Source organism: Crassostrea angulata, chromosome 6 (assembly GCF_025612915.1).
Source record: "Crassostrea angulata isolate pt1a10 chromosome 6, ASM2561291v2, whole genome shotgun sequence".
In the NCBI taxonomy this organism is placed as follows: Eukaryota; Metazoa; Mollusca; class Bivalvia; order Ostreida; family Ostreidae; genus Magallana; species Magallana angulata.
The window spans coordinates 12,447,905-12,679,266 of record NC_069116.1 but is presented as its reverse complement, the minus strand read 5'-3'; the positions used below and the strand labels follow the sequence as shown (position 1 = coordinate 12,679,266).

Genomic DNA, 231,362 nt, shown 5'->3' with positions numbered 1-231,362 from the left:
CATATTTCTTAATTTGCTCAGACAGAGCAGCCGAATACCTGAACCCAGAAACCTTATCTTTTAGCAACATTTTTGGCCAGTTTCGGACAGAAACAAGCTAGTTCAAGAAATATTTACATTCTTATCCCCAAATGTACAAGATGGCCGCACATCTCCCATAAATATAAGAATGCGATACTAGTATTCAAGACTTCACCAACATCTCTGAACATTGATGAACTTTGTTGACAATGCATCAAGATTTTTTTTCCTTTGAGAAATGTTCCACACGGCTGTAAACATTAACGATTTGGGAAGTTCTTTTGCAACACTGTAAAACACAACAGTTCTGTCTGTCTCTAAAGAGGTCACAAAACAAGATTGGGTTAGACAGCGATTGTATGAATGTTTAACGCCTTTCTTTAATTTTTTAACCCTTTGCTTTGCTATCAGTAAGGATAGCTGTTGGTACCATCGTGTACCACGTTGTACAGGCCATCTCTGTCAGAAAATCTGCTGAGCAGCAAAATAATAATATTTTATAGCTTCCAATAGCTAGTATTCCATTCGGACCAAGTATGTTAACAAAACGTACGGGGGGGGGGGTGTTGAAGGCGATATCTAGCTACATTACACTTCAAAAGACAATTTATTGAAAATTATACTTACATTTATATTAGGGTATAGTCTGTCCCAAGATATTTATGCAGCACATTTGGACGATTTTTAATAAAATACACATACTTGTGAAAGAAGCGCAATTGAAATAGTTGAAAGGGATCATTTCCAAGACAATTTCTTTGACACATTATCATCTTTCACTCGGAAAAATTCACAGGAACAAACACAGATTCCTTTGGGAGATTTATAATGCGGAATGTTTACATCTTTTCTCCATTCGGAATACATAGTGCAATTTTTCATCGTTATCATCCGGGCCTGCTGCAATACAAAATCCCCGAAGACATTACATTTTGTAGCATTGTACTAAAACCTAATTAGTTGTAACAGGGGCGTTTCGACTGAGAAATCTTGGAAATTTTTCATACTTCTGCTGAACATTGTTTGAACCCTGAGGTATTTATAAATATTAAGCAATTAAGCAAAATCTGAATTCAGGATAGCTTGGGACAGACAATAGCTACAGAATCCTTCATCGGACGAAGTATAAAAAGGGGCGCAGATCAGAAGAAACACCTATGATATAGAGTAAGTAGGACTTCGAATCCCCAGATGTGATGGATAGAAGTTGGAACATACTCAACTTTCAGACTTGGAAGTCATAACGTTACAGGAGGCGTGCATCAACTGCCTTAAAACTACATGCATACATACATTTTGACTATATCATTATCTGAAAGGAAGAATACTTCCACGGACCGTTGATCCACATAGACAATAGTGATGTAACATACCGAATTTTCAGGTTTGCAAGTCATCAATTTACAGATGGCATGCATCAACTACCATAAAACTTTACCTTCAAAATATATCAGGAAAAAATCAACTTCCACGGAACGTTGATCTGCACAGACAGTGGCCGGTGTATAGGCCACCTGTGACGAATGTTACTTGTCACCCTTACCTGTGTTCCAATTCCAATTATACAACAAAACCAGTTACTCGTAGGAAAATCTAAATTTTTAATTTGTAATATATAGAGTACTTTTTAACGAGTGTATCTTCAGATAACAGACGAGGGGGCTTGTCCCCCGAGTCTGATATCTGAAGATGCACAAGTTAAAAAGTTACTCTATATGTTTTGTATCGTTGTTTTCAATGCACTGAGTTGCCCATGATCTATCAAAATTTTGTTATGTTCCATTTTATGACCAATGAAAAAAGAGCACGTGATTCTAGAAGTTAAGCGTAATACATTTTATGAAAGTTCCATCTACCTCGCCCTTTTAAGCAAAAATGCCGTGGATGACGGTTGTGATTTTATGCTCTCGCAATTCTTAGGATATAGTTGAAACTGAATTCCTTAAATAAATTAAGAAACCTGATCATTCACAATTTGTTGATAGCCATCTCGGATTCTCCGGGATGAAGATCCTAAACAGAATCACTGGTTACGGCGCTTTGTGTTAAGAAGTACATATAAACAGAATGGTAGTGATAACCCCCGCGTCCTCTATTCGTTGTGTGCGGATTACTGCGTCATTTGCGAGAGGAAAACATTCAATTTGAATTTTCTTGATGAACATGACGACCTTATTGCCGTTTTCCGCAAAGTTTTAGATGTTTGCATGAAGGAATTATCAAAGGGTTCAGGTACCAAAGTGCGACAAGTTGATTCGATAATGCCGGAAGATGAGGAAAAAATCTGGACTCGTGGAGTACACCGGATTTAGATAATTGTGTATTTCATTTCTAGCCATAATTAACTGGCTGTTTAAGCAGTAAAAAATGATAAGTTTTCTTGTAATAATTTTTATACCTGCTTAAAACATTTCACAGAAACTGGTATGTTCTTTGAATTTCATGAAGCACATGAATTTGTAAATGATAAATACAATTTTCTTATTTTTTGCTACTCTTTTTTTTTAAAAGTGTGATCTATCAGGGAAAAAAAGTGTGATCTATCACAGATACATCACATAAAACTGTTGTGTATCAAGAAAAAATGAATTGCTGACATCAAAGGAAAAGCTCACAAACAATGATACAATAACTACTTTGGGAATACTTTAGGAACATTTTCTACCCGTCGGTAAGTCGGAAGGTCTCCCGTATACCGGGTACAAAGCAACAACGTGATAATGTACCGTATAATATACTTAGTATCTGAATTTCAGATAATGACTTTTCGCTAGATACAATTCAAATTGCAAGAGTTTTGACCATTTAATGAATAGTGAATAAATACACACAGAGAAGCGGTAAAAACAGAAGACATTTTCACATATTACACACACGTCTAAGCATCCATCAAACTAACAAATTAAAGCATATCACAGATATCACTTTATATTTGATAATGATTGACCACGAAATTGAATTTCATGTAGAATAGTAAAAAACGAGCCAATTTATCATCCACTGAACGACTCGATTCGTTTATTTAAAAAAAAACCACAACAACATTATATAAGGAATTGTTTCATACAAACTACGCAAACACGATTCATGCAACCGGAGGAAGGTGGGGGGGGGGGGAGGGTCTGCCCACCACAGCTATGTCCTGTCACGTATACTAAGAATTGCACAAACAGATATCATAAAGACAGGAGTTTGTCTATTCCATTAAAGTTTGTTTTTTAACAAAACCCCGTTATTCTTGAGTATAATTAATGATCAAAGGGACAGTGTAATTCTTGTAAAAGCACGTAAAATGTACACTTAATTTTCAGTTTAGGCACAAACAAAAACATATCTACAATATATATGTATCCGTGAGTTAATACAATACGTATGGTACACTATATGGTATATATCAGTTGTGACAAATCAAAAATCAAGTGAAGAAAAATTTTAGTATTAAAATACTAACATACATTTTATTTATCTTAAACTGCAGCAAAATGTAAAGCTTACGTTGTAGTAACAAAATGTAGCCCCGCCTACATCTACAAACACATGGCATCTTTTCTTTAAAGGGAGGGGGACAGACTTATCCAAAATATTAACAAGCCAAAAAAGGGGAAAAAGGGGGAGGGGGGGGACTTCAAAATCCTAATCCGTGGGGTTAGGGTGTTACGACATCTATTTTAAGGTAAATTTGCTTATTTATCCTATTTTCTTAAAGTTTTCAATGTTAAGATACCAGATTATAATCATAGCGCATGAAGTATTTAATTGCACTGAATACATATATATTTAGTATATATGTGATTGATATATTCAATATTTAAATATAATGCATGAATGTGTACATAAACATTTTACGCCCTAGAAAAGTTACAATGTAATTGAAACAAGTGGTGGTATATAATATATGTACAAAACAGAAATTAGAGACATGGACATTAAGGAAGGAACACATATGATGATAAACGTGCCAAAATATATAACTTTCCAATTATATATCATATTTACAATTTTTTAGATGCAAATTTTAAAAAAAAAAACACTTTTCTGGTTATAGATTTCTTAATTTAGCTTTGATATTTTCCTTTACTTTGCAGAATTTGTGAAGGGGATGATTAAATTTTCCAGCTAAACAAGAGGCCCATGGGGCCACATCGCTCACCTGAGCAACAATGACTTTATATGGACGTTCAAAAGATATTGTGCCATATCGCCCCTCGGTAAAATAACAGAAAATAAATAATGTAAAGCATTCGAATTTTACACTTTTTTGCATACACGTAATCTTTGACATTGTACCTTTATGGAATATTATTCTTTTTTTACCGAGAATAAGAAAATCCTACGCAAGAAATAAAAATAAACATTTGGTAGGGGTACACTGATAACTTAAATTCAATTCCCTATATTTTCGTTCAGAGCCCTCCCCCCTCCCCCTCTTTATAAAGCGATCAAAATATATATGAGAGCATATAGGTACATTTTCTTCCTCAACTACTTACTAGTTATTGTATTTTTTAAAATAATATCATAATAGTTATTGTATTTTATTTTAAAAATTCCTATAGGCCTTGATGTGAAGAAGAAAATGGTACCTCAATGCGCTCAATTCCTCAAATTAAAAACATACAAATATCTTATTCGCTTCCCCATTATAATTAAGTGACTGTTGTTTACCTGGCGTAAACTCGTGTGACTTTTATAACCTTATTCACACTTGATTGATGAATACACTTGAATGAAAAATGTTGTTACATAACATGTTAAAAGCTTTGAAAATCAATGTATTCACAGGCATATCACTCAATTTTACTAGGGCTCACCCATTATTTTCATTTTATTCAAAAATAACAAATGGCTACAAACCAGGATAATTTTCCGCTGTAATATTTTCTTAAGAATAGCAATAATGCCTTTATCCCCGTAACAGAAATGTGTTAGAACTATGGAAACTGTTTTAACGGTGTCGTTTTTATTTACTCGTGTCTGAAAAACTATCAAAATTGATGTATATTTCATATTATTGATTGTATTAAGAGGTGCCCACAGAGAGTAGTTACAGCATGTCATCATTTAATTTTTTTGTACAAGAATCTAACGTTTAGCGAGACATTTCTAATGATCGACCAAAATTTCATCGTCAATCGTAGAATCAGAAGCAAGATACAGAGCTCACAATTCTGCTAGGTTTGAGTCATATTTTGTTCACATGAGTTTATTATATTCAGCTTAAGATTTTTAACTTGATATTTCCTATTCAGCATTTAAAATGGAAACAAAAAAATGGCCTAAGATATCTGTACAAACATAGAATATTGAGCAGAGCTCGATCTGTATCGTGCTTATAATTCGAAGCTTAACATTCAAATATGGTAAGTAAATAGAAATTAAGGTACCTCACTACACCTTGAAATATTTTCTCAAATCAGCAAAATATTACTTGAATATGATAGAAAGCTTGATGGATAAGAGGTATATATGTCAAATAGGCGAAAAAATGTGCAGTTTTAAATAATAAATGATAGTTTCAAAAATTTCATTCAGAAAACATAAAAAAGCCCAGGCAGATTCGAACTTCACAAGCCTGATACTTCAACCACTGAGCTATGACGATATACATCTGAATCGATTGATACAAACAGTTTAACAAAACATTTATATCGCCATATTGTGACGTAGTGTCTTAAAAAGTATAAGTCTCGGTGTAGTGAAGTACATTGTACCTTAAATATAAGAAACATGCACTATAACAAAAAAAGAGCATAATTTATTTTTCAAAATGAATCATATATATAAATATATATATCTACATATTTCCGTCAGCGATATCAATCTCTATTAAAACATTAGAAAATGCTGAGCATCTCAACAAAACACATTGCATTAGTCAAACATTATGCAAAAGATCAAACCGAATTACCGATAGAATGAATTGTATTTTAGTACTTTTTCAATACATTAGATTAATTCAATTTGCGCAGATAATAAGTTTACTGTCTGATTTACCAAAGTCTCTGTTTGATTTCATACGTAAAAATTACAAAATTACGGAAATTTGTTGATCTATATGAATTAAGAGCCCAATTCCGTACAGTAATAAAAAAAAATCCTATTGCTGAGAGAATTTGATTTCAACGAATTCCCTTTTCTAAAGCAAATTTTTCTAAAACAAGTCATGGAATCAACTGTAATTACTCCTAGTACAACACACTATTCACGCCGATGTTTAGGGTTCATCTTAGCTGTCGCCCTACTTGGACTTCCCTATAATCTTTAAATCACTTCGATATCGACTGCAATTGTTTAAAGAAAAGTTCATAATTTGAGGTCAAAACTCAAACTTGAGGCTGAGTATTGACTTGAGGAAAGTCGGTGACGGTGAGTCAGAATTTGTTCTTCGTATTGAAAAAAATCTCCGTTTTAGATCATACAATGATGTTAACATTCATGGTTGTGGTCGACATGCTTTTGATGACTTTTTGGTGTAAACCGAAAAAGTTGTACATCTCTTATATTAAAAGAATCATGCCACATTCAATGTAAGTTTGATTAATATTCTATGAAATAAATATAAATGACATAAACTTCCTGGTGGGAAAAAACCCCCACCGAGGAGATTGATCTGTTATGTTGTTTCCTTTTGGGCGTCGCCATTTGGTATGCTCTGAAGCCTACAAAAGCAGATTCAAATAATAAATAATGGAATACTAGCAGTGTTATAAGACTCTTCCAAATCAATTGTAATATTAGCTGTAGGTCTGTAGCTCCCGGTCTGAGAAAATTCTGATGGACGACCTGGGATCTACAGTGCCTTCGAAAGTAAATCTAAGTATTTGATTTCATAAATTATATTCATTTTAAAACCAACAATTTTGCATGGCAAGTAGTTTCTTAGGTGTATTTGAATAAATGCGCACATTTTTAAAATATGAATTATCGGGCTTTTCCGACAAAAATTCCGAGATACGGACGGATACACCATTTAAATTATGTTGTGTAATACCGTAATTTAAAATAGAATTAACGCTATCAAACTTCACAATGTATTAGGTATCAGTAATTGAAATTATTCGAAAAAATTATATCCAAGCAATATTGAACTCTGGCGTCGAAAAACATACGACTACAGAAAATATCTAAATTTAAAATCCAACTATTTTCAAGGTATTTATAGATAAGTTCCCTTGAAAACAATGCTTCTGAACACATTACATCGAATTAATGGATTTTTTTGTCACCAGTGATGATTTGTGCTGAGGTCCAAACAGTGTTTCACTTCCGGTTTGCCAAAGTAACTGCATGGGAGAGTTGATTAAAATCAACCAAAAACTGCAATTTACGGTGCACAAAAAATTTCGCTAGTTTTGGGCTGATTAACATTATTTACACACAAAATATGTTGAAAACAATAGTACCATTATATTCTTCCTGCAATATACTACTAAATGCCTGACATCATAACGTCAGGCATATCTTAAGTTTGAAAGTTGCCTTCTCCAAAACAGTGCAGGCAATGGGAGAAAGCAAAACACTATTTTTCATTATAAAGATAAACCGATGCATGTTTAGTGTGCAACATTAATTTAACTTTCACAATTGATGAAAATGTTAGATGGGATGTACATGTACATGTAATAAGCAACAGTGAGCAAGAATGTTCAAGTAAAAGGGCTGTTCAACATATGCACATGTGTAATCCTGATCTTAAAATAGGATAGCCATATTTGAACGGTGAAAAAGGGGGGTCATCGCAATAAGTTGTAACATATTTTCTATTAAGGTACAATGTACGTAATAATTGGTGTTGGATTATCATCATTAATGAAGAATCATCATTTTGGATTAAAACAAATATATATTCATTTTTAGCTTGAATATTAGTGAATGAAGTAAATCGCTGAAGCGGGGTGTCCGGATTTTCGATCTATCTGGCAATTTCATTTATCTTGAAAATGGTCAATAACACGTGGGTCTCACTAAATGTACATTGAACAATTACTAATCAAGTATGTATATTAATGTATATTAATAAATTCGACAGATTTCTTTCAAAACATTCGATTCAAAGTATACTCCATGACTGTATAGATAAAAGTTATTACGGAGCAAATGTCAAAAAATTGATCTGACTCCCTCCTCATGGATCATTCAAACCATTACAGCGTTGCGTGAATAGTAAAGCAGGGCTTCGCGCCATAATGTCTTATTCACAGTTTTTGCGCGCAGATTAGTCATGTTGTGAATTTTCAGAGCAAACCGTGTGTACACATCACGGACATGTGCATGTAGTATCGGGGGAGACACTTTTTTTACCCTTACATATCAAAATGGAAATGACATGACCTGCCCCCTCCAGTTTGGTCGAAGCATTCTAATTAAATTGAATTGCAGTTGCAATGAAAAAAAAATCCCCCTCCCCCCCCCCCCCTCACGGATAAGGATTTTCTTGCATGATTTTGAAAATTCCCCGGTTTTTTTAATTGCTTGTCAAGATGTTTTGGATGAGGCTTTCCCTGTCCCCTCCCACACTTTCAAAATCTACTTTTAAAAATGCCTTTGGTTTTTTCCGAAACACGCTTTCTGAATTCCAGTTACGTATCATCGTTTCTTTCTAAAAGTGAAGGGGGGGGGGAGAGACTAAAAAGTTCTTGACAAGCAAAAAAAACAACAAAAAAACGCCATCTTCACGAGCCGTGAAAATCTTAATCCATGCCGATAGAGGGGGACGGTTATTCCCTCTAGCTATCACTGCGATTTTACAGTCAATTTTCTGAATTTTACTTCAATTTTTTCACATGCACACAAAGAAGTAGGGTGGGGGCCGACTCCATGATAATTCATTTTTTTCTGCGTGCCTGACCTCGGAAAATGATTTATGTTAAATTCACGCCGAAATCGAGAGTCTCCATTTTACATTTACATACACTGCACCACTTTAATTTACTGGGCTTGTGATGGTGTTCAAAAGAAAATAGAACGGTATGCAAATTAAAATGGTTGGATGGTCGTGACCATTATATGCTATATTTTATACCTATATAAGACAAAGAGCTCTGTATAAAGATATATGGAAATATTTGGAAATTTCTACAGTTTATAGATAACTATAGTTAATGGCCAAAAATATCATATTTAAAAGTAGGCAGATCTGATGGTTTTAAGATTTTTGTTGACCACACAGCTTCCATAATGCTGATTTGACATTTAGTGATAAAAGAGAGAGGGGTACCTATGCAGTATCTTCTCCACTTGCATGGCCACATTCTTGGCTATCCTCTTCTCCGTTAGGGTTGAGTTGGCGGGATCCTCATTATGCTTCTTCATGTACAGATGAGCCATGTCTCTCTCGAAGCTATTCATCATATCGCTGATTTTTAAGGATACCAGTACTGTGTGATAAAATAAACAAAAATTAAGTTTACTTATACATGTATCAATTTTATAAGCATGTATGGTAATAAAATATGCATTTTAACCAATGTTCAATGTATATTGCTTCTTGTTCACGTAGCTTAAACATATATATATATATATATATATATATATATATATATATATATATATATATATATATATAAAAAACAAAATCATTCTTACATTTTTTATCATTTTCTATTTTGTTACGTTTTTGAATCCTCTTGCACATCCATCTCGCAAAATAGATAAAACGCTCAAATATTCCAAGAGGCATCGGAAAAATCGGAACCCTCTTGAACTCCCGCACCAGTGCGTATCTCTCATAGTTCCATTTGTAATTCCTTTTGTCCTGTATATTTCGATAGGTGTCACTATGTGAAAAAAAATAGCGACTAATTTTCCAAATATATCAAAAGAAAATGATAACGGCTACTTACACATCTGAGGGAATCATTAACTAAAAAAAGTTACTTAACAAAGGTCATATTAGATAATCAAAGTGAAAATAATCCAAACATCGCCATATTCTAACTTATTTCTATGAGTTTCAATTAAATTATAAACCCTCTAGAGTAACAAGTTATTTGGTATTTGAAAAAAATAACTGATCATTTTTATCAATCAACCAAAATGTTTTTAAAGAATTGCATACTGTTCTGAAAATAAGTCAGAATTCCACATCCGCACCCCAATCAGTTCAAGCTAAAAAAAAAGACTTTTGACACCTAATCGTTCGAGGTCACAATAGAGTCGAACTTACCTAAACATAGCTATAAGGATATTTAGGAGCATGACGTTGGCAAATATCAGGTAGATACCCATCAAGACAAGTCCAATGACCTGCCGGTGCTTCTCAGCGCACCTTGGGAGGGTTCCGTTGTTATACATTGCCGCATCGAACGTACAGTCCGGTTCTTCCGCTGTCAACGTTATAAATATTAGACATTAACAGAACACTAAATCTGGATAACACACACACACACACACACACACACACACACACACACACACACACACACACACACACACTCTCTCTCTCTCTCTCTCTCTCTCCTTCTCTCTCTCTCTCTCTCTCTCTCCGATTATCATTCAGATTACTCTAATGTATTCTGAAATTGTCATAACATCAAACTCAAATGAAACTGTCGTACCTTCAATGTCGTCCAGAAGTAACTCTCCGTAGAGATTCCAGTATCCAAGGCGCAAGACGTTAAAAAATAGATTGACACCTTTTTCAGATTGAGGATACATTATTGCGTGAGCAGCAACAGCATAAGATACCACAAATAGCATCAAAATCACAACAAAATAAAGGAGATCCTTCGCCTGAAATCAAATCAAACGTTTTCAAAAATAGCATTTAAAAAGTTGGGACAAATTAAGAAACCAATGTGGCACGGTGAACCATAAGAAATTAAAAGTAATGTAAATGGAACTAAGTCAAGTGTAAAATACAATCAAAATAAAATTTTAAAATTTAACATTTAAACCTGGCAATAAATTTCATCCTAAGAATGATTAGTTAAAAAGGTTAAAATGTAAAAGCCCCTCTGTGGGTCTCATAAATGACCTGCAAATGACACTGACGCTTCACCAAACTGCACTTCACTCTCTTATTTCAAACAAGAGGCACATGGGCTACATCGCTCGCCTGAATAACATTTCTTGTATCTCTCTCGAAATTTTTTAATATAATCCTCTTTAAATCACAAAAACACAAACAAATCTTATATATTAACAGATTTAACAATACAAAAACAGTCCAATCTTATTATTCTAGACCTCAACGTATCAAAGATAAAAAAAATTACAATTGACTACAAATAATTATAACATAAGGCCCACTGGCCACATCACTCACCTGAGCAACAATAGCCAACAAAAACGTTAGACCATCTTTAGAGTATCAAATACAAAATATCTAAACAAATTGAAAGAGTATATCTTGATTTCAAAATAAATTTTTTTTTAAATTTTCTCAACATGCTCTGAAGTTAAACATTGAAGTCATTTTGTTTTTTCAGGTTTTTTTTTTAGAAAAGAAGATTTTTATAAGCTTTTTCCTATCTACTCTAAGGTAAAACTTTAACCTCCTCCCATTGAGACCCAACCCTACCCCCAAGGGATCATGATTTGGACAAACTTAAATCTTCACTACAGTACAGCTCACTAGTATCCCGAAGAAAACACCGACCACCGTGTTTGAAAGTCCACGCTGACGGTGGAAGTGTCGGTACCTTTATCTATTGTTCTCTGTTACGGCCACAGAACGAGAAAAAACACGGAGCGACACGGTGCAACGCGATGCAACACGGACAGTTACACGGTGTAACACGAGGTATTTACCTGTGAAAAAAGGAGGATTTAGGAATAAAACTTATAAAGAATAAAATATTTATTGATGTACGTAAGAGAATCAAAGAAAAAGACAAAGAAATAGAAATAAATAAAATTTTTATGCACGCAATTTTCTGACGTATGCGATTGACACGGTTGATTTTTGTTATCAAAAATCGATATCGCCCACATAAAGGTTTGATCAATTAAAACACTAACACTTTCTTTTCCTTTTTAAAATTCAAATAAACGGTTCTATAAGTTTTTGTTTCAGTCCTTTTTTAAACGGAGTAGTAATCGTAGTTACTGTAGTTTGGCAGTTTCAATAGTGCATAGAACCATAACTGTGATCTTCTCTCACTTATACTCTATTCAACGATAACAAATCTAACTGGTTGTTGAAAACAAATGCACTTTCTCAAAATAATATAATTATACTGCTTTATATCTAATATATTTTCAAATTTTCTTTCTTTTATACATATGCGTGATGTACATGTACTTGTCCGTGTAGTACCGCACGGTACATATTCATTGCGCTACGAATCCGTGGATCGGTTCTTGAAAAAAATTTTATTTTATCTTTATAGCAACTTGAGTTTAGAAATTATTTGTGCTCCAAGAAACTACTCTCAGTATTGCAATAATTACTGTTTGATTGTTTAATGATCGTCATATAAGAGAGAGAAATAGAGAGAAAGAGAGAGAGAGAGAGAGAGAGAGAGAGAATACCAGTATGAGTTTAATTTAAGTACATTTTACTTGTAATTCAGTGTAATAAGTTAGATTTATAGTTTCCATTGTATTGAACCCTTTTCCCTAAAATTGCGATAGAATATAATTATGCAGTCAGGGTCCACGTGCTATCCCTGTCAATCAAATCAGTCCGCGAGATAGACCACGTGCTCCTTCCATGATATGGAAAAAATGTCGTTCTATTGTTTTTTAAAGTCCACAAAATAGAAAAATGTTTAACAATGACGTATTCAGTGTTTGAAATGTTTATTTTCTTCATTCTTATACTGCATGCATGAGGGGTGGAATATTACGTTGTAAAATCTCTCTCTCTCTCTCTCTCTCTCTCTCTCTCTCTCTCTCTCTCTCTCTCTCTCTCTCTGTCTCTCTCTCTGTACTTTTGTGCAACTTTTTTTGAATTATAAGAGGTCTATTTGTATGAATTTAATTCATTTATTTTAGATCCATGGCTTTAATAACGATTTCAACACAGTGACTAAAAGTTTGTAAAGTTCACGATGTAATAAGATTTTTCGTTAAAATTTCGACGCTATTTCACATCAATAAAGTTGTGTTTATTATAAATGCTTGCAAAAAGTTATCGGTATTATCTCATTCATCTTTTTAATCAATCAGGTTTTTTTGTACATACATGTATGTGTACCCGGTAAATAATTTCTTATCGCAAGTTAATACTTTGTGAAATTCCCGCATTTATAGAGTTGCTGATTTGTTCCCCGGATCCACGCGCCGATAGTCTTACGTGTAGTTGTTTGTGTACATATCTACAGACAATTTTTTTTTTGTTAGAGATTAGGAAAAATCATTGAACTAACAAAGTAGAAGTAAGATATATTCAGACCATACACACGACGGGTTGTGATGAGTTACCAAACAGGTGTTCGCGGAAAGGTGTGAATAACGGCATCTCGAGTACACCTGTTCAGACGTCCAAATAGTTGTAAATTCCAATGACACCTAACAAGACAGACAATAACACCTGTTGTGTATAGAACCCAAGATGAAAGACAATGCTGTGTATCTGATCATCTTCCGTACATCGCACGAGTGATTTTTTCATGTGAAATCACGAGGCCATTACGAGCTATACGGAAATAAAGTTGAAAATTATTTTATGAAATGCGGGTATATTTTTAATACATGTACAATGCTTGAATATAATTTAAAAAGGGTTTGTACATGTATTTATTTATAATATAAAAGTGATTTTTTGTTTATTTATTGCTACATTAATAGCTGAAGTCCAAATTATTTTAGTCACCGGTAATTTGGGGTTGTTATTTACTACAGCACATCAACAGCACATGTTTTTAGAAAAACATGATCTGAAATGTTTTCATTTCTCATTTTTAATTGGTTAAAATTAAGGCTGTAAATTAATTTATAAATCAGAAAGTGTTTACAGATAACAGAAATAGGACGTTTAAGCTCACGACATTTTAATAGGATCGTCAGTTACAACATCACGTGTGTTTAGAAAAAAAACACAAGATGAATTAAATTGATTTGAATTTTGATTATATTAATTGATTATTAAATATTTTTGGTGAATTTATTTCAATTTATTTAAGAACAAATGAATTAAAAGGTATCCATTTACGTCGAGTTTTCAGATCACAAAAAATTAACTTCACGTTGACAGCCTCGACAACTTTCTGGTTCCGTGCAACTTAAGTCGACATTCTTTTTTTTTTAATATGAAAAGGATATATATGTTTCAACCCTTGTTTAGTCATAATTTCTTTATTTCTAAACATACGCTATTTCTATCAACGTCTCAGGTAACGATATCAACGGAGTAACACAGTGGCCACGGAGTTACACAGGCGGCCACGGTGCGACACGGTGCTTTTTCTTGAATTTTTCAATACACATACACGGTGTCACACCGTGTGCACGGTGCGACACAGACCGTTTTCCACCGTGTTATTTACACGGTGGGTGTCGGGATACTCGTGAGCTGTACTGTACCTTAGGATGACTCCACACTACATGTACTTTCAATCTTTCTGACCAAAAAGCTTTTGAGAAGATTTTTTAAAGATATTGCTCCATTCATTCCTATAAAAAACTAAACCCATTGTGGCTCCACCTTACCCAAAGAGATAATGAATGTATATCACAAACTGGAATCCACACTACCTGATGATATTTTTACCCAAGTTACAGCTTTATTTGCCAAACGGTTTTCTTAGAATAAGATTTTCACAGATTTTTCTTTCTAAATGCCTTTGTAAAAATTTGACACCCCCCCCCCCCTCATCATGGTCTCTCCTACGAAAGCTTCAACACAAGTTTCATCTTTACTGGCCAAAAAACTATAAGACGATTTTTGAAAAAAAATTCATGGCATGCAATTAAACTTATCCCCTTTTAAAGAAGGCATGACCCTACATTGGAACAAACCCATATCCCCTTCACCCAATAAAGCTTTGTGCTCAGTTTGATTGAAATTGGCCCGATGGTTTTGGAGAAGAAGATGAAAAGGTGAAAAGTTCACTTTAAACTTAAACAATTTAGAATCTGTAGTATCTGGAAATGCTCACAAATCGTAGCGTTGTAGTTCCTGAGGAAAAGCTTTTAAAACATTTTCCATAGAAAATTGATATGTTAAACTTTGAACCACCCTTGGGACTTCAGTATTGATCAGGGGGTCATGGCTTAAACAATTTACAGTCTAGACTATTTGAGGTTGCTGGCATTGTAGTTTAGTAAGAAATTTTCTAAACATTTCTAAATATTTAATACTTTGAATCGCTTTAGGGGGCCCAGGAGTCATGGATATAACAGTAATGGTTTTAAGAATTTAAAACCTACACTATCTAAGAATGCCTGCATGGTAATATCACAAATTATAGCATTGTTGTTCTTGGGGAGAAGATTTTTAAACATATTCCCCATAAATCACTATGTTGAATTTGAACACGAGATCTATTGGGGTCTCAGTATTGGTCCAGGATCACAAAATTTTACATTTTACAGTCTACACTATCTGAAGATGCGTGCATGGTGATATCACATTGTAGTTCTTGAGGAGATGATTTTACAACATTTGCCTTTACATTTCTCTGTAAAAACGTTAAACCCCCTCTTGGGGCCTCAGTGTTACACTAGGAGTCATAAATTCTAAAATTAAGAATCATCACTATGTATAAAAGTTTTCTTGTAAATATTGGCATACAGTATTGGTGCAGTGGTTTTTTATTTGATGATCTTTATAGACACACCCTATTTTTACCGTTTTGATTATTTCCCTTTGAAAAGGGTTTAGACCCCTTTCTAACAATTCAGAATCTCCTAGTCATAATGATGCTTTGTACCAAGTTTGTTTTTGGCCCGAGATCTACAAGAAATGTCTAAAATTTAAAAAAAAAATGAAAAACGAACGGGCGGACGGACACCCAGACAGACAGATGATCGACAACAGGTGATCAGAAAAGCTCACTTGAACCTTCGGTTCAGGTAAACTAAACAATAAAAGAAAAAAGTATTCAGTTTATAAAGTAACAGTATTTCTAAAGACAGTATGTCACTATATGGAGGTTGGTAAGTCCTTCTAAATTTTCATCGTAGTCCCTCAAAACCATTATTTTTTTTAACAAAGTAGTTGTGTATTTACCATAGCAGCAATCATCCAAATTTTGGGTCCTAACTCTTTAAGAGCTAAGAAGGCTTTCATGGTACGCATAAAGAAGGCTATTAGACTTATAGCAAGTAAGACGCGTCCGGCTTCCACGAACCCAGATAGGTTTAAACTCATGCCGATTGGAAAGAAAATAATAACAATGAAGTCAAAATAATTCCACTTGTCTGTGAAATACCCTTCCAACCTTTTCGACCACGATAACTCCTGCGGGAAATTTGGACCTAGCCGTTTCTTTAAATCTGCATTTACACAATAAAGCTGCAAAAGAAACAACACAGGATTATAAAAATTATCACCGAATTAATATACTCTGTAGAATTTGGTCAAAAGCGTATCGGATTTAACCCACCTCTCGAAATTCATCCATAATCAAGCACAATACCCAAAAACACATCTGGTATTCGATATAGGTCAATTTATCTCCAAAGCCGGTCAGAAGTGCGTAGCTAAAGAACCCCAAGAAAACTATGTAGGAAGCCTGTCAAACGAAATTAAGAAAATCCGTGCGATGTATTGAGTGAAAGACAACAATCAATATTTAGCATAATCCAAACGAACCTATTTACTTTAACGTGTCAGAACACCATTCAAAACAGAAAAAATAACCTGGTAGAAAAAAATATACCATTGTATGTGAGAAGCGCATGATCGGAGCAGTGTAGAAATTGGTGATGCGATTCCTAATTTTTTTCATACATGTATTTTCTTTCTGTGGGATGAAACAAACCATAATAATTCAGTAAACATGTTTATTAGTGTACTAAAAGGAGATTCACGTCATGAAATAAAACATCTGACGTAGCAAGCGTACTACTTTCTCTTCATCGGATTCTTCAAATCGAAGCACAAAAGGAAGGAGTCCCAATACAAATACTGATGACACCATCTGCAAATAAAACCATAAAGCATTCAACAACGAAAATGTTAAATGCAACAGTATTCAAACACAGGACAATCCACATCCTGCAAAAACAAACAGAAAGTTGCTAAACGCAGCCCCAATGCTTAATAATGCTTAATACCTCACTCACCCATGTCTTCCGGGGGGGGGGGGGGGGGATTCCAAAACTTAAAGGATGTATTTAAATTTACTATTAATTAATTGTTAACATTAGCAAAACATATTTTAATTGGTCACCTGTATTGAATTATTTTTGGCTGAAATTTTCCCAAACCATCCCCGGTTGATAGAGATTTTGCAGGCATCATGCGTCATAAAGGAATATATTTTCATTTGGTACGCTATTTCTAGGCACGTAAGATTGCGCCACCGCGGGCGTTTTCTTGTCAGTATACGATCAGTTTCATCCGGACGATCTGTGTAGCATTGATTCAAGACGCCACATGCCAAATCTAGAAAATCTCTGAAATGTAAATTTTATTTAGACGAATTAAACAACAAATACTTTTACGATATGTACATGTAGCCGATACTACAAATTTCAATCAGGGATGGGGTAATCATAATCAGTAATCGTAATCAGCTGTAATCGATTACAGGTTGCTGAGTAATCATGAGTAATCAGTAATCATCCATTTTTCTGATTACAAGTAATCTTAATTTAATCGATTACTCTGTGAATAAGTCCTGTAATCATGATTAATTTTTGATTACTTCTATGATTACAATGGCAAAATTCAATAGGTTGAAATCATTATTCATTGGATCTTATATTTAGTGAATAAGGTTCAGTCTTAAAGTTGGCCAGTATTCCTTTATTGCCCTTGGGCATGTTTAAATGCATGTCCACTCACAATACAATGAGTTTGCTATTCAACAGTCCTTGCTTTTAGGCGCATTAAAAAACAGTTCACATACTGTGCTTATTTAATTGGGAAAATTATTTAAAGGGTCACTTTTAGTTGGACTTTGTTTAGAGAAAGATGTCTGCTATACAACATTTTGAGTTTTCTGATGATCAACCATCATCAGGTATTGTGAAAGCCAAATGTTGATACTGTTCTGCATACATATCGGGGCATGCAAAAACTACTTCAAATTTTGTCACACATATGACAGACCAGATAGATGCAGGCTAAATGACTCTACATTTCAAATGTTAATGATGATAAAATGCAGTAAAAAGGCTTGTAAATAATGCAACAAATTACACTAATACCAGAATAAGGAGTCCTGTCAAAAAATGCACTGGTTTTTTTTTTAAAACATTTAAACTATGAAAAACTGAAAAACAAATAATGTAATATAAAGTAATCACAAGTAATTAATCATTACTACAATGAGGAAAAGTAAAAAAGTAAAAGTTACTTTTAAAAATGGATGTAATTAGCCTCTAATCGATAACTTTTAAAACCCAAATTAATTGTAATTTAATCTATTACTTTTGAAAGTAATCGACTCCATCCCTGATTTCAATGCAAACATTAGTGAATTAGATTTGAAACACTTACTTTTCCGCCTTGGATAATTGGTCTGCTAGTAGCTTGTTTGCTGGTTGGCAGTTCTTTCTCAGTACTCGGTAAATTCCGGAGGCTATTATGGCTGATGGAATCGGTTCCTGTTGATTTAATTAAATAATATAAATTATCTTTACGGATTAAAATGGAAGGTGTCTTTTCTAAACTTTTAGTTTTATAAAATGAAATATCAATAAGAAATGTCTGTTTAAACTATATGCAGGTACGTGTACGTTATACGCATATTAAATCATTGTACATAAAGGAAACACAATATACAATATAGATAAACTGTACTATATATGAGTGTACCTTGCAATGTTGCCAGAAGAATTTTGCAATGTCTTGTAGATTCATCATGAGTATTGCCCAAATCATGAGATAAAAGTAAGGGTCGGACTGATTTTCTGCGCTCTCAAACGATGCAAGATTTTTGAGCTTCTTCACTATATCTTCGTTGGACATCGATAGTTCCTGATCTGGAATTACACCATCACATATTTATATAAAGTAAGGTGCATTTATTGACTGGGTTAAACAAGTGCTTAAAAAATAAAACAATACATGTTATTCTCATTAAAAAAACTGTACATTTAAAGGAAAGATGCAATGTACTTGATATTGTTGTCAACCATTTAAGCATTCAATGCTCACACACACACACACACACACACACACACACACACACACACACACACACACACACACACACACATATATATATATATATATATATATATATATATATATATATATATATATATATATATATATATATATAAATATTTATTTATTTATTTACTAGTATATATATTTTCATACTGATGTCTATTTGGATGATCGTTTTTGTATTGCCGCTATTAAAGCCATTATTTCATTATTTGCGCTTTTCGTCAGGAATCAGGATATGAAACATTCATAGAACAGCCATATTAACATGTTATCTAGTTAGCTTCCGCCACAAAATAAAATATAGTGCCAGAAACTTTTTGGAGAAAAATATTTTTATCAAGGAGTAGATATACAACTATTAACCACATAAATCGAAATTGGAGGTGTGACATGTATTGCTTACACCCAGAATGCTTGTTCTAATAAAAGAAAAAAACCTCACTGTTTTGTTATAAAAATAAATGTTTAAGACTACTGTTTAAAATTATATTGAAAGCTAATATCATAATTAAAAGCCGATTTTAAGTTTTGATAGTACTGTTTGTAACCACAATGGTATAGTTTAAGAAGAGAAAAGTAAACATGTTCGTAAGTCAGATTAAAACACATCGTTAGAATGTATTATGAACAAGCACTAAGAAAATATGATGGAAAACCAAGGATATGGGTAAGTGAATTAATATAGGTAGGAAAGATCTTTATCAAACTAATATAGTCAAGATATAGATTTAAGCTAAGTGAATCACACACCGCTCTTTTCGTTCAATCCGTAGCCGACAAACACGTCCATTTGTAGCGACCTGACAACAAAGCGCATGATGTTGTCTACAGTTGGATCCACATCCCATTTCAACTACAAAACACAGCTCTGTCAAAGACTGAATTCAGTCTACCTATTATTATCGTATTACTAACAGCGTGCCAGTTTGCTTGTCGGGCCATGCTCAAATTTTGTATGCTGATTATGATACTTCTCATCGATTAGTTGTTCGATTTCATTGATGTTAATACTAATTTGCATATCAAACACAGAACCCGCACTGACCAATGACATAACATGATTTTTGGTAGTGAATATCAACACGTGGACAGTCCAAAGCCTGTTGTTTGTTAAATTTATTTCTTTACGTTTTTAACGTTTATTTTAGATAATTTTCGTAATATTTGGTTTACTTCAAAACATGTTATTTTCCATTCCCTGTATAAATATATTTACCGGGGAATATTTGATTAATGCGATGTTCGTTACAAAGCATTACAAGTTGTTCTTTGGTTTTCCCTACCCGCCCTGACCCAAACATGTTTTTTTGGATTAACTACTAGTAATATTGAACTGTTGTTAAATTGTTCTTTATGTGCTGTCGTTTATTTGTATGTTGAATAAATATTAAATGCGATTTGAAACAAACGCACCACTCCAAAAAATCTTTTATTTTTTATTTTTCGATAAATTAGTCAAGAAAATATCCACCATAAGTATACACAGTTCGGTATCACAAAATCGGCCATTCATCTAACGCTGAATTTTAAAAAGAAGAATTATAAATAAGTAGACATCGGACGAACAAACAAAAACATTTTTTTCTATCATGAAATGGTTGCATATTTTGCTCTGCAACGTAAAAGGAAACAAGTAAAAACGGTGGGGGACGTTTATTTCATTTGAATACATTGTCCATATTCCCCTTTCTAGCGTTTTGTTACCGATATGAAAATGGATCGAACGGTATGTAACTGTTGGTATCATATGCAGAAGACCCCGTCGAGGAGGTCCAAGTAAAATTGTGTATCACTTATTTCTAGGCATATATATTTAATACATTTAACAAACAACAGGCTTTGGACTATCGTCGATTTGATATTCACAACCAAAAATCATGTAATGTCATTGGTCCGAGCGTTTCTTGGTTCTGTGTGTAACGTTTCTGAGTTCGATATTGGATTCGGCTGCTCTGCCTGAGCAAATCAAAGAGTGAATTAAATAATCTATTTCCTCAATCACAGTTTTTAATTTGAAATATGTACAAGTTCTATCCCCAGGTTCTCTGATCTGTGGCGCACGCATTATAAATGACGATTGCGTATCGGCTGCTCGGAGACAGGAGCACACGCGCCGTTCCGGGACTGAAGCGTACTAACCACAGCAAACAAGCCAATTTGTATATTTATAAACAGGTTAATCTTACCAACCTTTGTTTCTATTCTGGCTTCAACGTGTTGCTGCTTCGGCCGTCAAACACAGACTCTCTGATCCTACCGATTTTCTCAGCTTACATAACCTTCGGGTATCACGTGATCAGCTGAGGATGGAACGGGATACGTACATGAAACCGGAAGTTAGTCAGCACAATTCTACCATAGGGAACCGAACAGATATTTTCTACTTCGCATCATGTGCTTGATATGCAAATATGCAAATCGAACAACCAATTGATAAGTAGTATGATAATCAATCAAAATTTGAATCAAAACTTTAGAACGGTCCGACAAGCAAACTGGTACGCTGTTAGTAAAAAGATAATATATTATTCCTTAACCTTATACCAGAAAACAACAGGTAGCTGAGAGAGAGAGAGAGAGAGAGAGAGAGAGAGAGAGAGAGAGAGAGAGAGAGAGAGAGAGAGAGAGAGAGAGAAGAGAGAGAGAGAGAGAGAAATGAGAGAGAGAGAGAAAAAATTAATTGGTTTCCTGAAAAGAAATTTATTTAAAAAGGCATTTATTCATAGTTTGATTTTATAAAATGTAAGAAAGGCATTTTGGGAAAATATTTATTGCAATGGCAATCTAAACCATATATGTTTGCTCCGAAAACCAATTTGAAAGCAGTGTACAAATTACAGCTGATGGTTCCGCTTTTCCCGATCCATTGGGAACGTGGTACAAGTACTTGGTCAAGACCTAAAAACTTTGTTTTATTTATCTACATTCATTACAGGACAGGTGAATTTAAAGAAGAGAAAAATCAGACTGATAATGTGTACACACGTATACTTTACCTGTCTTCTCAGTTCATCTGGAATCTAAAAATAAAATTATTGAATTTGCATGCATTTTACAGATTTTTGATCCCAAAAAATTATTGATTTTATCTAATATTACATAAAGGTTTATAAAATATATGTTCGTTATCATATTTTTGAAAACTGCACTAAAATTCACATGTATCAATATGATATATTTATATACTAATCAAGGACCATTGGGGCCATATACATTAAAAACAAAAATATAATCATGCCAGCAACTTCTTCATGTTCTCTAATGTACAAATCAACATATTGCATGCTGTTTCGACTAAAAATACATGATACAAGTTTGATTGCATTGTTCTTACTCGATCCGCCTGGAAGAGCTGCTGGTAATTGCTCCTCTGAAATCTATGAATGTCCACATACTCCTTGATTAGAAGCCTCACAAACTCGCGCTTGCCGTCTCGCATTGCACGTATCAACAGATTGTTCTTGAAAGTATCCTAAATTTTTCGAATAAAAATATATCACTCTTTTGAAGATAATATACAAAGCAATATCATCAAAATAAATTCGCTCAAACTAGATCGTTACACAAATGAGCCATCTAGATTGACCGGATTAATGTTTCTGTTGGCTTCATCTTTTTGCAATCATCTGCCATATTATAAATGTTGGATTAACTGGTGGCTGTAAATGAAAATTTTTCAAAGCTTTACATTACGTACATTTTGCATTTACACCCATCAGTAAAATCTACATCATGGCTCATCATCACAAGATAAAAGTGTTTTTTGCACGCCTTCAGCCATATTGCATTGCAATAATCCAATTATTCATATATAATTACTATAAAACATATATAATAACATCATTTAACGGCATTAACATTCTTTGTTAAATGTACATGAAAGAATGCTTTAACCATACTGGTTATATTTATTCTGAGCATTGTCGGAAACACCTTAAATACATTAATGGGAAATATAAGAGAAAAATAAATGTCATAGTCAAAAAATTGAGTTTAGTTGAATAAGATTTTTATTTCGTTTGGCTAAATCAGACTTACCGTAAAATCTGGTCTGTGCGAGGCGAATACATGTTGCATTGCTTTCTCACTGTTGTTAAATGCCAAGGCGAGAAAAAGTTTGTTCTCGAGCTCATTAGAATCTGAAACGATCCATGATTACGATTTGCATTTATCTAATCATGAAGTAGTTTTAAACAACTAGATAACATGAATTATGTTCTTTTTTGTCATTTTCCCCCCGAAAATAACTTCTTATTTTGTTTTTTGGTAACCAGAGCTCTTATAAACTCTTAACTCTTTAAAAAACAGATATTACATTCATTCATCAGATTATCAACTAATTAGAATACTAAATATTCTCTTACCGGAGATGTCTCTCAGTAAATCTTTTATTAGAATGCTCTTTAGTTGACGTGTTTTATCGTTTATGTCGACAAATCTGAGAAACATCTTGCTGTTCTCGTGGTTTACAATTTCCTTAATCTTACCGTCAGGTGACCTGGATAAAATTGTAAACGCATCTTTTTTTTCATCATTTTTAAGTCAAGATCTAGTAAATGATTCCAGAGTATCTTTTTGGTGCTAGTACCACTATGACATCATAATTGAATTGATGAAAATAATTTAATTCTGGTTGTAACGCGCCTTCTGATTGGCTAACAAATTATTCTATCGTATAAAGAATGTTGCCTACGTCATAGTAAAACTAACGTAAAAAACGTATCAAAGCCTGACGTTACGTTTTAATTTTGTATTAGTTTACGTCATTTTTAAAAAGGTCAAATGACAAATTTTATCTACAATAAAGAGTAAAAAAATATAAATTATAAGCAATGGATTAATGTTTGTTAGTTTTATAGGATATAAAATGGTTTGAAACAGTTTACGCTTTTTTATAAACCGTGGATTATAAAAAAGCGTAAACTGTTTCAAACCATTTTATATCCTATAAAACTAATAAACATGGTTTGAAAAAGTTTACGCTTTTTTTTATAAACTGCGAAGCAGTTTATAAAAAAGCGTAAACTGTTTCAAACCATTCTATATGGTATAAAACTAATAATCGTTGAATTTATTCTTTAAATAAATGATTCCAGAGTGTCATTTTGGTGCTAGTACCACTATGACGTCATACTTGATTTAATTAATGAAAGTTGTTCCAGTACGGCTATAAAGGTAATAATATATATATAGAAATGAAACAATTACTTTACATTCTATCTTAATTCATGGAAAAAGTAGCTCCAATACCTGTATTCAATTTGACATCATTTTAAAGAGGAAGTCAAGAGCTTGTTTAATGTCGTTTTTAGAGAGACTGTAGGCATTCTAGATATATTTCAATAGTAATAAATCGACAAAACTGCGAAATCTTTTGCTTATTTTCTTCTTATTTTATTGAACATGGCACTTAAAAACATGATTTGTCATTGTATTTACTAGAAATTTAAGCCCCGATATACCCTATCAAACAAAGCTATTGAAATGAAGCATCGTATAAAGAATTTATACGTTGAATTTCATACACCTGTAGGCACCGTTCATTTACTAGATCTTGACCTTAAGCACCCCTGCGAATATGTTCGGAATGTTTTCTTTATCGTTGCTAAGTATGTAATAAATCCAGAGATGCTCGAATGAATGTTCACGAGAATTCACCGAAATTTGTTCAGTTCCTGTACAATATCGAGCGGAAGTATAAGTGTTCGGATAATATTCTCAAAATGCGAAAGTACTGGTCGTTTTTCATATCATATCCTACTTCGATTTATGTTAAAACATGACAATCCTTTAAGATGTATGTCTTATTTCACCATCTAGTGGTTATTTATATTTAATGATAAAATTCAAAACAGAGTTATCGTTCGTGTTCAACCATGTGTAGAGTGGTTGAAAATATAAACATTAGGTTACAGTACTTAATAAAATCATAGCCATGTTTGATGCTTGTGGCGTGCAATATCATGTTTAAAACAAGAGGACCATGGGGCCACATCGCTCACCTGAGGAACAGTGGGCGTTCAAAAGATATTGTGCCATATGGTCCCTCGGTAGAATAACAAAAAATAAATATTGTAAAGTATTCGAATTTTACACTTATTTTTGCATACACGCAATCTTTGACATTATACCTTCATGAAATACTATTATATACCAGAATAAGAAAATCCTACGCAAGATATGATTTGGTAGGGGTACACTGTTTAGTCGTTAACTTCCAATTCCCTATATTTTCCTTCTGCCCCCCCCCCCCCCTCCCACTTTGTAAAGCGATCAAAATATATGAGAGCACATAGGTTCATTTTTTTCATCAACTACTTACTAGTTATCGTATTTTAAAAAAAAATATATAATAATTATTGTTTTTTATTTAAAAAATCCTACATATATAGATGTGAAGAAGAAAATTGTACCCCAATGTGCTCAATTCCTCAAATTAAAAACATTCAAAAACTTTATTTGTCTTCTCCATTATAATTAAATGACTGTTATTTACCTCGCGTACAAACCAGGATAATTTTCCGCTGTAATATTTTCTTAGGAATAGCGATAATTACTTTATCCCCGCAACAGAAATGTGTCAGAACTATGGAAACTGTTTTAAAGATGTCGTTTTTATTTACTCATGTCTGAAAAACTATCAAAATTGATGTAGATTTCACATTATTTATTGTATAAAGAGGGGGCCCCAGAGAGTAGGTATATATATACAGAATATCATTCATTTATATTGTTTGTACAAGTATTTAACATAATCTTATTCATATAGAATTTCTAATGTTCAACCAAAATTTCAGCGTCAATCGTAGAATTATAAGCAAGATACAGAGCTCACAGTTCGCCTAGGTTTGAGTCATATTTTGTTCACATGAGTTTATTACATTCAGCTTAAGATTTTTAACTTGGTATTTCCTTTTCAGCATTTAAAATGGAAAAAAAGAATGGCCTAAGATTTTCAATTCTTTTATTCACTCAAGACCAGTTCACTGGTATTTGAGGTTCAAAATCAGTTTATACAAATGTACACAAACATAGTCAATGATCACCAGTACAGTAGGAGTAATAATGACGAAAAAAGGTTAAGTTTACAATACAATTTGTTGTGAAAGTTGTTTTCTGGAAGAACAGACTTTGAAAATGTTCTTAATAAATATTGACAAATTTTTTACTTTTTTAATCTTTAGTTTTTAAGATCTGTGTACAAACATAGAATTGTGAGCAAATCTCTGTATCTTGCTTATACTTAGAAGCTTAACACTCAAATATGGTTATAAATAGAAATTGTAAACAATTAAACACAAGAAACATGCACTATAACAAATAAAGAACACAATTTATTTTTTTGAAATGAATCATATATACACATGTATATACCTACATATTTCGGTCAGCGATATCAAACTCTATTTAAACTGAATAAACTCGAGAAAATGCCGAGCATTTCAACACAACCTTTTGCATTAATCTACCATTACGCAAAAGATAATGCCGAATTACCGATAGAATGAATTGTATTTCAGTACTTTTTCGATACATCAGATTTTGCTTAATTTGCGCAGGTAAACAGGTAACTGTTTGATTTACCGAAGTCTCTGTTTGATTTGATACCTAAAAATCGCGAAATACAGACGATAGTTCCCAGGTTACAAAGCATAAATAATGAAAACGAAACGAAAATCAGAACAAGCTAACACCAACGTCATGTGTGAAAACTGTCAACGCATTGAAATATTTAGCCTCAATTTACTTCACAAAATTGGCACCAATATATTTTGCATGTTTCAAAAATTTCCCTTCATAGGCGAACTGCTGCATAGCAAGCAAATTCATCATAGTCAGATCGACCCTTTTTCGTATAATGTCATGTCTGCTTTAAACAAAGAACCTCGTTTTAGAAGTATGGAATACGAGTCTTGGTAAAATGGTTATGCAAACCCGGGCCGTGGCAAAATAAAAGCCGGGGCAGATCGGCAATCGTCAATTCCAAATATGCATTATTTTGCAGCGATATTTACAGCTAATACAAATATACTGGTCCATCAAATATCCTGAAATTTTAATGAGATTGGCAGATTAATACCTGCCAATCTTTTGTTTTGCTCAGGCCAAGTCTTGCCTACCCATTTTACCGTATGCCGAACCCGAAGCTATTAAACTGATTGAAACACGCCTTTCCTTTATTATTATTTTCGTAATAACTCAGATTTGAAATAGAATTGGCACTTATTTTTGGAATTTATATTTTCCTTCCCATAAGGATAATTTATGCTAAACTACGTTGAATTGGACTCGGTAGTTCTTGAGAAGAAGATTTTTAAAAATGCACCCCCCTTTTTCTACAGTTTCAAGGTTTTCTCCGCTTTGAATACAGATCGGACTTTTATTTCTGCAATTTATATTTGCCCTCCCATAAGGATGCTTTGTGCCAAATTTGGTTGAAATTGGATAAGCGGTTTTAGAGAAGAAGTTCAAAATGTAAAAAGTTTACAGACGGACGGACGGACAGACGGACGGACAGACGGACGACGGACAAAATGTGATCAGAATAGCTCACTTGAGCTTTCAGCTCAGGTGAGCTAAAAAGTAGTGGATGTCTGTTTTGCATTAAAACTTAGTATATCGAGCCATTTTCACGGAATATAAAATAGTAAAGTCTGTTTCACTATTGATACTATTACTAGGTCAGGTGCAGATCAAAAATTAATCCTCAGGGGGAATCTTTACTAAGCATGTTTATTGTTGCAACAGCAGACAAAAACTATTATTTGTATTGTCACATTTATTTCTAGAACACATTTTATCCACTAATTAATAAAGTTGCAATTTAAAATCAATAAACTCCTAGATTTTATATTTGATTACAAGTACCTAAATTCTATAAAATAGACTATAAAACTGAAAGGGTCAAATAAAACCACGTGGTCTAAAATTTAAATGACAATAACAATCGCAGGGGTGTTAAAGAAGAAATCAGAGGGTTTTTTTAAAAACATTTTCTTAGTTTATCTGAAGTTTTCCTCACCTGGGTGTATTTTGATGAACACCGGCTAAAGTGTCAGCTAATCCACCTGTCCCCTGAAGGAATAAGCTCAGAATAAAACAAATGAGGATACTTATATAAAATTAAAAGTATGAAATAAGGATTAACGAATGAAGTTAATTGCCATGATTTATCGGGAAATTTTGTTATTGTCAGACGGTCAATATAGATATATCATTCGGGGTCCAATCGTAGCTCAAAGAGGGATCACTTTTTATCACGGCCGGGAACGGAATCGTCACCATTATAATGATCTACAGTATATGGCCATAAGTGAGTCTTCAAAATGGCCGCCGTTATAAATCATCGGTGCACTCTTACCTGACTTCTAAATAAAATAATTCTAAATGTAAGAAAGTAACTTATCTCAAATTTAATATTCAGTCGCATGACCTGTCGTACACGCTTAAGAATGGATGCATTTAATCCTTGAATGTAATCACCCCTGCAAATGTGTTCGGAATGTTTTCTTTATCGTTGCTAAGTGTGTAATAAATCCAGAGGTGCTCGAATGAAAGTTCACGAGAATTCACCGCGATTTGTTCAGTTCCTGTGAAATTTTTAGCGGAAGTATAAGTGTTCGGATAATACTCTCAAAATACGTAAGTACTGGTCAATTTTCATATCAAATTCTACTTTGATTTATGTTAAAACATCAACATCTTTTAAGATGTATGTCTTATTTCACCATCTAGCGGTTTTTTAAATTAAACGATGATATTCAGAACCGAGTTATCGTTCGTGTTCAACCACGTGTTGAATGGTTGATAATATAAACATTGGGTTGCTTAATAAAATCATAGCCATGTTTAATGCTTGTGGTGTGCAATTGTGCAATACCATGTGTTTAAAAACATAATAGGTGAATGTTTTGCATAAAAACTTAGTGTATCGAGCCAATTTCAAGGAACATTCTGCATAAAATAGTACAGTCTGTTTCACTATTGATGTTATTACTAAGTCAAGCGCGGATCAAAAATTAATTCTTAGGGGGGATCTCTACTACGCATGTTAATTGTCGCAACAGCAGAAAAAAAACTATTTTTTGTATTGTCACATTTATTTCTAGAACACATTTCATCCACCAATTAATGAAGATAAAGTTTAAAATCAATAAACCTCTAGAATTTATATTTGACTACAAGTACCTAGATTCTCTAAAATAGACTTTAAACACGAGGCACGATTTTTACTGCGAAACTGAAAGGGTCAAATAAAACCACGTGGTCTAGAATTCAAATGACAATAACATTCGTAGGGGTGGAAATGCTCTGGATGTAAACTCCAATTTCCCTTCACTTTTTCAATCAGATTCTCTCTGTTTTTGATGTTGTTTACTTCTCTTTACAAACAAATTTTAATTGTAAGTCATACGTTTCCTATAATATTAGGGTCCAGTTATTTGGATAGCCAATTTAAAAATGTGATATTGTTTCGTTCTTTCCATCATTTTGTTTCGTTTGAAGTGTCTTCTTAGAATGATTTATCGTTGTTAGAGAAACACCAAGATAAAACCGGTCGCAAATTTTCATCTAAAGTGTCGATATATTTTCGGGAATTTATTTTTTCCTCAACTCTTTTAAATGTTCCGATCCCATTATGGGAAATACAAACCCAAAACATGGCAGAAAACTAACGGTTGCCTCGTAGCCCCAGACACTCCGATCGCCTGACTTCGTCAGCTCTCCTCCAAACATAAATTCGTTTATTTTGGCAACCACAACTTTTGTTTCATCAATAAAAATTACTTTTTTCCAGTGTCTATCCAAAGTCCATCCTAGTTTTGATCTATACCAAGTTTTTCGGCGACTTCATTCTTTTTCCGAATTGTTAAAATTTTGCGATCTTTCCTTCTTGCAAAGCGAGAAAAACCTAATTCTCTTCTAACAGTTCTGCTACAAACAAAAGGTAATAGATATATTGCTTCATTCTTTGTTTTTGCTAAAGTCTACACAGGATGAACCTCTGCCATTCAGTAAACTGAATGGTCTGGAAATGTGACTGAATGAACTTGTTATGCCATTCAGTCACATTTGAGTTACCTTTCCGTCATATTTCAGTTGACAGAATGTCAGAGATTCATCATGTGGCTGTCGTCTGTCCGTTTTAACATAGCATAAAATTTTCCTATCTCCCCTTTCATATGTTTTTCGAGGCCTCCCGCTTCGAGGTAAAATCTCAATGTTTTCCCTTCGAAGAAACTTACTACTATACTTTAATATTGCTTCAATATTGACTGAATCCATCTTGTCGTAAAGATATAACCAACTGCTTCTGTGGTGATGGCATTTCCTTTCGTTTTTCCGCCATGTTTTAGCAGACGATGTTTACAATTTAGAAAGGTCAGGGTTATCATTAAATTAAATATAGATTAGCCGCTATTAAAAAGCCATGATTTAATTTTTTTTTCTCTAGCGCCATCTTAAAGAGCAAAACTTAAAAAACAACTCAGACATGGTAAAAAAAAACGGCGTACATTTGGATGACTCACTTTTGGCCATATACTGTATCGCAACAAAGCATATCGGTTCGCGATGAAAGTATCATAAAGTTTACAGGCGTATCTGTGCATGCACACGCGTCTGTATGGCACGCCAAATTTACAAAATTGGGCTAAACATAGTTCACATTTGAAAAATAAGGTTATTTAACTATAGTTTACAAACCGCAAACTATAGTTAACGATTTGTTAACCATAGTTTTCATATGTACAACTATATTTAACTGTTGTAAACTATAGTTAATGAATGATTTATAAATATATCTATTCGTTTTATGAGAAATTGGCGCTTCTGATGTATAGAGCGGAAATTTTCAAAATAAACACTGTCAACAATGTGTAACTGTGTCTGTTTAATGGTCAGTAAACAAAATACAACTTTATAAACATAGAAAATTAAAAGTTAAGCCTTCAAAAATAAACAAAACACATAATTTACATATGTGATTCACGAAATAGAAAATGTAGCGATTTCACGATTTCGTCTGGGGATCAACATTTTCGGCGAGGCTGGATTTTCCAATATTTCAGGAATAATTATAATAATTATAAACTTTCAGGGTTTCACACTAACTTTTTTACATTGGTTGACCGCAGGTCCACTGGTCAAGAATATTTGGTGGACCTTCACAAATTCTCGTGGACCTTCATAAATGTTAAAATTTTTGAATTAATTACTCCATGTTATTCATTCTTGTTAAATGCATTTAATTTGAACACAAACACGTGTAATCTATTTTACTGAATTTATTTCATTTTCTACATCATCATCATTTTCACTATCAAAACATATCATATTTAAAATATTTTTTACTGGGTCACAATTTTTTGTAGAAAGATTTCACTTTTCCCTAACACTTTTCCGTAACAGAAAAATATGTAGAAATAAGTTTAAGAATTAAATCAGGGAGTCTTCATTTAATTTATTAAGTTTAACAATAATATTCACAAATTCAAAACTTAAATTTAAAATATTGCTAAATATCCTTGGGACAAACTATATATAAAATACAATGTACATGTAATTGGATTAGAAGCATGTCCACAACAGCTACTAAAAAAATCAAACTTTTTTTGAAAAAAAATATTTCTCTTCACTTCAGTGTATTTTGGGGTATTAGTCCAACCCATTGACCCACTTACCACTGTTACGTAGAAGATAGCCAACTGGTTAAATTATAATTGTTTTAGCTTTTATTTTGCATTAAAAATGTCTTTCTATTTATCAGCTATCATTTTATTGCCAATGAAGTTAATTTGCACAATCATTTTCAATGAAAGAATTTGCATTAATAATATGATTTTCATAATAAAAGTTTAAAATCTTAGTGGATTTTAGTGGACCGACGGTCCACCAGGTCAGGAACTGTTGGTGGACCTTCCAAATTTTTGGTGGACTCGGGCCGCCGGTCTACCGTTAATGTCGAACCCTGACTTTCACGGTAACACTGCTATTAAAATTTGTTGAGTTTTAAATTAACACACGTACATGATCAGTCATCAGAATAAGCATCGTAAAGCAAAGCTCTGAAAAATGCATCAACTCTTTCGGCGTATCATTTATGTACCTCACTGGTTATATATATTTACCACAACGTTTACAAAAGTCACACATACATACTATTATTTGTCGACATATCGACTATTTTCGTCCACGATCACGTCTTCTTGCACGGTTATGCCCAGTTGCATATTCCAGCGATCTAACTCACACTAAAGTCATTTTAAACGAATCCTGCTGCACAGTGAATAATATCACAAGCCATTGCATGTATTTCCCTTTCGTTTTCAATTCAGTCGGTTCAGATTTCAACTCTCTGTTCGTGTTTAATCCATTAAATTCAGCTCAATAGCTTTGCATCGACTGAAGGCCCGTCCATTTTGAATATTTTTGCTGTTGTTTGTATTCATACGCGCGGCTTCATTTACATTATTTATTTTTTATCAATGCCACTTTACATTTTATGATTTAAAAATGTTCTATTATATGATAAGAAATAAATTTAATAATTTTTCTATTGATCGATGTATCAAAGGAAAAAGTGACCGGAAAACTTTTTCTAGATTTTGCTGATAAATACATTCGTTAACTATAGTTAAGAGTTATTAATCAAAGTTTCACAATCATGAAACTATATTTATCAGATAAGCTGTGTTTTGCAATCGCAAATGGTTGTTTTTAGTGTTAATTATAGTTTTACACTTCTGAAACATAGATGATCTCGTTTACTAAGGTTTACAAATGTGACCTATACATTAACGATATTAGTGATAAACTAGGTTTATCGACTGTTAACTAAATTTTACGAAAGCTAAACTATAGTTAACAATATTTTATGGTTAATATAGTTTACGACCGTAAACTATAGTTAACAATTTGTTAACTATACTACACAATCCGTTTACTGTAGTTTACATCAAACAGTTGTAAATTATAGTTTACGAATGATAATCTAAGATTATCTGTCTGCAAATAACGTAAACAATAGTTTTTGCTGATGAATATACCGTCTCATCTGTTCACAACAATTTGCATACGTGAACTATGGGTAAGAGCTGTGAATCAGTCTCACACTCGTAAAACTATATTTATCAGATAAATAATGTTTTGCAATTGCAAATGGTTGTTTTCAGTGTTAATTATAGTTTTACACTTCTAAAACATAGATGATCGCGTTAACTATGGCTTACAGATGTAAACTATAGATTATCGTCGTTAACTATATTTCTCTGTCCGTAAACTATAGTATACAACCGTTAAACTTAGTTTATCGACTGTGACACTATGATAAGCTAATTTTTGTGAGTTTGGCGTCCCATACAAAACGTGGACTTGTTTCGCGATGTTGTTTCTATCATATCGAGATTTATCTTGAAATCTTATCTGGACAATCTTATCAGAATATCGGTTATCGTTTATAAACAGGCGTCATAGATCGTGTAACCTGAAATATGTCTATCGTGACCTTACCGTTTAAAAGTTCAACAAATCGCAAAAAACGTTTAGACTCGCATCACATAAAGCCTTAAATTTTGGAGAAGATCCACAACGAGTTATGATTTGTTAATTGTGGTGCTCGTATAATAGATCGCACGACAGTGTGAAGCCAGCATAAGAGACATACCTGCCATACAAATACGTATCAGCACTGCAAGATTTCTATCAGCCAGCGAGCTGATACAGGGAACATTATTTTTAAGCTGAATTTTATAAGCAAACTCCTATCCATATACTGCAAATTCCTTATTTTACGCGAGTAATTAATTGTGCAATTCCGCTTTCTTGCATCAAAATACGACAAATTAAAATCGAAAACATCATCTTTTTTGTTATGATTTCATATAGCGCAAAACTGTCTAAAAAATAAGAGCAAGCTTTTGTAATCCGCGAGGACTGCATCTAGCGATTTAACGCGGGAATTAATTCCTCACGTTTAAAAAGGAATTTACAGTATGTGTAAGTAATTCATAAATAATTTAGTAATATCTAACTAACCTTAAAGACAATGACGTAACGTTTGGCGTCTAGTGATCGCTGGATCATACTGACGGACTGGTATTGATCGCCCCCTACCACCAGAAGTACTGAGGGGACAGTCACAGACATGTCGTCTTCTAGAAATGTTTAAACAAGTTGAGATAAAAATCACAAATAGTAGCATAAGCTAACAGGCTATAAAAGAACCCTTCCTTCAAAGCAAATTTGATAGCATACGAAACTAGAACAGCACCATATTTTCTATTTCTTTTTATTTCAGACAAAAAGGGAAAAAAAAGCACCTAGTTTGTTATTTCTGAATCTTCCACGACGAATGTATTCCTCCAAGTTGGCCCTGAAATTGGCAGTAGCGTCTTTTTTTCTTTTTTCTTTTTTTCTTTCAATGGGTCTCACAGGCAACAAAAAGTGCGTGCAAATAGGGTTGAGGCAGTAGTCTCCTGAGGCAGCAGCTGCCTTCCGTGGATTATATTGGGTCGGCCATCGCCCAAACCCCTGACAATTAAGAAAAACCTTCAAACTTCATGCATTAAAAAGGATGGCTAACCCCAATTTCTGATTCAATCTTTTTATTTTAATTGCGCAAGACTTTTTCTCAATGATCATACTAATAAAACTTTGGGCTTAAAAGGTTGTTCCAATATTGAAATGCGATTGTTAGTACTATGTTAAAGCTGCTTGGTCCGATTTTTTTGTTATTACAGTATCAAATTTTTTTCCATACAAACCATTTATCTTAGAAAGTTATGGACTTTCTCCTATTTACACGAGCAGATTCAGTCTCCTTTCAAAGTTAGAAATATTCAAAGTAAATAAAAATAATCTCTTTTTGGGCAAAAGAAAAAACAAACCAAAGTGCCTCACGGGAATTCTTAGGAAAGGAAACCGTTTGGTTTCGTCCTCCCAATTATTATTTTGTTGGGGTTATTCAACCCACATGCTATAAATCGATTGTAAAGAAAGCTAACTTCAGAAATATTAGCGAACAAAACGTACACATGTTTATTTGTAATTTGTCTGATTATTTCGACCTTTATTTAATGCGATGTAAAGGTCGTAATACAATCATACCCTTCTCGTCGTCAGGGGTGAAATTAAACATGAGGCGAAATAACGCGGTACCCTTTTATGTCGTTTGTGTACATATATTTCTTCATTGAAATTTGGATTAATTGACTAGAAAAAAAACTACTACAATGTCTATTATTATACATATACTAAGCAAAACAATCGTTTAAAAGCGTGCATAAAATTTGATATAAAATCGGACCAAGCAGCTTTAAGTTTTTATCATTTCTTTTTTAGTTCAGGTGAGCTATAAACAGCAACTCTTTGTCTATATATGCAATGCAGTTAAAGAAATTTAAAAATCTAGCATACGTTTTTGAGTTCTAAAGCGTGATTCATTTTTAGATCTTCCCATGATGCAATTCCTATCACCGTCGGTCGTTTATTTAAATCTTCTTTTTCTACAACTTGACCAATGACCTTGGAGATTTCTGAAGTAGCGCCATTTGTCGTGATCCACACCCCTGCAGAACTTTCCAAATAATATATTCTGTACACATACTTACTGATGGTTGAAACAACACTTTTTTTTTTGCTTGTGATTTGTATAACAATCTGAAGGTTTATTTAAAGGACGAATGAAAATAGAATCATATTATATTGATTATTTATTCGTATGATATAGTATAAAACCATGCAATCAATATGAATTAACACAAACACAATACCACTTTCTTTCACGATGTTTTCAAACGCTAAGGTGAAAAATCTGGCTTTCACTGGGTCATTCAGGATTCGTGACCCCTCCCCCGTGATTGAAATCAGGAGCTGGGGTCGCTTTAGTCCCCAGTGTCTCATCAGGAGGGACGAAACAATATTCAAAGGAGTTGTGGTACTGAGTCGAACGTACTTAAAGGAAAGTCAGAGTAAAAAATGTTAATATCTAATCAATAAACTAATATTGTCTCGGACTGTCAAAACAACGTTTCTATCGGCGTTATTTCGTTAATGTGTATTATTCGAATAATCTGTTATCTATAAAGTAAATTTACATTTGTTGATGAGCAAATTCTACGGCATGAAATTCACACAAATGCATGAATATTGATATACTAGTACACAGAATATAATGTTACTTTCCAATAAAATTACACAGTATGACTTACATGGGCAATACTATTCTCAAGTCCACCTTCTGCAAAAACTTCTACTTTTCCATAGGCATCTGTCATAGTCATAGCGATAGCCTGGTTATTTGGAGGTACGGAAGTTCCAGTGCTGTAAATTGAAACACACAGTCATCAAAATGTAATACTATTTGATCATGATTGATATGAACAACCAAACCTAAGAAAAATTCCAAAAAAGCATCTGATACAGCATGCCCGCTGTTAATGTTACATAATATATCCGATTTCCTTCCATTTTTTTCACAGATGTTTAGTTATCATGGCTGTTACTGGCTGTTTACAGAAATGCATCGGGTTGTTAACGTCCTCAGAAGTCGAGATGAAGCTGAACCTTCTATTGACGTCAAGAACCCGATAAATTTTCGTAGATAGTCAGTTAAAAACTTAACAATTGTTCTGTTTGGCCGGGGATTAACATTGTCTGTAGAGACATTGCATCCACTACGTTGCTGTTTAAAAATTTTCAGTCGATGGTAATATAATATATCTAATATCTTTACGGCAATCAAGTGACGCGTTTTATTCAATGACAGTGTGTCATTTTATTCCGAGGCAAAACATATTATTATCATGTACAATATATTACAAGAATTCTAATAAAAGTAATATAATAATACGGTATTAAACGATTACCTTGGTTGACAAGGAACTTGAATACTTTTTCGAATCCATTCTTCTTCGTTCTAACAATTTAAATATAGTTTCCTTTAGAAAAGAAACTTTAAAAAGACAGTCTGAGGTTCATTAATGAAATTCAGTGATAGGAAAATAGAACATAATTTTAGAATGAAAAATAGAGCCTAACTCTATCGATAACTTGTGCAGCAAGAAGTTCGTTGAAATAGTCTTGTAGATCGCTTGGGTAGCAATGGCTACCAACAATTTTTATAAGCCATTCGGGTCGCCTATGGGGACGTCCCTCCTTAATATCCAGAGGAAGGATTCTTTTCCATAAAGCGTTTGCAAATTCAATATCTTGGAAAATCATAATTAAGATGGAAATACAATTGCATAAATCGAGGCTGAATTTTTTTTTTAAGTTAGAAATCGTAATTTACTGACATTTAAAATTGCAAACTGTTTCTTAATCCTTTGTGTTGTCAAACTTTATCATAACTACTTTATGATTTAGTTTTTATGTTTCTTTATAACAAGCCAAACTTTATTATAGTGTATACCCTTTCTGCAAGTGTTATCCTTATAATAGATATCGGACAAACAGGCGATGAATATTTCACAATTTGCGATGAGGGCGTATTTTTTATTTTTGTCCAATCCAACTGTCGAATAGATTTGATGGTGTTTGTATATTTTTCTCAATTCATTTCGAAGTTTCTCTGCCAAATTCTTGTCTGTTGTACTTATGAGTGCTATTTTCTTCTCATCTTTTGAGATACAATAAAGAAAGTTTAAAAAACCAAGGATTAATATAATACATATACGTAATGTGCATGTAACAAAAAAAGGCTTAATAAAGAAAGTTTTGAAAACCAAGGATTAATATAATACATATACGTGATGTGCATGTAACAAAAAAATGCTTAATTCAGTTTTATTTCTATTTTACATGTAAATTTATAATATGTATAATATTTACTTGGTGTACTGCCAGGTAGTTAAGAATTTGATTTACCTTTTGAAATAAAGGTGTGTTTGAGTAAAACTTTCAGAAGTACATCGTCCTCTTCGTAAGGAACAATCCATGTGTTTAGTAAGTCTTGCGGCGACATATCTGTTTGTTTATCCAAGTAAATACAGACTTGTTTTCCCGTTTTGCGAATCAATTTTTGTTCTGAAATAAAAATTGAGGGAAAGGTTTGGTACTGTTTTATAAACGAATTGAAATCAAATTAAATTTTGGTTGTCATCAAATATTTACCAAATTGACAGAATTCATCTTGTGAATAATCACGTGATAAAAACACGAGATAATGCGTTGCACTGCTGAGATCCTCTGTAAGTCGATGAATGACGTCATTGTCTATCTTTGCGAGGGTGTGGAATTTACTGATATTTAGATCAAAGTTTTTTAAGATTGCACAGATTTTGTTAACTTCTCTGGCGTTGTTCGGATGGTTGCTAATGTATATGTACTTCTCTTTTCTCTCTGTTATGAGCCAAAAAAGAAAAGCTGAATACCTAATACATTTCCCAAAAAACAATTCAAATGATTGTTTAAATTTTTTATAATTTTTTCAGTGGCTTATAAGAGAGAGAGAGAGAGAGAGAGAGAGAGAGAGATAACCTTTTTGGGTTTTACGTAAGGAAAACACTGAAGGTCTATAAACTTTGTCAAAGACCAATAGATTGCTCTTGTAGTTTTGCCATTGGGACACCATTGGATCAAACGTTATCAAGGAGAGCTCATTTCCTCTCATAGAAGATAACATATAGTCTAAAATAAAGCATCATACTGTCATAGTAAAAAAGCATACAAATGTACCAACCAACCCTAAGAATTTTTCTTTTAATGTAACCTGACCAATCAAATTTCCCGTAAGTTGAAGTACCTTTTGTGAACGCCTGAGTGACCACGAATTCTTCAGACAGACAGACCAGGACGATTCCTTTACTAAAGTTACTGTAATCATCGTCATCATCTCTAGCCTCGCTTTCGTTTTTCACGATGACGTCAGCTTTGGTGTTTTGTAAACTCTTCAAAAACTTTTTGACATTGCCCGTATCCCGGGTGTGATAACACAATAAAATTTTTCTCTTTTCTGCTTTTCCACACACTGCAGCATGATAAGAGTCTCAAATAGCATTTTAAAATTCATTATGTTTGATACGCCAAAATCATAATCAAAGTACTGACGGGAGTTGATTTTATCGATTATCATTTATTCAAAATCAACGATATGTGACTTTGCATGGCAAGTAGTATCAGTAATCGAAATATTTCTGAGAAATTGTATGGATCCATGCAAGATTGAACTCTTGTCTTGTTCAACTAAACGCTCGGCTGTCTTCGTTTATCTCCGACAACCAAGAGAGACTCTGTTTTGTCGGATATTAACAGAGACAGCCAAGCGTCTGGTTGAACGAGACTACATTGAACTCTAACGTAGGAATACATACGACCTTTAAAATATCTAAACTGTTTGTACAATTTAAAATCTTACTATTTCCATGGTATTAATAAATAAGTTTTCTTGAAAACAATGCTTCAGAATACATTGCATCGAATTCATCGATTATTTTCAAGAACTAAGTGTTGTCGGCGGTATTGATTTGTACTAAGGTCCAAACACTGTTTCACTTTCGCTTTGCCCGAGTAAGTGCATAGGAGAGTTGATTAAAATCAACTCCCAAAAATGAGCTAAACATAGTTTTAGAGTTCATAAACTAGATTTATTGACTGTAAACTATTCGTTTACGAAGCGTAACTATATATATTTAATGATTCGTTTTCTATAGTCTTTACCTGTAAAACAGTCGTAAAGTTTTACATACTTTGTCTATAAATAAAAGTGAATAATAGATTTTGCTCTTAAATATAGATTCACATCTGCAAATTTACTTTTGATTAGTTTAAGTTTTCGCCAAGTACAATTTCTCGCCAGTGCATTGTGACGTCATTTTTCGTATATAATTTTATGTGTTGATAAAGTGACGTAACATTGCACTGGCGATAAATGGTACTCGGCGAGAACGCCAGTATAGTTAAGAATTGTAAATCCTAGTTTCACAAATCTATCAGATGAACTATATTTTGCAACTTTTTTCAGTGTTAACCTGTTAAAGAATATTGTATTACCTATGATTTACAGTTGTGAAATATAGATGAACGGCGTTAACTATAGTCTGTAAACTACGGTTTACAGCTAATAAAACTAGGTTATCGTCTTAAAAATATGTCTATAGCTCATTTGTGAATTTGGCGTGCCAAATGTATAAGCAAAAATTAACGTCTAAACTTTTTTCTTCTGCAAGGAATAAGAAGGTCTCACATAGACAACTGATCCATTTAAGTATGATGTCTTGAATCCCCTCTGAGGGTCTATTTAATTTTGTAACGTCCATTATAGCGTCTCTTTGTCATCATCTGCAAATAAAAGGAAAGGGATTCGAATTTATTCAGGAGCTACATCTATTTGTGAGACACGAAATCGATTGAATATGTTACCAAAACGTTGATGCTAAATATTTTTAAAACTGTTAAAAATAGAAATTTCATACTCAATGTCTCTGACAGTAAAATCTATATTTAGACATGACAAACGGTTGAAATCCGGGGTCTTTATATTTATATAGATCTCTTGGCTATGTATATGCAGAAATATGATTGAATCCAAATGCACATATATTACGCTCTTCCAATCTTTGATAAATAAATCAAACAAGAAGGTACAGTTTCTTTCAATATTTGCCCTAAAATTCAAAAGTTGTTTAAATCTTATAAAAATAAACATATACCGTCTTGAACATGTGTGTATATAAAGTACCAGGTTAAAAACTTTTATCTTGTTTCAAAAAATTATGACTTAGAGATTTTGGCATATTTTTAGGATTTAGTCTAAAATGATGAAAAATGGCACATTTTCTCATAGTTTTTTAAAGAGGAAAATGTGTCCGCAGCCGTCGCCTATAACGAAATTGATATATTTTATGTAATATCACATGATAAAGTTATAATATGAGTTTCATCGTGGGTGACGGCTGCTAGCATATTTTTCTATTTAAAAAAAAACACTAAGGAGCTTGTGTCTTCTGCTCAGTTGTAGGAAAATTACGAGAAAATGCACTGTTAATGACGTCACAATTAACCTTGTGAAAGTCTAATCACGTAACTATTTATAGATTCTTAATTTATGGGTATTTTTATGTAAATAAACGTTACTTTTCAATTTTTGTTAAATTTTTAAAATTCATCCTTAAGCAGGGCCAAATATGTCTGAAATTGTACCTAGTTCTTTTACGATTTTTTCATCTTGATAAATCCAACTTTTTTTAACAAGAGTTATTGTCAACTTTTAAAGGTACTGCAAAAATGCATTGAACAATTATTTAACATCAAATCTGCCAAAAGTGTAAAACTGTTATATTTACATCTACCCAGTGTTATAACCTTTATTTCTTCAGAAAACCTATTGTGATTCATAGCTTTATAAAACTAACAGGGTTAAAATCTACACAATCTGGTTCATACTAGTTTATTGATCGTTCTTAATACTTAACAACCTAATTAAACCACGGACAATTGTGCACGAAATCACGTGGAACTCAAATTACTATCCAAAGAGGAAAAAGTCATTTTCTTCTCCATCTAATGTACTGATATACCAAAAACAAAGTACTGAAGTACTGACGGGAGTTGATTTTATCGATTATTATTTATTTTAGAATCAACGAAAATGTTATTTTGCATGGCAAGTGGTTTCTTATATGTATTTGATTTACGCACATTTTTTATAATATGAATACTAGGACTTTTCCGAAAAGAATTTCGAGAAAACCCTATATATGAATCATGTCGTGTAATATAAAGATACTATTAATTCCAACAACGTACGTATCAGTGATCGAAATATTTCTTGAAAATTGTATGGATCCAAGCAATATTGAACTCTAGCTTCGTTCGACCAGACGCTCGGCTGTCTCCGTTAATCTCCGACAAGCAAGAGAAATTCTCTGCTTGTCGAAGATTTACGGAAACCACCGATCGTCTGGTTGAACGATACTATAATAAACTGTAGCGTAGGAATACATACCACTATAAAAAATGTCTAAATTGTTTCCTACCATTTAAAACCTGACGATTTTCAAGGTATCAATTAATAAGTTTCCTTGAAAACCAGTTCTTTAGAATTCATTACATCGAATTTATCGATTATTTCCGATGATGATTTGTGCTTACATGTATGTCCAAACACTGTTTCACTTTCGGTTTGCCAGAGTAACTGCATAGGAGAGTTGATTAAAATCAACCCCCCCCCCCCCAAAAAAAAAAATTAGTTATTTTTACTTACTATTTACGATTAATTCATTAACTTGTTAAACGAAATATGTAAATATAAACAATGAGATGCTTTCTTAAATGACTCACGAAGGCTTACGCTGGTTATGTTAATTCTTTTTTTTATTGCTAGGATCGTTACCTTCTTACCCGAATAAATCTCCAAAAAAGAAATCATTTAATTGTTTATGCATACAATTTTGATACAGTCATGTCCACATCCTCCTTTTTTCTTTTTTATTAAAGAACAATTTAATTTGCGTTAAGATTCTAACACATTTCTAATACTATGCTATTAACGCAAATTTGTCATTTTTTTAGGGCAGATTATTTTGTTTATACTCATAACGTACGTACCGGCAAGGGCCTGGGTTCCGGAAATATAAAATCAGTATAGAATTTGATACTTATATAGCTGTATGGTATGACAGCGTAACTATTGGTGTTACAGGGGCTCCATAGAGGTTCTGACTACATAGGGATCCATATAGAGGACTTAAATCATCGATATCTATTTTTGCATTGAATGAATATTTTTAAATGCCGTCGGCCCTATAACTTAACAAGAATGTACAGACAAATTAAATACCACGCGTTAGGGCGGTTATATAATTTGTCTGCAAAACAGATAAAGTTTTCAATGTAAAAAAGTTCAGTTTGACAATAATGTTCACACTCTATTAGTTCCATAACAAGATAGGAACAGTGAATAGATGAATTATGCCATCGATAGAGCTCAATTCGGGAGAAGAATTTACTGATATTGAATAAAATTATAAAATCAAAGGGCAAGTAAACTTTGACGATGTTCTTTTTGTTTTTTAATTAGTGAAACTTTTTTTTTACTGTTAAATCTGACGCGTATTATTTCATAGAATACAAAGTCTACTTTTACCCATATTTTAAATATACTTGCACATCTAACGATTTTAGAATTGCTATCCTAATAGATGTACATATATGACAATTTGGAAGGGGGTGGGTATCTGAGCATTTTATTACAATTAACATTTTCAAGAGATTATCGTTTATTATATAGCTAGCATGTATATGCTTGGGGGGGGGGGGGTGGTTTAAAAAAACAATTTACACCGAAATAAAGAAAATACAAAGAGGCGAGTTGTTAACTTTCTTTGAAACAAATGAAGGTTAAGACCACTACATTCTAGTCTTAGTTTGGAGTGAAGAGTTTGGCCTATTCTGGTATCTAAATAAAAATAATTTGGGATTTTAATCTTACTGGTATGTAAGTATGTGTTAAAGCAATGTGATGAAGGATTTGATTGCACATTTTGGGGTAAAGCATTCCATTGTCTTATTGTAGCTGGGAAGAATGAATTAAAATAAAGCTTAGTTCTTGTATTGACTTCTCGCAGTGGGTGCATTGTTCTTGTGTTGTAGTTCTGTCCTTGAGTTTTTTGTGATTGGATGATAGTAGATAAGTAATTAGGAGCCATATTGTGAAATATTTTGTGAAGTTGAATAAGACGATGATTTTCCCTACGTTTCGATAATGGTTCCCATCCCGTTTCTTTATATAGCAGATGTCTGGATGCCAGTCTATTCCCTCCCGTAACTATTCTGGCTGCTTCCAATTGTATACTTTCAATCTTATTGACCAAGTATTCTGGTATGTTGTCCTATATAATTGTCTGCATATTCTAAGACTGGTCTTACATAAGAAAAATACAGTTTTTGCAAAGATTTCCTATCATGAATATACTTGAGTCTTCGCATCATACCAAGGCGCGAATATGCTTTTTTAACTGTTTCATCTACATGTAAATTCCAAGACAAATTACTACTAAGAATAACTCCTAAGTGTTTATGGGTTTCTACTTCTTTCAGGTGAACATCATTAAATATTAGGGATGGATGAAAGGGTTTCTTGACTTTATTAGATATGGTTAGACATTACGTTTTGGTTGGGTTAAAATACACAAGCCACTGTTTTGACCAATTATGTATTTTTTCAAGGTCTGTATTTAATAAACATGCTGAAGTATTAGCTAAACATGCTGAAGTATTAGCATTATCAACAACAATATAAAGAGATGTATCGTCAGCAAATAATTTTAATATTGGTGACCAAGTCATGGTGTACCCCAGCCTTAATATGGCCAATGTTTGATTTGCTACCATTGATTACGACATACTGTTTTCTATCATGTAAGTACTTTCTAAACCATTCGAGTAATTCTCCTCGAACGCCAAATTTTTCAAGCTTGTACAGTAGACCAATGTGCCATACTTTGTCAAAAGCCTTGCTTATATCGAAAAATACAACCCTGATCGACTGCTTTGTACAAATCACTAGTTATACTTAATAACTGATTGACTGTAGAATCATTTGGTCTAAAGCCAGATTGGTGCGGTGTTGGAATATCGTTGGTGAGAATGGAGTTGTATAAATGTTTGAAAATACACTTTTCCATACATTTACCAAGAACACTTAATAATGTTATCGGCCTATGATTGCTAACGATATTGCTGGCGCCTTTTTTGAATACAGGGATAATGTTTGCAATTTTCCATTGGGCTGGAACTGTAGACTTACGAAGCGATAAATTGAAAAACTTGCTTAGTGGTTCGGCAATAGCTGGCGAAGCTTGTTTTAGTAATGTTTGGTTGATGCAATCAGGCTCGGTAGCCCTTGCTCGTGTCTAGTGTTTCTAAGACATCTTAAATGTCTTGTGTTGAGATCACTATGTTCGAAATGATACATGTATCACTAAAACTATCGTTGTTTGGTAACTCAGTATTTTCGTCGTTAACTACTGATTGTGAACAACTATTAAACAAATCTGCTTTAATTTTATTGTCACTTATTGGCAGGCTTTGTTCCTCGCTTTTATTTGTAGGATAAGTACTTGAGTTTTTAGAACCGATGATTTTTCTTAATATCATCCAAAATTAAGCAATAAAATGAAGACGTTTTCTAGCTCTAATAGATTTCCTATTATTATTATGCATCCATGGCGGATCATTGGGGCGTAAGGTAATAATTTTATTTGGAATTTGTAATATCCGGAAATTTATTGTCCATTTTGTAATGGTTTCATGTTTAGTGTATTGTCTTGTTTGTGACGTCAGTTCCGTAATAAATGTGTACGAGCACATGGTGTTATTCTTTCCGAGCAAATCATCAATATTACACTGGCGACGAGGATGGCAATGAATCTGCCTCAATTCCCTGAATTCGCAGTACATCGCCAGTATTTATGTTATGTTTATAAGTCGGGCTCGACATTCTATTATTCCCCTTTTGTGTATTGCTTATGTTCACCGCCATTTTCTGAATAAACGTGTTGTGCTAATACTCCGGAGTTCGGTGTGTACTGATTGGCGTGGTGGCAGCGGATTCGTCCTACGTCTCAGAGAGGAAAATAAAATCCTGCACCCGAGGAACTAAGAGGTGTTCTTATATAACTCTGTGAAGAATTCAACGCACAACGGTGAGGTAAATCATGACCACTGTTCGTGCGCCAAAACAATGGCCTCTCGGAAAAGACGAGACTATAAATACATTTCAAAATTGGAAGCAGAACATTTTATATACACTTTCCCTCGATCCAAACTTCGCCCCTTTTCTTGGTAGGCAACTTCCAATGGCAAAAGAAATCAAAGAACGCTCCGTACCGCGGTTTTACCGACGATGGAGAAGATGTGGCCGAACGAAAGCGAAAAACAAAAGAACAAAAAGCAACTTTGTTAGAACTAATGTTAGGGCAGATAGCGAATTACTGCCCATTAATCTCTAGAAATTCCATAGTGGATAAATCGACCTCAATGGAAGAAGTCTGGCAAAAAATACGATTGCATTACGGTTTTCAGTCCACCGGTGCACATTTCATTGACTTCACCAACATCAAGTTAGAACCAGGAGAGAAGCCAGAAGACTTGTACCAAAGGTTAGTGTCATTCGTGGAAGACAGTCTACTGAAGCATGGAGGTGGTATCTCCCATAACGGTGACCCTATTGATGAAGATGAAGAACTTACACCTTCACTTGAAAATTTCATCGTACTAACGTGGCTGAGGCTTCTCCACTCCGACCTGCCAAGACTCGTTAAACAACGATACGGCACGGAACTACGATCACGAACTCTCACTTCCATCAAGCCTGAAATTTCACAAGCCTTACATTCATTATTGGAAGAAATTCACACCATGAATGATGCAAAAGTGATGAGATCGCAACTCCAACCGTTCACCAATTCTCCCAGACACCGACAACCACGTCAGGTACAACTTACCTCTCGTCCTTCGCTACCTAAGAAGTGCCCTCTGTGTAAGGAAGCAGGAAGACCAGATAACCACTTCCTCAGTAAATGTAAATTCCTTCCAGAACGCGATAGAAACTACCTTGCTAAGGCCAGACAAATCATAGGCTCTGATTCAGATGATGAAGAGGACCCCTCGTATCAAGAAGATCTACAGTCGACGGTTTGCTGTTCTCAACAAAAACCGACTCAAGCCTTTCGGGTACAGATCAGACAGTCCCCCTACTTGGACACATTTCATAAACACCGCCATGTACGCCTAGCCATAGATTCAGGTGCTACGGGCAATATGATACGTTTGTCTACCGCCGTGTTACTCGATGCGAAAATCCAAAGCACATCTCAGTCAGCTCACCAGGCTGACGGTTCCTCTCCGTTGAACGTTGTTGGTGAAACTAGACTGTTCTTCACTAGAGATGATCACTCATTGTACTTTGAAGGCTTGGTTGTTGACAACCTTGACGTTGACATACTAGCTGGAATTCCATTCATTGAGTACAACGACATATCAGTACGCCCAGCCAAGCGACAACTCGTAATTGGTGGACAACATACTTACCCATATGGTTCAAACTCCGCATCAGCTTCACAACACTCGATCCGCCGTGCTATAACAGTGCGTGCTGCGTCTACCACCACCATATGGCCAGGAGAGTACATCGAAATTAACGTTCCAAGCGATTTGGCTTTGCCTGACCAATGCTACGCCATCGAACCTCATCATTCTTCGCCAAATCTTAAAACTAGTGACAGTACTAAAATGTGGCCGTGTCCTGACATACTACACAGTGTTTCAAACAAAGTGAGGATTCCCAATCTCACTCCAGAACCACTTACAGTCAAGCGCCATGAACACCTTTGTCAGATCCGACCAGCCGTGATATCAGACAACATCACATTTGAAGTTGCCGAATCGTGCATTGGCTCCAAGAATAGTGAACAACAATTGCGCCCAAAGAAAACCCTGACAGCGAAGAACAGTGTACCTTACTCTTCTACAGTACAGTTGGACCCGCATAATGTTCTTACCAAAAATGACAGAGAGGCGTTCCTTGACACTCTATCAGAATTTGACAATGTTTTTAGCCCGTCATTACCCGGTTACAACGGTAAAGCTGGACCGTTCCAAGCAACAGTTAACATGGGACCTGTATTACCTCCACAGCGCAAAGGAAGGCTTCCCCAATACTCGCGCAACCAACTCTCCGAACTCCAAGAACAATTCAATCTACTAGAGGAACAGGGCGTCTTTATACGTCCAGAGGAGATTGGAGTAACTGTAGAATATCTGAACCCATCATTCCTAGTCAAGAAACCAAATGGTGGATTTCGCTTGGTAACGGCCTTCGCAGATGTGGGTAGATACACAAAGCCACAACCATCCTTGATGCCCAATGTAGACGGTATTTTGCGACACATAGCCCAGTGGAAATACATTGCGGTATCAGATCTAACAAAATCCTTCTACCAAATCCCATTGTCCAAATCATCTATGAAGTACTGTGGTGTTGTGACACCGTTTTGAGGAGTGCGCGTGTATACCAGATCGGCCATGGGCATGCCTGGATCAGAGACCGCGCTCGAAGAAGTAATGTGCCGCGTACTCGGAGACTTACTAGAGGAAGGCGTTGTTGTGAAACTAGCTGACGACTTGTACTGCGGCGGCAACTCACCTGAGGACCTCCTAAATAATTGGACAAGAGTCCTTGCCGCCCTTCAAAAATGCAATCTGAAACTGTCACCAACCAAAACCATCATAGCTCCAAAAACAACCAACATTCTCGGATGGGTATGGGAAATGGGCAAACTCAAAGCAAGCCCTCACAGGATAGCAACATTATCTAGTTGCTGCCCTCCTGAGAAAGTCTCTGGACTGAAGTCATTCATAGGTGCTGTGAAGGTTCTTAGTCGAGTCGTCCCTGGCTGTGCTTCTCTCATTGCCCCATTAGATGATGCGATCGCTGGACAGGATTCAACAAATAATGTCAGATGGACCGACGAATTACTAGCAAACTTCAAAACCGTACAAGACGCTGTTTCCTCCCATGAAACAATTCACCTACCACGCCCAAACGACATACTGTGGATTGTTACTGATGGTGCAGTTAAAAACCATGGAGTAGGTGCTACATTATATGCTACTAGAGATAACAAGCTACTTCTCTGTGGATTCTTCAGTGCGAAGCTCAGAGGAAGACAAGCCTCGTGGATCCCCTGTGAAATAGAGGCACTTTCCATAGCCATTGCCGTAAAACACTTCAGTCCTTACATCATACAGTCCAGCAACAGAGTGTGCATTCTAACAGACAGCAAACCATGTGTCATGGCATTTGAAAAACTGTGTCGAGGTGAATTCTCTGTCAGTCCTCGAGTTTCCACATTTCTCTCCGTGATCAGTCGGTATCAACTATCTATACGCCACGTGAAAGGTGCCGCAATCTTACCATCTGATTTTGCAAGTCGTAATGCTCCGGACTGTGTCGAAGCAAACTGCCAACTATGCGCATTCATTCGGGAATCCGAAGATAGTGTGGTGCGCCAAACTTCCATCGATGAAGTCCTTAATGGTACCTCCAAGCTCCCTTTTACTGGACGATCCACTTGGCTAGCTATTCAAACTGAATGCCCAGACTTGCGTCGTGTTTGTGCTCACTTAAAGCAGGGTACCAGACCATCGAAGAAATTAAACAACATTCGCGACGTCAAACGATACCTACAAGTAGCCACTATTGAACATGATGGCCTCCTTGTTGTAAAAAGAGACTCGCCATTTTCTCCTACACGTGACTGTATTATTGTCCCAAGAAACGTCCTACATGGCATACTAACTTCATTACACGTTCAGCTGAACCACCCATCGTGTCACCAGCTCCGCACAGTGGTAAACAGATATTTCTTTGCCTTAGACATGGATAAAGCTGTTGAAATAGTCTCCGAAAACTGCTTCCATTGTGCTGCTTTACGTAAAGCGACACACACAGCAACAGAACAGACAACATCAGAGCCCCAAGTCGCCATAGGCGTCTCATTTGCTGCAGATGTAATGCGACGAGAAAGGCAATTCATCTTAGTCCTGCGTGAATGCGTTACTTCATATACATCTGCCATCATTATCGACAACGAAAGAAAAGATTCTCTCCGAGATGGCCTCCTTCGTCTGTGCATTGAACTCCGCCCCCTAGATGGCCCAAATGCTGTCGTTCGTACAGACCCCGCACCAGGATTCCAGTCTCTTGTTGATGACCCTCTGCTCAGGAAGCATCGCATAATGATTGAAATTGGTCGCATCAAAAATAAAAACAAGAATCCTGTCGCAGAAAGAGCCATCCAAGAACTACAAGAAGAAATCCTTCGCCAGGATCCTATGCCAGGCTTCATAACGCCATTGCTATTGACTCTTTCCGTTGCCACGCTCAACTCTCGCATACGAAACCGTGGTCTCTCTGCACGAGAAATGTTGACCCAGAGGGATCAGTTCAGCAATATGCAGCTACCAATAAAGGACAGACAACTCATCGAACAACAGCATTCAAACGGCATTGAAAACCATGCACACAGTGAAGCCAGTAAAGCTCCTTTATCTGGGTTCAGACCAGAACCAGAAATCCATGTCGGGGATCTGGTGTACTTATACAGTGATCGCAACAAAACACAAGGACGCGATAGATACCTCGTGGTTTCTTGTGACCAATCATGGTGTAACGTGCGCAAGTTTAAGGGTAATCAGCTGAGAAAAGCATCTTATCGTGTAAGAAAGAATGAATGTTACAAGGTTCCTTGTGCCATCTCTTCAAGCCTCTATTTCGAACATCTTGCTAACATTGCGTCATACTCCTCAGAGGAAGAGGATGAAAATCTTCCACGGACTCCTGAAGAGCCCCAACCTCCCAGCCTTCCAGATATACCTGATGAGATACGCTTACCCCCAGAGGAGGATATCTACCCAGAAGTAAGGGACGACGGAGTCACTCCTGATCTTCATTCTGACAACCACACTCCTGCTGTACTTGATCAGCACACTCTCTCACAAACTCTCCCACATGTCGCTACCAAAGCAGTACCATCTCGTCCAGTCAGACAGAAAACCTTACCCTCATATTTACAGGACTATGAACTTTACTAGTTTTTTTGTATCAGTTTTTTTTGTAAGGGGCAGAATAATCCCCTATGGTTTGAAGGTAGTCTACCTTATGATAACCATTTATCTTTATGTCAAAAAAAAAAAAAAAAAAAAAAAAGAGATCACGCCAGTATTTATGTTATGTTTATAAGTCGGGCTCGACATTCTATTATTCCCCTTTTGTGTATTGCTTATGTTCACCGCCATTTTCTGAATAAACGTGTTGTGCTAATACTCCGGAGTTCGGTGTGTACTGATTGGCGCATGCAGAAGGAAGTACTGCAACAAGATGGAAGAAATGGAAGGATCGACTCGAGAATCTGTTGATTGCAGTGAATATCAGCGACAAAAATCGCAGAAAGGCAATTCTTCTACACTACGCAGGTGAGAAGGAACAAATATTTACCACATTAACTCTAGCGCAAGACGAAGAAGACCCTTACAAACAAGCGTTAGATGCTCTCGATGCATACTTTGTCCCCAAGCGGAATAAGGAGTATGACATTTACAAATTCAGGCAGTCGAAACTGGAGACAGGAGAAACTATAGACACTTTCCACACACGTTTGAGGAAGCTTGCTGAGACATGTGAGTTTGAGAAAACAGACAACGAAATTAAGTCACAAATTATTCGTGCAGCTCTACAAGATTGCGGAGAAGAGCTCTTCGTGAAAGTGAAATTGACTTGAAACAGCTACTTCTATGGGCACGTTCATTTGAAATAAGTGATAACAGGCCACTGGTATTGAAAACGACGCTGCGCATGTCAACGCCATGGAAAAAACTACTGCACGAAAACAAAACTACAAACCACAGCAACCTAACAGAGGAAGAGGCAATTATCACAGAGGAGGATACAGAGGCAACTATCATAGAGGGGGACACAGAGCAAACTTGGGAAGAGCAAACTCGGGAAGAGACAAAGAAGAAATAGTGTCGCAATTGTGGAGGATCATACCCTCACAGGCACGTAGCATCAGGGGGGGCCAGGGGGGGCCTGGCCCCCCCACTTTTTCTCGCAGCAACAAATTTTTTAAAATTTACATATAAAAAAATGAAATATAATGGAGTTGGCCCCCCCACTTTTTTGGAAGTTAGTAAAAAATTGATATGAAAATTAGGAAATGAGTAGTCAAATTGAAGATACCCCCTCTCCCCCCCCCCCCCCCACCACGGATTAGGAATTTCATGATTTGGAGGGAAAAATTTTTTGGTAGGGGAGAATTTTTTTTTTTGGAAGTATAGTATAGTTGAGTCTACCCCCCCCCCCCTCCCACGGATTAGGATTTTGAAAATTTTTGGAAACTTTAAATTTTTCCTTTTTTTTTTTTTTTTGCTTGTCAAGATTTTTTGGATGGGTCTGGCCCCCCACTTTCAAAAACGATGCTACGTGCCTGCCTCATCAAGGAAAGTGTCCAGCGAAAGGGAAGCGATGCAATTCCTGTGGAAAGGACGATCATTTTAGTCGCGTGTGTAGATCAAAATCAGTGAAACAAATCCAGATGCGGGAGCCTGCTAACATTGAATCTTCGAGTTCAGAAGACGAATACACCTTTCATATCAAGAGACCCAAAGTAAGCAACATTAAGCAACCGAAAACAAAGGTCAAAATATGTGGCACAGAAATCGAAATGCTGGTAGACACAGGTACAACCATAAACATTCTTGATGAATCAAGCTACAGTAAACTAAGAAATTGCCCAGCCGTTAACCCTACTATTACAAAGGTCTTTGCTTATGGAGCAAAATAACCAGTTAACTTAGTCGGCAGCATTTATACAAACATTTCATCACTCAGTGGACAGACGTCCGTGATGACAGAAGTTTACATTGTGAGAGGCAATTGTGGATCCTTGCTCAGTTACCAAACAGCGGTGGACCTAGATATCATTCCAGTCATTAAGTCGATTACATCAGACCATATTCTTGATGAATACTCAGACCGATTTGAAGGTATTGGGAAGATAAAAGACCTCCAGTTACATATTCATGCAGATGAAAGCAAAGCACCTGTTGCACAGCCACACCGACGCATACCATTTCATATGAGAAAAAAAGTCGAGGCTGAATTGGAAAGACTAGAACAACTTGATATCATAAAGAAAATTGATGGGCCCACACCCTGGGTATCTCCCATAGTAGTCGCCCCTAAACCAAAGAAGCCAGAAGAGATAAGGATCTGCGTAGATATGAGAAGAGTCAATACTGCTATCAAGAGAGAACGACACATCACCCCCACCATAGACGATGTAATACTGGACCTAAACGGTTTACGTGTCTTCTCGAAATTGGACCTAAACTCTGGATATCACCAAGTTGAACTTGCACCTGAATCACGAAACTTTACAACATTTACTACACATGTGGGACTCAGGAGGTACAAGCGATTGATATTTGGAATCAGTTGTGCTGCAGAAAAATTTCAGGCCATCATTAGAGACTGTCTAGAAAACCTAGAAGGTACAAGTAACATTAGCGATGATATCATTGTGTTTGCTAAGACCCAAGAAGGACATGACCGCAGACTCAAGAATGTGCTTCAAAGATTGCGTGAGAAAAACATAACTTTGAACAAGTCAAAATGTGAATTTAACAAAAACTCTGTTGAGTTCTTTGGATACTGCTTCAGTGCAGAAGGTGTGTCAGCTGACCCGAAAAAGATTGATGCCATAAAATCAGCCACAGCTCCACAGAACGCTGGTGAACTCCGTAGTCTTCTCGGATTGGCCAATTACGTATCTCGTTTCATACCGCACTTCGCAACCATTGTGGCTCCATTACGTACTCTTACCCACCAAAACACAACATGGCAGTGGGGCAAGAAGGAACAATCTGCATTAAAAGAACTCAAGGAGAAACTCAGCACTGAAGTAATGGCATACTTCAACCCAGCAAAGAGTACCAAGCTACTCGTTGTAGCAAGCCCAGTGGGACTAGGCGCCGTTCTGACTCAGGACGGAAAAATCATATCATATGCAAGCAAGGGGCTATCAGATGTGGAAAAGAGGTATTCACAGACAGAAAAGGAAGCGTTGGCCATAGTATGGGGAATTGAACACTTTCATCTGTACTTATTTGGGTCAGAGTTCATAATGACCACTAACCACAAACCATTAGAGATAATATTCAACAACCCTCGCAGTAAGCCTCCGGCGAGGATCGAGAGGTGGCGTTTACGGCTACAACCCTATGATTTTAAAGTGGAATATTGACCGGGCAAAGGAAATCCGGCGGACTATCTCTCCAGACACCCTGGACAGGAGGTGAAGACATTCAGACACTCAAAGATTGCAGAAGAATACTTGAACTTTATTGTTTCCTCATCCAAGCCAAAAGCACTTACTATCAAACAGATAACAGATGCATCAAACAAGGACCCTGTCATTCAAGAAGTCATTACAAGAATGCTCAAAGCAGAATGGGAATCATCTCCAAATGATCCCTGCATTCGATCATACTTCGTCAACCGCGACAAACTTACCATCGCTCCTACTGAAAACGGAAGCAATCTACTCTTCGAAAACCGTCTCGTCATACCAGAACACCTACAGAAGACAGTTGTAGAACTTGCGCACGAGGGTCACCAAGGAATAGTGAAGACAAATCAACTTCTACGAGACAAAGTATGGTTTCCTGGAATCAACCAGCTAGTCGAAGAGATCTGTAAGAAATGCATACCCTGTGCTGCTAGTACTCCAACAAAACATCACAAACCACTACAGATGACAGAAATACCTGATGAACCCTGGTCTCGTGTTTCCGCTGATTTTTGTGGTCCGTTTCCAACAGGAGAGTACCTATTGGTTGTGATAGATGACCATTCAAGATACCCTGTGGTAGAAGTACTGCGATCTACATCTGCCAGATCTGTAATTCCTCTATTTGACAAAATTTTCTCATTGTTTGGAATACCAGAAGAACTGAAAACGGATAATGGCCCACCATTCCAAAGTTTTGAATTCAGACAGTTTGCAGAACAACTAGGATTCAAACACCATAGAATCACACCATTATGGCCGAAGGCCAATGGAGAGGCTGAAAGATTTATGAGAACCCTAGGCAAAGCCATCAGAACAGCCCACATAGAATCCAAGAATTGGAAACAGGAAATGTTTACATTTCTGAGGAACTACAGGGCAACATCCGATAGTACCACCAACCTATCTCCGGCAGAAAGTCTCTTAAACAGAAAAATGAGGACCAAACTACCACAGATGAAGGAAAAGAAGAAGAAACTGATTGATATCTTCAGCAAGGACAGACAGGCAAAAGAAAAAATGAAAGTGTATGCTGACACGAGGAACAATGCGAAGGAATCTTACATCAAGGAAGGCGATACAGTGCTTGTGAAGACTCCAAAAGAAAACAAGCTATCAACACCGTTCAGTTCCAAACCGTACATAGTGAAGGAAAGAAACGGAAGTCAGATAACCGCAGAACGGGGAGGAAAAACCATAGTTCGAAATTCATCTCATTATAAGAAAATCAAAGTTGATCCTGACACACTGAAGGACCAAGAAGAAGGCAAAGATGAGCTGGAAGAAATCCAAATACCGAATACTCCGACTATCATTGAGCCCGACAAAGATCCTCTCCCATATGTTCGCAACAGACCAACACGCGCAGCCAAACAACCGAAGTACCTGAAAGACTACGTTCTCACTTGAGTGTTCTTAAAACTGTTCGTGTGACTTGTAAATGTGTTTATTTGTTGCAATTAGACTCAAGATTCTATTCATGCAAATGTGTGTTATCTAGTCATGTTTTTGTGTATCTTCTCTTACAGCAGTGAATTTCTTTTGGATTTTATTCGAACATTCAAATAATGTGATTGTCATTTATTCAACAATAAAAAAAAGAAAAGTGATGTAATATCCGGAAATTTATTGTCCATTTTGTAATGGTTTCATGTTTAGTGTATTGTCTTGTTTGTGACGTCAGTTCCGTAATAAATGTGTACGAGCACATGGTGTTATTCTTTCTGAGCAAATCATCAATATTACAGAATTGTTTTTGTGGCTGAGTTCACAATGCAGTTTGTAATACTGTCACAAGTTTGGTCAAGATCATTACTGTGCAGACTATCCCAGTCTTGATTCTTTATAAGGATTTGATAATCTTGGAAATCGGTATTTGAAAAGGACAAAAATTTTCTCTTATATGTTCTTGTATGAGATTTCGGTAGTTTTAGTACACAAAAGATTGGACAATGGTATCTTATATTGCTCGGAAGAATATTATCTCCAACACCTGAGAATTCAATGACGTCTTTATTATTAACAACTAATAGGTCCAGTAGGTTTGCGGAATTTTCAGTGACATGCGTGCATTCAGATATAAGTTGAGACATACCCTGATCCCATATGATATCAACTAATTTTCAATCGCGTGTATTGTTTAAATTGCAGTTAAAGTCCCCAGTGATGAATATATTATTGATATTCGTGTCTTTGGCTTTTTCCATCGAGTAAGCTATAGCTATATACTCCCATTCACTAGACTCTGTGTTGGGTGGTCGGTAAAAAGTTCCCATAAGAAATTTCATTTTGTATATAAAACACTCTAGCCAAATGCATTCTATTTGTTGAACTTCTAAATCTTGTCTGCGTTTGCATGAAATTTGATTTTTTGCTTAGATAATAACGCTACCGAATCTATTTTCCTCCCTGTCACGCCTGAATGGTTCTTGGAAGCCTTGAAGTAGTATGTCTTGGGATTAAGTGTTTTTATCTAACCAGGTTTCGTTGAAAGTTATCATATCGAATCCGCCAAGTTCGGCTAATCGAGCTTATTGTTTATGCTTTGGACATTAAGGTGAGCAATTGATATTGAGTTTTCTAATATTAAGTAAAGTGAATTAGGAATGCTATCTACCGAATCATCTGAAGTTATAGTGTGCTCGTATGGGCCAGGATTTACCTCGATATCCCCACATAGCAATAGCATAAATAAAATCCATAGCAAATACAAAGAAGTTAATGTACATATAAATACAGTGGGATGCGTAGTTATTGAATTTTTGAGATACTTAATATCTTTCCTATGTTGGGTAAAATTTGTACAGTTTATCTTATTTACAGCACTTCTACTGAGCTTAGTCAAAAAGTTATTAAAAATGATTAATACAATAATGGTTAAGGCATTTGTTCAATATGGTACAGGTAAATTTACCATCAATATTGTCAATAGATCCAGAGAACAATGTTTTATGGTTTGTGACATGTCGTAGTATAGACCTGTCCTGATTCTGTGTAGGGTGTTACTTACAGGCATTATGTAATTGGTCTATGAAAACAAATATACGATCTGGCAAATACAACAAGGATCAGGTACAGAGTCACACATAATAAATCAAAGTCAATAAAGTAAAACACTCCCTCTCTTAGAAGGGACTCAATTCCAGCAAGAAACCGAATACAACCAACTTTTTTTAAAAAAAAAGTAACGTATATACAATTCTAATAATCATTGAAAAACTGTTTGAAACTTTTTTGGAAAATCAGCACCTCGATAATGACCATGATACTATGAATATCTATAATAAGGGTCAACTATGTTATAAATGTCTATGATAAAAGTCCTCCATAACGATCCCTATATAGTCAAAACTTCTATGGAACCCTTGTTAAACCTCTATAAGGCCCGCAATATTTATGTTATCATTCTGATATGTAAATCTATAAAGCTTTATATGCAGCAAAAGTAACAAAGGATGCATAGAGTATTAACGTATATGCCAAATGCTTTAGGTAGATGTAAATACCTGATTCAGAATGTCATGTTTGTTTCCCCATTTGTTATTTATCTTATTAACGTTTCAATTTCAATTAGAAACCATTGAAAATGTTGTCGACACAGTTGATTGCGCCTTTGAAACGTTCAATTATCAATTTGGTCGGAACAGACTGTCAGAGGAATAATAAAATCATGGGGATTTTAAACTAACTCATAATGCACATAATATGGTTCATAAGAAATAATAACTGCTTACAAAATTTAACATTTATGTATATAGTACTAGGTACAAGACACTTTTTGTACAATTCATATAACCTTATATCTAAATGATTGAAAATTAAATTGTTCTATTCAAGACTTGGTTCCATGATTTAAAAATTTTAAAACAGAAAAGTATTAAATCAAAACGTTTAATTTTCATTGAAATCTGTAAAACAATTGAAACTTCATACTCAGTGTCTATGACAGTTAGATCTATTTTTAATGACGAACGGTTAGTATTTGAGAGAGAGAGAGAGAGAGAGAGAGAGAGAGAGAGAGAGAACAATTTTCACATCCACTTAGTTTATGCTCTTGAATTTATTACTCAGAATCTTAAAACAAATTTCAGGCAGATATTGATTTCAGTGTGTGTGTGTGTGTGTGTGTGTGTGTGTGTGTGAGAGAGAGAGAGAGAGAGAGAGAGAGAGAGAGAGAGAAATTAAAAGCTAAAAAATATATATACTTTTTTGTTTTTAGATGATTCATGTTTAATAAAATGAATTGTAAAACACGAAATCGAATCAATATGCAACCATAACGTAAATCTTTAATTTTCTTTGAAACCATCGAAAAACAAATCATACTCTATGTCTATGAAAGTAAGATCTATATTTGAACATGACGAACGGTTGGTATTTGTCATCGATTTATTTGGCTCTTTTAATTTATATAATTAACATGGATATGTATACATATGCACTCATATGATTGTAGCCAGTATGCAGAGAATGATATCTTGAAAAATTTCAATTATCCACAGCAAGGATTGTAAGTGAACTGCCATTTTTTATATAATTTTCATTTAGAAACAGCTTGAGACGCCTAAAAAGGCAATGCTACGAGAATAGAGAGAGAGAGGTGATACAGGTTAAAAAAAATTTTCACATCCACTTTGTTTAAACTCTTCTTTTTATTACACAGAAACTAAGAACAAAATATAATGCAGAAGGCTTTATGTATTCTTCATTTTTGTATGTAGATAAATCATATATGCATGCATGTGTAATACACAAAATACTTTTATTGTATTTGAGAGACATGAAATCAAATATTATTGCGAGGTTCCTAGCACTGTGGGATGTGTCCAGACTTGGCTCCTGCTGCGTTCCACCAGCGATCCCTGATCACTGTTTTTGTTCTATACCTCGATCGCACCAGGACATGGATGATGTATTTTCAGACATCTGACATTTTTGCAGGTCTTTCCTTAATGGTATCTTGTTTCTTTTATCCCTCAGTCTAATGTTGTTTGAACAGTTCTTCTTAAAATCATTGACTGGTTCCAGTGCGATTCCACTTTGTTCATTCTGTTGAGCATCCCATCCCCCTTTTAGAGGCGCAGGGGTAATGGCTATGAGGCACAAAGAGCAAAAGAGGTTACCCTTACCACTCGTCACTAGTCTGTTCCTAGCAATAAACTCTCTCACTCCAGTATAACCAGCGTTCACTTTTAGCCATCGAGTCTTTCCCGGCCGCCATTGCTAGTGTTAAAATGTTAAATTATAAAGAATACTAGACTTTGACCCGTGCGTGCACGGGTTGACATGTACATGTAACATATGATATCGGACATTTACGAAAAAGATACATCGACACGCCGTATTGTTGACATTTACATAACCAAGCTTTAAGCCTACAATAATGCTATTAATTTTACTACACTCTGCTTAGAAAAATCTATCTGAAAAACCTTGGGACGGGCCTTCACCACAGTTAAAACGCCTCCGATATGTACACCCGTATTAACGTAGCAAAAAGTTGCAGAATCGCTCCGGAACGATTTTGGAGAAAATTAACGAAGCTGCATTGTAAATAATTAACAGTCAAATTATTCACAAAAAAAAAAACCATTTCGAGGCTGGAAATATCTTTTATCAAAAAAATTAATTCATACTAAAGAATTCAACACTTTCCACCAACTTTTTTCCTCGCTTTGAATTTACACACCATGTTGACATTCGGAACTCTCGGGATTTTTCATATTAAATGCACTGAGAGTTATCTCCCGTATTTCCTTTGATGAATATATGACAAATTTTCGATTTCAATGAAAATTTACACGTATTTGTAATATCGTTTCTGAGTTTATCCATACAAATGTCATATTTTGAAAACATAAACTAAAGAACCTTCCGTGATTTAACATGAATGTAATGCGCATACGCAAAATTGTAAAATCCATAAAAATCAGATGATTTCCGGATTTTTTAAAGGAATTTTCTTTGATTACTAATTAGCGAAGCTTGATTGAGAAAAAATAAAAACAAATTGGTAATCTCCAAGTACCAATGATGTTTGAAATATATAAAACAAACGACAGTACTTATCCGATTTCTCGGTATTAAAGCTCAAATTTAAGAATCGAGTCTATTATTTTAATATAGTAGTATAGATATGCTATAAGGTTTAATTTTGCCCCCGTTTTTAATGAATTTGAAAAAATCATATTATATTATGATATTTTGATAAATATTTAACGGAATACGCTATTTACAGAAATCTTTTACAACAAACTTTACAACATCGTTCATTCCTCGTGCTTCTATGACGTCATATTTCCATTTCCGCATTCTTTCAAAAACATGGAAATTCATCTGTTTTTTTTCATATTCAAGAGTATGGGTATAGAGCACAATGTTGCCCTAAAACTATTTTAACATATATTATTGTTAATATTAATTTGCATATCTTATTAACAAATGGTGTTTGAGCAAGCATGTGCTCGATGTTTCCCCTTCAAAAACCGATAGGAAATCCCCCATTTTTTCTAGAATACATGTACGTACTTTTTGTGCAATTTTAATTATAACATTTTATATATTTATATTATGACTTCGATTAGACACATTATAAACCTGTACTAGATATATTAACTCATCTTTTAGCAAACCTTAAAGTTCCTTTTATAAATTTGAATTTTGGGGCTTAAAACACTTTATCACATAGTTTTTTCAAAGTTTATTTGATCGATTGCAGTCAACTCTTTCAGCGACAATGTTCTTTAAATATAAGAAATGAGATCTTCAAGACTTTACCAACATCTCTGTCATTGATGAACTTTGTTGACAATGCGTCAAGATTTTTTTTCTTTTGAGAACCCTTCCACACAGCTGTAAACATTTACGATTTTGAAAGTTCTTTTGCAAAACTGTAAAACACAGTAGTTCTGTTTCTAAGGATGTCACAAAACTAGATTTGTTTAGACAGCGTTTGTATGATTGATTATCGTCTTTCGTTACTTACTGATCCTTTGCTTTGCTATCAGTAAGGATATATATTGGTAGCATCACGTACCACTTAGTAAAGGCCCTCCCTATTAGTAATCATTTCGGAACAAGTATGATAACTAAACTTACTAAGGATGAGTTTAAAGACGAAATCCGGCTACTCCTATATTATCTGACAACACGGTGATGTCGTTTGTAAGACAAATTATTGGAGGTGACAATTACATTAACATTACACAAGCTGCAGAATTCTTCATTAGAGAAAGTATGAAAAAGAGCAGACCAGGAGAAACACCTATGATATGAGAGTTAGGAAGACTTCCAATTTCAAGATGTGATGAAAAGTGGAGGAACATACTCAATTTTTAGACTTAGAAATCATCGCATTACAAAAAGGCTTGCATCAACTGCTTTAAATCAATACCTTCTAAATATATCTGGAAGGAAGAAAACTTCCACACATCATTGATCCGTATACACAGCTGTCATGGAACATACCGAATTCTTAGGTTAGCAAGTCATCATTTCATCAGAAGGCAAGCATAAACTACCTTACACTTTACATGTACCTTCGAAATGTATCGGGAAGAAACCAATTTCTATAGACCATTGCTCTGCATACTCAACAACTAATGTATAGGCTACCTGTTTCGAATGTTCCTTACCGCCCTTACCCGTGCTTCAATTTCACTTAGAACAAACCAGTTACTCGAAGGGAAATTTATTTAAAAGATACTAATTTAGGAATGTATCAGTAACAGTTTTCCCCCGTCGGTCAGTCGGAAGGTCGCCCTTATACCGGTTACATAGAAACAGCATGATCGTTACTATATGTACTAAATAATAAACTTGGTATGGGAAAGTCAAGTAAAGAGCCTTTACTATACACAAGTTAAATTACGATGAATTTGATGATCTTTTTATTGAGAGTCAGAAAATATAAACATTGTTATGTATAAAATATCACAGACAACCGGTAAATACGGTAAGAAAAAGGCGTTTTATAACATACCGGGTATAACATATTTGCACATATATACACACACGTCTAAGCTTTCATTAAAATGACAAAATCAAAACACATCACAGATAATGCTTAATATGACTCAAAAGATACATGTTTTTCTCGAATTATAAATAAAATGGACGGAGTATCCCCAGTAAAAGATTTACATGTAAGTTCATAGTCTAAGTTTTTAGTTAATGCACAAACCAAATTACATGGCATCAATGCGTAGCGTTCACTGTCAGTGATATATATATATATATATATATATATATATATATATATATATATATATATATATATATATATATATAAGCACAAACATTGCAATAACTCTCAAATTAACATATACCTGCCCATCGAGAAGGATATAGATAAAAATAAAGCACAGAGGCTTGAACTCACGACCTCTGGAACCCACTCTCCTAGCAATGAGCGGCCACCGCTCTAACTACGCCGCCATCTAGGCAAGACAAAAATCTTGCTTTCGATTAGGAACGGAACCATGCAGCGCGCTGGTCGCTCACTGCACGGTCGTTTGAGATACAGGTGGAATACAGTTAAACGACAAAGTGTACCGTTCCGATCATCTCAAAGTGCAGGGCAATTCTAGTATTAAAATACCATTAAACTGCAGCAAGATTTCAATCTAAAATTATTATAAAAATTGGGCATTGGCTTGAGGAAACTTGCTGAGGTCAGAGTTAGTTCATTGTATTTAAATAAAATCTTTTTTTATCATACAATCATACAGTTATATTAACATCCATTTTTTATATTGAAAAATTCATGCCAAACTTAATGTATATTTGATAAACATTCAATGAAATGATCCTTTGTTGAAATAAAAGAACAAAACCACCGAGGAGCATGATCTCTTATGTTGTTCCCTTAAGAACGTTGTCATTTGGTATGCTCTGAAGCCTACAAAAGTAGATTTGATAGTAAACAAGAGGCTCATAGACCACATTCCTCACTTGAGAACAATAGGCATGATAAACTAGCTTAATGGAGTCATTATACAAAATATCTAGACATTGTAATACATGTAGATCCTGTATAATTAAATATCCATCTCCCTGGGTATTCTTGTGTTTATAATCACGTCCCATTTCTAACATGATGCTTTTATAGTCACATCACATGTTGAGCATTGCAGTTCTCAAAAAGATCTTAAACGATTGTTTATATATATGGGATATCAACCTACATCAAACTCTGAACCTTTTATGAAGCACAAGAGCCGTCCAGGGGCCAAAGTCTAAACAATTTTAAAGAATCAGCAATATATCAAAATGCTTGCGTGCATGTAAATCCATACATTATAACTTTTCAAGTTTTGTGAATAATTAAAATGTTTTCCTTTGTAAAATTGGATCCTCAATGTGGCCCCGCCCTTCACCCATAATTTGATATTAACGAATGTGAATAAACGTTATCTGCAGTTGCTTTCACTAAAGTTACAGCTTTATTAGGTAAATGGTTTTTTAGAAGATTTTAAAGACTTTCTCTACATATTTGTATGTAAATATTTGACCCCCCTTCCCTCTTCATTGCATGTGGCTCCACCCTACCCCCGGGAATTCATAATTTGAACAAAACTAAAATTACTCTACCTGAAGATGCTTCCACAGAGGTTTTAAATTTTCTAGCTATTTGGTTTCTAAGAAGATTTTTAAAGATTTACTCTACATATTCCTATGTAAAAATGCCCCCATTGTGGCCTCACCCTAACCCAGGGGATCATGATTTGAACAAATTTGAATCTACCCTACCTGATGATGCTTCCAAACAAGTTTTAGGTTTTCTGGCTAATTTGTTTTTGAGAAGAAGATTTTTAAAGATTTATTCTATAAATTTATATTTAATAATTCAACCGCCCATTGTGGTCTCATTCTACCCCCGGGGATCATAGTTTGAACAAACTGGAATCTACACTACCTGAGAATGCTTCCACACAAGTTTCAGCTTTCCTTCTTTCTGGTTTCTAAGAATTAATATATATATATTACTAAATAAAAATCGACCCCCCCCCCAATTGTGGCATCATCTTACCTCTGGTAGTCGTGAATTTAACAACTTTATTTACACTTCCTAGGATGCTTTCACACATTATGGCCCCACCCTACCCCTAGGAGTCATGATTTTCACTACTTTGAATGTACACTTATATAGAAAGCTTTCACACAAGTTTCAGCTTTCCTTGCTGGTTAGATTCTGAGAAGGAGCCTTTTAAATATTTACTCTTCATATTCCTATGTAACAATTCGACCTCCGTTGTGACCTTAACCTACTCCCGGGGGTCATGTTTTTCACAACTTTGAATCTACATTTTCTGAGGATGCTGCCACACAATGTTTAGCCATAGTTGCTGGCAAAATGGTTCTAGAGTAGAAGTTATTTGAAAATTTCTCAAAAATTTTCATTAATTCCTAAATATCTCCTCTTGAAAAAGGGCGGGGTCCTTAATTACAACACCATTGAATTCACTTTGCTTAAGGGTGCTTTGTGCCAAGTTTAGCCCAGTGGTTCTGGAGAAGATGTTGAAAAGGTGAACAGTTTACAGACAGACAGACGGACGGACGGCAGACAAAATGTCATCAGGAAAGCTCACTTGAGCTTTCAGCTCAAGTGCGCTAAAAAGTGTTACAAAAGTCTTCCAGATCAACAATTTTATTGATTATTAAGACAATATATTATGCCATCACCTATCAGTTTACTTCTAAACCAAACGACCAAGGTTTTGTTGTACGCGAAATGTTTTTTCATTATGCTGGATGGTCATGACCATTTTTAGCCTATATTTACCTCCTTTACAAGAGAGCTCTCTTTAAAAATACATGGATAGGAATTATTTGCAATTTTAGTTGATAACCAAAAATATGTAAGGTTTAAAAGTTGAAGGCAGATCTTAAGATTAACAACACGACCTCAATCATGATGATTTGGCATTAAGTGATGAAAGAGAAAAAGGGTACCTATGCAGTTTCTTCTCAACCTGCATGGCCACAATCTTAGCTATCCGCTCCTCGGTGAGGGCTGAGTAGGCGGTGTCCTCACTGCGCTTCTTCATGTACAGATAAACCATCTCTCTCTCCAGGCTGAACATCATGTCGTTGGATTTTAACGATACCAGTACTGTGTGATACAATAAACAAAATCAAATGAACAAATAAAATGTATTATTTTTAGTCATTCATTACGCATTCATAACCAATGTTGAATGTAGCATGCTTCTTATAAAATGCCTGAATGTAGTTCTTACTTCTTATATGTAACCTTTTTTCAAATATTACAAAGAAAAGTATTTCTTACATTCTTTGTCATAGTTCTCTACAGTGTTACATTTTCGACATGTCTTGTATATTCCTTTGACAAAATTGAAGAAAAGCAGAAGTATTCCGAGAGGCATCGGGAAAATCGGAACCCTCTTGAACTCTCGCACTAAGGCGTATCTCTCATAGTTCCATTTGTGATCCCTTTTGGTCTGTATCCTTTGATAAGTGTCACTATGTTGGGAAAATAGCAATTATGAGTTGACCAAATATCAAAAGAAAATGATAAAAAAAAATGTTTTAGACATCTAAGGGACATTGTAACTAAAATCAGTTATATAAAGGCCAAGAATTAAAGATACGTAAACTTGACATAAGCCATATTGGATAATCAAAACTGAAGATAAACCAATTAATTTTGCATATTCGAACGGATGTTTATGGGTCCATGCTTTTATTGTAAAACCTAAAGCGTAGCAAGTTGATTATCCAAAGAATGGTATTTTAAAAAATCCGATAATTTAAAAACATTCTTTCAATAATAACACGCTGTTCTGGAAGTACATGTAAGTTCGAATTCCACATCGACAAAAAGCCTCCTAATAAGTTTTTTATCTCCAAAATCATAACCTTTGGCACTTGAACTTTCGAGTGGTTTTTTTTAACATATGCCACGATAGAGTCGAACTTACGTAAACATGGCTATAAGAATATTAAGGAGCATGACGTTGGCAAATATCAGGTAGATCCCCATCAACACCAGTCCAATGACCCGCCGGTGCTTCTCAGCGCACCTTGGGAGGGCCCCGCTGTTATACACCGCTGCATCGAATGTACAGTCCGGCTCTTCCGCTGTAAACGTTATAAATCAGAGACATTAACAATTAAAAGGATGTGCGGCTGTGCGGCTATCTTGGACATTTGAAAATAATCATGTAAACATTTCCTGAATTGACTGACCAATACTGTTGTCAAAAGAAGAATCAAAGTACTGAAGTACTGTCGGGAGTTGATTTTATTGATTATTATCAATTTTAAATTTAACGATATGTTATTTTGCCTGGCAAGTAGTTTCTAATCTGTATTTGAATTTCGCACATTCTTATATCTGAATTCCCGAACTTTTCCGACAAGAATTTCGAGAAAACCCCGTAAGAATCATGTTGTGTAATATTTAAAGATAGAATTAATTACATTAAACTGTTCATCAGTAATCGAAATGTTTCTAAAAATTTTACACGTCGAAGCAATATTGAACTCTAGTCTCGTTCAACCAGACACTCGGCTGTCTCCATTAATACCCGACAACCAAGTCAGAGATTTACGGAGACAGCCGAGCGTCTGGTTGAACGAGACTATATTTAACTCTGGCGTAGGAATACACGCAACTACAAAAACAACTAAATTGTGCGTACTATATAAAATCTGACTATTTTTAAGGTATTTATAAATAAGTTTCTTTTGAAAAACAATGGTACATCATAAAGTACACCGAATCTATCTATTATTTTCAAGATCTACGTCTTGTCAGCGGTGGTGATTTGTGCTTAGGTCCAAACACTGTTTCACTTTCGGTTTGCCAGAGTAACTGCATAGGAGAGTTGATTAAAATCAACTCCCAAAAAGCAATAAATATTAGTTTCGATATTTTTTTAAAGGGACATGGTCACGATTTTGGTCAAAAATTATTTTTCCGATTTTAATATTTACAATGCTTCAGAAAGGCATTTCTAATAGGCAACCGAAATTTGAGTGTAATTTGTTGTCGAGTTGAGTTATAAGCAAGTTACAGAGCTTGAAATTCTTCGCTATGTAAACAAAGCGTTTGTTTACATTTTGAACGTTGAAGTAAAAATTTCAGTTTAAAACGAATTTGTTAAATGTTAGGAACTGTTTATCCATGCCTAAAACAATTTAAAAAATAGACGAATAAGCTGGAAAAAGATTTTTTTACTGGTAAATTGACTATGTAAATAAAAACAAGACACGAGCCTTGTTTACATGACAAAGAATTGTGAGCCCTTTATCTTGCTTATCACTTCGAATCACTCTTAACTTTTATTTGATAATTAGAAATGCCTTACTAAAGCATTGTAAACGTTAGAAATCGAAAAATAAAATTTAAACAAAAATCATGAACATGCCCCTTTAATGCAAATTACGCATATAAGAAAAAAAAAAACAATGAATTTTTAATCACTTAGAACAGCTGTAGAACTGAGAGCTGCAGATTTATTTTAAAGATTTCAGAATCTGAAGAAAAAAAGAAAGGGGTTCATTGGCGTCCTTCCTACAACCATTTGTTGAGATAAAGGTTTAATATTAAATATTATTGTAGTATTTTTGCCTCAAAAAGGGTACACTATTTCAAGATCAAGAAACTCATAAATTTTATGGCTATGACGCACATTGACGTCATATTTATATAGAAAAAATAAATGTCCATTCAAAACAATCTGTGTTGGATGTGACAGACATCTCTGTACCTTCAATGTACACCCCCATAGACACAGACAAAATTATCTCGAACGAATTGATGTTTTTTTTTTTGGACCCGTTTTAAAGGGGCATTGTCACGATTTTGGTCGAAAATTATTTTTTAGATTTTAATGTTTACAATGCTTTCATAAAGCATTTTTAATAGGGAACCAAAATTTGGGTGTCATTTGTTGAGTATAAGCGAGTTACAGAGTTTACAAGTCTTCGCAATGTAAACAAAGCTTTTGTTTATGATTTGAATGTTGAAGTGAAAATTCCAGTTGAAGATCTCAAATGAATGTGTTAATCGTTAGGAACTGTTTATTTATGCTTAGAATAATGAAGAAGATAGACAAATCAGCTTGAAAAAGATCTTTTATCGGTATATTGAACCTATGTAAACAAAAACTGGGCACGAGCCTTGTTACAATACAAATAATTGTTAGCCCTGCATCTTGCTTAAAACTCATTGACTGGCACCCAAATGTCATTTGATCATTAGAAATGTATTCCTAAAGCATTGTAAATAATAAAAACAGACAAACAAAATTTGACCAAAATCGTGACCATGCCCCTTTAAGAATAAATTTGATTAAACAATTATCCAAAAATTACTTTAAGTTAAGCGGCGAGACAATGCTACCTTTTGCAGTTCGTTACAACTTCAATAAGCAAGTTTAGACATTTTTTCTCAGAAAATGGTTGTAGGGTGGACACTAATGCCCTCCTTTCATATTTTTTTTCAGATATTTAAATATTGTATTTAGGTCTCTAGCTGCGCAGTTCTAAGTGATTAAATATGGCATTGTTCTGCTCTTGTATGTGAAGTTTGCATGCAAAACAAAATGTAAAACCTCATATTTATTGCTTTTTTTTATCTTCTGACAACAATTCTAGTCAGTTTTGGTCAGAATAAAGCTAGTTCAAGAAATGTTAAAATGTTCATCCTCAAATGTAAAAGATGCCCGTACATCCCCCGTAACAGAACAATCAATCTGGACATCTCTCTCTCTCTCTCTCTCTCTCTCTCTCTCTCTCTCTCTCTCTCTCACACACACACACACACACACACACACACACACACACACACACACACTTTATCTGTAATTGTCATACCCTCAATGTCATCCAGAAGTAACTCTCCATAAAGATTCCAGTATCCAAGGCGCAAGACGTTAAAAAATAAGTCAACACTTAATTCAGATTGAGGATACATTATTGCGTAAGCAGCAACAGCATAAGACACCACAAACAGCATCAAAATCACCACAAAATAAAGGAGATCCTTCGCCTGAAATCAAATGAAACGTTTTCAAAAATAGCACTTTATTAGTTGGTATGGGACACATTAAAAAAACCAATGTAAATTAAACTAAATCACGTTTGATAAATAAAAATAATTAAATAGAACATTAAAATTCTACAAAACTTGACCATAAATTTCACTTTAAGAATTTAAAAGGTTAAAATATTAAAGCCACAGCGGATCTCGTTAATAACTTGCAAATGTGGCTTACGATGCATCAACCGATTGTACAATGTTGATAGATATTAAAAATAGTAATAAAAAATATGTAAATATATAGTAAGTATATAAATTTAGTTATTTTCATCATTTACTTTGACAGTACGTCATAATGTCCACAGCCCACCTTTATTACCACCTTTGTAGTCTATTAAAAATGAAAAACCGTTAATTTAAAAAACAGAATAGTTTTGTATTTACCATAGAAGCAATCATCCAAACTTTTGGTCCTAACTCTTCAAGAGCTGAGAAGGCTTTCAGGATACGCATAAAGAAGGCTATTAAACTTATAGCCAGGAAGACCCGGCCGACTTCCACGGTTTCATAGTACCCAAGTAAGTCTAATATTACACCGATTGTAAAGAAGCAAAGGATGGTGATGTCAAAATAGTTCCACTTGTCTAAGAAATACACTTGCACCGCATAAGGTCGCTCCGAAAAGAAATTTGGACCTAGCCGTTTCTTTAAGTCTGCCATTGCATATATAAGCTGCAACAGAATGATAGAGAATTATAAAATTATTACCGAAGTGGTTGATTGTATAGATGTTGTCAAATAGGTTTAAACATACCTCTCGTAGTTCGTCCAGCATCAAGCAGAATACCCAAACATACATCAGGATTTCGACCCAGGTCACTTCATTTCCAAAGCCGGTCAGAAGAGCGTAGCTAAAGAAGCCCAAGAATACAATATAGGACGCCTGTCAAAGGAAATAAAACCGTGCATTGTATTGCGTGAAAGACAACAAATAATGAACATAATCTTTACAAATTTACTTTTACATTTCATAACAGCATGAAGAACAGAAAAACAACCCTAGCAACAAATATATACCATTGTATGTGAGAAGCGCATAATCGGGGCAGTGTAGAAATTGTAGATGCGATTCCCAATTTTCGTCATACATGTATTTTCTTTCTATAAAAAAACAAATAATTCGGTAAATATGTTTTGGTGTACTAAAGGGAGACAACCACAACTTAAAATACATCTGACGTAGCAAGCGTACCGCTTTTCGTTTATCGGATCTGTCAAATCGAAGCACAAAAGGAAGGAGTCCCAATATAAATACTGACATCACCATCTGCAATTGAAACAAAAGTATTCAAAAAAGAAAATGTAAATTGCAACAGTCTTGAAACACAGGACAACCCACTTCCTGCAAATACAAACAGAAAGTTGCTAGATGCAGCCCCAATGCTTGATAAATGCAGTCCCCTCACCCATTTCGTTCTAGGAAATTTCCATCTTAACGAATGTAATTAAAACCACTATTAAATTAATTGTTTACAATAGCAAAATATATTTTGCTTTGTCACCCGTATTGCACTGTTGTCGGCTGAAATTTTCCCAAACCAGACCCGGTTGATAGGGATTTTGCAAGCCTCCTGGGACATGAAGGAATAGACTTTCATTTGGTACGCTATTTCTAGGCACGTAAGATTGCGCCACCGCGGGCGTTTTCTTGTCAGTATACGATCAGTTTCATCCGGATGATCTGTGTAGCATTGATTCAAGACGCCACATGCCAAGTCCTGAAACTCTCTGAAACGTAAATTTATTTCACAAAATCAACAACAGATACATGTACATCACGATATGTAGGCGATACGGAAAATTTCAAGGCAAACACTCGTGAATTAAAGTTGAAACATTTACTTTTCTGCTTTAAATAATTTGTCTGCTAAAAGCCTGTTTGCTGGTTGGCAGTTCTTTCTGAGTACTCGGTAAATTCCGGAAGCTATTAGGGCTGACGGAATCGGTTCCTGTTAATAAACATTCTACTAACTGATATATATCATCTTTATAAATTGGTTAGGAAGGCATCTTTTTATTTTTAATTTATACTTAAAAATATAATATCAATTCGAAATCAACACGAGGATACATGTATATCTACGTTTTATGCATATGATATTAATGTTAAAAAAAAAACAATATAGATAAACTGTAAATACATGTACCTTGCAATGTTGCCAAAAGAATTTTGCAATGTCTTGTTGATTCATCATGAGTATTGCCCAAATCATGAGATAGAAGTAAGGGTCGGACTGATTTTCTGCGCGCTCAAACGATGCTAGAAACTTGAGAGTCTTGACCAGACCCTCGTTGTCAAATGTCATCAAGCGTTCCTGATCTGAAATACACCACCCATATTATACACATATATTATACACCCGTCTTTATATTAAGTATGGTAAAATTTTGACTATAGGTTAAACGAACATGTGAATAGAAGAATATTTATAATACCTCTTTGAAATTTCATTTAAAGCAAGATTCAGTGTACTTGATATTGACATCTCCCCTATTTGATCATAGATGTTATATCCAGGTATAGATCTTCCATCAAACTTACTCGAGATCTATTCGAGACCTATTTAGGGCATACATAAACATAGGAAATGTCGGTAGGGGACATGCATTGCTTATGCAACACACCCAGAATGCTTAATTCTATATAAAGAACACAGTTGTTGTGTTATAGAATAAATGTTTAATATATACTTCGTTTTTCTTTTCTTAGAACATTTAAAGATAATATTGTCTACCACATCTTTGAGAAATGTTTTTGCAGACAATTCCAAATTTTTATATTTCTTACAAAAATGAATTTCTAGCATGTGTCCGACTTCAAATTCAGAGGAATATGTACTTTTGAAATTCTCCCGCTATTCCCGCAAAAGTCTCTAGAGTATTCTACACCCATTGCGACAAAGAGATAGACACTAAATCTTGGTGTTTCATAATCGGTAAAATCGCCATTTTGTGAAGTACTATCATAAAAAATCTCAAGAAACCTTAAACCTATTATAAGTTTCATTGATAGTGTATTCAACAACAATGGTGTTTATTAGGGGGAAAAAACAGTAAAATATTATCAAAAGTCAGCTTAAAACATCTTATCATGATTTACTTATTACAAGTTCAGTAAGAAAATTTGATGGAAAACCTATGATATGTGTAAGTAAATCAGTGTAGGAAGGAGGGCTACTGTAGCTTTAGAGTTAATGTATTGAAGGGTTTGAACTTGTGCCAAGCGAATCACACACCGCTCTTTTCGTTCAATCCGTAGCTGACAAATACGTCCATCTGTAGCGACCTGACAACAAAGCGCATGATGTTGTCTACAGTTGGGTCCACTCCCCAGCCCACCTACAAAACACAGCTATGTCAGAGACCGACTCAAATCATCAGAGAGAGAGAGAGAGAGAGAGAGAGAGAGAGAGAGAGAGAGAGAGAGAGAGAGAATCTAAAAAAGACATTGTAAAAGAATGTACAAAATCTTCTTAAATTTTCTAAATCTTTTCACATATGCTTTTAATCATAGTTTAATGCCACAAACGTGCTAGGAGAAACGTTTAATTCAAAGACAGACAAAATTGAATGCAGTGTTCAAATTCAAATTTGAGATTTTTGTTATCAAATTAAAGATATCCCTTCGGGTCTCTGCAGTAGCATTCGGCTGATTTCCGGTTTCCCGTACGTCATCCCAATCGCTCTCAGCGAGTCACGTGATACCTGAAGGGTATATATAGGCTAAGACATCGGAATGCATACGGAGAGTGACTTTGCCGGCAAAATAATTAACGACACTGGAAGCAAAGGTTGGTAAAAGTTTATAGGATTAAGCTGACTAGAGGCTCACGCGCCTGAAGTAGGCTTTTGAGACTGTAGGTTTGCGTCTTTATTTTTACACTAGGCTAAATGAATTGCCATATTTAATATGCACGAATTAAACGGTTTGTTGAATGGCGAGTGTGCTTCTGGCCCTGAACAGCTCATACACTGTTGTAACGGACAGCATGTGCGCTAGAGAGTTCTGAACGATATCTATTGTACATATTTTAATCAAAATCAGTTTCTAAGAAATTGTGTATTTATTCATTTTTTGATTTGCTCAAGCAGAGTAGTGGATTGGGAATATGGCGGTTTGTTATGTTTTTAGTTTGCTTTACTCATAATCGAAAAATTATAAAGAAAAGTCAGACTGAAATATGTACACACGTATACTTTACCTGTCTTTTCAGTTCATCTGGAATCTAAAAAAATAGACGACTTGTATATGAAATTGTTTACAAAGTTGAAAAAAAATAATTTAAAAAAGCATGAAGAGATCAATAATGCACATAACACTAATACTTGTATGTGATTTATTTAATTATACAAAGCTAACAAATACAGTTTATGTACATTGTCATATTTTTAGAAACCGTACATCACCTATCAAGATTACATGTTTATTAACCAAGGGCCATCAGGGGGCCATAAAAATCGAGAATAATATAATCGTAATGACTTCTAAATGTATTAACTGTACAAATCCACACATTTCATGCTGGTTCAGTCAGCTATAAAGAAAGTAGTTTGATTGCATTGTTCTTACTCGATCCGCCTGGAAGAGCTGCTGGTAATTGCTCCTCTGAAACCTGTGAATGTCCACGCACTCCTTGATTAGAAGCCTCACAAACTCGCGCTTGCCGTCTCGCATTGCTTGTATCATCAGATCGTTCTTGAAAGTGTCCTAAATTCAATATACAGTATTTCACCTTTTTTTTTTTAAAGATACTATATATAACCTACTATCTAACAATAATTTCAATGTTTATATAATGTGTCCAGAAAATATACATGTTTTTTTCGTTGGCTTCATACAATGTATCTCTCACAATCAATTGTCATGTAAATTTTGGATTTACTTGGTGGCTGTTAGTGTGAATGCAAATTTACATATATAAAATACATGTACATACATATACAATAACACAACATTTAACAGCATAATCATTCTTTGTTTATTTAAGGTATAAGGAATATTTTTGTCATATTTCGAGATGATCAAATTTACGGTCGGTAGGGATGATTGCATCTATTTTTGATCACGCTCGACTGTATTTGATCACCTCATAACATTTAAAGAAGGATTCCTTATTACTTATATTTATCCAATCATAATTTTCTGCAACTGTGGGATTAAATATTAAAATTGATTAAATGTATTGGATTATAAATGATAAATCGATTCGCAGTGTTATCACACTGGAAAATGTAAATATAAGTACATGGAAAAAAGTGTAAAATTCATACTGGTTTAATCCATACTCAGCATTGTCGGAAACAAGATGGACACGGTGTGAAATAAAAGATGGATTGTACTCAGAAAATATATGTAGTAATCAAAGAATAAAAGCCTCAGCCTAGTTTACCGTGAATAAGGTGTCTTTTTTCGTTTGACTTTACCCGACTCGCTGTTAACTCTGTCTGTATCGGACCTACTGTTAAACCTGGTCTGTGTCAGACTTACCGTTAAGTCGGGTCTATGCGAGGCGAATACATGTTGCATTGCTTTGTCACTGTTGTTAAATGCCAGGGCGAGAAACAATTTCTTCTCATTAGAATCTGAAACGTTTTATGATTGCAATACGCATTAATATTTCTTGATTATATCTTATCTTTTAGTGTATTTTGACAACACAAGTTCTATTTTGTCTTATTTTTCTAAAATAAGTACGGAATTTGTGAACTGCATTCTCAACTCTTAAAATGGATACAATAATCAGATTACTCAATGTTCTGATCTCTTACCGACGATGTCTCTCAGTAAATCTTCTATTAGGACGCCCTCTAGTTGATGCGTTTCGTCGTTTATGTCGACAAATCTGAGAAACTCTTTGTTGTTCTCGTGGTTTATAATTTCCATAATTTTACCGTCATGTGACCTGGATAAAATTGTAGACGCATCTTTTTGTGAAACGAATTGAAAAATTGGTATGTTACATTTTCTATTGTTTATTTGGAGTCTTCCTTACCTCAGTCTATTTTCATGAACATCAGCTAATGTATCAGCTAACCCACCGGTCCCCTGAAGGAATAGGCAAACAAATGAAACGACAGAGGATACTTCAGTAATTAAAAGTATGTAAGATAATGTAGAAATGAATTTATTTATCGGAGAATTAATGCTTGGATACTTTAGTAAATAATCAGTTTAAGACACGCTGTTTCAACTCTTTTAAATAACGCAGTGCAACCGAATGAAGTTATCACAATCCTATAATGGTCACGTGAAGATCACTTAAGTTTAATGAAATATTAATCAGTATATTCTTTTAATACAGAAGTACCATTTAATGATAAACTCTTCCAGAATGAAATGTCCGAAGGTTTGCTAAATTATAAGATAAAAATACGTAAGACCTTATCGGCCAAACAAATTCGAATCCACATTGCAGGATCTGTAACAACTCGAGGGCTGATACGGGTATAATTCATGTATAATTATGTTAAACTTCGTATAGACAACCCTTTATTTATTACTAAGAAAATGCAATAAGAAGTTGGTAAAAATTAACTAACCTTAAAGACAATGACGTAACGTTGGGCGTCGAGTGACCGTCGGATCATACTGACGGACTGGTATTGGTCGCCCTCTACCACCAGAAGTACTGAGGGGACAGTCACAGACATGTCGTCCTCTAGAAACGCATCACAGGTCAAAGGTTAAACAAGTTATGACACACACATTAGCATTAGCAGCGACTATAAAAGAACCTTACTGAGAGAGAGAGAGAGAGAGAGAGAGAGAGAGAGAGAGAGAGAGAGAGAGAGAGAGCACCTGGTTTGTTGATTTTGAATCTGCCACGACGAATATATTCCTCCAAATCTGCCCTGAATTTGGCAGTAGAGACTTGATTACTTATTCCGTTTTTGACTTCTATGCTTTTTACAGGCAACAAGAAGTGTGTACAGAAGGGGTTGAGGTAGTAGTCTCCCGTGGCAGCAGCTGCCTCCCGTGTATTGTACTGGGCCGGCCAGCGCCCGAAGCCCTGGCAATTAGGAAAAACTTGATATCAGCCTTTGGTTTCATTTGCGCTCTCTCAAACATACAAGAACAAACAAATAAACACTTTTGACTTTAGAAGATGTCCCACTATGAAAGGTCAATTGTTATCACTACTTTAAGTTTTAATCATAACATAGTAGAGGACAATATTTATAATATTTTATGCAAGACATTTTTACTGACAAAGGTAAGAAATTTATTTTTTATAGTTCAGGCGAGCTATAAACAGCAACTCTTTGTAAAATAAACCCTAAAGTAAGAAAAGCTTGAAAATCTAGCATACGTTTTTTAGCATCAAAGAGTGGTTCATTTTCAAAAATTCCCATGATGCAATTCCTATCACCGTCGGTCGCTCATTCACATCCTCTTTTTCCACAACTTGACCTATGACCTTTGAGATTTCTGAGGTAGCACCATCCGTCGTAAACCACACCCCTATTTAACAGAGAAACCATACTGTGTTCTGTACATGCAGTTGCTGACAGTCGAAACAATATTTTTTGTCAACTGTATTAAAACCTAAAGGCTTATTCGAAAGAAAGAATGAAAATAGGATCTGGATTAATTTTTTGTGGAATATAGGAAAAATCGTGCATTCAATAGTATTCAATACAAATACAATACCACTTTCTTTCACGATGTTTTCAAATGCCGAGGTAAAGAATCTGGTTTTCATGGGGTCACTCAAGATCCCTGACCCCTCCCCCGTGATTGAAATCAGAAGCTGGGGTCGCTTTAGCCCCCAGTGTCTCATCAGGAGGGACGAAACAATATTCAAAGAAGTTGTGGTACTGAGTCGAACGTACTTAAAGGAAAATTAGAATTTTTTTGAAATTTGCACAAAATCCACAAATGTTGATCTACACAAAATATGTTGTTACGTTCAAATAGAATTACAGTTATAGCTTACATGGGCAATATAATGCTCAAGGCCACCTTCTGCAAAAACCTCAACATTTCCATAGGCGTCTGTCATGGTCATGGTTTCGTTTATTGAAGGTAGGGACGTGTCAATGCTGCACATTGAAAAGCACAAACGGTCACGAAACAGTATGTGAGAACAAAAGCAACGAATGAGACGTTGCGTCTATCATGTTGCTATCTAGCCACTCGCCGTTTATACAATACTTATTGTATACTGTGGAATCATGGCTTAATTTTCGTGGTTATCGTGAGTAGCCCTCTCCAACAAATTAACATCCTCAGCAAAAAAAATTAGAGACAGTTAAAATTCTTACTTGATTTTAAATCCGACGCATTCACAAAATTACATCCCTACGAATAAGCAACTCGCCTTCGCTTATACAATGTAGTATGACGGTCGCTTTATTGTAAACGTAAAACAACGCCATTAATGATTCTGAACGACTTGCCTTTCTCAAACGTAAATATAAGTAATAAATAGCAATGTTAAAAAGTTCACCAGGATATGAGCTTGGTTGGTACGTGATCAAATCTGCTAAGAAGCCCTTCGGGCTTCACAGGATTTGATCATGTGACCAACCAAGTTTATTTCCCGGTGAACTTTTTAACTTGCCGTTTATTTCTTATGAAAAAACGCTTACCTTGGTTGACAAGGTACTTGAATTCTTTTTCGAATCCACTCTTCTTCTTTCTAAAAATACATATAGTTTCCTTAAAGAAGACATTCCAACATGCATGTTTATATATGAAATAAGTTGATAAAATGTAAATAATTCTACAAGAGAAATAGAAAGTAACCCAATTGTTTGCGTGTGCTGCATGAAGTTCGTCAAAATGGTCCTGTAGATTGTGTGGGTAGCGATGGGTACCCACAATCCTAATCAGCCATTCGGGTCGCCTCCGACGACTTCCCTCATTTATATCCAGAGGAAGGATTCTTTTCCATAAAGCGTTTGCGAATTCAATGTCTGTAAAAAATCATAATTAAAATTGAAATGTGATTCCATTTATTTGGGATTTATTTTTTTTTTAATCAGAAAACGTTCACTCACATTCAAAATTGGAAACTGTTTCTTATGTCTTTGTGCTAATAAATACAATGCCAATATTTTAATGTAGTGTATATACCCTTTCTGCAAGTGACATCATCAAAGTAGATATTGGACAAACAGGCGATGAAAATTTCACAATCTGCAATGAGGGTGTATTTTCTATTTTTGTCCAAACCCAATGTCCAATAAATTTCATGGTGTTTGTATATTTTTCTCAATTCTTTCTGAAGTTCCTCTGCCAAATTTTTGTCTGTTGTGCTTATGAGTACTATTTTCTCTTCAGCTTTTAAGATAACATAAAAGAAAGAACTTACAATCGAGGATTATACACGTCAGTGAATGATGATTTTTTTTATATATATATTTCAGTTTTATTTTCATTTAACATGTAAATGCATTTTCTCGGTGCAATATCAGGTAATTAAGCGTTGAGTTTACCTCTTGAAATAAAGGTGTGTTTTAATGAAACTTCCAAAAGCAAGTCGTCGTCTTCGTATGGAACTATCCATATTTTATTTAAGTCCAACGGCAAAATATCGATCTGTTTGTCCCAGTAAATGCGGAATCGTTTTCCTATGTTGCGAATCAATCTTTGTTCTGAAATAAACTTTCAGTGAGGAAATTTGAATTTTGTATTATAAGCAAATTGAATTCAAATCAAATTTTGTTGTCTTTGGATATTTACCGAATTGGCAAAACTCATCCTGTATATAATCACGTGATAAAAACACGAGATGATGCGTTGCTATACTGAGATCTTCTGTAAGTTGATGCATGACGTCATTGTCTATTTCTGCGAGGGTGCGGTATTTACTGATAGAGCACTCAACATCATATTTTTTTAATATTGCACAAATTTTGTTAACTTCCCTGGCGTTGTTTGGGTGATTGCTTATATATATGTACTTTTTGCTTCCTACAATGATCCAACAAAAGAGAAGCTGAATACTAAAATATATTTCCCTATACTATAAAGAACAATTCAATTAATGGTTAAAATTTGCTCAATTGCTAGAGAGAGAGAGAGAGAGAGAGAGAGAGAGAGAGAGAGAGAGAGAGAGAGAGAGAGAGAGAGAGATTTAACCTTCTTGGGTTTTACGTAAGGTAAACACTGAAGGTCTATAAACTTTGTCAAAGACCAATAGATTGTTCTGGTAGTTTTGCCATTGTGACACCATTGGATCAAACGTTGTCAACGAAAGCTCATTTCCTCTCATAGATGCCAACCGAAAATCTAAATGCAAAAGAATGATCATGTCATGGTTAAAAATCACCGCCCCTCCCCCCCAAATTGTCACATGCTTTAACATACCTGAAATATACATGTAATCACTCAACAGTATGTCTTTTATTTTACGATTTTCATCGAACAACAGAAGTTCCCCGTATGTTGTACTGTACCTTTCTCAAACGCCTGACTGACCACGTATTCTTTGGACAGACAGATGAGGACGATTCCTTTACTGAAATTATTGTAGTCGTCGTCATCGTCTCTAGCCTCGCTTTCGTTTTTCCCGATGACTTCAGCTTTGATGTTATGTAAACTCTTCAAAAACTTTTTGACATTGCCCTCATCCCGGGAGTGATAGCACAACAAAATTCTCCTTTTTTCTGCTTTCCCACACACTAAAATCGTGATTAAAAAGTCTCAGAGAGCAAAAAGCCAAGAAATATATAAGCAATAATTTACATCTATATCATTACATTTTTTTTGGTTTTAAAAGAACTCACGTAGACAACTGAGCCATTTCAGAAGGATGTTTTGCATCACCATTGAGGGTCCTTTTAACTCTGGAATGTCCATTATAGAGTTTCTGTGTCATGTGATCAATATTTTTAAAGCTGTTATAAATAGAATGAATCAAATTAATGTATATGATAGTTAGCTAGATCTATATTTTACGGAACGAACGGTTGATATTTGTTATCGATTTCATGTATTGATTACTTGACAGCTATGTATAAACATAGAAATGTGCATATACTTGGCTCTTCTTCCTATCTTTGATGTATAATTCAAAATTAACGATTTTCTCATCTTTATTAATTCATCTTTTGAAAAAGTTATTGTCCACTTTTAAACCACTTATTAAAAAACGCATCAATATTTTTAAAAACGCCAAAACTTCCAAGTGTTACAAAGTTACACAGCATTTATATCATACATGATTCTTCTGTTTAAAGAACCATTTATTCATCCCGGTAAATCTATCTTTTACGTTGAGATTCTTACTTTAAACCGTGCTACATGTATAAACGTAACTGACTTAAGTAATAGCAAACATGGATGAAAAAAGCAAAATCATAACACGGGCAAGGACCCTGGTTCCAGAAACCATCATGAAATGTAAAGGATGCATAGAGTGTTTACGTATAAGACGATACTTTTGGTAAATAGAAATACCTGAATCAGAATGCCACGCGTGTTTCCGCCATTGTTGTTTACCTTGTCGACGTTTTGGGTTCAATTAGAAACCCATATTGATTTAAGAATCAATGCCGACACGGATGGCTGCGCCTTTAAAATGTTACAATGAACGATTAGGTCGGAACTGACTGTCAGGGTTGTAATGAATTCACGGAGATTTAGATTTTAATATAAACTTTGCTAAGAATTGTTAAATATATCAGTATGAGGCATATTGTTATGATTGACACTACTAGTATTTATGTCTTAAGACATGACGATTGACACCACGCTATTACCACGGGAAGTATTTTTCAATGGTCCCTAAGAAACCCAGTGTCATATTACCTTCTCCTAACGGAAATACCCCTAATTGGTTGAACAGAGAAACATAGTTTTACCCGACTAAATTTATTTATGATTTTGTTTTAGATTTTTAAAGAAACAATTCTAAAAAAGAACGATCCTAAAAATATTTTGAGTATCATTTTTTTAGAATTCTCTTCATTTTATCATAAAAAAGAAATTAATCTGTTTAAAATCAGACCCTTGATCTGCTCCTTGTTTTGTGTTTGTTTTCTTTTGTTTGGTTGTTGTTTTGGGGTTTTTTTTATTGGTTTTTTATTGGTTTTGTTTTGTTTTTGTTTGTTTGGTTTTTTTGTTTTGTTTTGTTTTGTTTTTGTTTGGTTTTTTTGTCGCTACACAAGGAGATCTTGGATTAGCGACAGTAGAAAAGAAAGGAGATCGAAGATCTGATTTTAATCACATTGTACAAGAAATAAGATGTGAACTTTGCATTTACCCTTAATAGTTTTTGTTTATTTATCAACTTTTATAAATAGATTCATGCTCTTCCAACGACAGAAAAACAGAATAGCTGCATGGTTGTTCTTACAATTACTTATATTTTAAAGATATTTTTGAAATTCTTTTCGTTGATAAAATCATTACATTTATTATGATAGCAATACTTTAGTTTTATCTATATCTTGGATTGGCTAATATAATACAAAATGATTAAAAATGATCACGTGCATTCTCAAATCTTCAAGATTTATGTTTGTTTTCAAAACCTCGTAAACAGAAAAAAATTCAGAATAAATTTGACGGAATTTTAACGACAATTGCTTCTGTTAGATTAGGAACCTGTCATTTTTCCTTTTTACTCTTTAAGCCATTGACAATGATATATTTATACATTTGAAATAAAGTACATCCGCCAGTCAGATCTGTAAGTCACTTCTGGGTAAATATTTATCACGTATCATGCAGCATGCACGGTGCGATAAATCAGTCTAGTTGCGCCGTGTATTTATTGACATATCAAAAAGAATAGCAATAATAGATTAATAAAATTATATACAGTTTGTACCTCTTTTTTTAATACTTTTTACCCATTTTTTATCAGTTATGCGCTTCTCATTCATGACACATATTTTACGGTTTCCAAAACAAATAAAGATTAAATGCGTTTGAGAAATTACAGTATCTTTTCACAGAAAAACATCGAAACCACAACCCTATTGAGAAACTATTTTGTTCTTAAAGTTTTACATATTATTCATTTTGTATCGATTTACAGCAAAGTGCGTTATCATGTGGGTCGGATTGCCAACAAATTATATACCCATTAGGTTTACTTAAAAATTGAAGATATAATATCTTTAGTCCAAATTTAAAATAAAGATTAAAATCCAAACAATGGCACATATTTTTCTAGGTCTTTAAACAGGGTTGTTTTTCTAAAGGAGGTTCAACAATTACCAAGTATCTAAAGGTAATCGAACCAGTAACTATATTTTTCGCGGAAATCCCACTGCCATTTTCTCTCTAACTTTTCACCATGCAATAAATGTATATGGCACTATAGGAAAAGCACACATCTAAAGGAAAAACAAAATCATCTCGTTATTGAGTACGGATTTGTTAATTCACAGAATTCGAGTTACAGCATGGATTCAGATACTAGTAACATATAGCATTGCCATCAAAGTATTTCCAATTTTTTTTATTCATGTGTGCCGATACATTTCGATAACACACAAGTATATTATTAGTATATTTACCTGAATATAACATGTTTGAATCCGCCATTGTTGTTCAACTGTAAGATTAGCGTTTATGGTCTGACCAATAATTGATACACCCGATTGCTGTTGAATTTTAGTCAGAACTTACTGTCTGGGAACTAATAAATCACAGAAATGTTTTCTCGTAATGCACGCAAATCAATTCAGAAAATATAATATTGTATACAGTGTAATTAAAAAATTACGAAAAAATTACGAAATCTTACAAATAAATCATAGCTATTCATTATCAATTAGAAACTAGTTTTAAAGTAGTATGGGAACAACATAAGCAAATGACAAGTAAAGGCAAGTTCCAGTCATAATTCAGGCACGTAGCATCAGGGGCCTGCCCTACACCCCCCCCCCCCCCCCACTATTTCCCGCAGCAACTAATTTTTTTTAAAATTTGCATATAAAAAATTGAATTATCATGGAGTTGCCCCCCCCCCCACTTTTTGGGGAGTATGTAAAAAATTCATATGAAAATAAGAAATTAGGAGTGAAATTGAAATTATATACTACGCCAGTCCCAAAAATCACAATTTATTTGAAAAGAATATTTGCTTTTAATAGAGTTTCAAGTTCAAATTCAACACCAATATTTTTTTAATTTACTTACAAGTATATTTCAATTCTATAATTTTGATACATATGAGAGAAGATTTAGCGAGTTATGTATTTTCCAAATTATTATCTGTCGTTTGGAACAATAAACAATTTATTGCATTCATCATGAACGTTCGGGAGTTATGTACATTTGGGGAAAAAATCACAATTTATTTGAAAAGAATATTTGCTTTTAATAGAGTTTCAAGTTCAAATTCAACACCAATATTTTTTTAATTTATTTACAAGTATATTTCAATTCTATAATTTTGATACATATGAGAGAAGATTTAGCGAGTTATTTTTTTTTTTTGCAACCATACCTGAATAAATTATCAAGGAGAGTGTTTTGATTTTCCTACTGACCCTTTCTAAAATTATTACACGACCTGAAACATTTTTTTTTCCTGTAAGAATATGCTATCGGTATTGCAATCGTCATCCATTAATATTGCTGTTCTTCGTCGATATCATGATAACGGAATCCTTATGTCCACGCAAATTATTACTAGTTTTTTGCCAAGTCATGCAACTCTCACCATCTTCACAGTTCTTCCCATTCAGATTGGACGTTGAACATTTGTTGTACCACCACCCACCCCTCATTTTCCGGGCACAGCTCCCATCATTGTACCGATCATTGTCCTTATCTACTGTTGAGAACGACATATCCTTGGCCTGAAACTGTAGTCCTGTTCCACCAAGTGCATCGCCTATATTACAAATAATGAAAAAAATGTAAATCGTCCAACAAAAATATATATAATGTCTCGATTGGGATCAACGATAAACTTTTTGACAGTAGGAATATAATGCTGGATTTAACGAGGATGTAGTGTATATCTCACTTTATTCTAAACACATATATATGAGCAAACGTCCTTATGAAAAGATCTAGAAATCATTGATTGTGATATCGGATGGGTCGAGTGGGGAAGAATTTCAATGAAGTTTACCCGCAGATCCCTTTACATATTTGCCATATGTCATTGCATAATTCGCCGACTCATCAGAGACGCTTAAATTACTGTACTCGGCCTGTACAGTCGAGCCGTTGAAGGTTGTTAGCTGGATCCGTAGGATGTTGGCGCTCTTCGTCAACGCATGCAATGCATCGTTACCTACAAAAGAACACCTAGTGTGTCATCCTTGCTAGCCAAGAATTTCTGATACTCATTGCTCCTAAAAACGAAGCAGATCAGAAACCCTTGGCTGGCAAAGATGCTAATGTGTGTGTAAATAGATAACATGTGAATTAACATCAATAAACGGATTTCATTTTTGTCACTAAATGTACATTCATAATGTACAATTATTTAGTTAAGGATGTTCGATAAAATATGTATTTTCAGTTCAGTTGTTTAAATCAATTGGAGGCAAATGTACAACAAAACGTCTTACCTATCCACTAGTCCCATGTCGCCGTCAATTCATTATAATCGTTTTCAATTTAACCGTGTTTTACTGTATATCATGTTCCTACCTATCCAGTAGTTCCCTGTCGCCTCACCAAAACCAGCTTTGTAATCTCTCCATTTTCGAGTAAAGTTGAGGCTCCCATCCTTCCGAATTCTTCTCTGTACTACCTAAAATCATTATTACATGTCATCTTTTGCATAAAAAATAATCGGACACCATCTTTGGTGCATTTTCGCAAATATATAATTTTCCTCACACACATTTAAGTTTGTAGGGTAACATAAATCTGGAACTGGAATTTGATTTGAATGTGAAAAATTCTCTCCCCCGTCAATAAAAATAGCGAAAACGAAACGAAACAATAAAAAAACCGGATATTAGCTATCAAAATCAAAGTTCAATAAAACTCATTCCTACTTTTTTAAAGAAGCAAAGAATCAATTAAAGGGAAATGTTTACCGTCCATCCTTCTTCGGTTTCCATATTACAGTAAGCACTTTTTACAACTTTGCGGTCCGGAGAGATGTTGTAATGTCCACTCTTAAGGGTCTTGTTCTCGGCAAACAGCTCTGTACAGTCTTTTAGTATAGACTCGGGTACTACAACAAAAGTATCACGGGTTACACGGTTTTCTTTTTATTACCTTGCTTCAAAAATGTACACTCATTAATTTTCTTCATTAACTTTTGAAGAAGTGTCATCGCATAATTTTGTACCTTCGTAAGATAAAAATTATTCAAATAATAAACGATAGTCGCAATTTAAAAAAAAAAGTCGCACTTAAAAAAGCACACAAGGAACAATCATAACAATAGAAACAAAGAAACGAATTAACAAAATACCAAAAAAAACCCAAAACATTGGGATCTTTATAATACAAATGAGCAAATTTTCGAAAAAGCAAAATATCACGGTTTTCTTTTTTTTCTTTTTTTTCGAAAGTTCGTTGTCTCACGTAATAAAGATTAGAAAAAAATGAGCATTTTGACAAAACCAAACTAAATATCGTAGCAAAGATTTTGAATGTTAATAGGTTATAATAATAATCCTATTAACACAAACCGACGTAATTTTTGATTATTAATCTAAACCAATCCTACCTTTGCACTGAATGTCCATTTTCCACTTCCCTTGTTCTGTACAAACAGCACACTTTGTCCCTCCAGACGATTCGATGAAGCTTTTACATTGAATTTTAGCCCGAGCCCCAACTTGGCTATCCACATAGTGCACCATTTCAGTATTGGGTGCAAATCTTGAGGGCCTTTCTGCACAATCTAATATTTAAAAAAAAAAACATCTCTCTAATATATGTCTTTTTGGATGATTACAGATTGATAATAAGAAAATAAAGTTAAAACTTAAAACTTACCTAATATTTCACAGAAGGGCTCCATGGTCGTTGTATTTAATGAACATGTTTCATTTGGGTTACATTTTGTATGGTGCTCTTCGCATATACCCTCTAATGCCTATTCAACATACATTAACCAGAAAAAAATGTAAAATCATATTTGTCATAACGTAGAGCTGGGAATTAAGTATCAGCAAAAGTTTTTAATTGACTAATATCTTACAAATCGGTGAATAAATTCCCATCTGAAAGCCTGATAACAGCCGCTGATGTCTCTCTTTGGGATTTGGTCTGTAGGGTACAGCATACAGATCAGGACTCGGCGGTCGTACCGGAGAGCCTGACAACGGGGTCTCCTTTTACACTCACGGACACAATCGACGAACGAGCGGTCAAATAACAATATGTATCCTTCAGAGGTGCCCTCGAAACACTTACCAAGATTGGTTTCAGGTGTATAGCCCACTGTGATACCAAGAAAGTATAATATTATGTTTAACAGCGACAAGGCGAATTTGCTCCCCATTTCAGATGACCGCACGGTTATGATGTGTTTGCGCGAGATCACTCGTAAAGTACGTGCTGGTGGCTATGTACACTTATAGTTGAAACTTTATAAATTTTTAATTATGTGTTTTGTTGATAATTTTTATCCTGAAGTAAGAGCGTCCCAGAATGTATAAATAGTGACTAATTATTTATAAGTTTATTTTATTATCTGCCGTCTTCGCAGCAGGTGTTATTATTTGAAAATTATTTTTTTTCCAAATGTTAATATTTGCGTTAATAAAAATTTAATAGGTTTTATCACTTTACATTACACCATGATGATGATGAATACTACAAATTGATAAGAGTTGCCAGGTAATGGAATCTTTGTGGCTCTAAACAGAATATCGATAAAAAAAAAAGATACAATGTCAAGCTGGGCATATTATAAATACACAAAACCAGTGCTGTATGCAGCAACTTCCCTTTTCTTTTGTATCTACTGCATGTTTTGTAAAAGCTTTTTGTCTGTCTAAAGAATATACAAGATGAAATGTTTTTTTTAGTGTTTTTATTTATTTTTTAACCACTTTCTGGAGAAAAAAGAAACAATTAGGACTGTAAAATGTGTAATGCGTTTTTACTTAGACATTTTTTTTTCAGGCTGCTGATAATGATAGTACGCAAATAAAAAGACATAGTTAGCTATTGTAGCGTAGTTTAATCATTTCCTTTCGTCTGTTACTGACTATGTACGGAAACGTGTCTGGTTGGAAAGTCAAGAGAAGCGAGGCGAACCAAGAAATGTTTTCTTCGGCGCCTCAATTTAAATGTTAACATAGCTAATCTCACTAGCATTAATAGATATATATTTAGAACCAATTTAACAAGACCTTGGACTTTCAGTAGGACGTAGTAATCCGATTCTTGCGTCTTAACAAGTTAAAAATGACGCAGTTTCAAGCGAAATATGCACCGATTGCATAGTCATAGCTCAAAAGCCAGACAAATCTTGTTGATTTCAGAGAGCCGTGGCCGACTGGCCAACAAAGAAATAGACAGACCTACGTCACAATGTGTTTGACACAACCACCCAAGTCCATGCTCTTGTTAAAATGGTTCTACGTCCACTAAGTATGAGCCCCTCAAATTTTTGTTTAATGAAATTGATTGTTCTTCAGATCTCTATAGAAACTGACAGGACTGAAATCTACACGATCCAGTTTTAAACAGTTTATCGATTGGTCGAAACTTTCAGAAAATTAAAAAAAAATCTATAACTGCACAAAATAAACATGATGATGTCAGATTCAAATATCTAAAGCACTGATTTACATTAACAATAATTTGGTTTTTTCACATACTCTATACAATCAATTTTTTTGTTAAAAAGAAAGTAAATACCATTGCATACAAAATTTACACAACCCGCTCACTCGGATTATGTATATTTTCCCCTGCAAAGTCGCTACCTTTATACCCCGCATGCATACCAAATAAACCATTTTATTGTTTTAACAATATAATTATTATAGTTAAATGATTATCATGGCTTTAATTTACACGAGAGCCATTGTTGAAAATTCAGTGTTAAAATTCGACGACTAAATCAATGTCAAAGCACGACATTGGATCTATTGACGAAATCTAAGGGGTAAAAAAAAAAACTACTCATGAACTACACAACTAAAATTCATAAGTTGTTCCCCATTTTGCTGACTGAAGTGAATTTAAGAGGTTGGGAAGAAATAAATCATAAAAATACATGTAGATGTATAAAGGAAACCTTTAACTAAAAATTATGTTTGTTCTGATGTCATAGGTCAGAATAGGTCATGTCCACAAAGGAAGTCAATTTTCAACATGGATGTATGCAGAAAAAGCGCAACTGTGAGCTGGGATAATAGACTAGAGAGGCAACAAAAGGGAAGAAGGGTCCAAGTGAACACAGAACTAAGAGGAAAAATTCCTTAGAGGTAAATGGAGCCTAGTTTTTGTTGAATAAATATAGTCGCAAACTAGCTTCAATTTTGTTCATTGCATACTAAGTAACCCATGTGAGGTTTTACCATTGAGAACGCCAATTTTACCCGAAAACAAGTCTCTGATGAGGTATGGGGGTATGTCTCATTTAAGTCCATATTGGTTTGTATTTGAGTACAGTCAATGATTCATAAAAAATTAATAAGAATGCAAGTTTTTATCAAACAGTTCCATGCCCCTTATCAAGCATGCAGTAAAATATTCATTTCCCGTATCAAAAACGCCTGTTGTTTGTTTCTCCGTGGACGCTGGCCTGTTGCATAATTAAGGTTTATAGGCCCTGGGGCCCTACCCTTGGTACCTGTACATCTATTAAAGTGACATCATGGTTTCGATAAAATCTCATGCATTAGATTTAATTTGACTTCAAAGTCATTTGAAAAACAATGATAATGCACCAATAGGATGTGTAAAATTAGTTATATGTTGTTAAGTTGTTTCTCGGTAGGTGTGACATAATCTGTATATCTGTTAAACTCTGCAACCTACAAAAAAAAGGAACAACGGTATTAATTTTTTGACATTAAGGGTGTTGTTTACTCAGGGTTTGAGTTCTCAAATTCGGATTGTTATAAAGTTCAATGTAATGAGTAAAATTTGTTCTAAACAAAAAAAGTATTAATAAAATGAATTATTATTGACAAAACATTTGATATTTTTACTTTATTACATAATTAGGCTCAAACAAAAATAGACTTTTAGCCAAACAGAGGAAATTCGGACTAAATTTTGTAGATTTTGTTTTCCGCTAAAACATTTTTGGCAGTACTCTAATATTGAAAGTTAAGATTTTACATTTTAGTCTATATAATTTTTCATATTTTCTGCTGGTTTTATCTCACTTATTCATTAAAATAATTGTATGGCACGAATTACGAAAATATTAAAAAATGCTTAAAAACGATAAAAGACACCACATCTCAAAATTTTGATCATTGACCTCATATAAATTTTATGCCAACAGAATAAGGTCAATATAAGAAGTTCAATGCTATAAATGTTTCTGTATTATCATCATTCAATTTTTTGTAAACTTAGATCAAAAATGGGTAGGAATTTGAAAACTGATAGAGGAAATTCGGACTGGAATATTTTTTCAAATTGTAGCTGAAATCTTAATGTTTTGTACCTATTTAGTGCCACTGCCATTCATAAAATGTATTACACTTTTTGAAGTGCTTTATTATTTGAAATATATTTACAATTAAGAAAATTTCAATTGTAGTGTAAAATTTGATGTGATTTTTCTTGATTTTTCAAAAAATATTCAATGGCCATTTACTCAGAAAGTAGGTCATTGACCTACTTTTTTGAAAGTGAAAAATAACACTACAATCAAAGGTCTATAACATGCAATAGATGGGGTTTCATTATCATCAGTGGAATTTTTTTTCATTCTGAGTAAACGTCATCCTTAAGACAATGCAAGAAATTTTAAATTAAGACTTGTAGAACGGACGTAAACTATAACAAAATAGTATCATACAACAAATAAAACATGACATTTATAGAGGTTTCTTTAAAAGATATCTTCCCTTAATCAATGCTAATATTTTTATCCAAACCTGCCAAACCGTTGGTTGAGTTGTTCATTAACAATATTAGAAACATCAAGTGACGTCATCGGTGTACTGGCGTCGTCTTCTTCCTGTTTCTTTTTCATAAACATATAAACGCATTCCCTCTCTAAGTCTGTTAGCATTTCATTTTCGATTAAGACTTTCCCTGTTAAAACTGGAGAGAAAAAATAAACGAGTTTTTGAAAGAATACAGTACTTTGACAAATGTCGTAAAATGGTACACAATCAGACAATTATAACATCCGTAGGTCACAACCCTACGCAAAAAAACAAAAACAAAAAACAAAAACAAAAATTGACAGGCTTAAAGTATTTACGGGTTCTCTGTTGTAACTACTTTAAGTTATAGCATGCCGACAGTTTCAAGGAAACGATTAGGCTTATGGCATTTTACTTTGTCAAATCATCATTCAATTCAGTTTTTACCACGTTCAATCAATTCACGTCATTCCATGTATCTATTATGAACTCTACGCATAGAAACTATACCTTTTAAATTCATGAATACAAAAAATACTGATACAGTAAAACACGGTTATAACAAAGTGCCAGGGACGGGCGATTTTGCTTCGTTATAAGCGTAATTCGTTATACATGTAGCAGTCAAATTTACAACATGTTGTATAGTCATGGGGAATGCAGATCACTTCGCTGTAAGCATCAATTCATTATAAGCGTGTTTGTTATAACCCTGTTTTACTGTACTATAGTCTGTCCCAAGATAGTTATGAAGCACATTTGGACGATTTTCAATAAAAAAAAATACACATACCTTTGAAAGAAGTGCAATTAAAATAGTTGAAAGAATATTTTTCTAAGATAATTGAAATTATCTTATTTCACTCGGAAAAATTCACATATAGTGGGGAATGTTTACATTTTTTTCCATTCGGAATACACTCGGAATACATCGCGCAATTTTTCAACGTTTTCATCCGGGCTTGCTGCAATACAAAATCTCCGTAGACATCACATTTTTTAGCATTGTATTAAAACCTGATAAGCTAACAGCGGCGTTTTGACTGAGAAATCTTGGAAATTTTTCATACTTTTGAATGAACATCGTTTGAACCCTGATGTATTTATAAATACCAAGCAATTAAGCCAAATGTGAATCCAGGATATCTTGGGACAGAGATTTAACACACACAATCATACCTGGTTTGGTATGGTCCACGGCCGTGCATTTCTTGAATTTCCGGTACATCCACCTGACCATGTAGTGTATGTAGATGATGGCCCCTAGCGGCATAGGAATTACGGGCACTCTCTGGAACTCCTTCACCAGGCCGTATCGTTCATAGTTCCACTTCTGGTTCCGTTGAGTCTGGATCCGTTGATACGTGTCACTAAAGAACATTATTTAGAAATTCGTTGGCAAAGTGTTTATGCTATTAAAGAGGCATTCATAAAAATTGTTTTTTATGAACAAACTATGGAATCAAGATTGAATTACAATTAATATGGGTTATAGCATGGGGGTCACCAATCGCTTTCCATTCAAAACATTTTATTTCCTCACTTGAAATTACACAAACAATTTTAATTTCTTCAAATGAATACAGCTTTTTTCAATAAAAAATTATCCACTATTTTTTCTCCAACAAAAAAAACTTACTGATCAATAGTTTTAATTTATATAATTCTAATTTGGAAAGCAAAAGCACAAATGCATTGTGAAAGCACCTGAACATCGCAATGAGGATATTGAGCAGCATGACGTTGGCAAACAGAAGGTAGATGCCCATCATGGCGAATCCCACCAGCCTGCGGTGTTTGACCGCACACCTGGGTAGGGTCCCCGCCTCGTACACCGCGGGGTCAAAGGAACAGGCCGGCTCCTCGGCTGTTAAGGCAATCAGAGAAGTAGTTCAACCATTGACCCGTAAAAGAAAATCAAAGGACCAAATGCCGTTGGTTCTCTCATTATTGACTCAATGAAATCAGAAATTCAAACATTCCTTAAGTTTGCTTCCCGAAGCATTTTCCCCCCATTGAATTATTATTTGAATTTTAATCTATGAATTTCAAATTATCAGGGATACTTATTTACGCATAAAGTCATCCATATTTGAAGATATAGTTGATAACAGCAGTAAGAAAATTCAACCAACATGGATAAAGACAGACAAAAAGACAATACCTTCTGCTAGGATCAACTCACCGAAAGGTTCTAGTAGCCTAGTCTGTCAATTCTAGTAGCCTAGTCTGATAATTCTAGTAGCCTTGTCTGACAATTCAACCAACTCATACAGTACCTGTGTAGAGTCAGACAAAAACAATATACCTTCCAGGTCTTCCAGGAGCAGTTCGCCATACAGGTTCCAGTAGCCCAGTCTGAGGACACTAAACACGAGGTCAAGGTCGAGTTTGGAGTCTGGGTAGATGACAGCGTAGGCGGCTATTGCATACGAGACCACGAACACCATCAGAATGATAACAAAGTACATCAGGTCCTTGGCCTGAAACAAATATCGGGTGTCATCACTGTCGTAAAGACAAACCTTTTTTTCTATAAGTAGGTGTTTAATTTTTGGCGTTGTTGGTAAAAAGCTCATTTAATAAGATTTAAATTTTCCTATATATCATTTCTGGTTACAAAAACAGTTTTCCTTCTCCTGAAATCATATTTCTTTTGCTAAAACGACTTTAACAGCAGCTGCGTAAATCTAACAATACACATTCGCATCATTTACACATTCATACAATTAATTTAAATTAAATAAAATTTATTTATTGGGGAAAATAAATAGATTTGTTGTATTATTTCGTGAATTTGAGAGACAATTTTTTATTTAAAATACCAATCACTTAGCAGGAGTTTATAACTGACAATAAAAAATGCAAGATTATATTTTAATTGCTACCATCGCAGAAATCATCCACAGCTTAGGTCCCAACTCTTCAATGGCAGAGAAAGTTTTCAATATTCTCATGAAAAACGCAACGAGACTAATTGCATGAAAAACTCTTGCAAATTCCTCCGCGGTGTAAGAAGGCACAAAACTAAGAACCACAGCAATGACGAAGAAGCAGAGGATTGTGACGTCAAAATAGTTCCACTTGTCCCGGAAGTAGACTTGTAGAACGGACGGACGCTCTCTAGCGTACTTCTGGCCAAAGTAAGTCTTGTTTTCATCAATACCATTTAGAAGCTGCAACGAAGAAATTGGTCTCCTATCAACAAGCTTGTGTATATGCATGATTGTTTAGTTCATAGCTGCAAATGTCTTGCAACGGGAAAAGTCCAGTTATAAGATTCCGGTATTATTGTTAAAAAATAAAGATAAAACAAATGGACAAATTGGTTTTGAATTTATTTATAGTCACCTCACCTCTCTAATTTGGTCCAGCATTAGAGTAAACACCCAGCATTACACTAGGAGGACTCGCCAGTCAGTGTGTTCCGAAAACCCGACCAGTAGGGTGTAGCTGAACAGACTCAAAAACAGCAGATAGGACGCCTTAGAAAACAAGACAGTCAGGAAATATAATAAAAAGTATACGCCGAGCCAATGTTATGAACTTATGAACAACTCTAACAGATCGAGAGTATTTTGCACTATATATATATATATATATATATATATATATATATATATATATATATATACACACACACACACACACACACACACACACACACACACACACACACACAGAGTGCTTTAAACAGTTATATATATTTCTGTGTACATGATTAAGTGTTAAAGTATAAGAACAAATACCATTGTATGTGAAAATCGCATGATTGGAGCTGTGTAAAATTCTTTTATACGATCCCTCATTTTCTGCCAGTTATTTCTACAGCATCCCGTCTGGTTCTAAATGGTAATTTTATTTGACTGATATAGTAACTAATTTTCTCTTATACGACGGTCATTTATAATTATTGTGAACAACACAAAGGCATATTGACATTTACAATATCTTTCTTTCTTCGTTGACATTTTTTCCTATTAATTATTATTGAGGCGGACATATCTATAAATCAAATTTAAAATTCGATTTTAAGTTCCATTGCTGTATTGACAAACCTTATCTTGATTACATGAAGTGTCACGTGGTTCCTCCATAAATTTCAGCACAAATGGGAATAAACCAAGGAAAAAAACGGAAATGGTCATCTGAAACAACGTCGTTACAATGACTTCTTCGAAACAAAAAAAAGTACGGAGAAATACATAGAATCTTATCTTAGTAGTGTTGAATGGCCTTTTGAGACTTTCTTACTTTCCTTCAGAAGAACAACTCTATATAAACATTAAGCAAAATATCATATTTCATAACTAAAGTACTTTTCATTACTAAATGATAGTTCATGGCTAAATAAATCGTATCTTATATTTTAAGATAGATCAAATTGGTAATAAGTTCACTACCCAGCCTTCTTAAAAAATTCAGCGTTCATACCCGAAACGAATTATTTTCAGGAGATATACGTCCAAACCAGATCTTATTGATAGGGATCTTGCACGCTTCGTGGGACATGAACGGTCTGTGTTTCAACCGGAAGGCGATTTCCAGACAGGAGAGGTTGCGCCAGCGGGGGCGGTTCCTGGTGAGGAGTCGCTCTGTATCCTCAGGGTTACTCTCAAAGAACTCCTGGAGCACGTCACACGATAGCTTGATGAACTCCCTGTATGTTGACAGAACATATCGATGGAGTGTTCATTTTTGTTATGACAGAGATGGATTTGGCAAGTATGAATTTGGTCTGGCTATTTCTACCAAACTCTGAATGTCAAAATTTTATTGTTTTCTAGATCATTTTTTCTGTGTTGATCTGTATTTCATGATTTTGTGATATTCTAGGGTAAAGTCTCGCGTGCTAAACATTGTATATAGCTTTTTGTAATATCGGCAAAAATACATACTACATGTACATTTACAGGAATATTTTGAGAAAAATTGTTGATTTTATGTGACAAAACACCCAGTAAGACCCAGTCATATGATATACCTTAATGACACGTGACTAAATGGTTTCTAGTATAAAATGAGACATACTTCTCCTGTTTTAGAAGTTTATCAGCCAGGATTTTGTTGGTCACCTGACAACCTTTTCTCAGCTTCCGTATTATCCCCGAGGCAATCAGCGCCGAGGGGAGGGGTTCCTAAATACAGCCAGAAATCTATAGAAAATTTCCATCAACGCGATAAAATCATAAAATTGTTTGGCAAAAAAATAATCGACTTACTTCGCAATACTGCCAAAAGAATACCGACAGCTCGTGAAGATCCATCATAAGAATGGACCACACCATCAGGTAGAAATAAGGATCGTCAGCATATTTATCTGTTGGAGAAAATCGTAAGATTAATTTTCATATCTAAAAACCAATGACTAGATTGAACAGTCTGAGAGTTTTACCTTTCATCTCCACAGGGATGTTATTTTCTGCGAAGACGTCCATTGTTATATTACGGACCACGAATCGGCGGATGTTGTCGATGCTGGGGACCACATCCCAGCCTAACTATACAAATGTGTCAGATCGTTAATTTTGCATTTGAACAAATCTTTTGAAACGAAGTCTGCAATTTTTCACACAGGGTTTTAATGTTTCTTACCTGTCTTCTAAGTTCGTCAGGTAGCTATTAAGTAAACAATGGTGAGAGATACTGAGTATACATGTAATAGTACTTCTTACTGAACAAATCACCATTTTAAAATTCTGTTACTTAATTTCAGGATTTTAAACATCTGTTATTTAAATTTTTCAAAAAGATATTAAATATTGAGTAAAATGAAATATTAAATAGACAGCTGATAAAAATCTTACATATTTTGATGCGTAAAGTTTGTCCCTATTATTCAGCTGGAACTTCTGTATATCAATGCACTCCGAAATGAGGAGTCGCACGAAGTCAATCTTCCCCTCTCTCATCGCTTTCAGCATTAGTTCCGTCATAAACGAGTCCTAAACAGCAATTAAAGCAGGCAATATAAGTTCTGAGGTCTGTCCATTCTAGGCATATCCTGGATGTGCATCAGATAAGATTGGTGATTGCGACAATTTTTGAAAAACAATCCGTCATTGCAATTTGGACCAAGAGTATGAACAGATCTTTTTTTAATTTGAAAAAAAAGTTTACTATACTTCTAAATGTTGAGTTTTTCTGTTGTCGAAGAAAACATGTTCCATGGCCTTTTCGCTGTTATTAAATCCCAAAGCAAGACTCAGTTTCTGTTCGTCATCTAGAATAAAGTCAAAGAACCACATTTAATATGAACCTCGCATAATGTTTTGAAATCAATCCGATAAACTGTGCTAAATGAAATTTTCAACCATTCTACATCTACCTGAGATGCTATTAAGGAGAACATCTAGAATGGTTTGGCCAAGTCCGCAGTGGTCATCATTAAGGTTGACAAAGCTTATAAAACGCCGCTCTGGGTGAGTGAGAATGTCGGAAATCCTCGATTCCTCGCTTCTAAAATTAGTAAGATTGTTTTTAGTCAAAGATGAGGAACAAAACAAGCTGAAAATTCAGATGAAGTTGATAATAAAAATCAAACGGTTATAGTGTCAAATAAATTTTAATATTGAAAAACAATGAATACAGTCTACCTTCCGGTCTTAAATGCGTATGCTAATGTATCGGCAAAACCTCCAGTTCCCTACAAACATGGATATCACACAATCAGAAACCAGTGTTGGCTTGAAATAATGATTGATAACAATACTTAATATCCAATTCGTGTTTTAGACTTGTTTACCCTCAGAACGACGACGGGTCTCTTGGCGTCCAGAGAACGTTTGACCATACTGAGCGATTGCAGCGGATCTCCACCCACAAGCAGCAGTAAGGAGGGTATGGGTTCAGGACAATCTTATTAACATGTATAGAAATACAAATGTCAATAGACAATGCTTTATACTTTTTTAAGTGGTAGGCATTTTATAACTGTTTGTTTTTTAAATCTTTAACGTTCTGGTATAAGAGGGGGGAAAAGATAAGATAATTTCTTTTTTTATTTTAAGAGAGAGAGAGAGAGAGAGAGAGAGAGAGAGACTTAATGACTTACATGAAGCTTGAACATTGTATTTTCCCTGCCGTATGTATTCCTCGAATTCTGATCTGAAATTTGCCGTTGAAATTACGCAGCAGTCGCCATTATCGCTTACCACTGCACATTTGTGAGGAAGAAGAAAATGAGAGCAAAAGGGGTTTAGGTGGTATTCTCCTTTCGCTTTCAGGGCCTCTCGTGTGTTGTAAGTAGCTGGCCATCTCCCAAACCCCTACAAGTGAATGGAAAAAGGAGAAAGCTAATTTCTATATTTCATTTATTAACAATACTCTTTTACAAAATTATCAACAAACAGTGAACATACGTTTTTGGTGACGAGATGTTCATTCATTCTGAGATATTCCCAAGATGCAATTCCGATCACTATTGGCCTTTCATTGACATCTTCTTTCTCAACTACTCTGCCGATAACTTCTGAGATTTCTGAAGTAGCGCCATCTGTCGTGAACCAAACCCCTGCATCAAGAAAACATCTCAATATAAATATTTTTGATAAAAATATACTTTTTGATTCAGTTCTAGTGCTTAACGACTCCATGCTTTTTACATCTTAAACCGTCTATCTGACAGCAACATTCCAACCTTTTTCTTTGACTATGTTCTGGAGAGCGTTGGTGATGGCGCGACACTTCTTGGGGTTTTTGATGATCTGAGACCCCTCGCCCGTCACGGAGATCAGCAGGCGTGGCTGTTCTAGCTTCCACTGGTCGATGATGAGGGAGGACACAGTCTTCAAGTCTGACTTGGTACTAAGGCGCACGTACTGAAAATCGAGGTCACTGTGGTTTCATCAATATTCTTTAAATTGCAATTTTCGTAGATTTCGTTGTTAATTAAGTTGATCCACGAAATTTAAATATTCATTGATTTAATAACATAGAATTTTGAACGTTTATAGCTCTTAATTGTAAAGAATGATACTTATGTACTGTCACAGGTCACTAATGCAATGACTTTTAAAAGAATATAGTTCATGTATTAAGTCATATACGGTACATTAGGTCAGACGCTTTACAACCCAGTGACCTAAGACACATTAAGTGGTGTGAAAATACTTTTCAAGGCTTTTAAATAGTGGTAAGTATTTTAGTTCTACCATTGCTGCTCGCCGTTCCAGCCCACCCTCTGCGAACACCTCGACCTTCCCGAAGGCGTCCGTTACCGTATGTTCGGGTCCCCCTCTACATCCACGACACCGTTCTCTGTCAGAAAAATCAAAATCATCAATATTGTAGAGAAGGGTGAAAAATATAGGACTCGGTATGTGTGAATGTTGAAGAAATTAGAATAGTGAAAGCATTACATCTGTGTGGAGATTTCAGAATGAAGTGGTACGGTGATATTTCGTTGGATCCAATTCTCAAGTTTCTGAAAGGAATATCGAGAATACTGTAAGACTTCATTTCCTTCATATTGCGCAAATAACGGCAACCTGAGTTTTATAACAGAATTGATCTGTGTTCAAAGCATGTTTTGTGCCTTTGTTGCATTCTGTGACAATCTGATCTTAACCTACCAGATTATCCTCATTCAGTAGAACATTTTGGTTAAGAAGGTCTTCAAGTTCCTTTTGGTCCACGAATTGACTGTGGCCAATGATTTTAATCAACCATTTAGGATGTTCCATGTCAACGGGGTCGGCATATAAATTTATTGGAATCAGTTTCTTCCACATCACATGCGCAATTTCAGCCTCTAAAATATAAAGTAGGTCTTCTTAAAAAAGTGAAGCATTATTTTAATGTCTTATTTAGATGTTGCATATAAGTATTTTTAATAAATAAATAAAAATGATAAAATGTTACCTTTGCGACATTTCTTGTCCGCCATATACGCCTTTGATACACACAAAACTACCGCTTGGCATTTCATAATTTTTTGATAAAGCTTCTTTGATTCCGGGAAATCAGTTGTGAGGCAAACCTTGCATTGCGATAAGCTGGTCCGGAAAATCTTTCGACACTCCTCGGCATTGATTGAATCGGATGGATGGAAACTGATGATGATCGAGTTGCATTCTTTAATGACAAAAGTGATGATGGTGTTACGTCATGGAACCAAAAATGGTGTACGATTATGCACTATATATCAACATTGCCTATAATAACTTCTTATATACAAATCATGTTATCCATTAGTAATACCGGTGTGTATAAAGTTAAGAGAAATAAAGTACTGATTCTTTTCATAACCTTGTTGTTCCTCCAGAATATACGACACCAAAACACTCATGACATCATCGTCATATTCGTATTTAATTTTGTGCAGGGTTTGTAGCCATGTCGGGTCTGTTTTTCTGCTGTGTGACCGTACATCTATTACGTGGATTTTCTTTCCCCTTCGTCTTATTAGTTCACATTCTATAAATTTCAGGTCATATGGAAAACTATTTTTATTTGAAATTGGAAGTTTTTTTCTATTTGGAATTGAAAGTTAAAATTCTTACTAACTACCTGGATTCTATAAGGAAAAAATCCTTCACTTTTTTCATTATTCAAAATTTACCAGCATTTTATCTAAACATTAAATCAATTTTAAATTGTTTTTTTTTCTAAACTAATGGATCATTTTTTAATCGTAGCAGCGTACTTAGTCAATGATGTCATACCAAGTAAACAAATGTCGTCATTGAAATAACCATTGGATAACAATAACAGGTACTCGTCTGATGAAGTTAGTTGATTTGAGGTAAGGTTCCAGTCCTCTTTCGTCATATTGGCAAACGATCTCCTCTTTTTAGGAACGACGTAACTTAGTGTTGTGATTGATGACATCATTGCACTTATACGTTCCATCTCTGATGATGCATCGTAACAACTGCTTACGTAAACAGTTTTCGTTTTGGAACATTCTAAATTGGTAAAAAATTTAAACTGTTGAAAAATGAATTATTTAGCAAAGAATTCCTTAGTTCTAAATGCTAAGCTTGTATGACAGTCCGGTTATCATGATGCCAACAAACCTTTCTTCTTTCTTTTGTAAATTTTGAATATAGATGGAACATCTGGTTCTTCGAAAAAGAAAACTGTTTCTTTCGTTATTCCTCTAGAATTTAGATCCTTCTTTAACTCTTTAAAGTTGTCCTCCATCATAAAATAGGTCACTTCGTTCTCTCCTTCCATTAGAGTATTCACATCTGGCAATGTGTTACAAAATACATGTTTATATCATTTAAATCAAATGAACTACCAAAATTTTGATATTGGTTGATATTTTCACTAAAGGAGTGTTTATTCAGATGAAATTGGTGAGACAACATGTATACATAAAGTAAATGTATATAGAATATGTCATTTGTAAAGAGTCGTAATAAAAAGATAAACAGACAAAACAGGTGCGCGGGTCCCTATCAGTGCGGAGCTTACCTCTGACAAACTGTTCGGAGCTCTGGACGTACTCCACGGAGAGGCAGAAGATAACCAGGTCCTCGCTGAAGCCCCCGCCCCCCTCCGCCGCTGACCCCTCATCCTTGGAGGTGACGGTCACCGGTCCGAGTTCCTGAAGGCTATGTTTGAGTTTGGTCACCTTCTGTTCATCCTTGGAGTGATGACACAGCAGTACGGAGTCAATCAACCTCCGGGAGTCGCACACTGACAGAGAAAGGTTACATATAATCCAATTCATCTCTGGCCCCAGGATAGTGAAGTATTTTAGACAAAAGTCAAAATTTAATTACTTCATTTAATACTTATTACAGCTATATTGGCACTTTAAATGCTTGGGTTGCAACAAGTTTGGGTGAGCATCCTTAATTTCATTTTATATATTATCTGCATACAATAATCAATCATATAAACTGTGTACTAATTCTGACTTAAGTCCAAGACAGCTTCGTGATCCTAGAGTCAGAAGACTCTGACATGGCATGTAATTCCCCTTCGTTGTACATGTTATGTACATGCAAAAAATTAATTCCATCATGTACAACTGATCATCCATGTACACAAATCCTTAATTACAAAATTAGCATAAAAGAATTTTTACATTGTGACAGTCGAATTCTATTTCAGTTGATTTTACCGATATCAAATTTGGATTTTATTTCCATATATAACAGTGTTTGGCATTGTCATGTTATAATTTTTTAATTTACTGGGTGGCAGTAAATACACAATTTACAACATGACGAAATTTTGTATTTACAGCCACCCGGTAAATTCAAAATTTACAACATGACAGCATGATGCAGTACTTAATAAATGGAGTGGGTAAATTTTTATTGTACTTCCGAACTATTCCCTTTTAAAAACATGTAAAAGTTGTCATCTTGATGAATATAGATTAATTTTCCAAACAATTTTATACATATGTATTTTCATATAGTTATCTAAATACTAGTATGAGCTTAATTTAAATTGACAGCGGTAGAACAAGTATAGCATAGCTGCGGATATCTTAAAGGTAGATTTAATCATACTGTACAGTAATTATAGACAATGGATATCGGCTGATGCTTACGTAAGTGAGACAACCAGGTCCGGACCAGTTCCTGTCTCTTTGTATCGCCATCACAGAAGGCAGAAAACAGGTTTTCGCACATTTTACGACATCTGATTGTCCGTGGTTTTGTTTGTGTTGACAAATTCACTGAGGTTATTTTGCCCTGATCCGCTTAGCTTGTCGCAGAGGATTAATATTTTTATCAAAAGCATATAAAGTGATTAAAGGACACGGCGGTTTAACCGTTCTATTAATTTTACTTGACAATTTCTATTGGTGCAAGGTCAAAGAAAGTTCAGTAATGCAATGCAATGAAGTCTTTTAAAAACTGCAAATGATTTTCCATTGCTTGAGAAATATTGATTCGATTTCATTTTTTTTTAACTGAGTTGATCATTATCAAGACATTTAAGTTTGTTGATACAAGAAATGTTTTGATTCAGCAGGCTAAAAATTTATTGATACACGTTTCAGTTAGGTTATTAATAGTCTTATACATATGTGAATTGCGAAGCCAACTTTTTCCATTCATATATACGAAAGACGAATAGGGCCACATAAAAAATTATCTCGTAATTACGAAAAAAGATCTTGTTATTACGAGAAAAAATCTCGTTATGACGCGTTAATTATCTTATATTAACGAGTAAATTATCTCGTTATTACGAGAAAAGATCTCGTAATTACGAGAAAAGATCTCGTTATTACGAGATAGAATCAATATAAAATGGCGCGTTTCTGGAAAGACCTTCATGTCGATGGTACGAAAAACGAATAAGGCCACATAAAAAAAATAATCTTATCTCTTAATTACGAGATATAAGGTCTTGTTATTACAAGTTAATCATATGGAAATTACGAGAAAAGATCTCGTTATTACGAGAAAAAGATCTCGTTATTGCGAGAAAAGATTTATATAAAATGGTGCGTTTCTGAAAGTCGACTGGTTCACCTTTTCAGTTTATTTTTTTCTTTCTAGAAACGTTAATTCAACTTTGATTAATTTTTAAATAACAACTGCTATTATTCATTGATTTTTACATAAAATGATCGGATTTGACATTTTATCTTATATGAATAAGTGGCAAGAACTTCATATAGTTCTTACTACCTTTCATCTTAAATATTATAATCCCACTCCGAAGTAAGTAACAGAGAGTTCTAGTCGTAAAAACACAATTTTCTTTGTTACAGATGACGTAAATGACTATATAGTTTCAATCATTGATATACCGGATTGAGTTTTATACATTCACACACAATTAACCTATATTGAAAATAATTGTTTTTGTATATTAACATTAACCAGTTATTCTTAGTAATCATAAATTGGTTATATAGCCTATTAATCAATCTGCTTTGCTCTTTTTTCTAAAATTTCTTTCACTAATGTAATGAATTTCTCTTGTACATTCATTTTACATCAAGAGGGAGTAGAAAAATAAAACGCACAGTTTATTTAGAACTTTCTCGTAAAAACAATATCCTTTCCCGTAATAACGATACATTTAATTCATAATGACGAGATATTTTCTCGTAAGAACAAAATTTTTACTCGTAATAACGAAATTTTTACTCGTAATTACGTGATATTTTCTATTAATAACAAGATAATTAACTCTTGATAACAAGATCTTTTCTCGTAATACCGAGATCTGTTCTCGGAATATTGATATGTTATTTTTTATTTATTTCATAAAAAGAAGTTTATAAAACCATTGTCACAGACATATTCCCCCAATGCTAGTCAATTTTTATTTTATTGTTGCATTCCTTGGCACAAAGGTGGGCCCTCTTATGGAACTACCTCGCACCATTTCGATTTTCCCACCATGGATAAGGAAAATTGTAAGAAAACGTGAAATTAAACTAGTCATAACTTATATATTTCGTAGTGGCATACGCGAGTTCTCGTAATTACGAGATGAAAATATTTTTTTAATCGTCTTTCATGCTAACACTAAATAGGATTTTTTTAAAAATTAGATTAACGTTTACTTAATCCAGTCAGACGATTTGTTTTCTCCATCACGCAGCGGAAGTTAATTGGGATTAAACTAAAAACAAATGCACATTGTAGGTACGATTCCAATCAATATCCTCAACCTAAAAAAAATCAAGATGTACGCTGGTCAATGCATTACATATATATATATGATTATTGTTTTTCTTTTACGCTATAGTTTTGATAATAAAAAATAACACACTGTAAATTGATAGATCTATGAAATTCCTTATATGACAGCCAAATGTCAGCTGCCAACCTTCTGACTGCTTATTGCCAAATGCCTACTCCAAGTTGCCCTGCCGAACTGCTTTCAATAGTTCATATGCCACATGCATTGCATATATTACATGTGTATGGTTATCAGCTGTCCACAAATGTCTCACACAACTGAATACATAACATTTTTAGCACATACGCAAAAGCTTTTTGTCAGTAAGCAGTTTGTAGTAAGTGGCAAACAGTTGGCAGTTATATACAGAATTCCAATAATTCGTACTCTTTTTTTTTTTTGTTAGTTTAATTACTATTTTATAATTCGAAATACCCGAAATAAGTGACCCGTCGTGGTGATATAATCCCTCTAGACTAAAAGTAGCCTATATTTTATTTTCACAGGCACCTGACGTTATAATTTTTTCTCATAATATAAAATACCCTGTACCTCATTATTAAGTGTAACGTTACTGTAGGGTATTTATTTTTATTATGAGAAAAATTTATAACGTCACACATGTATTTCTGTTGATACTAAACAACCATAAACATGTTACTTGCATATTTTGCATGCAAATTCAATGATTCAGAATACCCCAGAATACTGTATGTACCAACATATCGAATAGTCGGGAGCGTGAATGACCTATATCAATTTATTAATTTATTACAATCTTATCAATGTATACTGCAGTACACATACACAATACACAAAAAATGAAAGGGATAAAATTTTGCAACCTTAAAATACACTGTCTGCGCAGAGACATAAAGAACATAAATAAGTTTTTTATGTCTCTGGTCTGTGAAACAAGTATGAGGCATGAGTAAAATTGTTCCAAAATTACGAAAGACGAATAGGGCCACTTAAAAAAATATTTTTATCTCGTAATTACGAGAAAAGATCTCGTTATTACGAGTTAATTATCTCGTTATTACGAGAAAAGATCTCGTTATTACGAGTTAATTATCTCGTTATTACGAGTAAATACGAGTTAATTATCTCGTAATTACGAGAAAAGATCTCATAATTACGAGAAAAGATCTCGTTATTATGAGTTAATTTTCTCGTAATTATCTCGTAATTACGAGAAAAGATCTATTTTTGAAATGGCGCGTTTCATTATTCTATTCTTTTTATATAAAGTGTATGAACTACTGCAATGTCTATTAATATACACTTACTTTGCATGATCATCGTTTAAAACGCATAATTTGATATAAAATCAGACCAAGCAGTTTCAAAGAAATTTCAGAAGAATTAGCAAAGCAAATTGATTAAAAAATTCATTGAACTATATGTCAATAATTAAGAAGGATACGTGTTATTTTTTTCAGACTCCAAAATGTTTATATAAAATCAATTATTTTCAATATACATGTAGGTTGTGTATGAACATATAAAACACAAATTCGAGTAAATCCTGTGTATCCATATCCATGACTGAAACTATATAGTCATTAAACTTATCTGTAACTAATAAAACTGTGTTTTTACGACTATAAGACTACCTGGTATTTACTTCGGAGTGGGATTATAATATATATAAGTTGAATAGAAAAATGACATAAAGTTCTTTCCTTTTATTAATACCAGATAAAATGTCAAATCCAATCATTTTGATATGTAGAAATAAATGAATAATGATCGTTGTTATTTTTAAATATTGATCAAAATTGAACCAACGTTTCTGGATTGAAAAAGATATACTTAAAGTGTGATCCAGTCGAATTCTTTTTCAGAAACGCACCATTTTATATAGATCTTTTCTCGTAATAACGAGATCTTTTCTCGTAATAACGAGATCTTTTCTCGTAATAACGAGAAAATTAACTCGTAATAACGAGAAAATTATCTCGTAATAACGAGATCTTTTCTCGTAATAACGAGAAAATTATCTCGTAATAACGAGATCTTTTCTCGTAATTACGAGATCTTTTCTCGTAATAACGAGATAACTAACTCGTAATAACGAGATATTTTCTCGTAATTACGTGATAATTAACTCGTAATAACGAGATCTTTTCTCGTAATTACGAGATAAAAATATTTTTTTATGTGGCCCTATTCGGCTTTCGTACAAAATACAACTACAAGTCGTCTCCCTTTTAAATTGATCTTTTGTAATGGAGGTAAAAACTGTGTAATATCCGGTAAGGTGTCACAAACCAAAAAGTTGACAAACGATTCAACGAGTTTAGAGTCTACCTCGGAAGGGAATAACAATGTTTATGTCTTTATATAAAAATGCAGAATTATTCTGTCGCTGAAAAGCATGTAAGTTAAACAAATTAAGTACTTTGTGTGTTCTTTTACCTAATGTTTCATAAATTACTACAAATACTTTAGTAGTATGTGTGTGAATATAATTATAATACAGTCGTTATACCGGTATAAACGAATCAGTATGCGGTTGTTTCATCGTACTTGCGACTATAATTAAAGGAATTCCAAATGTTTTTATTTTTTGTTTAAATCACGTGTCTTTTTCTTCTAAACTGTAGTATCAATTTCAGAAAATATAAAGGATGAATTACGGAGAAAGTAAATTCAACACCCCATACATTTTCCTAGTTTCGAACTCGTTTTCCAGTATCAAATCAAGCGCCAACTATCACTTCTGATCGAATATTTTTGGGCGGATTAATTAATAAAATACACAAGAGGTACAGAGGAAAAAATTATTGTGGGAATATGCTATTTAAACAAATAATATGATCATTATTTTTATTGTACCGTTTTCTCGTGAAATTGAAACTGGACTTGAACAGTTTTCATTTTGCGTTACTTTATGAAATATAATATTCATGAAAACACTTTATAACAGTAATTGATGATATTGAGTAATTGCCATTTGTCTGTGTTTTGCCCTTATATCTACCAATATATCCAGTCAAAAAATACTTCTATCGCAATGAACCGAAACTAGGAAAAATATACGTGGTTCCATTTGATGTCGAGTTTCATTCAAAGCTCAATTTTTATTTGAAATGATGCATGATCTAATTAAATGGAATATGGGGGTCAATAACAAACTTATTTTCATAGTTAGGCTTAATTGTTTACCCACTTTCATTAATATTTTCTGTCTTGCTCTTCCGGCAGCTCATATCTGGGTCACCTTTTTAATTTGTAAAAAATACAGTTAATAAAGGTGCAAATGTCAAACAACTCCACACACTGAAAAAATATTTATTTCTGCATTATAATTACCAAGCAAGGATTTTGTAAAACCTTCACTTTGTTTTCCAACAATAATTTTTCTAAAAATTATTTCATACTGGCAAGTATTCGTTACAGGTAAAACGAAAAAAAAAAGGTGTATCTGAAAGCATTACCTAATTAAAACATGTACCTTTGCTCTGTCATTTAAATGGCTCCTGCCGTTCAAAGTGTGACTGGTGTAAGGGGATGTCTATGCAGGCGACTTTTGTCCTGCAAGGTGATAATTGATGGATGATTGACCATACTGTTACCTAACCTGCTGTCTTATGATAATTAACATAATTTTGAGACGTAGTGAAAATGAAAAAAAAATAATTTGGAGATAAAACGATAATTTTGAGCATTTTAGAGTAAAAACGTAAGCTTAATGAATTATAAAACTTTAGAAATTATTAATTAATGTATCCGCATCATTATCATTATAACGATTATTGCCTGGAGTCACAATTTCTTAAAGCTGGTGGTCGACGTGTACAGTGGTTGATTTTCAGTTATTTAATTTACGACAAAATGTCTCGCAGTCCAGTGCGTTATAGTACTCATGGTACTGAGGAATCTGATCATAATAATTAAGACGAATTAAATATATAAATATCATGATTTTATTTAATGTTTATTTCTATTTAGTTTTTATATACATATAAATCTGTATATTTAACAGGGAAAAAAAATAATGTTGTTAAAGCACACGCGTAAGCTTAGCACTAAAGTAAATGGCTGAATCATATCATCCGGTAAGACTAATTTTAAACCTGTCATTCAACCCGGAAAATTCCAAACTCTTGTAAACTCTAACTCTTGATCCCTCAAAGTTTTTCCTCGGTTTTCCTTGGTTGTACTCGAGTTATTGAGTCACCTGCACTTTATTTACCCAGCTGAAGTGAGGTTTATTTTGATACATTTACAACTAACGGAACATAGCTTAAAGTATTTTAGAAACTTTTTTCTACATTGAATCCTATAAAGTATTTTTGTGTTTCCTTTAGTAGGGAATATTTTCCATTTTCTCTATTAGAATGGTAAGCATGTTTTGCATGCATGCATGTAGCTTTCAAATTCATGTATGACTATTATTAAAGATATTGTGGATGAGGAAATGTGTACTCTTTGTCATTATGTTTAAACTACACTGCTTACTTACTCCTAACAATTGTTAATGGAATTTTTTAGATTAAATACTAAATATTGTAAACATCCAAGACACAAGTTCCATACCTGGGATCTTTTAAATTACTACAGGCCAAAATTTCTAGCTTACTACAGGCAGATGCTATTGTCTTCACCATTTGCTGTGTATGTTCAGTATAAATGTATAGGAATGAAAATTTGCTTATTTCTTTTAAAGAAAAAAAGAAGATAATTTGACACATGAATCAAGAAAATCAATGAATATATACTACACATGGTTGTCATGCAAGTGCATTTCATTTGCTTTGTCATACATGTTTAATAAGTGCATGTTAAAATTCACGGGTGATTTGGATGAGCACTGATCTATATCATCCCAGCAATATGCACCACTCCAAGAGTGAATTTGTTACATTTGTAGTTTTCTTTGCTAGTTATGTGTGTATGCTGCTTACTGAGCATTCTTATATGCATATGTATTGAAGAATTGACAAATGACTATAGCATAAAAGGAGCAGTTGATTTTTTGATTAAGTAAATTTGAATCAATTATCAGGTTATAAAAGGATGAAATGGTATTTTATAGATTATGTACTGCTACATGCAGGCACACATTTGAAATAGAATATTTTTTTTAAAACATAATTGTTTATTAATCAGAAAGCTCAAGAATTTTTCTGCAACCAATTTACATGTAGTACACCTTTAAAACTTGCCATACATATGTCTGCAGACTGGCCTTATAAAAGCTAGGACTGCAGGTCTGGTGGTAATGAAATGAAGAAAATTACTCAATTTTCAACCCCTGTTAGTCAATGTTCCTGGTATTGATTTTTTCATAAAGATAAAAAAAATCTGAAGTGTGTTTATACAAGAGGCTGCATTCAAGAATGCACCAATCTGAAAGGGGGGTCCTGAGGGGTAAATTTAAAGCAATGCTTTGAACAAGAACAAACGTTTTGTAACTTATAAGTCTTAGATAGATTGAAGAAATTGTTTTGTTTTAACGATTAATTGCTCCATATTTTCTGCTTGAAAACAAGCCGTTTTATGCTAAAAATGCAAAATGGCAGGAACAGAATAACTTTATGATGTCATAAATTGTGTGCACTTGAATCAAAATAAAATAATAGAAAAACTTTACAGTTGATCTGTAAAAAGAAAACAAAAAATTACATGAAAATAATGATGAGGTCATTTTAAGCTTAAATCACGTATCGTCCTTTGCTTATGAAATAACACTAAATTTGCAATCAATATATGAACTTTTGGCATCAAAAGTATTGATGAAAAAATGTTTTAGATTATTTATAATGATCTTATCTATTCCTTTTATTTGACTGTTTTCTTTCAGGCGTATGGAAATGTAAGCTCAATAATGTGTTGCAGAGAGAGGTTAAAATATTCGGATCTCTTTTATCTTTACTATGTAACCAACAACAGCATGCTGATGATGATAATTCTTCATTTTCTGATTGACAGTTGAAGCAAGTAAAGGACAATTCTGGTGACATGATGTCAGCCGTGCCGCCTGCACAAGCGGTCACGATTCCCTACACGGAGGTGGAGGCGCGACTCCGAACCAATGTTAACACAGGGCTCAGTACAACCGAGGCCAATCAGCGTCGGGCATTCTATGGGGTGAATGATTTTCACATCGACCATGACGACCCCTTGTGGAAGAAGTATATATGCCAGGTAAATACTGGTATCTTGTGAAAATCTCATCTAATCAGTTTCATAGACTCTTCTATGAGAGAAATGATTTGTCAGATTAGGCATATATACTAAAGAGAATGAGCTTATTCAAGACAAATCTAAATACAGTGCTTTATGTGTTCTCATTAATCATAGACCAAAAATGATGAGATATGTTTGATAAAACACATCTTGTGTACATGAAAGGATCATTTTTAAGGCATGAAATTCTTACTTTCTGAGGAAAATTTAAGAATTTCAAAGAATAAACAAAATAACAAAGGGTACTTGAACCAATAAGATATCCATAATTCTTACTTTTTGAGGAAAAAATATCAAAGAAATTCCAAGAGCAAACATTATAACTACCGGTAAAGGAACTTAGACCAAAAAGATTTGTTTATATATAACCATGGCAAATGAAAATGCAGTGTGTTTTTTTAGTTTAAAGATCCAATGATAATGCTGCTGTTGGCGTCGGCATTTGTCAGCATCCTAATGAAACAGTTTGATGATGCAGTCAGTATCACTGTGGTAAGGAGCCTTAAATTCAACCCAAAAAATGGCAGAATTTCATCATCCTATTACCCAACTAAAATGCCTTAATTGCAAAATCTTTTAATGTAAAAAGAAAAAAAAAAGATATTGTGAAGTGAAATACTGTATATACTAATGTTGAAAAATTTGCTAACCATCAAATGGTCTCATGATTTCACAAAATCTTCATGTATAGAATTCTTTATTGCAGGCCATCATAATTGTGGTCACAGTAGCATTTGTGCAGGTAACTCAATTGTTTGGGGAACTAAATTTATAAATTCCTCAATTTATTTGTCTTACCAGAACTTCTTGAATATATCTTTTAATTTGTTTTACCAGAACTTGGTATTTTGTGGGTTGATTAATAATGCATACTTGAGTCTAATTATTCTTGCAACTTTTCATGACCCTTGAACTGTTTGTTTAGGAATATAGATCAGAAAAATCTTTAGAAGCCTTATCCAAACTTGTTCCACCAATGTGCCATTGGTAAGTATCTGTGTATACAGATCCAATGTGAGAAATCTTTCATTTACCATTAAATAGATAAATTATATATGTAAAGGTACTTTTAAAAAGATTAAACTTTGGTATATCTAATACATGGCTTTGTTCACAGTTTAAGGGACGGGAAGTTGGAGACATTCCTTGCTCGCGACCTTGTTCCTGGAGACATAGTGTTTTTGTCCGTGGGGGACAAAGTCCCTGCAGACATCCGCCTGTTTGAGGCAAGTTTTGTCAACTTCTTGACTGATTTGTGAAAGACTTGATAGTAATAATCTAGCAAACGTTTCTGCCCATACAGGCTAAAGATTTAGCAGTGGATGAGTCCAGTTTTACCGGGGAGCCCATGCCAAAAGGTAAAAACATCAACCCTCTCCCAGAAAAGGAGCAGAGGACAGGAGTCTCGGGAATGACCTGTGTGGCCTTCATGGGGACACTGGTTAGGTGTGGGCGAGGCAAAGGCATCGTCATAGAAACCGGAACAAACTCCCAGTTCGGAGAATTATTTACAATGATGCAGGAGGAAGAGGTATAGTTGATAGCTGAATCTAAAATTAGAAAATACACTTTGTATATAGTTTATAAATAGTAAAACATGGAGTTTATATTCTGTAAAATCAGAGCTGGAAAGTAAGTTTTCTGCAAGCCCCACCCAGTTTTGTTAAATGCTATATGAATTCAAGTGTATGCGTATTTAATTTATTGACAAACAGAATAACAATAACTGTAAAGATCATGTATTTGTTTTTAAGGGAAAATTGTAAATTTTGTTGAAATCATTGAAATAAGATGTTTTTAGAGAGATTAAATACAAGCACGGTCACTTTAACCCCCAGGCCCCCAAAACTCCCCTACAAAAGAGCATGGACACCCTGGGGAAGCAACTGTCCTTCTACTCCTTCTGTATCATCGGACTCATCATGTTACTGGGCTGGCTCCAGGGCAGAGGACTCTTGGACATGTTTACTATAGGGGTCAGGTAAGGCTTAATCAATTGATCTTTATATTTATTTTTACCTTGGAATCTTTATTTCACCTGGTGTCAAAACATCTTTTCATCACCTCTCTTTGTGATCTATGTTGTGGTTTTTGTTTGAAGATTTTAAGGAGGTGTTTGGTTTTGTTTATAGTTTAATTTTAAGTCTGTGCTCTTGGTTTTAGTTTGGCTGTAGCGGCTATTCCTGAGGGGCTCCCTATAGTTGTGACAGTCACCCTGGCTCTGGGAGTGATGAGAATGGCCTCACAAAAAGCCATTGTAAAGAAGTTACCCATTGTAGAAACTCTTGGTAAAAATATATCGTGTATTCACTTTAAACTGCCTTTATTTTTGATTAACTGAAGTTCTTTACATATTCTCTAATCTAAAAGAGTTTTAATTGGGGAAATATTTGATTTAATATCTGAAATCTCACTGACTGTAAGAATGGTTTTTAATTTTGAACGTCCAGTTATTAGATAATACAATGTCATGGTCAAAGTGAAATTTATTTTGAGTGTGGAATACATAATCAGTATGAAATGGAACTATTCCCCTTTTATTTAATGTTTTAGCTACATTGATGTATTTTCCAATAATTTAATGGGGTTTAATTTTCTAGGCTGTGCCACGGTTATATGTTCTGACAAAACGGGAACATTGACAAAGAATGAGATGACAGTCACTCGAATCCACTCAGCAGATGGCCAGTACGCTGAGGTATAGAAGGACACATTTATTCAACATTTTGTTACAATAGAGCAGTGACTCAGTAAATACATATTTTAGCAATCTGTCTCTAACATTTCCACATCAGATGGTGAATGTATTGATATTTTGTGCTGCTTTATTCTATATTATTTGATTGTCTTACATTGATATACCGGTACATATGTATAAGCCTGTGCCTGTGTAAATAGTTTCATGCAACACCTGTTTCAGGTGTCAGGTGTGGGATACAACGCTAATGGATCTGTCGTGTGTCAGCACGAACAAGTGACGGAAAACTCCCACCTCTCCATAACAAAGGTGATAGAGGTCGGATGCATATGTAATGATGCTGACCTGTGTGAGGATGGATTACATGGACAGCCCACTGAGGGGGCGCTGATAGCTGTAGCACAGAAGGTCGGTCATACATGCATGTACCTAATACAATATCAGCAAATGCAAAACCATGTAAATTGAACAATCAATGTATGTGAAAATGTTCGTAATCAATCCAAAGAAATATTTACCATTTGTAGATGAATTTACATCATGTCAGAGAGCTTTATACACGGGTTGAAGAAATGCCATTCAACTCGGAAACCAAATATATGGCTGTAAGGTGTAGACCATCTTATGGAGAGGTACATGTATATTATCAGTCCTATCCATGTGCCTGGAAAAAATGCTAGTAAAACTAGTCCCTGTGTCATAATAAACTGAAAATTTATGATAGTCAATATGCCAACTATTTTGAAAGTATGTAGCAATACTGTAATGTTTGCTGGGAAAACTTAAATAAGGGTGCTTAAGCTATTTCATTCATTGAAGCAAAGGTCAAATACAAAATCCACCTGTTGTTCTCTTTTGTTTCTCATTTATTTCTTTTTTCTCCTTATAACTAGTACATGTATGTTTCTGCCTTATGTACATATTTCTTCATGATAAAACATAATAATAGCATTGTAATTGCTATCCCATACAGAGTACAGAGACCGCATTCTTTGTGAAGGGGGCCCTGGAGAAGATTCTGGCTAACTGCTCTCGCTACTACAGCCAAAGTGTAACTCTGCCATTGACAGAGAAAACCAAGCAGGGGTTTCTCCACGAAGCCTCCATGATGGGAAGTGCGGGACTACGAGGTGTATATCTACATTGACATGTGTATCTGTTGTTTCCCCAAAACAGGTCTGATGAAATGCAGAGAACTCTCCTTTCATAGATTCATGCTAGAAATAAATTCTAAAATATTTTAATTTATTTAACATGCTTGTCTTAAGAAATTAGTTTATGCAACATCTAAATAATAATAAAAGTTTATGATTTAAGGTGTAATGTCCCTCTGATAAGAGAGATAACTCCTGTAAAAAAAAATCTCACTTTGTTTCTGTTAACTCACAATTATTAAAGCATGTAGCAACAAGGGAGGCGCTGCTGGGCCCTAATATTTGTTTGAATGCGATATTTATTTAAATTCAAATAAGAAAAAGAACATTTTAACGGAACGAACTCCAACTTTTAGCAGGGGGCAAAAAAGTAAAGAAAGCATCTACACAAAATTGCAAGAAGCGAATCATATTGATCAAATTTTTATGAGGCAATATCTACATGTATATCCCTACTCCCCACAATTGATTAATTTATTTTAAAATATATCTAAATTTTCTTTAGTAGTTCAGTACATGAACAGTACATATTTGATGTTTTAGGCCAGAAAATTTTTGGATGGAAAAAAAGGTTTTATTTCTCTATTTATAGCTCGTTCACAGAGGTGAATGAATTATAATTGAGAGAAGTGTGACCAAGACAATTGCAAACTTTAGACTTAGTAACTTATCATCATTTGAAACATAACATTTCATTTGTTTAAATCTGGATATTGGAGTTTCTATTCTGAGAGAGCAGATATGGGAAATCAAAATCTAAAAACCAATGTCACATTTTATTCAAGACAATATACCACTATATGGAGATGATACCAATTACTGGAAGACCATTCATTTGATCTCCATTTGTGTTATGACAAAATGCTCTGGTTTACATTTTTAGCATTTTTAAAACATAATGATATGGATCCATTTACTATTATGTTATCCAAACTTAAAAACAGAAAATCTTTTCTGAAAAATTAGAAACTGTGGCAATTTATCATGTACTGTATGTAAAACATGTATGTAAAACCTTCAATAGTCGATGATAAAGAAAGGTAACTCTTGCTGATTGAAGCAATTTTTGTAACAAACCTATACAATAAAATGTTATTCTGATCTAAAAAGCAGCGCTTCACTATGTTTTGTAATATGAATTGGCAATGTATATAACTATATATTATTTTCATATAAATTTAATATTTTTAATTTCATGCTGCGATAGTAAAATTTTGCCTTTTTTAACCACTATGTCTAGTTTTCTTCATATCATGATTTGACATATTATCAATTTTTGAAAAATCTAGCAGCGCTTCATTGCTTCAACTTTGTTTCATCTGAATCTATTGATATTGACTTTGATGAAAATCAATATGAAATATTTTTAAAAATATATGGTGAAATTAATAGCAGAGGGATATTACACCTTAAAGTTATCATTTTATATAATAGTCTTTTACCCGGCACTTGAACTTTTTTTTGTCTACTGTGCATTTAGTGTTGATCATATTACACGTACATGTACTTGTACAACTTTCATGTCTGTGTCTGCACAGTTCTGGCCATGGCCTACGGCCCAGAGATGAACAACCTGGTATACGTTGGTATGGTGGGAATCATTGACCCCCCCAGAGAGGGGGTGAGGGAAGCCATCATGACCCTTATGGAGGGGGGAGTTTCCATCAAAATGCTGACAGGGGACTCGGAGGAAACTGCTAAAGCCATAGGTGCATTGATTTGATTTTTTTTTTTGGTGACTGTTAATGGTGATTGCTACCAGTAGAATGAGCTCTAAGACACGCTGTGTATCTAGATTTCATGTGTAAATAAGTTATATGTTAACACCAGGTGTATCAGCATTGTGCAAAATTGTGTGCTAAAATGTTTCACACTTATTTTGTTATTTTCTATTGCATGTTGTGTATTTTGAGATGAAGATTTTTTTAATGAAGTATTGTTACCGTAATTTACTTCACTTTTGTAACATGAACATTTACTTAATGAAAAAAAAATAGAGATTTTGTTTTCTTACTCTTAAATAAAACAAGAAAATTTAAATACTTTTACAGTCTATTTCGTGTTATTTGTAGGTACTAGGCTTGGGCTGTACACTCATGAAGGGAGGTCTTTATCAGGGGAGCAGATTGAACAGGCAGACATTGAGCTTCTAAGGAAGATTATCAATGATGTCACAATATTCTACAGAACAACGCCAAAAAACAAACTTAAAATTGTCAAAGTAATAACATTTAGCAAAGGACTATGTGCAGTATGGTCAAATATCTGCCCCCGATTTCAACCAATTTTTAAATAGTATCGTATAAAAATAAAATCTTCACAAATCATTGTATAGAGGATGCCTATAACTTTAATCTTGATTTTAGTCATCATTGCTCATTCACTATTTATCTATGACGTCACCAAAATGACCTATTTCCCGCAAATTTGCAAACAAATGAAAATAATCTCATTTTTGGTCTATATTTTGCATTCAGAAGTGTAGAGCGCAGGTCTGCTCAAGTGCGATTTTAACATATTTTTTTCTTCAGATAGTTATTCACATTATACTAAAAAATGGTACTTGAGCAAGCCTGCGCTCGATGTTTCCCAGTCGAAAAACCATCGGAAAACACCCATATTTTGCTACAAAACATCAATTTATCAAAATTATTCAATCTTCATGACGTCATTTCTACATTATGACGTCACTGTGGTGATAACCTTTTACACCTTCATTTCCAATATGATTTTAACTATCTTTCACCTTATTTTTAAAGCTCTTTCTAAAACTTTGATTTTGGGGGCAAAAAATCCATAAAACCGCACATAGTCCTTTACATTTATTTCAAGAATTTAACCGTTTAAAACAAAAAAAATAAGTGCAATGTAATCACAAATTAGGTTAGAAATTAAAATCACTACACTGCTTACTTTTACTTTTGGTTCACTCCCAAATGAATATGCTATAAAAATAATAAGAGAGAGAGAGAGATTTGAAGATAAACACTACTTTTTATGAATTTTTCATTTTCTAGGCTCTACAAAGTAATGGTCATGTGGTGGGTATGACAGGGGATGGAGTGAACGATGCAGTGGCACTCAAATGTTCTGACATTGGAATCTCCATGGGCATCACAGGGACTGATGTCAGCAAGGAGGCTGCAGACATGATTCTAGTGGATGACAACTTTAGTGTCACCCTGTAAGGGATAGTATTTCACCACTCATGGATTAATGGAACAATATTTACATCTCCCAAGTATTATTCCCTCTATTTCTTACGGAAACTTATAGTTAATTCATAGCTCTAGAGAAACAGCCAGACTGAAATCTACACGCCCATTTATCGATTGGTCGAATTCTACAGCGGCTGAAACTGACAAGAAAATGACAGGACGGATATCGACACGCCCTGTTTATCGATTGGTCCAAACCTATAGCAACCTAGGAAAAATCATGCACTGCATGAAATAATCATGATGATGTCAGACTCAAAGTCTCACAGGAGACGATTTGGCTGTTTCTTTTAGCTAACTTACTTACGTACATCAACAGTAATTTAGTGAATTTTACTTACTTTTCCTAATCAATTTATCGATTAGCTTAAAGAAAGATGTTAATATAAATAATAAAATGCTTTCTTTGATGATTCATTCGGGTTATGAAGGTAGTGATCATTGCAGAAAAAATTTCCATAACCCGCGTTAATGTCACTAGTACCTTCATATCCCGAATGAATCACCAAAGAAAGCATTTTATTGTTTAATTATTTGTCTCCATTCTTAACCTTTTGTACTATATTGTGTAAAAGTTGTGCTTAGATGGGTTTTTATTCTCTTTGCAGATCAGCCATAGAAGAGGGAAAAGGCATATTTTATAACATTAGAAATTTTGTCCGGTTTCAACTCAGCACGTAAGTGCATGCAAATTTTCAGAATAAAACATGTGGAAAATAGAAATTATCTTGTAGTGGTTGCAGTAGGCAATGACCAGATGATTGTCTTTTACAGGAGTATAGCTGCATTAACATTAATTACCTTATCTACTGTGATGAAATTACCAAACCCATTAAATGCCATGCAGATTTTATGGATCAACATCATTATGGATGGTCCACCTGCTCAAAGGTATAATATTAGTTAATAATCATGGAGTTTCTGCTTAAACTAATTACTCTCAGAGTTTACCTGGTTTTCATTGATGCATCAGAAAATTAGTTTTATTATTTCAAATATATTCAGTACTTGTAATTTGGATAGTTTTATCAGAGGGAAAGTTCTATGGTGGTTTATTGTAAGGTCTGATTGACTTGTTTCTTGTAGTCTGGGTGTCGAGCCAGTGGACCATGATGTCATTAAAAAACCTCCCAGGAAGGTCAAGGACCCGATCATTACCCTTGACCTCATCACAAATGTCTTAATCTCAGCCTGTATAATTGTGTCAGGAACATTGTGGGTGTTCTGGAGAGAGGTAAACATTCAGATACTGTATACAGGATTATTTTTCCCCCGTGTTATTTTCGCCTTTCTTCACTTGCAAACAGTTTTGCCCGTCTTGAATTTGCCCAGACAAAGCTGTGTTTCAAAAGTGATAATTTGAACCAATGAAATTTGCCCAGTTTTAAATTTGCCCGTAGAAAGAAGGCAGAAAGGGGCAAAAATAAGATACGGGTGAATATTTCCTTGTATACAATAGTCATCTTGGCTTCATTTAGTTTGTCTAATAAGTGAATCACTTGTATTGTAGTGATTTATTTGATGTATTTCATGGTTTCTCTCTACAGATGAGTGACAATAAAATCACACCCCGGGACACCACGATGACCTTCACCTGTTTTGTATTTTTTGACATGTTTAATGCTCTCAGCTGTCGTTCAGCAGTAAGTGACCACCATATTCTTCATTTTGTGTCCTTTTTTCCTGTTACAAGACGTACCGGTAGTTCTTTTAGGTACATGCAAGTGCTGCATTTCGTTCATGTAAACATTTTTATTTAAATTCATTCAAAAGATTTCTTTTACAAGAGTATGGTTCCTATTACAGTATTACAGGTATTGTAAGGTTTAAATGTCAAATTTACCACTGTTACACCCCTGTAAAGTTCTGTATAACCATTATATATGGGGAGGGGACCATGATACGCCAATCATCAATGTATTTAATAGGGTTGACATGTCATGATGTCAATGATATTTTAAGTAATTTTACTTTGCTGACTTATATTTATATAGTGCGGGATATATACCAAGGCAACCGCATTTAAAGTCCTAATTTAGATATTTACTTTTATTGTTTCAGGAAAAATCAATATTTCAAATCGGTTTTTTTACCAACCGGATGTTTTTACTAGCCGTCGGGGGTTCTCTGATCGGGCAGCTACTTGTGATATACTTCCCTCCATTACAAGCTGTATTCCAAACAGAATCCCTCTATTTAACAGGTGAGATAAATGCTCATTGCTCTCTAATGATTATATATCAAATACATACAGGTATGCATGCTTAAAGTTAACAAAGACATTAAAGGAAGATGGCAGGCAACTTTTATTGGTTAAAAAATTTGAAAAATCTTAGTTGTTTTCAATCATGAATTAAGACTTGATTCCATCTCTCACCCACTCCAGTCAGAATTTGAAAATACCTTTGTACTTATATATATACACATACATGTATTTGTACTAGTACCATATTAATACATTCTGGTGTTCATGTTTTCGAATTTTAGAAAGCCATTCATTTTCTGAGATTTAATGAATTAGATCATTACACAGTTAAAATTGTTTAATTAAAAAAAGAACATTTAGGTTAAGTTTGACTAAAATATGTTTACAGTACATTTGGTCTTCAAATGTACAAGATGGCTGAACATCTCCCTTAATTAATATTGTCCAAGTTAGTTTATGTATATATATTTGTGATAAAGGAAGTTGTTTTACCTTGTTGTTTGTACTAACTCATGTGATAATATATTCTTTTTTTTTCTTTTTCAGATTTGATATTTTTGATATTTTTAACCTCATCAGTTTTTATAGTAGCAGAAATTAGAAAGTTTGTGAGAAGAATGAAAGAAATGAGGAAGAAAGGACCAGAAAAACAAAATTATTTTGTATAGAAAAATGTCCCAAGGACAAAAAATAACACATATCAACATTATTATTGGATGTGTATAATGGGGAGAAACAAAATTTAGACCAGATTTATAGGCATCAGTGGTTTAAAATACCGTAGAAGCTCATAATTATATTCCTTGGCTTAAAATTTTGTTCTTTTTAAAAAAAATTTCGTTGGGATTTAATTTTCGTCATATCGTAATCCCTTTAATGTATCGTATGTATCAACTCTGTATTTATGAATACTTAGGTTAAAAATTTGTCATGAATCAGAATTTAATTTTGTTGATTAATACTTCCAACAAAATTAACAAAATTAAATCCTCAACCAATATTCTGCTTTAATACAGTATTTCTTAATTTTGATGATAAAATTAGTCCTTCTACTATAATGATGAGGATAAATATATTGATAAAAGAAAATATTTTTAACATAAGGTGCATATAACCTGATTGTATCCTTAGTCATGGACACTTGAGGAAAGGTTCAGTTTATACCTGTGGGAAGATTAAATATATTTCATCATATTTGTATTTACCGGGGTATTTACTCCTTCAATATGGGGTAGAAATTGTTTTTTTGACACTGGTTTGATAAGAGTACATATACTCTTCAATAGAAACTATTGTCTATTTGTTAAAAAATGCCTGGTAGTGTTTCTTTATATATTAATTAAGGGCCAAAAACAGGATTTTCATTTATTTACCAATATTTGTTTATTCACCATTGAAGGGTTTACTAGTGGCATGCATAATTTAAACAATATTATATTAATTTTTTTTTTAAATATTTAGAATGAGAAATGTGTATTAATTTTACAATGGTCTACAGTTGTCCCAAGGAATGAAAATGTACAAAAAACATGCAGATAGCAAAAATTTGTAGAAAAGTCAATGTACAGCGTTAGTACAAGAGAGGTGGAATGTTTATATTAATGATTAAGCTATTGACTGTGTTACTCTATATGTACAAAATGTTTATTAAAATTCTACATCAAGAACTGTTGAGTTGAAAAGAATGTGATGAGCTTTATTTTGCCTCAGTATTTCTCCAATAAACATTGTGAATACAAGGCATAAGTACCGATACTTTCTTAAATGTTGTGAAACTCAAGAAGACTGCGATAAAAGTAATGAAAGATGTGTACTTGTATGCTACAATGATGCTATACATGTTGCTTTGTGGGATTCTCTGTAAACATGGCAGTCACTAAATGTTGATACCCGTTGACTTGACTGTATTTATCTCACTTAGGTGTTTAGCTTAATGAATGAATAGTGCAATAAGTGCTAGTTTTAGGATCTACAAAATGGTGTATGTTTTGTATGTCAAATTGGTAACTACCCGTAGAAGACCTTCAGTGTTAGAAGTATTTTTACTATGGAACATGCATTAGGTGTCATTTTTTGGAAACTAAAAATTAACATACTGCTATTTTCAGAGTACATGACTTGTATTTTTATGAAATGTACATGCAAATCGGTCTTGATGCAATTTTAAAGAACTTATACCATCAAGAGTTTTCTATGCCTTTTTCCAAAATATAAAGCAGTGTTCCAAAGAGTTTTTGTGTGTTTAATAGGGTTGTGTGAGAATGACATTCCATCATAAATTCATCAGAGCAATTTATCAATTGATTGTTTTGTGAAGGAAATAAAACAAAAAATATATCAATGATGTTTTTACTATTTGTAAAGATTGGCATTAATTCTGAAAAATATTCATCAACATCATGAAAATTATCAATAATGGTAAAGAATTTTATAAGTTGCTGGTTTAAGGAAAAATTGGGTTATTGAAATGGTGAAAATGGAAAGTGGCTGCCAAAAAGATACCTGTATTGTACAGATATAACTCCTCTTACTGTTAGAGACAGGAAGGTGATGCTTTGCGGATTAATTGTTCAAATATCAGCACATTGCTAGGATTCTGGTTTTTGATAGTTTATGAAAACAAATACCAGCTGTTGAACTTGTCCTTTTTTCGCATATTTTTGCAAATAGGGTACCCTTAATCGTATGGATAACTCCTCCTACAGTTTTCAAGTGAGGAAATTGATGTTTTGTGGAACAATTGTGCAAATATCAAAGATGTGCATTTTGCATGTACTTGGATTTTGATTTTTGATAATTTATGAAAAGAAGACCACCTGTTGAGCTTATGATTTATTTATGTTTTTTGCAAAATGTTGCATGTAGAGTACCCCATTTCTCTGGATAGGTAGGGTAGTATTTATTAATTCAGGGTTGAGAATTAAATGGATTATGGATACTCTTCGCACAAAACTATAGTTTGCTGTCACAATGAGAGCTCTTTTCTCCTCCTCTTTCTTGAATGCAAGATATGTTGATCGATGCTTTAATATAATGAAATAAGAATTCATTCATTTGAATGGAATAAGATTTGCTGCAATAGCTTTGAAATGTAGGTGAAAGATAATTCATGTTTTTAGTGCAAGTTTTTAAGGGTTGTAAAGTACCACCATATATTATTATTATAGTTATAAATTCTGTTGTCACTAGACAAATTAAATCTTTGATCTTCACCTATACCCATCCTTCTGTTTTCAGTCTAACATTAACTATATGAAATAAAGAAAAAAATTCAATCACCAGACCTACTTATATTATAATGAAATGAAAAATAAAAAAAACCAAAAGAAGAACACCGCCAAAAAAGCTTATTTGTTATAAAGGATGAAAAGTACCGGGTCTGATTATTCTGGTAGGAATTAGTGTTGAAACCTACTCTCTGGTAATTGAAAACCACAAAAGTCTCTGTGTTGGCGGGGGATCAACATCGCTGGAAGAGGTCACCGTCACGATTTTCGATTTGTTGGCTAGATCCGGCATAAGGAGCAACAGAGAATAAAGATGCCCAGAATAGATAATGACGTGAAGCTGGACTTCAAAGATGTTCTCGTTCGACCAAAGAGAAGCACTCTGAAAAGCAGATCTGAGGTCAGTACTCAGCTATGTTAAGGGCGTCCATACAAAAATAGCGATATTTATCACATAAAATGTTAGCCTTTGAACAATCTTAGTATTCTACTCCAAACATTTGTTCAACAAAGTGATATTTTATCGATTATAAAAATTAAATAATTTGTTATCGGATGAGCAATTTTTTAGTCTCTTGGGAATACCCTGTCACGTGATACTGCTAAAAATAGATGAACCAGGAATAATACGAAAAAATGCAAAGTGCAAGGGCATAACATAAACAAATATAGTTATTTCTGTTTCTAATTTGTAAAATGAACCTTCAAAATTTCGAAAAGTGCTGGGAGTTTAAAATATTCAAGTAAGAACAATTATTAAATTCAATGTAAACAGTGTATGAACAGCAATTTACTGGGATTTCCCGCAATTAACGCTTATTTATATGAAATGCGTAGCGACTTCATACAGCTCCCAGCACTTTTTGATATAATAGGGATACAATGGTAAGACATGGAAATTTTCAATATATTTGATCAAGTGTATGCCCTTGCACTACTGCTTTTTATCTGACCCACTTTACTTTCAGCGTCATTTGCGTGAAATTCAAACGCAACACTGACTAAGATCATGATTTTAATTTTCATTCTTAAAATAATTAAACGCTGTGAATTTCACTAAAATAATGTTAAAATGTTGTTTCTGTTCACACCAATCATCATTATAAAATTGTTGAAATTGGAAAAAAATAACTTCATCAGTTGCCTTTATTGGGGGGGGGGTGGTGTAAGTGTTGAGTTTGTAAATATTTACACATTTATGTTTCATAATAATTTATGTTACTATGCTGGTGAATAAATTCTTTTAATGTATTATCAGGTTTACTTTTAATCATAATTGATATTTTAGTACTAATTAAAGAAAGCAAGAAGAAACAATATATCAATATTATCAAGAATTTATTTTGATAATCAACTTTACAAATACTATAGAGATTGCTTTTCTGTGACAAACTGTTCAACAAGATTAGTGTTTTCTGATTTTTAGTATTTTTCAGTCATAATGTGTAATTTATGGAAATTGACAATTCTTCTTGCACACTACATGTTCTTCTCTTCTGTCTTTTTGATATTAGGAGGCAGTCCAGTTGATAAGAAAACCAATACCTGAAATGATGAATATATATCAATTTCAAATTTCATTTCAATAGATATCAATGCAAATTATTATAATAGGATACATTAGTATCATTATCAATATGATATTAAAAAACAACAAACTAAGCATGAAGTTGAAGTTAGTGAGTAAAAGAAATATTTATATACATTTGTAGTACCTACTTTTTATCAACATCCCAAGAATTAAGTGTTTTCAGTGGACCATCTACTGCCTAAGTAACCCTGAAAATGAATAATGTGTCATAATTAGCAAGCTATTGTGTTAAAGATAACATGAAAATGAAACATTACTCTATTATTGGACATATTAATGGCGGTTTCAATTTCAGTGATATTACAACAGGCATAATCAAAAGTTTATTTTTTTAAATGTGTGGAAATTCAGTTTGAACACACTTTAATTTTGTCTTAAATAAAATAAATTAGATCTTCATAAAAGAAGGCTGAATAAAAAAATACATTTCGATTTACTTAAACAACTTTACAATCTAGTCTATAATCATTCCAGAATCTCACAGTAATCTTTGTAGTGCTAGCACATACAGTGTTTGGCCATGGCCTTTTTATTGTGTACTTTGAACATGGAGGACATGCGATCTAATATTATCGCGATATGAGACCAGTAAAAAGCTACAATGAGCCTCAACGCTCTTTATGATCAAAACTAGCGAAACGCAGAACAGTTACTTTGCCTGACTGAGTCACCAAACTGATGTTTGAACACAATATTACATGAAAAACAAATGTAAACAAGTAAACAAAATCGAAGCCGAGGAATTTCACTTCGTTTCCGTTCCATCCAACAATATTAAATAATTATAAAACAATATCTAGGGGAAGTACAGATAAATCCTACCTTGTTCAGTTGAATCCTATGCCGATTTCTGTCCACGCTGGTTGTAAACGAGTTAAATTCCGAGATATATCACTGAAGTCCACATGTTTATTCTGATCACAGCTGCAAGCGCCGATGTGACGTAGTCAGCCTCGACACGTCATCAGACGACCTAGGAATTTCAAGATTTCGCGAGATATAAAGAATAGTTTATGATTTTATTTCAGTACACCTTTCTTGAACCATTCAAACCCAATAATTAATCATATTCATTTTTGTAGATGTTTGTTAATTACCGAAATACCCATATCTCGTAAAATCTCATGAATAAGGGGCGGGGCTTATGCAAATTTTTCTAAATCACACGTGGTAGAATTCTTAGACCTTCCTTAACATAGCTGAGTAATTAGATAATATGCAGACTACATTATATTTCATCAACTTATGTTTCAAGTTTTGTCATGATATAGCTCCTTTGATTAGCCCACGAACCTAATTGTATACCATTCGGGATTTTGATAAGTTGTTATTTACCTCTTGAGTGATAGATTGTGGTTTGTTTATGCAAGTACTTGGGATTGTGCCATATCACTGTCAAAATATTTGGTATCATATTACAAAGTTACATACACATTCTAGACGGAAAGTGTGCCAGAAATACTTCCGTCATAATTAATCCCCTATAAACCAGTTCTAAATAGTTTGCTTGAATAATGTTGATATTTTTGTTGTTGATATTATAGATATTTCAAGCAAGAACAGGTATATCAAGCTTGATAGAGAATAAACTTCTTTTAAAAATATGGCATTATAAAGCTGTGAGACAGGTGTATCGGTAGTGTCTTTTGCAACATTTATAAATGCATGACATTCCCAACATCCACATGTTTTGAATGAATCAAGGATATTTGATATTTCCAGTGTAAATTTCCATATAAGGATCCATGACACCCCATGACCTGTAGTCAATTAAGAAATAAACAGCAATTTAAAGAGTTCATCAGGATATGAACTTGGTTGGTCATGTGATCAAATCCTGTGAAGCCCAAAGGGCTTCTCAGAAGATTGGATCATGTACTAACCAAGTTCATATCCCGGTGAACTTTTTAACATTGCTGTTTATTACTTATATTTACGGCAAATTGTTCAGAATTGCTAAAATCAGAGAATTTATATCTTCAATAAGACAGCGATAAGTGCATTTAATCATCATTGTCACATCATGAAAAAGTTCATACAGAATTGAACGTTTTCGCTAATCTGTAGGTTCATATATGGAATTAATATCAATTTTTTAACTTGTTGTGAAACTACTAATGTCGTCATATTTAGTTGTTTATTTTTGTATTATAGCCCAATGGGTGACCAACAGGTTCTTATTTCGAATATCATTGTGGTTTTTATGAATGGCGATGAATTATGGAAAATTGATTTTTCCCCATAATTGAAAATTTTCAAGTAGAACGCATGCTAGAAATAGAGGATATCTATATCGTGTGATTTTATATTTGCTTTATCTAACGAGTTGAAATGGTGTATATATTCGCGAGGCTTGCCGAGCGAATATAACCATTTCAACGAGTTGGATAAAGCAAATATAAAATCACACAATTATAGATGTTCTATTTATCTCATATAATTTGATTTATATTATGAAGCTTTTGAGACAGTCCCTTGTGTGACCCAAATTGTTTTTTTTTTCAAAGATTAAAAACGATGATGCAACGTTGTGTTATGCGGCTATAATTGTGACCTTGCGCAATACAATTTAGTACGTCATTCCTGAGATAAATCTAACTGTTTTAATGTAAAGTTTCACTTAAATAAACCTTAAAATAATTTTTTAGCTCTAGATAATTTTTCTTAGAGCTTATTCACTTGATTAAATGGAAATTCCGATTAGAAGAGTTTGTTGACATACACAAAGTTGCGAATGCTCGCTAGTTTGAATTGACTCGAACGAGAAACAGTTGTTGATGCATGATGTTTAATATAACACACACTAGGCTAGCCTTATGATTCAAAATTGAAAATAGTGAATAAGGATGCTTACTGGTGGTGGAATAAAAGTCTCATGAAACATTATTTCGGTAAGTTCTTGTATATAAAAACAACTAGAGCGCTCTGTTTACATCGCGTCATCAGGATGAACTCCTTGATAGTTAACGTAATTTGTAGTTTTATAAACTTCACAAAGCAAATTGAAAGTTGGAAGTGGGCTATTTTTATCAAAAATCTTGACAAACAAGAAAAAAGGGTCTTGTGGTTACGGTTATGAATAACTTTGCAAAAAAGGTGGGGGGGGGGGGGCCAAACCTCCCCCCCCCCCCCCCCCCCCCCCACTCACAATAGCCCCCCGGTTCCGACGCCTGTTCTACGCAGTTATGTGTTTTCCTTCATATTTGTAATTTAAATCTTTGACAAAATCAATTTTATATTAATTTTTGTAGTAGATATAGTTATGTTGAAAGTACTAGCAAATCTTCGAAAATAGATTACTGAAGCGTTGAAGCGAGGGGCTGTGTCAAAAGTAGTTCCGACCGGAAGTATTTGATATAGCATCACCCGTGTGATATAGCAAAGGTTTATCACACGGGTAATATACACCACACGTATGAGATAATTCCATATATCTTTTTGAGGAATATAGAAGTTTTAGCATGTTTGCTAACTTTTCCCAAAGGTTTTGAGGACCAAAAAGCAAATTGGCTTCTGTGTTTAATTTCTAATATTAAAAAGAAAAATTTGGATTTGGAAAGCTACAGTACCACCTGCTAAAAAATGGAAAATAGAATAAGTAAGAATTTATCCCCCCAAAAAGGATTGTTAAAACTGTGTAACTATGGATTGTTGTCTCACAGGCCTTTTATTAGAAAAATGGTAATAAATATAAACAATTAAGAGCTTAATTTGTGAAAGCACATTCATCCCAGGGAAACCCACTGATAAATCTGGGATTAGATAAATCTTATAGCAGGGTGTTAATAGATGCTCAGTCGGATGGAGTGCATTCTATAATTGTATTACATAATGTACATGTAATTGAATCCATTTTTCCAAGAAAACACATCTGTCTTTGTCTACCCTCTTTCCTTGCCATGTTTTATTCATATAATGAATAATTACATTTAGGCGAGAGAAATTTAATTTTTAGTTTTACGGATTTTTTTGTAAAAAATTTGGGTCGGAGGAGGGAAAATAAAAAAAATAAAAAACTGGGGGCAAACTTTTATTAATCAAAATTACATATTATTTGCTTGAACTTATAATATTAAGTTTAATTTGTCCACTATCCATTGTGTACTTTGTGTTTGTTTCAAGATCATTGGTATTAACCTTACTAAACTTGTTCAGGATGACATATTTTCTTTGCTTTTCATAAAAAATTTTAAGCCAAACCATGCATGGCTGACCTCCATCTTAAATACTCCATGTTATAGAGACGCTTACACTTGATTTTAAAAGCTCCCTTTGTCAAACGTTTTGCAGATTTCAAATAAAATAAAGTAATTTTAAAACCAAGATCGGTCAAACTTGAAAATTCCGGAAAAATTTCCGAAGATACGAATTTTTTTTCATTATTTTTTTTTTACAAAATCGGAAAAATTGGGTCGGCGGATCCGTAAAACTAAAAATTAAATTTCTCTCGCCTTACCTTGCTATTACATGTTTATGTATGTGTATGGACTATTTTGTGGGTTGAATCTCTCTTTTAGAAATTTCTCTCTGTTAATTGTATTCTTGTATGCCCTCTGGGCCTAAAATTGGAAATAAAACTATGATTATTATAATCATTATTATAATGCTGCAGATGTTCCTAACCTTTTTTTATTATCAATCTTTGCTTTGTGCTGCATATAGAATCCACACACATTAAATGTATTATCGTTTTACTAACTGCGTGCCAGCCGATTATTATTATATTACTTACCGATTGGTTGTTCGATTTCATTGATGTAAATGCTAATTTGCATATCAAATACAGAACCCAGAGACGCACTGACCAATGACATTACATGATGTTTTGGTAGTGAAAATCAACACGTGGACAGTCCAAAGCTTTTGTTTGTTAAATTTATTTCTTTACGTTTTCAACTTCGTTAATATCCGATAGTTCTGTAATATTTGGCTTACTTCAAGGCTGGTTATTTCATGCAAGAACGCTTCCGCTCCCAGTATAAATAGATTTACCGGGGAGTATTCGACTAATGCGACGTTCGTTTAACAAGTAAAAATGGTGGAGGACGTTTATTTCATTTGAATACATTGTCCCTCTTCCCCTTTCTAGCGTTTTGTTACCGATATGAAAATGAATGAAACAGTATGTAACTGTTAGTACAATATGCAGGAGATCCCGTCGAGGAGGTCCGAGTAAAATGGTGTAGGCATACTACTATAAATCACTTATCTCCAGGCATATATATTTAATACATTTAACAAACAACAAGCTCTGGACTGTCCACGTGTTGATATTCACTACCAAAAAATCATGTAATGTCATTGGTCAGTGTGTTCCTGGGTTCTGTGCTTGATATGCAAATAAGTATTAACTTCAATGAAATCAAACAGCCAATCGATGAGAAATATGATAAGCATATCATACAAAATTTTAGCATGGCCCGACAAGCAAACTGGCATGCTGTTAGTAAAACGATAATATTTGTAGTGGTTTGTTAACAAACCTGACTTACCTGAATCTATGAAACATCTGTTAGGATAGGCTTTTCTTTAGGGCATTTAGTTCTGTTTTCATAAACTGCAAATTCGAAATGCAATGTTTTATTATTTGCAATGAAAATTTAAAGGAAACTGCAAGTAGATGAAGTAATTGATACATGTACTACCATTACTATAAGGGACAGTGACCCCTGTGTTGACCTAGATTTATTGTCTGTTTGTGGTTCTCTGTAGAACCCCCGACAGAGTTTGGCTACCTATGCCACCACGCCCGGATCACAGGGGCATGTGGTAAGAGCTCAGCGGTGCTATGGATGTGCAGTTATTTGAACATTATCCCCCCACACCCCACCCTACCCCATATAGATGAGCATCTTGGCAGTGCTATAGATGTGCTGGGGTTGTCATCCCTCCTCCAACCCCCCCCCCCCCCCCCCCCCCCCCCCCCCCCATTTCCACCACCCCATACATGTATGTCGATGAACTTGTTTGCAGCCTGACACTAAAGTTTTGAATCCTTATTTCAACAGTAGTCAATACATCAAATTTGCTTTTTAAAGGGACCTTTAATATATAAGTATATAGTAGAATCCAATATTGTTAAGTAAAAAAAAAAAAGTCCCTTTGAAGTAAATGTAAGTGAACATTGAAATTCCCTGGGTCTTGATTACATTGCAAACCAAGATGATTTTCCAGATTGTTATATTACTACTTTACAAAGTATGTCCTTGAAGATTCTCATATATATCAATTAAGGAAGAAGGAAAAAATCCCTCCTCAAATTTCCTTGATTCACAGAAAATTTCATTAAATGTATTCTAATTTTGTTGCTGGTAATTTTATGGGGGAAACTGCACTAGAAATATTCTCCAACAGTTTTAAAATAACTTTCTGCATGGTGACTTACTATATACAAGGTGATTTTCACCCCATGTAATTTTTGCCCTTCAACACTTTGCAAACAGTTTCACACTGTCTTGAATTTGCTGAGACACAGTTGTTTTTAATCAAAGAGATAATTTGAGACCCAGTCTTAAATTTTCCCACTGACACCAAGGGCAAAAGGGGCAAAAAGAAAATGGCAGCAAATATTTCCTTGTATACATTAGTATAACTTGATTTATATTAAACTAGAAGTTTTGCCAAAATTTCAGTATTTCTTTAACTGTTACAGCAATTGAAAAAGGATGGCCAGTATTTTGTGGTTATAATATCTATTATATATATATACAGTAAAGCACGGTGATAGCGAACACGCTTATAATGAATTGATGCTTACAGCGAAGTGAATTTCATTCCCCAAGTCTCTATTTCATGTTGTAAACTTGACGGTTATAACGAATTATATTTATAACGAAGTTAAATTGCCCGTCCCTGGGACTTTGTTATAAGCGTGTTTTACTGTATTACATATCTGTGATCCAGGTGAATCCAGTTAGTTTGATACATGATCCGGTTTGTTTTATCACAGTCAAGGATTAAATGTATACTGAGGAATTGTTAAAAGCCAAGTACAGTAAAACACTGTTACAGTGTACATGCTTATAACGAGTTATTGCTAACAGAGCAGTCAATTTCATTCCCCTTATCTTAAAAATGTATCGTTATACAAACTGACTGGATGTATCATATTTTTATTTTATAACAATTTAACAAATCAAAATGGCTCATCCCAGCTGCTTTGCTCTAACTGTATATCTAAATTGGTATGTGACTATTACTGGCTATTTATAAACACATTAACAAGTGTGTCGTGTTTGAGATATTTTTAAAAGTTAATATTTTTACAGTCTTGATAATTTACTGTTAATTTTATGAGAACTGTACATAGGTATTTTTTTAGCTCCTGATTATCATGTATTAACACAATTACAGTAGCAACAAAGCTGATAAAGTGTTGCACTCACTTATCAGCTATATAAATACTTATAAGTCTCGTCAAGATAATGCAACGTTTCTACAGATTACATACAATGTAAGCACACTGTATAAGAAATACACTGCCACTGTAGCATAAGCTATATGAAAATTCTCCCAAATGCAAACCTACCAAAATAAAATGAATGTTTTTAGAAAATTGCAACAGATTTATTAAATTGGCTGAGGAATTTGACCACGTTGATGAACTGCTTAAGCTCAGTATAGTCTAAAGGTCAGTGCATAATGTGCATGGATTTTAGATAGCCTTAAAATATTTGTCTTCAGCTACAATAATTAGTGTATGATGACTGACCTTAACTTCAGCTACATTTCCAGCTGACCTTCACCTTAATTTATGTCCAATCTTCAGCTACATTCATGACTGACCTTCAGCTACTATTCATGACTGACCTTCAGCTACTATTCATGACTGACCTCCAGCTACTATTCATGACTGACCTTCTGCTGCTATTCATGACTGACCACCAGCTACACTCATGACTGACCTTCAGCTACATTTCCAGCTGACCTTCACCTTAATTTATGTCCAATCTTCAGCTACTCTCATGACTGACCTTCAGCTTGTTTATTTTAAGTCAGTTGTGTTTACATACCATAATCTTCCCTTTTTTGTGAAAAGCAATGCTAGCATGAAGTTCTAAACAGTGTCTACGGTTTCCCTTACCAAGAATGACAATGTTCAAGTGTATTTCCTCTATACAATTGCAGCATTATCTTGAATAGTATAGAAGATTATGTCTGCCTAGACATTTTAAGTGTTTTCTTCTGTATTTACAAATATGTAACCATTGTTAATTTGATGTTTAATGAACCAATCGGCCTTCACGATCATTTTTCCTCTCCTACAGGTTGACTTGTGTCGGTCTTTCACGTTCCGTAACTCCGGACAGACCTATGATGGAGTCCCAGTTATGGCCGCCAATATGGACACAGTGGGAACATTTGAAATGGCCAAGAGCTTTGCTAGGGTTAGTTCTCTCTTAGTGAAAAAAATTATAATGAATCAACTTCATATTACGTTTCCATTTAAAAGTTTGGGGAAGTACAGTGCCACTTATTAACTTCATAAATGTTTTCTTATTAATGTAGTTACCCTTAATTTATATTGTTTTTAAGAAGTGAATAAACCATAACTTATAGATGACATGACAAAAATCATTTCGAAATCAAAATTTTCTCAACATATATGTCCCGAGACAGTTTGAAAATTTGAAAAATCGAATATTTATAAGAACTACATACACATATTTTGTTTACAGAGTAAGTGCTTTGTCTGTATACACAAACATTATTCTGTCGATGCTTGGAAGGAGTTTGCTGCAGCAAATGAGGGAATTTTGGAGGTTAGTCTGGATTATGTTGTAAATTACATAGCCAGTATATTTATAAAATTTCAAACAACTTTTATTGAAGAAAATAAAGAATTTTAAAGTGAATCTATGGACATGATGCATTGTAAGTTTTCAGCTAACGATACTAAGATGTTTCCAGAGTTTGTCATGCTTATACAAATACTATATATTAGGGAACATAATCAGATGATTATGATCATCAAAAATTGCAGTTAGAAAATGTTGTGAAATGATTTGCATTGTTTGACAGCACGTCGCGGCCAGCACAGGGACGGGGGAGGGGGACCTGAAGAAGCTGTGTGCCATTATTGAGGCCGTCCCCAACATCAAGTACATCTGTGTGGACGTTGCCAACGGCTACTCGGAACATTTTGTACAATTTGTACGAGACGTCAGAAAGACATTTCCCAAACACACAATTATGGTAATGACTGTAGAAAAGGGAAAAAAATACTGGATAATTATTTTGTGCTCATTAATACCATGATAAATGCCAAAATTATTGGACCAAAATGTGAAGAAAACAATTATACTATATTAATCATATATTATAGCTTTGCTGTAGATTTTAAATTTTAATAACTTTTAATGAAACAAATATTGAAATACATTAATTAAAGATCTTTTAAGACCTGTATGTATATGCACATAATGTGCAGTACAACTGTACCAAAGCATAATGGCCTCAATCATTTTGTTGACAGGCTGGTAATGTTGTGACGGGAGAGATGGTAGAGGAGTTGATTCTCTCTGGGGCAGACATTATCAAGGTCGGGATTGGCCCGGGCAGTGTGTGTACCACTCGTAAGAAGACAGGGGTGGGGTACCCCCAGCTGAGCGCAGTGCTAGAGTGTGCTGACGCTGCCCATGGTCTAGGAGGTCACATTATCTCTGTACGTACAGTGCACATGTTGGGAGTGAATGTATAGGTGTAACACATGTTGGGAGTGAATGTATTATCTCTGTACGTACAGTACACATGTTGGGAGTGAATTTATTATCTCTGTACATACAGTACACATGTTGGGAGTGAATTTATTATATCTGTACGTACAGTACACATGTTGAGAGTGAATGTATGGGTGTAACACATGTTGGGAGTGAATGTATTGATGTAACACATGTTGGGAGTGAATGTCTGGGTGTCACATTGATGACACTGGAAATTGTCAATTTTGGGCAGTATAGGCAAAATAAATATTCTGTGAAATTGTCAGCAATCTTAAATGGATATTGCCAAATCAAATTGTTCATACATGTAGGTACACAATTGAGACCATATAAAATTTTGATATAAAGGGTGCCCACGGAGTTCTTAAGTTTGATCCCCCACACATCTGGTTTTCGACAGTATCTGACTTTGTATAACTGATATATCTGTGTAGGATGGAGGCTGTACCTGCCCGGGTGATGTAGCCAAGGCTTTTGGGGCTGGAGCCGACTTTGTGATGTTGGGTGGCATGTTTGCTGGACACACAGAATCAGGGGGAGAGATGATCGAGGAGAACGGCAAGAAGTTCAAGCTGTTCTACGGGATGAGCTCAGCCACAGCCATGAAGAAACATGCAGGGGGTGTAGCAGAATACAGGTACAGTCTGAGGATCATTTTGCCAACTTTGGACCATCGATCTGCATGATAATGTGATTAAACTGTGGTTGTTTTGTTGGGTCTGAGACAGCTATCTTATCAATGGATGTCTCAGCTTTATTTATTGGTCATAGTTTGTGAATTTGCATATATATGTACTTGAATTCTCAAGCAGACATCCAGCTCATGTTCAGATTGAACAAAGTCATTATGAATTTTCTGCCAGTGATTTCTGTACACAAATTTGTAAACGATGTGAATTTCAATTTACAATGTTTTTCATCTGTTAGCAATATTGAATGGAATTAGGAATAAGAATAAGATGACAGTATCTATAGTTATTTGATTATTCATTTTGATTTATTTTTAGGGCCTCTGAAGGCAAGACAGTGCAGATAGAATACAAAGGTGATGTGGACACCACTCTCCAGGACATTCTGGGAGGTCTAAGATCTACATGTACTTACGTAGGGGCCGCCAAACTGAAGGAACTCAGTCGACGGACAACATTTATACGTGTGACGCAACAACTAAATGAAGTGTTCAGCGCATTCACTAAAGAACATTAATACATGTAGTCCTTTAAATGTATTCTGAGGAAAAAATCAAGAATTACCATTCCAGTATAGAAAACAGTCAGCTATCAATAATTACATAAGAAATCTTTTTGTATGAACACTGTGTGCACCACAACCTGGTACTAAGAATACTTGTATTTGATGGAATGGGTTTTATTGGGTTATTAATCCTTCTTATTTTACATAATCTAAGAAACTGTATGGAAATGTCCATTTGTTGAACCCTTCCAACATCTAGTCACTTTTTATAAATTATGTACTACTATCAAACATTTTAACAAAACTGGTATGTTTTTTATTTTTGAATGATGACAATATGGTGTTGTGATGTTCCCTGTGATCATGTACCTTATTTCTGTTTATCTAGGTGTCAGGAATATTTGATGAAGTCTGTCTTTGTTGCTAGAGGAATTATTAATAATGTAGAAACGAAATTTCAGTGTAGAATCTGAAATACCTTCATGTAGCAATCTTTTTTTCTCTTTTAGCCAACAAAGCTAACATTTCTTTTTTGCCAAAACAACCAGATTAACGGTTTATTGAAGAAATCCATGCTGAACTGCAGATCAATTTTGATATTTAATGGTATATATATTGAAGGGAAGTTGAAATACAAGAACATAGAAAAGGCACCTTTTGATCTGTATTTTGCGAGAGTTGCGTTATACCCAACCTTTTTCCCAAAAGATAACTTACATTTAAACGTGCTCTTTTATGGAAGGCACATTTTGCTCAACTTGATACATGTAGATCCATGTTTTATTATTTATGGGAGTGTATTGCATAATAAACTGCTATCCTGTAAATTAAAGATAGTATGATTGGTTTGTATGGTGTTAATTAAATAAAGGCCTGTTTCATTTCTGTAAGAAAAAAGTTGTGAACATCTTTTGATATTGTTTTTAATGACAAGAAAGCTGTTTTACACATTACTGCTGCTATGCATCAAATACCGTGATGCACATTATGGTTATTATTTAAATAAGTGTCAGAGAGCAGAAATGATAAGATACCCTTATGGATAAACTCCAGCCTAGCTGATCAAGAATGCATACATGTATAAGGACAAGCTAACTACACTGATAATTTAATATGCCTATTGCAACTGTCCGTTCATTGTCCCTGTGTCTTAGGTGATGGCAAAGTTGGCAGGAATTCATACCAATGGTCTTAGTTATTTTGATACGCTATTCAAACTGTAAATTCCTATTTGAACAAGAGGATTAAAACTAGGAGAAACATCTCTTGCAGATTTTGATATTTATCTTTTTTTTTGACGGTTGTTAAATACAACAAAAGTTTGATACTTGCAATTTCACTTTCTCAGGATTTACTAAAAAAAAAAAATACAGAATTGCTGATTTAAGTATTCACTTAAAAGGAATCTACAGAAATAGTATTTTTAAAGTAGGCCAGGGGATCATCAATAGCTGCATGCATTCATCTTCAACCTGTATAAAACTAAAGGTACTGTAAGCAAGCTCACAAATGATACCCCACACAATTCAAGTAGCGGTATTTCACCATTTTCTTATAGTGACCTTGAGCTTGCAAAAATTTCCAAAGCTCCTGATTAGGACATATTAACAGGTCACAAGCAATCTGTGTAAAATTTTGGCTTCTAATCATTTCCCCATTACAAGATATGGCCTTGACAGGAATTATGCATTTTTTTTTTTTTTTACAACTGAACCTGGTCAAATTCATGACACACCCTCATGATCAGGTCTTTTAAAGCAACCTTTATGTGAAGTCCAATTTTTCTCCATAAGAAAGGTGTAGACCTGACATAATTATGAAAGGGTTTTTTTTTTCCAATGACCTTGTACTTGCTCAAATGAACTTGGGTCAAAATCATGACACATCGTCAGGTCATATTAAGCAGTCTTTGTGTGAAGTAAGAACTTTTAATGATTCTCAGTAAGAATCATTATAGACCAGACACAAAGTTTGCACTTTTCCCTCCATTAATCTTGAACTTGGGCCTCAATCATGACACCCCCCTAAGTCATAAGCAATCTTTTTGTAAAATGAGAACTTTCAATGGACTGAATTCAAATTTTTGCACTTTTCCTTCTGGTGACCTTGAACTTGCTCAAATGACCTTTGATCAAAATCATGACACACCCTCAGATCATAAGCAATCTTCATGTGAAGTAGGAATGTCCAACGTACGTTTCTTCATATGAAAGATATGAACTGGACTTGAATGATGATTGCTCATGGATGGACAAGGTGATTCCTACATAAATAGGGGTATAATTACCTCAATCATGAAGCCTCCATAATTAAATACCAGGTAAGCATATGTATTGTTTCAAATGTTAACACTGTTAAAATAAACAGGCATTTGGAAGTTTACAGTACAATTAATACTTTATTGCTGTTTGACAGTACAACCTCTTGTTTCCTCTTGTACATTGAGTATTGTAAAAAAGCTCCCACTCAACAACAAACAGGAGTAAACATATGCACAAAATGATATTAATGATATAGTATATATATATATGATAAAATGATATATATTGGTTCAGGTGTATAGAAATATTATGTAGAAACAAAAATTGAAGCAAGTTTGAAAGTATATAATACTATATAGTAACTCCATGAATGTAACAAAAAATGTCGATACTTTTATTCACATACATAATGCACTATCATTAATGGAAAGGACTGTGGGAACCCGTGTATATTCTGTGAAATCATTTAAATTCGTGGGGCCAATTTTCGTGGATCGTTGGTTTTTTGCTTATTCGTGGGGATGTAATTTCTTGGATGTGTTGGTTTTCAGTTTTAATAACTATTACAAAACTTGTTTTCGTGGGGGAGGACTACCCACGAAAATTGAGCCGTCACAAATTCTAATGATTCCACAGTATCACACAGGTGAAGTGTATATATCACAGGTGTATATATATCATGGGTGAACTGTATATATATCACACAAGTGTATATATATATATATCACACATGTAAAGTTCCTTTCTTTAACCTTGATTGCTATTAACTCAGAACAACTGACTTTTAACATTGCATTCCCAAGTACATATATACAATTTCTGCCTGGAAGTAGAAAAAAATACTATAATTTACCATAAATATATTAGTATATTGCAAGTATAATTCAATATATGACTTTGTAAAATATAACTTCATGTTTATATATGGGCACATTTCAAAACAATACAAATTTTGATATTATCAATAATATTTACTACCTATAAATGTACTAAGGATAGAAAAATCTCTTAGAAAACATATAAATGTTACTACATCACAGTATATTTTATCTATTTTACATCACAATATAGGCATTTTGGCACAATTTTATTTGTGGTCTAGTGTACAAGTATGAAAAAGTTTTAAGGTAAGACAGTGTGTGTAGAGTCCATCAAATTACACCTGATTTTGTTTACGTATTATTACTAATGATAAAAAAAAGTATAACTTTTCAGTGCCAAAGTAACTTCCCTTCGTTCCCTTGGAAAATTTGAAATAGTTTTTGAGTTAATTAAAACGAAAAGAATCGGAAATTTGCATCACTCACAAGATGTATACTAGTACATATCCACCTGCTGACTTAATATGACACTAAATCGCATTACCGTGGTATATTCTAGATATGGATTTCGTTATACAACAAGAAATGCATATTTTTTTAAACACCATATGTTTAGATATTAATTGTAAAAACAGAAATAAAAAAAAAATGTACAGATGAAATAGTCATGACTGATGTAATTTGTGCAATCTGTTACTGGCATTTTGATTACAATTAAAAGAATATTTATACTCATTGACTTAGAAAAACTTGGAACAGGCTCATGTCACTATATACATGTAACATTTCATCAGAGTCAAAGATTTTTTTTACAATTAACAAAATCAATATTTCAGACTCTAAATGTTGTACCTGGTACAAAATAATGATCTCTCAAAGTACATGTACCAGGTACCTAGACTATCCGTTAGGATTTCGCTGTACTGTTATATACACATGAATGTACCTGTATTTCCTGTAAAAAGCATAACTAGAAAATCCTTCATAGATTTGCAGTACATAAAACGTACTAGCTTAAAGACATTTCTAGACAAAAATACTGATGCGAATTCTCCTGATGTGTAAAGAAACACTTGTTTGCCAGTCAATAGCACTCTAACAAAATCTAGGAAGCACAAAATGCAGTAAAGAAAAGCACTTGGAAGCAATGTTTCAACTGTAAATGGACAAATTTTGATATACGGCTTGATATGAGCTTAAATATACATATCCTATATAAATGTGATAATTAGGGACATCCCTGAAATGATCAAAACTTTGCTCAATATATATTGAGTTATATCCATGTGCAGGGCAAACCCAAAAAGAAGTACATGTCAATATTCCTCATTATTCTCTCAAAACATTTTTTAACCATGATAGGTAGCCCCATCTTTGACAATCAAGATGCAAAAAGATTTTCAGATGTCAAATAACAACAAAACATATCAAAAATCTACATAGACTTATGAAATCATCTATAACATTGGCAACATAAATGACAATTACTTATCACACAGCTGGTTTATAATGATTTTTAAAAATATTTGTGGTTATCATTGAAATAACCGCACCATTAACAAAATTTGCATATGTAAAAAAAATTTTTAATTTCATATCAAAAACGTGACAAATGGGCGGAGCCTCTAACAAAGATATGACATCAGTATTCAACTGACCAATCACATCACTAGGACGACTGCCAATCAGTGAAGGAATGCCTCCCCATCCTCCATTTCCTTGCTTTTCTCTGGCTTGTCCTGTTTCTCCTTAGAACCTTTCCTCATGAAGGTCCAGGGGGCACTAAGTCGACTACGATTTGATTTATTGCTCTGTGTTGATATGCTCTCGCGAGGGCTCTGCATGCGTAATGGGGTGTTGGGGGTTCCCGGGGCTGATCGGGAGGTGTCGTGATCCTGAGAGAGGTTTGGGGTGACTAGTTTGAGCTCTAAGTGATTGCCGCACTGTCTGACAAGGGCCACAACCTCTTCATGTTTTGCCCATTTTGTGTCCTTTTCACCTACTGCTACCACTAAGTCTCCAACTTTGAGTTTTCCAATCTAAAATCAAACATAGAAAAATTTATTTATGAATTAATACTTTCAAATACAGTAAGTTGAAAAAAACAATATCTTTAAAACTTTCATGTATATAATAACTTTGATTTTGACATATTTCATTGCATGTATGAATATATATGATTTTCATGGATTTCTGTACAAATTAACGGACAGCCTATCAGAGAGTTTTGTTTTCCCTTACCTCTGCAACACTTCCTGGCTCCATCTCTGCCACCCTCACAGGGGCATCTCCACGGACGCTAAACCCGAATCCTTGGTCCGGGTTACGATCCAGAGTTACTGTTCTTGGTGCAGACCACTCATTTTTAGCATTAAATATAGTGATGGGACCCTTAAATTTAAAAATTAAATTTAACTCATACCTATACACATGAAAAAAGAACAAGATCTATGAAGGTAAATACATGAAATACAAAAGGCAATCCTTCAAAATAGTAGTTCAGAGGACATTGTTATACCAGTCGTTTGAAGATATCCACCACACTAATATTTCTGAACTCAGGGGAGATCGGAGACACATTCTGAGTAGTTTTGGGGTTTATTATAGGGAACATTAAGATCTCTGTGAAATCATCCTCCTCTTCTAAAGAGGAAAACTTTTCCAAGCACCTGTATCAAAAAATCGTTTTAGTTATTTCTATGAACAACTAGCATGCTTCAATTACAAGTAACACAGCTCTGCTTTATCATATTTGATAAACAAACAAACTTTGTCATTTCACATTTTATTTTTATTTCCTTTTTTACCTGTCATGAGCTTTTTTCAGAATTTCCTGAAATGTGTCAATTTTCCGAAGCTGTTTACACAAGTCGTGTAATCGCATTGCTTCTTCATGGCAGTTTAGGGCTCCTTTTAAATGGGCCTTTCCTACAAAACAGATGAAACATTATTATCAAGTGAAGTCCTATGGACCTTTCTCTGTACTGTAAACTGTTCTCAAGTACATTTACTTTAAACCAACTATTACCAGTACTAGTATTTGCGACAACTTTGTTTCGCAATTTACTGGAGATGGTTCGCACCAGCAAATTTTCCTGATCAAGATGTACATAATCTGGAGATTATAATACCATAGGTATTTGAGGACTAATTTGTGGTGAGAAATATTTGTGTCAGTGAGGGCAGATGCTCTTACGTACCTTGCAAAAATTTCTCCACACAAATAAAAGTTGGTTATCATATATATGAGAGCAGTACTGACCGAGCGTGATCCTGTCCTCCTGAGTTTGAGGGACGCTGAGTCTGTTGTTCTCTGTGTCCACTTCTTTGGTGTTCTGTAAAGCATCCATGAACTCAGACAAAGACTGACTGTCATTCTCATCTAGGGAATAAAATCACCATGAGGTAGAGACAAACAGATTTCAACCATAATTACATGCATCTTCCCTTCTCTGGATAGCATTGTTATGGCAGTTACAGACTATAACAGCCAACTAGAGTTTTGTAAATTTTTTGTTTTTGTAACATTTCCAGAAGTTACCCATACAAAGTAATGATTTACTGTGGAATCATTAGATTTCGTAGTGGCTCAATTTTCGTGGAATTCGTAGGTACCTCTCATCCACGAAATAACATCCTCCACAAATTGATAAATTAGGGTAATGAAGTCATAATTCCTTTTGTAGATATATGAGAATACACGAAATTACGTCCCCAAGAACCTGTAAAATTTAAGCCATCCTCGAAAATTGGTCCCCACGAAATTTAATGATTCCACAGTACTCATTATTTAAATTTTATTTTTAACCAGGCTTTGTGGATTTTAAGAATTTTGAGCTGACATGATTTAAGAGTTCCTTCCAAGGGGACTCACACTCACCTGCAAACTCTATGATAGCAGTGGCCATATGAGTGTGAGCAAGGGCCATGTAATACTGTGCTTTAACTGTTGCCATGGAAACCCATGAGTAGGGGATGTAATCCTTGACCGGCTCTGCAGTCATAAGTAACTTTGTGTCGTCATACATCTGTGAAACCTGTGCACATAAAAGAAAACCAAACATTGAATAGGACTGCATGTACACAGCAACACTTAGAAATAGAAACAAGCAAGTCTATCATTTTTTCAGACATAAAGTGAAGAAATAACAAAAGTTTACTTATGTTTATACACAATAAAATGCATGCTTATATGATCTAACCTCTTAGCTTTTTTGCTTAGTGAAAAGGAATGGGCTGCGTTTTACAAAGAACTCAATTAAGACAAAGTCATAAATATTTTCAGTCTTGTGGAATGATCTTTGGCGAACAAAATTTATATAAAACCATTAATTTACCATTATTTTGATTTCTATAATTATGTTTTACAGCATTTAAATATTGATTACTTATTGATTAGCCCTGGAACATTGGACACATTAAATGGTAATGAATGAAGATTACATTTCCATGATGCATTTGAATTCCCTCTATCAGAGCACATGCTTACCACAACTGCTTCCTGTGCTGCTCGAACATTACTCAGAAGTCCATTGTTACTGTTGCTGCCGAGGACTTTACACTCAAACACACATTCCTGAGCCTGACTCTGTTTACAATGAATGAAGAATCATTACATGTAACAGAATAATAGAAAATATATAACGGTATACATGATCTCTAAACATACTGTAATAGTGGTTATTTACGTGTGGAGGAAATTTACACTAGTTATGCGGTAATCATAAAAACTGCCTAAAATACCCCCACACGTTATGATAAAAAATCAAAACTCAACACTCATAAGCAAATTTAATACACACCCGTATTGTTTGACAATAAAAAATGCATACCTAACCACCAGTGAAATAACCACTTTTACAGCAGGTCAATATACAAGTAACTTTGTATTTAAAACAGAGAGATGAGTGGAGTTATTGGGCTGATTTTGAATGCACTGTGTGGTATGTCACGGTTCTTTGGGGGTACTGACCATCATGAGCTGGATGAGCATGGTGAGAGTGTGGGGCTGCATGTCCATGCTGGGGGCGTTAGTGAAGTGATTGTGTAGGTAACGGAACGTCCCCGCCGCTTTCTGGAAATAACTGATGGCATCCTGTATCCCAGCATGACTTGTTCTGTCCTAAAACAATAATTATAAATGATTTTCAATTAAATAATCATATAAGACAGTGTTTCCTTGAGTATTAGTTGATGTAAAAAGATCACAAATAGCAAAATAAAGATATTCACTCAATTATTTAGTTACCGGTAATTCCTTTACTGTTATAAATGATTGTGTACTATTTTGTTCTCAATAAAATTCCTATTGTTTAAAGATTCTCAGAGGTATGTGACCTTGTGCCAACTGATTACCTGTTTACACCCTATCTGTGTGTATAAAGCACCAATATTGAACAAAACACTGCCTTTCTCAAACCCCATTGTCTTCTGAGTTTTTGGTACACCAGTAAGGGAGTCATACCTAAAAAATTAACAACAGGTATATAAACTTAACAAAGAATTGATTCTGTGTCACATTAATTGCTTTACAAAAGAAATCGAACATATCTATAACAGCTGATCTCAACACAATGATAAACTGTCCCTGCTGATGGCAAGACCTTCTTTTGAAAATTTGAACCAATCCTGAAGTTTGACATAAAATCATTATCTAACATAGAGTACACCAAATTTTACTGATTGCTATTGTTTGCAATACACAATGTAGAAGCTGCTTTCTATAACACAAAAGTATCACTGTTTGGTAACTTTAGTGATATAGATTGCCTGTTAGCTAGTGGCTAGCTAGCCTGAAAACCTCATTAGCTTGATAGAGTGCTAGATGTGTAAGCCAGAGGACCTGGGTTAAACCCCGCAGCAGAGACTGTCTCTGTAACAATAGTTTTATACACGCTCAGATACCAGTACTCAACATGTTGTTTTACATACCAATGGAAGTGAGCACCAAGAACTCGGTCTGGGGGGAAGAATCGTTTTTCTATGAAGTGTAGCTGGTTAAAATATTCAATCAAAAGGTCCACACCTGACTCATTTCTCTGAGGTGTCCGCATGTCCTATAAATCAACAAACACAAAAATTATGGGTACTGCAGAGTTTTACAATGTTTCATTGCCAATGATATCTGATACTGCATAATCATCATTGTATGTGGTCACTTAATGTTTGTAGACTTGGTGTAACCATTTACATTTGAATTTACACCTCCATGAACTTGCTGCATATATTACAATTTTAAGCAAAAAAGTGATTTATTTTGCAAAAATTGTTACTCAAAACATACTGTCCCAGGGAACTAGTAATTTACAAATAGATTTCAAATACCAGTCTAGAAGAAATTATCAATACCTTATTATCAGCATCACATTTACCTGTGTACCTGTGTATTGAGTATCAAATTTACCTGTCTGAGGTCACAGAGTTCCTGGATTTCTCTCTCATACTGAGTTCCATCCTCGCTATAGTGTTCCAAAATGAAGTCCTAGAAATAAAGAAAATATAATTAAAAGTCTATCCAAGCATGGTAAATGGTGTACGGCATATTTTAGGTATGAATTGAGTAATAATTTCCTCTTTTTTTACAACTTATAGGGAAACTATCAATAAAAAGTAATCCTCATTCATTGGCAAGAAGTAAAACAACTGACCATCATTTTGTTGAAGCTTTATATATGAAATTTCTTTTTCGTTTCTCTTTTTACTTGACACGTTTATTTGTATTCAAGGATTTTCATTTTTACTATAATTCAGCCATATCCAACTGTAAGAATCATTCTAATGCAGTGTGTTTATAGCATGTTTTAAAATTTTGTACATATCAAGTATGTAGGTATAAGTATGTGCATGTACTAGCCTTGATGGGGACGGCTAAATCACACTCCGTGGTCTCCTTCAGACCCAAGGGGATCATGGGAACATTGTGAAGCCCACTGCAATTACAACAATTTGATATTTAGAAAAAACAGTGAAACATTTCTACTTTCATTACACATTTTAAACTTGTTATCAGTGAACTAATAAAATTGAAGGTACATGTAGATAATTATGATGCCTATCTATTAAGATTTATATTTAATAAACATTCATTTTGAACCCTGAAATATCTCCCTTTTTTCAAAAGGAAGTCTAGAATAATACTCATAGCAATGAATAACATGTTTCATTAATGATGAATCAAGCTATTATTACTTATTATGAAATCTTATTTGAAATGCCACAAATATTTCCTTACTAAGCTTTTGATTACAACGTAAAATAATGACACCTCCCTCATTCACACACCCTTCAGGTGAATTCACATCGAGTGTAGTGTACTAACAACCATCACGCTCCACTGACCAAATTTACACCTATTTTATGGCTAGGGCCGTTAACAGGATATAGCATAATTGTCGCTATCATTGATTCATATTATTAGGACTAGACACCCAATTCCCTGTCCGAGCACTGAGCGATTTAAAAAAAATGTCAATTTAAATATCTGAGTGAATAACCTAAGACTAGCAGAATGAAAGTCCCAAACTGAAGTATTCATTGAAAATATGAATAGATTATTCAGTATCCTGAGGTCATAGTACTTCTCTGTGAAAAGTATGCCAGGTGATTCACTTTTAAATCTTGAGGCCGCTATTTACCACAGCTGAAAAGCCTTACCAAATGTCTATTTAGTGAAACTACCTTAAAAGCTCTCAATTTCCTTTCTTGGCATAATTAATTTTCTCATTTCATCTCCATCCCTTAACCTCAAGAGATAAAAGAAAGATGAATTACGGTAAATTTCCATATTTGGAAATGGAATGCTTCGTGGTACTTTAAAGTGGTTGCAATTAAAATTCCATACAATGTTTTCTAATTTGCATGTTAACTTGGGTTTGCACACATTTTTAAAGGGAAAACAAAATTATGGCAAATATTTGAGGCTCAAAACAGTTGTTGACAATTAAATAACAGAAAAAAATCATAAATGAATACCAATCACAGAATCTTTCAAATCTAGTACAGGTATGGGAGCATTGTACATATGAGCTATAGACATCGCATTATCCAAAGTTTTCAGATCATTACTTATTGAATTCTCGTTTACATATTTAAAACATCAATTTAATAAATGGCATTGTAACTTATATTAGTATACACAAGCACTACCACGGCTAGTTATCTTGTCTTTTTAACGACTGCCATCTGAGCAGTAGTTTTGGGAATTTACTGTTTGTATTTTATATTTTCATGGCACATGTTTTGGCATGCATACATCCAGCCACTGTTTCTTTATCTCACTGAGGAGACAGACTAAATAGCTCACAGTTTTTTATTACCCCTGCATGTAAATGTACCTTCCTAGACTGATGGCAATACAATATGACAACTGTACTTATGGATGTGTACTATGTGATAATAAGCTACTAACTACTAGAATGTTCTTATTTATAGGTACATGTATTGCCTTCTACTGTATTTAAAATCTGCACAAACAATTTTATATTATATGTACCGTATTTCAAACAACAATATTCCTAAATAAGTACATATATATAAAATATGTTGTGTCTCCATGCCAGGCATTTCCAATACATCATTGTAAGAATTAAACTTGGCCTTGTTCATGGTATAATAATTTCATGGTCAAGATAAAATTATGCTACATCATACTAGGTGTCAGATTTTGAGGTTCTGTGACAACTTGACGAATGGTTGGTCTCTGTATCACGACATTGAGATCGACACCTCTATAACTGGCCCTCATTAAGAGGCTACAATAAGACACCATCATAAGTTGTTCTCATAAAGAAGCAACAATAAGACACTAACTGCATGACCCTCAAATAAACAGGCAAGATCTGCCTTAAAGGGGAACCTAACCCCCCAAACCCAGGTAGAAACACAAAACAAATCAACAAGCACCAGCCATATTACATCTCAGAACCATGATAAATCCTGCAGTTATGTAAGAGCCGGGCAGTGGTCATAAATCTGCATAAAATACCACCTGCTACGAAAAAAAATTCACAAGCTTATGTATTTGACGCCTGCTCAAAATGAATGTACATTTCATTGTTAATGTTTCAATTAACTCTAACCTAAAGCAATTTAAAAGTAATCGTTTTCTAAATATGATTAGTAAAAGTTAATTCTGATTATGTAATAGGTATTTCAAACGAAGAGTATCAACTAGACTGCGCAGTGTGTGCTATCAGTATCTACCGGTACGTGTGTACACATTAAGGTATCTACATACATCTGGTACATATATCTTCAGCAGGTGTTCCACATCTTCTATTAACCCAGATATTTGCATGTAAATCTCTGGCAAGCTCTACATGTACCTGATTATTTTGAGACGGTAATTATTCATGACCTGAAAATAATAAGTGAACCTACATTCAATTCTTCAGACCTTCATTAGAAATGTAATTACATGTATATGGGCTGGAACACTTCATTGAACTAAATATGAAAATAAAAATGATCTAAATATAATATGCTTAAATATAGGCCAAAAATAAAACCAAGAGAAATTACCCCATTTACTCAGTGCATGCGATTATGTGAAGAGAAGACCAGCTACAATGCATGCGGTAAGGAATTCTATTTGGCGACTAAGATTGTATAATAATTCGCAGGTATCGTGCAGTCAACATTTAGATTGCATAAACAGCAGAGGTCCTAGGGCCTCTGGAGAAAGATAAATCAATACAGACATACCACTTGTTGAGTCCTTGGCTATGACGGACAATGCAATGCAAGTGACAACTAAATATACCTGCATACGTTCACCGACAGAAAATATTCATCTCTTAAAAAGCTAAACAAAGATTTTATTCTTCTTGAAGTTTTAAATCTCTAGGATTTGAGTGAAGTTTATTGCATATGGCTATAAATTGTCCTAACAAATAAATGTAAAACTGTATATTGATTCCGTAAGGAAAAATTCTCTTTTTTTAAAGCTGATTTCTATGCATCAACAATGACTGAACAAAACCGCATTATGTCTGTCTACAGAGAGAAATGTCACTGAATAAAAAGGTTCAGGAATTTAAAGATTTCTTACTAACTCAGCACAAACACAAGAAAGCTACACTTAATAATCGCAAAACTAACAAAGAAAATCTACTGAAGCTTGACTCAGTGGAAACCAGTGATGGAGTTTGATCAAATGTAAGGCTGGAGTTCCCAGAGCAGTGTAAGGTTGGAGTTCCCAGAAGGAAGTGAGGTCTCTCTGCTCACTGGTCTATCAAAGACATGATGATGAATCTGTCCACAACAAATCCACCAATCTCTGTCATTTACTGTTATGAACAGGACAATTTACCTTTTGACCCTTTCTAGCTAAGGAATCTCACTCTCATTTCTAACTACATTGTACATGTAGTTGTATAGGAAGATTACGGTTAATTTCAATCTAGCAAAGCATTTCAAATTGTATCCCTTCATCTACCTAAAAGATAAGAATTATGGAGGACACTTGGCTAGCAATATAGACGATTAGCTCCTTAAAACACATATTGCACCACAAAAAGGTTTTTATCCTTTCTTTAACTTCCGTTTGATAATTTTTTACTTCTGAACTTATCTATATGTATACACAAAATTGGAAATAAACTATTATTATTATTATACATTATTTTGAAGGCACTGGATTCCATTAAATCATGCAAAGACAAAATAAGGAAGCTACCGAAATCATCATAAAGTTCATGATCCTTCCATCTTCCTTAATTACAGTAAAATGCATCCTCTGATGCATAAATGAAGAACATAAACTTAAAATGTTCATACTAAAAGCAGAATTTAACAGTTCTCTATTTAAGGTCTTTCGACTGTTGCATGACGTCATTGGGAGCATTTCGGAATATTTTACCATTATCGGTTATAATAATAGTTTTATGTGATGCATGGTTTTGCCAATTTTTCTTGATTTAACTTGTGTTTTAGACATTTTAAGCTGCGTAAAGTAAAATGACACTAATGTTGTACATAGGAAAAGTCGACAGATACTACAATTCATAATTTTTTACCCGTGAAGGTAAACATTTCTTAGCAGATTTCGACAGGAGATATAATGAGTTACAAATGTACCAATTTTCAGTGAGTTTGCACCATTATTTCAAAAGTTATAGACCTTTTTTTGCTAAACTGTACTTATTTATGGTTGAAAAATTGTATCAAAATTCACTCTAAATGTGATGGCTTTCATACTGGCAAGTTTAAATGGCCTTTAAATGTTAAAAATTACATAAAATAAAGGATTGCGATTAATTTCTTTTAAAAATTGCTTTATCACATAGAAATCAGTAAAAAAAATGTGATCTTTGATTGGAGAACAGCCGTCGCTATAATTGCCCTTAGAGTGTACCTGTGTTAGCTCCTACAGCATGAACAAAATATTTGCAACATACCAATATTTAAGTTCAGTTTGAATGTTTACATATTAATCTTCAGATTTAAACAAATATTACACAGATTTAACCATAAAAACATCAAGGGTGGAGAAGCCTTAATGGTGTTTTATCATCATGCGTAATTGCTTTTTTGTGATGCCTTAACACTATTAGTTTCATTGCAGGGTTTGTGTACAAAGAAAGGGAGAAAATATCTTGAATAAAACCAGGATTTGAACCACAGCCTTCAAGCTCCACCATCAGAACACTCTGGTAGCAAAGATGATGAATTCCTTACAACATGTGTCACAAAACAGTGTTTGTCCTTTCATTACATACATGCAAGACATATATTACTTGTCCATACTTAAACAATCTTATTGTCTACAGCCATTGTATCATGTTGATACAACTAAGTCTTTGTATAATGTAGACACATAATATTAGCTTTATAATCATGTGTATCATGCTGTTTGGTCATTTTGACACCCTGGCAGGACATATGTACCATGTAGATATAACGATGCTTACTTTTCATGCTGGTACACCAGAACATCACTGTTCAGATCGGAGAGTTCCTCCTTCAGTAGCTGAATGTTGGAGTTGAAAAAGGACAACTCGACGGCTACCAACTCCTTCAGTCGTTTGTTGCCAGTGGCTCTGAAATTAGAAGCAGAAAACTTGTATACTGGAAGCTTATGGTAATTTAGGCACCAAACTCAAAGGCATAATCTAATTAAGATTTTCGTCATAGAATTTCTGTCTCAATAAACAGGTTACTTGATAATCATACTGTTTCTATGTAGGTAAATTTTCACTTCTATACCACAAACTGTGATTCAATATGCCAGTACCCTACCAGTGTTTAAAGTCCCAAAAGTCGGACTGCTGAGCAAGCAATTTTTTTTTTGCATAATAGTACTGTAGATTTATGAACGACCTGTTGAGGCATTCATTGTATCAATTATTAATATTTAATTATGCAAACTGCTCTCACACACGAATCCCTATGTGGCAGTGTGTGCCAGTGTAGCAGAGTCACAAATGTCACTTGGAAGAAGTACCACACAGAACCGGCATACCGCTGGCCGGTAATTACAAACTACATATCTTAGACTACGAAATCTCTTGTTTCTTTATTTCACCGGCATTGACAATAAAAGCCAAAAATTCATCATAATAAAGTAAAAAAAAACTTTTTTCCAAAACAAAACAACTCTAATTTAATTATGCATAAACATTTCAAAAGTGTCTTTTAATATCACCTTTCAGGTCAAAGTCATCGAGGATTTCCTTGAATACTTTAATTGAGTCTTGCATAATAGTGTATAAGATAGCTACATCAGAGCTAGATTATATAGAAACAATTACACTCAGGTAGAGAATATACCTGTACAAATTCTCTGCTCCATTCCGCATACGAAGTTCTCGATTAATTTGATCGTTGACCTTGGATCTCCGAGACTGAAGTTTGCCTCTAGCTGTGGAAATGAGTGGATCTGAACCCTGTAAAAACATTATAGACAATGTAACTAATAATTATAGGGCGATCAACAAAAACAGGCTCTACAGCCCTTGAGTTAACCAAGCTCAGAGCCGGCTAGGTAATGGCTTGATGGTTTGTAATACCTGAATCTCTGTTTGTGCAGAGCTTACAACAAAACAAACTCTGCTCTTTTAATTGAACTTCCCAAAGATTGCAGTAATTAACATATCTTCAAACTGTCAGAAATGGGATAGTGCCAAATGCAATAAAAATTAGGAAGATGGTGCTGATGCCTTTGAAAGCTGTGCATGTAGACCTATAGGCTTTCAAAATAAAAGATGGGGAAACAATTTGTGTGTGTGTTTATGTTGCCAAAATTACAGGGCAGAAAAAATTCTAAAGTAAAATCCGGCCTCAGGAAAGTAAACAATCTTGGATGTGTATCTTGTGATAATGAAATAAATCACTGATCTTCTGGTACTGGGTGATTTTGCTGCAATAAAACCTCCCACAATGTGGTCAAATTCAAGCAGAGCTCTGGACATGGCAGATTTTATCATATGACCATTTACATATAAAGTTGTTCATCAGAAAAGCACTTTACATGGCAAACTATTTTGTGAGCATTTGATATGTTTTATACCATTGAAAATTAAAAGCAACTTTCATTTGGCTTTCAGAGTTAAAACTTTAAGCATCAAAGAGAAGTATATGCAGTATTAAACTATAATTCATCATTCAGTTTTAATGTGAATAAAACAAAGCATATGCTCCAATATTTGGTTTTCAAATATACAAGTCTCGACAAAGCACCCATTCTTCAGATTAGCAGGACAGCCATTTAAAGGTAAACGAAACCCTGACCCAACATTATTCTGTCAATAATTATCACTTGTCTAAGGAATCCCCCATGTGCACTTATATGGGTCTTTAAGCCATTGTATTGACAGTATCTAACAGTTATCTGTCTGAGATATCTGGGGCTCATTGACTTCTAAACAAACCTCTTAGCATTCAATAACATCTCTATAATCTGAAAGTTAAAATGGGGTATTCTCTTTCAAATCCATGACAAGTTGTAGGGGAAAAAAGGTTCTGTTTTTCTATGTGTTTGTATCACTTAGGCGAGACATGCATTGTTGTTGAGAGAGAGAGAGAGAGAGAGAGAGAGAGAGAGAGAGAGAGAGAGAGAGAGAGAGAGAGAGAGAGATGGTACAGTCACTCAGTCAGGTGTATTCTAATCAGATTAAGGAAGTTTTGATAAATCAGGAAGTATAAATCCAATCATCATCAGGTAAACAAGTCACCCCTTCCTTTAATTCAATTCAAGAGTTTAAAATAGCTGTAAAAGCCTTGATGCTTTGAAAGATTTTCTCATGATAAAACTGTCATCAAATTTCCTCCATCAGGAAAATACACATGTACACAAACATCAAATGTGAGTTTTTTAATTTATGGGATAAAAAGCAAGATCTTACATTACTTTTATAAAATAAGTAAGAATGCTGATTAGATTCTATTCTCAACAAGCATAAGGGAGAGGCCAAATTAAATTAGAGAACTTGTGCCCAATCCCTATTGCATATAAGGGAAATAAAAATATGTTCACATCAAAAAATATAAACTGAAGATAGAAATATACAATGGCATAGAAAACAGCTAAAACCTATTTTACTGTAAAAACGTATCTACCTTTCCGTTCATGTTGGCGGCCTACAGATCACTACCTTGACTTGAGAAATTTGTAAGATTTTCAGGTATCTAACTACGTTTTACAGAATTCCATAACACAAGCTAGTCTCCGTGTAAAACTTGGCCCCTCTAAATTCTTTATGGATTACTGGGATACAGATAAAATAACAATGGCAGCTGGGGTAGCCCATTTTACCTTTTTATCAAAACTTTTTTTTAAACCTTTTGAACCCAAAAGGTGCAAACATCATGGAAACAATGGGGTTCACACCCCTCTAATGTTACCCTGAAAGACGGAGTATATCTTGTGTTTTTCCACATTTAAATATCCAACATCAAAAAGCCATAGATCTTTCTTTGATTATGCAATGTGGTAATTGAATTTTCATTTTTTTTTTTTTACTTCAATGCATGTGTACAAATGGAACTTGGGAAAACTCTTCAGTGAAAGAGAAATAAATGAATATAAGTCTTGTAACAGCCATTTTTATATATTATTTTTTTTCGGTAGATGTAAAATACTCTAAGTTATATCTATCACACTAAGATATCTCAAACAGCTTTAAATATCAAATAAATCAAAGATAAAACAGGCATAAAAATATCTGTATAAATAAAGATAACAAGCTCCAATTAAGGTTTTCTCTTTTTTCCTTTTTTTTCTTCCTCTTTCTCTCTGTTCTTTGTATTAATTCTTTCTCTCCTTTTCATGTTTTAAATGAAAAGCTTCAATATCATAGCTGATTATTCATTACAGATACATGTAACAATATAAAGCCCTATAATTTGGGCTTGTTGTAAATCCAGTTACAAAAAAAAATTCTTCAGGATTAATTATTATACTTGGGAAAAGAACCTTTCTAATTGTATCATAATACTTATTCATGATTATCAGTTCATTTTGGGTCTTGACCCATGCTAACATTGCTTTGCCCGCATCTGTTTGGTACAGTCATAGTTTAATTGGTAAACCTTCAGGGCAACTGCAGTACTGCTCTTTTGCAGGGAAAATTGACATTATAAAGTTTTGTAAAAGTCTGAGGTAAGGTCAATTGTACTAAAACTTTACCAAACTATAATAAATTTGCCCTGCAAAAGTGCAGTACCAAAGTTGATACAAATAAAAGTAGCATTAAGTACAGTTAATGCACAGAGAGCACACTTCCATTAAAACTGTAATTTTCTATAAACTTTCAAAAGACATAAATTAATGATTAAAAGTTTATCAAAACTGGTGTACTTGTACACTTAAGACAGTACAGTAAAAAAAAATAATAGAAAAAATGTATAGTCTTTTCATGTTTATCAACTGAAGTTCAACTGGCCATTAAACAGATACTATTTCCATTTCAAATTCCACTTTTATCTCAATTGTTATGCAAATATTGTCAATTTAATAAAAATATCTATTGCAATGATAGCTAGGAGAGAGTCAGTCTATGTACAATGGAATACTTTTAGTTGTTAATTCTACTCTATAGACTCTTTCAGTGGTTTTTACTTTTACAAATTATAATGACATTTTACAAAAATATGTACAATGTATCCTTATAAACACGATATGCATACACATGTAAACACAAAATTCAAGTGCCCGGGACTGTAGGCCTGTGACTGTGGTAGTTATTTTCGATCCATGAAATTGCCATATTCTCTTCCCCCAAAACCAACATCATAGTACGTAATGTGCATAACTGAATTTACTCTATGAGGTAAACTATACCATGTTAACCGCAATGTATTACCTTTCTTCTGCCTTTGAGGGCCTCGTTGGCCGTAAATCCATTTGTATGTGTGACACTCATTCTCCAAGAGTATCATTTAGACGGTCTAAACATTCTAACAAGTTTGAAAGTTTTCACTCCATATCCTCCTCAACATTCCCATACTTTTTAGATAACCTCTGACCGCTGTGCATGACGTCACATGCCAGAGGGAGCAGTTATTATTCTAAAAATTCTTGACTCGCTTGACAAAAATTCAATATTCTGTCTTAAAACAATTTAAACTTATTTTATTAAAAATATATACCATTCAATGATAAGATTGTTCAAACATTAGATTTTAAAAATTATACTATAAAAAAGATGGAAGAGCTAGTCTATGTACAAACTGTTTATTATCACTGTGATAATTCACCTCGGAACTCCTTGGATGTTATCTTAGTTTTCATACAGGAACACCCATTTCCTTGCATCGAAAATTGAAAATGTAAATGACAAACATCAAAAGCAGGTAGATTAAATAAGCTTGTGTTTTGTTTTTCAGTGATAGTGCTAAGGAATCAGTTTCCCAAATGAATCGTTTTCTAAGATTTTGACAGAATCGCATTGTTTTCAGAGTACACATGGTGATAATTTAAGGTCAACATCATGCCAAGAGGAGGTGCTCCACTCGTTACGGGTGTGTCGCCCAAGGAGGGTCCCCCGGGGACAAGGATAACAATCAGGGGAGAGAACCTTGGAAAAGACCCGAAAGACTTGAACGGTAGATAGCATACATATTTACGTCTTTTTCATGTCTAACTTTATACAAAATTCGAAACAAGTCAGTCAGATTATGTTGCCAACGTGAACAACATTCTAACATTTTGATACAACAACGTACGGTAGTCCTTGTGTTTGAAAAAAATGTTTGTTGACTACTATCTGGTATGTCATATGCATTATATGAAATTTCTTAAACAACTAAACTAAATGCATCCAATTTATACTCTGTCCCAAGATATCCTGGATTCACATTTGGCTTAATTGCTTGATATTTATAAATACCTCAGGGTTCAAACGATGTTAATTCAAAAGTATGAAAAATTTCCAAATATAAACATTCCCCATTATAAATCTCCGTAAGAAATATGTTTTTGTTCCTGTGAATTTTTCCGAGTGAAAGATTATAATGTGTCAATGAAATTATCTTGGAAAATATCCCTTTCAACTATTTCAATTGCACTTCTTTCACAGGTATGTGTATTTTTATTAAAAATCGTCCAAATGTGATGCATAAATATCTTGGGACAGACTATAACTACCGGTAATTGATCTGATTTGTACAGAAAAAAATATTTTTTGACATTTGAGGTTGAATCAGAATCCTCCATAAATTGTCAAATATTGTAGGTTTGCTGATTTGTGGAGTGGATTGCCTGCTTACAGCGGAATGGAAGTCCTCAAGTAAAATCATCGCTCGCAGTGGTCCTGGGAAAGGGAAGGGCGATGTGACGGTTATAACAAAGTCAGGAGGCGTGGGGAGCTGTACTGTGGGGTTTAAAGGATACCATGTACAGATTGGTAAAAACTAATTTAGTATAAATGTCTTCAACTCATTCTGTGTAAATCTTAATTCTTACTCCAGAGAATGTTACAAATGATGGATAACAATGAAAATTTCAATTGGATATGATAAGCTTAAAGCTGCTTGGTCCGATTTTTTCGTTATTACAGTATCAAAATTTTGTTCATACAAATCATTTATTTTAGAAAGTTATGGACTTTCTCCTATTTACACCAGCAGAATCCATCTCCTTTCAAAGTTAGAAATATTCAAAGTAAATAAAAATAATTTCTCTTTGGGCAAACGAAAAAACAAACCAAAATGCATCACGGGAATGTTTAGAAAAGGAAACCGTATGGTTTCGTCCCCCGAATGATTGGGGTTATTCAACCAGTCCTGCATCGACTGTAAAGAAAGCAGACTTTAGATATATTGGTGAACAAAACGAACACATGTTTATTTGAATTTGTCTGATCATTTGTCTTAACCTTTCGACCTTTATTTAGAGCGAAGTCAAATTCGTAATACAACCATACCCGTCTCGTCGTCAGGGGTAAAATTTAACATGAGGCGAAATAACGCGGTACCTTTTAATGTCGTTTGTTTTGTTAGCAAATTTTGTACGTATTTTTCGTCATTGAAATTTGGCTTAATTGACTGGGAAAACTACTGCAAAGTCTATTATTATACATATACTAAGCACAGCCATCGTTTAAAAGCGTGCATAAAATTTGATATAAAATCGGACCAAGCAGCTTTAAAATGTGATTCTTTGAGAAGATGCAAAGGACTATATATGGTTTGAGCCTAAAATGGCCCCCTTAAATGAACATTGTCATTTTACTGTAATTCTTGGTTTTATTTGTACAAATATACATTTGGAGTTTTTTCATAATTTTCATTTTGATTTTAGTGCCCACAATTTAAAAATATGACATCATAAAGTTTACCTTTTCCCGCCATCTTCGAATTTTAAGCATAAAACGGCTTGTTTTGAAGCAGTTTTTTTTAAAGGAAACATTGAGCGACTGCTTGAACAAACAAAATATTTTCACCAAAGATGTATCTCTCCAGTACTTATAAGTGACAAAAAGTCCGTTCTTGTTCAAAGAGTCGCTCTATATTTCCCATTCGAAAGAAGATAAGAAAAATGTCAATTTTTGACTGATTTTGATTGAATTATGAAAATAGCGTCACTTCTGACGTCATATACTGCCACTGAGTGCATATAAATCAAATAAATAGGTGAACAACATATTTTATATCAACTCTTTTATAAAATAACACAACAAATTAATGTACCTGAATCACTTTAATAATAGCGAATTATGGGGGCCAAATTTGACTAATATCATATATAGCTCTTTGATCAGATTCTAATAAAGAATACTATTACAAGTAATTCACAATAATTCACAATAGAAGGAGAGGGTGTTAACCAAGTGTATTGATACATGTATAAGAAGGTTACAAAGATTGACTTTTTATCCTCCAGGCCCCCTTCAGGAATCAGCCATTTGGATTGATGAGTCACAGACTGTTAATGTTCGCCGCCTTCACACACAGCTTCCGATGTTTTCCAAAGACGATGATGATCCTCTGGGAATATCAGATGAAGGCATTCAGTATGTACATGTGATGTTATTATAAACTGTATCTTAGAAAATCTTAGAAAACCAATACCATTATCAAGAATGAAATTTTTTTTAAAAGAATACCAAATATGAATTGAAATAACATGGTTTGACTTGATGGTTTACTTCCAAGAATTACCATACAGGATACCGAAGCTTCCAATGAAATAAAAACTTACGAGGATAGGTAATGGCCAGCGCAGATTTCAGCCTCCAGAGTTACTTTTCTGACATTGTTGCATGATGAAGAATATAGTTTTCAGTATGCTGTTCTGTAGACAAATAATTTTTCTCCAGATCAGAAAGAATATTAAGCATGAACTGTTTCATAAGAGTGTAGTTTTGGACCATTTTTATTCAGCATGTATTGATTCTTGTGAAAATCAATAGGAATAATAACCCTCTGCCAATTAATGTGTATGGAAAAAAATATTTTTAAAATCTGAATGATATATTCTAGCATCTTTTGTTTTTCTTTTAATTTGAGTTCTCTCATTGTTTTAAAACAATGAACATGGTGAATGACCATTTATTTGTTATCTTAAGCTTAAACATAAGTTTTTGATGATTTTGAATTTTAGGGGCTGAGTTGTTTGTTGTTATTGTGTGATACAAATAGTTTGTTATTTGAATAATACATTCTTGAATGGTAATTAAGCTCCAAAAGACTATTTTAAGATGTTGGATTTCTCTTATATAAAAAAAAAAACCACAAATAGAACATACATCACTTGCAATGGTAGATATCATTTGACTCCATTTTCTATAAAAATGAATTTTCCCATCTTTTAATTCTGTATAAAAGTATATTCTTAAATTTTTAGTGCCAAATACAAAGAAGAAGAGCTGTTGGAACTCTTTCCTGAAGGTTAGAAAATCAACACATCATTATAAAATATAAACCCTGTTGGAACAGCAGCAATCAACTGTCTGTTATATACATGTAATGCATATAGCTATATAGCACTGTTTATATGTACCTTAGTACATTTACATTGTATATTGGGGTTTCTCAGGGAGTGTGATCACAATATCTTACTTTTTTGACAGGTTCTGGGAACTTGTCGCTGGAGAATTTTTCGGCGGCCTGGTATCTTCTGGAGAACCACCACAGTACAAGGTAGTCACCTCACTCTCTGGGATACACAACTCTTCTCCTCCTTACAAGTATACATTTTGATCTTAGATTTTGTAATTTACATGTACATGTGTTTATCATTGTGTGTTGTATTTAGTTTTGATGACCTGAGGGCAGGCCTGGCCTTCATGAAGCGTAGGGCTTCCCACAGATCAGAGGGACCAATCACCTTTGTCAAATCCAACCTCTCCTCCACCCTTGACTGTTTGGAAAGTTTAGATGGTATGTCAAACTAGTTTTGTCTATCCTTAAAGTTCCTTATTACATTGTTCTTGTTGAGATTTTGAAGTATACCAATAATTTTTATCAAATAATTTGACCAATACTCTTTGTTTTTGCAGCAATGTATCAACAATTTTGCATTGATGATCTGAAAGGGGATGCAGTAAATTCCTATGCTGTGTTGTTGATGCGTAAGTAGTGAATACCTGTATATACATGTATGTACCATAATCAAGGAACTAAACCATTATATGAAACTAAATGTATAATGCCTCCCAAAAGCAAAAAAAAAATCACTAATGATGATGTGTTTAATCTTCAGAGGCAAAGTCCTGTGCTGATGGACTGTTCCAGGAAGTGTTGGGAAGGAAGGACAAGGCAGACTCTACAAGGAACGCTCTAAGTGTCCTACAGAGATTCAAATTCCTCTTCTATCTCCCCCTGAATATTGACAGAAATATCAAAAGGGTAAGTTGATGATTGAACAAGCTCAGGTATAGCAGTGTGTCTCAAGGCACACAATCTGATTGGACAAGGTTCAGTCAAAACATTACCTTGAAACTTTTCTGGAGTTAATGCCTATGATAAGCTTTTATGTACCAGTATTTCACTATAAAGAAGATGGGTGGATAAGGCGTGTGAAATGCCCATACACGGTCGGACAAGCTGCTGAAAAATTAAAATATCAATAAATCTCATATATTTTTAAAAAATCATTTAAAACAATATACATTTAACATATCATTGATTTTTAACCTATAAACATGTTCAATACTTGGAATATGTTGACTCAAACAGGCGTGTACGTATCAAAACCTGCAAATACTGTCATTTTCTAGAACTTTAAGGCATTTTCTTTCATAGAGTGGGTCTGTGCTCCATATTTTTCTCATAGTCTAAATAAGGTCTATTGGAAAACAAACCGATTTCAATCAACAAAAACGTGGAGAGATGACCCACTATACATTAAAAATATTATTTTGTATCCCAACAATTGAACGTTTTGAAAAAATAATACAAGTCCGTAAACTCGTGGTCAAAGTCATACATACTATTTAAATAGCCTACTTTGTTATGACTGAAATGGCTCAGTGGTTAGAGTACCCGACATAAGCTAACCTTAAGTATCTAGGGTTTTTATGTTATGGGTTCGATACCGCAAAAATTTCTGGCAATATTTTTTTTCTTATCTTTTGTGAGATATATTAAAAACTGAATAAAGTTAGAAATTGTGCTTTTGCAAACTTGTATTATAATATATTAGAATAGATTTAATTGGGAAAAAATAAATCCAAAGTTGTATTTCACTATTAAACCGAATGGGCATATGCGCCATCTTATTCCCCCATCTTCTTTGAATGTTAGGTACAAAATATGGTACATTTTATTACAGGGAGATTACAGTTTGGTTATAAATGACTACGTCAGAGCGCGTTCATTATTTGCCAATACACAAGTTCAAGTGTTTAAAAAAGGTGAGTTGCAGTTCCTGTGTCAATTGTATTTATGAAATTAAAATTATATTATATACATAGTTTAAATATAGTAGAAATTGAGCAAGAAACATACATCTGTCATCTTCTTTCTACAGCTGAGGGCACTATGTTATTTGTAAAGAATTACCTTTATCAGAAACATTCTACAATCTTTATTTTAAAAGAATGATTTTGATAAATATTTGATAAATGTTATCTTTTCTCTACCTGCAGTGTATAATGATGTAGAGGGCAGAATTAACGCATTCCGAACCATGCTTCAGACAAAGTTACTAGAGTTACCCACCCCTTTAGAGGAACAAAAGAAGTTAATCAGGTCAGGACTATATTTAATCATTAGTCTTATGTTCTTAGCACAAACTCGGTGTCACTTTTGGAAGTCATCACAGCTACCTATTGTTCCAGTTTAGTTAGCATTAATAATACCTGGGAAGGATACCTGGGAGAATTTTGAGAGGCTATGTGTTAACTTTCAGGTACCTGATAAGTCTGGGATGTGAGGGGGACCCAGCCTGGCAGTGTCTGGTCAACCAGCAGAAATGGCTGGTGGGGCTACTGACCAAGTGTAAGGATAGCCACATACAGGAGGGTGAGTCCTGGATCTCATTCAATCTCAAGACAGCAATTTCTGTACCTCATTCATAGTCAGGATAATATCTCAATCAATTTCAGGTGCTTTCTGTTATCTCAGTCAATTGCAGGCACTTCTTTTGTATCATTCAATCTCAGTAAGTAACTTTTGAATCTCAGTCAATCTCAGGGCAATGCTGTCTGTATATCACACAATCTCTGGGCAGTTCTTCATGTATCTCATTGAATGTTAGGGCAGATTAACCTGTATCTGATTTCATCTCACGGTTGTTTCTCATTCTAAATCAAGAATTGAAATTAATTTAAATAAAAAAGAAATATATATATATGTTTTTTTGCCTACTGTTCAATAATGTTTAATTTTATATTTTCTATACATGTATTAATGTCATTAAAAGAATGTGTTTTATATTGATTAGAGATAGATGGATAATTGAGAGGTAATTTTCTAAGCTTGGTCCTCAAAGTACCAACTTGTTCTCTTTAAAATTTTATAATGCATTTTATTGATATTTTTATGTGATTAATTTTAGAAGCAAACAGCCTAGCTGAGGGAGACACTAACATTGTCAAAAGCCCAGTAGCTCTCACACAAGGTGGAGTATTCAGATGAAAATATTTTTAGCAATTGGCTACTGTATGCAGGGTTTTTTTCGCCCTTCAACACATGCAAACAATTTCGTCCTGTCTTTAATTCACACAGATATGTTAGTGATTAAGAAGAAATGATTTGAGACATTGGTATCCGCCCAGTTTTAAATTCGCCTTCCGACAACGAAGGCATAAGGGCCAAAAATAAAACTGGGTTGAATGTTTCCCTGTATACAGTACATGTATTGGAATAAGTTTGAATGTCTTTGGGTATGATTGATTGTGGTTTGTGTTGTCCAATGAAAGAGTGATCAATATTGTGAACCCTTGCTTTGTAGGAAGAGGAAGAGACACCAACGCCAGTGCTAAAACATCTTCAGAGCAAGCAGGTCTGTGCTACCGTGTTGTTTTACATGTGCCAGTAACATGTTAACAGTATAAATAGGGCCCTCTCTGGGTTTACATACCGCTGTATAAGCAAAAACTGTCTTAAGAATATCTGATCAATAACCTCAATTAACTACTGAACATCCCTCCCCAGACTCTCAGTTACCACAGTTGACTGCACACATATTTAAATATATAAACCTGTATGTACACATAGTTCACTGTAGAATTGTTTCTTAGGCTGGAAATCAGGAACTCCTCAGAAGATTGTGTTTGTGGAGGAACTGACGAACCTAATGCTGGACAATATTCCAGACTTCTGGAAGCTGGGGCAGGCTTACTTCTCCGGCTCCCTCTTCATCAACACAAAGGAGGTAAGATTTAAATGAGATGATTTCATGTTCTTTGTTACATGATGTGACTACAGCTTGTGAATGAGATTCCTATTATTTGTCTTGTAGACATCAGATAAACATTACAAAGTAGACACCAGTAAACACAGCCAGTTCAAGGTATGTGATATTTAGTAGCTACTGTTAGTGTGGAAATGTTAGTGTGAGGAAAGTTTGGCTTATGAATTTACATTCATGCTAATTCACAATTATTGACATTTTGCATTTGTTAATTCTTTATTTCTGTAAAAGCATCTCCAATGCAAATATCTTTTTATACACAATGTAGAAATTGCAAATTTGTTCCCAACAAAAACATCCAGGTTTACAGAATACATTTTGCAATTATATTTAATTACCAGTACATCTTCAAGTAAATAGATAAGTTATATTTTTTTATTTGTTAAACTTTGTTGTTTTTATTTATTCAGCAAATGGTCACAGATTTAATCAGCTTGTTTTCCAATCTGGTCAGAGCTGCCTTTCTGCCGGAGTCTCTGGAGAACATCGCTAAGGAGATGCGGGATTCCTTCGGGAAGTGGCCCTGTCCATGCAGTGATATTCCGGGAGGCTGGCTCCCCTCCAGCGTCCGATATATCAGGTCTCCCAGTACACACTATTCCAATGAATGTCCTACAACTGGGCATTAAACAATTTCATATGATATCGATGGTTAATATGCAAATTTTATGAGTAAATTCTGAAGATATGTGGTATATATTTCGTAATTTTGCGATAACTAAATTTTTTGTCATCCACTTTCATGTTGCAAAAAATACAATGAACCAAGCGCAAATATCATTTCTGGTATTGTTTTAGGTAATGTTATATTTTTTTTTAATTGTAAAAAATGGCGAAAGCAATTAAAAAAGTTTACATATATACGGTACCGCATTTATTACAATTTTGAGACGTGAAAAAATCTGAATATATGGTACATTAGAGAGGCTCCGAGAGTGGGTTTATTGACTGGCTTTACAAGACTTGTTTATATTAAACAGGTTTTGTGTGAACTCGCTGTCTTTCTTGGACCTTCCTGGGGATTCCCCTTTAATTCTCCAGGATCTGGCTCTGGACATCCGAACAAACTGCATGTTTACACTGCTCAAGCAGGCTATTGCAGGTGTGTTGGAAATTAAGTAATTTTTTTTGAGTGACTCAGGTGACCTATTGCAATTGGTTTTGGTCTGTCATTGTGCGTCATGTGTGAAAGATTGAACATTTTTAACTTCTTCTTGAAAACTACAAGGCCAATTCTTTTTAAAATTTTGGGGTAAGAGGAACATACATTTCATGACTCTTGCCGCACAGGGAAATTTGGGAAGGGCCAAAATGATCAAAATTTGACCATATTTAAAAAATCTTCCTCTTTACTTTCTGCCATTTGAAAGAAAAACTGAATTAAAGTTATGTAGACCAAGGAACTCTCCACCAAAATTATAAATTTCATATCCCACAGGGTAGGGCTTTTGATTCTATACTGAATATTAAGAAAGATGAAAAAGCCCTCTACCAAGATTAAATTTCATGTCCCGAAGGTAGAGTTTCTTACTACAGAGAATCTGCTGGATACTTGTACATAATTTGTTACAGTCACTGTCATTTGCTTATTATGTATCAATTATAGAGACAGGCATTTAACCCATTTTATTTTCTCTTTTTAAAGATGTGAAACAACTGCACCTAAAAGAAACTTGGACAGTGGATACAGATGATGAATCAGGGGGAACAACTCAACTTGTAAGAGACTTCAATCAATTTTATTGCAAAATTTTGATATTCAAAGGGACAAAACCAGTCTATGCTTATTTCTATGACCTGTTCTTTGATAGCCTGCTTTGTTTGAGAACATTGTCAATGAGGCAATACAACATCTCCATGAAGTGGTCGTTCAAAACAAAGCTGGAGAGCCAGAGGTAAGTGTTTATATTAGATTCTGATTATATTATATTAGATTATAAACATGACTTTTGTACCACTGTTCTTATACATGTACTGATTTGATATTTACATGTTATTAAGGCACACTTTAGCCAACATAATTTTTGCATGCTTAAATATTTTTGATGGATGAATTGATGATAAAAAAAAAGTGAAAAATTATTCATTACCATGGTACAAAAAATATACAGTAAATGAATACTTGAACAATTGCATCTTTTAAAAAATGCTTTATTGGTGAGACTGATTTTAAATGTTTTTCTACAATAAGGTGTTTTTCTTTTTAGATTTTTGCCCAGCGAACCATACAGAAAGACGCTACCGCCCTGTGCACCCAGCTTCTACAGGCCTTCTCCCCCTGTCTCCACAAACTCGCTTTTGATCCTCCTGAAGTCACATCCAAAAAGTAAGAACTGTTCTGTTATATCCCAGATTTTTATAAAATATGTGTGTCAACTGGGATTCTTGCTTTTGAAATTGAATTTTTGAATATAAGCATACTATTTAGCTGGACAATTTGTTTATTTCTTATACACCAACATACACAAAACAAACTAAGAGTATTTGTTTTGCAGAAATAAGGGAGGAAAGAGAGTTATTTCCCCTGAGGACTCTTCAGCACCTCCACCTGATGAAGGAGTTCCACCATTTGTAAGCCACATCCACATTACTATTACAAGAATGGAAAGAATACAAATATACAAATTCTTCTATGATCCATCCCAACAAATGAAGAAAGATTTATCCTTGTTGTGAAAACCTTTTTTGGACAATGTTTTGTTATTAAGAAATTTATCTAGTTTTAAAGAGCCATTTTTTAAGGCCATTACCAGTAACTATTTAATGTTGACCTAGAGTGAAAGCAAACCTATTGGACTGAGAAGGCAAAACTGTTGGATTACAAAACTGTTGCATTACAAAATGTTCAATTTTTGTCTACTGCAATGTAAAAACAACTTCTGTATAAATGTATGTACCTGGTCAATATTTACTCCATTTGAAAAAAAAGCTTATCTTGAATTTTGTAGAAAAGTCAGCTTTTCTAATGGAAAAGTTGTTTAATCAGAGAAAAAAAACTATAAAGTTATTATCATTATGATTTATTTGATTGCAGGACAAACGCTTAATAATCATACTGAGCAACTGTAACCACACAATGGTCCGAGTTATCCCCCGCCTTGTCGAAAACCTCAATAAACATGGCTACGTAGAAATGGAAAAAGCTCTGAGGGTACGTGATGACAACTCCTACAGTTTTCACTTTTTTGACTAAAGTAGAGGGTGGAGGTGATAAATTGTAAACAAGGTGTTAGGTCTACAATCAAATACTATTGCTATTGCTTATCATGGTGGTTAAAGAATTATTATGAATATGATACGGTATTCAGTGTACAATGATTACTTGATTTAGTTTCTCAGTGAAATGTACTAGTTACAAATATCACAAAAATACCAGGGGCAAAAAAAAATCATATAGCAGATTTTAACTGCAGTTGTTAAAATTTGAATCATTCATAGAATTAATATTACCGGTAACATTAAGAAACACAACATTGTGAGGGAACCGAATCTGATGACATTTTAGATTAAGCTTTTTGTCAGTTATAAAACTTTAAAGATTTTGACTTGAGCTAAAGCTGCTTTTTGATCCAGGGATAAGATACTATACTAAACACAGCTTATAGATACATGTATACTGGCACTCAAATACCAGTAATTAAAAGTTGAGTTTTAAACATCATGAATTCATAATTTTTGTTTACTAGAACTGATGGAAGATATTGAGCGTATACTTGCTTCCATGAAGTTTATAGCATACTAGATGAATTTCACACTCGTTATTCTGTGTTTAGACATTGCACTACATGATGAATTATTCTCTCTTTTTTGTTGTACATGCTTATTCCAACAACAAAATTCCTGACTCAGAATTTCTGTTGTGGCTTAATACCAATGAGCTTTGTTGGCTACTCTATTCAGGACTCTCGTATTTCAGAATGATAACGAAGAGAATTCAAATATTTCTCGCATCCGAAAGGCAGATCTGAAAGAAGGATATAAGGTTTCTAAATAAGTTTTCAGCATCCCTGCTTTCAATGTATAATATGTCTGTCTGTCTTTGATGTGAGTCATGTGACCAACTATTTGTCATTTCTTTACGTGATTTCCCCTCTGCCAACTTGCCTTTTTTCACCAGTTGACCCAGCTGCCACTGATTTTCAGCACTATACTTCCAGCTTTATTTTATTCATTTCATCCAACATGGTTTTGTCAATTTTTGATTTTTTAAGATAGTATTTATGTTAATGTGTTTAAATACATTTTCTGAGATTTGTTTTGCATGGATAAGTTTTGATTTCTTGTTTTTCTGTTTTCTATTTTTATGTGTATGTTTATAATGTTATTGAATATAGTGACTCCATATATACATGTATAAGTTGTGACATACAAATGTACCAGTAATACATGTAATTATGTCATATGTGTACTTTTATTGTAATCACCTGTATTTTCTTTCTCTGAATTATCCATGTATTAAATTATCCTGCATGAAGATAACACATTCCTCATTAACACAGTCATCTAAATTCAGGTTGCTAAGGATACTTATGAGGATCTAGATGATAGTTTGTTTGAGGCCTATGTGGAGGAAAAGTCCAATCCAATTGTAGGTGCCATAGAACAAAATGTCTACAAAGGAGGCTTTCAATGGAAGACCTGCAAAAAACCAACAGGTAAGCAAAAAAATTTTGAAAACAAGAATATTTGAAATATCTTGTGATATTGCTGAGAAATTAAGAATTTTTTTCATGAATGTGAGGAAAACTGCCTTTACACATCAAATTTGCAAAATTGGTTCTATTCCTAAATCAAAGATGAGACTTTTTTATTTGTTGACAGGAGTAAGAAACTACATTAAAGACATGATCATGAAGATCATCGAGGTCCATGCTGAGGTATTTGCTGTATCCCCAGTGTTCGTTACCAGGGTTACACAGAAGGTGATTGAGGCAGTATCTGAGGAGCTGACCAGGCTGATACAGTGTGTCACAGAACATGGGCCCTACAGTCCCATACAGGTAAAAATTGTAAACTCTTCTTAGCCAAAGACTCAAAGTATTAATTCTGTGGCTTTTTGTGCAGTGTGTGTATACTTTTTGGAAATATGTACCATATCTTAAGATACCCTTGGCCAAGTTTTGGCAATATTGTCAGATTTCCTTGGCCCACTACTTTTATACATTAACTAAAAGTAGAGATTTGGCCCTTAAACAAAGGGAGCCACAGTAATAAGGAAAATATAAACACGAGTACAGGTAGTGGTTGTTTAAAGAGACAGTACTGCTGAAAACATATGTGTGAATAACTTCAGATTTACCTATTGTATCGTTAGGAAATAAGAAATAACATTGATTGTAATAGTTGAAATACATAGAAATCCCCTTCACATAATTAATGTAATAATGAGCTTCTGGAAATTTAAGGGTCGTACAAACCGGAATAATCTTATATCGTTTATTTGTACCACGTGGACTTTGATTGACAGTGATTGACACATGCTGAAAACTACAAGATCTTCGTCCAATTACGGTCATATGGTTATACGAGGTTAAAGGGACTCATCCTTACTTACTCGATAATTTGTAAATAGTTTACCAATTTCGGTTCATTTTAAAATGCACAGACATAAATATGCCAAATAACACCTCAAGGGGTCTCATTTACAAAAATGAATTTAGGTTGTAGCAACTCCTATGATAAACACAAAAAATACATGCTTACAAAATGATAATTTTGATTATTCAAAAAACTTTGAACAATTATTACCTGGGAGAAGTAGAAAATAAATATTTTTATCAACAAACATGTCCAAGAGAATCTTCGCAAGCCCTGCATGTGTTTTGTTTACAGTAAATACACATGCATAATACCGTAGTATTGAAGGCTGAACCCAGTATCCCGTTGTGATGTAAATATGTGATAGCTAGGTTATATGTACCTGGTAATTATTAATTTTAATGAAATAATTAGATTTATTTCATGGAGAACTTCGTAATTTTCTGAAAGTTTATACATTCATGAGATCGGAAATTTTTTTCAGGTTTGTTTTTCATAAGATGCGCTGTACTGTCTCTTTAATTAAAACTCACAAGACTTTACATTTGTCGTAGCATAGATGGAAAATTAAAGTACCCGAGGGCAAAGGGCTTAATCTAACAGACAGTATGGAGTAAAGGCCAGCTCATACTGGTACCTGTTCTTCCCAGTTGAAAACCTGGCCTCCAAATAACACAGATTTGCTCTCTTATCCTTCATTTTTTTTCTTTATCAGGCTCGCTTGGAACTTCTGGCTCTACAAGAAACGGTCAATATGTACCTGACTCCACATGCAAGGTAATCCTGCCAAGTTTCTTTAAAGAAGTACATATGTACTAGTATTCAGATTTTGTTTACCCATTTTTCAGTCACATTCGTCCCCCTTTAGTCCATAATTTATCTCTTAAAAGTTGCTTTTTAGCTCACCGAGACGAAGTCGGGGGGAGCTTATGCTATACCCTCGGCGTCAGCGTCCGGACCTGGTTAAAGTTTTTGTTGCAGGTCCTGTATCTAAGCTATTACTTGTCCTATCTTCACCAAACTTGCATAGATGATGCATCTGGACCTACTTGTGGACTTGAGAGACTTGGATGCTGAATCTGGGTCCTAAATTTCAGATGCTGAAGGAGGTAAAGGTTTTTGGAGCAGGTTAAAGTTTTTGTTGCAGGTGCCCTTTGATAGCAATATCTAAGTTACTCCTGGTCCTAACTTCACCAAACTTGCATGGTTGGTGTGTCTTATGATACTGATCCACCAGACAGGCTTGAGTGCTGAATCTGAGCTATAGGTTTCGGATGCTGGAGAAGGTTAAGGTTTTTAGAGCAGGTTAAAGTTTTTGTTGCAGGTGCCCTTTGATAGCAATATCTAAGTTACTGCTGGTTTGTACTTCACCAAACTTGCATGGATGGTGTGTCTTATGATACTGATGCACCAGACAGGCTTGAATGCTGAATCTGAGCTACAGGTTTCGGATGCTGGAGGTGATTAAGGTTTTAAGAGCTGATTAAAGTTTTTGTTGCAGGTGCCTTCTGATGATAATATCTTATTTACTACTGGTCCTTACTTCACCAAACTTGTATGGTTGGTGCGTCTTATGATACTGATGCACCTGAAAGGCTTGAATGCTGAATCTGAGCCATAGGTTTCGGATGCTGGAGGAGGTTAAGGTTTTTGGAGCTGGTTAAAGTTTTTTGAGCAGGTGCCCTCTAATGATTACATCTTAGCTACTCCTGGTCCAAACTTCATCAAACTTGTGTGGATGGTGCGTCTTATTATACTGATGCACCTGAACGGCTTGAATGCTAGGTTTCGGATGCTGGAGGAGGTTAAGGTTTTAAGAGCTGGTTAAAGTTTTTGAAACAGGTGCCCTCTGATGATGATATCTTAGTTATTACTTGTCCTAACTTCACCAGATGGTGCGTTTTATGATATTGATGCACCTGACAGGCTTGAATGCTGAGTCTGAGCCATAGGTTTCGGATGCTGGATAAGGTTAAGATTTTTTAACAGGTCACATGTTACATAGATAATAGTACTATTTCAAACTTGCATAGTTGATTAAACTGTAATATGAATGAACAGCAGAGGAAGCTTCAGATGCAGAGCTTGATCTCCATTATCAAGGATGCAAAAAAATATAACTTATTTATTACAGCTCCTAACTTCACCAAACTTGAATGGATGGTGTGTCTTACGATACAGATGCACATGATAGGCATGGATGCTGAATCTGAGCCATAGGTTGCGGATGCTGGAGGAAGTTAAGGTTTTAATTGGTGGTGCCCTCTGATGATGATATTTTAGTTATTACTGGTCCTAACTTCACCAAACTTGCATGGGTGATACTGATGCACCTGACAGGCTTGAATGCTGAATCTGAGCCATAGGTTACGGATGCTGGATGAGGTTTAGTTTTTTGGAACAGGTCACATGTTTAATAGATGATAGCTTGCAAAGTTGATTTAACTATATTATAAATGAAACGCAGAGGTTGCTTCAGATGCAGAGCCTGATCTCCATTATCAAGGATGCTAAAGAAATCTCCTACCTCACTTAAACCTGCTTGATAGAAAGATGTGGTTGTTGTTAAATGATATAACATGATTCCTATGATAAAGTATTGTATGATATGAAACACTATTGTTTAATATGATATAATATAATATCATATGTTATATTGTAAAAAGTTACATGATACGATATGATATTGTATCAATTTTTTTGATATTTTATGATATGATATTGTATCATGATATTGCTCTGTATAGTATTGTATATAATGAAAAAATATCATATAATATTATATTGTATCTATAATATTGTATCATATGATATGATATAATATGATATTGGTTCCTGTAATATACAATTATATCACATGAAATTGTATTATATGATATTGTAATATTATATATTATCGTATCATACGATATTGTATAATATGATATTGGTTTATATTATATATTATTGTATCATATGACACAATATGTATAATATGATATTGTATTATATAATATTTTACTTTATCACATGATATTGTATCATTTGATATGATACAATGTTGTATCAAATAATATTGTATCATATGATACAATATCATATTATGTATCAAATATTATACAATATCATACAATACAATATCATACTATATTATGCAATATAATATCATATGTTTCAATGTTATGAGTATTATGTAATATGATATTGTATCATATAGTACAAAATTGTATTATATATAATGATGTTGTATTATGTGATCAAATACAATAAGGTTTAACACAATACAATGTCATTTCATATTTACATTATCATCTTTGTTTATTACATTATTTTATTGTATTATATGATATATATTGTAAGTATGATTGGATGCAATATTTAATTTTACATTATTATATTCACCAACATATGAACATATGATTATCATATAATTTTTTAACAGATGATATATGATTTTGTGTCAAAACAGAATCCATGAATATCCAAGATCATAAAGTATGATTTTTATATAATATGATAAAGGTGGTCTCATAAAGGTGATGTCTCATAAGGGTGATGCCTCGTCTCGGTGAGCTTTGTAGTCTGTGATTACCTATGTTTTCAACCTGAGCATAGCACTTTATGATTATAAAAATGTCCTACTTCTGACTGTGATCATGTGAAATCAGTTAAATCTTATAATATTTTTAATGGGAAACTGTTTTCTAAAATTAACCTATGGTCATTTTCTTTTATATCATAAATGTCTATGTAGCAGTTTTACATGATCACTGGTACAGTTGTTGTCCTAATATAGTAACAGTTTATTCTTAAGAGTGCAGATATAGTCAGTGTTTTGTGATACAGCCACTGTGACTTGTCTATTGTTGTAACAATGATCTGTGGGAGTGCTGATACAATCAGTGATTTGTTTTCTAGCTCCTGTTACAAGGATGCCCTAGATGACCTCCCAGTGCTGAAGCCGGAGCACAAAAAGTGAGTAGAACACCAGGGGTTACCTCCCTTAGTTAATGCTAGAGAGCAGATGTCTCCAATACTCTGTGCAGTTAACAGTATCAAAAAAGAAAATTGATGGGTAAATGATAATATATGCTCAGGTTGTTGAGTTTGGTACATTTTCGTCTGTCGGTCAGGAGAGGACAAAAAAGAAAAGTGGTTCTGCTGAATTTTTCCTCCTCTTCCATTTTTCTATCTATAAGTACATGTACATAACTAAAGTCAAATTAAGTTTGTTCATATGTTAATTACAAAAATTTGTACAAACGTTAATCAGAAAATGATGAAGATTGATATTATCTAAGCATATTATTATCCTTATAAAGTAATTCCACCAACAGATATTGAATGATTATGCTAAATATTGTTCAAATGTTGGGATGATAAAACATTGTCAAACTTTTAATCTATGCATATTAGTACAAATGGAACGGGCTACAGACAGAGGGTACCATAAATACAGAGTGTAAAAGCACTGTTTATACCAGGATATTTTTATCAGCCCTACACTGTCCTCTTGAATCTGCAGTCATAACATTGTCCACATTCCTCCCTTGTTTTAAAAATATTTTGAAAAATTATCAACATGTACATTTGTATTAATTTCATCTGTCAAATGTATAACCAAAAAAAAACCCAGAGTTGGAATGTTTATAATGATAACTATAATGAGAATCCCTTGGTGAATACGTATTAATATTTTGATCCGTAGAACAACATGTGGCTGCCCTGACCTTGACACCAGGAATAAAAACAACATTAATTAGGGCGCAGCAGCAAAATAATTAGAGGAAGTAAATGAATTCTGATGAGCCAGTGTCACATGATCTCTGATTAAGGCACATTCGATCTGACTGCAGCAGAAACCAGATTTAGCTCCTTCAGAGCTGTTATAAAAAACAAACCCTAGTCAGCTAGTCCATTATTCAGAGTTGTTGAAGGCCTTGTCCAGAGCTGCCGATTGATCTGTTCAGTAAAGTTATTTTGTCACCAATGTCGGTTAATTACATAAGAGGAATTTTTAGCGACATGCTGATGCAACCATTTATAGAAGACATAGACATGTTATACATACACAGGAAATTGATGCTCTGCAGCAGTCACATTGCTCTATTATTCTTCTGAGTCATCTATTGATCAAATATTAGGCTTTTCAAAATTAATTCTACTTTTAATATCACCTTCAAAATACAAACCAACCCGGGGGGGGGGGGGGGGGGGGGGGGGGGGGATGGGGGGGTGTATTGAAGTAAAATCTTGACTGATAGAAAATTCAACTTAATGATATTTATCTAATTAAGTAAATTAAGAAAAAAGTGTACCGGTATTTGTATGTGAATCAAAAAAACTAAATATCTGAGTACAGGTGGGCTGTGTTTAGTCAGTAATAAATTACCGGTAAAGAGGTATCAGAGATGTTATCTTTAAAAGCGCACCAAATGTGTTTTATGCATATTAAATGCATTTTATAGCTGCTCAAAGAAAAACAAACCAGAAAGGAAAAGTTAGGTAAAAGGGATTTTTGATTTTTAAGAGATTTTCCTTAATCTATACATGCACAATATCAAACTTAGAATTGACTTTGGATAGCCTTTTGAACAATTTGACAGATGTTACACTTTGTATATTTGATACTGGACATAAGCTCACCTGATTTAACTTTTAAATCAAAGTTATTGATATAGCATATTTGATTGAGCAATTAAAGTGTTTATAAAGATTATAATACCCCACTGAATTTGTTCTCTTTTCTCTGCTATTTAGACATTATTGTTGATGATAACATGGCTGTGTTATTTGACTTCTGAGGTACAACAATTTTGATAAAACATGTTCAAGTACTGTATAAGGCTTGCAGTAAAAAAATTTAAATTTAGCTTATAATTTTCACAGTGAGTGTGTATTACAAATTTGCATGAATGCTTTGGAATTTGGAACAAACTTTGATCGGAAAATCACCAGTATTGAGTTGGATAGTGCTGAACTGCTGATACAAACAATTTTTTAAATCATTTTTATGACATGAAAAAATGTTTAATATTAGGTATTTTTTCCCTCATCCTTTTTACCACAATTTTTTATCCAAAAGAGGGGGGGGGGTCTGACAGATAACTTTGTTTACCAGGTGAGGACTGGAGGCATATTTTTGGTTTATTCACCATGGAAGGAATTGTAATAAGTTTGAATTTTTTAGAAGAAGTCCAGGAGACATGTTAACAAAAATTCTCTGTTTTTGTGAATAAATCCCTGACACCCCCCCCCCTTATCAAAATTAGATAATTGGAGGTGAGTATTGCCACCTCTTTTTTTCATGGAAAGGAGACAAATCATAATTGCTTCCCCTCAGTTTTTAGTCTTCAGGTGCATAGATTTAAATAATGATTATAAAACTGTCACCTCAAAAGTTATAAATCATTTTTTTTACAGCAAAAAGCATTATGGCAATTATAAAGTATGTAAAAACAACATTTACATGTAAGACCGAATTCCATATTTTATAAATTAATACGTTGTTTTGTAAGAGGAGTAACTATGAAAAGAATTTGGGTGTGTGCTGCATATGCAATTGCTGCTCTAATTGCAATTGGGGTTACCTTAAAACAAATATTAATGCCTTAAAGAGTATGTTTGGTGATATTTCTAGGGGTCACATATCTGACACTATTGTTAAATGATGGGGTCAGAGGTCAAGGTAAGTTTCACCTATGTCAAGGTTTGTTTGACGATCGAAACACCAATGAGAACAGAGATGCACGAACAATCTAAAGGATTGTCTTTTATACAAAACTGGAATAGGAGATGAATAAACATGTACTATACGAATACCTGTATGTTCATCTTCACACCTTTTTTTTTTTAAATAATTGGAACTTCATGTATTTACAATACAACACTTTGTTGACAGTTAAAATAGTTCTGTGCCTGTTATACATCAACGCAAGCCACAGGTTTTTATTGTCCATTCTATTTCTACTTTGTGTGTTTTGTGGAAATTTGGACATAAAACCTGTGGCTTGCAAATATACCTGTTCTAAGGAACTGTAGAACAAATGATCTGGGGTTTTGCCACCTATTTTAGACTCAAAGAAGTCTAAGTAATGTAATTATTTTCATTATTATTACATGTATATGCTGATGGGCTGTACTGCCCGAAGTACTAACATATTTCTAATTTAATATATCACACAGAATATTTATATGCTTTAGCCTGTCCCAAGGTTGAGCAATGTAAATGATACCATATCATAACATTAGCATACTCAATCATTTCATGAGATCAGAACAGCAGCACAGAGATATTAGTTAGTCTAAGGAGCTCTAATAAATTTATAAAATAATTCCATATTTATTTAGTCCAGTATACTATATACATAATATAAATTTCTTAAGTGTTTATATTGTATTCAAAACTAATTTTTTCATGCAGATGACCTATCATGTTTGAAAAGAGAGTCCTTCGGAATAACAAGTTGTACATATAATCAGTTAATATATCATATATATACATTGACAGCTAGCATAGAAAAAATAATTACATGTACTTCTGATATTTTGTTCTGTCAACATCTGTCATCTTGCACAACCACAAATTTGTTACCGGGGCATATATACACACACTAAGAAGTAAATTACTTTGCAAAAACTTGTTGAAATCAAATCTTTACCTTTAATAGGTAGGATATGTTTAAAGTATTAACAATGAACAAATTTTGACAGAATTATACATTATGAATTCATTGAATATAAACTAATTAATTATGCAGAAATCCTTGCACCCTATTAAAATTTTACATCAAAACAACACATAATTTGGGCTGGAGTTCATCAGCCTTTTCCAATGTTTGTTTTCCTCAAGGCCATCTGTAGGAGGTTTGATAAATCTGATAAAAATAAAAGCCGTTAAAAAAAGGCTCGTATATTGTTGCATGTCTCATCCCACATTGGGTTCATAACCTCCTTCAGAGGCAAATTTTCAAATTATGAAAAGCAATTAAGAATGGGGAGAAATGAACTTTGAAAAAAGCCAAATGACCATGATGAAAAAAAAAATCGGTCTAAATTTTTTTCAACCTCATAGGCGTCGGAAGCAAATTGAAAGTGGGGGGGCTAGACTAATCCTCAGAAATATTGAGAAAAAAGTTATTCCCAAAATCATGGAAATCCTAATCCGTGGGGGGGGGGGGGGGGGGGGGGTATACTATACTTCCAAAAAAAAAATTTACTTACCCAAATTTTTTTTCTCCAAAATCATGAAATTCCTAATCCGTGGGGGGGGGGGGGGGGGGGGGGGGGGGGGGGGCTAGTATGCTTCTGAATCTAACCTCTCAATCTTTCAAGGTAAATTTAGGAACAATAGTCTCTCCTGCTAGAAAAAGTGGGGGGGCTGAACCCTCTATCATGCTATGTTTATAATGGTTAGGTATAACTTTGCAAAAAAAGTGGGGGGGCTAAGCCCCCCCTAGCCCCCCCGGTTCCGACGCCTATGAACCTGGATTCATTATCACACCATATCTATTAGTTTTTGCCTATGGATAAGATAAAGTAACCAGACCTTTTAACATTGGTAACGTTGACAAGCTAAAATCTCTCCTGAGAAAAATTGAACTATATATCATGTTGCCTTAGTGTCTGCAATATGTAATCACATTCATAACAAGGGGTCCATGGACCACATAGTTCACCTACATAACAGTTTAACAGTAACCCCTGTGTTATATATATATATATATATATATATATATATATATATATATATATATATATATATATATATATATATATATATATATTACATGGCATCGAGGGCAACATACCAGAATATTTGCCCCGAGGTGGCAGGAAAGCCCTGGAGTGTTATGTCGCCCGATGCGATGTTATCACTTTTGTCGTATTTGCCGAATTTTTTTCATCAATTAAACCATCGAGTTCATCTGAATTTAGATGCTTAGCAACTGGCTCATTGAATTTTGAACCCGACGTAATGAATATGCAGAATTCTTGCGCCCGATGCCGAAGGCAGAGGGCGACATAACACTCCAGGGTTTTCCTGTCACCTAGGGACAAATATTCTGGTATTGTCGCCCGAGAAGACATGTAATATATGTTATATAACATTTTTAAACAAATCAAACTCGGGTTATCAACATATATTTATGCCCCTTGGACTTAGAAAAATTTGAATTATTTACAGTTTCCGTTCATTTTTAGCTCACCTGAACCGAAGGTTCAAGTGAGCTTTTCTGATCACCCGTTGTCCGTCGTCCGTCCGTCCGTCCGTCCGTCCGTCCGTCTGTCCGTCCGTCTGTAAACTTTTCACATTTTCAACTTCTTCTCAAAAACCACTGGGCCAAATTTAACCAAATTTGGTACAAAGCATCCTTATGGAAAGGGGGTTATAAATTGTTAAAATAAAGGGCACAGCCCTTTTCAAAAGGGAGATAATTGCGAAACAGTAAGTTTAGGGTGCATGTCTTTAAAAATCTTCTTCTCAAGAACCACGGCACCAGAAATGCCAATATTTACACAAAAGCTTGTATATATAGTGAAGATTCTAAATTGTAAAAATCGTGACCCTCGGACCAAAACTGGGGCCCCAGGCGGGGTTCAAAGTTTAACATAGAAATACAAAGGAAAATGTTTAAAAAATCTTCTTCTCAAGAACCACTGCACCAGAAATGCCAATATTTACACAAAAGCTTTTATGTATAGTGAAGATTCTAAATTGTAAAAATGGTGACCCTCGGATAAAACGGGGGCCCCAGGCGGGGTTCAAAGTTTAACATAGAACAACATATGGAAAATGTTTAAAAAATGTTCTTCTCAAGAACCACTGCACCAGAAATGCCAATATTTACCCAAAAACTTGTATATATAGTGAAAATTCTAAATTGTAAAAATCGTGACCCTCGGACCAAAACTGGGGCCCCAGGCGGGGTTCAAAGTTTAACATAGAAATACCTTAGGAAAATGTTTAAAAATCTTTTTCTCAAGAACCACTGCACCAGAAATGCCAATATTTACACAAAAGCTTGTATATAAAGTGAAGATTTTAAATTGTAGAAATCGTGCCCCTCGGACCAAGACTGGGGCCCCAGGCGGGGTTCAAAGTTTAACATAGAAATACCTTAGGAAAATGTTTAAAAAATCTTCTTCTCAAGAACCACTGCACCAGAAATGCCAATATTTACACAAAAGCTTGTATGTATAATGAAGATTCTAAATTGTAGAAATCGTGACCCTCGGACCAAGACTGGGGCCCCAGGCGGGGTTCAAAGTTTAACATAGAACTACATATGAAAAATGTTTAAAAATTTTCTTCTCAAGAACCACTTCACCAAAAATGCCAATACATACACAAAAGGTTGTATACATAGTGAAGATTGTAAAAATCGTGACCCCCGAACAAAAAGTGGGGCCCCAGTAGGGGTTTAGATTTTAACATATGTAGGAAAATGTTTTAAAATCTTCTTCTCAAGAACTATAGTGCAACTGTTTGGGATATTACTATGCATACATGTACATCCTTAAATAATGTAGATTCAAAAAATTGTAACTCCCGGACAATTGATGGGCACCAAGAGGGGTTCAAAATTTAAACATTTTAAAAAACATAAAGGAAAAGTTTAAAAATTTTCTTCTGAAGAACTACAATGTTTTAGTTTGTGGAATTTCTATGCATGCATCCTTCGCTTATGTAGATTCCTAATTGGTAAAATCGTGACCCCCGGACCAATACTGGGGCCCCAAGATGGGGTCAAAGTTTATTAAAGAAATATAAAGGTAACATGTTAAAAAATCTTCTTCTCGAGAACTACAATGCTTCAATTTGTGAGATTACTATCATGCATACAACCTTGGATAATGAAGGTTCGACAGTTTTAAAATAGTGACCCCTGGACTAATACTAGAGACCCAAGATGGGTTTAAAGTTAAATGTAGAAGTACCGGTATATATGGAAAATGTTTAAAAATCTTCTTTTCGAGAACTACAATGCATCAATTTGTCAGATAACTACGTCAGCACCCTCAAATAGTGTAGATTCGAAATTATAAAAGCCGTGATCTCAATCTAATACTGGGGCCCCAAGAGGTGTTCAAAGTTTAGCATAGAAATATAGAGGGAAAATGTTTTTCTAGGGAACTATAATGCTTCAGCTTGTGAGATAACTAGGCAAGCATCCTTAAATAATGTAGATTCCAAATAATTAAAACTTTAGCACTGGACGAATACTGTGGCCCCAAGAGGGGTTCAAAGTTTAACATAGAAAGATATATTGAAAATGTTTTTAAAAAGTTTTTCTCGAGAACTATAATGCTACAGTTTGTGAGATTACTATGCAAGGATCCTAAAATTGTGTAAACTCTAATGTAGTGGAACCAAGAGTTATCTTTCTTGTGTTCTGTACAGTCTGAGAGTTATTCCTCTTGAAGTGGAACTCTGCTATGTTCAGTTTTTCAGGTTATGTACGTGCGGTCCCACCGCAGTGCTTCACATTTTCATTACTATGTTACTATTTATGTTGTTCAAGCCAACCATAAACCTCGGACCATAACTGGGTCCCCAGAAAGGGGTTCAATGTTTAAAATAGAAAAAGCATATGCTACGAAATGTAATGTTACAAGGAACTGCTGTTCAGGTGAGCAATGTGGCCCATGGGCCTCTTGTTTTTTTTTTTTGGCAGAGGTTGCACATTCTGAAATGAAATTCAATACATAGATTTATCATAAAAATTTCAATATTTTGCAGTTTCTGTTCATTTTCTTCACAGAGGTCTTCAAGGAGGGGGGGGGGGGGCATAAGTGTTTCACAAACATCTCTTGTTCACATATATAATAGAAAGGAAATCTTTGAGAAAAAGTCTCAAATTAGAATTAGTTACAGACAAACAGACAGACAAAAAATCTGACAACAAGTGACCAGAAAAGCTCCCTCAAGCTCATAACTCAGGTGAGCTAAAAACCTTATAATCGCTCTAAGAATATGTGTTGAATTCACATGGTACTGATCAATGCCAAGTTCAACACAAGAGAATAAATTCATTGCAAAAAAAATTTTCCTTTCAGACTGCAGGAAGAGCTGCTGAATAAATTCAAATCTCAGATGAAGTTCCAGCTGATGTGTTTCTATGGCGACAATATTTTGAGATCTTCAAGTGAGGCATAGTAGCATTCAGCAGACTTAAAATGATTATAATGTCACTTGATAGAGGTCGAAGGATGGAAATTCATGATGTGAAAGTGTCATATGACCTGCTATTGTGCAATACATTTTGTTTTGTTATTGAAATGTCCTTTTTTGTCTTTGCATCAAATATTAAAACTCAAAATGAATTGGTATAGTTTTTCCTTTTTTTAAATGCAAAGCCTCATCAAACAACAGAAGGACAAAATTTGAATAGCAAAAATAGAATCTGTCCATGGCAACTCAAATATTATGGGAATGTTGAAGATTAAGTAGAGAATTTATTTAAGATGTGGTTTTAAGTTAAGAAGTCATTTTCTCTATATGTGTAAGCTTGTCAAGTACATTTTGATAGTGTTTTGGTTGTGTGTGTATTTATAATACATGGCTCAGACGTGTAGAGTATTATGTATTACAGTATTATGTCAAGCGTTGTTTCCTGTTTACAAGGATAAATCTGGCCTGGGAGATTTCCAACAGTCAGATAAGGAAACCAGATTGATGTCTGATTTTGATAATGTATTGTATGCATGTATCCTGAATCATCCCTGCTTACCATAGATTTACATATAATTTTCAGGCTTATAAATGTGAAAGATTAAAGAACATTCATTTTAACATTCAGAGGTGAATATGATAAGTTAGGAAAGCTTTCTTTCTGAATGACCAGTTCACATGATGTTCATATGTGGATCCATCAAAGAAATAACCCTCCCTTTCTCCACTCCAAACATGCTGAATACATATAGTACTGTCACAATGTTAAATAGTGTTCACAATGTTCAAACTCACCTACATCAAAAGGAATATTTAAACCCCATGCAACAAAGTTTGTAAGTGCAACTGCATGGAATTTAGTCAAACTTTGTAGGCATTTAAGACACAATGTGCAGAGGTGCCTAATACCAGGAAATTCCGATTCCATTATTTTCCAAGAATTTCAGCCCTTTTGAACTTAGAATTTTGGCCCTATGTTGAATATAGTATTAAAATGTTTGTAAGCGCAACTCTTCTTAAATCACAGCATTGAATTTGGTGAAACTTTATAGGCATTTATTACACTATGTGTAGATGTGCATATTACCAGGAAATTCTGATTCCATTTTTTTTCAGGGAATTTTGAATAGTTGTTAAAGACAAATGAATAGATGTGCTTATTTGCAGGAGGTTTTTAGCTGATAATTTTTTGGGAGTTATTGTCTTTGTCAATTTACAATTTCTTGTTTATTTAATGCATATCTTGCCACTCATCATGTGTATCATTGTCAAGTAATGGGGAAGCGTGGGGTTAATGAGGGTGCTCACTTTTTAAACCCCCGCAAACGAAGTTTAGGGGGGTATATTGGTTTCACCCTGTCCGTCTGTCCGTCTGTCTGTAGACGCAACTTTGTCCCCCCTATAGAATTTTTTATTACTGCATGGAACAGTTTGAAAATTTGTACATATGTTGAACACCATCTGAAGATGTGCACCTGCAATTTTTTTTAAGATCAGACAAGATTTAATGATTTTATGACAGTTTTCATTTTCCTTATTCTATATATTGTACACTAATGTTGAAAAGTAAGGGAGGTAATCCTTACAGATTTTATTAATTAATTAATAGAAAACACTCTAAAATATATTTATATGAATACATCCAGATGGAGTTTTTTGTCTTTATGTCTTAATTAATAAAAAAAAATTATTTTTTATAAGTATTCCATCAACTGACAATGCAAAGTTTTTGTTTGTCAATGATAAATTCTTAGGAGCTAATGAGAACATCAAAGACAAGTGTGGCTGAATTCATTTGTCCCAAGGGAGCCATTATCTGAGCCATGGTTCAGATGGAGCATGTGTTTAGGGGAAATTGATAATCTGTAAAATGGGTGATGGTTTTGGGGCTATTTTAAAACTGTTTCATGTAAACCAAAAGGTCTATCATTATAAGGAAATAAATAATATAATTATTAATAAAGAAGTTAAACTATTTTTAGAGGTTGTTTAAATTTATTTGTCAAGTAATTTGATGAAGTGACCCTATTGGGCATTAATTTAAATGAAATTCAAAATTACTGATATGATTGTAGTGGTTTGGCAATTTTAAAATTGTTTGTAATATTAAATTTTCTTTTTTACATATTTTTACATAGTATGGTAATTATGGTAATGTTTTGGGAGTTTATTAAATTTAACAAGCTCATCAAAGAAAATCATAGTCCTATGGGATCAATTTTCTGATATGGAGTTCAATTGTGCCATAGGAGAAAGTGAGGAAAATTTGAAACAACTAATTGCATCTGTCAAGACTCTTATTAGAAAGATATTGAAAGTTTTATCAACAGAAGAGCATTGCTTGGCTACCGGTATTTCTATTCACTGCAAAGGGAGGGGTTATTGTCATTTTGTTGGTTTTTCTTTAAATCAATTAAATTAAAAAAATATATCATCAAATACATACATTTGTAAATGTATTACTGTTATAGATATGTATTTACAGTGAAATTCTGACAATTTTGATTTTAATTTTTCTTTGTTAACTATTTTTTTTTTTTTTTACAATTCTAGAATTTTTTTTTGTATGTGTTCCAAACCTTAATTATTATTCAATTCAATTATTTGTCCCATTTGAAATTAGTCTAGCGGGGGTATTAGTCCCATTAGGACAGTTCTAGTTTTTCCTGCAGCGTGGAATAAAGTTGGTATTTTAAATCCTGCCATTGTTTCAAACATATCACAAAATTGTCACTTAAATTTCTTGAGAAGATTTTAGAGTTTCTTGAGATAATCAAAATTTAAAGGGCAACAAAGCAGACAAAAACATCTTTTTCATTGAAAAGGAAACAACAATGTCAGTAACAAACCTATCAAATTATTATATAGATATGCATTTGCCATTTTGTTCACAAGCAAAGTGCATGACTGATAGTAAATTCTGCAATCTTTAGACTTGTACACTTTCTGGCGTTTGTTGATATTAATTTATCAATCCAACCTATACCAGATGAGCACTGTAGTCGTTTTTATTTTTAGCTCACCTGAGCCGATTTGTCCGTTGTCTGTTGTTGTTGTCGTCATTGTTAACTTTTCACATTTTAATCTTCTCCAGAACCACTGGGCAGATTTCATCCAAACTTGACACAAAGCATTATTAATTACCTAGGTAAAGGGAATTCAAGTTTGTTCAAATGAAGGAACAGGCCCTCTTTAAAGGGGAGATCATTTATAATTATTGAAAATTTGTTAGTATTTTTACAAAATCTTCTCAAAAACCATTTGGCCAGAAAAGCTTTAATTAGTGTGGAAGCATTCTCAGGTAGTGTATATTCAGTTTTGTTCAAATCATAGTCCCTTGGGGTTGTGGGGCCACAATGGGCTTGAAGATGAAGATTTACATAAGAATATATAGATAAAATTATAAAAATCTTCTTGAAACCATTTGGCCAGATCAGCTTAAATTTGTGTAGAAGCATTTTTGGGTAGTGTAGATTCAAGTTTGTTCAAATCATGGTTCCTGGGGGGGGGGGGGGGGGGGTAGGATTGGGCCCCAATGAGGGGGTGAAGTTTTACTTAGGAATATATGAAAAAAAATTAAAATCTTCTCAAAAAACCAAATGACCAGAAACTAAAGTTTGATCACACCACCATTCCTTGGAGAAAAGTGGGCCCACAAAAGGGGGCATCTTATATCACTACTAATGCAACAGAATCGAGAAAAATCTTCTCTCCTGGGCTTGGTATTTATCATAAAAATATGTAGATAAAAATTGAGATTTTTTAAACTTTTTGTGTGAGATCTACTGTTATAGTATTTATAATTTGTCAACATATTTTGAATTTGATACTGTTATGCTGATTTGATTAGCTTTTGTTGCTTAAGTGAGCGATGTGGCCCCTGGGCCTCTTGTTTTTCTTGTTTTAAATTAAAACCTTAGAAGATTAAACTCAAGAGATACAAGAAACACCAGTTCACTGACCGCATGATTGGTGTCTGGGGTTTTTTAAAGAAGAAAAAATAAAGATTTAAGTTTCTCCAAAATCAAGGTTACACGAAGGTCATACACGGCGAGGAACTATAAATGTGTACAAATCCATTGGTCGTCAAGGGAGGAATCAATCGTGTACACATAAAATATCAACACAATTTTTCTTTCAGTGTTGTCTACGGCTTGTGTCAATTTAACCACGCTTTTCGTTTGAGCGTGTCAGGACATCGCAGTTCTTGTTTGTGCCCCAGCTATTGGTGGTCATTAGAAGGTCAAGGTCAAACCTGGGGGCCAGATGTTAAGCTTTGTCACAAAGACTAGCTAGCCGACCGTCTTACAACAACAAAGATTGGAAAGATGTCGGTCAGAGTCAATATTGGGACAAATAGATTGTGTGCGAACTATTTTGAATTTATGATAAAAATATATGAAGGATAAAGTTTTTGCAAATATATAATACATAATGCCTGTCATATAATTACGAAAAACAACGCCCAACGCAATTTGAATTTATTTATACTTTATAACGACACATTTTACAACCACGTACGGGGGCTTGTATTGGGGGAGAATCAGAAGGAAAAAAAACAATCCTATAATTAATTTAGGCAATTTATTTTACAGTCACCGTGATGCAACATTTTTAACTTTTCTCGATGCACTTTCAATCAGCAGAGGAAATAAATTACGGATAATTGTTTTCAGCGGGTCGGTTCGCCCGCGCGTCCTTCTCATCTCCAAAATTACTGTTAAAATTTATATTTTAATACAAAATGCGCATTTTCATTTCATATGAATATTATAATCCTTTATTTTCCTTATATACCAATATTCCTTTCATAATATTTCTTTGTTCCACGCAGTTCTTTAAACTGCGGGAAAATCCAGCCAGGTCCGTCCTTGACATTGTCTACAGTTGTTTACAGTTATAGCAGATAGCCGTATTTCGGTCACTGCGAGCTACTTTAAATATCTGGCGTGAACTTATCAGGTGAACACGGGAAACACGTGTTTCAACAAATCAAAACAAAGGATTGGAAAAAGACATTTTTATTCGCAAAAATAAACTGTATAACCGTCATGATTAGTGAAAAAATTAGCCCATCACAATCATAGAGCACAAAATGTGATGACAATTAAACACGATGAAAAATGAAATATGTAACAGAATATGAAAATGAACAAGGCCGACATATTTACAAACAATAACAAACATATTCACACGTCTCACAGCAAGTTTTCCTCACGGACAAATGCATTTCTTACGATTAAGAATACATAATGCAAATGTGAAAAGAGATCGAGGAAATCATGAAAATATGAAGAAAAAACATTTAATGCCATTAATTGACTGTTCATTTATGTACAATACCCGTTTTTCCAGATAACTTTATTGCCATTTAATGTCAAATTCATTCTTGAAGTACTTTTCAGCCGAGTTAGGGCGTGTTTTTTCCAGACTAAATGCGCGCGACAGGAATCTTCCGGATGCCTCGGAGGGGAGGGAAGAAGATGGGACGGACATTGGAGCGAACGAGGTGGGGGATCCAACAGGTGTGATGGATCCAGTCTCCGATCCCACGGAATCGGACCGGAATCGCCTGATGGGCGGGTTCTGTTTGGGCACTTCTACTGGAATTTGTCTAGCTTTCTCCAGATCGACCTTAAGTTTCCTTCTTTCTTGTGGGGTCATAGAGTACAAGTCATGTCCTGCAACAACGTTCATCTCCGGCCGGAAGTGGGGATGTTCTTTCCCCGCCCATTTGAACTCGCCTCTGAAATCTCCTGCCGACATATCGGACGACATCTTTGATGTCTAGCCTCTGCAAAAGATATGAAGTTAACCTAAGAAATCAGAATTGCATTTTTGCATAACATAAAAATGTATATGCTTCCGTTGCAACTTTTAAAAATTTGGTTCAACAGTCCAAATGCAGTTTAAGGTTGTAACGGCTCTTTTAACATTATGCAAAATTAAATTTACAAAACAATCAACAAAGAAGATGCAATATCAAATTGTTTGCTTTAATTTTATTGAAAGACAGACCTTTTCGCCCCTGTTAACATACACATGCCAAATTAATTATACTTACAAAAGTTTCTTCTGTTGAACTTTGTTGTGTTGTCTTCTCTATAGTTTCTCACAAGTTTCTGCCGCAGTGAAATATTCATTCCTTTTATATAGGAGGGACCCTTGCATGTGGACCCCGAAAGCACGCAACTTGTATTATGACAACTCATGGTGGCGTAAAGGAAAACCCTGGCGAAATCTGCTCACCTGTTTGGATTAATTTGATTGCATGATAACCATAAAAACCGACTTCTACTACATATATTTCAAAATGTTATCGAATTTGGTCAAGCTATGATTGTTTACGTGGTTTTTTATCGTTCAAAACGTTGGATTTGATAATTTTACATTTTTATCCCTTACAGATTATCCATATTTTTTACTTGGCCCATCATCGATATTGATGCAACCACGTGACTTTCCGTTTACTAACAATACCACGTGGTGAAATAGACATGGTCCCAGACGTGACCCAATTACGCCTTCTTGCACTTTTCTACAGTTGTATTAGAAAATCAGCAAACGCATGCATTTGATTTTTACAGTTGTTTAAAATGCATATATTACACGCGATCATTTTTTCATACAGCACATTAAATGCTTTTGATCTTATAGAACATGTCACGCACATGTAAATGTCCATACATATATACACATAGTATTAGGATTGCCGGCGATAATATCTGGTTTTTTGTATGTATACGCGATCGCGGCGTAGCATGAGTATGGTTCCTATTGGTTCATGTATAGGCAGGCTAATTTTACACCATATGGATTGCAATGTGATTTTTTAATGCGTTTTAAATGCATTTGTTGTTAAATACTAAACGCTAAAGGCTTTTTTCACAGCACACGATCTCGCGTGTTCACTGTTTTACTGCGCAATTTAAAGGATTCATGTATCTCGTGACACATCTTGGGAAACACTTGTATATACATGCATATTTGCAGAACATTCTTAGATGCATATGCAATTTGTGTCATTATGTAATAGTCATGATAATCTACCAACTTTTGCTGACCCTTCTCTCAATAGTTTTCGTAAAGATATTGTTTATCCACATGCGCCTTTAATTACGCATTATAGATCTTTTGACTTGTTGGTCGTCAGCCAATCTCATGCCGGAAATATCAAAGCAGTTTGATAACCGATAAAACCCAAATATGTCAACCGGTCGAAATCGGTATTGTGCTAAAAATACACTACTCTTCCACCAGGACAACATGGTCTTGGCAGTCATACTTTAGTATAGCAGGGATTAGTATACCCAAAAATAAATATACCACACTTGACTTGGGTCTTGATATACAGAGACGATGCCAACCAATCTGACTTAAGAAATTAAGGTTAGTGTCCTATAGCTGGGTACGTCTACTGGGGAGTTAAGGTGGCTCCCACCCACAACAATAATAACCAAGATATCATCTTGAATGATAGGAGATTGACCCAAAATGTAATCAATGGGGGACCGCAATTCTTATATTGAATGGAAATGATCGATCGATACTTGTATGCCTTATAGTCAATGAACACCCGCATTGATTCATACTTGAAAAAAGTAAGATGGTATAGGGACCAAGGCTTAACAACAACACTATTTTTTTGTAGTTGTTCCTGGCTTGATCAAAGCTACAAATGTTATAATTGCCGACGTTGTTATTGTCCTATACAGTGTTAACAGTTACACTGGTATAAGTTTTGTTGTTGTTGTTGTTGTTGTTAGCCTAGTATTTGACACTCGTTATTACTGTATCGTTATGCTCATATTCAGAGGGCCGTAACTCCTGTTGTCTACCTGAACTGATGAAAATATATTTTCGATCCGAGAAAAGTTGTATTACCATTGTCAACATAAGGTACGGGCAAATTCTTGAAATTTTGTCGTTCTTTAATACTGTACAATAACCAGCTATATAGCGTGGTTTGCAACAGAGTAACACTGCAGTTGACCAAAGAGAAAGGTACTCAACATAAAACACCCATTTCGTTTCATGAATAAAGGGATCGAATGTTTTGGATTTTTCTCCAATAAAGGAGTACTCTTCATAATCAAGCAATGAACGTTAGATTTATGTTTCGTAATTTTATTCAATCTTATAAAAAAAATAGACATAAAACAAAATACTGAAAAATGGACAAACACATAAAAGTGTAGAGTATAAAAATTGTAAAAATATTACATTCAATTTTCCCATTCACCTACTTTTACAAATGACATGCAAACTGATTTTGCCGTCAATGCATAATTGTCTCGTTCGGTCACCACATTTACAGTGTTCATACACAGTTATTGCACTACAGAGGGATATCACATCCTCGCCACTCTCACATCTTGTAGATTTGTTTGGCTTTCCGAGGTTGAGATCTATTGCCATTTGAAGTCGAGTTCGTGCTTTAGATGTTTGTCAGCCGATGTGTGGAGCTGGTCCATTTGGAAAGCTTTGGTCAGGAATCCCCCGGTGTATGCTGAGGATAGTGGAGATCCAGAGACTTGTGTGGGGGATCCAATGACGGGGGAGGCGGGCTCGCCCTCAGACCCCGTGCTAAAACTTCGGATCTTCAAGGGTGGGTGAGCGGTCGCCGTTTTGAGCTCCAAATCATGCTTGATTTCTTGGCGGAATCTCCCATTCTTGTATACATCGACCCCGTTGATGACGTTTTTCTCGGGGTGGAAGTGTGGCATGTCCACATAATTTCTGAGTTCTCTCCTGTCCATGATTATGGCGTAATGCTATCTACAAGCAATAAAGGGGATATATAAAGTTAAGGTACCTCACTACACCTAGAGTTATACTTTTTAAGACACTACGTCACAAGATGGCGATTTAAATGTTTTGTTATACTGTTTATATCGTTCGATTAGGTTGTATATCGTTGTAGGTCAGTGGGTAAATTATTGGGCTTCTGAACCGCAGATCATGAGTTCGAATCCGCCTGGAGCTTATGTTAATGTTTACTGAATTAAATTTTCGAAAATGTAATTTTTCACCCAAAATTGCACATTTTTTGCCTATTTGACTTAAATTCTTCTTATCCATCATGATAATATCTATCACAATCTAGTGATTTTCTGCTGATCTGGGATAATATTTCAAGGTGTAGTGAGCCACCTTAAACTGACACGGCATGATCTCCACCTTCTCCAAGAGGGAAAAGTTAATTAGAGATAAATCAAAAAGTTAACACTTACCTTTATCAACTTTTAAACTGAAGTAGGCTCCAAGTTATCTCGGTATACTATTCGATTCTGTTTTGCCAACAAAGCTGGTTTGCCCCTCTTTATAGTATTGAACGCCCCACGTGGTATTGTTTACAAACATTGACTAGCGGCTTGCCTTGACATACTTATGAATTCAACAGTCATGAGTCATGTATATGATCACGCAGGCATTTTCAAATAAACATTTATAGAATATTTTACTAATTTTAGTGCAAGTTAATTATGATTTTTTTTTTAAAGTTCTTTTATTTTTTATTTACAAATACATGTTTCATGTAAACAGTATCCAAAATGTTACAGCCAATGCGTAATTACTATATACAATACATATTTCTATACCAAGTTCTACATGTATTTATGAAGCACGTTTAAAAATAGTTTTTCAAGCATGCTTTGTAATAAACCCAGGAAATTTTATTTTGGGAATACGTTATCCAATAGGAAGGCTCTGGATCATTGTATGTTATGTACTAAAGTTATTTATATAGCTGACAATATCAGATTGTCCGGGAGTTGTATGTATGATATGCTGTTATTAAATATTTCAAATCAATCGTCACAATTTGATTGAAGAATATATTACATCCATAGAATCGAAATAGACATAGATAAACTTATATGTTTTGAGTAAGGATATTACGTAAGCAATATTTCATTAGTTTTTATAACGGTATGTTGAGACATGGACATGTTTTGATCTAGCAGAGTTCGTCTAACAGAAAAGTCAAGGTCTTTGTCTGAATATGAATTATTGAATAAGAATCGATTTCTCAAGGTTGTTTTGTACAAAATTATAACTGTTTATGTGCAGGTCGTGAAAATGAAGTAAACACGTTTACCGAAGTGCATGGAGTCGAAGTGGTACGAATGTGTAAATCTTAGCTATCTGACACGAAAACATGTTCAGTTTCTATAGACATACAGCGCGGTCGATCTTTTGAACAAACGTTGAAGCGATCTTTTGTACTAAAGTTGAAAACATGTTTGTTTACTGTCAGTAGGGTTTTTAAAATGCATATAATCTGCAAAGCGTAGAAAGTAAAACAAAAGGAAACACATGCAATGGAACAACAATATTCTCCAACAATTTGTTTATTTTGTGCATAGTACACTGTATGTAAGTTTTTAGTATTAACAAATTAAGTCAATAAACACCCCTTTTCAGGTTTAGACGGTAGCGAGGTTATAGGCCATTTCATGTTTTTGTTTGCAGTGTAATGGGGGAGGGGTCTGGTGTTTCTAGTCGATTCCGCTGCCATGCAGAATTACATCACACACAGATATCTGTAACCGCTAAGATAATTTTCTTGTATGCTTAAGTGAAAACATAATGCACAAACTCTAATAATAAAAAATCTGCGGCGAGTTGCGACGATATCTAAAAGAGGCCCATTGGCAACTTCACTCACTTGTTCCACCTCTGAGCAAATCAGTTTAACCCTAGCCAGCATAATCCAATGCATTTCTTGTCTACATTCATGTATTACACAGTTTCTATTTTCTTTATTAGAATTTTCGCTTTGAAATAGGACCCCTACATTTGCAGCTTAAAGTGGAGTGGTTTTTTTAAAGAAAGACATCCATCCTATTCCCTTTATTTATAAGGATGATTGGTTGTGCTTAGTTTGGTGACGTCGCAGGAGAAAGAGTATTCTTTTTGTGACCCCGTTCTGTTGGTTCGAATCCTCAATTGTTGCCTCTTCTGTTGTGTCTGATATCGTGTGTCGTGTATTCTTTTTCTCGGGATGGAAGTGTTGCGTGTCAAAGTCATTCCTTAGCTCTTATCTTTCCTTTGGAAGGCTAGACTGTCAAATCATGGCAAAGTTTTGCTATGATACGACAGTCCAGGCGTTCCATACTTTCCACGACATGTACATGTATGGTATTAGAGGATATTAAATCAACGAATGATTCAAAGTACACTTAAACATGCATTATTACTTTGGTATTTGTAAAAGAAGTTTTGAATCTTCAGCTATACTGATACTTTGCACTTACTGCATAAGCCTATAATATAGTCTGTCCCAAGATATAAGAAGTGCAATTAAATTCGATGAAAGGAAAAATTTCCAATATATCTTCATTGACATATTATCATTTTTCACTCGAAAAAAAAATAACAGGATCGAAAATATGATTTATTAAGGAGATTTAAATTGGAAAATGTTTACATCTTTTCTCCATTCGGATGTCGATCGGAATACCTCGCGCATTTTTTTAACGTTACCTGCCGGGCTCCCTGCAATACAAAATCCCCGTAGACATCACATTTCTTAGCCTTGTTTTGAAACCCGATAAGCTATTGGAGGCGTTTCAAATGAGAAATTTTGGAATTTTTTCATACTTTTGAATGAACATCGTTTGAACCCCGGGGTATTTATAAATATCGAGTAATGAAGCAAAATGTGAATCGAGGATATCTTGGGACAGACTATAAATCAGAAACATGATTTTCCATTGTGTTTCTAATATTAAACAATGAGGCTTAAAATGTATTGTTGCAAAGGTTTGTATTGGATGTATTTCTAAATTTCAATAGTGCTACATGTATTACGTGAGGGCATATGTTTGCTTACATGTATATAGTCAGCAAATGGAGGTTTTTGACCGTTTCTTATTTTTGATGACTACACTCGTTTAATCAATTCCATAAAGCTGGTGGCAAAGCCTACGTGATTACTTGCAATTTTTTTTTAAGGAGAGATAAACACAATAAAAAGAAGACCCTCAAGCTAATTAGAATGTTTATGTGGCCTTATTTTATTCACTTAACCTTATTATGAGCTGAGTCGTGACTGTGTATTCGTGTTTGTAAAATCTAACACCTGCTTTAAAACAAATTAGTAAAAAAAAATACATCAGACCTTTTGGGGTTTTTTATTGCAAAATTATTATATCATTGAATATGATAAGAGGAAACGCATGTAATCATCCCTGTATTTGTCTGTAATTGCTCACGGTTTTGCTAGTACATTGCAATGTATGTAAACAAAGGTTTTTATAAAAGTGCAGTAGATTGTACAACTTTGAGTGAGTACTTCCGAGTGCAGCAGACAAAGGAGGCCGCTTACGTGACGTAACACAACACCAGCAATTGTACTGTCTATATTCAATGCACAATTCAAATAATGATGCATGCTTTGGTACAAACAGAATTGTTTTGATAGTGATCATATTACACCATCATCAAGAACATTACTGGTGCATGTATTTTGCCATTTGTCTGACAGTTTTCTATCACAATTTATCACAGTAAACATAGATTGTTAGCACTAGAAACGTTTTCTTTTTAAAGATAAGTACTACTATCTTGTGAGGCACTGGAAATGCTGTTAATTGTTCAATCTAAGTCCATGTAAAATATGACTTTCGATAGAAGCAAGAATATCGTTACAAAAGTAAGAAAACACACGATCGATTAGCCACTGTTACGTATATTGCTGCAGTCTGCAATAAATTCTCAAGAGACAACTGATACTCGTCTACATTTTCCTACGTAAATCTCTTAAAACAAGTTGATATTCGTATCCTTTATTATTTCTCATTTGTAATTTTATCACTAAAAACTCTGCATGCTTTCAGAATATCAATAAATAATATTGCTGTGAATTATACATAAATAGTAAATCATTAGTAAGTTCAACTAGGGTTTACTACGACTTCCTTTAGTATTACATTGTTTTTACTAATTCTCCCTGTGTAGGGAACTTGCTTTGGGCAAATGGTTTCATGTGGACCAAACTGCGTTGATGTATATATAAACGGTATGAATAATAAGTGTTTGCTTTGAATAAACAGGTGAAATATAGGGCCTCAGGTTGTTTGTTGTTGTTTTTGTTGTTGTTGTTTGTCTTTCATTGGTAGATATTTAATATTTTGCAACATTTGTATTTCAACATGCCAATCTATATTTTGTTAATGAGAATTACAGTTATAAGTCATCAAAATTGTATTTACTCTGCATTTCCTTTTTGAACTGTCACTTAAACATTCAAACAGCTCAAAATTCGTTTGCTAAAAATTTTGAAAACTTACACATGCTTCCAGCAGTAAGGCACGACATAATTCTCACATGAAGATATTGTAAAACTGTGAATTTGTGAAGAGTACTGTACCGTACTTATATATAGACATCATGGACAGACGAGAGCTGAGGAATTACGTGGACATGCCATATATATATATATATATATATATATAGCTCTTTTGCCTGTATTTTGTAGCCGGTGAAAAGGCTGTAGTAAGTTAAACCATTAGTCCTGCTCTTTCTCACTCGACAGCAACTACTACATGTAGTTTATGGGTTCTAGTGCTTCTAACCTTTATCAACAATAATCAACAGTATTAAAGGTCTTAAATGGGCTATAGTTGTACAAGTAATATGTGTCTGTTTTATATACAAAGATGTTTTTTTTATAAAACACATAATTGAAGTCTCTTTCCTTTATTCTTTTCTATTCTACATGTAATGTAACATTTAGTTGACATGCTATTTATCAATGCACAATTCATCATAAAATATCATATCTCATTAACTACATGTGTACATTATTATCTTGAGCATTACAGAGCAGCTACAACATTCACAAAACATTAATGTCCAACTGTCAATGCATTTCTTCCTGTAGTTGGGAGAAAGGAACACTCCTTTATCAGTTTTTGCACTGGACACTTTCGATACATTAGTACAAAAGAGCCAGGTTCACACCCATTTGATGAATCGGTAGTGCATCACAGGACGGAAAGGTTCCCTCAGTGGTTGGTTCTTCTCCAACTCGTGTCTGATCTCGTGGATGTGACGTCCATTCTTGTACAGGTCGATGCCGTTGACGACGTTTTTCTCGGGGTGAAAGTGTGGCATGTCCACGTAATTCCTCAGCTCTCGTCTGTCCATGATATCTATATATACGTACAGTGAAAACAGACAAAACTTAATTTTCGCCTTATATACCGGTATTTCAAACATATGCTGTTTCATTTCGTGTAATTGTGATTATTTTGTTTCAATTTTGCGTTAATTAAAATAAATGATAAATTTAAAAAAAAAAACACATTTTGAAAAATATAAAACGTTTACAATTTAAAAAGCTATTAGTGAAAGTTAACTAATGAAGAAAAATAACAACTTACTTCAGTGTTTCCAACCTTTAGATCTTGAAGAGAATGGGTGTGCACGCTGGTGTTGACACAATTTGCAGACATCGTATTTATATACATATAAGGGTATGTGGATTGTAAACAGGAGACCAGGAAAAAACCAGATCTGGACGGAGATATCCGTGTTGACTAAGTCGGCGAAAATGAAGTTTTCCGACCTATAATCCCCAGGGGTCGATAACCCATCATTTTATCAGTCAAATCGGGTTCCTAATTAAGATGATGCCTACGTGACTGTCGGCGATGTTTTTAGGATGGAAAACAACAAATGATGCTAATTATTTTATATCAGAAGTTGAAGATAATTGTAGATTACACTGTCTTTGAGAATGGAATGAACACTTGGAATTTCTTTATTATTGAAATATAATTGAAGTTTATTCATTGTAAATAAACCTGTATCTAAGATTTGAGAAAATTGACTAAAAGGAAACAATGTTCACCTTTTCTGTTAAATTGCAAAAGCGTTCAGTATTGTCTACATCTTATATACGAATAACTTGTACATATCTGTATGTATAGCTCAGGGATTTTTGAATGAAAATCGTTCGAAGTTGGAAAGTCAATGCCCTGTTCATGTTTGTGTGGAAGAAGCAAACTGTCAAGGCCAGCTAATATAGAGTATACAGTACAAACAATTTCTCTGTCTACTGACTCTGCCCCATTCAGAAAATATCAGTGTGCTGGTCATTGACACAGTTAACTACGTTCATAGATCTTTCGCCTCTGAAGTTATTCAACTTCACTCTCTCTTGTAATATGAAGATCATTATTGCTCCCGTTGTTCTTTTATATGTCATTACTGTATGATATACAAAAAATGTCCCTAAGGAATGATTTTTGAATGAATCTTTTCATAATGTTACGAGGAAAAACAGATTTGCTTTGAGTCACTTGTTGACTCGTTCACCGAGTGCAGCCGACAAATGAGACTTCGTATGGTGACGTGACGAAATGAACGTCAACGCTCTTCTGGTGACTTAGCTTTGGAATAAACGGCAATTTACATCGTTTTAACATCGTTCACACGAAGGACAAGTATGCGATATCCACTAACTGTAGCAAATATTAAACTCAGATTTCCATCTTTAACAAAAAACTGAATCAATATTTCAATAGCTCTTTTTAGAAATAGCGTTACATCCATCGAAGTTTATTTTTCCTTTCTATTTGAAGATATTTTTGAAGAGCATGCACATGACAGTCTCTGTGTATCATTTTCAGAAGAAAACAAATACAACTTAACAAGCAAATAGCATCGTTTTAAAAGTGTGGGGGGGGGGGGAGGGGGGGTTAGGGGGAGAGCTAGACTTATCTGAAATCTTGACCCCCCCAAAAAACTTATCCGCCAATCTGCAAAATCTTAATCCACGGGGTAAGGGGTTAGTACTTCTATTTAGATGTTGATTTTGGCGTATTACACTACATTTCTATATACTTCTAATAAAGTGGGGGGGGGGGGGGGGGGCTCCTTCAATATGTGCCCTGCCTTCCCCCCTTTAACACGTGCCTGCTTAATACGTGCAATATTACGCGATTAAATAATTACATATCAATGAAGAATCTTTACATCAAATACTTTAAACGATATACGTAGCCTACATGTATTTATATTTATTACAAGTGTATAATTTTTTTTCAACAATTCACTTTAACTGTTTTTATAAGAACGCAAAGAGCACAGTCCTAAATGAATTACCATAAATTGAAATCATTTGATTTTTAGAGATTTAAAAAAAAAATGATATTGTCTTGGGATGAGTCTTGAAAAAATGATTTGTCTGCACACGAAGGAAGAGGACAGAGGTCATTTTTATTTTTATTTTGCACCCCATGCAATATGTAAAATAGCAAAAGTAAACTTGACCTACATATTTTGATGTGTTTTTTTTTAAATAGCACGTGACAACTAAATAGCGACAGCTGGTGTTTCTCTGTTTTTCTAGACTTAGATTGTTTACAAACACAGCATAGTATATATAGGAACGGGCATCGGATAGTAAAACATTCAAAGCTTGACTTATAAAGTGATTCCAGAGGAAAATAAGTAAGTACATCTATAAACCGATCGTAGATTTAGAGGTAAAATGTTTTTGCATGTATAACAGTTAAAAAATCATATTGCCTATGATGCATTTATTTCTTTTTATAAATCATTTTACATGCATATAGTTGAAAATTTTACTTCTGCATCCATTAATATTGTTTTAAATACTAGTATCATCAGGGCTCTTGATTTATTATTAAATACAATTAATATAAAGCTGGTTTTATCTTGAATACAAGAATCAATTTTTCAATAAGTTTTTGAGAATTGGAAAAATGTTTATTTTCATGACTTGTTCGTAGAATAAAACCCTGACATTATGGACAGACGAGAGTTGAGGAATTACGTGGACATGCCACATTTCCACCCCGAGAAAAACGTCGTCAACGGTATCGACCTGTACAAGAATGGACGTCACATCCACGAGATCAGACACGAGTTTGAGAAGAGTCAACCACTGAGGATTCGAACCTACAGCACGGGGTCACAAGTGGAAGTCTCCACCCCCGTCGGATCCCCATCCACACCCTCGGGGTCTCTCAGCTCGATATTTCGGTGGACGTAATTGCTATTGAGATGGGCGTAATCGCTATTGAGATCAACGTGAATCGATATTGACATGAAAATACGCTATTGGACTATATTAAAAGAAGTGAGTGTGATGTACGTATAGCACGTTTGACGTGGACGCGTGAGACAAAAGTGATTGACGTTATGTATGTGTTTGTGAATGTACAATAAATGGTTCTAGAGATTGTAGATGAACAACGAAGTAACAGTCTTGATGACAGTTCATTATTGTGATACTATATAGTATGCAGTCATTTTGCATTCAGTGTTCTTGCTGGACTTTTGCAATTTATTATTGTTTTAATTTTTTTTACATGATTGTTTTGTTGATATTTATGTATCTTAAAATAAAGTTTTTAAATACACGACATCACGCCTATGGTTATCTCTCTGTAACAACATTATCTTTTGGTGTGTCGAGCCACTTAAGAAAAGTTTTCTGAGAGTATAATACAAAAATGTATGAATTTATCTAAGTACTTTGTAAAATTCATATCGTTTTCGCATATCATTTTTTATATTTATTTCTTTGATCAACATATCAGTTTCTAATGAGTTAATATTGAACTATATATTGTTTTACTATTTTACATATTGCATAAGGTGTAAAAGAAAAATAAGAATAACATCGTGTGCACGGACAAATTAAACTTTTGAGATTGTCAAGGCCAAACGAAATCATTAGTTAAATTCTCTGAAAATCATCAACAAATCAATAATGCTGATTCATTCATTTTTGATAGATGCGTTTTTTATGAACAGCATATGAGTTGTTGTAAAAGTGATTTGATACAAAAAAATACTAGTATGATATATCATGAATTTTTCTTACGTATTGTAATTGGAAGTAATCGACGAAAAGAATTTAAAATATTCGACTAAATTGACAAATGATCATTAAATCACGTAAACTTGCATGTATTACATTGGATTTCTTGTAGTAAAATAACAAAATGATGCTATGTGTATGCGATGCATAAATCCTAGAATTTCAAGTAAAAAGGAAAATGCCCACAATGTAAATGACCGTTTTTCAATAGAAGACCCTGAACTATACGTGTTGACGCTCATTCCGTCACGTCACCATAGTTTCACCCGTTGTCGGCTGCACTCATTGAACGAGTCAACAACTGACTCACAAACAGAGGTACATTGTATCCATTTTGTTAAGTAGAGTCGTTCCTCAGTGGCAGATTAAAATATACTATACAGTAAGTGAGCCATGTAGCAACTTCTAAGATTGAAATAAAATCGAAACTTATCGACCAATACAACCTGAAGACTCGATAATTTCAGAAAAAATGGTGATTAGCCATATAACTACATGTATATATTAAAGCAATATGAGCTGTATATATTTTAGAATTTTATTTTGGTTTAAAAACCTGTTAGAATGATAAGTCTGCATGTAACTTAAACTTTTATGATAAATAGGATCTGAAAAATCATTAATTTTTGTCAGAATAAAGATTTCTTTCCTTAGGAATTTACAGCAAATCAATTTTTGTACAGGATGACAGTAATTCAATTTTGTTTCAGTAAGGCTTCTTAACGGCGTTCCCCACAAAAATAAAGCTAACAGAAATATAAAAGCAATGATATTTTTGTCATTTTAGCAGGAAAATAACATTTTCGTAAAAAAGAATTGTCGCGTTGAAAATTGCAGCTCATATTGCTTTAACTGTCTAGTTTTAAAGGGATGTTGTTGTAAATGTTGCTGCATCATATTTTTTGCTATTCATGAAGTGAATACTGTAATGGATCTGAGGAGTTATACTGTAAATCTTGACGTGAACATATTTGTCTTTTACTAATTAACAATTTTGATTGTCAATGATTTCGTGATATATATACACACTTATTATCTTATAAATTTGAACATTTTTTACGTCTTTATGCCAACGTCTTCTTCTTATACCCTAAAAATGGCTACAACCATCCAGTCCTCCTCATTGTGAAGCATTTATTTTATCTCATTGAACGTGTTAGAGTAATAGGGTTATATAGCGAAATATAAAAGAAAGTGCACGTTCAACTTCACCAAATAAATTCATTTCATGATTATTCAAAAGTCAAGACCAGCGTAAATAAAATGCTGAGAATTTTGCTGTCTTTTCCATTCATGATAAAAGGTTGGACACTAGAATAGTTCACATTACACACTTCTAAAAGGTTTTAGACGTATATTCCAAATCTATCGCCATATTTATGTTCTCCATTGTTGTTTTCAACATTTGCTGTCATATGATGCTCGTCAGTATGTCTGAATGAATGAAACGATACATGTCCTTAAATTGCTTTCTTTTCACTTATATGTACATGTAGTATTTTATTACACTCTTTGTATGCTTTTGCAAAATAAATTCCTCGACGCGTCCATGTGATTCATATACTGTAATGCATATGCAAAGAAGAGTGATATTGTAATACTTTATAAGGTCCAGATTTACGTGGCAAAATGCATGAATTCTAAAATTGTTCGAATTTTAATACCTCTTACAACTTCTTATTGAAAAAAAGTTCAGTCTTACAAATTAGCCTTTCTTGATTATTGGTGAGCTGATTTTGCAGCTGCACGAGCTCGTAGTGAGTGTATTATTGTTGACTTGTTCATTAAGAGCAGACGAGAACATAGACATTCAACACAAACAGTTCAAGGTCTTATGGCGTCTCAGCCAGGCTGCACATCGCATTGCTAACATGGTTTACTCATATTTCAATCAACCAGCAAAACGTACTCAATAGATAAATGATGTTGAAGCAACTATCACATTCAGTATCACATAAAACACGCCTGAAAACTTCATAAACCTGAAGGGAGATGGGCTTTTTTTCCTGATATAATTTTGTTATATATCAATATCTAGTCAAAATTTGTCTGTACATTTCAAGGAGACCCTGCAAAATACTTTAGACAAAGTGCACGTTTTAACTAAAATTATCTATTATGCTCGCATAGCTGAGTCAAATGAGTACTCGTTGTTCCATTTAAAACTGGGTGTCTTTATCTTGCAATATAATGCTACTGTAATATAAAGCCTGCCTTTTCATAAAAACGTTTACATATTTTATTATCATAAAACATCCTATGATTACAATAGGATATAGTTTTGGTCACCTAATTGCCTTATGTTAATTTATTTAAACGAAACTATGAAAAGTCTTCATTTCTCATTTTAGAAACGTCTATTCTTTCCACGGATCAAAACACAGATCCATTCTGAAATATGTTCAGTAGAACCACCTTGAACGGTGATTTTATTTTTGAAAATTTAAATGTTTTTTATCTCGAGGTCAGGCAGAGAATTTTCAAAAGAAGTTGCTCTGTTTTTTCGACATTGGTAAAGCAATTTGTCTGTGCACACGAAAAGAGAGGGTAGAGGTCATTTTTATTTTCCGTATGCGATTCATTCAATTGGCAAACAACAGACAAAGAATGGATATGAGGACATGCATACATATTCAGATTATTCTAGCAAAATAAACAAGAGCTTTAATAACATGTTTTTCATTCACGAGACTACAGTGACAGCTGTGGTTTCTCTGTTTTTCTGGAATTAGATTGTTAACAAACATGGCGTGTTTCCTTTAAAAATGGGGAAAACGAAAACTACATTTAACCCGGAAAGCTATCGAGACATACCCGTTATAAAACTCTTCCAGACAATGAAAGTTTGGGGTGCCAAGCCATAATGACAGTTGCCATAGGAGGGTTTTTTAATCAGGTTTTTTTTTATAATCCATAGCTGATCCATTTTTCATAAATAATAAGATTCAGTGATAAACCAAATCGTTGAGTTAAAAGAAAATGAACTGATGATGATGTGACGAAATCTGTATCAATTTGTCTTTTACTAATTAACAATTTTTTATTATCGATGAGTTCATAACTAATAATCAGTCACGAAATCATTGACAATCAAAATATTAATTAGTAAAAGACAAATATGTTCACGTCAAGATTTACAGTATGATTCCTCAGATCTAATACAGTTTACCTAAATAGCAAAACCAAAAATATGGTGCAGCAACATTTACAACAACATCCATTTAAAACTTGACAGTTAATATATAGTTACTATGGCTCATCACCATTTTGTCTGAAATTATCGAGTCTTCAGGTTGTATTGGTCGATAGGTTTCTATGAGCTCATTTTGATTTTATTTCAATCTTAGAAGTTGCTACATGGCTCACTTACTGTATAGTATATTTTAATCTGCCAATGAGGAATGACTCTACTTAACAAAATGGATACTGCTATTTGTGAGTCAGTTGTTGACTCGTTCAATGAGTGCAGCCGACAACGGGAGAAACTATGGTGACGTGACGGAATGAGCGTCAACACGTATAGTTCAAGGTCTTCTGGTGTCACAGCTATTGAAAAACGGTCATTTACATTCTGTGCATCGTTCAAATATAGTATACATATGATATACAATAACTATTAATATAGCAACGAACATACTCAGCAATACTTCATGAACCTATATTATACTATTGATTCTACAGTGAGCTGTATCTTAAAAACAGAATTGAAATAATAGTGATATCCAGCGCATGCACATGGCAGTTTAGATGATAATTTGCCTGTCTATCATTTTACCAAAAGTATTGCAACATGATGCATGCAAAGTTTACGTGATTTAAAAACTGTTTGTCAATTTAGTAGAAAAATTTAAATTTTTTTACGTTGAATACGTCCAGTGCAAAAAAAAAAAATTGTGATATATCACCATTCGTTAACAGCAAAATGTGAATCACATTATTGATTTTTTAATGATTTTCAGAGAATCTAAAAAATGATTTCGTCTGGCCTTGACAATCTCAACAAAAGTTAAATAATTTGTCTGTGCACACGAAGGAAGAGAGCAGATGTCATTCTTATTTTTCTTTTACACCCCATGCAATATGTAAAATACCAAAAGTAAACATGGCCTCTATAAATTGATATAGGTTTTTTTTAAATAAGCACGTGATTACTTATAACTGACAGCTGGCGTTTCTCTGTTTTTCTAGACTGCGATTGTTTACAAACACAGCATAGTTTATATACATGTATAGGACGGGAATGGGGTCGTAAAACAGACTATGATAAGCTTGACTTATAACGTGATTCTAGAAGAAAAATTAAGTAAGCACATATCAAATGATGTAGATATAAACATAAAGATTTTCTTATAGTATTTTAACAGTTGAATTTTTTTTTACTATTCATATATTTCTTTTTATGAATCATTTTACATCTAGTCGTAGAATTTTGCAATGATTAGATCTAGAAAATGTTTATGATTGTGAAGGACTTTTGATTTATGAATAACCATTCTTTGTATATAGCTGTTTATATGTAAATTTATAAACAATGTTCTCTTGCAAATTTATTTATTTTCATAAATTTGATTTCAGAATAAGATTTCTGACATTATGGACAGACGAGAGCTGATGAATTACGTGGACATGCCACACTTCCACCCCGAGAAAAACGTCGTCAACGGCATCGACCTGTACAAGAATGGACGTCACATCCACGAGATCAGACACGAGTTTGAGAAGAACCAACCACTGTGGATTCGAACCTACAGCACGGGGTCACAAGAGGAAGTCTCCAACCCCGTCGGATCCCCATCCACATCCTCGGGGTCTCGATTTTTCGGTGGAAGTAATCGCTATTGAAATTAACGTAATCGCTAATGAGATCAACGTGAATCGCTATTGACATGAAAATACGCTATTGAGCTATTTTAAAACAAGTTGATGTGATGAACGTGAATGATTGAATGAATGAATGTTTATTTCTCTCAAACCATATCAATGGTACACGAGGTACAAAAAAAACAAAAATATTTACATGTACAAATGTACAAATGCATGGTCAAGTTAGGAAGAGTACAGAGTTAAATAAATCGAGCTAATATTTTTGTATCAAATATGGACAATTTTTTAATGAATCAATGTCATTGGTATTCATAAGGTTCTCACGATTGGTATTCACGATTCTTAGAAAATGTTAATGAACAACGAAGCTAAAGTGTGGAAGTAAATTTGTACTTCTGGTATGCAATATTTTTGTATTCTTTATTCAGTGTTTTTGCTGAACTTTTTTAATATTCCATTATCATGTTGTATTTGTTTGATAAACATGTTATTTTGATATATTAGAACCTTTTGAACAAGACCTTGGACTTTCAGTAGGATGTAACGATCTATTTCTTGCGTCAAAACCAGTTGAAATGAGCTGGTTTCAAGCAAAATATACACCGATTGCAGAGTGTTCACTCAAAAGCCAGACAAATCCTGTTATTTCAAAGAGCCATGGCCGAGCGGCCTACAATGAAATAGACAGGCCTACATCACATTGCCGTTTGACACAACCAACCAAAGTCCAAGCTCTTGTTAAAATGGTTCTATAATAAAGTTCCGTTACACAACAACAGTTATTTTTCTAAGAGGACAACATAAGTACGTGTATTATTGAAAGTTATTTTTTTGGTGTTCTGTTGAATTTACACCATATTTGTTAAATAATTCTTTCGTTTGATACCAGGTAAACATATCAATTACTTATTCCTCATTAGAATTATTGGAATTAAGTATATATCAAACTTAAGGAGGAATTGTAAACATTATCATTTATACACGAAGGCATTGGTTAATGGCATTGAAAACGAGTTTCCGTACTACACTGAGTCACTTAAATTTGTATAAAGGTCCAGCTTTCCACACAGCAAAAATATACTGCAATTGTATGCATTTTAGTTTGGGGTGCAGTGGGTTGAGTAACATAGCTCTTTTGGTTATTGTTGGACTGTTTCTGGTTGTGAGTCACTTGTTGACTCGTTCGTTCAGAGCAAACGAGATGAAGGACAGTTCAAGGTTTTTTGGTGTATCAGCGGTTATTTGCTACGTTCGCCAGAACTTCGATCTCAACGTGTGTAATACCAGTGGATTCAATGTAGCTAAATGATACAACACCTATTACTTTCAACATCACATAAAAAAAGATTTAAACACATTTGGGCCCTCCAAAGAAGTACGTTTTGGGGGGAGAGGTTTTTTATTCTCTTTTGAGAAGTGGATGGGCGTAACCTACATTGATCCTGTCCATTTCTCAAAAGAGAATAAGGAGGGTTTGTTTATCAAAAACATATATCTTCCCTCTAACAAAGTAAGTTTTGGGAAAATTGAACTTTTTATCAGTTTTCTGATATATTTTTGTTAAACATACATTTATAATTGCACATGTTTAAAAAAAAGGTGTCAATTTTACTTGGTTTACTTATTTGAATAATCAGGGGCTTTAAGTGTCCAGAACTTTTGATTTCTTTCAGTTATTGATTTGAGACAGTGTCCTTTTCTAGAATTAAAATAATGCTACCCTCATATTCAGATATAGATATAAATCTTAAAAGTATCATTAGAACCTTTAATATTAACTATATGGTGTAGTTTCTGTTACTTAATATTTAAGCATTTTTTTAATCTTCCAAACATCAGTATTTATTGAATAAACATATAAAATATCATCTGAGAACTATTCTTTAAACTATGAAAACATTCAAATACATATCCATTTCATAAAAGAAACTTCAGCTTGGATGTTGATTTGACTTTGAACAATTTGAAATTGTTTTAGTACAACAGTGCAGAAAAGTGTGAATTTTTTCTGCAATAATCCCTACAGCCTGCATGAATTATCAAAGAAAGCATTTGTATTATAAATCATTGAATTAATCATAAAGAGTAAGTAAAAGTAACAAAATTGTTGTTAATGTACATCAGTACGTTGAATAGAAGAGAAAGCCAATGTTTCGTTTGAGGCTGACGTCATTTCGTGCAGTTCGTAATATTTCATAAGTTGCTGGAGATTTTCCTAAGAACTAGAGGTGAAAATGTAAATATAATCGGTTGATCTTTTTTAATTTATATAAATCAGTATTTTTCTTTATTTGATATTTTTTGTTTTCCAATATTTTATATTTATTATAAACTTTTTTTTAAACAAGACCCCAACAATTATCTTTCTTAACAAGGAATATAAAATCTTGTAATCTGTTTATGATACTTTAGTGTGATATTTTATACCTCCACTGCATGAGTAATAATAAAATCGTAATGTATATGTATTAATAAATGGTAATGTATTCAGCTATACAATGACTAATGATTATATGTTGATAAATTAACGATCGATCTAGACTTTCTCAAAATTAAGAGCATGGATTGGCGTCATAATTATCTCTAGAATAGGTTGTATTAATTGTATTAACCTTCCATCTTTCCAAGAATTGGCTGTTAGTTCTCTTTAACATAGGGATCGACAATAACCACAATTTACATATTTTACTCACTTTCTACGGAAAGAGAGATTCAGAGAAATGAAAATAAAAATAGTTCAATTCTCTCTTTTGTGGTTCTTATGGGCTATGAAGGATAGCTATCATTGCAGAAAAAAATCACCCGCTGACACATGTTAATTATGTAATTGTTTTCTTCCTTCATACCCACATGAACTACAATCTACCTTTAATTAGATAGTATTTTGTGTATGTTATTAACTTACACCTATTTACAAACGTTATTATACTATAAAACTTTTATCTTAAAATTTATCTTAGCTGTTTACTTATTTACAAAAAACATACTACAAAGACTTTTTTCAGATGGCGCAGTATAGATGGAGTTTTAAATTCGTACGACGATCGGACTACATAATAAAACATCACATACTTAATATGCTAAAGCTTTATGCCTCGGTTTGTTACACCTTATAATAAGCATTACAAGATATCCACCTCTGTACTAGCAGAGAATTTGAAGGTACTTCACCAGTTTAAAAGACATTGGACCGCAGATATGAGAGATTTATCTAATAGAAGCGCCAGTATGCCACAAAACTGTAGTATTTTAACGAGGCCTTGGACTTTCAGTAGGATGGTAGGATGTAACTATCTATTTCTTGCGTCAACTCAAGTTAAAATGACGCTGGTTTCAAGCCAAATATACACCGAGGCATGGCTGAGTGGCCTACAATGAAATAGACAGGTCTACGTCACATTGCCAATTGACACAGCAACACAAAATCCAAGCTCTTGTTAAAATGGTTCTATTTAAAGATTCTTCAATATAAGTTTTTCAGTGCCATTGTAATTTATGTAATAAATTGTGGATAAAATACTTGCGGTTGAACTATATTTTTACATATATGTTTTTTTTTAACATTGATACAAAAAATTGTTATTTATATATTCATGAAATATTCTCGAGATGGCGTTAAATTAATAGGCAAGCAACATCATGAAAGATGAAAAGTTAAATTTATTTCAGAAACCATACACTTCGTGAACACTTAACAGAACATTGTAATAAGAGTCGTACAGGTTGACTTTTTGTCTGTCAACTACTTCATAACGAAGCGCTGAGCACTGGTTGCTCAGTGGTGAAAACTGGGGACACTGGTAGCAGAGGAGGACTGGGAAGCGGAGGAGGCGGATCCAGCCACCAGATGGGCGGGGTCGACAGGGATGGAACTGTTCGTCCAGGGGCGGGACACATTTTCTTGACCCATTTTATTCTTGATTTGATTTACAAATCGACCATTTTTGCAGACATCTATTCCATTCACGACGTTTCTTTCGGGATGGAAATGTGTCATTCCAATGTAGCTTCTAAATTCTCTCTGGTCCATGATCAAGTTTCTTTATATAAAGATAATTTTAAAAATTCATTTATAAATGGATTATTCATATTTTCAACAGTTTTGTTAGAATAAGAGGATTGCTATGGTAGCATATGACTGTCTCTGCGATCAATATGCAAATTTTTCTTTTTCTAGACTTATTATGTCCATGTACAAGGTACTTTGTCGACACACCAAAAACCAAAAAACTTATGTACATATGTCAATAAATATGTAAACGTGCAACATAATCAAGTCGACATGTAATTGATGTTATCGACTTTTGTCCCGTGTACATCTAAGTTATCTTACATGTATGCAAACACCGAATGCAATTGAATTATACAATGAAAACGTGCAACTTGCGACTTTCATAAATCACTTCGATTTTCGGTCGAAAAGCCTAAATAATGAATGATAGTAGCCTAATAATGAATCATTTTACATTTCTACCAAAAATAAACTCCATATAATAATATTAACATTATGCCACCATAGGTTGAAGATATTTTGATAGGCACAAATATTGTATAAAAGTACTTACTATATCAACAAGTACTGGTCAATGGAGAAAATACTTTAGGCTATGGTGTTTTGACGCGAATGTTTACGTAAATTGCATCACGGGATCAAAACGGCGGGAAGTTTGCAGGGGAGATAATCATACTTTTTAGGTGTGACCAACGATTTTTAAATGTTTAGAAATCTGAACAAATCCGCAGTTTTTGCATTTACATGTAAATAAAACCTGTTTAGACCTATTCAAAGACTTCAATACACTTCATCGACTCAAGCACTTCTGTCAGAGGAGGGCATGAAGTCGCTGGACAACTCATATAACCAATTAAAAATTCGAAATGCTAACGTTATGTATTTCAATTATTTTTTTAATATCACTTGAATGTCTAATATATATATATATAATAAAATGAATTGTGCAACATATGAAATGCTGTAAAAGAGAAGTGTACTGTGAAACAGTTGTCAAAGTCACATTGGCATGCAAACCATTCACAATACACGCACTTTCCTGATGCTTGAAATATTTGAGAGTCAAAATATCCAACACCCCTGACAAAGTTTACATCACAAATCACTAGCATCGTCAGCTCTGATTTTTTTTCGGGAAAGAAAATCCTTTTACGGATCCTGTAACTGGGGAGGGGGATCCAATGGTAGGAGAGGTGGGTTCTCCCTCCGATCCGGCGCTGAGGGTGCGAGGTTTGGCGCTAGGTATCCCGTGTAGCTGTTGGTCAAGTTCGTGTCTGATCTCGTGGATGTGTCGTCCATTCTTGTACAGGTCGATGCCGTTGACGACGTTTTTCTCGGGGTGGAAATGTGGCATGTCCACGTAATTCCTCAGCTCTCGTCTGTCCATGATTATCTAAATATGCCGACACTGCATATATGAATTAATTGCAATAGATGAAACTGTGGATATAAAATGATCTTATAATTATTTAAAATGCAAAAAGCATCTATGTACTACCGGATTCTTGTTAAATACATGTATGCGAAATATTTAACAATATTGTTTGATTTTGTAATATCTAACTTGTAAAAAGATTCTACAGTTCATTTTTTCTCCATAATATTTGCATTTTCCGGTGTTTTTTTTCTGTGATAGCACTACAAATCAATATTTTTATGTATAGTCCAATACCTTTCATCAATGAATATTTTGATATTTAATCGTACAATTGCTGCAAATTGAATAATTTAAGTAATAAGAAACCATTCTTAAATATTATGAGGTGATCAAATACAATCGGGCGTGATCAAATATATCATAAAGCAAAATAAAGTATTTGATCATCCCGACTGTATTTGATAACCTTTTAATACAAAGGAAAACATTTTCTTCTCTACAATAACCATAAAATACTTACATGTTTACAAGTTCTATATCCCTTGCTTAAACTATTGAAGCCGGTGGGTTGCGGCTTTTTTTTATATCTAGGGGCTAATTGGCGGGAGGGAAAAAAAAGTTGCGCAAACGCAATTATTTATGGCTCCTAAACTTAACGAACTGTAAATTCTGTTGTGCTAAAAGTATCGGCCAAGGCTAATTTCAAACAAATAATTGTCAGAGCAAGTATTTAACGATGAACGGTCATGGCTCCTCGAGCTTTTCCCTCGCACATTAAGGTCCACGACCGATTCCATCTGTTTCCCACAAACAAAAGTTTGATTGATGACAATAAGATAAATTGTTGTGCTGTACAACTATGAATTTAAAGACGAAGATCACTCAATGATACACAGAACCTCACATAGAGTTTAATGGAGATTGGAAGCAACTTTCATGACTTTTCCCAACATAAGGAAGTTTTTATTTTTTTTTACATTGATATACTACTCGTAACAGACAATGATTGTGATGATAGGATGTCAATAAACTCCCAAACGTGATTTGACAATGAAAAAAAAATCTAACGATGCGTTTTAATATCATGTTGTTTAATGAACATAAAATGCACAAGACATGGATTTCAGAGTTCAATATGAGAAATAAAGAATGCTCTAAAATCAGCAACTGTCTACAGTATATCACTTTTTGTAAGCATTGTCACATGACAAAGTTGTATGACACAATTTTTTCAGGGGAAATATTTCAGTGACAACCAAGAGCAACACTTCTGATACAGAAAGGCACATTGATTCTTTAAAATATACCAAAACAAATCTATTACTATTTTTGGGGTTTGTACCAAAGTTTTTATGAAGATAGTGATATAAATGAATATGTCCCATATCTATCTATTGAGAGAGTAGAGATATGCACCAGCATTTAGACATGTACAGATGTAGACAATATGCACCAAGAGAAAATAACGCTCAAAGAAAAATTGAGCAAGCAAAAATTTCATGTACAGAACAAGTATAATCTTGGGTTAATACAATAATAAATACATTTGAAAGCTCAAACACAAGTACACAGGAATCAATTGTGACATAAACAATCAAAAAGTGAGTCAGAATAAAAATTGTAGGGTGAAAAAACCCATCCCTGTGTGACGCCAATCTGTGACTGGAATGTGACTCTCTACTATCACAACATAACGAGTCCCAGAATCAAGAGCATACACTTGGGTCAGGATTTCAACACACTTATAAATTTCTTATTTACTATAAATGACACATGACATTTGTAATTACCAGTAACATAAATGAGAAAGTTCTTTACAATAGTGTACGAATTCTGACAAGTCTCGTATCGCTTGCTGATTCTGGGGCTTGAAGAGCCTTTAGTCTGTAAATATTTTAAGAATTGCATCATGTCTAAGAATAAAGCACAATGCTACCTCTCAATAAAAACCGGTTTTCACTGATATTTGTACATATAAATTGCAATTTGGAGTAATAGTGGAGAGTATTATTAATATCCCTAAGAATACTTTTTATTTCCTATATATCTACAACCATTCACAGAAAGATGTGATACTATGGTAAAATTAATTGTACCTGCACCAGTAGAGGACTAATCAGACCTTCAATCCCACTGAATACTATTCATATGGACTTCAATAAATCTAATCATAACACCTCATACATGTACAACTTGTTTATCAGAATTGATGAATAGGTAAAGAAGAGAAAATACATATGTATATACATTCAAAATAATGGTATTCTTCATGTAAAGAAATCTCTCCATCAATACCAGTTATACATAGTAAACATTATAACAGATCTCTAATCTAAGAAATTCATGACCTTTTCAGTGACAACAATAGGTTAACTTTTAGTTTTGTAAGTTTGATTATGGATTTTATTATGACCAGAACAGTAAGGAAATTTTCTAATACATGTACCATATTTCATCATCTCTCTAAAGGTGAGGCATGACATTTTACTGAGGTATATATTTAGACTACAAGTACCTCAAATATACATGTACCTGTTTATACATAACATACATATATCCAATTAAAACATTTTGGCACAAGTGCATGCTTTAGACAGTAGTCTCATTTAAAATTCTGCTTTAAAATTGCCTATAATATATTCAAATTCACTCCCCCTCCCCCATCCTTCAGAAAAAAATTATAAGGTTTAATTTACCTATTGTCCAAGTTTCAGAAATATCTAATAAAAGATTAATGAATTTTTTTTGAACAATTTTAAGATCAAGGGCAGATTTGTAGATGCAAAAAATAACTCTTGTTAACAATCATCAACTGCCCACTAATACTTGTTTTAGGTATTGTATAACCCCTGCATCTTTCAGCAAGGTCATGTGATCCACCCCGGGGAATTCCTTGTGGTAGATGGGTTGTTTCTGCTGCTTCTGCCAGTTGAGACAGGCCCGTAGACTACGAACATTCACCGTACCGTCTCCATTGTCTGGGATGATTTTTGGCTGAGAGTCGAACCAACTTGATTTATCATACATTAAGACACCTGAAATTATTGTCATAAGCCACTGAGTTACAATCACTTTAATATTATAAAACCATTCTCATTATTTTGAACAACCCTGAATACATTTTTATATGCAGTGCTTTAGTAAAATAAGACTACTGTAGACTCCTAATTAAATGCGTGGAATTAATATTCATGTAAAATCGCAAAAAGCACATATTGCGGATATTATGATCTCCCTTTTATTTTCAAACAGATGTAAAATAAATGAAACTATGATAAAAAAAATTCCGCATTTTACATTCTAGCGATTTAATACAAAACAATTGAATCAGATTTAAGTACTCAAGTAAAATAAAGAATTTACAGTATCTACAAAAGTCTTTTAAGATACTTTATCCCTTAAATGCATTTGTATGGGATCGTGAATTATACTCAAATACTCAAATGCATATTCAATTTCTCCTTTACCATATAAATGGTACATGTGGTAATGTCATCATTGAAAAATATGTGGGATGCACTTAGATTAACACTTGAGTATTGTGACATTCCAAATTCTGGACAAACCTGGAGTCTTGACGTTGATGCCATGGAGGCAGTGAACTTTGATCCCTGGGGGCGTGAGGTCACGGATTAGATTGACTGTGTCTTGCCTCATGTACCAGCCATCCATGTAGTTAATATCCTGGAAGAACTGCTTGTAGTCGTTGACCGTGTAGTTCCTCTCTGGCTGCATGACCAGAATCTCGTCCGGACCCCACGCCTTGTCAGACGGCATCAACCAGGCGGAACTGGGCATGCTCCGCTGCTCCTCCCGAACCTTGATTGGTTTTACAAATACAACTCCAAGACTATCACCTGTAAATACACAGGAAAAGGCTCTCTGAATCTTACCGTAAGTCATTATGACCCCTCAAGGTAGTGATGTAGCTCTGAAATCAAGTTTCAATTAATGTGATCTATCACTAAGTATTCATTTCCCTTGTTATGGATTGTTAAATGGCAGAACTATTTACATTCAAAGAGAAATAACTCTCAAAAGAATACACTGAATAGATAAAGAAGGCTTCAGAGATAAATTACTCATGTTGAAACATTCTACTTATAACCAATATTTATATACATGTAGTTGGATTTTTATTGGTATTCATAAAAATTATACTGATTGGATTTTCGAAAGAATTCAATACATCAAATAACATAATATGAATCAATTTTTAAAGTTGAAAATTATTTTGTTTTAGTTTAAGCTTTTTTTTTTTTAAGGTTAAAATCAGTGTGCATACCGGAAGCAAAGAGGCGGAGTGGCTTGATGGCCCCCACCCAGACCCCGGCCAGACTGATGTGGGCCTCTAGGTACTTGTCCTTCCAGGCCTGGGACATCTGGTTGTAGAAGTAGAGAGAGGTCGGGTTCCCCATACTGTGGGCCAGTAAGATAACCCGCGTGTTGTTGTTAATGCGATATGTCTCCTCAACCAATGCCTTCATTTTTTGGTATAGCTCTTTAAACTCATCTTTGAAAATACAGGCATATATATCAGTTAATTTAACAATTATCCTGTCTTTCTAACAACAGTATCAGTATAAACTCAAAACCTAATAGTATGGTTTGTCTGTTAATTTAATAGTTTAATGTTTTTAAATTTTCCTAAACATAAGACATTAAATTTTGTCAGATCTGAAGTTTCTTCATAGCCAGGGAAAAAACCCTAAAATAACTGTGAAGACAATTCTCACTTGGTGCTTTCCTGAAGTCGAAGGGGACCCCTCGGACGGACACACCCCTCTTGTACCCCCAGGATACCATGGCATTCACAATGGGGGCAAAGTAAGAGGCTGAAGAAGAGAAAAAAAAAGCATATTAGCAACTCAAAAGATGACAAAGCAATGGCTACAATTTACTCTGATAAACAGAGACTACATCAAATGTGCAAGTTTCTAAATGTACACGTACATTTGTATAACTAAATCTCCATTTAAATTTACAAAAGAATATTACCAGTACTTCAGAACACAATCACCGCATACAGAAAACTTTATACAGAAAACCTTAGTATACTAGTATATAGACAAAATGTAAAAATCAAGATTAAGATTCCTCGCCAAACCAAAATTTTATTTGATGGATTAATAAAGAATTTTTTTTTTAAAACAATTTCAGAAAACAGAGACCTATATCGGCTTTCAAATCTTTTTGCCAAAGTGGGTATGGTCAAGTTCATGATTTTTAAATTAAAATTAATGTTCAATAAAAAATTTATAAACTTGACCAGAGTGAGACCCTCTTTTTGTACAGGAACAGTTTAGTTACAATTGGGATCCGTTCAAATTTAAGATTATCCAATTTTTCTTAAATTTCAGTGTTATTTCTTGTTAAATTAATGCAAATATTAAATGCGAATTACAGTTCACTTGTAGATTTTATATGTAGGTTTAAATATTATCTACAACTCTTAATTTTTATTTTCATAAATATTTTTTTATCAAAAGTATTTTACATTTTATTTGGTCATCTTTGACATGTATTTATAGATAATTGTACTGTACATCTATTGATTCCAAATTTTTAGCTCTAAATATTCTGTTCCCAGTTTCTATTAAAGATACAAAAAAATTCATAAAAATGATTGAAAGCCAATATTGGTGTCATTTTTGTATAATTACTTTTCAAAAATGATTTTTATCGATCAATCAAATAATGCACTGGTGTGTTGAGCCACCTTAAAAATTAATCCATTTTAACAATATCTGATCCTGAGCAATGTTCAATAATTCTAAATTATCCTGATTTTTTTATTCGTACTATAAATATGCCTTTTATATGGACAAATTTAATTAGTCTTGAAGCGTTAATATTACACACAGCTACTCATCATCCTGCTTGGCTAAGTGGCTCCATGGAGACCTAGTACCTAAAGATTAAGAAGATTGAGCCACCGATGGACCTGTACAACTGGTTTTTTTTTTAATTTTATCTCAACTTGTATACTGTATTTATTCCATTTTATCCATTGTGGCCAAAATTGCAATAACTTTGTAAAATGCATGGATGCCATTAAAAAAATTCTTTTTTCTTTATTTCATGTATTAAGTTTGAAGGATAAATAACATTTAATTGATGAAAAAATACTTTGAGGCTGAGGATTGGAGAACCTTAATCCATGTCATGACATTGTGACCTGATTGTGTCTAAATGAAATAACAAACACTTCATTGACATGTCACAACAAGGATATCATTGAAGCCACTTGTGTATTATAGTACATACCCATTGACTTAATGAGTAAGGGACACGACTAGAAGTATCCACTGATAGTGAGACAAATGTTCATATGACTCTCCACTCTAACTTAATATTTGTCAAGGTTTTGTGGTGAGTTTGGGCTAAACACATTAGGATATTTGGATTTTATCTTAATATATAAAAATCAGGAAACCCAGGCCAGTGTTTGAAGTCATACTTTATACAATTGAACATTTGCTAAACAGGTGTATCAGAATAAGAGAAATGATGTACATACAATCTATTTTTAATCATTACATTTTAATGGAAAAACGGTTCAATTGCATCATGGTCTATAAATACTTCTCTGATACCATAACCACTCAGCAAACAGTTAGGAGATTTTCAGCTTGGAATTACATAATTAACAACATGCAGAAATATCCATGTTTACAATGCATGATTTACAGGGGCTATAAACTCAATGGTTTCCCAGTGTTGTTTGTTACAAGGAGGGGCTATCTAATACGGTTTTATACATCTATATCTGATCCACACTTAACCAAGAAAGGAATTTCAACATCTAAATGTGTTACTAATTTTTATCTCTCTTATGCTATATCTCTGTCAGTGGCTACATTGAGTAGTTTTTTTTCTAATCTGAGGACCCCACTGACATGCATGTCCATGTAAACTGGGATACTCTCTGAGACATTTGCTGTATTTCCTTGTTTTCTGAGATACAAGAATCATCATACATATACTTGTAGTACATATAATCTGAGGTACCCTTTGACATTAATTGTATTCAATATTTTATATCTAAGTCAACATGGGTGTAATCTGAGCTTCCCTCTGACATGCAGGTTCACACAATCTATGGTAATTTCTGAGGTGAGGTCAATGTAAAATCAGGTATCCTGCCATACAGGTACAAATTATATGAGGTACCCTATGACATGCAGGTAAGTGCAATCCGAAGGTACCATGCATCACGGTAAGTATGAACATGTCATCTGAAGTGCCCTCTGCCATAAAGGTCAATTTATTTTTAGGTACCCTCTGAGTCTCCGACTTGAAGATCCATTTACTCTGAGGTACCTCAGAACCAAAAGACCATATACTCTGAGGTACCTTCTGATATGCATGTATACTCTACTGTATCTGCAGACTTTAATAGCCTTGTTACATTCGTTGACCATTACTTACTAACAGACAGCTGGGACGGGTCCAGCCACTCTACAGTGGATGTTCCCCCGAAGTTGCTGATTCTGATGTCTACCCCCGGGGTGTTACTGGTCGTGTGGGTAGTCCTGTTGTACACTAACCTGGAATACAAAACAACACAGTCATGAAAGTAATAAATTAAATAACATGCACCATAGGCTTCATATGCATCTCAATCGCTAAAGTAATAAATTTGTTTTGCAGAAATTTATTCCAAAAGCATACTTCATATTGTCTGTGAAGCAGTCAATGACAACAGGGGCCAACTCCTCCAAGTTTAACCACAGGCTGAAGTAGTCAGCGGTCTTCTTGACACACAGGGAATGGGGAGTAACCGTCTTATTAAGCTTGGCTTCAAACTGGGTTCCTCCATCACCAGGAACTGAAATAAGACAACTAAGTGCTAATAATGTTCTCCATTGATCCTTATTTAATTTGATCACATTTTAAAGACCAAACATAACAAGAGGCCCATGGGCCACATCGCTCACCTGAGGAACAATGGGTATGATAAAATCAGCTTAATGAAGTCATAATACAAACAATCTGGACAATGTACAATAATACATGTAGATCCTGTAAAAATAAAATCCATTTTCCCCCCTGGATATTCTTATGTTTATAATCATTAGTCCCTTTTCTAACAGGATGATTTTATAGTCATAACACATGTTGAGTATTGAAGTCCTCAAAAAGATCCTTTACAATTGTTTATATATGGGATATTAAGCTACATCAAACTCTGAACCTTCTTGTGAGGCCGAAGAATTGTCCTGGAGCCAAAGTCTTAACAATTATAAAGAATCATCTGGCTGATTAGTTTCTGAGAAGAAGATTTTAAAAGATTTACTCTACATATTCCTTTGTAAAACTTTAACACCCCCCCCCCAATGTGGCCTCACCCTACCCCAAGGGATCATGTTTTCACAACTTTGAATCTACACTACCTGAGGATACTTCAACACAAGTTTCAGCTTTCCTGGCTGTTTAGTTTCTGAGAAGAAAATATTTAAAGATTTACTCTATATATTCCTATGTACAACTTCGACCCCCCATTGTGCCTCACCCTACCCCCAGGGATCATGAATTTCACAACTTTGAATCTACACTGCCTGAGGATGCTTCCACACGAGTTTCAGCTTTCCTGGCTGATTAGTTTTTGAGAAGAAGATTTTCAAAGATTTACTCTATATATTCCTATGTAAAACTTCGACCCCCCATTGTGGCCCCACCCTACCCCTGGGGGTTATGATTTTCACAACTTTGAATCTACACTGCCTGAGGATGCTTCCACACAAGTTTCAGTTTTCCTGGCTGATTAGTTTCTGAGAAGAAGAATTTTAAAGATTTACTCTATATATTCCTATGTAAAACTTCGACCCTCCATTGTGCCCCACCCTACCCCCAGGGATCATGATTTTCACAACTTTGAATCTACACTACCTCAGGATGCTTCCACATAAGTTTCAGCTTTCCTGGCTGATTAGTTTCTGAGAAGAAGATTTTTAAAGATTTACTCTATATATTCCTATGTAAAACTTCGACCCCCCCCCATTGTGGCCCCACCCTACCCCCGGGGGTCATGAATTTCACAACTTTGAATCTACACTACCTGAGGATGCTTCCACACAAGTTTCAGCTTTACTGGCTTTCTGGTTCTTGAGAAGAAGATTTTTGAAAATTTCTCGAAATTTTTCATTAATTTCTAATTATCTCCCCTTGAAAACGAGCGTGGCCCTTAATTTTCACAACTTTGAATCCCCTTTGCCTAAGGATGATTTGTGCCAAGTTTGGTTGAAATTGGCCCAGTAGTTCTTGAGAAGATGTTGAAAATGTGAAAAGTTTACGGACAGACAGACAGACGGACAGACAGACAGATGGACGACAGACAAAATGTGATCAGAATAGCTCACTTGAGCTTTCAGCTCAGGTGAGCTAAAAACGCTTCAAATGCAAGCTCAAACAGCTTAATTAGTTCCTACCACAATTTGTTAAAACTGTTGGTTTTTAGATATCCTCATTTTACAAAAATTATATCTCTGTTATATTTTACTCACAATTTTTATTTGCTTTGTTAGAAATAATAAATTACATGCTAACTGATTAATATTTACAACAATGATGTCATAGGCAGTACAATTTTTGTAAACAGCACAAATTAAAGGGGCATGGTCACTATTTGGGTCAAATTTTATTTTTTCTATTTTTATTGTTTATAATGCTTTACTAATACATTTCTAATGATCAACCAAAATTTGAGTGTCAGTTGTAGAGTTAAAAGCAACTTTAAGCAAGATACAGAGTTGCTATCTGCCATGTTTTTGGGTACTTTGGTTCATTGCTGTATACCTGTTAATGTTCTTTTTTAAGCTGATTTTTCTATCTGCTACAGTAGTCTGTACTGAACATAGATAAACTGTAATTTAACAATTCTTAGTATTTGCCAAATTCATTTTAGGTCTGAACCTAGAATTTTCTTTTTAACACTCAAGAGTTAACAAAAACATGACCTGAGCTTTGCTTGCATAACAAAGAATTGGGATCTCTGTGTCTTGCTTAAAACTCCAAGACTTACACTTGATATAATCCCCAAAGGGTCTCATTGGAATCCAAGGGTCAGCTCTTAGTACACCAAGGCTACCCTTAGGAACTCCAAGGATACTCAAAATCCCAAGGAACCCCAATGATAGAAATTAATAAACAGTGGTACCCCAGGAGTATCGTTGAAATCAATGGTCACCACAAGGTACCCCAATGATAGAAATTAATAACTATTGATTCCCAAGGGGTTTCATTGGAATCAAAGGGTTGTCAACTGGTACCCCAAGGATACTGTAGGAACCCAAAGGATACCCCAAGGAAACACATAGATACCCAAATGATAAAAATTAATAACCATTGATACCCCAGCCCCTGAGGGGTCTCATTGGGATCCAAGGATCACCCTTTGGTACCCCAAAGAACCCAAATGAATCCCAAGGATACCCATGAGAACCCCAAGGATACTCCTGAGAACCCCATAGATACCTCAATCATGGAAAGTAAATTTGATAACCGAGGCCGGTCTCATTAAAAATATGGATCTGTATTATTAGGGTATTCTTGGAGTTCCTTGGGATATCCCTGGGGTTCTTAGAGGTGTGTCTGGGATACCAATGAGTCACCAGGGGGAATGCTGGAGAAAACGTACCCAGGAGAAAACGTACCCAATTTATAGGGTACGTTTTCTCCTGGAGAACGTTTTGGAGAAACGTACCCGGGTACTTCTATCATTTACAATTATATGTATAAAGATATTATTCATAAAACGAATATATTTCTATACATCTATGCATTGAAATATGCGTTAAAGTAGCATTTGAAAATTATTTAATATGTCCAACCCCTTTAAAATTATAAAGTAATAAATTCATATATTTATAAAATTCATTCATTTCTGTATATTTATCATTAAGTACTATTAAGTAGTATAATTAATTAATTCTCCTGGAGAAAACTTACCCTAGAGATTGGGTATGTTTTCTCCTAGGTACGTTTTCTCCTGGGTACCTTTTTATTCTGATACCTCCAGGGGTATCAAGAGTTTTAATTTTGTATTATTTAATTAAGGTATCCTTGGGGTTCTATGGTGTATCAAGAGTTATAAATCTGTATTATTAAGGTATCTTTGGGGTTCCTTTGGGTATCCATGTGGTATCCTTCGAGTACCAAAGGGTGACCCTTGCACCCTAATGAGACCCCTTGGGTATCAATAGTTATTCATTTCTATCATTGGGGTATCTTTGGGGTAAAAAGATGTGCCGATTGGAAATGCCTTACTGAGGCATTGTAATGATTAAACACTGACTGGAGAATAAATTTTGAACAAAATTCTGACCATGCCCCTTAAATGCCTAAAGAAATGCCACAATTAGTTACATTTAATAATCTAATTGTATCAACATATGAATAAGCTCGTTTTACCAGGTTTTTAAAATTCTTTTGACTAGTATTCTCTATATTAATTTCCTCTTGTTTGACTTCGAATTATCTCTTTTATGTTACGGAAAATGGTATTTTGCAATTCTTGTTTCCTAATTCTAAACTTAATTAAAAAATTTCAGCCTCAATGGTCCTATAAAAACAAACCCAGGAAGAAAACCCAATAAATAAATGAAGTTACACAACTAATACTAGTAAATTAACAAATAATCATGAGACACTCTGGAAAGGCATTCCTATAAACAAGTTAATCATTTTTTATCAGGACATATTAACCAACTAAATACAATCGTCTCCCGTCATTTTGATGATAGAAATGGGGATAGAAATTATCACCACGACAGAGATAATTCGAGATTTGTCATGTTTGATAATGGAAAAAGACGTTTTAACTGTTAAAGAATATATACATTAAAGAAAGTTTCAAACATAAATTTTGGCACATTATAACTTCACATTACACTGATATTACCCCTTATACGATCACAAACACACGATGCAAACTGTAGATGCATATTAAAAATGAAATCGAAATTACCAAACATTATTTATAAATTTGTGATAAGTACAAATAAATATACATTATTTCACGATACGATGACTTACCTAAAATAACTGGATTTAAAATTTTACAGTGGACATCAGAAAAAATAAACAACGTAAATACAATTTTGATCAAAACACCACACGTTTTTGTTGACATTTTTTCACTACCCAACTCGTTCGATCATGTGACGACGGGATACGAAATACTATAACAGTAAGCCGGATCTGACGGAGAAGAATTTTCCCGAAATAGTAATCAAAGGCAGTGAAATGTTTCAGGCCCAAAGCTCGCTTGACAAAAGTTGACACTATTATAATATTCAGTAGATATAGGATAAATTAAAATTATACTATATCATAGTCAAATATCATTAACTGAGCTTGGTGCCTGCGGTTTAGGCGGCCCACGACGGGGGGGGGGGGGGGTCCAACCTCGCCATTTATCCTAACCCCCTCCTCTCCCTTTATATCTTTTACAGCTTACGACTTCAAACTTTTCTTTTTTGTTGGTTTTTTCTTTTGCATGCATATATCTTCCACTTCATTAATACCGGGGTTTTTTTTCATGGAAGCGGGGAGGTTTAATGTCATTTTTGGGGAGTTGATTTTAATCAATTCTCCTATGCACCTACTCGGGCAAAGCGAAAGTGAAACAGTGTTTGGACCTAAGCACAAATCAGTACCGCTGACAACACTTAGTTCTTGAAAATAATCGATCAATTCGATGCTATGTATTCTGAAGCATTGTTTTTCAAGAAAACTTATTTAATAATACCATGAAAATAGTAAGATTTTAAATTGTACAAACAGTTTAGATATTTTTTAAAGTCGTATGTATTCCTACGCTAGAGTTCAGTGTAGTCTCGTTCAACCAGACGCTTGGCTGTCTCCTTTAATATCCGACAAAACAGAGTCTCTCTTGCTTGTCGGAGATAAACGGAGACAGTCGAGCGTTTGGTTGAACAAGATATGAGTTCAATCTTGCCTGGATCCATACAATTTCTCAGAAATATTTCGATTACTGATACTTCTTGCCATGCAAAATCACATATCTTTGAAATGATAATCGATAAAATCAACTCCCGTCAGTACTTCAGTACTTTGATTTATCATAAGTTAATAGCTTAACAATTTTGCGAATTCGAGGAGAGGGGGTCCAAACCCTCCAGATCCGTGCATGTTGTGTATACATTTGAACATATTTTATTGTTTGCTAGTGTGAATTATTGGTAACTTTATAAATGTCGTAATGTCGTTTTCCAATTTTTAATCGAAATTTCTTTCAGTAGATCAACTCAATATTATAATTCTAAGGAAGGCGAGTCTTCGGGATTATTAAACTATTATTATATTGTAATTGTTCAAAATTGTACAAATAAAAAACAAAAAATGCCTTTTTTTCTTGTTGCAATGGAATCCATCCTCATTTTCTTACAGCTTACGGTAGACACAATTATGTGCATGTATCATTACAAAGTCCACTTACATGTACATGCCGGTGTAGTGCTGGTTAATTGTGATTGCGAGTTCGAATTTTACCGTGGTCAAAGAGTGATAACTATCTTCAGTTTTATATAGTAACATATGAAATTGTTCAAGTTTTAACTGATCCTTGCATATTCTATACTGATTCAATTCTTTGAGAATAATCATATACTTTTAATGTTACGCGCATGGGATCTGTATAAACATTTTAATGATTAACGACTGATTTCATCCACGAGAACCCAATTATTGGTCTCTCTCTCTCTCTCTCTCTCTCTCTCTCTCTCTCTCTCTCTCTCTCTCTCTCTCTCTCTGACTGAAGCACACTCAATTACACACTGAATTTTATAGTGTGATCACATCAGCTACTCGTACATAAATACGTGAGAGTTCCCTCGCTTTTGACATACTTTTATACTTAGGTAGCTTGACAGCAAAAATCAACTTACTAATATATTTTTAACATTTAAAATTACAGAATTAAGTTATGACATCTCAGAAATCTACGTGGTCTTGACAGCTTTTAGTACATCTTTTTAGTTACTAAGATATCTCGTGTAAATTCTTGAATACTTTCTTTTAGAACTCCCTCATTTTACACATTTTGGTTGATTTTTCTTTAATAAGCAGATATGTATTTTCATTACTTTCAATGCTGATATGAACTATAAGTAAACTCTTTGCCTTATTTTTCACTCTATAGTTATTCAAGCGATTAAAATGGCTGGATATTATGACAGGCATTTTTCACAGGAGGTGTTAGAAGCTTATGAGGAGATCACAGGATATATCTTCTATGACCGTTTTGAATGTTAATACTAAATATAGTAATGTACATGTACTTGTATGTTGATATCTGCTGAACAAATATATACTCAGCCGCTCGAAATATGTGAACAAGTGTCTTTTACTAATTAACAATTTTTAATTGTCAATGATAAAATTGTTAATTAGTAAAAGACACAAGTATTTAAAAAATGGAGCATTTCTTTGAAAATAAAAAAAGGTTTAGTATTTAACGAGATTACAAGAGATATCTGTGCAACTTTAGTATTATTTATAAATACGACTAACAGGATACTATTATATAAATAGTGCCTGTTTGGGAGGGTAACAGTTGAAATTGACACCCCGAGAAAACCATTGTCAACCGACGCGAAGCGGAGGCTGACAATGGTTTTCGAGGGGTGTCAATTTTAACTTTTATCCTACCAAACAGGCACTATTTATTTTGTTATACTGAATGTCTTAATTTGAAAGAAAACTTAACTGCTTTTACATAGGAATAACGTGAATTCTACGGCGAACCGTACGCGCATAATTTTCGCGCATGTAACAATTTTTAATGTTACCCGTTGCTAAGTGCGTTGCTAACGCTGTGGGTAATAGAACGGATTATGAACTGCGTCTAAACCAATCAGATTTCAGTATTTAACATGAAAGTATAACAAACCATTTATATCAGCATGATATGTAGATATCTGCTGTCTTAAAACACAGTTTCTTGGAGTGTTTGAATAAATATCTAAAAAATGGTATGTTTCTCAAAAAGATAATACTAGTAGTAGCTGACCATGGCGTGATCAGATTTGAGTTAATATAATACTCTTTATTCATAGGACGGGCCTCCTGCAATGTTTATATATACCTGTACTACCAATATACATAAGAGTCTATATATATATATATATATATATATATATATATATATATATATATATATATATATATATATATATATATATATATATATATATATATATATATATATATATATATATATTTCAATACCCAGCAATTTGAATTGATTAAACAAATTTGTCTAAATTAAAAAAAAATGAAAATAAAAATTAAGCTGCTAGTAGCTGACAAGACCAGAGTTGTCTAAATAACTATAATAGTGAGTTACGTGTATGACATACTGTAGTGTTTATATCAGCAATAATAGAGCAAGAAATCTACATTGTACTGTCTCAAGTTCAAGTGACTTCTATTGATTAAACGAATTATACCCGGTATGTAAAAAATGATAAAGTAGCAAAATAAATCACCAGGAATATTGTTGAGGACGTACTAAAATGGTAAGGTATATCAGCATTATGAATATATAGGTATATGCTGTCTGAATACCAAGCAATTTTAAATGTTTGAACAAATATTTCAAAAATGAGGCATTGATCACTAAAGCTACGGGTAGCTGTCGAGATCTCAAGAATCAAGGAATATCTGAGTGGCTATATTGTGATATCACGTAGAGGACCTACCAGAAAGGTGGCCAATATCTACTGTCTAAATACTCTGATACTTGAAATGTTTGAGCAACTCTATTAGAAAATAATGCATTTATCACTAAAATTACTGTATAGGAAATATTTGCCCCCGTTTTATTTTCGCCCCTTCCCCTTCCCTGTCAGCGGGAAAATTTAGACTGGGCAAATTTCAATGTCTTAAATTATATCTCTTTAAACACACCTATGTCTGGGCGAATTTAAGACGGGGTAAAACCGTTCGCAAGTGAAGAAGAGCTATTAAAACATGGGTCGAAAATAACACTGTATACCAGTACAATATTTGATGATTATTCTGTGCGTGAACAGCTAGATTTGATATCTTTTCGCTTCTTGCTGTCAGCTACTCATAACTATTGACTAAAGTAGCTGTAATAACTACTGTACATGTAGTTACTAGAAACTTACGTTTCTCACTTCTTGATTATATTGTAGTCGAATAGCTACATACATGTATACTAGTTATTAACTTTTTCTCACATACTGTAGTTGTAATAGCTTATTAGCTATTAGTAACTAACATTCCTTAGCTAGTAACTATAGTTACAATAGTTTATCACATATTGTCGTTGTAATAGCTACATGTATTTACCAGTAACTTACTTTTCTCACTTCCTAACTATAATTGTAATAGTTGTTACTATAGTAACCTACTTTTCTTACATCTTGTAGTCGAAATAGCAAGTTACAACTGACTTACTTTTCTCACGTTTGCAGTTTTAATTAATATTTACCATTAACTAGATTTTTTTTTACATTTTGCAGCTCACAACTATGGCACGCCAAATTCACAAAAATGAGCTAAACACAGTTTCACAGTCGATAAACTAGGTTTATCGACGTTAACTATAGTTTACGGATCGTAAACTATAGTTACCAACGTTAATCTATATTTCACATCTGTAAACTATAGTTAACGCGATAATCTATGTTTCACATCTGTAAACTGTAGTTTACACTGAAAACAATCATTTGCGGTTGTTAAACATAGTTTATCTGATAAATAGGGTTTTATGATCAGTAAACTACGGTTTACAAATCTTAAGCACGCCAAATTCACATGAATTAGCAAAACATAGTTTCACAGTCGATAAACTAGGCTTATCGGCTGTTAACTATAGTTTACGGATCCTAAACTATAGTTACCGACGTTAATCTATATTTCACATCTGTAAACTATAGTTTACGAATGCAAATCTATGTTTTTCTGTAGATTGTGCTGATAAATATAGATTCACATCTGTAAACTAGATTGTGAAACTATATTTATCAGATAAACTATTTTTTACGATCGTTAATTATAATACAATTTGCATTCGTGAACTATAGTTTATAGTTGGTAATCATAGTTTCACAATGGTGAAACTATATTTATCAGATAAACTATGTTTAACAATCGCAGATGAGTGTTTTCAGTGTTAACTATAGTTAACAGATGTGAAACATAGATTATCGCGTTAACTATAGTTTGCAGACGTGAAATATAGATTAACGTCGTTAACTATAGTTTTTGATCCGTAAACTATAGTTAACAGTCGATAAACCTAGTTTATCGACTGTGAAACTATGTTTAGCTCATTTTTGTGAATTTGTCTAATAAATGTAATTTCACGATTTGTTAAACTATAATCAACAACTCTTAACTATAGTTTACGATTGTAAATTATAATTAACAAATGTGAATCTATATTTATCAGCAAAATCTATTGTTAACGTTTTTTACAGATAGATAAACTATGATTATCATTCGTAAACTATAGTTTACATTCGTGAAATATAGTTTCACAGATCTAACCTATAGTTAACGAATCGTTAACTATAGTTTAGGATCCGTAAACTATAGTTAACAGCTGATAAATTTAGTTTATCGACTGTGAAACTATGTTTAGCTCATTTTTGTGAATTTGGCGTGCCATACACAACTAACTAGCCTTGCGTTTGCAGTTTTGTAAGATTTACAAACGGCTCGGATAAGAGTTGCCTACCTTTGATCCTATTTAACATCATACAAGTACAGGTTATTAAAAAATCTCATAATTGTAGAAAGCACCCAACAAGGACTGCTTCTTGGTCATTTTATTTCATACACATTGACATATATGCACAAGATGCACTTTGTACATTTTTTTGATTTGACATTTCGACGCATGCAGAGATACAAGTAGATAGCAAGTCCCCTTTTTGAACCTTTCTTCTTTCCTTTAGAAACGGGTTGAATTGTATACATTTCATTACCAGTTTCAGCATCCGATTAATTAGGGGGGTAACAGGCGGTCATTGACTCATTGGAATTAGGAAAGTTCGAACCAGCATGAATATTTCAAAGCTTTTTACCCTAGCTGCTTTGCACTTCAGAATCATACAAACTGTGCGAAAACTTGTATTTAGGGAGATGCGATGTATAAGTATTCACTAAACTTCATTTTCTAATCATTGAATTTCTGTGTGTCTTTAAGCGTGTTTGTATAATATTCCAGTATTCCAAGTAAATTTGAATTCCGTATCAAAGAGGCACTTTTTTATTTTAGGAGGCTACCCGCCAAAATGGGAGGTGCTTGTTCAATCTGGTAGATCTATAGATGTCTGTCTTAATCATCGCTATAGATACAGCTAGAAACATAGGAAAATGGAATTAGTGTTTCATACATCTTTTATCCACAATACTAGAATGTCATAAATCGCTATTCTACGATGTAGCTCATTTGCATTTTATATTTGTTGCTGCTGATTTTTTTTTGCGGGGGGGGGGGGGGGGGGTGAATTACCAACAATTCATACTAAAAAATGTATATATTGATACGTAATGGAAGAGTAAGTCGCGATCGGGCTTTTTTTAAAAATTAATTTAAAATTATTCATGCAGCTTCGATCGAATTGATTGACGCGAGATGACCACTGTGTCTTTACAAGGGCGCACGTGTCACGAAATTCCAATACAGAGCTAAATTAGAATTGATCAGCAAATACAAAATAATTGATGTCCGTACAACCACTGTGAGTGTGGAGGCATTGGAAGATGGCGGGATGCTGGGAAATATCGACACGATTCTTCAAAGGAACGGAAACTGCTGTTGAACTGTTTAAATATATTATTGGCTCTCACTTTTCTTCTAATTATGTAAATAAATGATGGAGCGCTATTGTATGAAGTCAATTCTTTTATTAAATCGAAACTTAAATAAATTAGCACCTTCAGTTCCATTCTTTCATTGTGAGTTTGAAATGAAGTAAAACAAAAGAGAACCATTGAACGTTAAACAGAGTAAAGTTCAAAAAGGTTTATTTGTAAGGTGCAAACATGGCAAACTATACCTTATTCTTAATCAAATCGTTAATCAAAAAACTTACATGTATTTCTCTCTTTTTCTTTGGCCACAAATTGATGGAAGGATTCAAAGGCGGGCAATGCTTCGGGCTTAAATTTTAGACAAATCGGGTTCGCCCATTTACTGTACGATGTCATATACATCTCCCATTCACTGTACAAAGTCATATACATTGAACGCAAATTTAAGCTGGACGATGTCATATACACGCCAATTCGCTGTACGATGTCATGTACTACACACATTTACTGGACGATGTCATATACACGCCAATTCGCTGTACAATGTCATCCACTACTACCATTCACTGTACAAAGTCTTATACAATGAATGTCATATACAACGCCTATACACTATATGATGTCATGTACAACGTCCATTCACTGTGCAATGTCATATACAACTCAATTTCATGGTACGATGTCAAATACAACGTCCAGTTGCTGTTCAATGTCATATAAACTGTCCGTTTACTGTACATTCTGTTAAATTTATTCTAAATACCATTTCCATTCACGTTACGACGTCAACTACAATACCCATACACTGCAAGATGTTCATTTGATTCCAATTTATTGCATAATGTCATGTATATGACAGAATTAAAATGAGTTGACACTGTAAATGACATAATGCATAGTGAATTGGCAGTGTATACGACAGAATTACAATGAATTGACATTGTAAATGACATAATGCATATTGAATTGGCAGTGTATATGACAGAATGTACATTGCATTGTCAATGTATATAACATTATTTACACTGAATTATAATTTACATTGAATTGGAATTGTATATGACAGAATGTACAGTGAATTAACGCTGTATAAGACAAAATGTATAGCAAAAAGACCCTGTAAATGACACACAGTACAAAAATGAGCATTGTATATGGCATTAAGATTCTTTGAATTGAAATTGTACATGACATAAGATATAGTGAAATGACATTGTACATGACATAATGTATAGTGACGTGACATTGTATGAGTCATAATGTACAGTGGAATGATATTGTATATGACAGAATGTATAGTGAATTGACATTGTACTAGTATATGACATAATGTATAGTGAAGTGACATTGTATATGACAAAATGCACAGTGAATTGGCATTGTATATGACAGAATGTACAGTGAATTGGCATTGTATATGACAGAATGTATAGTGAATTGGCAATGTATAAGACAAAATGTACAGTGAATTGGCATTGTATATGACAGAATCAATGTACAGTGAATTTGCATTGTGTATGACAAAATGTACAGTGAATTGGCATTGTATATGACAGAATGTATAGTGAATTGGCATTGTATAAAACAAAATGTACAGTGAATTGGAATTGTATATGACAGAATGTATAGTGAATTGGCATTGTATATGACAGAATGTACAGTGAATTGGAATTGTGTATGACACAATGTACAGTGAATTGGCATTGTATATGACACAATGTACAGTGAATTGACATTGTATATGACAAAATGTACAGTGAATTGACATTGTATATGACACAATGTTTAGTGAATTGACAAAATGATCAGTAAATGAACATTGTCAAGACAGGATGTAAAGTAAATTGAAATTATAGTGTATATTACAAAATGTACAGACAATTGGCATTGTCATGACAGAATATGCAATAAATTGCATTCTATGATAATCTATAACTCTTCAGTATATTATGATATACATTATACTTGAAGCTAGTTGCATTTGGGATACTTTACCGACAGCTTGTGGCGCTGCGTAAATACGGGTAGCATCTATAGATAGCGGTAAGCCTCAGTCGTACATGTGGCAGGTACCTGTTGTTGGTATATATACAATGCATGCAGCAGAAACTTATTTGTGGAAGTTGTTAACATAAACTGACAATGAATAAGACCTTTTAGCTATAGACAAATGGTGTAGCAAGCGAAAGTTTGGTAGCAAACGAAAGGTAGAAGGCAAACTAAAACATGGCTGCAAGCATATACTAGTACTTGTATACCTGTATATTTCGGAAGCTTGTAAATTTACTTTTTAGCAAGCAAAGGCTTTCCTTTCAGCTAGCAATTGAAGCTTTGCAGAAAGCCTAGAAGCAAGGTGAACAAGCAGACGTGCCCGAGAGCAAGCATAGTGTCTGCCAATATACTGGTATGTAACGGCAATTCATTGACGTATTCAGAAACACGCGTTTTAGTCCATATAGTTGGCAGCTAAAGTTGAGGCTTGAAGACAATATCTAGTAGTTACCTAAAGCTTCTTTTACATCCGTTGAAGCGAACGGCTTGCAGCGACTTTTAAAAATATGTGGCAACTGGCGAAAGCTTGAAGAAATTTAGGTGTAATTTACGATTTATAGACAAACTTACATAGCAGGACTGTCTGCAGAAATGAGAATGTCTACAAGATGTAAAGTATGTCAACAAGGATGAAGAAGATTGAATACAGGCTCAGCAGTTAGCATAAGTTTGGTGATGCACATTAAAGCGAGCAAAAGTTAGTCGACGTGTTCCTGGAAGCGAATTGTTTGTAGACATTCTTGTCAACTTGTGGTGGGCATGTTGTGAACATACCTAGAAGCAAGCACAACCTCACCTTGTAGCAAGATAAAGCCGTGGACTACCGAAATCTCTCCGGATAAGGGAATGGTGAACTAATATTTATTGATTTATGCATCCTTTCTAAAAACATTTTCTTAGAATTCTTTGTTAATAAGTTGTTGCTGACAAACGTACAGGGGTCATTTTGCTCCAAGTTACCTGTGAATAACAGTACCCGGAAAAAGTTTGACTCGGTTCTGTGCGAATTTGAGCTGTTGTCTAAAATTACAATACCAATCAAAGTACTAGTATTATAGGAAAAAGCTTTAAATTGTTGGGAAACTGTATCGAGTTACAGACGCGTTGGTAGCCTTGAGTAGCATATGAAATTACTTAGTGGTGCTCATCCCGATCAGTACGCTTACCATTATTAACCATATTTCATCTATTGGCTTCAGCCAGTGTGAACACATTCGGGATGCAGTGTCTGTGTTCTGAATGAAAGAGGTTTTAAATAAAATATAAAGGTACTGAAAACAAGGAAGTGAACTAATATGCATATGTAAATAAAATATTAGGACAGCACACTACCGGGTGTACAGCAGTACAAATTAATACAAGTTTAGGCGCCAAATATTAACATTAGGCCATAGTTTTGTTTCATTGCCAAACGTACATGTGTATTAATAAGAATAAAAGATGAATTTACTTTAAAATGTTTGTTCAGTAAATATGATGTAAATTGATTTTGAATTATCTTATTCATCAGGTTTTAAAAAACTGTGTTTCAGTGATGAGGATCAGTTTTCGTGTATTTTTTGGGTCCACGGTCACGACGGTGATTCTGGTTGTCTATTGATGCCATCACTTTGGTTATAGCATACTAGTTTCGTCATCAACCGAAACACATTCTTGCATAGATAAGGTTAGTCAAAAATCCACACTCTTGTGGACCTTCTAAACTTAAAAATAATAATCTTTAATTCAATATAGTTTTTTCCAAAGCCTTTGTATGTAGAATCTGAATTATCAACGGCTCTAAGTGATATGTATGTATAGTCAAAAACAATACCTCGTCGGGCGCTAGTTGATAAGACAGGGGGATGTCGTTAGCTGTGGGGCCTACTTTTATCTCGTCCTGATGGTCCCCTAGTTACCTGTTGCAGAGCCACCACGTGATCAAGGGTTTCCTTAAACCAGCATGGAGGAGGTTGACAAGAAATCGAAGATTTTGTTTGCTTTTCAAACGGGACACGAATCACTTCAAGTTTCACATCGGATTTACAACATCAAATTAATACCCTCTCCTAGCGGTGAAACCTCATCTCATGGGGCCAGCTAGCAACCGTCCTATGTGCTGACATCCCCCCAAGAGTCACCAGGGCGAGGAACAGAGAGACACTGCTATTTTGTTAATAATATGATTAATAATGGCGTGAAACACCCTTTATTCTTAGATGTATCTGAAATATTGGTTCTTTGGGAACGTTATTAAATTAATTCTTAATGCTATCAAATTACAATTGCGCTTTTTATATTCCAATGTATATTGATGGTAAGTGTAGGATGCATTACATTGTAAAGAATCTAATAAGTTTCAAAGAATTTAAGATGTCCATCTTTAGTGTGCATACTCATTGAAAAGATAATGC

General features: G+C 34.2%; 12 protein-coding genes and 1 long non-coding RNA gene across 19 annotated transcripts; 5 read left to right on the top strand and 8 right to left on the bottom strand.

The window, feature by feature from the left end:
* Window positions 1–3,161: 3,161 nt before the first annotated feature.
* LOC128187175 (transient receptor potential cation channel subfamily M member-like 2) lies at window positions 3,162–42,908 on the bottom strand. Its single transcript, XM_052857428.1, has 32 exons — window positions 42,803–42,908; window positions 40,440–40,534; window positions 39,000–39,224; window positions 38,735–38,884; window positions 38,369–38,596; window positions 38,123–38,281; window positions 37,668–37,874; window positions 37,295–37,464; window positions 37,123–37,172; window positions 36,466–36,577; window positions 36,028–36,208; window positions 35,672–35,823; window positions 34,576–34,786; window positions 34,292–34,410; window positions 28,278–28,330; window positions 23,620–23,753; window positions 23,294–23,394; window positions 22,590–22,727; window positions 22,252–22,275; window positions 20,006–20,108; window positions 18,896–19,062; window positions 18,578–18,684; window positions 17,304–17,529; window positions 16,977–17,051; window positions 16,791–16,874; window positions 16,515–16,643; window positions 16,139–16,423; window positions 10,578–10,752; window positions 10,187–10,346; window positions 9,607–9,797; window positions 9,239–9,398; window positions 3,162–6,680 (listed from the first exon to the last, which is right to left on the bottom strand). The coding sequence occupies exons 2-32, from the start codon at window positions 40,510–40,512 to the stop codon at window positions 6,635–6,637; spliced, it is 4,395 nt and encodes a 1,464-aa protein (XP_052713388.1). The 5' UTR covers window positions 40,513–40,534; window positions 42,803–42,908; the 3' UTR covers window positions 3,162–6,634.
* Window positions 42,909–54,252: 11,344 nt separating this feature from the next.
* Window positions 54,253–55,515, top strand: LOC128186651 (uncharacterized protein K02A2.6-like). Its single transcript, XM_052856486.1, has one exon. The coding sequence runs from the start codon at window positions 54,253–54,255 to the stop codon at window positions 55,513–55,515; it is 1,263 nt and encodes a 420-aa protein (XP_052712446.1).
* Window positions 55,516–61,977: 6,462 nt separating this feature from the next.
* LOC128187174 (transient receptor potential cation channel subfamily M member-like 2) lies at window positions 61,978–79,982 on the bottom strand. Of its 2 annotated transcripts, XM_052857426.1 has the most exons (31): window positions 79,910–79,982; window positions 79,580–79,804; window positions 79,263–79,412; window positions 78,864–79,094; window positions 78,617–78,775; window positions 78,255–78,461; window positions 77,925–78,094; window positions 77,768–77,817; window positions 77,113–77,218; window positions 76,827–77,007; window positions 76,486–76,637; window positions 75,975–76,185; window positions 75,716–75,834; window positions 75,169–75,221; window positions 74,945–75,078; window positions 74,664–74,758; window positions 73,746–73,883; window positions 73,378–73,401; window positions 72,412–72,514; window positions 71,323–71,495; window positions 71,018–71,124; window positions 70,678–70,903; window positions 70,368–70,442; window positions 70,193–70,276; window positions 69,930–70,058; window positions 69,560–69,847; window positions 68,950–69,124; window positions 66,048–66,207; window positions 65,396–65,589; window positions 65,059–65,218; window positions 61,978–63,004 (listed from the first exon to the last, which is right to left on the bottom strand). In XM_052857426.1, the coding sequence occupies exons 1-31, from the start codon at window positions 79,980–79,982 to the stop codon at window positions 62,959–62,961; spliced, it is 4,398 nt and encodes a 1,465-aa protein (XP_052713386.1). In that variant the 3' UTR covers window positions 61,978–62,958. The 2 variants fall into 2 exon arrangements, with proteins under 2 accessions (XP_052713386.1, XP_052713387.1); XM_052857427.1 differs by lacking the exons at window positions 79,263–79,412; window positions 79,580–79,804; window positions 79,910–79,982 and having other exon boundaries at window positions 78,617–78,785; window positions 78,864–79,016.
* A 3,235-nt stretch (window positions 79,983–83,217) lies between these two features.
* Window positions 83,218–101,777, bottom strand: LOC128187176 (transient receptor potential cation channel subfamily M member 3-like). Its single transcript, XM_052857429.1, is given in 37 exon segments — window positions 83,218–83,976; window positions 84,220–84,384; window positions 84,747–84,849; window positions 85,142–85,281; window positions 85,783–85,959; window positions 86,055–86,154; window positions 86,260–86,625; window positions 90,166–90,302; window positions 91,307–91,497; window positions 91,835–91,994; window positions 92,436–92,610; window positions 93,016–93,303; window positions 93,484–93,612; window positions 93,877–93,972; window positions 94,186–94,275; window positions 94,562–94,787; window positions 95,159–95,265; window positions 95,350–95,447; window positions 95,523–95,628; window positions 95,723–95,746; window positions 95,935–96,072; window positions 96,253–96,350; window positions 96,456–96,586; window positions 96,724–96,773; window positions 96,873–96,985; window positions 97,182–97,395; window positions 97,489–97,640; window positions 97,767–97,947; window positions 98,281–98,386; window positions 98,488–98,552; window positions 98,701–98,879; window positions 98,990–99,202; window positions 99,377–99,544; window positions 99,793–100,035; window positions 100,147–100,320; window positions 100,550–100,774; window positions 101,643–101,777. Coding segments are annotated over 37 exon segments (5,685 nt in total). The 5' UTR covers window positions 101,725–101,777; the 3' UTR covers window positions 83,218–83,701.
* A 4,207-nt stretch (window positions 101,778–105,984) lies between these two features.
* On the top strand, window positions 105,985–121,548 carry LOC128188860 (calcium-transporting ATPase type 2C member 1-like). 2 transcript variants are annotated; one of them, XM_052860156.1, is made up of 23 exons: window positions 105,995–106,123; window positions 108,058–108,090; window positions 109,682–109,897; window positions 110,342–110,431; window positions 110,646–110,681; window positions 110,865–110,926; window positions 111,057–111,165; window positions 111,243–111,470; window positions 111,778–111,920; window positions 112,103–112,227; window positions 112,540–112,637; window positions 112,860–113,045; window positions 113,165–113,269; window positions 113,611–113,767; window positions 115,330–115,500; window positions 115,864–116,012; window positions 116,809–116,975; window positions 117,618–117,686; window positions 117,784–117,900; window positions 118,096–118,243; window positions 118,557–118,652; window positions 119,071–119,212; window positions 119,762–121,548. In XM_052860156.1, the coding sequence occupies exons 2-23, from the start codon at window positions 108,088–108,090 to the stop codon at window positions 119,881–119,883; spliced, it is 2,739 nt and encodes a 912-aa protein (XP_052716116.1). In that variant the 5' UTR covers window positions 105,995–106,123; window positions 108,058–108,087; the 3' UTR covers window positions 119,884–121,548. The 2 variants fall into 2 exon arrangements, with proteins under 2 accessions (XP_052716115.1, XP_052716116.1); XM_052860155.1 differs by lacking the exon at window positions 108,058–108,090 and having other exon boundaries at window positions 105,985–106,123.
* A 1,095-nt stretch (window positions 121,549–122,643) lies between these two features.
* Window positions 122,644–135,781, top strand: LOC128189580 (GMP reductase 2-like). The gene is made up of 7 exons (XM_052861241.1): window positions 122,644–122,842; window positions 132,301–132,420; window positions 132,712–132,795; window positions 133,055–133,228; window positions 133,509–133,697; window positions 134,190–134,392; window positions 134,763–135,781. Exons 1-7 carry the CDS (start codon window positions 122,756–122,758, stop codon window positions 134,959–134,961), a joined length of 1,056 nt encoding a protein of 351 aa, XP_052717201.1. The 5' UTR covers window positions 122,644–122,755; the 3' UTR covers window positions 134,962–135,781.
* A 1,545-nt stretch (window positions 135,782–137,326) lies between these two features.
* On the bottom strand, window positions 137,327–154,494 carry LOC128188646 (rhophilin-2-B-like). Its single transcript, XM_052859820.1, has 15 exons — window positions 154,333–154,494; window positions 150,800–150,915; window positions 149,941–150,069; window positions 144,885–144,960; window positions 144,435–144,512; window positions 143,963–144,087; window positions 143,387–143,495; window positions 143,004–143,153; window positions 142,521–142,619; window positions 141,912–142,068; window positions 141,294–141,413; window positions 140,839–140,959; window positions 140,550–140,700; window positions 140,273–140,422; window positions 137,327–140,070 (listed from the first exon to the last, which is right to left on the bottom strand). The coding sequence occupies exons 1-15, from the start codon at window positions 154,390–154,392 to the stop codon at window positions 139,717–139,719; spliced, it is 1,995 nt and encodes a 664-aa protein (XP_052715780.1). The 5' UTR covers window positions 154,393–154,494; the 3' UTR covers window positions 137,327–139,716.
* Window positions 154,495–154,726: 232 nt separating this feature from the next.
* LOC128187273 (exocyst complex component 2-like) lies at window positions 154,727–180,173 on the top strand. Of its 5 annotated transcripts, none has more exons than XM_052857586.1 (30): window positions 154,727–154,822; window positions 154,928–155,074; window positions 155,704–155,874; window positions 157,353–157,482; window positions 157,625–157,678; window positions 158,316–158,359; window positions 158,542–158,611; window positions 158,727–158,851; window positions 158,971–159,042; window positions 159,174–159,319; window positions 160,245–160,326; window positions 160,561–160,663; window positions 160,824–160,936; window positions 161,472–161,534; window positions 161,868–161,918; window positions 162,157–162,290; window positions 162,378–162,428; window positions 162,740–162,909; window positions 163,310–163,431; window positions 163,975–164,048; window positions 164,141–164,224; window positions 164,537–164,655; window positions 164,825–164,900; window positions 165,364–165,480; window positions 166,246–166,311; window positions 166,843–166,984; window positions 167,151–167,329; window positions 168,583–168,644; window positions 171,765–171,821; window positions 179,907–180,173. In XM_052857586.1, the coding sequence occupies exons 2-30, from the start codon at window positions 154,960–154,962 to the stop codon at window positions 180,004–180,006; spliced, it is 2,892 nt and encodes a 963-aa protein (XP_052713546.1). In that variant the 5' UTR covers window positions 154,727–154,822; window positions 154,928–154,959; the 3' UTR covers window positions 180,007–180,173. The 5 variants fall into 5 exon arrangements, with proteins under 5 accessions (XP_052713546.1, XP_052713548.1, XP_052713550.1 ...); XM_052857587.1 differs by having other exon boundaries at window positions 154,728–154,822; window positions 154,951–155,074; XM_052857588.1 differs by lacking the exon at window positions 157,625–157,678.
* Window positions 180,174–185,026: 4,853 nt separating this feature from the next.
* LOC128187274 (uncharacterized) lies at window positions 185,027–186,244 on the bottom strand. The gene is made up of 2 exons (XM_052857592.1): window positions 186,086–186,244; window positions 185,027–185,815 (listed from the first exon to the last, which is right to left on the bottom strand). The coding sequence occupies exon 2, from the start codon at window positions 185,797–185,799 to the stop codon at window positions 185,383–185,385; it is 417 nt and encodes a 138-aa protein (XP_052713552.1). The 5' UTR covers window positions 185,800–185,815; window positions 186,086–186,244; the 3' UTR covers window positions 185,027–185,382.
* A 1,888-nt stretch (window positions 186,245–188,132) lies between these two features.
* LOC128187275 (uncharacterized) lies at window positions 188,133–189,412 on the bottom strand. The gene is made up of 2 exons (XM_052857593.1): window positions 189,255–189,412; window positions 188,133–188,799 (listed from the first exon to the last, which is right to left on the bottom strand). Exon 2 carries the CDS (start codon window positions 188,778–188,780, stop codon window positions 188,430–188,432), a length of 351 nt encoding a protein of 116 aa, XP_052713553.1. The 5' UTR covers window positions 188,781–188,799; window positions 189,255–189,412; the 3' UTR covers window positions 188,133–188,429.
* Window positions 189,413–202,468: 13,056 nt separating this feature from the next.
* Window positions 202,469–202,744, top strand: LOC128190069 (uncharacterized). The gene has a single exon (XM_052861976.1). It carries the CDS (start codon window positions 202,481–202,483, stop codon window positions 202,727–202,729), a length of 249 nt encoding a protein of 82 aa, XP_052717936.1. The 5' UTR covers window positions 202,469–202,480; the 3' UTR covers window positions 202,730–202,744.
* Window positions 202,745–206,353: 3,609 nt separating this feature from the next.
* On the bottom strand, window positions 206,354–207,835 carry LOC128188766 (uncharacterized). The gene is made up of 2 exons (XR_008244186.1): window positions 207,277–207,835; window positions 206,354–206,751 (listed from the first exon to the last, which is right to left on the bottom strand). It is a non-coding gene; the product is annotated as an uncharacterized LOC128188766 (long non-coding RNA).
* A 1,340-nt stretch (window positions 207,836–209,175) lies between these two features.
* On the bottom strand, window positions 209,176–220,275 carry LOC128188765 (phospholipase A2 group XV-like). The gene is made up of 7 exons (XM_052860018.1): window positions 220,138–220,275; window positions 215,776–215,932; window positions 215,533–215,651; window positions 212,838–212,936; window positions 212,387–212,614; window positions 211,668–211,958; window positions 209,176–211,136 (listed from the first exon to the last, which is right to left on the bottom strand). Exons 1-7 carry the CDS (start codon window positions 220,232–220,234, stop codon window positions 210,910–210,912), a joined length of 1,218 nt encoding a protein of 405 aa, XP_052715978.1. The 5' UTR covers window positions 220,235–220,275; the 3' UTR covers window positions 209,176–210,909.
* Between the last annotated feature and the right edge of the window lie 11,087 nt (window positions 220,276–231,362).

Excerpts from the sequence above, each read along its gene's own strand:
- LOC128187274 (XM_052857592.1), bottom strand. The coding sequence starts at position 185,799 with ATGTCGTCCGATATGTCGGCAGGAGATTTCAGAGGCGAGTTCAAATGG.
- LOC128188646 (XM_052859820.1), bottom strand. The coding sequence starts at position 154,392 with ATGAGTGTCACACATACAAATGGATTTACGGCCAACGAGGCCCTCAAA. Across the intron at positions 144,961-149,940 it reads CTGGTGTACCAGCATGAAAA|TGGGCTTCACAATGTTCCCA; the intron begins GTAAGCATCGTT and ends TTGTAATTGCAG. Across the intron at positions 142,620-143,003 it reads TGCTCATCCAGCTCATGATG|AGTCAGGCTCAGGAATGTGT; the intron begins GTCAGTACCCCC and ends CATTGTAAACAG.
- LOC128187273 (XM_052857586.1), top strand. The coding sequence starts at position 154,960 with ATGCCAAGAGGAGGTGCTCCACTCGTTACGGGTGTGTCGCCCAAGGAG. Across the intron at positions 158,612-158,726 it reads GAGAACCACCACAGTACAAG|TTTTGATGACCTGAGGGCAG; the intron begins GTAGTCACCTCA and ends TGTTGTATTTAG. Across the intron at positions 159,043-159,173 it reads CTATGCTGTGTTGTTGATGC|AGGCAAAGTCCTGTGCTGAT; the intron begins GTAAGTAGTGAA and ends TTTAATCTTCAG.
- LOC128186651 (XM_052856486.1), top strand. The coding sequence starts at position 54,253 with ATGCTCAAAGCAGAATGGGAATCATCTCCAAATGATCCCTGCATTCGA.
- LOC128190069 (XM_052861976.1), top strand. The coding sequence starts at position 202,481 with ATGGACAGACGAGAGCTGATGAATTACGTGGACATGCCACACTTCCAC.
- LOC128187175 (XM_052857428.1), bottom strand. The coding sequence starts at position 40,512 with ATGGACGTTACAAAATTAAATAGACCCTCAGAGGGGATTCAAGACATC. Across the intron at positions 35,824-36,027 it reads AAACATCGTGAAAGAAAGTG|GGGTGTGGATCACGACAAAT; the intron begins GTATTGTGTTTG and ends AAAGTTCTGCAG. Across the intron at positions 17,530-18,577 it reads CAATTATCCAAGGCGGAAAA|AGATTTTCTAGATTTGGCAT; the intron begins GTAAGTGTTTCA and ends TTTACATTTCAG.
- LOC128187174 (XM_052857426.1), bottom strand. The coding sequence starts at position 79,982 with ATGGACATTCCAGAGTTAAAAGGACCCTCAATGGTGATGCAAAACATC. Across the intron at positions 73,402-73,745 it reads AGCTCTTCCAGGCGGATCGA|ATTCCAGATGAACTGAAAAG; the intron begins GTAAGAACAATG and ends CTATTTTTTTAG. Across the intron at positions 65,590-66,047 it reads ATTCTTATAGCCATGTTTAC|TGACACTTATCAAAGGATAC; the intron begins GTAAGTTCGACT and ends TTCCCAACATAG.
- LOC128188765 (XM_052860018.1), bottom strand. The coding sequence starts at position 220,234 with ATGTCAACAAAAACGTGTGGTGTTTTGATCAAAATTGTATTTACGTTG. Across the intron at positions 212,937-215,532 it reads CCCGTCCCAGCTGTCTGTTA|CCTCTTACTTTGCCCCCATT; the intron begins GTAAGTAATGGT and ends TCTCTTCTTCAG. Across the intron at positions 211,137-211,667 it reads CATCAACGTCAAGACTCCAG|GTGTCTTAATGTATGATAAA; the intron begins GTTTGTCCAGAA and ends CAATAATTTCAG.
- LOC128189580 (XM_052861241.1), top strand. The coding sequence starts at position 122,756 with ATGCCCAGAATAGATAATGACGTGAAGCTGGACTTCAAAGATGTTCTC. Across the intron at positions 132,421-132,711 it reads TGGCCAAGAGCTTTGCTAGG|AGTAAGTGCTTTGTCTGTAT; the intron begins GTTAGTTCTCTC and ends TTTTGTTTACAG. Across the intron at positions 134,393-134,762 it reads GGGGGTGTAGCAGAATACAG|GGCCTCTGAAGGCAAGACAG; the intron begins GTACAGTCTGAG and ends ATTTATTTTTAG.
- LOC128188860 (XM_052860155.1), top strand. The coding sequence starts at position 106,094 with ATGCAGAATTATTCTGTCGCTGAAAAGCAT. Across the intron at positions 113,768-115,329 it reads GGGAAGTGCGGGACTACGAG|TTCTGGCCATGGCCTACGGC; the intron begins GTGTATATCTAC and ends GTGTCTGCACAG. Across the intron at positions 115,501-115,863 it reads GGAAACTGCTAAAGCCATAG|GTACTAGGCTTGGGCTGTAC; the intron begins GTGCATTGATTT and ends TGTTATTTGTAG.
- LOC128187275 (XM_052857593.1), bottom strand. The coding sequence starts at position 188,780 with ATGGACAGGAGAGAACTCAGAAATTATGTGGACATGCCACACTTCCAC.